Source organism: Anopheles funestus, chromosome X, assembly GCF_943734845.2.
Source record: "Anopheles funestus chromosome X, idAnoFuneDA-416_04, whole genome shotgun sequence".
In the NCBI taxonomy this organism is placed as follows: domain Eukaryota; kingdom Metazoa; phylum Arthropoda; class Insecta; order Diptera; family Culicidae; genus Anopheles; species Anopheles funestus.
Window position 1 is genome coordinate 8145358 of NC_064597.1, and position 278915 is coordinate 8424272.

The 278915-nt window shown below is 42.6% G+C and overlaps 32 protein-coding genes across 55 annotated transcripts; 17 read left to right on the forward strand and 15 right to left on the reverse strand.

Annotated features, from left to right (window-relative positions):
• Positions 1-8538: 8538 nt before the first annotated feature.
• Positions 8539-20710, reverse strand: LOC125764256 (doublesex- and mab-3-related transcription factor A2). Of its 3 annotated transcripts, none has more exons than XM_049428288.1 (7): positions 19860-20710; positions 19051-19152; positions 18753-18963; positions 18583-18660; positions 9276-9657; positions 9085-9204; positions 8539-8984 (listed from the first exon to the last, which is right to left on the reverse strand). In XM_049428288.1, the coding sequence occupies exons 1-7, from the start codon at positions 20004-20006 to the stop codon at positions 8717-8719; spliced, it is 1308 nt and encodes a 435-aa protein (XP_049284245.1). In that variant the 5' UTR covers positions 20007-20710; the 3' UTR covers positions 8539-8716. The 3 variants fall into 3 exon arrangements, with proteins under 3 accessions (XP_049284245.1, XP_049284237.1, XP_049284252.1); XM_049428280.1 differs by having other exon boundaries at positions 9276-9681; XM_049428295.1 differs by having other exon boundaries at positions 9276-9681; positions 19377-19952.
• A 7672-nt stretch (positions 20711-28382) lies between these two features.
• LOC125764184 (synaptotagmin-9) lies at positions 28383-31920 on the forward strand. Of its 2 annotated transcripts, none has more exons than XM_049428140.1 (8): positions 28383-28603; positions 28756-29034; positions 29117-29278; positions 29423-30099; positions 30184-30693; positions 30764-30907; positions 31152-31316; positions 31391-31920. In XM_049428140.1, the coding sequence occupies exons 2-8, from the start codon at positions 28959-28961 to the stop codon at positions 31592-31594; spliced, it is 1938 nt and encodes a 645-aa protein (XP_049284097.1). In that variant the 5' UTR covers positions 28383-28603; positions 28756-28958; the 3' UTR covers positions 31595-31920. The 2 variants fall into 2 exon arrangements, with proteins under 2 accessions (XP_049284097.1, XP_049284106.1); XM_049428149.1 differs by having other exon boundaries at positions 30767-30907.
• LOC125764140 (protein FAN-like) lies at positions 31701-35671 on the reverse strand. Its single transcript, XM_049428048.1, has 7 exons — positions 35538-35671; positions 35035-35473; positions 34772-34957; positions 33368-34698; positions 33088-33216; positions 32454-32920; positions 31701-32375 (listed from the first exon to the last, which is right to left on the reverse strand). The coding sequence occupies exons 1-7, from the start codon at positions 35549-35551 to the stop codon at positions 32275-32277; spliced, it is 2667 nt and encodes an 888-aa protein (XP_049284005.1). The 5' UTR covers positions 35552-35671; the 3' UTR covers positions 31701-32274.
• An 87-nt stretch (positions 35672-35758) lies between these two features.
• On the forward strand, positions 35759-38610 carry LOC125764178 (activating signal cointegrator 1 complex subunit 2). 2 transcript variants are annotated; one of them, XM_049428115.1, is made up of 5 exons: positions 35759-36030; positions 36092-36169; positions 36234-36391; positions 36467-36857; positions 36922-38610. In XM_049428115.1, exons 1-5 carry the CDS (start codon positions 36013-36015, stop codon positions 38380-38382), a joined length of 2106 nt encoding a protein of 701 aa, XP_049284072.1. In that variant the 5' UTR covers positions 35759-36012; the 3' UTR covers positions 38383-38610. The 2 variants fall into 2 exon arrangements, with proteins under 2 accessions (XP_049284072.1, XP_049284083.1); XM_049428126.1 differs by having other exon boundaries at positions 36095-36169.
• A 176-nt stretch (positions 38611-38786) lies between these two features.
• Positions 38787-45002, forward strand: LOC125764100 (putative vitellogenin receptor). Its single transcript, XM_049427958.1, has 4 exons — positions 38787-39072; positions 39170-39355; positions 39521-41026; positions 41104-45002. The coding sequence occupies exons 1-4, from the start codon at positions 39012-39014 to the stop codon at positions 44892-44894; spliced, it is 5544 nt and encodes a 1847-aa protein (XP_049283915.1). The 5' UTR covers positions 38787-39011; the 3' UTR covers positions 44895-45002.
• Positions 45003-45120: 118 nt separating this feature from the next.
• On the forward strand, positions 45121-48798 carry LOC125764132 (regulator of telomere elongation helicase 1 homolog). The gene is made up of 4 exons (XM_049428036.1): positions 45121-45829; positions 45890-46759; positions 46818-48573; positions 48651-48798. Exons 1-4 carry the CDS (start codon positions 45632-45634, stop codon positions 48758-48760), a joined length of 2934 nt encoding a protein of 977 aa, XP_049283993.1. The 5' UTR covers positions 45121-45631; the 3' UTR covers positions 48761-48798.
• A 456-nt stretch (positions 48799-49254) lies between these two features.
• Positions 49255-52543, reverse strand: LOC125764244 (T-complex protein 11-like protein 1). Of its 2 annotated transcripts, none has more exons than XM_049428256.1 (3): positions 52433-52543; positions 51250-51325; positions 49255-51150 (listed from the first exon to the last, which is right to left on the reverse strand). In XM_049428256.1, the coding sequence occupies exons 2-3, from the start codon at positions 51264-51266 to the stop codon at positions 49656-49658; spliced, it is 1512 nt and encodes a 503-aa protein (XP_049284213.1). In that variant the 5' UTR covers positions 51267-51325; positions 52433-52543; the 3' UTR covers positions 49255-49655. The 2 variants fall into 2 exon arrangements, with proteins under 2 accessions (XP_049284213.1, XP_049284222.1); XM_049428265.1 differs by lacking the exon at positions 52433-52543 and adding an exon at positions 51583-51817.
• A 1696-nt stretch (positions 52544-54239) lies between these two features.
• LOC125764109 (integrator complex subunit 6) lies at positions 54240-60353 on the forward strand. Of its 5 annotated transcripts, none has more exons than XM_049428010.1 (5): positions 54653-54882; positions 54945-55147; positions 55292-55430; positions 55562-60113; positions 60213-60353. In XM_049428010.1, exons 4-5 carry the CDS (start codon positions 55678-55680, stop codon positions 60217-60219), a joined length of 4443 nt encoding a protein of 1480 aa, XP_049283967.1. In that variant the 5' UTR covers positions 54653-54882; positions 54945-55147; positions 55292-55430; positions 55562-55677; the 3' UTR covers positions 60220-60353. The 5 variants fall into 5 exon arrangements, with proteins under 5 accessions (XP_049283928.1, XP_049283947.1, XP_049283967.1 ...); XM_049428001.1 differs by having other exon boundaries at positions 54971-55147; XM_049427971.1 differs by lacking the exons at positions 54653-54882; positions 54945-55147 and adding an exon at positions 54240-54343.
• Positions 60354-61557: 1204 nt separating this feature from the next.
• LOC125764072 (MAP kinase-activating death domain protein) lies at positions 61558-82518 on the forward strand. 4 transcript variants are annotated; one of them, XM_049427905.1, is made up of 17 exons: positions 61558-62436; positions 63997-64326; positions 64395-64741; positions 64813-65673; positions 65747-65873; positions 65990-67438; positions 67651-67710; positions 67928-68716; positions 68786-68989; positions 69063-69302; positions 69991-70125; positions 70389-70895; positions 70965-71237; positions 71317-71484; positions 79495-79567; positions 79640-79686; positions 80606-82518. In XM_049427905.1, exons 2-17 carry the CDS (start codon positions 64180-64182, stop codon positions 81383-81385), a joined length of 6207 nt encoding a protein of 2068 aa, XP_049283862.1. In that variant the 5' UTR covers positions 61558-62436; positions 63997-64179; the 3' UTR covers positions 81386-82518. The 4 variants fall into 4 exon arrangements, with proteins under 4 accessions (XP_049283862.1, XP_049283872.1, XP_049283881.1 ...); XM_049427915.1 differs by lacking the exon at positions 67651-67710 and having other exon boundaries at positions 63995-64326; XM_049427924.1 differs by lacking the exon at positions 69991-70125 and having other exon boundaries at positions 61559-62436; positions 63995-64326.
• A 2068-nt stretch (positions 82519-84586) lies between these two features.
• Positions 84587-93888, forward strand: LOC125764161 (nose resistant to fluoxetine protein 6). Its single transcript, XM_049428090.1, has 10 exons — positions 84587-85346; positions 90113-90259; positions 90338-90579; positions 90731-91019; positions 91082-91266; positions 92325-92848; positions 92919-93045; positions 93118-93307; positions 93406-93554; positions 93621-93888. Exons 1-10 carry the CDS (start codon positions 84977-84979, stop codon positions 93876-93878), a joined length of 2481 nt encoding a protein of 826 aa, XP_049284047.1. The 5' UTR covers positions 84587-84976; the 3' UTR covers positions 93879-93888.
• A 2135-nt stretch (positions 93889-96023) lies between these two features.
• On the reverse strand, positions 96024-128177 carry LOC125764289 (casein kinase I-like). Of its 3 annotated transcripts, none has more exons than XM_049428401.1 (3): positions 128045-128177; positions 100018-101236; positions 96024-99568 (listed from the first exon to the last, which is right to left on the reverse strand). In XM_049428401.1, the coding sequence occupies exons 2-3, from the start codon at positions 100839-100841 to the stop codon at positions 99397-99399; spliced, it is 996 nt and encodes a 331-aa protein (XP_049284358.1). In that variant the 5' UTR covers positions 100842-101236; positions 128045-128177; the 3' UTR covers positions 96024-99396. The 3 variants fall into 3 exon arrangements, with proteins under 3 accessions (XP_049284358.1, XP_049284347.1, XP_049284366.1); XM_049428390.1 differs by lacking the exon at positions 128045-128177 and adding an exon at positions 102579-103046; XM_049428409.1 differs by lacking the exon at positions 128045-128177 and adding an exon at positions 101785-102000.
• LOC125764339 (ras-related protein Rab-40B) lies at positions 103659-107771 on the forward strand. Of its 3 annotated transcripts, XR_007418454.1 has the most exons (4): positions 103662-104519; positions 104593-104769; positions 105809-106610; positions 106718-107771. XR_007418454.1 is itself a non-coding variant. In XM_049428509.1 (3 exons), exons 2-3 carry the CDS (start codon positions 104643-104645, stop codon positions 106468-106470), a joined length of 789 nt encoding a protein of 262 aa, XP_049284466.1. In that variant the 5' UTR covers positions 103659-104469; positions 104593-104642; the 3' UTR covers positions 106471-107771. The 3 variants fall into 3 exon arrangements, 2 of the variants coding, with proteins under 2 accessions (XP_049284466.1, XP_049284452.1); XM_049428509.1 differs by having other exon boundaries at positions 103659-104469; positions 105809-107771; XM_049428495.1 differs by having other exon boundaries at positions 105809-107771.
• On the reverse strand, positions 108344-112103 carry LOC125764196 (sodium channel protein Nach). The gene is made up of 3 exons (XM_049428161.1): positions 110704-112103; positions 109425-109928; positions 108344-109350 (listed from the first exon to the last, which is right to left on the reverse strand). Exons 1-3 carry the CDS (start codon positions 111468-111470, stop codon positions 108744-108746), a joined length of 1878 nt encoding a protein of 625 aa, XP_049284118.1. The 5' UTR covers positions 111471-112103; the 3' UTR covers positions 108344-108743.
• Positions 128178-160072: 31895 nt separating the features above from the next.
• Positions 160073-167613, forward strand: LOC125764282 (putative mediator of RNA polymerase II transcription subunit 26). The gene is made up of 3 exons (XM_049428362.1): positions 160073-161114; positions 161254-161394; positions 164976-167613. Exons 1-3 carry the CDS (start codon positions 160854-160856, stop codon positions 165603-165605), a joined length of 1032 nt encoding a protein of 343 aa, XP_049284319.1. The 5' UTR covers positions 160073-160853; the 3' UTR covers positions 165606-167613.
• A 2779-nt stretch (positions 167614-170392) lies between these two features.
• Positions 170393-177399, forward strand: LOC125764092 (uncharacterized). Its single transcript, XM_049427946.1, has 12 exons — positions 170393-170651; positions 170717-170988; positions 171280-171509; positions 171601-171866; positions 171947-172351; positions 172405-172929; positions 172997-173380; positions 173498-173743; positions 173809-174053; positions 174136-174353; positions 174431-177113; positions 177182-177399. Exons 1-12 carry the CDS (start codon positions 170411-170413, stop codon positions 177212-177214), a joined length of 5748 nt encoding a protein of 1915 aa, XP_049283903.1. The 5' UTR covers positions 170393-170410; the 3' UTR covers positions 177215-177399.
• Positions 177400-177467: 68 nt separating this feature from the next.
• On the reverse strand, positions 177468-181118 carry LOC125764203 (protein ovarian tumor locus-like). The gene is made up of 9 exons (XM_049428175.1): positions 180672-181118; positions 180444-180541; positions 180222-180376; positions 179659-180158; positions 179504-179582; positions 179142-179434; positions 178691-179066; positions 178445-178569; positions 177468-178357 (listed from the first exon to the last, which is right to left on the reverse strand). The coding sequence occupies exons 1-8, from the start codon at positions 180900-180902 to the stop codon at positions 178484-178486; spliced, it is 1818 nt and encodes a 605-aa protein (XP_049284132.1). The 5' UTR covers positions 180903-181118; the 3' UTR covers positions 177468-178357; positions 178445-178483.
• Positions 181119-181281: 163 nt separating this feature from the next.
• LOC125764354 (zinc finger protein 154-like) lies at positions 181282-182902 on the forward strand. Its single transcript, XM_049428521.1, has 2 exons — positions 181282-181683; positions 181761-182902. Exon 2 carries the CDS (start codon positions 181778-181780, stop codon positions 182537-182539), a length of 762 nt encoding a protein of 253 aa, XP_049284478.1. The 5' UTR covers positions 181282-181683; positions 181761-181777; the 3' UTR covers positions 182540-182902.
• A 670-nt stretch (positions 182903-183572) lies between these two features.
• On the forward strand, positions 183573-184688 carry LOC125761859 (zinc finger protein 100-like). Its single transcript, XM_049423410.1, has one exon. The coding sequence runs from the start codon at positions 183573-183575 to the stop codon at positions 184686-184688; it is 1116 nt and encodes a 371-aa protein (XP_049279367.1).
• A 429-nt stretch (positions 184689-185117) lies between these two features.
• LOC125764235 (UNC93-like protein) lies at positions 185118-192240 on the reverse strand. The gene is made up of 9 exons (XM_049428245.1): positions 192010-192240; positions 188048-188115; positions 187839-187964; positions 186986-187391; positions 186685-186925; positions 186318-186619; positions 186105-186236; positions 185836-186032; positions 185118-185775 (listed from the first exon to the last, which is right to left on the reverse strand). The coding sequence occupies exons 2-9, from the start codon at positions 188075-188077 to the stop codon at positions 185650-185652; spliced, it is 1560 nt and encodes a 519-aa protein (XP_049284202.1). The 5' UTR covers positions 188078-188115; positions 192010-192240; the 3' UTR covers positions 185118-185649.
• An 8327-nt stretch (positions 192241-200567) lies between these two features.
• On the forward strand, positions 200568-201685 carry LOC125764406 (allatostatins MIP). The gene is made up of 2 exons (XM_049428619.1): positions 200568-201061; positions 201125-201685. Exons 1-2 carry the CDS (start codon positions 200680-200682, stop codon positions 201247-201249), a joined length of 507 nt encoding a protein of 168 aa, XP_049284576.1. The 5' UTR covers positions 200568-200679; the 3' UTR covers positions 201250-201685.
• Positions 201686-201882: 197 nt separating this feature from the next.
• On the reverse strand, positions 201883-203522 carry LOC125764373 (derlin-2). Its single transcript, XM_049428545.1, has 7 exons — positions 203354-203522; positions 203035-203135; positions 202807-202952; positions 202630-202717; positions 202391-202513; positions 202150-202313; positions 201883-202060 (listed from the first exon to the last, which is right to left on the reverse strand). The coding sequence occupies exons 2-7, from the start codon at positions 203125-203127 to the stop codon at positions 201967-201969; spliced, it is 708 nt and encodes a 235-aa protein (XP_049284502.1). The 5' UTR covers positions 203128-203135; positions 203354-203522; the 3' UTR covers positions 201883-201966.
• A 674-nt stretch (positions 203523-204196) lies between these two features.
• LOC125764284 (dnaJ homolog subfamily C member 25 homolog) lies at positions 204197-205545 on the reverse strand. The gene has a single exon (XM_049428378.1). The coding sequence runs from the start codon at positions 205391-205393 to the stop codon at positions 204368-204370; it is 1026 nt and encodes a 341-aa protein (XP_049284335.1). The 5' UTR covers positions 205394-205545; the 3' UTR covers positions 204197-204367.
• A 222-nt stretch (positions 205546-205767) lies between these two features.
• Positions 205768-208646, forward strand: LOC125764299 (caspase-like). The gene is made up of 3 exons (XM_049428423.1): positions 205768-206352; positions 206461-206714; positions 206994-208646. The coding sequence occupies exons 1-3, from the start codon at positions 206222-206224 to the stop codon at positions 207548-207550; spliced, it is 942 nt and encodes a 313-aa protein (XP_049284380.1). The 5' UTR covers positions 205768-206221; the 3' UTR covers positions 207551-208646.
• Positions 208647-209229: 583 nt separating this feature from the next.
• Positions 209230-215636, reverse strand: LOC125764126 (calpain-D). The gene is made up of 12 exons (XM_049428023.1): positions 215272-215636; positions 214289-214956; positions 214010-214220; positions 213820-213935; positions 213595-213753; positions 211969-213489; positions 211384-211492; positions 210831-210986; positions 210639-210750; positions 210275-210541; positions 210048-210194; positions 209230-209971 (listed from the first exon to the last, which is right to left on the reverse strand). The coding sequence occupies exons 1-12, from the start codon at positions 215472-215474 to the stop codon at positions 209798-209800; spliced, it is 3843 nt and encodes a 1280-aa protein (XP_049283980.1). The 5' UTR covers positions 215475-215636; the 3' UTR covers positions 209230-209797.
• Positions 215637-217635: 1999 nt separating this feature from the next.
• LOC125764145 (cap-specific mRNA (nucleoside-2'-O-)-methyltransferase 1) lies at positions 217636-222010 on the reverse strand. Of its 3 annotated transcripts, none has more exons than XM_049428076.1 (4): positions 221926-222010; positions 220991-221198; positions 220622-220914; positions 217636-220559 (listed from the first exon to the last, which is right to left on the reverse strand). In XM_049428076.1, the coding sequence occupies exons 3-4, from the start codon at positions 220911-220913 to the stop codon at positions 218344-218346; spliced, it is 2508 nt and encodes an 835-aa protein (XP_049284033.1). In that variant the 5' UTR covers position 220914; positions 220991-221198; positions 221926-222010; the 3' UTR covers positions 217636-218343. The 3 variants fall into 3 exon arrangements, with proteins under 3 accessions (XP_049284033.1, XP_049284026.1, XP_049284017.1); XM_049428069.1 differs by lacking the exon at positions 221926-222010 and adding an exon at positions 221349-221919; XM_049428060.1 differs by lacking the exon at positions 221926-222010 and having other exon boundaries at positions 220991-221919.
• A 203-nt stretch (positions 222011-222213) lies between these two features.
• LOC125764225 (uncharacterized) lies at positions 222214-225074 on the forward strand. Its single transcript, XM_049428217.1, has 2 exons — positions 222214-222688; positions 222915-225074. The coding sequence occupies exons 1-2, from the start codon at positions 222605-222607 to the stop codon at positions 224517-224519; spliced, it is 1689 nt and encodes a 562-aa protein (XP_049284174.1). The 5' UTR covers positions 222214-222604; the 3' UTR covers positions 224520-225074.
• Positions 225075-226128: 1054 nt separating this feature from the next.
• LOC125764268 (protein 60A-like) lies at positions 226129-229738 on the forward strand. Of its 2 annotated transcripts, none has more exons than XM_049428308.1 (8): positions 226129-226678; positions 226792-226982; positions 227508-227694; positions 227774-227928; positions 228015-228109; positions 228218-228400; positions 228479-228613; positions 228733-229738. In XM_049428308.1, the coding sequence occupies exons 1-8, from the start codon at positions 226422-226424 to the stop codon at positions 228856-228858; spliced, it is 1329 nt and encodes a 442-aa protein (XP_049284265.1). In that variant the 5' UTR covers positions 226129-226421; the 3' UTR covers positions 228859-229738. The 2 variants fall into 2 exon arrangements, with proteins under 2 accessions (XP_049284265.1, XP_049284275.1); XM_049428318.1 differs by having other exon boundaries at positions 228221-228400.
• A 104-nt stretch (positions 229739-229842) lies between these two features.
• LOC125764329 (CD81 protein-like) lies at positions 229843-232698 on the reverse strand. The gene is made up of 5 exons (XM_049428484.1): positions 232292-232698; positions 232020-232214; positions 231771-231944; positions 231452-231670; positions 229843-230874 (listed from the first exon to the last, which is right to left on the reverse strand). Exons 1-5 carry the CDS (start codon positions 232355-232357, stop codon positions 230722-230724), a joined length of 807 nt encoding a protein of 268 aa, XP_049284441.1. The 5' UTR covers positions 232358-232698; the 3' UTR covers positions 229843-230721.
• Positions 232699-233201: 503 nt separating this feature from the next.
• LOC125764304 (hydroxyacylglutathione hydrolase, mitochondrial) lies at positions 233202-235565 on the reverse strand. Of its 5 annotated transcripts, none has more exons than XM_049428446.1 (3): positions 235115-235565; positions 234911-235015; positions 233202-234836 (listed from the first exon to the last, which is right to left on the reverse strand). In XM_049428446.1, exons 2-3 carry the CDS (start codon positions 234972-234974, stop codon positions 233995-233997), a joined length of 906 nt encoding a protein of 301 aa, XP_049284403.1. In that variant the 5' UTR covers positions 234975-235015; positions 235115-235565; the 3' UTR covers positions 233202-233994. The 5 variants fall into 5 exon arrangements, with proteins under 5 accessions (XP_049284403.1, XP_049284412.1, XP_049284394.1 ...); XM_049428455.1 differs by having other exon boundaries at positions 234911-234935; positions 235115-235469; XM_049428437.1 differs by having other exon boundaries at positions 234911-235565.
• An 847-nt stretch (positions 235566-236412) lies between these two features.
• LOC125764364 (uncharacterized) lies at positions 236413-238003 on the reverse strand. Its single transcript, XM_049428533.1, has 4 exons — positions 237475-238003; positions 237062-237297; positions 236815-236976; positions 236413-236745 (listed from the first exon to the last, which is right to left on the reverse strand). Exons 1-4 carry the CDS (start codon positions 237752-237754, stop codon positions 236707-236709), a joined length of 717 nt encoding a protein of 238 aa, XP_049284490.1. The 5' UTR covers positions 237755-238003; the 3' UTR covers positions 236413-236706.
• A 191-nt stretch (positions 238004-238194) lies between these two features.
• On the reverse strand, positions 238195-247980 carry LOC125764279 (uncharacterized). Its single transcript, XM_049428347.1, has 3 exons — positions 247165-247980; positions 240936-241331; positions 238195-239483 (listed from the first exon to the last, which is right to left on the reverse strand). The coding sequence occupies exons 1-3, from the start codon at positions 247277-247279 to the stop codon at positions 238963-238965; spliced, it is 1032 nt and encodes a 343-aa protein (XP_049284304.1). The 5' UTR covers positions 247280-247980; the 3' UTR covers positions 238195-238962.
• Positions 247981-265443: 17463 nt separating this feature from the next.
• On the forward strand, positions 265444-267474 carry LOC125764385 (larval cuticle protein 1). The gene is made up of 3 exons (XM_049428552.1): positions 265444-265702; positions 266100-266356; positions 266426-267474. Exons 1-3 carry the CDS (start codon positions 265691-265693, stop codon positions 266835-266837), a joined length of 681 nt encoding a protein of 226 aa, XP_049284509.1. The 5' UTR covers positions 265444-265690; the 3' UTR covers positions 266838-267474.
• The last annotated feature ends 11441 nt before the right edge of the window (positions 267475-278915 follow it).

The window sequence follows — 278915 nt, forward strand, 5'->3', positions numbered from 1 at the left end:
GTCTTGCGGTTGTGTCGCTGATGTTGTTTCCTTCTTTTATTTCTTCCTCGCTTTTTTGTTCTTTTTTTTTGGAATATGTTTTCGCTCTCACCACACCACTCGTGCCCGTTGTACATTGTATTGCTTACCTCTTTTATGACCTCTCTCGAATCAAAACGCCGAGTCAACGGGAGAACGGGTCTCCCGTCGGCATTTACCCTTTTCTCTGTTCCCCCGCCCCCCCCCTCTCCATTTCCTGCCTTGCGTCGAACATGCTCCAGTAAAAATTGTTTTTTAATTGTCCCGCCTCTGCCGTCGGTGACGTTGCCGGACCCCTAAGCCACACACATTCGGAAACTATAAAACTTACTTCGCTCGTAGCGCGTAACAACGTACAGCGGACATCTTGGTTTTTGTGGTCCCGTTTGTGCACAAAGAATGGGAAATGAAATATGTTACCGAACACAATGGGAAACACGCACAATGAAACCGGGGGGGGAGAACGCAATAATAGCAGTAATTGAAGCGTTTTTGTGTGTGCATTTACATGTGCGCGTGTGTGTTTGTGTGTGACGATGTTTTCTACTTCTTCTTCGATTAATGTACTCCGCTTTGTTCGGACCCTCTTGCGTCCCTTGTTAGTTTCACTTTTCTGCGCTTAAAATGGTAAATTGTTTATTATTTATCTTAATACCGATTTAATGTCCGTACATGTGTATGTGTGTGTGTGTGTGACTACGATAAATGCTGAAGCACCGTGGTTTTGTTAAACACCATAAAAAAGAAAAGGTAAAGCAAAACCCGAAAAGGATAATTCTAGTAAGTAGTTTTCAGGATCGTGTCGTATTTGGTAACCGATTTCATTGTTATTCGAGATGCACTTTTACACACGAATAGAGAATTAAAATGGCTTTTTTATTTCTTGTTTTGTTTGTTTGAGTTTTTGTACATGTGCTTCCGGAAAGCGGTAAGGACGTATCAGATTATGATATTTCTTTTTTTTTGGAGTGAAACAATTTAAATACGTTTTTCTGGGTGAAAGGGAGTCTGGGCTTCTGGGGGTATACTTAGAGTGTTTTTTTTGGGCAGTTAGCTTAATCTCCATTATTTTCCTTTTTTTCATAAAGAAACTCCTTCAGAAATTGATTCAAACTTCTTGGTGATGCAATTCTATTATCCAGTGAAAAATATCTCCAATTTATAAAAGTCAGGATTTCTTTGGTTAATTGTCTAGATCACTTTAATTCAACTCAGAACTAAGATGGGTAGTAAATAGAATCTGGAAACTCTAGATCCGGAAGTCTGGATTATGCTGTAATTCACGAATAGTTCTAAGTCTTCTCGGAATACGAATTTTTGGACCAAGTTCCAAGAACTAGTTCCCAGAAATTAATGTCTAGTATCCCAGAAACTAGTGTCTAGTATCCCAGAAATTGATTTCTAGTATTCAAAAACATTCAAGTCACACAAAAAGTCATATTGTATACTTTCAATTTAATTGGAGAAGATTCTCCATCTCTTATTAAAGAAATACCTCAGTCAGTTTCTGAATATGGAAGAATTCCTGCATGCTATCTTGTAGGTTCGTTAGGCCTCAAGTTATTATTACCATTACCAACCTATATTCGAGAGATTTCCAAGAATTCCCAGAGACTAGGCACTTAGACATGGTTGCTCCACAATAGACTACTATATCCTGAACAAAAGCTTACATTTACTACCACAAATACTTTCTATGAATATCCTTTGTGAGTTGCTTTAAATGGGTTTTATTTCTAATTATGAACTACATAAAGTGGATAGTTTGCCGAAATACTAATAAGATATTCGGAGAATTCTCGTGCGGAATATATAATCATAAATATTACTAATTACTCATTAGCATTCCTCCTAGGTTAAGGGTTATTGAATTTGTTACTTTGACAATTTAAATGTTATTATTATTTTGCGCGGTATATTTCATTGTTCATTGTTAGTGTGATTTTATTTCCCATCCTTCATGGAATCTGTGTCAAAAAGCTCAAACAAAAATGTACGTATGCCGAATCGCTACGTGTACAATGCACACAATTTCCCATGACAAATTCGACCACAAAAAATGCACTTTAAAACACAACCAATAGCCGGTTTCGGTTCCGCCAGATTACACAAACTTTACCAGGAATAAAAAACACATCATTTATCGTTTCGTCTGCCTCAGGGGGGAGGTGGGCAATAGTGTGTAACGCTGACAATTATGCTTTATTTATTTTTATGTTCATTCTTCGTTTAAACTAAAGCCGTCGCTATTGATTTGTCCCTGGCAAATAAAATGCGAACGGTGCCGCATAATGCAGACCGATGATCCGTACCGACGATTACCCGGGTCCCGGGTGGTAGCAGCAATTCTATCTTCATGATAATAGTATAAGTTTATCGTACAACATCATTCTTTCGGTGATGGTTGGTTTTTTTTTATTATTGTTGGATTGCTTACATTCATTCTTTAATCCTCCGGTACATTACCGAGGCCTCTGGGGCAGATAAATGGTGCAACGGTGGCTCCGGTACCCTTTTTGCCCCGTGTGTGTGTGTCTCCTTTGTAGTTTTGCATCCTTTCGGCACTTTGGGGCGTTTTTTTGGTTGTTGTTGGGATATTTTTCGCTTTTCACTATTATGATGATGAATGCTTTATTGGGCCCCGGTTTCGTTCGGGTTGGCGCGCATATCCTTCGATGAACTGTACGCAAGGCAGGCCACATCCGCCGTTCCCATTCCGTCCGCCCGTGCCACACACATGGCGTGAGGTTCGATGCTCAAGAAACTTTTTGGCTGGCAAGCGTACCCATTGTGATGTGATATGTTTTATGAAAAGGAAGGATTAGATTCGGAAGCAATGCGCAACGATCTTACCGCAACAACAACAATAATAACGTACAAAAAAAAAACAACAACCAACCCCGTGGCAAAGAATAAGTACTTGTCTGTATTTGTACATGTACATCACCGCCTGCGCCGCCGAGATCGGTTCCCATTATGTAGCCACCATCCGGCGTTGTACGACGCTCCAGCGTTCGAGCGTTTGCGGATGAGACGCGGATAATCGTTTACAAGTAGCTAAGTTTGGCTGGCTTTTGTACTGAATAGCATATGCTTTCAATGGGTAAAAACGCTCTTTTGGCTGCTAGAAACCTTTCACAGTAAAATATACACACACACACCAAAGAACAACAAAAAAAATGCGAACAAGTGATTGAGTTGTGTGATTGACTGTGGCCCACAGTACGTAACCAAATAAACAACTGCAACCTTTTTTTTTCTTTCGCTCCCTCGCTGCCCTTCTGTTCTGTTTTGTGCCCGTCTCCCACAAAAAGGGGGAGGAATCCTTAGCAATGCGGTAAATTATGAGATTGTTGAACTAAATCAACCGTAAAAACTGTAGCGATGGACAGTTTCAATGGTTCCTTGAAAACACTCGAACGATTTTACAATTTGTCGATTTGTCTGTATAGATTGTTTTTCCCTTTTATTACATTCTATTGTACATCTGCTTGTGATGTATCGCGCTCTATTTGCGTAACGAATGCTTCATACAGCATCCTGTTGTGGACCTATTTTTTAAATGTTACTTATGAGTTATAAGTGTCGACTACTCTACAGCGTTACAGCGTTACAATTATTAATAATTATCCAAAATGCGGATGAAAAGACCAAGAATAGAAAGAATTCCCCAAACTTCAAGAAATTCCAAAGTCAAACTTCAAGAAAATTGCAGTAGCTTTAATCCAACACTAGTCCAGCGAAAGATCTTTACAATCACATCCTTGTAGATATGAACTAACAGGTCATCTCTTGTCAATATGTTGGTGAATCCAACTCTTAACAAAATTGAGGAACTTCTACCATCAATTGAGGCGTCTAATAGGACCACTGAGACTACTCGAATAGCCAGAGTTATGTTTCTTGACTTTGGACAGTGGAGTCACCGGCATTGAACTAGTATATTATGATCCAACAATGCACGAGGGCCTTCCGGTAGTATCCAGAAATGAACTTCGTATATCTTTTCAAGAACCAAGATGCTCCAACTTTGCATATCCTTGTTATAAACACTTTATTCCTTGTTAGTGATCCGTATCGCGTATGTTGAGATAGAATGTCCAGAGTCCTGATCTTTTTAGTTTATCCATGTCCGAGAACATCAATCTGACAGCTTCCAAACATATGAATTCTTCAGTTGGTTGTGAACAGTCATCTTAATGTCACTATTAGACGTCTATTAGGCGAAAGATTTGGAATAGTATTAACTACTCACATCTTACATCCAAGCAGATATAGTCTATAAAGAGATACCTCGCGAATTCTACCCCAATCCTCAGACTGAACGAGTCATTCTTGGGAGAATACTCTGGACCACAAGTATGTCTTCAGTTTTCGGATATCTCTACTTAGAAAACTCTGTTGAAGATTTCTCAATATCTCTTCAATTACCTTCAAATGTTATCTCTAACAAAACAGTTCAAAGAAAATAGAGTAAATCAAGTATACTGTTTCATAAGGTTTATTAAGCATAATCAGATTAAGATGTTTCGAAAAAAAATAGGAACTGTTCAATGAATGTGCATTATATACTTCTCCAAATAGACCAGCTAGATGCACTTGAACCAAACTTTACTGTAGATACAATCATGCAATCACTCGCAGTATGATAGTATCGAAAACACATCCGTCTGGCAGTGGCGGTAAGCCATCGGTAAGGCTAGGGCAGCAGTACCATTGTGACGCACAACAAAGGCATACTTCGTTTTAAATTTAATTAAGACAGCATTCCATTTGCTCGACGGCAGATGCAAATAAACCTATCACAGCGCGAGGAAAGGGGCAACCGGGAACCGGGTTTTTGCTGGTTTGTTGCCGTTTGCCGATTCCGGATGCGGTGGTAAACTATTCAAGCGTCACTGCGAATACACCCGGTACCGGATTCACGAAACAGATATCTTTATTCATTCAACCCGAGTGCATTTGAATGCGGCAAATGCCCCCTTTACCCGTTTGCCGAGAGGGTGTTATTATTAAAACCGTATGTAGCGCATAATGGTTTTCCGCGGCGAGCCGGCAAAGGCTTACGGAGGCACGTTCCACGGCTCTGCGGTACCGGCAGCAGCCCTACCACCCACCTCCAGTGCCCAGCATGCTTTGCTATATTGGCTTATTGATCGCAGATTACCCATATTTTACCCGTGGGTCATCTTTATTTGTCATCGGTACCGTAGTGCTGGGCCGCTGAATGGTGAAAGAGTTTTTCCCTCCCCGTCGAGAATTTCATCTGCACAACACCCCGACCAAGCGGCGCAAGCGGACCCGAAACAGTATGGTTTTGATATATGATTCTGTTTAGTATTCTTCGGTAGGTAGTGAATGAAAAGAAATTAATCTCATTCCACGCTCAGTTGACAATGGTAACGACAATTGTTTCCAAACTGATGAGGGCTGAAGAATGGGTCTCCTCCTCACCGCCACAAAGCATCCCTCGACCCAAAAACCGGTGATCTGGTGCGCTTCACGCTACTTGCCGTTGCCGCTTTCCTTGCCGCTGACAAACAAAACACTTCACCCGCCCGAGTACCGTGCAGAGGAGTGAACAAAATTGGATTCCTTTTTGATTCCTGCTAAACGGTCGGTTCGCGCTGCTGCCATAACAACCGGGCATCGTAAAGTCGAAGTATTTTCGCCAACCGCCCCGTCCAAACCTGGTTCCGCATCCTGGTCATGGCACCAACGGTACATTCCAGTTATCTCGCCCGATATTGCCGCTTTTGTTCTTATTGCGCGCTCCAGCGACTTAGAAGGGGGTGTGTGCGTGTGTGTGTGTGTGTGTGTGTGTGTGTGTGTGTGTGTCTGTGTGTGTGTGTGGTTGGCATCTACCGGTAAGCGAGAAATCCGTAATGTGAGCGGGACAGCACGATACGGGCTGAAGAAGATAGAAGATATAAGGGTGGGCGTCAAGATTCCGGTTACATGCATTGAACTACGAATTTCCAACTATTGAATAGAAATTTATTTGCTGCGGGTGACAGTTGCAACACTTTGGTGCGTGGGCCCGCGCAAAACGGAACATCAAACGGGCGACACGCGCGCGCGGGTACGAAGTGATAAAAAAAAGCGTAATAACCGCAACCGACCGGGAATCGTAGTCCTTCAAACCGGTGGAGAAGCAGCAGTTAGGGTGATCGTATCATTTTCCCTATCTTGATTTTATTCTATTTTTTCTCCTGTTTTTCTTCTGTTTGTTTGTTTGATTTTACTGCGTGCACGGGATGTTTGCAACCATTACCTGCACGGACAGCAACAACAACAAAAAAATGTACATCGACGTACAGGCATCGGCAAGAACTCGTGTTCCAACCCTGACGCATGGCAGTAATTGGACCGCTACACCGCTTCAGCCTGGTTTCTTACGTGTTGCCCGCAAGATGCTACGGTGTGCAGACGTCGTGTCCATTTGGGTTTGGCAGTTTTGCGACGTGTGTTTCGGATGACCACTTCAGCAGAGCATCGATACATCAATCCTTTTTTTTCTTCTTCTTGGGTAAACATATTCGTAAGTTATTGTTGGATGGTAAAAAAGGAAGGAAATCTTTGTCTGATTTTAATGTTTCAATTGGATCGTAGTAGAAAGCTTAACCCTTAGTGGAACAATTAGTCTAGTCTTTTTCCTTGGAAAAAAGTTTGGAGAAATTTCCTTGGAAAGTTCAATATATCATGCTACGTCAATGTCTAAAAGATTTAAACGATAATTATTCCAACCATTTCTAAAACACACTATGACGACAAGTTTACGGAGGGAATACTTCATTCTCTCCCACTATAGCAAAGAACTCCAGGAAATAGGAAATGGGGACAACTCTAGGGCCTGAAGGATATTCATTCATCTTCAGCAAGATGTTACTTAAACAGAGCTAGAACAGGAACATACACCTAATGAACGTTCTCTGTTGCTTGAAAGGTGGTGGGATCTACCAGAAATTTTATATTACGAGCTACGGAATCAATTATGACTAGACATGCACACGATTGCCTTACCAGGCGTTCAACAATTCCTCTTAACAACACACTCCAAACCGCAAAAAACACACACACTTAGACCGTGTGCGGAACCACCACATCCTTAAGGGTTTATGGTGAAGATAAATCAGAGTGCAGTGCGGGAGAAGAATGCTTCAAAAAAAATTATCTGTCAATAACGGTCTCCCGAACCTCCGTTCCGGTTAACCAGCCAGCTATTGAAAATCAAACAGAGGGGTTAAGGTTCTCTCCCTCCCTCTATCTCTCTCTCTCTCTCTCTCTCCCCTACTCTGTGTCTTTCGCACTCCATTTCTCTGCCATTTGCGATCAATGGGAGAAATAAATAAAAAAAAGGGTGTCCCTTTTCGGAGGTCGTGTTTTATTTACATTTATTCTCTCGAAAGGAGATGTTTTGATCCGGTTGATAAAATACGACCAATTGATTGTGCCAACAATGCAACAAGCGCTTACCGTGTGCTCATGGGTTAATGGAAGGGGGAGGGGGGAGGGGGAAAAAACAGGATTAGACGGAGTCACCGATGTTGTTATGGCGTTTGCATTTGTCACACCGACAGGAACGACCCGTATGAGTGTGTGTGTGTGTGTGGGCATGGGAATTAATTCGCTTACAATTAATGTGATATATTTGTGTCCTTTCTCACCACATTGTACAAAGCCGGGGTAAAACGTATTAGGTACGGTAGTTTATTATAGCGACAATTTTATTATATACCTTTATAGTTTATTTTTATACAACACTTTTCACTCGTTTCACCAAACTTATTGTATTTTTGCTTGTAGTGTTTTTTTTTGTTTTCTTTTTTTGTTTTGTTCTGTTAGCAATATGTTTTTTTTTGTTGTTGTGTTTGTGTTGACTGTTAAGGATACTTTAACAGTGTGCTAGTTGTTTCTTGAATAATATTTAGCTGGATTTGATATTCTCCAAATCGCACAATGCCTGTTTCAATTAGTAGCTTCGTGTGGCTTCCTTTGCGCTTCACTAGGAGTATGTTGTTGTTGTTTTGTTTGTTTTTACTTTTTACGAATCGCCTCTTCAAACAAGCAGAACACAAAACTTTCTTTTTTTTACGGTTTTTGTGCAGCTTTTTTATGTTTTTTTTTCTGTTTTTGTTTCAAGGTTCGTTCGTGTTTAACGTGTTTAACCTACGCATGATAATTATTATTCCCTCCCTGCTTTCCGCGCTGCCAAGCGATGAAGGGGGTGGAGTGAGATTTTGGGGGGGGGGGGCACATAAGTTGCTTTCCCAAGTATTTCTTACGCTTACAGCATTCATCTCCACTTGACGGGAAGGGAAGGCAAAGAGGAAGGAAAATCCCTGCGGTAACAATTTACATTAAAATTAATCATAATTCCACTCCACTCAACATCTTCATTATCATTATCGTCACCATAATAATAATCATCATCATCATCATCTGATTAGGTTGTGGAGAAGAGAGGGGAGGAACGGGGGGGAGATAAAAGAAAAGGAAGGAGAATGATGTAATGATGCAATGTAAGATGTAAGATGGAAACGGTGTAAAATCAGTAAGCTTAGTATTATAGGCATGATGGAGACGCGCTTGGTGACATCTTGCTTTAGCGCACTGGTCGTGACTCTGGTGAAGTCAATGTAACTACTGCCCGGCAAGGAAACATGCGTGAGAAAGCGGATCGGGGAGTACATTCTTCTTACTCTGTGCCATCCACACAGGGACTGTTGGCTGCGGCAGGTGCACAGTTCTGGCCCAAACCCGCCGGGTCCGGTTGTTGCGACTGCTCCGGATCCTGCAGTATAGTCGGCAGGTAACCGGTACCGGTGTACGGTGCGGACAGGAAGCGTTTGGTGTGGGCCTGCTGCAGAAACGAGTACCGCACCGTCGGACTACTGAACGTTCCGGAAGGCATCAATGGCGAGAATGCCGACTTCACTGTAAAAGATGGTGAAGGTGTTGGAACACTTTTCACACGGGGATGGACAACGCACGGTACAAGAGAGGTTTTAGGGTACAACCACAACGCAACCAGCCGGCCGGATGCCGGATCCGCAAACAACCTACCTGATGGGTGAATGAAGCGCATCGTCACCGCAAAGCATCGCTTCCATCGCCTGCACCACATCGCCACGGTAACGCTGGAGCAGTAGCTCCACCTCGCTCCGACGCCGGTTCGGGAACACTCTGGTGGACACAAGAACACGAGGATTCCTTGAAGAATATTGCAGAATACCAAAGATTGTCGCAAAACTTACCGCAGCAGAACATCCACCGGTGAGCGTTGGCTCGAGGCTTGGGAGGCACTGACACCGATGGCTTGCTGGTACTGGGTAGCGACCGGTTGCTGGCTGTAAGGCAGAAAGCCGGCACCACCGTTCGTTACCGGTACTAGCGTCGCTGGCTTCGTATATACATTCGGGTCTTTCTTGAGGCTCAAATTTTCCGGCGCAATCGAATCGTCCGGCGTGGAGTCAACGTCCAGATCCGACTCGGGCGAACTCGGCGGTCCGGTCTGGCTCGGCGACTGTTTATCCAGCGGCAGGGAAAACAGCGATGACTTGTGCCGTGGACTGCTCGGCGATGACTCCGACTCCGTATCGTGGTCCGTCTCCGTTGATATGCGCTGACGTTTCGGTCCTGCAAAACGGGACCAAATATAGACTGGATCAGTTATTATGAGTTCTTCCGAGTTTTAAAGTTCGATAACTTCATATCGCTGAAGAATGGAGAATAAGATATTACATATTCCGTCGGGTAATTGGCACTATTTTTTGTGTTTTTTGTAAAATTTTATGAAGGAATACCTCCGAGGAGTGACTAAACAAATATTGAGGTCTTTTTCGGATTGTCTATTGAGGATATTTGGTCAAAACTTATTGGACATCACTGAATGACTAGAGACCGCATAGATTAACGTCCCCCACACCAAGAAGTAAAGTGTTACAAATTCCTACACCGAATTCGTGAGAGAACTCCTGCTATTTCTGATAATTCTTGGGTATTCTGTAGTTTCAGGATGAACAGAATTTCTGGGTGAGATTTCCCAGATAACATCCCGTGGAGTAAAAAGATCCGTGGCCACTACTTCTAAAGCCGAAGTTTACTGGCAACAAAATGTCACTCTACTGTACAATGTTGTAAATTATCCTGAGCTTAGACACTTAGCACCTGTAGCGAGCAATCAATCAACGCGCTAATATTGCGTATTCGCTTCGTACTGTTGATCATTCAAGTTTGGATGATGTCAAACAGTCACGAACGACAAAAAAAAATCAAAGTTCACGTCGGTGCAGTACAGTAGGTAGGTACCGCCGGTGTCATCCCGTACGGTACCGGTCACGGTTTCGCTTCGAACCAGCCACTTCGAGCGAATGTCTTTAAATGCTTTTAAGCAAATATTGACATCCTTCCGGGGGCCGAAAAATGGTTTTATCCCAAAACAATGGAGTGGAGTTTCAATATTTGCCCAAAGTAGGTTATTTATGTTAAAATAGCTTGGGTCCGTACCGATACCCGGACAAGAACACGGAACGCAACAGTGTACGTGAAAGTTTTGAAGAAGTCAAAATAGTGCCCCGCGACCCACGACCGCTTTTGGTGGGGTGTCCCGTGTTTCTACCAAATCCGAATACCCTGGTGATCTTTGCCACCGCATCCGACCGGTCGACGGCGAACCACTCGTGCGATAGAGTTTCAACCTGTAGGAGATGTGTTAGGCTGCAACAGTAAACACTCGAGCGAGCGCAGGTAAGTAGACATTTCCTGCAAAACCCGCCTGGGTGAGGAACTGAGCGACAACAAAACAAAATAAAGAGCTGAACAACAAAAAAAAGACACAGCGGGGCCTGGAACAAGAAAAAAACTTTAATCATTTCAAATGCAACAGCTTCTGTTTGGTGTGCCCCCTTCCTTGCCCTCCTCCCGCCGGGGGTTTGCCAGGACGTGATTTAACGGCCCACGGCGATACTTCTCAAGTGGGTGCTCCTTCTCCAAAATGGGTTTTTGACTACGGATGTCAAATAAATGACCATCCCCGACCAAACCATCTGGTGACATGTGTGTATGGAATGTTGGTGCTTTTTTCTTCTTCTTTTCCCTCTTCTTTCTCTTCTTCTTTATCCATATTTGTTGCCATTCTACTTACGCTGCCCGTGTCTCAACGATAGCCCGTTTTTGGGGTAGCAGCACTTGATGAAATCAAACAAATTCATTAACTGTATTTTGTACCAGCGCTTATTGTGCCAGCCTGTAGATACTGTTTAGCCGCTGTGGACGTGTGAGGGCGAAGAAGGGTGGAAGAGAGCGTACACCAGTGGCAAGCCATTTATTTTCATTTCGATTTGTTCAGCACGCAAGCGGATGTCGTAGCGAATGTCTTCACAAGTTTTTCTACGCGGTAAAATTTGTTGTTTAATAGCATTAATTCGCACGCTGTGTGTGTTATCATTATCATCTTCATATTTAATGAAGTAGGACTACATGAAGTCATCCTTAATATATTTGCTCATTTTTGCACCAAGTTTTGCCTATAACTCGGTCGGTATCTAACGGATCGCCAAACTTTAACTTGTGGTCGATAGATGGCACCAATGGCTACATTTTCTTCTTGGACGGCCATGCCCTCAGATGTCTGTGCCAGAAGTTATTCGAGGAACCATGTTCCTTACCCTGTTTGAGAAAATGTAAAATTTTCTTCATTTTTGCACCAAGTTTTGCCTATAACTCGGTCGGTATCCAACGGATCGCCAATCTTTAACTTGTGGTCGATAGATGGCACCAATGGCTACATTTTCTTCTTGGACAGCCATGCCCTCAGATGTCTGTGCCAGAAGTTATTCGAGGAACCATGTTCCTTACCCTGTTTGAGAAAATGTAAAATTTTCCTCAGTTTTGAGCAATGTAGAAAAATTTTTAAATGTGATATATTTTGATGGGAATTTGTTGCAATAAGTTTCTTTTCACTTAAATAGTGCTTTAAATTAAAAAAAGAATAAAAAATCAGAAAAAAATTTCAAAAAATTTTTCAACTCAAAAATTTCATAAGGCTTACCCCTTACGATTTTTTTGGGAAATTTTGCAAAAAAAATTAAATTGTTTTATTTTAATGCCAATGGGTTGCAATGAGTTTCTTTTCACTCTAATAATGCTTGAAATAAAAAAAAGAGCGAAAAATAATAAAAAAAAACAAAAAATTCAAAAAAAAAATGAAAATTTTCCTCATTTTTGCACCAAATTTTGCCTATAACTCGGTCGGTATCCAACGAATCGCCAATCTTTAACCTGTGGTCGATAGATGGCACCAATGGCTACATTTTCTGCTTGGACGGCCATGCCCTCAGATGTCTGTGCCAGAAGTTATTCGAGGAACCAAGTTCCATACCCTGTTTGAGAAAATGTAAAATTTTCCTCATTTTTGCACCAAGTTTTGCCTATAACTCGGTCGGTATCCAACGGATCGCCAAACTTTAACTTGTGGTCGATAGATGGCACCAATGGCTACATTTTCTTCTTGGATAGCCATGCCCTTAGATGTCTGTGCCAGAAGTTATTCGAGGAACCAAATTCCTTACCCTGTTTGAGAAAATGTAAAATTTTCCTCAGTTTTGAGCAATGTAGCAAAAATTTTAAATGTGATATATTTTGATGGGAATTTGTTGCAATAAGTTTCTTTTCACTTAAATAGTGCTTTAAATTAAAAAAAGATTAAAAAATCAGAAAAAAATTTCAAAAAATTTTTCAACTCAAAAATTTCATAAGGCTTACCCCTTACGATTTTTTTGGGAAATTTTGCAAAAAAAATTAAATTGTTTTATTTTAATGCCAATTGGTTGAAATAAGTTTCTTTTCATTCAAATAATGCTTTAAATTAAAAAAAGAGTAAAAAATAATAAAAAAATAAAAAAAATACATAAATTTGCCAATTGATGGTCCGTTCTTTTGAAACGTCGTCACTGGGCTTAAAAAACTTGCCTTTCTCATCGACTTCATCAATACAATAAATCTATTACTTATTATAATTTTCTTTTCTTAAATTAATTTAATTTAATTAAATTAAAATCGATTAAAAACGTAAACAAACTTTGCTAGATAAAAAATAAACAACCTTGAAGTCGCGCCAGAATCGCAAAAATATTTTGGAAAATTAAGCTAAGCATGTAGTGTCGGGGTCAAAAGTTTAAATTTAGCTGTCAAAAATGGTTTGGAAAATGCACAAATACGACGATAAACTGTTTGTAATAATCTACTACATTCGGGTGTAAAGGAGAATTGCACCGACACGTCAATTACATCCGAGTATCGTTCGAGTATTTCGTGAAACAATTTGAAGAAAAAAAAACAGTAAATAATGGGATGCGATTAGCACGGGTAAATTGTTGCTGAATTAATGCTGCTAGGCACATAAGCCCCTTTTTATTGTGATGCCCTCCCCTCCGTGTCGATGGTTTAAATTTACTTCACACCCCACCCTTATCGTACACCCCTGCCTCCACAACCGGAAAAAGGGATGTAATATGGGTGAAGTGTAATTAACTGCGGTTGAATATAAATTTGTTTGACACACTGCAAACGGTGGTATTGACACATTCACCCATGGAAACCCCTTTGCACCACCCTCCCCCACCCACCGGCGAACAAACCACCAGCAAAGCCAACCCTTCAACGTTGCGGGTGTTTTCTTCCCCTAAGGGCACATTCCATTCGGCTAAAGTGTGGAAAACGCAAACCATATTGCATGGATCATTTTAATTTGTTCGGTTGTGCTGGTATTATCCCCCTACTACCCCCTCCCTCCCTCATTCCGTTTTCCTTGTCGGTAAGGGAAAACATTCTAAAAAGGAAAAAAAAGTAGAAGGGATGCTGGGTCGGAAAAAGTTGAAGGGTGATGAAGATAATTACTTTCCATCAAATCATCACCATAAAATTGAGCTCACGCACACGCTAGATTAAGCCCGAAGAGGGACACAGCGTTTAGCGTGGAAAGCCACAAAACCAGCCGCCACGCGACGCATGGCAAAATGGAAAAATTTAGGAAAAGCAGAAGCGCAAAATAAAAACACCCTTTTTTTCTTTGGCTGTGCCGCGTTAGGCGATTCGAGGTAAATAAAGTATTGAAAATAGGAGAAAAATCAAATAGAAATAGCACCCGATTTTCCATACACGATCACGGGGGTGGGATGGGGGGGTGGGGAGACGGGAATCGGTGAAATAAGGCCAGTAAATCCTCTTCAGTGTCGTTTTTTGGGGGGTTTTACACCGAAAAAAAAATCGAAACACTCCAACACGGTTCAAAATTTAATTGGAAACCACGGCCCAAAAAACCCAGAAAACTTTTCTGTCCGAAAAGTCATTTTTCCTCCCCACCCCACCAACCCCACTCGCATGATTTATTGGTGGAAAAATGTTTTGATCCTTTTACTCCCCGTCCACCCCGGTCGACCTTTGCGTTTTGACGGGGCGTTTTGGTATTTCAATTTTGGGACCAAAAACTCCCCCCCCCCTCTTCCCTCTTTCCCCCATCTGAAAAGTAAAATACTTTTGCAAAAAAAAACCATTACACCTCGGCGTGCACGCACGCACACAATACGCGATACCGGAGAGGGTGCGCATCTGCTTATGCAACTATAAAGCCGGGGGGTTTATGGATCAAATTGAAAACATATTTTCCATTGTGTGGTGTTAGCACTCGGAAGGGTCGGGAATGGGCTGGATGGCTGGAGGGGAAGGGGGGAAAGGAAGGGGAGAGAATAGATCATTCCCTGAAGCAGGTCTCGACATGTCCTAATAAGATCGATGCTTTGTTGATTGAGTTTCGAGTGGAAATTAAATTGTATCCCATTTACCACATTCCGCACACGAGACATAGTAAAATGCCAACGCACGAATGATAGGGAGGGGGGCGGGGAGGTAGAGCAGACGACTTGTGAAGAAGCGAGTGAAGAAATGGGATATGATAGATATTCTTCAGCAGTTCGAAGGGAAGGCGGAATCGCAGAAACAGATATTTCGAATTAAGATAAACTGTCTTTTGACAGTAGATCTACCATTCAATGCTCGAGTTGTTGAGTTGCGATTCCGAACAAAAAACGGAACACAGAAAAAAAGGGAAGAATTTCAACAACAACAAAAAAAAGGGAAAACTACACTAAACGAGAATTAAAGGAGGCTGCATGATACTTTCCGTACATTACCGAAACCGTTCGTTTCGGGCGTAAAGGAAATGTAATACCTCTTGAACGGCTATTGTGCTTCAAAACCGTAGGAAAAAATAAATACACACTCACGGGTTGGAGTAAGTGAACGGAATACAAAAAAAAAGAAATAAAATAAATAAATAAAAACGCATCCCCTATCGGAAACCTTGGTACAAGGGATGTGTTTTTTTTTTTGTATATTATAATTTGCTTCTTGCTCTCTTCAGCTTTACCCTTTAAAAAAAAAAGCGATGAGCTGCATGGAGCTAAACAACTGGAAGCTGAAAGAAATTAAAAAAAAAGAAGTACTATTCACAAACACACACACGCGTTGAGTGCGGACTGATCCTTTCCTGTTAGAGGGTTGATTAAAACATTTTGCATCATAATTAAACGCCGCTGAACACACACTCAATTGGCTTCACCGTAAGGGTCATTTACTTTTGATTTTTTGTTTCGTTCCCCCCCTTACGGGGCGGAGTTGTTATTAATTATTTGTGGTTTACTGTGTGTGTGTTTTTTCCCTCCTTTCCCTCTTCTTTCTCTCTCTTCGAAAAGGGAGTTTAAATCGATAGAGAATTTGTTTAAAATCGCACCTATCGCCAGAACGAAGAATGGCAAAAGGAAGTGCAATCGAAATTGTACGCTTTATTGCATCCATAAACACTGGTACAAGGATAACAGTAGAAAAAATAACAGCTCCTAATGACGTACAGTATAGAGAAAGAGAGAGTAAAAAAAAGACGCACACACTTCTTGCAATAAAATCCATTTAGCGAAAACGGCAAGCGTTCCTTTTATTTTTGGTGCATCAAGGGAAGTCGAAGGACTGTGACGATTAATAGGAACGGGAATGGGTCATTTTTTTAAACTTTTGCTTATTATTTTTATTTAATATAGTTGCATGTTATACTAACAAGCAAATAACATATGAAGTAAACCAAATATACTAGTGTTTTAACACATTTTAACACGTTTTAATCCATCATTAATTGCAACGCTATGTTTAGTTAGCAAGCGTCTCTTGTTTTTAATATCGATTTTTACCAACTAAAATATTTTTTTCCTGGAAGTTTTACTTTTATTATAAATGAAAATTTATTTTTACAACAGAAAATCATCACTGGAAGTTCACGGCGAAGATAATTTAACAGGAGAAAGAGATCGCAAGCGAAAAAGGTGCGATTTGAAACAAAAGACTTCAACAAAAAAAGCGACGAACCCCTCATAGAAACAAAAATTTGAAATAATGGTCATAGTTTGATGCTTAACGTGTGTAAATAATTATTTTATATTTTTTTAAATAAAAAAGACTATTTTTACTATTAAATTATTATAATTAAATTTATAAATTTAAAATACCTAGATAAATAAAAATCAAAATTGTCATGTTTTCCATACAAACTGGACCGATCGTATGACAGTTAATTTTGTACAAGCGAATAATAAATACAAGTAGGAAAAAAAATAAATACAAATGAATTGATAAACGATTGAAGGGATCAGGTAAACCATAGAATCAAAACATCAAGTTTAGCAGTTGAAAATTTTGGCAACGCCTTAATTGAGCGGATCAGAACTGTTTGTTGCTCTGAACAACAATTGGATTAGCAGAGTAAAACCACCAAAAAAAAACAAACGTATGCGTATTTAGAAAAGGGCAAAAAAATGGATATATTGATTCCAAACGGACGGGGAGGGATCTATTCATTGTAAGAAAATCACTTCTTCCCAAAAGTGCGAAGGGTGGTAAGAAAAAGAAAGAAAGAAAAAACAATTTATTACAAAAAAACACACATATACAAATACGAAATCAATTAAAATCTGCACAATAGCGGAGCAGTGCAGAGATTTTCAAATTTCCAATACTGTGCAGCGTGTGCGCACCGGCGAATCCTTCACGTTTCTGACACTGGACCAGTCAGCCAGACCCACTTCAAACAGCGCCCCGGGTCCGGGAATCAGTCGCGGGAAAGGTAGATGGAAAACCTTCTATGAATGAAACCCGAGACCAGAGAAGTGGATATCGAGAAGGCAACTAATACCACTCCGGCATGGATGGGTTTTTTTTTCATTCCGGTGAAATCGAACAAAACGGTGCCGGAGTACAAACGGGCGGAAACCGAAAGGCAAGGAAAGTGCGTCCCAACGGCTACCATGCGATGAAAGATCAATGAATCTAATTGTGGCGGAGGTTACAAGTAGAAGTGTGTGTGTGTCTTTCTGTTTTCCACTGGTGCGTCCACTAACTGCGTGTGTTGCCGTGCAATAAATTGCTTGTAACGGATGGGAAGCGTTGTCGGATCCCGGGACCCGGATCGGGTTACAAGACTGTTCCGGGGAAATGGGAAGAAGGAAAAAAAAACATTCGCCAGGACGAACATTGTGTGTACATTGTAGCTAAATTGGGCTCCGGCTGTGTGTGTATTTGGTTCGGTTGCAGGTATCGTACTCCTACGGCGTGGGGTTTTAATCCATTATCGATACAATAATGGAACGATTGGTTAATTGCAGGTTTTGATGCATTGGTGGCTCTTCCAAAACAACAATTAGCGAGCGAAACTGTCTACCCGGATGCTGGAGTGTGAAATCGATAGCAATGGAAACGATGAAACGTGAACAATATTAGAGTAACCGCAATGTTTCTTTGTTCGTTATGCTATTCTTCTGTTTAATTTAATTGAACTAAATGTTGTGGGATTCTTTTTTCCCCGAAAAAGTTTGCCAGGTGCCATGAGAAACTTCACACACAAACCGTTGGAAAAAAGAGCTTTTTTGTGAGGAAATTGGGAGAAATTTTGTGGAGTAGAAGATATTCGTCACATTTTTTTAGGTTATGTTTTGAGTGTCTAGCGACGCCCTTCCAGGAATTTGTTATATAAAAGACACGTGTCTAATGTATTCAAATGTATTACTCACTAATGTATTCAAAAAAAACTGTCTCAAAATTTTATTAAAATTATTAGAGAAATAGTGGAGCGCTATTGGAGCGGGAATTCTTGAAGAAATAGTGGAGTCAACATACTTCTGAGTTCAAATCTTAACAATGTACGATTAGACGATTGTTTCGAAGGAGAGAACAGAAAGGAAGATATTAAGCGAGAAAATAGAAAGCACGTCGCAGAACTTCTAGAGAAAGTACCTCAGTAATTATTTGGTCGATCAAATCCTGAAATCCTCAGAGTTCAGAGTCAGAGTTCCTGACACGCCATATTTGATTGATTGAAAATCATACGGCTTCTGTTTTGAAATTAAGATTGCTTTCCCCTCTTCCTTCCCCCTCTCTCTTCTCTTGCTCCACGTCAAAATAACCTCAATAACTGACAATAACGTTAGAATTCTGGATATGTATAAATATTAGTGTACTTACCAGGACTGTCAGGTTCGCTGCGATTGGGCGAATAGGCTGAGTGCATATGTTCGGGTCGCATTCGCTGAACGTCTGTGTCTGTGAAATGTGTAGGCAAAATCATGAAGAATGGAAGAGTATTAGTATTATTGGATAAGGTTTCGCCAACAACTTGCTGTGGCTAGGCTCACCTGCGTCGGCAGATGTGTAGCTGTGGTGTGTAACACTTTCCGCATCGTTTGGTGGTGATGGAATGCCACCGTGAAACTGACCGACCGACTGTACCGCAACTGGGTCGTTTGGTGGCGTTTGACCAACACCGTGCACACCGGTCGTCCCGTACAGGAGTCCAAGATCTCGCACCTCGTTCTCTTCCTGGGCCTGTTGTCTGCGGAGTGCAACCTGGATAGGGCGCAATTAAACATATTCCAACTTGAGATGAGATCTGTTTACACGGAGATGTCTAAAAGGGTGTTGGACTCCACCTACCTGTGCCGCCATAACGCGTTGTCGTTCGGCGATTAAGGTACATTTAGCACAGACACAGTCCCGCCAGCGACAGTAACGCTTGTGTCCTTTGAGTGCGCTTACCTGTGTAACGGTTTGCCGGGAGGAGTAGAAGAAGAGGAGAAGAAACCCCGGAAGAAGAAGAAAAGTCTAGCATTAGCAAATTCTTTTTGTCTGAAAACCCGGGCCGAACGAACCAACGAACATTATACACCCGACCATTTCATGGTGAAGCAATTCTTCATTGGAGTGTTGTACAGAAATGGTGATGTGCGGAATTTAGTTGGTAATTAGTTCGTTCAATGTACCTCACGAATCATGTGCATTCTAGAGTGCGCTCTCGGTTGATTGGTGGGGCTACTAGCGAATGTCCTTGACGCCATCACACACACACTCAGTTGCGCAGTTATGGCAGTGATAGTGTTTTCTTTCCGCGTGCTCCAATAACGTGCCAATTGTCCGTCACCCGGTACTAACTGTATGCACTTAGATATAAGCAGATCTCCGATCTGAATCTTCGCAAAAAACCAAAACTTCTGAACGGAGGAGACAGGAGTCTCCTGTCTGAAATCATCGTTCCTTTTTAGCGCTTTCGCTTGTCTAACGCCCGTAACTCTACTAAATCAACCATGTTTGCCAAAGCTACAACTAGACACTATGCAGAAGGAAACCTGGCTGACCGAAGGAACCTCATCCTGCAAGGAACCTCTTGCCTGTTGGAGCACGTTTGCGAGCACTCCCTTGTTTCTTGTGCGTACTGTGTAGGGCTGCAGTTGGGACGCCACACTTACCACTCCATGGTTGCGACATCGGGCACACTTGGGCGTGCGTTGATAGCGTTCCGAGGCTGCCCGTAGGAAAAATGCTGGTGGCAGCGCACCGAGTACCGGATGTTGCTGCATCAGATTCGACATATCGACACCGCTCGGCAAACTCATCTTATTCGCACCGGTTGCTTTACTTGCGCTTGAACGTTTCCAATTTTTTCACACAACAAAAATTTTATTCCCACTCACACACACACACAAACACACGATTTAATCAAACACCAAAATCGTTAAATACGTTGGGACAAGTTTTCTGAACTTTTAAAAAGGGGAAAAAAAACTCACTACAGTATCTTGCACGTTACAAAACGTTACAACACGTTACAACAACAAAAAAAACCTTTCTGCAACTGTTGCAACTGAGTAATAATCACACACCAACGCACACACACTCACACAAACGGACGCGCACGCGAAACAGTTCCAGCAAAAAGGAAAATGATCACCACAAAAAACGCAACGGGTACCGCTTTTCCGGTACGGCCTGGCTCGTTGATCACGAGGATCGCACGATGACGAGACGGCGGTCACAACTGCCTGTTCCGAGCGTAACACATTCCTCGCCGAACATTCAAAAGCAACTGATTCAAAAATGTTTCAACAATTGCCATTGCCCGTATCTAAGCGCTAAGAGCCTAAAAATCGGATAAACAAATAGGAAGCGAGCGTGCGGCAATTGGCGCGTGGGGGAAGGGTAACACGGCGCGTTACCCGGGGCGTTAGTGGGAATCCACACTGCACGTTCGGTAACGTTGTGCGGAATGTGGTGGACGCGGACAGGCGGTAAAGCGCGCTGGATGAAACTGACGCAAAAGGCTACAAGATAAAAGAAAACAACAGCAATAAAAAAAAACAAACCCGAAGCCATCCTCCAATTGGTTGGATGCGAGATTTCCTAAAGCGTTTCGCCCTAAAACGGTTTTTGCGCCTGGATGCGCGAGCGTGACAGCTAGTGTTGCCGATTCGCCCAGCCCAAAATGGCGTGGCGTAACGGAGACGACCGGTGGATCTGTGGCAACATTGAAACGTTACGAAAGGTTGAATACATTCGGCTACCCCTAGTAGGGAGAGGAGTTCTAGGGCGGGGGGTAGGAAACAACAGCAACGAAAAGCGGATCGCCTGTGGAGCGCCACCTTTCCAACCACAAACACGCACACACACACACAGATACGGATACACACACACACCACACGGTTTGTCCTCGTTCGTGTTTCGTTCCTATTTTAGCGCGCGGCGAGTATATATACATGAAATACAATTATACAACTCAACCAACCGAACGTAACACGGGATGCTGGGAAGCTGTGAGACAACACCCCTATAAACCATGTATCCTTGCGAGTCGAAACGCTTACCAGCACAGCAAGCGGATGACGTATACGGACCGAAGTTTCTCACATGGGCCCCCCCCCCAATATGCTTTGTCTCGCTCTCGCCCGCACACACGATGTTGCGTTCGGATTACGCTGTCAACGATACAACGATAGGTCGCCGTACGATCGCGCGTCGCACGGTAAATGTAGCGGATCCATATGGCCGACTGCTTCAGCTCCAATGGTGGATACATGACTGCCCCTCCCCTGCTCCATCCATCCAACCATTCCACCTCAGCTAGCTATTATGTATCGAGCCGATCGGACACACTTTGACGAACTCCTTATTTAGTTGCAACGGATCCATATCCGTGCCAACCTAGCTCCACGAAATAAAACCAAATAAATCCTAAACATTGCACATAAATGGGGGAGGAGGGAGGGGGGGGGGAGAAATATCTCCCTCCCACTCCTTCTACTATCCTTCATCCTATTAGAGGTATAACTGGACAGTGCACTTCACCGGTGCAAACGGCTTCAAGTTAAAACACTGTATCATTATCTAAAACTTGCTCGCTACTATTATGAAACTAACCAGTATTATGAAACATTCGTGGAACATCGGCCACATTTTCATCCGAACCCTGGGCGTGCAATTTTCATAGAAATGTAGCAATACCGGGATTTTCCTATAGCGCTTTTCTACATTGATGGGGTTTTATTGATACGATTTTTGAATGTTAATTTATTATTCATTAGTAACAGTAATCGTTCGAATGTACACGATGTACTTGTTTACAATCCAAAGAATTTTTTTTTGTTCATTATAGCAACACAAAACAAGTATCAGATGAATGTGAACATTTTTACTAAGAATGGTTACTATACAGTAGAACGTCGATTATCCGGGGGGCGAATTAACCGTGCGCCGAAAATTGACAGCTGTTCAACTGTGGTGAGCATTTCTTCTGCTGTACTGATGAAATGATTTTATTTTAGGTTTTAAATTTTAATTGTTATTTGATATTCATTTGCTTGTTCCAGAATTATTTTAAGTATCAAAAGGACTATCATAATATAGTATGCAGATAATATATACATTTTATCTAGATATATAAATGGTCTTGATATTTGAGGAACTATTATCCGTGGAAATCGATTAACCGGCATCAGCCCGGTCCCCACCCCGGATAATCGACGTTCTACTGTAGTTAAAAATAACCGAGTTCAAACATTCGACGGTACTTACCATAATGCCAAAAAGGTTTAAATAATTTTTAGATAATTACAGAAGAGGCTGGAAGAGCTTTGAATCTAAGTAAACATTCATCTTCATATTCATTATCGTAGATCATTAGATTGTGATCATTAGATATTTTAAAGTTGTTATAGTGGAACGCCAATTATATGGGGAAATTTTATCTGGCTGTCCCATTACCCGTGGTGCTCGTAAATGACAGTTCCAAAAGCGAATTGACATATTAGCTGCAAAACCAATGATAGCTTGAATTAAAAGCCTTATTAGACAATGATACTATTAGCTCTAGTTCGACCAAATAAAACAGATTTATGGTGCAAAGTGCAACTAAGAAAATTAATCTCTTGCTTTAGAAAAAAAACACTAAACACTAGTATTTATCAATAAAAAGAGTTCCGCCTACTATCCGTCATATTCGATTATCCGGTAAGGGAAGAGTTCCTATGAGCACGGATAATCGGCGTACTTTACTTGTACGTTTTAAAATGAATTCACGTATACTTTTAATGTTTTGTTATGCTTTAGAAAAGATGCAATATACGATTTGAAATATTACAACTGTTGCTTCATTGTAATAATCAAGAAATATAGCAATAATAAGAGAAAAGAGCAGCAATTGATAAAGCAATTTGTTTTTAACGGCCACAAAACGAATTTAGTTAATGTGCTTAATGTGTTTTTGTAGTTTTCTTTCTCGTTTAAAGGAAACAAATATATACAAAGAGTAGATTTTAAAAACGTATCAAAAAGATAAATCTATCAATACGGCCAGGCCGTTCTATATGAATAAAAAAAAGGATGATAAATCTTTTAAAACGAGAAATAATATATAGAAAATGGCGAACAAAATATGAACTCTTATACTCTATTTACCATTTAGAGCTATTAATCAGATTCCTGTTGCGATAAGCGTTGTGTAAATCGATAGTGACGGTGGTGAAGATGGAAACTGATCCCGATTTCTTATCATTATTCATTCGTTTATATAAAAAAAGTGAAGAAACTAAAAAAAAGGTAATGTGCATGGACACAGAATGAACTTGGTGAAAGGAGTGTACGTTTAATAATCTTATCGACACATACCTGGTGCTCCGGGTGCTCGATCAAAACTCGCACCGAGAACATTCGAACGGCGCGTATAGGATATTGAGCCATTTTTAAGGAGTGGCATTTGTAGACAATTCAACTGATCGGAAAGTGCCGGAAGTGCCACATAGACAAAAAGCCAAAGTGTACTAGTCGAACCCACCCACAACGCTAGTGTGGAAAACAGTGGAAAACCCCCCCCCCCGCGCCGCTTTTCTTGAGATACCTGCAGGTGTCAGTGGGAAAACAATAGCTACATAGCTATATTATATGCTTCATGTGCTGCCGGAATGGTTTTATGAAGCAACATTTGAGTGGCACAATTTTTTTTTTGTTATAACATTCTCAATAAATGGAATTCCATTTCCACGGTTGCTGCTGCTGCCTGGGGGAAATGGTTGAACGTTTTCCATCAATGTATACATATGAATGTGGTTGACACACCATCGCTAAGCTGCCCATTTGCATGTATTTGAATTCATATCCTTCCGGAAAGGAAAAACTTCCGACAATGCTTTAGAATTCGGTGACGTACAGTTGATGTTACAGTAAATGCAGCAGGTAAACAAAACGACCCGCCAAAAAAAAGAAGAAAAAGGAAAAACTGAAAACTGCCACAAACTGCTCCCCAACAAACGGCAAACACGCGTTTATCATGCACAGAATAAACCCCCAAAACGCCCAATACCCCCAACACAGCCGAGCTCTTTGCTGACAAGAGGGGCTTTAATTGTCAGTGCAACAGAATAGCCAGTGTTTATCTACTTTTGCTTGCAGCTTGACAGCCCGGATCAGCCGCAGCCGCGAAGACGCGCTCGCGTGCGAAGCACCCGAGAGCGAGACGGCTAGCTTAGCGCCGAACGCCCGAAAGGCGAAAAAGGGGGCGTGCCCGACCGAAACGTCGTCCTTGTTGGGCCGTCAAGCGAACTGTTTCAACGCATATATGCCACACGGCGAAGGACTTTCCACAAGTCAACTCGTAACAGTTGCCCGCAGAGACAGACCACCGCGCGAAGGGGATGGATACGATGGATATCCGCCCCGGTTTGTATATTATGTGGCACAACCGCGGTTCGTGGGGTTTTTTGGAGAGGGGGGAAAGGGAAGGCGGTCGATCCTCTCAAGCCGTACATTTTCATTTTATAACAGTAGAAGAACAAGCGCGCACAATGGTCGTAAAATGGGTCTAAAGTGCCTTTTCGGTTAGACTAGCGAAATGTTGTGTGTTTCGTCTGGTGGAGCCACCCCCACCCTGAGGGGGGGGGGGGGGATGGGTGGAAAACATTCTGCGCACTGGCGTATAATAACCATTTGTAGCTATAGCCTACGTGGTGGTCGGTTTTGTACCGGAATGCTACATGGTCACGACATTAACATGCGAATATAAATAGTGGCTGATTGGTGGTAGCGTTTTACCGTCCCTCGTCGTTATAAATTCCACCACCTTCGTACATAATCTTGGCTCGGTTCGACACACCCGGACTGTTTTTATTTTATTCTTCAATTTTCTGTTAACAGTACTTAATATTCTCCAGAATTATCTTTTACAGTGAAATTCATAACAACTTAGCAAAAACGGTATATTAGTGTAACAATATTAACCATACAGCATTTACGAGCTTTCTACAAACTATTATTATTTTTTTATATATCTCTTTTTTCTCCTTATCTCATCTCAATTTCAGTTTTATTGAAGTTTCCAGATTATCCTGTTTTTCCAATGATTGGACCAATCATGACATAACCATACTATCGATGCGATTTTTCATCAACCATTCATCCCAAGTATACACACCCCAGAACAGGCACAACGGAACATTGTTCATTTGGGTTCCCATTATGGTCCGATAATTTTCGGACATCCTTTGTGTTCAGCCGTGTCACTCCAGGAAACAAATAACACCCCGCCCGCACGGGTTGACAGCTGAGATCGTCTGAAGGATGGATGGATTATCTATCGAGAGGTCCATGATGGAAACCGTGATTACAACACCAAAATTTTTCACATCACACCGACACCATTGCCGGGTGTCCGGGACAAAATGGGGGAAACAAAAGGGAAATGTTACAGTTTTTGGGACATTGATGAAAATGTTAAAGTATGATACAAAAGTTCCTTCCCATTGACCCGGATCAAAAACAAAACAAAAGGGATAAAAAAGCGTAAATAGATCTTCATCATTTTAATTAAAAGTATACGGGTTTGGAAAAAGGAACTTATTTTCATGTTTTCATGAATTGAGGATTCAAAACAAACAAAAAAACAAAACATATTTTAATTGTGCTTATTTAAAATACATTTTTCTCATAATAGTAATATCCTTATACTACCCTCTAGTTGAAGCAGTTCCCACCAAGCATTGCACGCATTGCTACCCTTCGCATTTGCTGTCCGTTTGCCGACTGCCCGTCTATAGTAACGGTTGGTAACGTTTAAGCGCGCGCGTTGAAGCTTTCGCCCTACGCGATGAACTCGCTCACGGATGAACCGAAGCTTACGCGAATGAACCGACGCGAGCTTTGTTCATTCGCAAGGACCGACTGCGGGAAGCAAAATCCTGTGTAAGCGCAGTTCACACGGTACACATTTATAGCAAGTGTTCTGTAGAACCGTGGCAACGGTGAAACAAACCCAATCGGACGTTTGGAATGAACTTCGGCATAAATTTCGACCTATATTTCGTATACCGAAACGTTTGGCGAAATTTGTTCCGGAAATCAGTCGATTTCGCCCAAACAGCGGATTTTTGCTGTCATCGTGCGAATGTCTAGCAAAAAGCTCAATTTCAAAATTAAAGCAAAAAAGCTTGTCACAGCCGTTGCCACAACACTTTTTTTCTATATGTGGCGGTCGATCGTCTTTTTTTTCTCTTGCTTGCTCCTGCTCATTCTAGTATTTGTTCGATTCGCGAGTTCTGTTCTGCGCTGGTGTGTCTTGCATCGCGTTCGTTCGTTCGTTCTGCCTGTGGCTTGTCGGTTTGTTTCGTTTTGACTAGTGGTATAGGATTAGACCGTACTATTATTTCATGGTTAGGGTATCCTCGCGCGATGTGCGCAAGGGTAAGTATGATAGTCATATACGGGAGTGATATTGCCAGCTCGCCCATGTGTGTTTTCTGCAAAGATAGTAATGGTAGGAAATATCGGGAATCGATCCCAGACTTACATTTGGAGGTGGTGTTTCAGGCGTCCGCGAACCGATGGTACCAACAATTTGGCGCCAAAAGGATTGATACGGACCAGGTTTTGTTCTACGTGCAGTGCCTCGAACGAAGTACCATCAGTTGTTCTGTTATGGTTCTATTGTTGGTGATGGTTCATGCGCGATGCATCAAAATGTTGTGCGCTGATCTGAGCGATAATGTTTTTTAGGTTGGTGTATTTTGTACGAGTGTTTTTATTTTTGAACATAGAATGGTGATCCTCGCACACGGACCGTTTTTACGTAGCTTTATTTTGAGGATTTTACAATGATATTTGTTGAATTATCTATGGGTTTGTTGTTAAAATAAACATACCTTTTTTCGTAGCCTTTCGTGACATCTAATATGCAAAGCCATACCAGAACATTCGTACAATCAATCGTACATATTTTTGGCTCTTGCTTGATACCGAATAGGTTCATTACAGATGTCGCGAAGTACGTTCATGTACAGTTTACTGTTAAATGTTTCATTGCGTTTCAATTTCTACACGCGCCTTTTATTTAAAGTGTCTGAGCATCTTTCGCACGGCATCGATTGCTGGTAACAAGGGAACGATAGAGAATGTTCCATGTGTTACGTTCAGCTGTGTTGTGATATGTTTTGTACTTAATATTAGTTTTCCAGGAAGTGTCGCTACGGTCGCATCCTACAGAAACAGTTTGGCTCACGGGCTTAGCTGGTGCAATGCAATGCAATGAGCAATTGAATGAAAGGATCGATAGCAAATGAAATGTTGTGATCAGCAACTCTGGCCGGCAAAGACAAGCATTAGAAGAATGCTTCGCGGAACACCGGCCACGCAATCGATTTGTATTAACGTTCTTCAGAACGCCTTGTCACAAATAGTTTGCGCATTATTTCATCGGTTGATCATTTGACGATGGGTCTGAACAACAAGCCATGCATACATTCTTTAAGATAAAAATATCGTTTGAATCATTTGGATCACCATGCATATGCTTCCATTCATATGATACGACGTATACACATGATACAAATGTTGGGATAATTCTGCAGTGTGAGCATATGACGAACTAGTACTTTGGTGGCTCTTTATTTCACGGTCGTATAATCAAATCGGATTCCAACGCCCAAAACGTCTATTAGCTCACAACAAAATCGTGATAGCGTGAAAACAGTAACATAAAGAGGCTTCGATCATGTTTGCTGTTGTTTTATTTTTGTATGATGTCTTGGTGCATTCGCCTCTCATAATATGGACTAATAATTATGTTAATAATAATGATAAAAATTAGGAAAGCAAACGTACAGCGATTCATCAGCGATTCTGTATACGATCCCGCGAACAACTCGGGTAGCTTCGATTTGTTGTAAACCAATGCATTTGTTGGTGTTGTTGGTGTTTGGAGCAGTCTGACAACCGCACGGATTGTACACTTTTGTATCGACGGTAGAACGAGCGTGAGTACGAGCAAGAGGGCATAACCCAAGAGAAGCGAACGGCATGAGAAAACTCATCAGACACGACTCGAGCTTTCTGACCGACTCTCGCTCAGTGTAAGTGCGAGCAGGCACGGGATACTGTTTAGAGGGAGACATTCCGGCATTTGCTTTTGACAAGTCGAAACTTTTTGCTTGGGAAAGATGATTGTGCCATAAATATTCGCCTTGTCTTGTCTTCGCAGGATACGTCAGTTTGGCCATGGTATAGTAGCGCCGGCGCACTGTAGTATGCATCAACATTTGCTGAAAATGCGAATATCCTGTGTATGGTTTCTGAGGTACAAATAAGCAAGCTGTTAAAATGTACGTGCAACACCCAAACGTAGTGTAAACAGTGGTCTGCCATCTGTACTGGAGGAAACCATCTCCAGGGTTTTTTGGTAGGTATATATATCGAACCTCCGCAGCGATTGTTACGTAAAAAAAACACGGAAAACACAAATGCTGCTGGAACGGCAAATGGGCAACGAACACCAAGGGATGGCATAAAAGATTTACATCTTGTCACACTGTTGTTCTATCCATCCTGCAGTGAGTAAATGGCACACGGCAATAAAGGTCTGGCAAGTGTTTACAATCAACGTAGTGGACAGCTGAACGTAAGCGACTCGAGTATTGCCGGTACGGAACCGAAACGTTACCGACTGTTTGCTGCCCATCGCGAACGAACGCCCCAAACGGACGGAGCTCAATGCGGAATGACTTAAAGCGGGGAGAAAGGTTCACCCTACAACAATGGTGCAATTTATGGAGAGTGGCGTCGACAACCAGCTGGAAATGAACGACATGAATATTGCTGATCGTCTGCAAGGTATGGAAATAGTGTGAGGAACATGAACGTGAGGTACTTACTGTCCACCTTTCTTGTCTATCCCGGATCACCCCCCCCGTAGCGCATATGGAACTTACAACATTTTTTGGCTTAGCATTGGGATTTGTCGCACTCGTCTTGGTTTTGTTCCTGTACGTCAATAAGATACGATGCTTCGGAACGGCACCACCGTTCCTTCCGTTTGATGAGCATCTGATATCGGAGAAAACATTCCACCGCATTCGTAAGTATATTGGAAACGCATAAGAGTTGGTACCACTAAGATGTATATAGTGAGAACTCCTACCGGAGATGTATCAGCACAATATACCAAGGTCGTTAAAAGACTTCTAGAAAGATATAACTCATAATAATCACCAACTTGCAGGGAATCGCTTCGCATATGACGGCAACAATAGTTCCGATTCGGAGGACGATACGTTGCGTCGGCTAAAGCTAGAACCTTGCGGTGAGAGCTACAGTAATAGCATCTCCTGTTACCATGCCAACGAAAGTACCCTCGACCACACGCCAAACTTTAACAGCTTTAACAAAATTCTGTCCGGCTGCAAGCATGTGCACTCGTCGCGCGATCCGTTGGCGATGGCTGAAGGTGGCAAAATCGGGATGCCCCATTCCAGCAACGATTGCAGCTCGGGCAGCTCCAACGAGGTGAACTTAGATTACAGCACGCGCCTATCGTTGGATGCGCACGTTAGCAACGATCGGTTAGCGAACAATGGTGGCAACGCCTCATTGGACGGCTGCCTGACGGGTTCGATGGATTTGAAGCATAAGGGCGAATCGTTGCTACCGGAGCTGACGAAGGAAAGTGATGAGCGTGATCCAGCATCCAGGAAGAAACCGACCAAGGTGGTTACGAACAATCGTACCGAGGTTGGCAGTGTCGGGATCTGTTTCGATCCGGATGTACCGGTCACCAATTTGAAATGTAAACCGTTTGCGGAGGAAAGCGTACCGACCGCTAACTCCGTGGTCGGTTTTGAGCAGACAGCATTAACGCAGCAGGATAGCCTGGACGATGTGCTCAGTCTCAATAATGATGTAAGTACGATCTAGCTTGCTTCCCTGTTTGCTTCAAACTATACGTCTTACCCAATTTTTTGTTCACATCTTTCCATACCGTAGTGTATTTTAGTGTTTTCGCATGAGCCACTCTACGATACGAGTGACCTCAAGTCACTCAAATCAGACGGCGATGCCGCTGTCACTGCGGCTAGCTTTGAAGGGCCCACCACGACAACCGGTTCCAATGGGACGCTGGAAATATCGCTACTGTATGACGCACCGATGCGCAAAATGACCGTACACGTGCTGCAAGCCCGTGGCATCTCCTCCAGAGGCGATAAGGGTCAGCTGACGCACACTCAAGTCCGGCTGCTAATGTTGCCGGCGAAGCGCCAAAAGCACAAAACTAAAATCCGCTCCGGCGAGAACCCACAGTTTATGGAAAGCTTCTTGCTGCATCGTGTCAATCCGGAGGAAGTAAATTCGATGGGTTTACGCATCCGGGTGTACGGGTGCGAAAGGATGCGCCGCGAACGGTTGATCGGCGAAACGATCGTCAGCTTTGCAAACATCGATCTGGAGCTGGAGACGAACTTGTGGCTACCACTGGAATCACGCACATCAAGTTCGGTAAGTTAAGTTTAGGCAGGTGGCAGAGTGGTAAGGAAATGACGATGTTGCTTGTTTTAATCTCACCCAGCAGGATACAGCTTCCACCAGCGATTTGCTGAGCATTGCTCGGTCGGATAGTGCAGGATCGACCACTTCCATGCAGCATGGTGGAGTGCCGGAGCTCTTACTTGGCTTAGGGTACAATGGCATTACTGGACGTCTTACAGTTGAGGTAAGCGACCCAAACACTTGTTGGGTAATACCAAAAGATCTTCAGAAGTCGTTTTATTAAGAGTTACTAAGATCCCAACATGTATTACCCAGCAAGAATTACCTTTCCCGTTCCGAGATAACCTCACATGTCAGAAATGACAGACACGGCCATTACGTCAAAACAAAGTTCATGGACTTGTTAACTGTCTAACTATTAGTAGACTACTGTTGACTACTAGTATTTGTATCTTCTCCCTTTGCAGATTGTTAAAGGAAGCCATTTTAGAAACCATTCTCTCCCCAAAGTCCCTGACACGTACGTCAAACTCTGCCTCGTAAGCAGCATGGGTCAGGAAATTGCACGATCCAAATCCTCCACAAGGCGCGGTCAATCGAATCCACTGTTCAAGGAAACGTTTATATTTCAGGTAAAGCTTAAACACTGCCAGTATTCACCCTGATCACGTTTACTAAACATAACTACTTGTCTTGTCGCACGCAGGTGGCGATGTTTCAACTGAACGACGTGACACTGATCGTGTCGGTGTACGCCAAGCGCAACATGAAGCGCAACGAGATGGTTGGTTGGTTTAGCATGGGGCTCAACTCGAGCGGACCGGAGGAAATGATACACTGGAACGAGATGCGCGAATCGAGCTCGCGGTCCGAGCTGATTACCCGCTGGCACGTTCTGGTCGATTCCTGATTTTAATCCACTCCCTTACGAGCGTCACCGCCGCGTACAAACTTCGCCTAAATCGCAACGGTGACCGCCGGCCGGAGGGAACACGAATTGGTTTTTGAATTTGCAATACGCTCTATGAAACGAAGCGTAAAAGAAAAAACAAACAAACAAACAAACAAATTGGAAACAAATATTGGAAAAGGCCTCTAGCAAGCCTATTTTATCTCATTCTTTAATATTCAATCCAATTATTGATGTGATGAACCTTGTCAAACGATCGGTATTTTTACTTTCTCCGTCGGAAAACAAAGTTTGCATGGTATTTATTAAAATGGTAATAAGCTAAAGCTCGAATGTTTTTTTTTTATTGGGCTTAAATGCAACAGTGAAAGAAAAAACTATTTTTTTCTGAGTATGTGAGTCGCTTCAACGTCTGTCTTTATTGAGAATCAACCATTTTCAAAATAGGTTTTTTTTTATATAAAAAATGGGTATAATTTCGGCACATTTCTCTAACGCTGATCGTATCAAACAAAGTAGATCGAAATGAAAAAAAAGAAATGCAAAATCTTTTTCTGACTCAAGTGTGACAGCTGTGTTAATATAAACCGGTATGGTAAATGTAAATTAAAGGTAATATAAATTTATAATGCAAGACCATACCAGTGTTAGTCCACAACGTAACAGTACCACCATGTTTGTTATGTGGTAACGTCCCACAATTTGATACAATAATTATTGTCATCCTTTCCACAGCTTACTATCCGTTTATCATCGATACATTCGATACGATACACGCATGCTGCAAAACAGAGGAACAAAAAGATTCTTAGAGGTCTCGCGAAAAATCCGACTCCGACTCTGCTTTCCTTCTACATACCACTGTGCAAGCTCACTTCGCTCTCCACTATACCCTGCAGCATGTTCCAAACGTGAAGCAGCCCGGTACAGTCGCCCATCAGCAGGTATTTACCGTCCGGCGTCCAGCACAGGCACCGTACTATCGCATTCAGCTCCTTCCGACAAATGGTCATCGTACTGTCGGCGTCCGTCACGTATATCGTTCGATCTTCGCCGCACGACGCTATCAACGTGCCTTTGTCGTTAAACTTCACCTCGCACACGGCACTCCGGTGCGTTTGCAGCAGCTTGTGGCTGTCCCGGGTGTAGAGCGTTGGTTTGTGAATGGAGGGGGAATCCAGCTCGTACAGCAGCAGCTCGCCATTTTGCAGTCCGACAGCAACATTAATTTTTGAGCGTTCTCCAGCGTACGTATCGATTGATACGATCTTCTCCTCCAGTACGTGATATCCAATCACCGAATCGTTATTAAAATTATTCCAAACCCTGCAATACGATACATGCGATTAGATTATTATGATGTAATGTTCTACGTTTAAAAAAAAACACATTCGTAACGAAATATCATACAGTGCGTTATACATCATCAGTAGAGGGGCTTCATTGGATACAATGAATGCGAAAAAAAATTAATAATAATGCAAATAACTTACTTCAAGCTGCAGTCCCAGCTGCCGGACACAAGCAATCCATAAAACGGTACGTAGGAAATGCAAGAAACGGCGTCATCGTGTGCTCGTATGGTGTGGGAAATCTTACCGAAGTCAAAATTATACATTAAACTACAAGGTGGAAAGAAACAAACGCAACGAAAAAACAAAACCCCCGAAAGGATGCATTACAAGAAAAGAAAACGGAAATTATCAAACGGAAACATCTCCAGGAGTGCTATTCTGCTGGAAGCTAGTTTGCGAACTACTGTGCCGTACGTACATCGTATCATCCCAACCGCCCAATATGATCGACCGGTCGTCTGCAATCTGGACGGAGCTGATCGGTAAATCGCTCAACTGCACGCTCCGTATTTTGCGCTTCTCGCTAAGGCTGTAGCACGTCATCGTACCGTCCTTGCTGGTGGTGAATATATTGCCGACCGTCCGGTCCACAGCAACGGCCGTGATGATGTCTTTGTGGGAGTAATATTCCATCGCTTTGCGTATGATCATTTGCGTGCTCGTACCAATCGCCGGTGGTATTGCCAACAGCTTTGACACGTGTGCGGTACGAAACAGTTGTTTGGGAATTTGTCCAAATTCTGATATCTGCACTTCGATTGCATGCCGGGCGGCTAAATCATTGATCAGCCCGAGATCTACCGAACCCTCGTAGCACAGATGGTAAAACACATTGTCCGCATCGAGGGCAGCCTTGCCCTGCTGCTTGTAGCCGAAGATAAGATCAATCCACGAGTGTAACCGGGCAGACACGTAGTCGGATTCGAGCGCTTCCCTTAACAACCGCACAAACCGTTCCGGGGAGTTTAATGCCCACGGTGGAAGCGCCACGTTGCTGACGGGCGTCCCATCAAACCGGGCACCAAAATCTATCTTCATGCTGTTCAGCAGAAAATCTCCCTTTTGGTTTGTATCGTAAAATTCCGGTATTAACTCCTTAAAGTCGGACATATTGTTCAGACAGTTGTTAAATGCATCCGCGACACAATTAAACATTCGATCCGGATGGTCGAATTTGCCGTTCTGCAGACAAAGCATTAACTCGGGATGTTTGCGCACCAGATAGTAGAGGACGAATCCGGGCGTGGAATAGTGTGAACCGTAAAGAAACTTCGGATCAGCCATTTCCTCGAAGCGCATGCGCAACCGTGCCAAACGCTCGGGATTTAGTGCACCAACGGGCTTACTAAGGTCACGGTACACGCTCGTATCGTTGAGATCCAATTCACTCCCTGTGTAATCGGTTAATATCCATGGAAACACCGGATACTGCGTCAAGTCCTGGAACGATCGATCGGCAAGACTGTTCAGGTACAGCAGATAGTCGTAATTCGACACGAGACCGTTTTGCCATTTTAATGTCATGCTCTCCGGGCTCTGTTCGGTGGCAGCGTAGTCCGGCTGTCCGCTAATACATCGACAGCAGTCATCACGATCAGTTTGATTGCGAAACACTAAATAAAGGCACTGATCCGTACCTTCGGACGATTGCTTTTCGTTCCAGCGAATTTTCAGTCCAATCTGACGCAATAGGTAACGGTGTTTGGACAGCCCGATGATATATTTTATACCAACTTTCAGTACGGGATTCTACAACGGAAAAGGGGGGATTTAAATTATTTTACATATGCGAGCTCCAATATGCGTGTATCCTATAACATACCGTGTGGATGTTATTGTAGTACTGGAAGTATATGAATTTATTTGTTATAAGCAAACGACCCGGGTTGACGATGAGAGGGTTGATTTCTTCCACCTGGAAATCTGATATCGTCCGCTCATAAAGATTGGTCAGCCACAATGGATTGAACTTAACACGACTATGTCTCGAATACACTATCGTAGCTATCTGCAGTACGGAAAAACCGAAAAACGCAAAACATGACCGCACAAACACTACACGCAACCAGCACTTTGAACACTTACCATACTATTTTGTTCGTAGGAAGGTAACGTTGAGGCACGGTACAGCTGACATATTTGCTGCAGACATTCGTCGAGCTTAGCGTAATGGAAATGGAAAAGAAACGTACATTCCTTCTGCACGAATCGGTACGGCTGTATCTGGTTCGCGTTTAGCATTTCGATGTGCTGCCGGCACCGTATCGAGAGCCGCTGACAGTCGGCATTCATCGCACTGCCATTATCCTGCCGGTCGATCGTTATGCAGTCCTTATACATGATCTTTATCAACGGCACGCTGTTGCTTCCCTTCGCCTCGAACACCAGCGATTTGGAACACATTTTTAATCGTCCACTCATTTGAAATTCATCATCTAAGTTCGGTGGCAATTCTTCCCGTACGATGTCCACCGAAAAGTCCTCGAAGTATATTTCGCTTGGTTCAAGCAGTAGCAGTGAGAATCTGAAAATTAAGCTCGATTACTCATCATGAAACGATGCTGTTATGGTATGAATCACTGCCTTACCTTTGTTTTTCCATTGTTGCAGACTTAGAGCCAAAAAAACACGCACAGATCAACGAAAGGAGCAGAAAAGGTTATCTGCCACAATTCCGGTAGGAACGAATAACAATAACAATCAGCTGTCATGGGTCATGGGATGCTTTTGACAATTAATGTTTAGCTACATTTGTAAACAATTGCAACAGCTGTTATGTTTAATTTTTTTTTATAAAAGAATAATATAAATGCATAAAAAACTGATCTTTTTGTATAATAATTCATCAAAGCTGGAAAATGAATTCATTTCTGCTATCATTTCCCTACGTAGTTAAAGAATCTAGTTATGTCACTACAAATGGGCACATAGTGCTCATTGAAATTAACATGTGCCAAAGAGAAAAAAAACATTCATCAAAAGACACGGAGGCGTTTTCAGTAAAGGTTTAATTAATGCGTTTATAAATAAAAAAGGAAAACACAAAACAGTATATTCCAAGTCATGGCCAACAGCAACACGGTAACGTAATGTTTTGCTTTAAAAAAGTGTGCTTACGATACTAACTGAATGTTTCTATTAGAAGGATTCCGGGATTCCTTTGAATACACTGATGATAACTCACTCGGAAGATGGTATACAGCGTAAGATTGCGGCTCTGGTGAGATATTATTACTTGCAAATTGTGTAAATTTCCGTTAATGATGTCCTTCATTCTGTTTTAGCACGCCACCTGGAAAGACACACGATGCTTTACAAAGTACATGGCTTTCCTAGTGAATGGCCAAGAATGTGTAAGCGATGCGGTTCTAGAGCAATGGGCAAACGAAACGGAATGGTTTATTAAAGATATGAAACATCTGTTAAAGCTAGAGTACCACAAGTAAGTTTCCGTAGTTGCACTTAATCGCATTACCATCTAACTGTAAATGATGCATTTCGTGCGTTTGCTTTTCAGATTCTGGTCCACTATCGTGTACAACACAACTACCCTCGAGAGTATCGTATCGTTCATGCAAAATGCTTTACCGTTCTATCTGGTGCCGGTATTAAAATCGATGGATAATGAACGAATCTTACCCTTGTACACATCTGCCCACGCACTCGTGTTCAAGGTAATCTTCCGTTTAACTACTTTACGAGAAAGCGACACATGCTGGATGGAGCCGGAATTTTACGGCAAGCTTGTGTACAAACATTTCATCATTACCGTACCGTTCCTGTTTGATTTAATATCAATCTATAGTCGAGATAATATTGAAGAAATTTCTCGCATAATTGAATTCGTGTTGAATCTTCAACCAAAGTACATTCAGGATTTAAAGCAGGGTTTAAGCTACTTGTTGAATGTAAGTATGAGTACGATAATTTGTGATTTGCGTTGTTAATAAAAGTGTAATCAATATGTTACAGGCATTTACCATCATTCAAACTCGTTGCGAATCGGAACTATCGGAGGCAAACACTACAGAATCGACGCTGAATGATTTAACATTGTACGCGCAGGATTGTAGCAGCGTGCTGGTGCAACTCATAACGATTTCCAGCACAATTCGACAGCTATGTTCCGAGCTAAACGTCGAATTTGCCATTAGCAACTTTTACGATAACGTTATAATAGTGCTGTACCGCAATATTCAGGAGGTTAACAAGAATTCGCAATACTTAAACAATCTGAATGATATGCGTGTTGAACTGATAGAAACGTTTCGTTCGATACTATGCGTGCAATTAAACAAAATACTGGAAAACTCTGATGATGGTTTGCTGGCTGCAGATAAGTTTATCAGCATCCTAACGGAGTGCCTTGCAAACAATGTATTTGTTAGAGATTATAAAAATCTTTATGACATTGAGGACGATTTGGCAATTGTACAGTTAGGTTACAAGTCAGTGGATCAAGTAAAGTATGATTTCATACAGAACGCGTACGCCAAAGACAGTGACGTGAAAGGAGACCTTGCACATGCCGTGATAAACTCAGAACAGGAAACTGATCAAGGGCTTACAGTGAATGCAGAGCAGCTAGATATGGAGCAAAGAATCGAACAGAATGTGCAGCACATAATGGAACTATTGCCTCATCTAAAAGCGGCGCAAATTCGCAAAGTAGTCTGCTCTTATGATAACGTTGAGGAAGCTGTAAGTGTATTGCTGGAACAGGAAATTCCAGATTCGGAATCACAACCGGCTGCAGGGCAAGAAGAGCAGCATATTCCGAATGATCCTTTGGACGAGTTTTACCTTCGTACAGGCATTGATCGGTTAAACATTTACGACGGCGATGAGTTTGACGTGATGGTGCATGATAAGGTGAAAGGAGTCATTAAGAAAGGAAAGGGCATGCCGGGACAGCCAAAGTCACTGAATGCATTGCTCGACGACAAAAGCCACATACAGCAAGTGCGCCATATTTACCGAAAGTTTGATCTTATCGCAGAAAATGACGTGGACGACGATGAGTATGACGATTCGTTCGAGGCCATTGCCGACAGTGAATCGCGCCATGTGAAGCTGTCCAAGCAGGCACGAAACACGTTCGTCAACGAGGTACTCGATAATGAAAGTGAGAGCGAAAACGAAAGTGAGGAAGAGCAGGAAACGAACCAAAATCCCGCACTTGCGTTCTGCGAAAATCCCGAACTGGCCCGTAAACGTTACGAGGAAAGGCAAAATAGCAAATACCATCGGCATGGTAGTGCAGCAACCGGCTCGAAGGATGGGGATGTGCGTGGTAAACCGAAAGGCCAGGGACAGGATAGTAAGGTGCTGCTAAATCGAAGACATAAGAACGAGAACAAATCAGTAAGCGGCAATCATAATCGAAAGCAAGGTGCTAGTTATAAGCGAAGCCGTGGTATGTTGCCATCTTAGGTTTCCAAACTGCACTGTAAAGTAGTTCAAATGTTTGTAATATTTCTTCAGTAATAGTTCTTTACATTATTAAAACCATTTCAATTGAAGTATGTTTTTTTTGGAAATGATCACAAAAGAATTATATCCATGAATAACAAATTGTGTACAGTTACTGCTTAGAATTCATTAAGTTCATTAAGCAAAATACATAAAATTTAGAATTGATAATATACAAAAGATTGAGAATATTAGGCACCATAGATCATTTTTGTAAATTAAAATTTAATTTAAATTTTGTTTATATTTGTTTTGTAAATGTAAATACAGAATAATCGATCAATACCCGATCGTTTCGGTAAGAAAAAAAATGTTGACTCCATCTTGGATCAGAAAATCGATATTCCCTTCCGTACCGTAGATTGTAGTAGAAACAAAAGATCGATTAGTTCTGTTCCAGCAGCCGCTCCTTTCTGTCGTCCGTTGTTTTGTGGATCGTTTGTGAGTGTTGCTTAATTTTGTCTCTTATTAGTTTTGTTCAATTGTACAGTGTTACAAATCCGAAAGAATGTGCTAACGGGGTTACGCAAATTAGCACAAGTTTGTCGAATATTAGCTGGCTAGCTGGCTGGTTCAAGCTAGCTTAAAAGATGAGATCGATGCCTCCAAAAAACGAGGTTATGGTATACCGTACAGGTATCCTTAGTATGAGTAAGTTCTACAGAGCAGCACGTGTTTCCGACGTGAAGAAAATGGAGGCGGGCTTTTGTACGGCTTGTGATATGGCTCTTGGTTTTACTTTCTACAGATACGAGAATGTTAGTAATACTCTTCATGCTTATAATGCATGTAGAGCACGCAGTGCTGGAAAAGAACCCATCCAAATCATGCAATTCACACGAATTTCAATGCGAAAATGGATCATGCATACCGCTCGCGGGGCATTGCAACGATATTCAGGACTGTGCCGATGGAAGCGATGAATCTGGATGTGGTAAGTAGCTCTTAGTACATCCTTAATTGACACGTGAAGTTTAATCTTCTTTTGAGACAATCCTTGATCATTACTTATGTACTCAAAAGAAAATGGTTAGAATTGTTGGAAAGGAGAAAGAAAAGTAACAACCATGTTTCAATGTACCTTTGTGCTTTGCAACAGATTATTTCCTCTGCAAAGCGCCGTTCTGGTATCGTTGTAAGCACGAGAGTACCTGCATCAGTGCATCTAGCCGGTGTGATAAACAAAAAGACTGTCTGGGAGGAGACGACGAGGAAAACTGTGATAACTACGAAGTACCGCACAAAGCGCCACAGTGCAGCAAGTCGGAGTTTACCTGCACGGATAAAGCTTGCATCCCGGCAGATCTGGTGTGTGACGGTACGCAGCACTGTTTGGATGGTTCCGATGAAACGATTGGGTGTATCGATATATCGGCGAAATGTAAAGGATTCCTGTGCCATAACAAGCATTGTCTCAAATCCAGCAGCTGGGTATGTGACGGTGTTGATGACTGTGGAGATGGATCGGATGAAGAGCACTGCCTGAACTCCTGCACGCTGGAGCATGGGAAATTCGAGTGTCACAATAATCACACCTGCATCGATGTCGCGCAGGTGTGTAACGGTGCGGACGATTGTGGTGATGGTAGTGACGAGAGTCCCAACTGTAAGTCTGAGGCATGCAAGGTGCTTAAATGTGCTCCACAAACTTGCAAAGTGATGCCGGACGGTAAGGCGGTATGTTTGTGTGGAGTTGGCTTTCAGTTCGATAGCACCACTGGGAAGTGTCAGGATGTGAACGAATGCGAACGATACGGGCTATGTTCGCAGGGATGTATCAATACACCCGGGTCCTTCCGGTGTACGTGTATTGAGAAGTTTGAGCTAATGCGCGATGGTCGAACGTGTGAGCTGTCGTCCGGTACTGAGGCGTTGATGCTGTACACCACCCAGAAAGCCGTTGGCGCAATGTACCTTACGTCCATGCATCAGTATTACGTTGCGAAGGATCTGTCGCAGGTAATTGGTGTATCGTACGACGGCAGTCACGTCTATTGGACCGATATATCGCATAAAACGGAATCGATCGAGCGCTCGCTGGAGGATGGCAGTGATCGGCAACAGTTACTTACGGCGGGACTTATTTCACCAGAAGATTTAGTACTAGATTGGCTCACAGGTAACATCTACTTTAGTGACAGTGGTCAAATGCATATTGCCGTCTGTTCGAGCGATGGTTACCACTGCAAGGCAATCATACAGGATCAGCTCCACAAACCTCGAGGACTAGCATTACTGCCCCAAAACGGTACCATATTCTTCAGCGATTGGGGAAACAATGCGATGATCGGCAAGGCACGGATGGATGGTAGCGAACAGACGGTAGTGGTCGGTACCGGCATTCACTGGCCGAATGGATTAACGCTCGACTGGCCAAACGATCGGTTGTATTGGATCGATGCGAAGCTGAAACGGATCGAAAGCATGCACTTTGACGGAACCGATCGTGTGGTGGTACTGTCCGATGTCCTAAAGCATCCATTCTCGATTGCCGTGTTTAACGATCGCTTGTATTGGTCCGACTGGGACACAAAAAGTATACAATCGTGTGATAAATTTACCGGCAAGATGCGCCAAACACTCGTGCGCGATCGTATGATATTCGGTAAGTGATCCTGATTGCCTGTCTGATGTTAGTAACAGTTTTAACTCCTTTTTTTTTGGTATATTTGGTCATTTTAGATGTTCACGTATATCACTCCAGCATACAGCCGAAGGTGAAGCATGCGTGCCTGAATCATACCTGCTCACATCTCTGCCTGCTAACGTCTAATGCCACCTACGCCTGTGCCTGTCCGCAAGGGATGGAGTTGCATCGCGATAAGCATAGCTGCGTGAATGTGGCCAAACGGCAAGATATTTTACTGGGCATCGGTAACTATCTCGTCACGTTGAAACATCATCCGTTCGGGCGCCATGAAACGGGGCGAGGCGAACAGCTGATCCCTACTATCAGCAGGATGGCATTCAACAGTCTTAACGGTGAGGTGTTTATCGCGGACAACAACCGGAAAGCCATCTACACGGTGGAGCTTGAGTCACTCCGCACCAAGCGTATCGTTTCGGACGGCATCGGAATGATCTCAGCACTGGCTTTCGACTACCTAAGCAACACGCTGTACTGGTCGGATGCGAAATGGTCCACTATTGTGATATATAGTTTGCAGACTCAACATCGATCTATCATTCAGCACTACCTAGGTGACGATGCGCCGGTGGCGCTCGCACTCATACCGGAGATTGGCAAAATGTTTATCGCGCTGCGCTCATCCAGCGGACATACGCACATCGACCGGCAGGATATGACGGGACGCGGACCGCACACGCATGTGATCGAGGACAAGCTTGGTAGCAATGGTACGATCAGCTTTGCGGTGGATCATGATCTGCGTGCCATCTTCTGGAGCGACATGGGTACGAACCGGATCGAAATTACCAGCTACGAGGGTGATACACGGCATCTGTTTCGTGAGTATCTGCGTCAACCGGTATCGCTGGCAATTATTGGCAACGAGCTGTTCTGGACGTGCTACGGTTCGCAGCGATTGTACTGGTCGGATAAGCATAATGTCGGTGCGACGAAGCGTATTATCGTCCAGCAGCCACCAAACATGACTCTCCCGGAGATGATACCGATCGCTGCAACACAACCAACGAAACGACACGATCACCCGTGCATGAAGAGTAATGGCGGCTGTTCGCATATCTGCGTCGCCGGCGGTCTGTACACAGGTGCGTGCGTATGTCCCACAGGCATGGTGTTTAATTCCTCCCTCAACAAAGTATGCATCGATGCAGCTGATTGCGAATTTCGGTGCGAATCGGGTGAATGTTTGAAGCTGAAGATGCGCTGCAATGGCCATATCGACTGTAAGGATCAATCCGACGAGCAGAACTGTGATCCGGGCAAGGCGCGTATTTCGGCGAGCTGCAAGTGGAACGAATTCCGCTGCACGGACGGTAGTAAATGCATCCCGACGAGAAAGCGCTGTGACAAGCGGCACGATTGTGGCGATTTGTCGGATGAAGCGAACTGCGACGGTTATGAGCGGTACACGAAATGTAGCGAGTATCAGTTTACTTGTGCGAATGGTTTGTGTATCGACGCCACTGGTCGGTGTGATGGCGCACTGGACTGTGTGGATGGTTCGGACGAAGTAGGCTGTACGCAGTTGTCGAACAAACATGATGAAGCAGTCACCTGTTCGTCGGTTATGTTCCGTTGCAACAATGGGCAGTGTATACCGGCAAGCTGGGAGTGTGACGGAAGTCCAGATTGTCACGATGCTTCCGATGAGCATGAAACCTGTCATCCTACCGGGAAGGAGTGCCCAACAGGCTATTTCCGGTGTGCGCTTGGTTTTTGCATCAAGCAGTCAGTATTGTGCGATGGTAACGATGACTGTGGAGATGGTTCAGATGAGGAGAACTGCCATGTTGACGGTACACGGGATGGACAGTGCAAGGAAGAGGACTACACAAACTCTACGGTGTTTCATTGCAGTAAGTCGAACACCTGTCTGGATATCGCCGTACGTTGCAATGGGTCTGCCGAGTGTCCTCATGGTGAGGATGAAGCAGGTTGTTCAAACTGTGGCATACGTGATTTCCAGTGCAATGATGGCCAATGCATCCGTTTGGAGTGGCGCTGCGATAAGGACATTGACTGTAACGATGGTTCGGACGAGGTGAACTGTACAAGCAGTATGCGAACGCCCGACAGCTTACATACGACCGGTTGCAGTAAGGATTCGTTCGAGTGTAAAGCAGGGGAGTGCATTAAAATGGCTTTACTGTGTGACGGTAAGCGGGATTGTTCGAATGGACACGATGAGGAAGGTAACTGTCCTTCCGCTTGTCTTGGTGGATTGGGGCCATGCGCACAAATATGTCAGAAATCACCGAGCGGTTCCATCTGCGACTGTTTGGATGGATACCGGTTGGCGGGAGATAAAAAAAATTGCGTAGAAGTGAACGAATGTGAAACGGGTGAACCGTGCGGTCAGATCTGTACCAACATCAAGGGTTCCTACCGATGCTCCTGTCACGAAGGATTTATGCTCCGACCGGACAAAACGTCTTGCAAAGCGATCGGTAAGCCACAGTACGTCCTGTACACGAAGTATGATCAAGTGCGGAAGCTTACCGTGAATCCACCGCAAATCGAAACGTTACTGCAGGCGAACGATAGTCGCATCACCACGATGGATATGGACATTCGGCAGGAGAAGCTTTACTTTGCGACGGAGAACAGTGGCGCACTGTACGAGCTAAATCTGAAGACGAACGCCACGAATGTGCTGACGAGTGTTGGCCAGCCGGACAAAATAACCGTCGACTGGATAGCAGCGAACGTGTACTTCGTCGATATTGGCGAACCATCGATCAAAGTGTGCAACTTCGGGCGTGAAGCTTGCGCCCGTATTATATCCTTTACGCAGCGCAACTTCGTGAAGGCACTCGCAATCGATCCGGTAAACAAGTACATGTTTTACTCGCTGCTGTACTCCTGGATCTTTCAGGTGCCGCATTCAATCGTATTTCGTGCCAAGCTTGATGGTACGCTACAGGAAGTCGTTACCAAACAGCCGGGTTTAATTTCCGCAGTCGCTGTAGATCCGCAGAGCCAGCTGCTTTACTACACCGAGCTTAGCGGTAACAGGCTGTGCCGTGTCAACTACTATGGACTGCATCAAAAAGTGCTCGTCAGTGATCAACCGCAGAGTATAAACCATCCGCTGCAGATAAGTGTTTTTGAAAATCATGCACTTATTATCAATCGGGCATCAGCAACAGTGGGGCAGTGTCAACTATTTGCCGGATATAAGTGTGATCGTTTCAACGTGAATGTACCACCATCCAAACAAGTACTGCTGGTTCAGGAATCTCGGCAACCGATGGTGCAGAATGTGTGCGATAGGAAATTGATCAACTGTACCCATCTATGCATACCGAAGGATGCTAAGGGTCGGTGCGTTTGCGAAAATGGACTCGAAATACGCGAAGGAGATAGATGCCCCGAGCTTAAGGATAAAAGTCGAGCGATGAAACCATACCGCCTGACACCGCCAGAGCACTCCAAGACAGCAAGCGAAAGTACACACGGGGATGAAGAGAACAGCTTCATGAGTAGTTTACTACATTTTATCTTATACGCCTTACTAATAGTGGCAGTATGTGGTATAGGGTTTTATGTTTACTGGCAGCGTTTCAGCAATAAGTTCGATATTGGTATACATTTCAATAACACAGAGCTAAGCACGATGGACATTTCGGAAGTTGAACTATACAAGACTGGATCCAATATACTTACCTTCCACGCGAATCCGTCGAGTAGTAACGATGTCGATGGTGACGCAGGTTGCCAGGAAGGATACGAAAACGATACTTATACACAGAACAGTACCATCAGTGCCTCTGATGTTGCATATTACAATTGTGATGATGATTTGAATGAACGATTGATAGTGTAAAAAAAAACTGGCGCGAACAAAGGTTGTTTTAACCTTTCGAAAGCTTAAGTTGAAGTTAGCTTCGACAACACAAACAGTAATAAATATTGAATTTATTTGATTAGAGAACTAATGTTAATGTATTCCGTAGCGAAAGAAATCAAACATCCTGCATCCTCTCGATCCTAATAGTAACATTTAGCCTTTTCCACACACGCACTTCATTGTTCAAGGAAAACGACTGTGAATAGACATTCCAAGAAGAATAAAATCCGTTCAAAAACAACTGGCGCACATTTGACTTTTTTGGTCCTATTTTGACGGCACGGCGTTCATTCTCTCGGTCAAAATAAAAACAAAAAAAAGAGAAATAAAATAAACTTTTGTATCGTTTAATCGATTTTAACATGGTTTAACAAATTAACTCTATAAAAATTTAATTATTTTTAAATATATTTTACCATTTGAAAAAAAAGCCCTTTCCCTACTTGTTTCGGCTTTTCATGCGAGCGGAACATTGCATGCTGATTGTACATAATGCCGTATGTCAAACTGTCACTAAAAAGAGCGCGACTCGTAAAAAGGGATTCTGTTTGTTGTGGTGATGTAGATCGCAGTTTTAAACAGTTATTCTTCAAAACTCGCTTACCAACAGCTCATGTTAGCTTAAAGCAGTGTGTTTTTTAAAGTTAAACCTAGTTAAGAAAAACTTATTCGTGTGGTGCAAATAAGCAAACCCGCAGACGGGTAGCAAAACCATGCCGGAATACATGATCAACGGTGTGCCGGTGAATTTTCCGTTTGAACCGTACCAGTTGCAAAAGAATTACATGGCCAAAGTGATTGAGTGTCTGCAGAACAAAAGTAATGGCGTCCTGGAATCTCCCACCGGAACTGGTAAAACTCTTAGCCTACTATGTTCTTCCCTAGCATGGTTGCTTCACATGAAAGCTAAGGTTAGCATACAGGAAAATACCTGTAAAAGTGGGTTCGGTAACATTTGTTTAATATTTTAGATGTCCCAGCAAGCACAGTTGCGTGCCGAAACGATCGATACACTTCACCTGCCAGAGCTGAGCAATGCGAAAAATAATAATCTTACCCCGGAACAGGCACTTGCATTAAGGGAACAGCATATGAATGCGAAGGTGAAAATAATCTACGCATCCCGGACACATTCTCAGCTGTCGCAAGCGATGCAGGAGCTGAAAAACACTAGCTATCTTTTCATACGCACGGTTATACTCGGTTCCCGTGATCAGCTCTGTATACACGGTGAGATTTCCAAGCAGGAAAACAACTCCATTAAGACAATGCTGTGTCGGGAGGAGGTTAAATCGCGTAACTGCTCTTTCTACAATCGTGTAGAATATGCGAAGGATCGGTCGGAGGTTACCTCCGTGCCAGTGCTGGATATAGAAGATCTCATCACGGTCGGTCGGAAAATGAAAGCCTGCCCGTATTATCTGTCGAAGGAGTTGGTAGAACAGGCGGATGTCGTTTTTATGCCGTACAACTATTTGCTGGATCCGAAGGCACGTAAAGCGAACGGGCTAACGTTGCAAAACAGTGTCATCATACTGGACGAAGCACACAATGTGGAGAAAATGTGCGAAGAAAATGGTTCCGGACGGATACGGTCGTCCGATATTGCGGTAGCGATCGAGGATACGTCCTCCGTCATGAAGGTGTTGATGGATTCCGGTGGAGCTGCCAGCACTATCGACGGTGAAAAGCAGCTCGACTTTACACTGGACGATTTAGTGCTGCTAAAAGAAATTTTACTAAACGTGGAAAAAGCGGTAGATGATATGCCGATAATGTTCTCACAGGGTGGTACGACACATCCGGGCACTTACATATTTGATTTGTTGGAGAAGGCAAACGTAAGTATTTTGGATGGCAATCTACTCTTTCCATTTAATTCCTTCCCGCGTTTCACAGATAAAATTCGGCAACGTTAATGTGATTTTGCAAGTGCTTAACTCAACGATCACGTACATCACTACCGCTATGGCGAACAATTTCGTACGCCGCGGTGCTGGTTTACAGTCGCTGGTCGATTTTCTCGAGGTGGTGTACGCCGGCAATGGTCCGGAGTATCGGCAGGCGATCGAAAAATGCTTCCGTGTGCACGTTGACTTTGAGGAAACAAATCAATCGGTCAAGGGTAACGTCAAACGTGCGGATGGTTGGACGGCAACGAAACAAAACGTTAAAACACCGGCAAAACCCAACTCAAAGGTGATCAATTTTTGGTGCTTCAATCCTGGTTTCGGTATGAAGCAGCTGTTAGATAGCGGGGCACGAAGCATTATACTGACGAGCGGTACACTGGCACCACTGAAACCGCTTATCAGCGAGCTTAATATGCCGGTTGCGGTCAGTTTGGAGAATCCGCACATAATCGACCCAAGCCAAGTGTACGTGAAGGTAATAACGCACGGTCCGGATCGGGTAGAGTTGAACTCGAGCTTCAAGAATCGTTCCAACCCCGAGTACATATCGTCACTCGGTCGAACAGCACTGTCCCTGTGTCCGATCATACCGGGCGGATTGCTTATCTTTTTCCCTTCCTACCCACTGCTAAACAAATGCACCGAAGAGTGGCAGGCAAGCGGCATTTGGGCGCAAATTAATCGTATCAAACCGATTTTCGTAGAACCCCGCACCAAGGATTCGTTCGTGACGACGATGACGGAGTATTATGCGAAGGTGCGCGATCCGGAAAGCCGTGGTGCAATCTTTATGGCGGTATGCCGCGGCAAAGTGTCGGAAGGGTTAGATTTTGCCGACGCAAATGGCCGGGCGGTCATGATCACGGGGCTCCCCTTTCCACCGCTAAAGGACGCTCGGGTCGTACTGAAAAAGCAATACCTCGATACGAACCGTACGCGCGAAAATGAACTCATCACCGGTAACGATTGGTACTCGTTGGAAGCGTCCCGTGCCGTAAATCAGGCAATCGGGCGCGTTATACGGCACAAGCATGATTTCGGTGCAATCCTTCTGTGTGATTCACGGTTTCAGAACCCACGGCAACAGTCGCAGCTATCCGCGTGGATACATAGCCACCTGCGGGAAGAGCGTAATGCACCCAACTTCGGTACGGTCGTCGGTGAAATGGCGCGCTTTTTCCGCAACATGGCAAAGTTTGACGTGCCGGCCAGGGTGCGGGAATTGGGTACGATAAAGGTGGAAGGTGAGGAACGTGAGAAGCTCTCGATGGACGAAAAAAAGTTCCACATAAACGGCAACGATCCTTCAGCCAGCAGCAGCAGCAGCGGGCTGGTAACGCTGTACAAACGCGAACGAAAGGACGACAATGAAGTGCTCACATCAGCGACAGCATTCTCCGACATGGAGCTAGTGGCACGAAAAAAACGTAAAATAGTGCTCATACCGCAAAAATTTGTCAAATCCGAACCGCTGTCCGCGGTGGAGAATGAAACCACCCCGGTGAAGCGCGAAGTGGAGGTGGTGAGCGATGAAGAACAGACCGCGGAACAGCAGGGAGAGCGAATTGCGCCGGAAAATAGGGTGGATTTTCTGCGTGAGGTTAAAGGTTCTCTAGACGCGACAAACTACAAGCTGTTCCTGCAAGCGCTGGCCCGGTACAACCGGGATAGTGATTTTCCAGTTTTTATAGAGCAAATGATTATCTGCTTTAAAGCACCGCCATTGCTGTATCTGTTGAAAGGTAAGTTCCATTGTGATGAAAATGTAATGAATACGTCCTAATTGTCTCTTTCTTTATTTTTCTATTAATTTTTCTAGCGATGCGAAGATTTGTTAAACTAGAACACAAATTACAGTTCGATACAAGGATGGAGCAAATAATGTCTCGGCCAAATCAGACGCCAAGCAGTTTGAGAGATTTTATGTAGGGAAAAAAGCAAAATATTATTCATTATGAAACTCGTCAGTATTTGTTTCTAGTTTGTTGTGTTTATGCTGAGAAACAATTGCAAACCATGCAATTACGAAGGGATTTAATTTTCTAATTATGAAACTGTGAAATCCGTTGTAAATGGATCCGAATGATTTATTTCAAACCTTTTTCTTTCTTTCCTATGCAGTCAATAGCCTTAATGCTTCTTTTGTAAAATAGTTTTTAAAAAGAAAAAAATATATTAAAAAAAACTGTTAAGGTAACTAAGTAAAACAATAAGCGTTATTATTCGTTGGTAAAGTTGCAAATACTGCCACCTCGTTACCATGGTTACCGCTCCATGGCTACCCGTTCATAAGTTTAATCCGTCAAGACGCGTACGGCGGAAAACAAAATGGCAGAACGAATGTTAAATATTTTCCGCCATTTTATCCGATCAACGTTTTCATCACATTCTTTCCTTTTTTAGTATTAAGGAAACATTTCCCCTTTTTTTAGTATTAAACGCATCGTTTATTTATATTCATGTACGGGTATGATCACAACAGTTTCTTCCGCATTCAGATACATTACATCACATCTAGCCGAAGTTGATATTCAAACAATTAGTAATACTTACAAAGGAAACGGGTGTGTTAACGAACCAAGGGCAGTGCGGACTAGTACACTGCAATAGATGTAATTTTTTGTTTATTATTGAAATCCATGCAACGTGAGAACTAAACTAAAGCGAAACGAACAAAAATATTTTATTGTACATTTAGTCTCCGTTCTATTCGCTTTCCTGTATCGTAACGCATCCGTCTATCTGCTCATTGTTAAAGACAAAAAAAAGGTATATATTAGGCGGGGAAAGTATACGCGTATAAGGTAACTAAATACGAAATTAGTTAACAATCCTGCATCGATTGGATGTAAAAGTTGCCATATACCTCGAAGTTGTGCAACACGATACGTTTAAACAGTCCGGCAACCTCCACCGTTGCCGCACGATAGTCGTAAAAGCTTACAGGGAAGGGTACGTGATCTTCTTTCTCGGCCATTACTAGTGCCTTCATGTAGAGCATCAGCTTGCGCCAGATGACGCTGTACACTGACATGCTGTCGTCAATGCTAAGAATTTGTGTCTTCAGTGCGAGCTTCGTACTATCGGCAACGGAGCCACCCTTCGGTTGGGTTGACGGATCGGAAATGCTAACGTGCACCTGCACCCAAAGGTTTTCCAGCAAATCCTTCAGTGCGGTTTTGCCCGGATAGTCCATGCTCAGTATGATCAGCTTGCTGGCCAGATCGGCACGTGCCGGATGATGGGCCAGGGTCGGTACGGCCGCACACGTCAGCTGCATAATGGTGGCACACGTACTCATACGTAAGGCGGTCTCCTTCACCTGCACCATGCGCTCTTGGTCGAGCTTGAGCAGCTCCGGAAAGGGATGGTTCTTTCCCGGCTGGAGAAATTCTTGGTACGCATCGATGTAATAATCCGGCATCTGCACGTCATTCAGACGGATTGTGCGCATCTCCGAACGGACGGAGGGGCCACCACCAGCCGCTTCGTCGGTATCCGATGCGGAAACATTGTCCGCATTTGCTGGATTGTTGCGCTTCAACCACTCCACAGTGTTTGGGAAGTTATTGCCACAGATAGTCTGCAGCTCGACAAACTTCTTCCGCTCATACTCTACCGAATAACGCACAAACTGGGTACGGGTCGAAGCAAGCACAAAGTTTGCCATATCAAGCTTCATTTTATCCAACACCTCCATTATGCCGCGCAGTTGTGTGATTGGTTCGGGTTCCCGCTTCAGCGCCGCAATCTCAGAATCGCGCGCCGGACAGCAAGCCATACCCATGATTTTGATAATAAACTGCGCGTTGTATTCCAGCACGGCACTGCCATGCTCGTCTGCCAGCTGGCGAATGTTGGTTTCATCCAGCACCGACAAGATGGCGTTCAGCGCACGGTCATTGTTGCCGCGCAGCAATGATTTGAACGTTTCCTTGATGTCCAGCAGCAGCTGGATCACCATTTTGTAGCACGGTGGGCTTTGTGACAGCTCGTCGCGCAGTAAATTCCAGTACGCATCCTTCATCGTTTTCTGCACCATGTGGATAGCCATTTCTGGTTGTGTTGGTTTTAGCTTAAACTTTTCATTTATAGCAATCTCGTGCACCAGCGCCATATCCTCGAGCGAACGTTCCAAATCGGACAGCTGTACAAACTTTTCCGGCTCATTATCCGTGGCTGGCATTAGGAAACCAATCACTTTCGCATTGTCATTGCTAAGGCTGGCGTTTTCCATCAGCTTCGCTAGTAAATCCATGATCTGCTTTTTGTTGTCCTGCCCGGTGGGAAGATCTTCCTTCTTCATGCGGGCATCGCGACTACAAGAAAATGGAAATAATTTTTTTTTATTCACACATTTAAAAGTATGCACGAGGTTGTTTCATATTCAAATGCATTTCAAGCACGACTATGCTTACCCGGTATTGTCAGGCATTTTTGCGTAGCAGACAAAACAGCCCTTCGTGTTGAATGTCTTTCGCAGATGCTTTATTCCTAAAAAGATAAATACAAAATTGTTTTTAGAATATTATACGAAAACACACAAACACAGTTTTTATTTTTTTTACAATTGTATGATTACGATTCCAACCGTTTGATCTGACGTTTGAATTTCGGTGCTATGTAAAAACTAATTTAATATGTAAGTAAGGCAACGGCATTCGTAAAACACACGCAACATGCAAGTGTGTCGAAAACAAAACAAAAAAACAACTAAAAACTGCATTTATTTTACCAATTACATAACTTACAGCTCCCGAGATTCGAGTTCGTCCACCAAAAACTTTACTGTGCTGCAACCCCATCCGTTACATTAAAGCGCCTACTTCGCTTTGATTTGCTTTACTGGTAGAAGGGGGGTGTTGCAATTATGAGCCGTTGCGGAGATTACAACATCGAAAGTGGTTTATTTTTAAAATGTTACATTGTTGAACCATCCAAGTGAGAAAATATATTCGCCAGTTTAGCTTTTTAAAACACGAAAACACCTAGCGTAATGTTAAATGAATGTTGGTAAATTTGCTAATATTGCTTTTGTTACTAGTGGACCGACTCGTACGCGAAGACAAATTTGCGTTTCCATGGGAACGAGTTGAGACAATGGAACAACTTCCAATCGCTACAACACCTCGTACTTGACTTATTTCCGTAAAAGGAATCTAGGAAGGAGAATCAAACACTTTTGCGTGTTTTTTTTTAAATGCTTTTTTGGTCAATGGTTGAAATTAAAGAATATCGTATAAAAGGCTACAAATGATTTGAACAATTTATAAAGCAATTGAAAAAATGGATTTTTTTTTATTAATTTTAATTTTTTTTACGTGCTTTTCCAGCACAAACATGGTGTATTTCTAATAATGCGTATTTAGCTGCGCAACACAATAACAAAACGAGAGCAATGCACAAAATTTCGAAGGGTGACTGGCCACAGCTGAGAAAAACATGAATTACACATTAGCACGGGATGTTTGAGGTGAAACGTTTAGTTTTAGTTAGCAGCTGAAACGATTGTACACATCGGCTAAGGTGGTAAATTCCCTTCCCAGGTCGCTATGGTTTATTGTAGCAAACAAAGACTCGTCTTGCAGATTACTTTCTTACCCAGCTGAACACTAGATGTTGTTTTGCACACACACGCACACCCTTCACCACTACAAGTCTTTCTCGGTCAAGCGATTGTTTGCAACTAACACCATGAATGGTTCCGTCCCTTCCTTATATACAGTGGAAGAGGTCGCGGTTTCGCGGAGTGGAAAAATTGACATTTCATGTTTGAAAGCTTTTTGCCCAAGGTGTTTAAAATGTAGTGAGATGAAAATTTTTATTATTACTACAGTAGAGCGCCGATTATCCGGGTACCTTTTATCCGGCTGTTCCATTATCCGTGCAGCTCGGAAAAGACAGTTCTAAAGGCGAATTGACATATTAACTACAAAACCCAAGCTACAAGCTCCAACAAGAGCTCTTAAATGTATATTAACGATAAAGAGTGGAACGATGGAAGAGTGGAAGAGTGGAACATTATACACAAAACACTAATATTTATCAATAAAATGTGTTGTGCCTATTATCCGTGATATTCGCTTATCCGGCAAGGGCTGAGTCCCGGTGAGCACGGGTAACCGGCGCTCCATTGTAATTAATGTATAATTAATTAATAAAAAACGAAGGTGAAAAGAATTTAAATACAATTTGGGGAAAAAATGTGAAGAAAACATTCTGGAATATAATATTGTAAAGAAATTAATCAAAAAAAGTTTGCCAAACAAAATTGAGGTGGTCTATGAAAAATGTTTGTCAAACCGATTTTGAGCTGTCAAATTTAAAGCTTTCTGTTGTTTACAAAATGATTCGAAGGAAAATCGAACGATTGTACTATTAAAAGTATAAAGAAGACTGTTCAATCTAATTACAATCTATTCTGGAGGTTTCTACGGATATTTTTGATTCGATAGCACTAGTTGTAACACAACGGCAATGAAAAACAAAACTATTCATTCCAGAGCTTTCGTATAATTGAAGCAAGACGTAACCAAGGTGATGAAATTAGGTGCGACAAAAAGTTTGTCAAACAAATTTTCGTCAAACAAATTATTTTGTTTGGCGTAGTTTGGTAAACAGAAATTTGAGAGTTTCCCATACGATTAAACGTTAAAAGTTTGGCAAACTTTTTGATAGACCAGACGGTTATCGAACATCGAAATCACATTTTGAATATAATGAAGGGTCGACCCTTTACTGCCACCTGAGGCTTTGGCCGTATGTTCGATACAACTTTACACGCACACACCTACAAAAGCCTCACGCACACTGTTTACTGTTCGAAAGTTTTGTCTCGTAATAAGCTTGCCCACCCCGCACGTGGAGGGCGAATTTCTCGGAAACCGAACAAAGTATGCTGTGCGTCATAGTATGTGTGCGAGCATAGAGTTGTAACCAAATACGGCATATGATTAGAAGTCGGGCTCGAATACCGGAATATTATCTACCGTTTAAATGTAAAATTGAATGAAATTGGTTGAATTTAGCTACTTATGTATAGTAGGTGTAACAAGCAGTATTTTTGGTTATTTATTTACTTTTAACTAACAACTTTTAATAAACATCTAATTCAAATTTGGAAGCACATTGGCGCCTATTTAAAAAATCGTTGGAAACCTCAAATTGAATAAAAATAACAATGAAAATGAAAATTACATCTAACACAAATGTGTTTTAGGATAAGAGGTTTATCTAATCATCATTTAAGGATTCAATAAACAATGACAATGACTTCCGAATGTCCAGTTTAAAAAGTATTTATTTTCACTCGAACTATGATGCGTTAGTCGAGCAGTTTGTGGAGGGGGCCCGCGCTCTGCTGCAGCTATCAAAAAAACCCGATTCAAGCACTTTGACCGGGCAACATTTTGACACGTACCGAGAAACGCGTAACTTTGGCGTGTGAATAGCTGGCGGACGAAGCAATGAGTCGCGAACATCGCATACAATAATATGGCTGAGCAAAAACGGGTAAGTCGATACGTGCACGGTTGTTGCGCGATCAGCGTTTTGCCACGCTTTCCCGTCATTGTTTCATTCATGACAGCGTACTAACGTAAGCGGGGTAAAAGTTTTCATTGTTGTAAAATTTTGTGATCAAAAATCCTCCAGCACAGTGTCACGAGAGGAGGCAATATTTGTTCTCACCTTTAAATCGGGCCCGTTCACGCATACAACCGCACCTGTACAGATGTTGCCGTTCGCACGCATACACGCACACACAACAAGAGTACAGTGGGCCATCTATTGCTCTTGATTATACGAAAACGGTACGGATTTGCGCACTCCCATAGGCATATGCAGTTTCACCCATGAGGGAATCATAGCCACCGTGTAAATTTCCACCTGGTTTTTGGTGGTTTCATACAATTATTGACAAACTCGCATTGGTGTTTGTGTCCTGTGCATAGCGCAAGGGGATGGGTTTCTTGTGGTTTCTCTGTGAAGCGATCGTTAATGTTTATTGCAAAAAATAGAGTGATGTTTCACTCGGGGCGTTCGTACTTCTGGTATGTTCAATGTGTGGTCTCAACAAGTTGTGATGTGATGCTGTTAATACTTGTATTTTAAGTTGTGACTTTCTTCCAACTCTATCAGATTTGCTTGTGTAAATGTTAGCTGAAGGTGAAGGATGTATACATTCAAGTTTGAATGATGTGGACGTTCATAGCGTACGCGATGAAATCTGGCCAGTCATTTAACTCGTCCCGTAAATGACTGGGAATCGAAAGGTGTTCCAGTTTAGCTTTCTCAACTAAACACTAAAGATTAAAGGTGAACCATTTTTCCTCACATGGCCTTCAGGGATGAGGTTGTAGATAGTAACTTTTATGTTGCAACTATTCAATAATAATCAAGCATTAGAATAATTTTCGTTAAAGAAAACCATTCTCCAATGTTTTCCCTCTCTTCGCATAGAGATGCTCTGCTTACTAATAGTCGAAGAAATCAACAATCAACACAATCAATTCGCCGCTCAACGACGCGTTCAGAAACGAGTGTAAAGTCCCTTGCCCTGGCCTGATAGAAGAAAAAGCATCTTGAAGAAAATAAAACGGTTTGTTTGACATAGTATAGATGACTGACTTGCAGCCGCTGTTTAGATGAAATCTATCAAATAAAACTAAATTATCCTTTTTCTCTTTTACCAACCTCTGCACCAACACCTAACAACAAACCTACAAAAAGGCTTCCGAGCAAACGATTGTGGTCGGCTTTCAATGAAGCGGCATGTCGTCCAGTTTCCACCTTCAACAAACGATTGCTGAGCATCACTGGTGGACTGTTTGTGGAACGCGTTAAACATGACGATTATTGTGTTCCTTGTCGATACCTCCGCCTCCATGTGCCAGCGGGCACTGGTGAACGGTGTGCAGAAGACTTACCTAGACATCGCGAAAGGTGCCGTCGAAACGTTCCTCAAGTTTCGCCAACGGTCGCAGGACTGTATGGGCGATCGGTACATGCTACTAACGTTCGAAGATCCACCGAACAACGTGAAGGCGGGCTGGAAGGAAAATCACGCCACGTTCATGAACGAGTTAAAGAACTTGCAAAGCAACGGGCTAACGTCGATGGGTGAAGCGTTAAAGAATGCGTTTGATTTGCTAAATCTAAACCGCATGCAATCCGGCATAGATACATACGGACAGGGCCGGTGTCCGTTCTACCTGGAACCGTCCGTTATAATCGTGCTAACGGACGGTGGGAAATACGCGTTCCGTAACGGTGTACACCAGGAGATTATACTTCCACTGCACGCCCAGATGCCCGGTACGAAACTAACGAAGGAACCATTTCGTTGGGATCAACGCCTGTTCTCGCTCGTGCTGCGTATGCCCGGCAATCGAGTGGAGGAACGTGCGGACGGCAAGGTCCCACACGACGATTCAATGATCGAAAAAATGTGCGAAGTGACAGGCGGTCGATCATACAAAATAAAGTCACATTACGTATTGAATCAGTGTATCGAAAGTTTAGTACAGAAAGTCCAACCGGGCGTTGTGATACACTTCGATCAGCTGATCTCAAACAACGGTGACAGCAGTACGGCGGATTTACAGTTTCAGTCGACCAAGCGTATGATTTACGTGCCGAAGCAGCACCCGTCGCAGAAAACCTTCCCGGTGGGGTACTGGCCCATCCCGGAACCGTATTGGCCGGATCCGAAACTAACGAATTTGCCACCGCGCGATGCACATCCGAAGATCAAGATCATTTCACCGAGTTGTGATGAACCTCAGGTACTGCGGAACTTTCCGATCGACAAGTACGAGCTCGAGGCTAGCCCACTAACGCTGCAGATACTGTCGAAGAAGGAATCGAACAAAGTGTGGCCATTGATCGTGTCGACCGGTATGCAGGGTGAGATGCCATTTGGATATCTAAAACCGAACAGTACCGTACCGATCGTGCATCTGTACGTCCTGCCGTACAACTACCAAATGCTGCTCCCGCTTATCAACGATCTGTTTCACAAGTTTAATCTAAATCCACCGAACGATTGGGTGTACAAATTTACCAACTACGTCAAAACGATCCCGCAATATTATTGTCCCTTTCTGCGGCGTGCACTAGCGACCACACCGAACGTGCCCTACCAGCTGGTGCAGTACATACTGCCGGAAAATCTGGACAGCTACCTGTGTCCGGCCGTGGCCAACTATCTGAAGCAGATGAAAAATACGGCCAAACTCGATCAGGAAAATCTATGTCTACGCGTGCTGAAGCAACTAAAGCAACCGAAACCGGCATACCATCAGCTCGAGACAGCGAAGCTGTGCGGCACCCAACAGATGAAGCGTGACATCGTCACGCATCCGATGCTGAAGGATACATTCACCAAAATGCACATGGAAATAGCAAACTTCGACAGCTACACGATCGTCGTACCGTCCATCATACAGACGGCGGCGACGAAAAACTATCGCAATCCGTACGACATTCCGCGCCGGGACCTGATCGATGAAATAGCACGGATGAGGGAAAACTTCTTCCATCTGCCAACGAGCGGTATTAATGTATTCACGAAAGATTCCGGCCACTGTTTGCCGATCTCGGACATGGGCAACTATCAGGAGTATTTGAAAAACAAGGAAACGCCGCTGCGCGAGCTGGAACCGACGAACGTGCGGCAGCACATGTTCGGCAATCCGTACAAGAAGGACAAAAACATGGTTATGGTGGATGAGGCAGATTTGAACGATCTCGCACCGATGAAGGCGAGCGGTGTACCGGGACCACATCCGAGCAGTCACATGAAGAAAAGCATGGAGCAGAGTACGGTGACGCGCATGAGCCGGAAACGGAAGGCGGGTCCGATACGGAAGGATTATGTGTTCAAACGTTCCGCGATGGATATGGCCAGCAGTACGTCCGGTTCGCTCAGTGGGGATGATGTAAATATGAGTGAGCTGTTAACCGATGATGAGAGCTGTTCCGAGTTTAGCAGCGGTAGCGATATCGAGGAGGATAATGAAGGCTGTTTGGTAATGGCACTAGATGCACCGGAAGAATTGAACGAAACGAATGGGCTTGGTACGATGCAGAATTATCCGTTGCTTCTAGACATGGCTGGTACAGGTGGAGGTTCGTTGGAATCAGTCCGCTCGCCGGCGGAATCGATCACCGCTACCAGTCCGAACAAACAATCCGAAAAGGTTGAATTTGGCAGTGGTTCTACGCCACCCAATCCAAGTATAACGTGCCGTGTGCAGTTGGTGTCGATTGCTAGTGAGGATGTGGCGGCAGTTTCGATCGGTGAGGTAAAGGTAATACATTGTGCGGAATCGCCCGGCAACGATGATACTCAATCCGTCGGTGAGAAAGAGCAGCAACGTTCGGATGAACCAATAGCGTCGTCACCATTATCATCCTCCTCCTCCTCCTCTTCCGCTTCGAAAAAGCAAACGCATGAACAAATCGATTCATTGGGACCACTGGTGCGTCCGGAAGCGAACGTGATAGAATCAGACGACGGTGGACAACGGCAACAATCACAAACGAAGAAAGGCACGTTACAGCAGCATGCGGAAAGAAGCGCGACGGAGCAAAGCAATTATGATTCGGAACGAATCGATGCGGCAAAGCAGGACGGCACGGAAAAGGCAGAATCGAACGTACGGCCAGAAGAACAAACCATACAGCTGGAGGTTCGATTGGATCCAACAGACGGTGGTGGTGGTGTTGGTGTTGGTAGGAAACAGCACATCGAGCTTAATGAACAAATCGAATGTAAAACGGAACCCTCTGATCAAGCAGCGAAAGATATTAAGACAGCAAGTCCCGCTTCGTTGCCGAAAGGTTTAACAGCAGAAGAGCAGCTGTCGCTAGCGAATGTTCCATCGCGCCAGGAAGGTGTGAAGGAAGATGATTATCTAGAAACGAATCACGACGCGGGCGATGAAACAAATGCGAAGGAAAGCGAGCAAAGTACAAAGGGAAGAATACAATCGGATAATACGAGTACGTTAGCGGAAGAATCCGATCGTGGCGTAACGATGGCGGTAGATTACGAGACAGATGTACAACCGACCGGTCAGGAAGCGGTACGCAAAAGTCCGGAAACAAAGCAACCGAGTCAAGGCATTCAATCGACGGAGCCTGCAAAGTCCGAACAAGTTCGTGATTTAGAGCATAATTTAGGTGAAATACATATTCAGCAACAATCGACATTAGCAGAGGAGCATACCCTGCCAACTTGGAAACCACTGCAACAGCAGCAGCAGCAGCAGCATGATCAGCGTTCACGCCACGCTTTAGTTTCCCAGTGGGGTCACGACACTAACAATGGTATGACGGACGTACTGAAGACGTCCAAGCAGCAACCGCATGATCAAAGGGGCACACCACGCCATCCGGCGGTGTCACAATGGGGTCTCGATGCCGATAGTGATATGACGGATGTAATGAAAATTTCCAACATCCTCAAAACCTGTCACAATGGTGGAGATAATGACCGTGACAAGGATAGCCACTTTGAGGAGAGTTCCGTGGAACGGTCCAACAATGCGAACAGCAGTACGGCGACACAGGACGGCACAAAACCATCACGCCCGGTCGGAGGTTCTGCGTCCGAGGCGGAACCGGTCATGGTACTGGCGAACGGGCTCGTATCGGCCGCGATGAATGGTGGCGACAGCATGGTACAGCCAACGCTCAACTGGGATTACAACTTTGCCCTTTACTCCTGCGTCGAGGACGAACAAGAGCTGGAACAGATTGAGGAGATGAATCTGAAGACGCGCTCGATCGTGTTCCGTGACATTAGGCGACCGGGGCGCGACTACACGCAACTGCTAAAGCATCTCGAGCTCGTCCAGGGTAGCCGTATGACGCAGAAGCACTTCGTCGATATGTGCGTACACGAGGCGCGTCGTTTCCGGCGCCATCGGATGGTGGAATGCATACAGGAATGGTGGGCCCAGCACACCGGACGATCAGTACCGGGCATTGTAAAACGGACGCGCGCAAAACAGGAAGGTGGCGGGGCCAACTCCTTCTACATCTACGGTAATAACGATGGGCTAGAGGACGAACAGGAACACGCACTAACGCCGGACAATCTGTACTTTGTGAACGATACCGGTGCGTCGGTTTACAGCAGTGAAACGTTCCGCAGCACCACACCACCAAGTGCAACGTATCTGAACAACAGCATCGGTAGCGCATACGGGACCACCGACTTTAGTCACAATAATCATCACTTTGCTGAGGTGGTGCATGTATCGTACCCAAACTCGTAGGTTTATCTGCTGCAGGCGTTAACCCTGTTTTAATTTGCTTATTTTATTATAGTTTTCTTCTTTCTATTTTTTTTTCCTCTTGTCAATATCGATAGTATATAACCCATGTATAACAGCCTAAGTCAACAGTTAATGATCCCCGAGGGAGGCATCCTGTTAAGCAAATTGTAAAATTTTTAATTATTAATAATACATCTTTACGTTTTAAAAAGCAGGCATGTGTCTCAAAGCATTAAGACCCGCGAGTCGCTTTCAATCAGACCGGTAAAGAAATAGCGAGATCCTTAGTCTGTTGTTTGAGCGTAGTAAAAACCAGATTGTACATTTCCAAAAACAAAGAAAAAAGGACGTTGACATGTAGGTGCATAGTTTTTCTTTTCATTTCACTTTGTTTTTTTTCCCCTTTCTATTCGTTCAGATTCAGTTCTTAACCAAGGTCGGCCATACCTTTTTTTCTCGCAGATAGGTAGATAGCCCCCTCTCCCCCCTCTTTACGTCTAGAATTTGTTCCAGCCGATAGTTGATTGCAGATTGCGCGTGTTGTAAAGCCGTGTGTGATCTGCATTACAGAACCGGTCACAAAGCAATATAGAGTAAACAGATTATATATGTTTGGTTTGTGCCCTCCGAATAATGTACGTCCTTTGATTTAGTGTAAAGTTATTTGTTTACCATTTTTCTCATTGTAAAGCTGTATGAAGGTCCGTAGGAATACGTAATTAACAAAAACAACAAAAAAAATAGACCAGGAATTAATCTATGATATAATATTAATATAATTGTTTTAATTGTAGATTAGACAAGTTTTAGTTAGCGCGTCGAAACAGTAAGGGTATAGAAACAATTGAGAATTTCTTTAAAAAAAAAGATTTCCAACCAGATGGAAGAAACATTGCAGCTGGAACTTCAACATGATGAAACATTTTGGTATGCTTTGATAGTAGCTTTTTGCAGAAAGTGATGGAAGGTTTTTTAATAGCAAAGCTTGTTCATTTTTAGCGTTTGGATTTCTAAAATATAGGAGTAGTACTTCTGAGTAGTGATGGGTAAATTATGAATTTTGCCGGAGTCGCCATCTGGAGTCGGAATGATTCCGGCAGAAGGGAGCAGGGGGTTTTGAGGACCTGCAAAATGTACAATTTAGCCATGGCTAGAGAGGAAGTGAGGGAGGGAGGGGGGTACCGGACTCCACTGGACTAGACTGAACTCGACCAGACTCGATCGGACTCGATCGGACTCGCCGGAGTCAATTTTGTGACTTCATGCGCGGAGTCGGAGCCGGATTCACGATTCCACTCCGGATTATCCATCACTACTTCTGAGCCGATTCAAAGAGAAATCGGTTTCTGTATTTATTTAGATTTCTAGAATTTTGTTGGGAGCCAAATGTATTGTATCAATTACTATTGCGTTAGTGTCAAAGCATAATACTATTGTTTAAAATTTTAATTTACTTTAAATTAATTGGGGATACTAAACCCCAACTTTACGTTTCACTATGAGATGTAATTTCTCCTTTATTGTGATAAATGTTTTCACGTAACCGTTTCAATATATATGTCATTCCGGCCGGAGTTACCATAGAGTGTCGTGTGTAAATACACTTGCCAGTGTGGCCGTATAGTAGAGAATATAGTTTTGTAGGAAGTTATTGCTAGTACTAGCTCCCTCTGTAGTCTATCCACTGGAAGCATTCACGAGTTCGCATACGAAAGACGAAGAAAATTGGTAGCGCCTGCGCTCGATTCGTTATCAGCCTGCGGGTTGAGACACACAACGCTCCTTGCCTTTGTATGCTTTAGAGCGGGATATAAAATTGGGTTGGTTGCCTGCTTATCGGGGGGGTGGTCGGAAAAAAAACGTGACGACGTACCTATTTTCCATTACGATTGTGTGTGAAAAACAGCCATCAGTCAACAACCGAAACTTGAACAGTGCAGTCGAAAAGAGGTCCGCTCGAAAAGAGCTGTTACTACTAAGATATAGCGAGAAAGAGGGATAGAAATAGAGTGAGAGAGAGAGGGAAAGAGAGAGAAAGGAGGAAAAGATGAGGAATTCTGCTGGGTTTTGAGCTAATGTGAAAATTTCGGTTTCATATGCCTCACCTAACTTTTGGGGCTGGTGCAATTTGGTGAAAACCGTAAATCATGTGTCAGGAGCGCAATATTTGTAGGCAAGCAAGAACACGGTTGTTCATGTTGATGTGCCCTGTAAATCTCCAGCAGCTCTACACTCAAGCTTAAGGTATAACAGTCTTCCTGCACATATTACCTTATACCTCGGACAACGAGCAGAATCATCCCATGTGGTATTATCAAGGTGAGCGCTTTTGTTGGAGCTTGTAGTAGAAAATTGAAAATAATCAATGTTGTACATTGGGCTTTAACTACGATCTCCGTTCAATCCTAAAGCCTGAAACCTAAAAGCATTGCTCTTGATGATATGTAAGTGTAGCATCATTATCTAAGCTGAATTGAACGTATATGTATACCCTAAGGTTAAGCAGGTGGCCGTGTAAATGCCCGATAGGTATGGTATATTTGGGTTATAAGAGTTAGTCGCACTTTGCGTTACATTATTCAACACTCACCGCGTAATGGATCGATGTAAAGTGGCAACCTGAGGTGCAGTAGCTTTAACAACCGATTGGTTGATTCTCTTGTTTGCGTGGGCATTGCTAACACGTGGATGACATTGTTCTATATATTATCGATTTTTGCACTGTACCTTAGCGGACCGACGTCATTGCATGGATATTTCTGTAATCGATAATTACGTATCCAACATACTTCATCACCTCTAAATATGGCAGTGAATTCTCCAGGGAACATGGATGCAACGATATCTGTGTTTTCCCAACTTCCGCCTCAACAAGTTGTAGACAGATGTGTCGGAAATGGGAAAAGTTGTGGCCATCATTTAAGAAATGGGCAGCACAAATAATTCTCTTCAAGAATTAAGAGATTAAAATTGAATATGCTGGACATTTTGGGGAATAGAATAGCTTGTGAGGCACTTGGTTACATGATTTTCTCTTCGTCAGCTCGTCGAGAGAATGACCCTGGAAAATTCTGCCACATCTTTTTTTTTTGCTCGTTTGCTTTCGTTCGGCGATAAACGATTCAGGGAATCATTGTTGTAGAACCATTCGAGAGAAGAGCATCTCGTGATGAAGGTTATGCTTTTATACACCCATAATGTACGTCCAGGGGGCCTTGGGCAATGTTGGTATGCTGTTGCGATTATTCAACATACAAAGTGTGATCCTAAGAAAACTGTTTGTTGTAGCTTGAGTTTATTTTAAAACTTACATTTTAAAAATGATGTTTATTATTTTGTAATTTAGAAACTTCTTATCTCAATATACATATGTATGTGTAATTTTATCAAGCCGTGACAAAGTGAGTGCTGGATAACTTTCATAATAATCCTAACGATAATAGAGTTTTTGTCCTTCACGTGTACCCGTAGGGCACTTATTACGTGGCATATTATTGCCCAAATATGGTTGTTAGCACCAGCACTGATGTCGTGCTCTGGACCAAGCAAGAATACATTGCGAGTAGAGTACAATAAAAGGCCTTTATTGTAGCTTGTTTGTACGTTTTTAACTTGCCTGTCCTTCAGAGAGGTGTAAGCAAAATTTGCTAAAGTTATTCAAGAAAAAAAGACGGAGCCTAAGATTTCCTGAGGTTGTATTGTGCGAAATAGGATATGTATCTTTAGATTTGAAGTGAAGAAAACAATTGAATAGTACGTAGATATTCCATCAATTCGTACTTACAAATGACCACGTAGGTCATCACATCAGCGAAAAAAAGGGCATTTTGTACATCCCTCTATGCTCTTTTTTCTATAAAAATATCATCGACTATAGAGTGTACACGGCATAGATGCTTCTTCAGCTAAATTTAGCGACCGTTCAGCAGAACCGACGCACGGCACTGTGGATCTAGCAGGAGGCGCCTATCATCCCGTATATTAGGCAGCTTCTTTGTGGAAGATTTGCCATCCTTGCCGCATATTTGACGTCAGCAGAAGCCCGTTAGATCTCACGTTACAATGGCCGAACAGCAGCAACGTGACTCGCTATGTCCGCGATTGATCGACTATCTGGCAATTGTTGGGGCTCGCACAACGCATGTGACGCGCTCCGGGACTGGTAACGTAGTGTCTGCTTCTGGTTCTGCCAGTCAATCGTCGGTGCAGGTTAGTATATATCGTGCGCAAGCTTCGGTTTTGTCAGCTAACGTGTCGGTGTTTTTGTTTTAATATAGCTACCGGAGCTATTGCGACGTTACCCACCCATGGACCATGATGATTTCCCGCTGCCGCTGGACATGGTGTACTTCTGTCAGCCGGAAGGATGCGTCAGTGTTGGTTCCCGGCGGACAGGATCAGCTATAAGGGATACAACATCCTTTGTGTTCACCCTCACCGATAAGGATTCGGGCAAAACGCGGTACGGTATCTGTGTGAACTTTTATCGTCCGATCGAAAAATCGTTGCCGCGCGTTAGTGTCGGTTCCGGCACGGCAAATAGTAAACAGCCACCGAACTCCTCACTGCGCCGTGAGTCGTGGCGCAAAAGCATGGAGAAGAGTTCCGATTCTGCCTTTTCTAGGTAATGCTTTGCTTGCCAGTTGTCTGGAACTGGAGCTGGAAGTTGATTGCTTTTTAATCTACTATTCGCAGTGACTATCGGAGCAGCAATATAGCACCGAGCGACTCATCCGACCGGGATTGCCCCAGCAGACGTGACTCGGATCCACCGAATGCGAGCACCAACTATGGAACTACCCATCAATCACTGTTGGGAGTGGTCGGTCCATCCGGGGACTCCGAATCCGGTGGTAGCCATTCTCCCTCGCCACGCGCCTCCCGAAAGCGATCGAAAATTCGTAACCATTCCCTGACATCACTGTGCATTCTCTCCCATCATCCATTCTTAACGATATTTCGCGAATGTCTGTTCATACTGAAACGGCTAATCGATGCCTGTAATGATTCGTGCAGCCCGAAACGTGTTGGTGCTGCACGGCCATCGGTGCGCGATAGTGTCTGGAACGTGCTTACTAACCAGGCATCGGAGTCGACCAGCTCGGTCATACTGCACGATGTACAGGAGATCGAAACCTGGATCTTGCGGCTACTGTCCGCGCCGGTACCGGTGCCCGGTTCAACGCGCGTCGAGGTAGACGTGCTGTCCGCTGCACTCTATCAACCGCTCGTGTTTGCCCTTCCAGACCACACACGCTTTACGCTGGTCGACTTTCCGCTTCATCTGCCGCTGGAACTGTTGGGTGTCGATACCTGTCTGCGGGTACTGACGCTAATACTGCTAGAGCACAAGGTCATCATACAGTCGCGTAACTATAACGCACTTTCCATGTCCGTAATGGCGTTCGTGCATCTGATCTACCCATTAGAGTACATGTTCCCGGTGATTCCACTATTGCCAACATGTATGGGAAGCGCTGAGCAGTTGTTGCTTGCACCCACGCCTTACATTATCGGGCTACCGGCGACCTTTTTGATGTACAAGAAAAACTTTCGGTAAGAATAGGTTCGCAAGTGCTACCGGAGTAGCCCTATAAGGTAGCTAAGTATTCATTTTTTCTACTAATAGCTTACCGGACGACATTTGGCTCGTTGATCTAGACTCGAACAAGCTCACACCGGCTTCTGGTGAGATGGAGGCAATACCAATGTTGCCGGAACCAGAAGGCGGTATACTGAAGAATCACTTGAAACAGGTATGTGTCTGTAGTAGTTACTTTCCTAGCGTTACATTTACAATGGGTGTTAAACATCCTGTGGTTGCTAACCTGGAGATCCGATGTCTGATGATATTTCATTGATTGTGTGTAAGGCTCTCAACTCGATGACTTCCGGGAATCAGGCATCATCGATGCCGAATCGTCCGCCCGCTGCTAACGGGCGAGACAGCTTCAATAGTACGAACGCTACTACTGGTTTAGCACTGCAGGCACCGCAGTCGTCCGGATCGCATGGTTCTAATCATGGTGGCGTGTCGTCCACTGGTACCGCACCTTTGACTGGTCCGTCCGGCCCTACAGTTGCTTCCCAACAGCCAAGTCCCGTCGGTCAACCATCCGCTGCAAATCCACTGATTTTTGGTGCGGACGTCGATTCGGTCGATGTGGCGACACGTGTTGCAATGGTGCGGTTCTTCAATTCGCAAAACACACTCGCCAACTTCACCGAGCACACGCGCATACTGCGACTATATCCACGGCCAGTTGTCGCCTTTCAGATTAATAGTTTTCTGCGTTCGCGACCCCGTACGTCTGCCTTTTTGAATCGCTTCGCCCGTACTCAAGCTGTTGAGTGGTTAGCCGAATGGTCACTGACGCCCTCGAACGTAGCGTTTCTTCGCGTGCAGACGGGTGTATTGGATCCGGCGCAAGTCGGCGATAAGCCGAAATGGTACGCACACGCCCTCAACCCGATTCGCTTCCAGGTGTGGGACGAGGGTAGTTCGCTCAGTGTCGCACTCAAGCGTATGTTGCGGCTCGAGAGTCAACCAACGGATGAGAGTGGTTCCGACTCGGACGGTGCGGACAGCACTAGCTCATCGTACTCGTCGCTAAGTGACTTTGTGTCCGAGATCGTATCATCGGATCTGTCGCCGAGTCTGCACGAGGTGTACGCTAACCAGCACCATCATCATCATCATGTCGCACCGAAGAACCTGTCATCGAATCTAGACCCACATCTTGTATATCGACCGCCCAGCTCGTTACGCTTCCCGGAAGGAATGCAACCGCAACCGAGAGAACCGAGCGGTACGGAGCAACCGGACTCAGCCGAATCGACATCTTCCAGCCAGTCTGACCTTAGCTCGCCCAGCTTCAATCGGGATTCGGAGTTTGAATTTAACCCCAAGACACGCAACGAGGTACATCTGGTGGTAAAGCCAGAGCGTGAGCATGGTAGCTTTGAGAACGAATCTGACTCCAACTCAACCACAACTCCGAAGACAATCGTATCGAAGGATAGTGGAGGTTCGCACGAAGCAGTCGCCGGAGCCAAACGTAGCGGAAAGTTGTGTAAGATACCACCACCCATATCGCCTAACTTTGGACGACAGCAGAGCGGAGCAAATCTGTTGGCACGCACATCCAGCTCCGGCTCGACCGGTTCTGGCAGCCATCCACCATCGCTTGGATCGGCCGGATCACAGCGCCAGAGCTCGCAAGGCTCACTGTTCGAGGTGCTGACGACACAGGCGAAGGAGCTCGTTAGGGAAACGACCCGACAGAGCAGCCAGGACGGTCTGTTGGCTCAGATGGATAAGGTAGGCGGGTCAGACTTCATACCTCACTGTGCACTTACTGTATATCTAATGTTCTCCGTTCTAGGAGTAACTATGATTGTATATGATTTAATGTCAATTCCCTATTCTCTAACTCTCCTTCTTTCTGTCTTTCTTTACCTTCGTTCTGTTGCACGCTGTCCCTCTTTATTGTAATTTATCTTCAAAATTCTACATTTATGGAATGTGTTAAGTTCAAAGTGCAGGCGAAGGAAATTGAAGAAGATCTCAAGATTCTAGCTCCCCTTGAGCAGGTGTGTTTGGTTTGTTTGTTTTATTCTCTTATTATGTTTCCGTTGCTAGCAATATAATGCCGTTCTTTACGAGTAACCAACAACAAAAAAAAGCAACCTTGCCTTTGTTGAGGCGCCCGCTATTGCCAAATTAGTGTGCTTGATGTTTTTGTTGAGCTTGTGCGCTTCTTGTTTTAAACGGAATATTTTGTTTAATAGAGATCCCATTTGCTTTCAGCTTACGTTACAGGCAAAGAAAGCCGCCGAAGAGGCTTCGAAACAGGCTCTCGAAGCATCGAAGCAGGCGGCTGGAGTCAGCAAGAATACGATCGAGGATCTAACGTACGTCGGCAAATCCACCATTGGGGATCTCACCAAATCGGCAAAAGAGGTGGCAGCGAAGAAGGGATTACTGCAGCAGGGTACCGGACCCTACTCCGGTCCGCAGTCGTTAAATTCGCCGACTTCCAATACGGTGGCCACCACTAATCAGTCACTGTTTTCGTCGATCACGAGCGATTTTAACGGCATCGCCCAATCGACATCCTCCATGTTCTCCGATCTATTCGGTAGTAAGCAGAAAAACCAACAACAGCAGCAGCAACATCAGCAACATCAGCAGCATCAACAGCAACACCATCAACAGCAGGGCGGTGACACACAGCGTGCTACCAGCATGCTACAGCAGCAGCAGATCAAAATGAAGGAAAAGTTATCGTTCGATCCATTCCCGGGTCGGAAGGGGTTGGTGGAGCGCAATCCGCTTATTAAACATTCCGGTCCGAAGCAAACGAAGGAAGAGATTCAGCGAATACAGAACGCCGAGCGGTCGACAAGTAATTCGGAAAATCAAACCTTTCTTAAGGATCTTGTAAATCAGGTGCTGGCCGGTGAGGGTGTTGGATGGTTGAAGCTGAACCGTCTCAAGAAGCTGATGGAGGACGAATCGTACCGTATGCTTGTACTGGGGAAGCTCAATAGGACGCTTGAGCGAAAAATTGGACCTGATGATCATATAGACGATGTGGTAAGTATGTCGATATCCCCAACATACTACGTCCACAAGAAATAATTGCATTATCTTTATCTGCAATAGTGCATATCGAAAGCCGTGTACAAAGGTACGCTCAAGTGTTTGGTGGCAATAACGCATGGGTTGGAACACACGATTGGAAACTTTGGGCTCGGTGGGATGGCGTCCGTCTTTCAGATGATGGAAATCGCACACACGCATTACTGGAGCAAGGATTTAACCGAAGGCGCAGGTTCAGATATGTCCGCCAGTTTACTCTCCAGTCAGGTAACCATGCGTTACATTGCGTTACTTGTGGGTACGATTGCTTGACACGTCTCTTTCCCTCTTCCTTAACCAGAGTGTCAGTCCAATGGGCAGTCGAGAGAATCTTCGGTCGCCGCAAAGCCCTACGGAATTGTCCGACTGGATGTTGGGTGGTTCTCGCAAAAGCTCAAATGCGACCACGGATCATGTTGCTCTATCACGGCACCCGTCGGAGAACGAGCAGGAAAACCAGTCCACGTCGGAGATGTTCAAGGATATGCTTTCGCTTAAACGTAACGTGTTGTTTAACAAGTTGACATCGTTTGATTCCGAGGTGGGTAAAGAATCCTCAGCTTTAATAGTAATATGTTTTTGTTTAATGCTCACAACGATCGTTTCTCCTATTTGTTATAAATTAAATACTCTACTATTTTTCTTGTAAATTGATTAACAATGTGATACATCGTGATGCTGTACAATAGTTTGGCTATAGCTGGTACAAATGATAGAGAAGAATCGTTCCACTTTCTGATATATTTTGCATATTTAGGTTTTGTTGGAAGATCTGAATTTTCTTGAAAAATGATAACATATACATTCAAATGCTCTAAAAGTACAGGAGACGCAGATGCTTCTCAGGCTCAAGCAGTCTGAGTGGTAAAAATTGCAATCAAAGTATTTAGCGCGTCGTGTATTAGTGCAAACATTTAATTTCCCATCCCACATTGTCTGTTGTGTTGTTTTGTTTTTGTGTTTTATTACTGTATAAAGTGAGTTAAAACGAATGGCCTGGAAGTACGTTTGTGTGTGTTACAATAGTTGATCTTATGGTTTGATTTCGCTCTATGTAAAGTTTTTTTGTTTTGTTTTCTTAGACCAGAAAAAAACCGCAATACTACTATGGTCAGATTGGTCCCTTCTTCATTATTGCTCCTCTTACCTCTTGCGCAGTATAATTTAGTTCTCTACATCTATATGTGTACGCTTGAAATGTATGTCTCCCTCACCTCTACAACACACAGGGTAGCATTGCGATGCAAGATTCATCTGGGACATTATCTGTCGCTAGTGACGTTTTGCCGCAACAGCAAACCGGTGACTATTTGGCCACCTCCATTTCTTGCCGGTCGACTGTGTCGGATACGGAATATGAGAAGGTAAGTATCGCAATGATGTGGCTTGTGGTGAGATGAGCAAATCTTCACAACTCACTTGATTTGCTAACTTACATTACAATTCGTTTTTTGTTGCGTGTGCGTGTGTGTACTTTTGTTTTTGTGAGCGTGTGGGTGTGTGTGTGTCTTGTGGAAATGCATGTTTATTTAATTTAAATAATTCTTCTACAATTATCTGCGTATCAGGGGAAGATTACAGAATACAATTTGTTTTAATTCGGTACGTTCGTTCATTTTACTTTCAGTTTCCGAAAAGTTCCACCCTGAAGGATGCGAAAAAGATGGCGGGCGGTATATTCTCCGGCAAGTCATCACTGAGTGCGGGTTTTCGCTACACCGGCGGTAGCCTTATTCCCTCGTCCGGATCACCATCACCGGATGCACCGCGGGTGTATCTGTTCGAGGGTTTGTTGGGCAAGGATCGGTCCAGCATTTGGGATCAGATGCAGTTCTGGGAGGATGCGTTCCTGGATGCGGTGAGTCAGGAGCGGGACATGATCGGGATGGATCAGGGTCCGGGTGAGATGATGGAGCGTTACAAAGCGTTATCCGAGTCCGAGCGCAAGCGGCTAGAGCACGATGAGGATCGTCTACTGTCAACGATGCTCTACAATCTAACCGCAATTCTGGTTATGCTGAATGTGCACAAGCTGGAAATAAAGAAGAAAGTTCGCCGATTGCTTGGTAAAAGTCACATCGGCTTCATCTACTCGCAGGAAGTGAACTTACTGCTCGATCAGATCAATAATCTGGTAGGTAAAGGGTTTGCCGCAGTTCATTTGTATGCGAATAACGTTGTTTTTCACTTTTTTTTTGGCCAGCATGGTAATGATATCGATCTGAAGCCACTTGGTTCCCGGTTACTGCATCGGCAAAGTTTCACCGTGCATCAGGGTATCGATGCAAGCGGATCGCTCCGGTTTATTGAGGTGCGTGATGACGGACTGGTGTTGCGTTCGGTTAATGGCAGCATCACCGAACGATGGTGGTTCGAACGGCTCGTTAACATGACGTATTCGCCGAAGACGAAGGTACTCTGTCTGTGGCAGCGTAACGGTGGCCAAACACAGCTACACAAGTACTATACACGCAAGGTAAGTGCGATGCCCAGCAGAGCATGTAAAGGACGATTTTCGATTAACTTGTGCAACGATATTTCACACTTCACAACAGTGCAAGGAGTTGTATAACTGCATCAAGGAGTCGATGGAACGCAGCGGTTGCGCTGGCCAGGCACCGGAGTTAGGAGGTGAGTTCCCGGTACAGGACATGACCACCGGCGAGGGAGGTTTGCTGCAGGTGTGCCTTGAGGGCGTCGGACTGTTGTTTGCCAACAGCAAGGTAAGCCCAACTGTTCCATCGCTTAGTACATACCGTTAGTCACACCCCCCAAATTGTATGTTCTTTCTTAGCTTGTACCGTTTCGTTTTAATCTCGTTTTCGTTCATCATTCTCTTTTTATAAATGTATTACCTTCTTACATGCATCATACTCAGTTACTCGTACCATCCAAAATGATACCGTTCAGTCGGATCTGTCGTTTTGTACGTCGAGTGTTATGTTTATCGCTGAGAACAAAAAAACCTCCCCCAACTGATAGCCGACAGCTAGTGTCGCTTGGTATCCAAAAAAAAAAACAGTATGATTAGTAACGTCCATCATAACACACCCGATCATCTTTGTCGAAGCAGTACACGTTTGCAAACATCCAGATTGTGTCGCCGATACTGGAACAAACGGTTGTTTGTTTTAGCTTAGTGTCATCTCATCTGTCAAGGGTTTTTTTTTCTGTTTCCGTTCTGCCGTCTCATTCACCCTGCCTTGGTGAATGTTGGTGGCATCGGGGCCTTACGACTCCGAACTCGAGAAGTAAACAAAGCTAGCCTTTAGAACTGCTTTCAACTGTCATCTCATTTCGATGAGGAGGTAATCCATAACTTAGTATCCACAAGCGGGGAATACTAAATGCATTTGCTCACGGGAGCTTCATAATGCCAAATATAGGAAAATTGCAAAAGCGTGTAGTAAATTAAGGTTTCTAATATGCAAAAAATTGTTCACTGTTACTATTTCCGTTCGGTTTTATTCGTTATCGCTGTCACATTGATTTATTTTTCTGGTTTTACATTTTACGTTTACTGGTTGAGTTACGATTGTGTTTGCTTGCGTATACTGACACGGTTTTGTTTTTTTGTTTTTGGGAATTTTCGTTGTCCGTTTCGTTATGAGTTTTCGTTTTTTGTACGTCGAGGTACGACGATCTGAAATGACTTGCAACCACTAAGCGTTGCTACTGTTAACGTTATCAAGGACCGTCTCTAGCTAGGCGAATCGAACCGAATCTTGCCACAACTCGTTCTGTCGCGGTGCAAAAACAATGCCAGTATACTACGTTTCGTACTACTAACAAAACATTTCACCCATTGCTCGTGTGTACCTATTGCATATAATTTTTTTTCGACAAAACAGTTGAACATGTACCTACTCTCCCAATAACTTAAAGATGTAATAAGCACAAACTTGCGTGTAGATGTCAACGTTATATATCTATGTTTTAACCGACCTAATTTGTTTCCTTTTCGTTCCATATCTTTAGCATTGATATTCCAAAAACTCTTATTACGCATGTTTTACGTTCTTTACCATTTAACTAGTTCACGTATAACCATGAGAATTCCTCCATGTAATTATACTACAAAAAAAAACCAGATCATATAAAGCATTATACAAATGTGTGAGACGAATTCGCATTCAGATGCCATGCAATAGCTTTAGTTACTCGCTGCGTCTGTGTGTGTGCGTGTTCCGTCCGTTTCCGTGGATAGTAACGCACCCTATACACCTGTGCTGTACTATCCTTTAGCATCTGTCAAACATGTGTCAGGAACGTCAGTCTTTAGTATGAAGCAATCATTTATGGCTATTTGCGCATTTATCCTGTACACCTCTCCACACTAGTGTGCGTGTGTGTGTGTGCAATATTCCATGTAGCATTATCTGTCACTAGTTCCGATGTCAAAATGCTGGGATGGTTTGTTTCGTTTACTAAAATTTCCGTTTTTTTTCTAATGTGCGAGAAGAGTGTGACACTGTGTCTCTCTCTGTCTCTTGGAGGAAAAAGGAAGAAAAAATCGAGGCGAATAAGAAAAAAAACATGTTAGAAGGGGTACAGGAGATGGAAAACAAAAGGAGAGAGCTGATCATATTGTTTTGCTTTACATTTATTATATATCCATATATATACGCATCACAGTCTCTTTTACTCGCCGCTTACTTGCATTTGTTTTTGACAGCTAGTGCATTTTGGGCTACTCTTACTAAGCACGCACATCAACCAAGATAATTGTGATTCGTTTCATTCTGTTTCGTATGTTTAATCTCGTTTGTCTTCCACTCTCGTTTACGATCATCCTTCAAGATGCTGATGTGTTTTACGGCAAACTATTGTTAGACGTCTTTGTTTGTTTGTTTTTCTTTCTTTCTTTTTCATATGCGCGCGCGCGTTTTTGTGATAAACTTTTACGGTGTAACGTTTATTCTCAAGCCATATTTATCCTTTCCACCGTTTTCACATTACACATTTACAAAATTAAGTGCTACAGTGGAGTTGGACGAACCCGAGTTCGGATTTTTCGCACAATGAAATTAAGTTGGTCCATGGAGAATTTTATAGACTAAAAGAAATAGAAAATCAGCTCCAATTCGTTTTACATGAAAGCAATTTAATATTTTTAACCGTGTTTATTAATAACACGCATGTAACATGTTTCTAAAAAGTTTATCGATCTTTAATCATATTCATTATTTTCGTCTCTCGTTGTGTTTTGTGAAAGTTTTAACAATCGTTTGGAGTACGGTTTTTTTTGTTATTGTCAATTAGTCTTTTTCTTTTATTATGTTCAATTAAATCGTATGAAGCTACCTGAGCCACATGACACTTCATTACACTGGAGTTCGATTAACAATGGATAAAGTTTTTTTTTTATTTTGTTTGTATGTTTAATATTCTCTGCCTTTGTCATCGAACCGTGTACGTTGAGTTATTCTTTTGTTTGATTTATTTTCCGTTATCCGACAGCTATTACACACGATTTCTCCCGTCGTGGCAACAAAACGACAAATGAACAAAGCATAGAGCAATTTGTCTACGCAAAATGAGGAATACAAATTAAAAAAAAAAACTTTTGAGATGGTCCTTGAGTGTACGCGGATACGTTTTTTCTTCTTCTTTTGAGTTAACTGATCTACTGTGTTTTGCGTTACCTTCGTTTCGTCTCCTGTTCTTTTCCGTTTTGTTTCTTTTTTTTTCTTTTTAACGTATTCTTTCACGTTTAACCCTGTAACGCTGTCCAACTGTTTCAAAGCGTATCTTCGGTTGAACAACTGCATTTCATGAATATCATTTCTGTCCCGCTCCTGCTCTATTGGAAGAACAATTTTAACTTGCCCACTGCAGACAGGAATAAATACCAAAAAAAAAAAAAAACAAAAGGACCAGTAGATAGAAGTGTAGAAAACAGTGTATGCTGGTTTGTACAGTTTTACCACAGTAAAGGTTTATGGTTTTATCATCATCAAAGTTTACATACCTTCTCATATCTCCTTCGTAAAACCAAACCGGAATAATGATAATTTGAAATAATAAATTTTAAATGTACAACAACAACAACAACAACAACAACAAAACCATCCTAACTGGAGCAATTTATTATCGAACTTCACTAATCATGATTTTCTTACCTTTCTCTTTTATTCCTCCCCTTTTTTTAATCTGTCGAATCATCTAATGACGATTTCGATACTATCAAATGAACGAACAATGTTGAAATTCAATCGAAAACCTTGATCGTCCATCGTACAAATAAAATGAAATGTAAAAAAAAAAAAAAATACGAACAAAAAACATGAAACACGTTGAAACCAAAAAAAAAATCTGGATCATTTTCAAACATTTACTATACTCTCATTTGCTGGAAAGGATTTTGAGGTACAGTTACATTTTTTTCTATTTTACTATTATGTAATAAGTGAGACATTTGCTACAAAAAAAAAAATACAAAACTTCGCTATACACTATTCACTCACAATGTACACGCAAAAGAAAAAAAAAGGAAAATATATCAAAAATACTCTCCCTAAACTTTAACCCCCAACATCAACAATGTAGGCAATTATACTGATTGTTGCTGTTTATATGTACGATGTATATTCTTTCTTTTTCTTTTTTCGTTTTGTTTACTGCTTCATTATTGATCAGTTTGATACCTCTACTTTTCCTTTCCAGTTTTCCCTCACTTCACGCAACGAGACTAGCTCAACGTTTTATTGGTTTTTGTTTCTTTGTTAATTGGGTTTTGTCTAACACTACACACCCCCTGCCACAGTATTTATTTTGGCTGGATGATACACAATCACCCTTTCGAAACTCATCTCCACCAAAAAACTAGAGTGCTACTACTAGAAGCTTTACGAGAAGCTTTACTGTGCTGTATCTTAACGCCCCCTCACCCCAATAAGTTCCTTTCCCGATTTTAATTAGTGCATTCAAATAATCGTTTATGTTTTCCATTTTTTCCGGATTTTTCAATTTTAACTCCATTTTCCATTCTGGAAGGAAGTTCCTCCCCCCCCCCCCCCCCACACATGCTTTGTATTAATTCTCTTGTGTTGCTCACTTTTTTAAAACTCGGTGTCGATGTTTATTATCGTATTTACGCGTTCCTGAAACATACCCATCACGTAATATTTTCAACAAAATCATTTAAATTAAAAGTGAGAGAGAGAGAGTGAGAGAATAATCTTGCCGAACCTGTTTGTACAAGCTGATACAAGTTACGATTTGTTGTGGAGCAGCAATTACAAAAGCTTCATCACCGCGCGCTGCTATATCATAGTTCATGTATTTCATGTTTCAGTTTTTTTTAGCGGCTTTAGAAAGTTGCGTTAGTGCGGTGAAGTTGCGCACACAGTTTTGCGTTACCCCGTCACTACATGCTTAGCAATTGTCGCGTTTGCGAACAAAGAAAATTATAATAAGTAATACATTTATTGTTTTGATAAAGTCGATGAGAAAGGCAATTGGCTTATTTATGGATTTTTTTTATTTTTTTATAATTTTTTATTATTTTTTTTGTTTAAAACATTATTTGAGTGAAAAGAAACTTATTGTAACCAATTGGCATTAAAATAAAACAATTTAAATTTTTTTGCAAAATTTCCCAAAAAAATCATAAGGGGTAAGCCTTATGAAATTTTCGAGTTGAAATTTTTTTTTAAATTTTTTTCTGATTTTTTATTCTTTTTTTAATTTAAAGCACTATTTAAGTGAAAAGAAACTTATTGCAATAAATTCCCATTAAAATATATCAGATTTAAAAATTTTGCTACATTGCTCAAAAATGAGGAAAATTTTACATTTTCTCAAACAGGGTAAGGAACTTGGTTCCTCGAATAACTTCTGGCACAGACATCTAAACGCATGGCCGTCCAAGAAGAAAATGTAGCCATTGGTGCCATCTATCGACCACAGGTTAAAGATTGGCGATCCGTTGGATACCGACCGAGTTATAGGCAAAACTTGGTGCAAAAATGAGCCTTATGAAATTTTCAAACTTTTATAATTTTTTAAATTTTTTAAATTTTTTATTATTTTTTTGTTTAAAACATTATTTGAGTGAAAAGAAACTTATTGTAACCAATTGGCATTGAAATAAAACAATTTAATTTTTTTTTGCAAAATTTCCTAAAAAATCTTAAGGGGTAAGCCTTATGAAATTTTCGAGTTGAAATTTTTTTTTAAATTTTTTTCTGATTTTTTATTCTTTTTTTAATTTAAAGTATTGTTTGGGTGAAAAAACCCAAATTGCAACCAATTGGCATTAAAATAAATCAACTTATAAAATTTTGCAAATTAATTGATTTTTTTTTTTGGGAAATATCCGTAAGATGAGATTTTATTTCGAATTAACAGCCATTCTTCTGTTTTTATTTTTTTTATATGGAGTTTCGCAACCGCGACAATTGCTAAGCGTTTGGTGACGGCGTTAGACCCTTATTTTTATTTACATTTCTGCATTTTTTTTCCGTAAAGTAACATCGTAAGCAAAATTGTACTTGAAGATATTGTTTCTTCCGATTAGTTTCATTCTTAGTCAGCTTTTCTCATTTTCCGTTTTTGTCCCCATTTCTCTACCTACCCCCCACACCCCTTAGTGCATTATGAAAACGAGCTTAGTAAGTCTAGCAAAGTAAATCTGGTTGAAAATATAGAGCCATTTTCACATTGATTTGAACACACTTCGTTTTTTGGGTTTTATTCTTGTGTTTCTGTAATGGTATTTTTCGCATGCACTTTCCCGTTTCCCCTTACATGCAATACGTCCCGTTACAGTGTTTGCTCCTTCTTTTTTAACCAAAGAATGCAATTGGTTGGTTTACGATTGTAAAATTTGAAAATTAGTGTATTTTTTTCTTTTTTACAAAATTTTGTATATTTTTGTGAACCATTTCATGAGTAAAAGTGAAACATAAACAAACAACTTTTTGTTTTATATATTATCTTAGATCATCGTGTAATATCATCTTTACTATACAACAATTGTTTTCCGTTTGTAAAACATCTCTATAATGCAGTTTATTTCGTTAAACCAGCTTTTGTTAGTTTCTCTCCGTTTTTTATGTTAAAAAAAACACACAAATCTTTCGTTTCTATAAAAGTTTTAAATTCTAAAAATAAATGTGCCAAGTTTGTTTTTTCTTAAGTTTTCTAATTTTCGAGCAAACAGCTAAAAAAAATTTAATTTAAAAAAAAACATAAAGCTGTTTCTAGTGCCGATCGTTTCGAAGACCATCTCACAAGTAAATTTGTTTGTATATGATAATATGTTCCCAGTTTACGCAATATGGACATGTGTTTTATCGAATGGTGTAATTGATCTTTATGTTCGTAGGCAAATTTAAAAAAAAAAGCGCATCTTCTTTTGCTCATAAATATATTCAATATGTGCATAGATGTATACATAGACACATAGAGTTATATCACCTTCATCGCTCTTTAGAGACGCTCTAATGTGCGTCCCCCCATTACAAAACCAAAAAAAAAAAAAAACGAAAAAAAAAATTCAACGCAAAACAATTGGAAGTTACGTTTGGTACTTTGGTTTTATGCGCCATTTCTGTTCTGCCATTTTGTGGTTGTTTGTTTTTTTCTTCTCTCTCTTCCTGTCATTCTTTCATAGTTTTCGTTGTACATCTTGGTCTTGTATGAAGCTTTTATTCGTTTACCATTAACGCACACTGGTAGCATAAGCTAGTTATGTTACGAGCCACACACAAACTCAGCCTCCATACCATTTACTACAAACGCTCATTTTGCCGGTAGAACCGTAGGCCAATCGGGGTATATTCACCCCGTTCTTGTTACCGATGCAGTTTCGTTTTTCGCTCGGTTTTTTTTTCGTTTTACTTCTTGAATATTGTTTTAATGTTTTCTTTTTCTCGTGCTCGTGGTTAAATATTTTATGCTTCCCAGTTTAGAACTAGTATGCTGATGGTAGCAGTTTTAGTAGTTGTTTGCTTTGTTTTTGTATTTTTTTTTTCTTATTTGTTTTGAGTGATAAAACCGTGTCGTATTTAAAACAGAGCCAATCATTTAGATTTTTCTTTCCTGCAAGGATATATATTAGTCTTTATTAGCGGATTATATTACAAATGCTGCCGATAATAATGTTTAGCGGCTTTTCTTTTTCTTTTTTAAATTATTCTACAAATTGATATCGTTCTGTTTTTTGCCCCATATGTACATGTTTGCCTTTTTGACATTACAAAGCATACATACATACACTCACCATACACGAAACTTACCACGCGGACATGTAAAAATGGTAGCCGGTTGCGTTTGAAATGTTGCGCAATGGAGTTTGAACTTTATATGGCAAGGCAGCTTATCTCTCAATGCTAACCTCAAAAAGAAAAAAAAAAACCGAACCGAAAACAAACCAGGTAACAATTCAAATGTAATCGATTTGACAATTATGACAGACTGCACAAGTACCGTATTACTACTACTACTTTACTATCTGGTTGAAGTTAGCTAGTGCACAATACATTAAACACGCGCTACACAACAATACACACACTCAATGCACATATACATTTACACAGATACAGCTCGATACGTGCAGAAGCACCTTGCCTCGTCATCAGGTTAACATTTGTTGTTAATATGCTTTTCCCTGTTTTCTTCATTCGACGGAAACAACACACACCCTGATCTTGATCGGTTGGTGTGATTAATGTGACACCGTCGCCTGTTCTTCAAACGACAAATATGCGACAAAAATTTGCCAACAGTTCTTCATCCGACTGAACCACATACGGAAGTGTTTCACACAGAAGGGAGGAGTGTTCATTTTGGAGGAATACAGTAAGTATATTTACCCGGACTGTTTGTTAAGTTTTTCTGTTAACTGACAGCAAACTATTTTTCTTCTTTTAGATCCTAAAACGAGACTTATTATTCAGCGTAAATATAAATCTGCGATGGTAAGTAACTATTCTCAACCCTCAAGCTTAAACTAAGCTTGGTTGTCAAATCATGCGATACCGAATGAGCATTATGATAAGTACAGTGGAGCACCGATGATCCGGATACCTTTTATCCAGCTGTCCCATTATCCGTGCTGCTCGTAAATGACAGTTCCCAAAAGCAAATTGACATTTTAAACTGCAAACCGGAGTTGGCAAGGAATAAAAGCCTCTATAAGAAATGATACAATTGGCTTAAGTTCGACCAAATAAAACAGATTTATTTTGCAAAGTGCACCTAAGAATATTAACACATTTAGCTTTAGAAAAAAAATCCACTCATTATACACTAAACACTAATATTGATCAATAAAAAGAGTTGTGCATATTATCCGTGATATTCGCTGATCCGGTAGGGGCCGTGTCTCAATCAGCACGGATAATCGGGCGTTCCACTGTAGCTACTGTAAGGACAGCATTAAAACAGCTTTGAATAAATTATTTTAGAAGCTAGATATTGATTTACGATAAGTAGTAACATTGTTTGTTCATTGCGCATACGCAACGAAGATGCGTGCGTAACAAAAAAGTAGTTAGGGTGGGTTTGATAAAACAAAAAAAAAGGTTTTATATTTGACAGTACAGCACTGTTACGGAACCTGTTTAATTGCAAATGATCAGGCGTGGCATTTACTTAAATGCAAATCACAGATCTCACTGCATCTCTTTGCCTCACTACAATCCGGTTACACAGGGTGACTGGATCGTAAAGCAACGGTGCTAATGTCCTACACGTTGTGTTTTGATGGGGCAGCTAGGTATTATATCGGTATGGCATAATACGACAAATGATTTGTTATATTATACGCTCTAGACGCATGGGATGGCATCTTTCCGTGAATCTCCAGACCCAGAAACTATTCTCCCACCATTGCAGGCGGATCAAATATGCTATGCGGTGCTGTGCGTTTTCTCATACATTGCCGCCGGTCAGGAGCAGACAAAGCAACAGGGATCTGTCACTGGGAAGGGAATATCAGCTGGGCCGCAGCACGTACAGGTCCCTAGCGCACAAGCAAACGTTGGACAGTCACCATCGGTCAAAACTCTTCAGGTTCAGCCACAACAGCAGCAGCAACAGCAACAACAGCACCAACAACAATCGCAAAAAATTCAACAAATTCATCTGCCCCAACAAAGCTCACCAAAGTTAAAAACCGTCGTCGGTAAACCGATCAGCCCCAAACAATCGGCACCGACAGCGATACAGCAGCCGGTACAGCAGCCACCGGCGCACCCACCGCCCACCTTTCAGTCGCAGCAACCACAGCAACCGAATCAGCGAAAGCATTCCAACACCTCCCAAGCGGATGTAGCAACAGCGGACAAAGCAGCGTCGGTACCAAAACCACCAACAATTCCAGCACGGCCGAAGGTCACCTCATCCAGCTCCATTTCTAGCAGCCCACCGTTAACCAAGGCACCGGTACTGGTGCCAAACCGGGGTCCACCACCAGCAATTCCACCCCGCACTAGCCTTTCGCAGCGGTCCGATTCGGTCAGCAGTACGTCCAGCCACCAGCAACCATTGCAACGTCAGTACTCCGCCATCGAACCTTCCGCCTCTGCCCGACAGTCGGGTGCAAAACCGTTTCCGTTTCGTTCGCTACAAAAACAATCGACAGACGCTGGTGGTAATGCATCGTTGGAACATTAAAGCCAGTAGAATGCCAGTAAACACTGCAGAGATGGACTCGATGGACTAGCTGACCTGAATGTAACGCTCGCAAAATGCAACGCAAACCATAATACAACGATTAAAACGTAAGCGAGCGACACAACCAGTTTAGAGAGGGAAGGGAAGAAGAGAGTAAACTATCCACTGTGCGAAGCTCTATGGTGCAATTGAATCTTTGGAGTAGAAAGAAAGAAAGAAAAACAAACACAGATCTATATAATTAAACAGAAACAAAAGTGTCGCGTGCTGTTAAAAATAAGCTTTAAATAATACACATCTTCAGGTAGGATAACGAGCGGGTCTCGCTTCTAGGTGAATTACGTTCAATAGTTTCGTCTGTACGCGATGGATGCTTTCATCAGCTGCATATGTTTAAGTGTTAATGTTGTCGATTACATTTCCGTTTCCAGTTTTATGAAATGCTTTGTTTTTGTGCACAAATGTTAATAAGAGCGATAATATAATTTGCCTGAGGAACGCGAGGGATGGGGGCAATGTTAGCATTAGTGTGATAGTAGCCATAGAATGTACGAAGATAAGGGAACTTCGGTCTGAACTATACATACACGTGCGCCTGTATATATCACAGCCAGACAGCCAGCCGGTAGGATAAATTCGTAATCGATAATTTCGCCTCAGGTTGATAGCAAGAAAAGAAAACACCCCGGACAAATACGTTCTACTATTTAAATGACGCAAAATATCGCCAATGTAAAACCCAATGGACCCCCCCGAAGAAGACACATCAGTTTGCGTTTATGTTAAATCTCAATAGCTTTAAAACAATATATCATCCGTGTGTGTGTGGCGTTATGTATCGAAAACTCGCCCCCCCGCACTATATTTAAACACTGTAATCGTTCGCGGACGCAGACATGTGTTCCCTCCCCCGCCCCGTAGACCCGTTACCTTCGACCCTAGCCGTAGTAGATCCGCCAGTTGTGATAGCAACCTGTACGCGTTAGCGACCACAAGAGCAATACATACTTTCAGGAGCGACAGATGAAGCAAATGGTAGGAAACTGATAGAAACGGGAAGTGAAAATCAACAAAATAAAGGCAATCCAATGTATTGGGAGTGCGTAGAATCTGCCGCTTCCAGTGTATGCAAATGGCTTACTGCTGATCAACGTCCCTTTTCCGAACCGATGCTTCCTTCTTCCTGCTGCAGGTGAGTCGCATACTGTAGCACGTAAAACAACGATTGGACGTGCCAGATAAGATACTTAGAATCCAAGCTTCCGGATTCGTTTCCAATTGTGTATATCGATTTCATTTTATTTTATTTCAATTCCTTTATTGCAGCAAGTGCTACACTCAAAGCATCTCTAAGTCGCATGGGAGAAATATTGAGAAATTTGGTGATCTTCGGTACATCGTTTACAAGATCGTCGATTTCACTGAGCTGGAACTGCTTCAATAAATAGGAAGGCTTATCTTCTTGTTGCAGGACATGAAGTTCCTTCTTCTGGAGAGCTTAAAGAGATCTTCTTGTTGCAAGACATAAAGTTCCCGATTCTTCGATCTTCATCTTTAGCTTGTGATACCCTTTAGCCTCGTTTACTGTTGGTGGGACCCAAAACAAGACTTCTACTCTGCTCTTTGACATTTCTTCAGAACAGTGAGAGAGATATATATATATATAGAAAGAGGACAAAGAGGAGAGAAAGAGTGACTCCCATAAATACTAGATCGACAATCAACAGTGTATCGAAATAAATGCTTTAACTTGTATAAAGTATTTACTATATTCTTTTATTAGGTACCAAAACTGTACCAATGGAAATAATTTATGTTCCCCGTTCTCAAAACGTCGAACAATCGTAAATTCATACCTTTTACAGTTTGCATTAAAACCTCCTCAATGTGATCTTTCCCCCCCGCGCGATCATACAGCTGTGATGCGTTTCATGTGCTCTAGCTCGCTCGTATTTGGGTATTCGGTTCTGCACATCGGTACTGAAATAGTCGAGAACAGTATTTCCCCCCCCCGGCTCATGTGCGATTATGCCCGGAGAATACGAATGTCCGAGAATCCTATCCTGCCAAAACCGGTGCGGCATTGCCGAGTGACGTTAATCGTATGACGAAAAAAAAGAAAAAAAATTGAAGGAAGAAGAAAAATAATAAAAGAAACACTTCAATGTATTTAGGGATAGGTAGAAGTGACGATTTGTTTATCATACAAATTTATGGTACTACGAAGTTCCGTTTCCATGCTCGTTGCACGTCCAAAACCCAACTCTAAAGGGTTTAGTCCAATACACACACAACACTCTTGGGTAGTGGACGCTGGCACATCCATGCCGCAGATACGTGAGCAGCGTGTTAAGCATAGATTGGCAGACCCGATCCATCGCCTTTGTCCAGCGTCAAACTAAGCAATCCCCCAAGGCAAACGGACCCGGGCGGGTAATGGGTTTTTAATTTTTGGAAAACGAAAAATTTAACCCAACAAACAATATCCCTTGACGCAATTTGCTCCCAAAAAAAAAGCAAACATTAGCCCAACCTAATGTTGTAGAAAAGTTCTAACACACATTCGGGGCACACCTACGGGAGCTAGAAAGGTAACATCCATTTATTGGAAATATTAATTGACTCGGCACATAATTACCCAGACATCGGAAAATACATAGGGATAGGTTTTTTTTTATTAACAATAGCCCAAAAAAAAGGTGTGAAATCGTCCCAACAGTTTGTCTGCTAAGTACTTGTTAACAGGAGTGAAGCCCTAATTTGACAGTTAATTTCACTTCAAATAATCCACACACACACTGTGTGCAAATCTAGAAAGCAAACGAACGTCGTTGGCAGTCGCTTCTGATTGCGATTCCAGACTCTATTTGAGCAAGCATTCTTGACGCATCGTATCGTATCGGGTGTGATTTATGATCGGTTTTTTTTTCTTCAAATGTTTTTTTTTATTTTCTTTCATGCAGACAACTTATGCTGTTACACCTTCCGTTTGCTCACATGCAGTGCCAGCCTTCAGCACGATTTAATCGCACGCGAAAAGAAAGAGAAACGAAGCGTTATAGTGAGAAAAAGAAAGAGAGAGAGAGTGAGAGGTTAAGTCATGAGACAGGTGGATCGTGGATGAGCGGCTGAGTGGGTGATTTAATCCCAGGAAGGGAGGGGGGGGGGGGAGGGGTGGAGGCAGCAAGGTAACGCACCGTCCCCGAGTGTAATGCAAAAAAAAGGCATACGAACTAGTACTATGTAGTCACATGGTATCCATATGCGAGGTGCCAGTCGCAAACTAACCTTCATCCAGTAACGTTCACACCGGTGAATTCTATTGCAGGGAACGGAGGTGACACGGTATTCTAGTGGCGAGCGAACTAGACTAGATCAGTACGTCTGCGAGTCGTCGCTCTAAGTAGGCCATTCTTAGAAGCTAACCCCCGGGGGGCGTGTGTGCGTTTACGTGTCTATCTGCAATGTGCACCGGCAAGCCAAGTGCAGCTCAACCTTCACACCGTTTATAAGCAGGGAAAGTGTTTCTACCACGTGCCAAGAGCATAACTCTGTGTGTGTGCGCGGGTGAAAGTGTTCATTCTTTGAAGAATGTCCTGCGCGGGAAGATCCTCAAGAGTGTTACTCGCCCAATGGCTGTTAGTGTGCCTAACGTGCAGTGAAGCGCAATGTCTGGCCGGTGTGAGCCACCGGTTCAAGATGGCAACACTGCTTGACTCTATCTATCCACCCTGGACGGATGGTTGTTTGCCGCGTGAAGCAACCGTGGGCAAAATAGACGATCAGGCACCGATCGTCGAACATCTACCGGTTGACTGGGATAGACTGATGCTATCGGCAAACGATAGTGCCGCTACGCTGCAGTCTAACCTTACCGATATGGACTATTTGCTGGAGCTGGCAGATCACACACTGGATGACAGTATACCGACTAAAGATGAGATCGGCACTACGGAAGCAGGTGAGGAATGCGTTACGCTAAGACAGCCGTTAGTGCACGTGGTCTTGATTTTTTTTTTAAATTTTCGAACGCTTGATTGCTTACACCAGTCACCAAAGTTTGTGTCACCAATTTCTCATCGATCAATCAACCGATCATTCATCCCATCAACAATGTTTCAATCACACCTTCTGTAACACGGAAATATCAACATTCCTCGCCAAGTGAACTGTGTTTATTAGTCACCAAAACAAAAAACAAAAAAAAAACGTTCTTGTTGACCCTGTAAAAATGTAGTGAAGTTGACAAGTTGGACGATTCTACAAAACATACAGTTCCATAACCGAAAACCTTGACAAGCGTATGTCCTACTTCTTTTTGTTTGCGACCGATGTGAAAGATGCGTTACTTTCTTGGAATTGTCGCAACATAACAACAAAAATCTCGTTCAACAGCAGTTTTCCTCATTGTTGCTTTCCCGTTTAACTGTAGCAGAAAAACAATAACGAAACGTTATGAAACGTTATGCATAACAAAACAAGTAGTTGCGGTTGGAGAAAAAAGGGTACCGGTAGCACATTTTGATACAAATTCTGTTCCCGTTTTCCCGGGAGGTGTCAGCTGAAAAGAAGTTATTTGTACTTCACTGTTAAGAAGTGTTTTTTTTTATTCTTTTATAACGCGCGACAAACATTCCGCAGAGTTCATTTTTCTTCAAGAGTAGCGTATAAGGGATGAGAAAGAAAAATGGCGTAGGAAAAGATAGAGGTGTGGAGGAGGAGGGGAGGGGAGTGAATGTCACGTTTCGCCCTGAGGTAAAATAAAAAGTGCATCAAATCATCATACCGAACTCTGGCGGTGACACACGATCGGTGTTATGATAGCATCGAGTTGCGTTTCTTCTGCAGCTATTGCACGGTATGTGTGTGTTTCCTTCTCTCCCTTTCTCTCCCTCCCTCTGCTTTCCATCAAGCAAAACTGTTTGAATTGAAATTGAAAGTGTGTTCGGTGCTGTGGATAAATGTGTTTACCTCTACTTCGTTTTTTTGTTGTTACACTCCATACTTGATGTTGGAAGGGTTTTACGTACGCTAGACGTAAGTAGATCTTACTGCAGGCAGGGCTATTTCATGGTCTCGTGCTACGTTCAGCGGTTTTACATACCGAAGGTCACTGTTCAAACCTCATCTGGAACCCGTTGAAGCAAAAGAAGAAAAAAACACAGACTACTAATTGTGTGTCGTAGTCTATATTACATGACAAGCGTAGATTAGACATTGGAGATGTAGATGTAGGGCATAGGAGATGTTAAGCCCTGAAGAGAATTTTTACTGCTAGCAAGAGTTTCGAAGGGCCTATGTGTGGTATGTACTTGAGATCGAGTTTAATATCTTCATCACCCTCTCTTAGACCAGTTGAAGGTGATGTCTCCGGTGTATTAGAATACCCCACAAAACGTCACAAATCTTCCAGGAACTATACACTTGGGGTCGATATATATATACTTGGGATCGACTTTAAGATCTTCATCACTTTCTCAGAGACCAGTTGAAAGTGATGTCTCCGGTGTATGAGACTACTCAACAACAAGTTACAAATGTTCCAGGAACTATATACTTGGGATCAACTTTAAGATCTTCATCACCCTCTCATAGACCAGTTGAAGGTGATGTCTCCGGTGTATGAGACTACTCAACAACAAGTCACAAATGTTCCAGGAACTATATACTTGGGATCAACTTTAAGATCTTCATCACCCTCTCATAGACCAGTTGAAGGTGATGTCTCCGGTGTATTAGAATACCCCACAAAACGTCACAAATCTTCCAGGAACTATATACTTGGGATCAACTTTAAGATCTTCATCACCCTCTCATAGACCAGTTGAAGATGATGTCTCCGGTGTATGAGAATACTCAACAATAGGTCACAAATCTTCCAGGAACTATATACTTGGGGTCGATATATATATACTAGGGATCGACTTTAATATCTTCATCACCCTCTCATAGACCAGTTGAAGGTGATATCTCCGGTGTATGAGACTACTCAACAACAAGTCACAAATGTTCCAGGAACTATATACTTGGGATCAACTTTAAGATCTTCATCACCCTCTCATAGACCAGGTGAAGATGATGTCTCCGGTGTATGAGAATACTTAACAATAGGTCACAAATCTTCCAGGAACTATATACTTGTGGTCGAAAAATACATATTTGGGATCGACTTTAATATCTTCATCACCCTCTCATAGACCAGCTGAAGGTGATATCTCCGGTGTATTAGAATACCCCCCAAAACGTCACAAATGTTCCAGGAACACAGAGAGCGCGTTGCCTCGCTGGGTATTCTTCCCCCACACTTAACAGCTTATTAAGCAGCTATTAATCAGCCTATCGCACCTGATAGCCATAGCACGCGTTTAGACGTCTAATCTTCCCACGCTAACACACAGTATCGTACCCTGACCTTCGGTACGGTCTGCCGCAGAGAACCTCAAGTACGCGCCAAACGCTAAAGATCAAGTACACGCACTAAATTTTTCGTAGGCTTATTAACGTGCCGGCCGTGACACTGTAAACGAGCCGCTAGCTCAAATTGCGATCAAATGCGACTACTAGCGCCGTGGGCAAATGGGGAGGGTGGGGAAAGGTAGCAATAGTGGTCGCTACTGCATACTGCTGCATGTGTGGTGGGTGCGTATGTGTACGGTGTACATCAACCGATATCTTGACCCTCGGTGAAGGAAAACGAAGCAAATTAAACGGATGTGGAAAAAATATCTCACACAAGTAACGTATCTCGTTTTAATGAAGGCAAGATGAGATGGCATCCGGATCTGAATCTAATGTTTCGCTTTGTGGTACACCTTTCTAGATTCGTGACAAGTTTTTTTTTCTGTTTGCTATTTTCGTTCAATCTAGAAATTTTATGGACTATCAGCGTCGCTGCTAACACCCATGCCCAGCAATGGTGGTAACTTAAGACTGTCAGGGCCACTGTTGGGGACGTATTAAAACAACTAAACTAGGGGAGAGAAACCAAAACAACAACAAAAAAACGCATAACGCACCTATTTTACCAGCCAGGAATATAATGTTTGCAAGCGGTGTAAAAAAAAAACAAGATCGAAATGGAAGTGGAAACGTTTGCCTCGCCGTATTGCAATTGCGATTGACTTCCAGCGTACATTTTGGCAGATGATGTAACGCAAAACTGCATGCGTGCTAGCGCGGGTGTATTATCACAACAGTGTCGTTTTATATAATTGTTTGATGTCAGTTGCCTTTTTGCTTTTTGTTTTTTTTTTTTTTTTATTTCAACTGGCGACGTAGGGGCAACACCATTCCATACACATTCTGATCCGATACGCGCGATAGCGAAACGATCACGAGGACAATAAAGATATTAAAATGCATACCAGGTGCGTGTTACGATTGTTCGAAGCGCGCCAACCGAACGGTATGTGTTCATTCCTGTGCGATTCCCTAAATAAATGAATCGATACCGGGACCAATATAACGTCTTTCAGCACCGCACTATTACATACGATCGGTTTTGTATGCTAGCAGACAGAAGACACACAGTTCGCTTTAGTAGCTGATGTTTGTTTCGAACAAATCCAACAAACTACGATTTTTTGGTGAATCTGATTCAGATTCAGATTGAATTTGATTTAAAGCATTATTCAAGTGAAAAGAAACTTATTTGAACCAATTGGCATTAAAATAAATCAATTTAATTTTTTTTGCAAAATTTCCCAAAAAAATCGTAAGGGGTAAGCCTTATGAAATTTTCGAGTGGAAAATTTTTTTGAAATTTTTTTCTGATATTTTATTCTTTTTTTAATTTAAAGCACTATTTAAGTGAAAAGAAACTTATTGCAACAAATTCCCATCAAAATATATCACATTTCAAATTTTTGCTACATTGTTGAAAAATGAGGAAAAATTTACATTTTCTCAAACAGGGTAAGGAACTTGGTTCCTCGAATAACTTCTGGCACAGACATCTGAGGGCATGGCCGTCCAAGAAGAAAATGTAGCCATTGGTGCCGTCTATCGACCACAGGTTAAAGATTGGCGATTCGTTGGATACCGACCGAGTTATAGGCAAAATTTGGTGCAAAAATGAAGAAAATTTTACATTTTCTCAAACAGGGTATGGAACTTGATTCCTCGAATAACTTCTGGCACAGACATCTGAGGGCATGGCCGTCCAAGAAGAAAATGTAGCCATTGGTGCCATCTATCGACCACAAGTTGAAGATTGGCGATCCGTTGGATACCGACCGAGTTATAGGCAAAAGTTGGTGCAAAAATGAGGAAAATTTTCATTTTTTTTTTAATTTTTTGATTTTTTTATTATTTTTCACCCTTTTTTTATTTCAAGCATTATTAGAGTGAAAAGAAACTCATTGTAACCCATTGGCATTAAAATAAAACAATTTAATTTTTTTGCAAAATTTCCCAAAAAAATCGTAAGGGGTAAGCCTTATGAAATTTTCGAGTGGAAAATTTTTTTGAAATTTTTTTCTGATTTTTTATCCTTTTTTTAATTTAAAGCATTATTTGAGTGAAAATAAATTTATTGTAACGAATTTGCATTTAAAAATATCACATTTATATATTTTGCTAAATTTAACTAATTAATTTAAATATAAAACTCACCGGATCGAGTGTCGAAACAATTGTAAGTTTTAACTAGTCTGGAACTCTCCCAAAAAACCCCAAAGACCACATCCTATACTATTCTAAATATGATCGCTTTACTGTTTTTACCAGGTTACATCACGACCCTGAACAGGAAGATGTTTAGCATCAATGTGCCCTTTAACCCGGCGTACAGTGACCGTGTGTCTGCTGAATGCAAGCGTCAATCTGCTGTATTTTTTCGCTCGTACGCCGCATCCCATTTGTGGGCGCTCAGAAGTGAGTAGCGAATGCTAATTCAAACTGATCCATTAGTGGTACCTTACCGGGTTTCTGTATTTCTCCGTCTTGTTTCAGTGCACGATGCCAGCGCTAAGGTTGGCCAAGGTATTCTGAACGGGAATATTAATCAGTACGGTGACTTCGACCAGTGCCTTAACATTCAGCAACCTCTCCAGACTGATGGAGGGGGGGAAACGATCCGTGGACGCTACTGTATGGCTGAGGTACAGCCGACAATTAAACCGAACACGCACGTACTGAAGCATCTGTTCGATTTGATCCAGGCGCACGGTATGCTGAAGAGCAATTTGAATGATGTAAGTAGATCACTCCAGTGGTAGCTCGCGAGGGAGTTGCCGTTGAGACCTAACGAGAACTCTTGTGAGTTATCGCTCCCAAGAGCTACCTGAAGGTAGGTGAGTCATGCTCGGTAGCTCATTAAATGGTCGACTGTTTTCCATCCTTCAGCCCGGTCATCGTGTTCCCCGCTTCTCAACCGTACACTGGGCATTGTGTGTACCGGCCGGCTGTACCGCACAGGACATCCAGTTATCGCTCGGTGAATTTCTACGCCAATACGTCATCGATACCGGGCTGCAGACGGAGGTAAAGGTACATCCGGCCCTCTGCCAGACGAAGCACTACATCTGGCGCGAATACTTCACCGACCGGACCATGCTCGTATGGTACGGATTCCTCCTATACGGGTTGCTAGTGCTCGCCTCCACACTTTACGATCTAAAGTTCCAGAACAAAGGTAACTTTGCCGACATTTCTTCATCACATACATCGCGCTAATCCTATTCGCTTGTTTTACAGTGGAATGGTTCACGGTGTTTTCCCTAATCAAAAACACCCGATCGATACTGAGCTTGAAGGAGGAGCGAAACGATATCGCTTGTATCCATGGGATCCGATTCCTAAACGCAATGTTGCTGCTGATTGCCCACAAATCGATGGCACTGTTCTTCAACCCGTACGTCAATCGGACGGAAATGAGTGAGGTAATCCTAATCACCGCCGAATTTGATGCTCACTCTTTTCAGTGAGTTCAGTGAGTGAGTGACTCTCATTCTTTTGAGTGAGTTTGAATTGAAGGATTTGAATGTTTTACTCACTCTTTTGAAATCCTTCCTCTTACTCACTAAATCCTTCAATTACTACTTGGTATTTTTCACTCACTCACTCATTCTCTCTGCCGACTAATGACTCACTCTTTTGCATTTTTACTCCCTCAATAAGAGTGAGTAAGTGTTTTGTTACTCTTTTTTGATTTAAATTGCTACTCATTAGTCGGCAGAGAGAGAGCGAGTGAGTAAAAACGTAAAAGAGCCAATTATTAGTCGGCACAGAGGGAGTGAGTGAGTAAAACCGTAAAGGAGTAAAAGTGTCATAACTTATGTTAAGTTGAAACCATAAATTATTTTGCAGAATTAAACTCACTCACTCACTCTGCCGACTGACTCAATAAGAATGAGTAAGTGTTTTATTACTCTTTTTGGATTTAAATTTCTACTCATTTAGTCGGCACAGAGAGCGTGAGTGAGTTAAAATACAAAAGAGTCAGTCATTAGGCGGCGGAGAGTGAGTGAGTAAAAACGCAAAAGAGTCAATCATTAGTCGGCACAGAGGGAGTGAGTGAGTAAAACCGTACAGGAGTAAAAGAGTCATAACAACTCCTTATGCAGAGTTGAAACCATAAATTATTTTGCAGAATTAAACTCACTCACTCACTCTGCCGACTCACTCAATAATTCTGAGTAAGTGTTTTGTTACTCTTTTTGGATTTAAATTGCTACTCATTAGTCGGCACAGAGAGAGAGTGAGTGAATAAAAACGCAACAGAGTCAGCCAATTAAACCGCGGCGGAGAGTGAGTGAAAAAAAAGAGTCAATCAATAGTCAGCACAGAGAGAGTGAGTGAGTAAAAACTGAAAGGAGTAAAAGAGTCATAGCAACTCCTTATTAAACTCACTCACTCACTCGTACTCAGTGTCCACAACTCTAATGCAAAAAGATTTAATTCTGTTTCTTGCCTTTACATTTCTTTTGTTTTGACAAAGGTTTTGGGCCAACCATGGACCGTTATTGGTCGGGCGGCAGCCATCTTTACCGATCCGTTTATCATGTTCAGTGGGTTTCTCACCACGTTCTCCTTCATCGAACGTATGCAGAAGGGACAGAAGGTACGGCTGCATCAGGAGTACGTCGGACGGTTGTTGCGCATCGTACCACCGCTCGGTGCACTGATCCTGTTCTGCACCTTCGTCCTGCCGTTCCTGAGCAATGGACCGCTGTGGAATCTGGTGGTGACGAACCATGGCGATATCTGCAAGCAGTACTGGTGGCGCAATATGCTGTTCATCCATAACTACTTCGGTTTCAAGAACATGTGCCTCACGCACACGCATCACGTCGGCATTGATACGGAGCTGTTTTTCGTTGCGCCACTGTTCATCTACTGCGTGTGGAGGTGGCCACGGCGCGGTATGATTGGTTTGGTGTCGATAGCCCTTCTGACGACCGTCCATCGGTTCTACGTGACGTACAGCATGCGGTTGGCTAACTACGTTTACTACGGAACTTCGTAGGTGTTAGCTCAGAGATCTCACCTGATTGGATGGATTGTTTACTAATTCCTATGCTGTTCATTCTAGGGTGAAGCAACTGTTCGATACTGCCGACTTTATGTACACACTACCATACTTTCGCGTTACCGTCTATCTGATGGGTGTAATGTTAGGATACGTTTGCTCGAAGTATAAAACGATGAAACTCAGCGAGGTAAGTTCCATTCTCATCTAAAACGGATGTTTGCTGATGTAATCTTTTTTTTTGTCTTTTTTTCGCAAAAAGAAACAAATGAAAGTTGGATGGTACGTTAGTACACTTTCGATTGCAATCGCATTCTTCGGACCGGCACCAATGGGCTCGATGCATTACGTTTATAACCCGCTGCATGCGGCCAGCTATGCTGCATTCTCCCCGATCGCTTGGTGTCTATTCTTTGCGTGGACCGTCTTCACCGCACATCTAGGCTATCGAAGTATGATTTACGATTTGTTGTTTGTCATTTAACTCAAAATAATGTACTTCCTTTCTTATGTTTTCGCTCAACCGAAACAACAATTACCACGGCACCAGACTGGGTAATAGATATGTTCTCGTGGCGTGGTTTTCGCATCACCACCAAAATATCGTACGCCATCTACCTGACACAGTTTCCGATCTTCTTCTACAACGTTGGACGCACACGAGCGCCACAATTTTTCGAATTCTTGCCGGAAGTGATCGTAAGTGAATTACACGCTAGCATCGCATCGCTCACCAGACTAATTGACATTCCTTCTCACGTGCAGTTCAACACCAACGAGTATCTTGTTGTGTTTTTGTCATCGTTTCTGCTGACGGTTTTGTTTGAGACACCGTTCATTAACGTAAAGAAGATGCTGTTTAGCAGCAACCGGCACGCGAAAGCTGCGTCGAAGGAACCCGGTAGCGTTACCATCGACGAACCGCTGATCGACGGCCCTGTTTGCAGCTCCAGCGTGGACGAGAATAAAAACAGTAGGTCTAATCATCGGTTTGAATATGACAATAGTAAATTAAATGGTTAGGTGATATTTATTTTCCAACGTATTTTCTTATTTCTCGATGACACATAAAAAAACCTACAAAAGATAGTTAGGGATAAGTTTAAGTTTATCAGGCGTTAGGCGTCTCCATTGGAATGTTTTAATTTATTTGAAAGAATTACGAACGACAGCATTAAATTTTCACATTGCTCCTGGGAAAAGCATCAAAACGAGTAATTATCTCAATAATTTCAAGGATGAAACGAAGGGTCAACCGATGGAGTTGATAACGATCAGGAATAAGAAGGAAAAAGACGTACCCTTTTCGTCACTTCTCCAAGCGTTGAAACCACAAAATCACCTCGTGAAACGGTCAGTTTCATCATTTGAAATAAGAAGAGAGCATCCACGGAAGAAAGGTTACCTATTCGGATGAACGAGAACTAATCCGCATGAAAGAGAAACTAATCCGTCACATGCGGGAGAGAGACCGCTAAATGAGGCGCTAAACTGGCTGATAGCCTCTGTACCTCCTTAGAAGGATGCTCTCTTGATGTTGAGAAAGTACCGATCACTCATATTATTTCATCTCAGTTAGAAGCGTACTCCATAAGAATCGGTTTTATTAGTATTGGAGAATGGTTTTTCTGCAACACCAACAGAGCATCCTATAAAGGAGGCAACCGTGAAATCTGTTAAAAATTATTCCAGCGCAATATTTCATGAAAATTGCCTTAATATAATTCATGAAAAATTTCATTTAAATATTTAACGAAGGTTTTTATTGCAACATATTGAAAAACAAAATAGCATCCTATAAAAGAGCTAACGTTAGCTATAATTTCCCCAGCGTAGTACAACATATAGCCGTTCCTTTCTCGCACGTTATCATTGGTGCTAGTTGAGATCCTTTAGGATTGGTCGATTGGATTGAAAGAGATGGAAGATTATTTCCCCTTCATCCGATCAGCTCATACTATCGATTACCAATACTAGATCATCTCTCGCCATAGTCAATGATAACATGTGGGAAAAGAATAACTATACAAAGGATTAGAACGGCTACTAGAGGAGAGAAGAGAATGTCGCTCGCGGCTGGTTCGAACCGCGGTTAATGTTATCTCTTATATAGGATGCTCTCTTGTTATTTCGGATGAAGAATTTTGGCAGCTCTCTCAGGATTTTGTCGCAGAAAACGAGCGGTTTTCTGGTTTTCAGCTTAGAGCCCCATTTAGCGGTCTCTTTCTCGCATGTGGCGGATTAATTTCTTTCTCATGTAGATTATTTCCCCTCCATCCGAATAGGTTACCTGCTTCTGTAGATGATCTCTTGGTGTGGTAGAAAACCGATTCTCCAATACTACTAATAAAATCGATTCTTCAACAGCTGTGGAGTAACGTTCTAGCCGAGATAAAGTAATATGGGTGATCGGTAGTTTCTCAACAGCAAGAGAGCATCCTACCAAGGAGGTTGACGTGTTATCGGCTACCATTGCCTCAGCTTAGCGCCTCATTTAGCGGTCTCTCTCCCGCATGCGGAGGATTATTTTTTCTTTCATGCGGATTAGTTCTCGTCCAACTGAATAGGTTACCTCCTTTATTGGATGATCTCTTGGTGTTGTAGAAAAATCATTCTTCAATACTAATAAACACGATTCCTATGGAGAAACCTTTCCCTCTCTTCCACATGTTCCGCATGGATTCTTTCCCCTACTTACCCCAAATCTTACCACGATACGCGCTAACGTTTGTTAAATTTCGGAAATGTAAACAAACTTGTAATAAATTTTTATTTTAAATAGATACAAATGAAGCATATTTTTCTGTGATATTTTCATGGAATTATCATGATACGATCGTTTAAATATAAAAAATAAAACAAAAGTATCGAGCAGGACCATTAGCATGGTAAAAATCCTTTTTATACTTTTAGTTATAGAAGGGATGAAGGTTTTTTTTGCTACGATAAGGAAGCAGAGGGTTGAATCATCGCTAAAATGCCCCCAAGAACACTCCTTCATCATCGAGTAATTAAAAATAAATTACTTTCTACCCCCCCGTTACCAAAATTAGGGTGAATTCTTAACAGAGTGGAGCTACTATTTTTTCCATCGTTTAAGACACAGGAACGCAGTTAAACAAATTAATATTAATAAGAAAACAACATATTGTAACACCAGCCTGTGAGTTTTGGTTTTTTTTTGTAATCTTTATATTTTATATAAATCCGTCATGCATAATTGAATTGAATTTATTTGTTGTTTTTTTTTGTTTCGCGACAACATGTGTACATGCAGAATCGCGTGTCGACCTCGTTTTATTGGTTCCTGGCTATCGGGTTTTTTGCATAAATCTAAGTATATAACCTTAGGTATGTGTATGGATGATTTTGTGTTTAGTTTGTTGCCTGTTTTTTTTTAATTTAAATTTACAAATTTAATGTTTGGCAAAACTGATACGAAAATTTTCAACAACTAAAAATTAGAAAACAAGTGTTTCCTTTATTGTGTTGTAGGTGGTTGAACAAAACAAAAAGAGAAAAAAAAAACAGTTTCAAATTCAAAGTACTGTTTTATTTCCATTACTTCCTGTAAGCTTTATTGATCTAAGCACTTTAGTCACTCAGTTTCGTAATTCGCATCTTTGATCGATTTTGCCACGTGATAATCTCGGTAAGATATATAAAATGTAGAATGACAAAAGAACATGGTAATGGGAAGTGAAATAGTTTGCGGTAGGTCGGTCTAATTTTTTTTTTTTTGTTAATCACGGATTCGACCCGACCGGCCACAGATAGCGGCCCCCAGGCCGTTCTGGCATGACCAAAAGAGTGGAAGAGTGGAAAACATATAGGAAGAGGGTGAGGGGACAACATATAAGGGTCGAAGAAAGAGAGGGATAACGCACGTGGTGCGTTTAGTTTTTCGCAAACTATGTAAATGGGGGGGCACTGCCTACATTAGGCTAATTAAGCAGGGTTGTGCGGTGTGCGCCCCGCCGGCACGGCACAACACGGCAAACCGGATCGGATGTGAAACCGATGACATTCGTTCCTTTGCATCTACACATTTTTGTTCCGTGCAACTCCACACACATTCGCGATGCCCTCTCTATGCGGTCGGGGGGGGTGTTAATTGGCTATTCAATCTCGTCTCGTCTTCTATTCTGGTTTTTAAGCACAACCGCGCACAAAAAAACGTTCTTACTGTAAGTGCTCCACATATCTCGCGCTTAGCATTTTGAGTGTTTTGTTTTACTGCTCTCTTCCGGCGCCAAAAAAAAACCGTAACGTCGAAATGAGAAAGGGTTCCACATATATTATTGGTTCCACTTTTCCTCCGCATATGGTGTGTGCGGAGCAAAGTTTCGTAATATTTTTGTTTTGTTTTTTTTCGTTTACTCTCTTTCTTCTTTACCGGGGGGTTTTGTAAAATATATAATTACAAAGAATAATAATTAGTTTGAAAAAAAAAAATACGTCAGCGTCCACCTTCAATCCTTCTCTTCTTTATCCTTTCCAAACGAAAAAAAAAACATTCGGTCTTTCCACAATGCGCAATGGAAACTTCTGAAACACATCAGAAAACTCACGAAAAACTTCCGTTTTCGCTGAGGGTCCCATGTGTCTCGCGGTACGGGTTTTCTAACTAGCTTCTTTGCTTGGGGGGTATATACGTTCTATTCTTTGCTTGTCATATATCGAATCATGATTGCCTAGGACATTCTTCTAACACACTCGGCTAGGTCAATGGTAGTTCTGCTATGTGCTGTGTTTTAATGTGCCTTTCCTTGTTTTTTTTCTTCTTTTTGCTTTTTTTTTGCTGTGACCCTTTTTTCTCATATCTCCTTAACCTTTACTGCTGGCTCTCATGACGGTCGCTCATTACTTTAAGGTCCCCGAAGGAAGAGGAAGATGGCATGGACTCAGGGTTCATTGTTGCTCATTGCTCGCGTGGTTTAGCGGGTGTTGGGGGGGGGGGGGGGGGGGTTTCTTTTTTCATTTTCACAATCTCACAATCTCAATCTCAGCTTTAAATTGCGCGTCTCTGCGTACCAAAAATTTGCCAATTGTTGAAATTGTGTTTCGTTTTTGTATTATTTCCAACTATAAAGACACGGGTGAATACTGGTGCAATTAGCGTGCGTGATGGGAGAAATACTTTGAACCTTTGACTTTTCCTTTACACTTTGTTGTGAGGAAACAAACCAGAAGGGATCGATTTGGAGGGTAATCGAGATCACTAACAGATTATGCGTTTGGTGCTGGGTTCGCATAATCTTACCAAACCTCTCAAAAAAACAAACCCCATTTTTCTGGTTTGATGCGCGCTGGGATCGGTTAATACACGGGTGCCCAACATGCCCCGAAACAAAAAAAAAACCGATGCTAAACCATAATAAAAGCAACAGTAACAATCCAATCTTGGGCATACGCAAAGTAAAGCAGCATTCCTTTTTCCTAGCCCCTTTTACATATCTAAATGCTGATGTTACAAAACAAAAACCCACAATACAGTTAATCCCCAGCTATGCTTGGTTTCACGATTTTTCACAATTTCTTTTCTTGTAGTTTCATGGTGTATGTAAAAAATTATCTTTTTTTTTTAATTTATGAAAAATTCATTACTTTTAATTTTAAGGTTGCCCGCGTGATTCAGGGATATATATGCCAACCAAAAAAAAAAACACAATCAAAAATGAAGTGAAAAAAAAAGAAACCGATCGACTCCCATGGTCGATCAGACTTTGAGAATGTACACAATACAAAAAGAATCAAAAATATAGCGTAAAAAAAACAACCATACTGCCGCGGAAGGACTAACGGGCTAGTGAAACGGATTTTGAAATATTTTTAAAGTTAATATGCAAAACTAGTTCGTTCTTGTCAAAATTACGGAAGTTTGCGTGTGTAAATATGCTTTCCTTTTTTCGGTTGCTTCACCAAACGATATGGTCCAACTAATAACCCACAGGACATTGTTCCGGAATCGGTTAGCGTGTTCGCTAACCAGCAGCACAACTGCAGCACACATGAACCTTGTGTCGCCCCCTTTTTTTTGTTGGGGGATGCCCTTATTCCGCCTCTTCCCCGTGTTTGCTGCTCCTCATGTGTGTTCATGTGTGGGGGGGGGGGGGGGAGTTTCTTTTTTTCTCTCTTCTTTTGTTTGCAATATTTTGTTTTCCCTTCCTCAGTTCATATCACCCTACAATTTCATCAAATGGGTTGTTACGTACCTAGTTTGGGAAGTAATTTAACTCTCTAAACACTAGTTGTGACACCTTACCTAACGAGTTTGCTCCGTATAAACTAACTGTTTTTTTTCTTCTCTCTCTTCTCCTTTCATCTTCACGATACTAATGCGCGATCTTCTATCCACACACGCGACTGAACCACATCTCGTATCCATGTATGCCGGTTACGTCTTTTACACGTTTACAGAAACAAAATCGCATCTTCCTCACCCTATACATGTTGCGCGAAAGCCGCAACGATGATGCTTTAGCCCCCCGCTCGTTCCCCCTCGCGTTTTGTTTTTTTTCTTCCATTTCATTCAAAATTCCTATTCATCCGTATCGCTGGACAGCTTATCTTTATCACGCCGCTCCTCCCTTTTGTTTTCACCGGATGTCACCGCAGGCGGGTTGGTGCTGCCTTGCTGCATTGCCCGCTGCTTCATTATTGTCCAGTCAAACGTGTAGTCGTACTGATGGTTAAGGGTACGGAATAGAATTCTAAAAGGGGCGGAAGCAAAACAAGAAAAAAAAAGAAGAAAAAGATACGTTTTAAAAAAAGAAATTTTAATTATCATAGTCTAGTGTTTAAGTGTTAATGTAAAATGCAAAATTCATTTCCAACCGAAAAGCAGTTTGTTTTCATAAAACAATAAATAAACAAACTGAAACTAAAAACCTTCAAGGCCATCTGTCATCAAGTGCGGTCTGAATGACAATTCCACTTGTACGTGTACTTTTCGTAAACAACTAAATAAGACTGATATAGAATTAGTTCACTCGCACTGAATACTAAAAATGAGCAAATAAAAATGTCTAAAACGACTAAAATTTAAGCTTCGAAAGTAAACGATTTTTTGAATAATACTTTACAAAAAAAGCAAAAAGGATAATTAAATTACACGAAAAACACACACACACACACACACACACACACAACTAAAACTAACCTGAAGAGCTGCCGCAGATACATATAGTCAGGACCTTCCTCAAAGCGCAAACTGCGACAGTAGTTCAAATACATTGCAAACTCCGCCGGAAAACCTTTGCACAGTACCTCAATCGGGGTGGACATCTTTTTCTCCGAGATCTTCTCATATTTCTGCTTCTTGTTGGTTGCCTTTAACCCTTGCCAGGGCAACGAGCCCCGGTTGAAGTACATCATCACATACCCGAGCGATTCCATATCGTCGCGGCGGCTCTGCTCGATACCGAGATGCGCATTGATCGACGCGTAACGTGCGGTACCGGTCAGGTTCTTATCCTCCCGGTACGTGATGTGAATGCGCGAGCGGAAATCCCGATATTTCTTTGCCAGCCCAAAGTCGATCAGGAACAGCTTGTTGCAGTGCCGGCCAATACCCATCAGGAAGTTGTCCGGCTTGATGTCACGGTGGATGAAATTTTTCATATGCAGGTACTCGAGCCGTCCGATCATCTGATCGACCAGCATCAGCACGGTCTTGATTGTGAAGTGCCGGCTGCAGAAGTTGAACAAATCCTCCAGCGACGGACCGAGCAGATCCATCACCAGCACATGGTAGCTGCGTTCCTGGCCGAAGTAGCGAATGTGCGGTATGCCAACGCCACCTGTGAGCACTTTGTACAGTTTGTACTCGTATGTGAGCTGCGGATGGCGGGCGAGTATGCTCTCCACCTTTAGCGCTACCTCCTCGCCATTCGTGATGTTTATGCCGAGGTAGATATCACCGAACGAGCCCGATCCGATCTTGCGGATGATCCGATACTTGCCGGCTACGATGAAATCATTCATTTTGTTTGTCAAATTCTATGTTTTTTTCCGTTTGCCTGGTTCACGCTCTCTACCCGTGTAGAGGAAAATAGAGGTGGGAAAGTAGTAGTACGGCCGGATTAGTGATCTTGGACCGTCTTCCTTACAGGGTAAAGAAAAAAACAGCGCAACCGAGCAATAGAATTGCAGCCCTTCTATAAACCTCGATGCAACCTTGATTGTTTTGGATTGATGCGGGGATTTGATTGCTGGCGGGTAATGGTGTACTAAGGATGCAGTCCCTATATAAGCCGATCTACCCTTGGTGTGTGTGTCTATTAGGATGTAGTGATTCGACTGGCGAGGCTGTGCGAACAGATTGATTGGTGGGCTCCACTAGAAACGCTGCTGTAACGTGTGTAACGCACAGTTAAATGCTACATGAAAGGGTAATAGAAAGAAAAAAAAAACACACCGATTAGTTAAAATTGAAAATTGTGGAACGAAAAGTTATTGACATAGTTTATTTTTTCTTTTTTTTTTGTAATAAATCTATCATTTTGCTTGGTTTTGTTATTTCAACATCACCTTCCTACCGAATGTTATTAATTGTAAATATTGCTGAAAAATATGTTTAATTTTAACACATTTGCTATTAAAGAAACTATAACATGTGTGACAATATTATGCCTTTACGTGGTTGCTAGATGATTGGGGGGAAAGAAAAACTAGTTTTCAGAAATATTTTCCACCGTATATCGTCACTCGTTTTCCGTCAGCGTTGCCATTTTCTCATACCACATTATCTACACTACTACAGAGGAGCTTTTTTCCCATCGCTATGACCGACCTAGCGATACATTTCACTCACGCACACACACACACATACGTCCGTTTATTGTACCATTCTGTAGAGTTTGATGCACAAAATAAATATCAGAGCGTAATAAATGCCTTTTCCTCACCATCGGAGATTTGCTTTTACCAGTTGATATTCAAATCCGGGAACGAGCAGTTAAATGAAGGAATACAACTATAATTACTGCTGCATTTCTTCCTGATACTTCAAGCTCCTAACCATGACAATCGGGTCAAACGTGTTCACACACCCTAACACATGCACACACAGCGGGACGTGCGAGGTTGGCGATGTCACTACGCCTTTGCCAAGCAGCAGCAGACAGCTATTCGTACCCTTTTTAGCAGTTTTCTTTGTAATGTGGTGCTTCTTCGAAAGCAGGACTGTCAAACAGGGCAGCACAAGCATGTTGGCTGAATAGTTTTTCAATGTTGTTACTAATGTCTTCAATTCAGGGAAATATGCTGCATATTTATAATGAGTAAAAAAAAACTTCATCCTAATGCATGTTATTGTCTAAACAAGTGATATGAAACAAAAGAATTTCCGCAGTGGAAATTAGTTTTAATATTAGTGTATAATTTATCAATACTACAGTATTTGTAATCACACCAAAAAGTCTTGTTCAAGAATAGTCAATTAAAATGGTAAACAGTCATAACATCAGCTCAAACTTGTACGTTTAAACGTACTGAAATCCATAATCAAACAAATGAATATTAATAAGCCCTGAAATAATCTAACAAATCGTCTCTAAACGTCATGACAGTTATGTTTCGCTAGATGCGGAAAAATGTTTTTCGTATGCTAACAGAGTTTGACAACCCTGCTCTATATCACTCATTGATTTCCATCTGAAGATTCCTACTGCTACTTGGCTATCGTTGGATATTTCTTTACAGGCACATTGGTTAACTTACTTTTTACAGACAAAACACAAGCGACGGGAGCACTGTATTCCTTCTTTAGCTACTTTTCATAGTACAGACGGTGTAGTTTGTTCGTTTTGGCCACAGATCTATTGCGTGTTTCACTAGCACTCGTCGCCAACGAACAATAAAATAGAGAAGTAATGTGTAGCAATCTTTTTTTTGACTCGCAATGGCTCCCACTCTTTTAGCGCACACAGTCCGTTTCCTAGAGCTATAGGAAATGAACGAACACTGGTAGGACGTTAGCGGACACTGAAATTATTCATTATTCAACGGTTCATCGTTAACAGGCACCAAACAGATAAAACGAACGGAGCCTGCGACCCGACTTGCACATCTAGCGAAAAATTAAACGACAAATACCCACATTGGCGAAGTGTCAATATGGCGACCCTATAAAACTTCGATTATCTTGAGAATCTTCGAATGCGGTTGTGCGAAGGTATTTCGTTTATTTTTTTTCTCTTTTCCTTTTTGAAAGGCACACCTTTATGGTACGATTGAAATGTCATAATTTTTATAGCACCAGAAAAAAAGCATGCAAGAACTTTCTTGGCAAATGCAATAATTACCAAGGTGTATAGATATGGGGTGTTTGTTGTTAATAAAGTTTCTTCGAAACATTAATCGCAGCAACCACATGGAGGTAGTTGTTCTTCTCGCTCTAAATTAATTGGTCCAACGTGCGTAAGAGCGAGAAGGAGCGATGCCAAGATGGCGAACAAAATATGTCGATTTTTTCTCTCACTTATTTTTGCCGAGTGTTTAATATTGACAAGTAGATGGAAAAACTTTGTTAAAAAATCTTCCTTTCTATACAGTTTGAGAAGAAATAAATGTATGCCGTATTAATTATGGACTGAGTTAGAAATTGAACCAGAGAAATATTTTTACATGTCTTGTAAGCATCTTGTGAGTGCTTTTCACTTGCTCTTTTTTTGTAAAAGAAATGTTTTTTGATGTTTTATATTCTACGAGTACTTAATGTAGATTATTAATTCAAAAATAAACCAAAAATTGATTTACAATTTAATCGGCAAAACAGAAGGGAGTAATTTGTTATAAAATAAATCTGACCTGCCTTTGCTTGTCAACGGCACTGTAAACAGCAGCAAAGCAATCGGAAACATCGTACAATTTGACGTTTGCACTCAAACGAATATGACAGTTCGTGTTATTTTCGTTTTCTTTGTTCATGTTCAGCGCTTTCGCACACACCAAAAAAAAAAAAGAGTCGTCCCTGACTGTGTTCCGTATTACGCGCATCCCTGTGGTGTCTATTAAAAACAGAGTGCAGTAAACAAAATGCAGCCCCTATAATCCTAGCGAAAGAAAAAAAAACCTTCATAAAATCCCTTTTCACCAACTGTTTTTGTCGGAAATGTGAGTTTGGTCAACCCAGATGGTAGTAAGGCACTGGGAGGTAGAAAAAAACAAGGCAATATTATCCGCGTACAGTGACTGGTGAAAACATGGAGTTAGAAACGAGAAAGTAAAACAAAAAAAAAAACAATTCACAATTGTGACGCGTCCTGCACGGAGTATCCTTTCCCTTTTTTGTTTCATTGATAAGTGAACTTGTTTGGCAGAAAAAAGGGGGGAAACGGTGATTTACAGTGGAAGCAGTGGGATTACGGATATGAGAGATCGTATCGTACCACACGGACAAGGCCGATAAAGTTGGTGCAAAGTGTGTGACCTTCCGGAAATTGTAAACGATTGTTAAATTATTACGAAAACCACAGAATCTGTGAGTTGTGGATGGAAACCGGATTATAGAGCAGTGGTTAAAGTGCATCGGTCAATGACACCCGGCCGAAGGTAAACATACAGGCTAACTATTATTAACCCCCCAACGCAACCCAGCATGACTTAATAGGTTGGTATGCGAAGAGCGATGGTGGTTTTACGAATGGAAAGGTTTGTTTGGTAAGAGCATCCTGCCAGCACAGCGTAAAGTAGCATCGTTCTATTCAAATTGTTCTACTCTTTTCATACGCAGACCGAAGAGGCAGCAGACACCTCCCCACGGCACGACACGACGTGTGAACGATGGCGAAGGAATACGATTATCTGCTAAAGGTACTCCTTGTTGGCGATAGTGACGTTGGCAAGCAGGAGATTCTATCCGGTCTGGACGATGGTTCAACGGAAAGCCCATTCTGCAGCGGAAGTGGCAGTACGTACATGCGTCTTTTCATGCTTTCTACTACCTCCTTGTTAGTGATGGGTAATCCGGAGTGGAATCGTGGATCCACTCCGACTCCGCGTATGAAAAATTGATTCCGACTAACCCCAAAATCGATTCCAGATGAGTCCGTTCGAGAACGGTCGAGAACGGTCGAGTCTGGTCGAGTCCGTTCGAGTCCGTTCGAGTCCGGCCGAGTCCGGTCGAGTCCGATCGAGTCCCATGGAGTTCGATCAAGTCCGGTCGAGTCCGGTAGAGTCCGGTCGAGTCTGGTCGAATTCGATCGAGTCCGGTCAAGAACGGTCCGTCCCGAATGAGTCCGATCGAGTCCGGTAGAGTCCGGTAGAGTCCGGTCGAGTCCGGCTGAGTCCGGCCGAGTCCGGCCGAGTCCGATCGAGTCCGGTAGAGTCCGGTAGAGTCCGGTCGAGTCCGGTCGAGTCCGGTCGAGTCCGGTCGAGTCCGGTCGAGTCCGGTCGAGTCCGGTCGAGTCCGATCGAGTCCGGTCGAGTCCGGCTGAGTCCGGCCGAGTCCGGCTGAGTCCGGCCGAGTCCGATCGAGTCCGGTAGAGTCCGGTCGAGTCCGGTCGAGTCCGGTCGAGTCCGGTCGAGTCCGGCCGAGTCCGGACAAGTCCGAATGGGTCCGATCGATTCCAAATGGGTCCGATCGATTCCGGATGAGTCCGATCGAGCCGGACTAGCCATGGTTAAATTGTGAATTGTTCAGGACACGATCCTACTCTCCTCCCTCGGAATCATTCCGACTCCGACTCCAGATGACTCCGACAAAATTTTTAATATACCCATCACTACTCCTCATGAAGAATCCTGAGCACAGTTGTCTCTGAACTTCGGCTCGCGAGGCCCTCCCGAGAGAGATCCAGAGATTGGTCCTCAGCTGTGGCTATTCCACTCAAAGCTTCCCGCCATCTAAAAAGTTTGGAGGCCCCGGTCTTAGTTCTTATTACCACCCTGTTACGTACCAATTCTCACCGTGTAATGGTTTGATTCTTTGTTTTGCTCTTTTGAAACAGCGGCACATAAAACGACCACCATCCTGTTAGATGGTAAGCGCGTGAAACTACAGATATGGGACACATCCGGACAGGGCCGGTTTTGCACAATCATTCGCTCGTATTCGCGCGGTGCACAGGGCATCATACTAGTGTACGACATCACGAACAAGTGGAGCTTCGACGGACTGAATCGATGGTTGAAGGAGGTCGAAGAGCATGCGCCGGGTGTACCGAAGGTGCTGGTAGGGAACCGGCTCCATCTCGCATTTAAGCGGCAAGTCGCAGCGAAACAGGCGGAACTGTACGCATCACGCAACAAGATGGCCTGCTTCGAGATATCACCACTGTGCGATTTCAACATACGCGAATCGTTCTGCGAGCTCGCACGGATGGCACTGCACCGGAACGGGATGGAGCGGATCTGGCGCACGAACAAAGTACTTTCGCTGCAGGAGCTGTGCTGCCGCAGTATCTGCCGGCGGACGAATGTATATACCATAGATAGCCTTCCGCTGCCACCGTCGGTCAAATCGTATCTGCGATCGTACGCGCTCACCTCGTCCCAGTGCTTGAACACGGTGCTCAACAATTCCGCCTCGATAGCGAAGAATCTCAAAAGCAAAACCGCCACCTCGTACCATCTGAAGCATAACGTGCGCAACGGGTGCGTGATTTCTTGATTGTCATTCCTAGCCCGGCGTGTGGTTTGGGTAGGTTATGGCTTATCAACCGGTCGGTCGGTACGCTTACGGAGGAGGAGTACGTTTTGCCAAGCAAAATCGGTTTTGACGGAACGAATCAGTCCGATAGTGACAGTAAGGTAATGGGAAATCAAATCATCACCGAACACATTATCGATGATTATCGTTTTTTGTTTTGTAAAACCGTTTGTTTGTTTTTTTTTGCATTATTAATGGCTCATTTTAGTTTAACACTGGCCTCTCGATCCTCAGAAGTATTTTATCAACTAACACTATTACCTCACACTCAACAAAAAAAGTGAACCTGCCACCAATACGATCGCGTTTCCACTGTTCCCGTAATGGGCACAGCGAGGATAACGAATTAATCAATTGCGCAGATAGACCTCTGGTTCACCCACCGTCAAACGGAAGAGTGCAGTGTAGCGGTAGTATAATTATCACATAAAAATGTTTTACATTTCGATTCTGATGGTAAAATGTGTAAAATGTATCTATTTCCAAAATTTTGCAATGTGAATATTGTCCTGCCAGCTGCAGTGCATAAACGAAGTCAGGCATTATAGAATTACGTCTAAATCTATCCATTGGAATTGGTCCCTTAATGCTCAAGTTTTCTTCAAACCTCCCCCCTCGTTTTTCCCCTAAACTTTTTGCGTGAGCTACGGGCACACGTTCAAGTAAATGAACCAAATACTAATTTTATTAACATATAATTACAATGTGTAATCATAAAAATTTACAATACGTATCGCCTAAACGCATACAAACGTTCGCTACGCACGGTCGTAAGACGTCAGACGTTTCGGGAGACCGTCGCGTGTGGATAAAACGTTCGTTTTCGGTACGACAGAACGGTTGTGTGTGATTATCCATATGTACCCCGCTGTAGGCGCGGGGGGGCAGATCAACTAGACTGAAGTCATAAACCTGCTGTTGCTCATGCCTGGAATGCGGCTTCGGGCATATAACGAAACGGTATGCGAAATATCGTTTAAATCGTGCTTTGTTCTGTTTTTTTGTTTTGTTTTGTTTTGTCGTGCTGTGTATCGAATAGGTTTATGTATGTAAATCTACAGAGAGTCATTTTAGCTAAGCTACGAAACTAATCCCTCTAACCAGAAAACTGAAATACAAAAAAAAAAAACACACACACAAAAATGCACCAATGACAGATCACCGATACTAAAAGGAAGTAACGATGCGTTTGCACTTAAACGTTTTGTAAATCGCTGCAGACAAAACGCCTCCCTTAGGTAGAGTGCAGTAGGTGTTGTGGGCGATGATAAAAAAAAGCGGTGCAACACAAAGCGAGAAAACTCAAAGAAAGATATAAGGATTTAGTTGTTTGCCGTATATAAAGGAAGGCAGAGGAACGAGAACTCTTTTTCTACGAACTTTTTTACTCCGACAGAATAAGGATACACGCGTTTAATGCGTTTCGTCCGTAATAGGTGTGCGCGTGTGTGTGTGCGTGTATTTGGTAGATTCCACGAGAAAACTATTCCAAAATACTCGTTTCGACATTGAAAATGTTGTGCATGAGAATCAAAGCAGCAAAAAAACAAAATCCAAAACACAAAAGAAAAAAAAACGGAAACCCGCGCAAATAAATGTTTTTTTTTTTGTGGCTAGTATTAATATTGGGGATATATTGACAGAGGATAAAGAAGAAAAAAAGTAAGTTGAAAAAAAATTGAAGAAAAATAATAATTTTTCGCGGTAATGAAATAATAACATTCAACTGATTATATACACCCGAGAATGGTATAAGAAGATGAAACACAAGCACTCACATAAAATAAGTAACAAGTACAATCTAATAGTGTTTTTTTTGTTTTGCTCGATGTTGTTTATTTTCATTTTTTTAAGCAGTGCAAACAAAAAAACAAAAATAACAAATGAACGCACAAAACTTCAGTAAAGAAGGAACAGAGAAAGGAAAAGGAATGAAACGAAGTAGATAAAAGTCCTAATAAAAGTCCTGATGAATGGTATATCAACTTCGTGACGAAACCACACGCAACACGACGAGAGACCCGGGCGGGGGCGCGCGCTATGATTTCAATTTATTTATGAGGTGTTTTTATTTCTTTAAGTAGCAATGTACGATAGACACGGGGAAATACAAAACATGTGAATGAATTATTAAAAAAAAAACAAAGCAAAAAAAACACAGTATAGAAAAAATAGAAGCTTTGCACGTTTTTTTTCTCTCCGTTCTATGAAAGAACCAGCCAAAAAAAAACGGTTTATGGTAAATATCCATCGTAAATGTAGTTGCTACTGTCGTTGTAAGGAATTGCCTTTTTCTCCGCGTACTTGGTGTGGTTGGTGTAGTTAGCGTGGCCCAGCTGAAACATGTTTTGCTTCCGTTGGCTTTGACCCTGCAGCTGATTGAGCCTGTGCCGGTTTAGGCCCGGGTAGGATGCGTCCGTGGCGAGATACTGCTGGGCCGCTTTGTAATCGTTGGTGATAAGCTTCACAAATACCTGCTGCTTGTCGGCGGACGGTGGTACGTCCATCGTGTCGTATACCGGAATGGTCGGTGTCGACGGTGGCGCGATCGGTTTAAGGCCCAACTCGTGGCGACTCATCGATTTGATGAGCTGCTCCTTCTCGATCGCTTCCAGCTCGTCGCGGTTTTTGTACAGCATGCAGAACGCGCGCATCGTGAAGAAGTAGAGAAACTCAACGCCGGACAGTAAGCTAAAGCCTAGAAACAGCCCAGCAATGCCGCCGAACGATACCAGCAGATCAACCCAGCCGAACAGTACCTCGCGCTTGTAGCGAATGATCGGCCAGGTAAGGTATTCGATCGTTACCTGCGCTTCCTGCTGTTCCTCTTCCGTTTTCATGCTATTAAAACAGAGAGAAGCAAAGCGATAGCGTGTAAGTCTACGTCTCTTCTGGTACCGCGAAGTACTACTTACATCTTCGAGTACTTCTCAATATCGTACACGGTGTTAAGACACCCCAGCTCACAGTCCTGACAGCTATAGATGCTGGTAATGTTTTCCGTGTACTCGCTCAAACACTGGAAGCTACCAGACGTACAGATCTGTATGGAACGTACCGGTGCATAGAACGGTGGCACACACTTGCAGTACTTTAAACTTTTCGAAATGCGACACTCCTTCATGCAGCCGGAAAATGTGTACGCATCCTGGTAGTACTGCAGCTTTTCCTCCTCCGGAAAGATACACTTCCGCTGGCCGATCGATAGCTGCTGCGCGTCCTCGGTCGTGTACGTTTGCTTCATCGAGATAAGGAACTCCACCTTCGAGTCGATGTCCCACATCACCTGAGGCTGAAAGTCCCAGCCGGATATTTCATTGTACGAGTGCACAAAAATATTACTCTCCCGGAGCGGCTCAAACGTTAGTGCCCATTTCTTGTCCGTCTCGAACAGTACGTACACCTCGGTGTTGAGTATTCTGATTCAGGTGCAGGAAGATATTAAATGTTAAATATAGACTAAAACTGGAAACTCGATTTGTTGTCTAATTGATTGTGTTTTTGATGTGTTTCTACTACTCCTTGTGAATAGGGAGAATCTTTTCCAACATGAGAGAGAAAACGATAGAATCTATTGGAACTCCTTAATGGCTTAAAGGACTTCTTGAACTTAACTGGCTTAAAGGACTTCTTTCTTCTTCTTAGTCTAACGACCTCCAAAAGCTTATGCCGGCTATTTCTGGCTTACTAGACTTGTTTTTACCACCTAGCCGGATAGTCAGCCCTTGCTACAGGTATGTCCGAATGGGATTTGATTCCCACGAACTCCTCCCAGGAAATCGCCACTAGGAATTCCAACTCATTTGAGGTAATTAAACCTTAATGAGTGAGTTGGAATAGAGAATTAATTCTTTAAGTCTAGTAATTTCGCAAGAGAATTGTTTTTGGGGATATAATACATCGCATCGACATACATTCTACTTCTTGTTGAAGAGAGTTGTTAGTCATCGCGTAGAAATAAAAGTCCCAAAAACCAACTCACTCTTGAGTGGAGTCGCTGACGAACTATTGAAATAACAATAAATTAGTTAAATCTCAAAACATGCTACAAAAAACTATTCGTGAGAATGCGAATTAACTCAATCTCGTGTGCTAAATAGCCTTCTACACTAATAAAACACATCCACAACGCTTTCTGAGGTTAACATCACTGTTTTGGAGGATGAAAAAGACTACCTACGAAGGACTACTTACTCCACCTGCTTGTTGTTGGTGTAGCGTGCATTGAACGCATAACAAAATCCATGTTCCGTGTACATTGGTTTGAACATTTCACAGCATTCAATATCTTCGTCCTTGTAGCGGCAGGACGCGAACGTATCGTTACAGCGTACCGCCACCCGGAACACTATCTCCCGCAGGTTGGACGTCCGCAGGGCCGGCGTACCGGGCATATCGGCCAACATCGCTGCCACCTCACGTATATTGTCGTACGACAGCTGGGTTAGCTGCTTCAGAAATGGTTCGTACACTTCACTACCCTCCTCGTAGCCACCGAGCGTCTGGTACGCCTCCTTCCGTACCGCTTCCTCATCATACGGTGTGGTCGGGCACACCAACACCGTCGGAAAGATGACCTGCTGATTGTGAAAGTCCGTATCGAGCCCGGTGATGGTCGGATTGGTTTGAAACTTTTCCCACAGGCTGAAGATGATCACCACCGCCGCGATGAAGCCGAACGCAACGAAGCAAAACCACATGAACCGCTCGAAGAATGGGCGGCCCTCCTCGGCAATGTAGCGGACACCGTGCAGGGTCGAGTTGTCGAAGAACTCCTTCGTTTGAAATATGAAACTGCGCCGAAACAGGCGCAGCGTGTTGAAGGTTGCTTTCGACTTGCCGTTCGACGCCATCTTCGATTTGCCTTTCTTGATCGCTTTCATCGTCTTGGTGAGCCGTTTGCCGTGCGGGCGGCCATGATCCGGTACCGTCGGTTGATTGCTGTGCTTCGGTTGCTCCATACTTTCGGCCGTACGAACTGATACTGGAGTGCACGTCGAACAAAGGATCTCTCTCTCGGCGACGTGATTCCGTATAAAACGCCCTGGCGTGATTGTGTGTCATTAGTGACGATGGCTAATTGTATCTATCAATCGGCTTATCGGATCAACTTACTCACGAACGTTGCGCGACAGGTGGCAGAACGGTGATGGAAGCTTCTAGCATAATCGATATATTACACCTGCCGCAATAATTCGTGCCATTACAATAGCAGAAAAAGTAGCTTTAATGATATAGTAAAAAGACTTCACAAAGGTTGTGTATCATCGAAGCACATTGAAACGTTCCAACAAATATATTGAGAAATGGTACAGAGTTAAGGACAATCAATGTAATGACTCCACATATTGGGAAGTGAAGTGATATCTTCTCTTTGGTAGATCGTTTACATCGTTTTACAGTGTTTGAATAGTTAATTAACTTTTATAGCTCGATTTCTTGTCTAGGTAGCCTTACAGTAGGTCACCATGATCTGTCAGTGGACGTGTGTAGAATAGGTTTCATTGTTGGTATCGTAATTGGGTTAAATTTGTGGGGGTTTAGCCTCAATATGACCTCATTATGTCACTTCTACTAAGTTCTTCTGTGCTACTTGGGAATTAGAACTTTACTAGTTGAAATGGAGAATCATTGAATGGCGATTCTTTTAACTATATAAAGAAATTGACTATATGAAGAACTTGAAACTCTTTTCAATTGGTCAAACATAGTCCGTGGAGACGCCCAGTACCTGTACCAACAGATGCTTTTTCCAATATGGAGTCGCAAGGATTCTATCTGGTCTGATTGTTATCATTGACTAGAATGCTAGTGACGAGTGCTTGTCTTATCCGATTGTCCAGGACGTTAGCTGGAGATAGACAAACGTATCTCACATCCTCACATCGAATTAGCTTCCTCAATTCCTTCTCATCAAACAATCTTTGCCTTTGCCTACTATGTACGGTATTAATAACCAGTTTTTCTAACCTTAAAATTCATGGAGTTAATATTATTAAACATTTTCGTAACTCTTTTACATAAAAACAAGGAACTACGCTGAAGGATAATTCAGATTATCGTGAATATAGGCCAAGTGTCATGCGAATTGCATACCTTTAGGCGGATAGGAATTATTAGAACGCAAGGCTTTAGGAATTTATATTCTACTTTCTTTTTGATATTGACTCGTCAGCAATTGTGGACCTTGGTTTTGAATTCTCTGTTGGAATAAGAACGAAAAGCCCAACAGTCGAGATTTCAATGTATGACTCATTGCCGACTAATGCTATTAAACCCTTGCTTTAGGGCTAATTCTTAAGAATTGATTGGAGATTTGAGCACTTTGGAAGAGAATGCATGAAATTCCTCAAACTTTTGTAAGCATATTGTCTACAATGTAGAACACACAGACCTTGAGCGGTTAGAGATGATCTTAATCGAAAATCGAACACAATTGTCGTGTTTTGTTGTGGTTCCGAATTTCTTTCCGAAAATGACTGTTCGACCTCCCCCCCGCGCACACACAGACATTAATGGTCGTATTGTTCTCGTCACGAGTAAGCTTTATGTCCCCTATTCGCGGTGCAATCGTACCGGACAAATTTCACGCTTCCGTGGTGTTCTGTCTACGATGCACAGTAACACGGACCCAACCGGTTGCGCGCTAAGTGGTGGGTTGAGTAATTTTTATGGATTTTCCCATGTTGATTAGTCATTGCGCATTGGCGCAGGCGTAGTAGTTCTGCTGGATCCGCTGATCTTCGCGAATCTCTGCAACCGTAGCGGTACTTCTGCATACGATACGAAGAGCAAATAGGTTGGGCTGCGCGTTACGGTAGGGTGACAGTGACATCAATGTTGACAGTTACACCAGTTTTGCAGGAAAGCTCTTTTCATCTCTATTTTTTGTGTACAACTTTGTTTCGCCTTTAAAGTTAGTGAAAGTTTTGGCGTGAAATGTTTGCTTGGGAAACGGAAGGATTGTCTACAAGAGATGTAGAAACTGAACACCTTACACCGTACCGTTGTGATTCATGGTGCATTAAATAAAGGTGAATCATTAAAGATACTAAGCGCTAGAGTATTGGATGGCCTGCCATTAATAAATGTTTTATTTACGAGAAAAAATCACGTAGTTTACAAAAAATTGGAAATTGCATACACTAAGGACATGATTAATACATCACCACCAATACATTAAAATTATTCAAAGAAACAAAAAACAAAGAAAAAAAAACATAAAAAAAGAAAAAAAATAAACAAGATCGCTTCCGACAGGAGTAGGTAGTGCGGAAAACAGTCATGCAAAACAGTGAGGAAAGACACCCAAAAAAAGGGCAAACTCGGGAACTAAATGGGAAGTTTAGGTGTTTGGGTTAAAGCAAAAGGAAATTAGCAGCCACAAAAGCAAAACAACAGAAGCAACAAACAAATAAAGCAAAAAAAAACACGAAAGCTTTCCAAAAAAAAAACCACTGCTTGCGGTTTGTCGAACCTTGAACGAAACCATTCATTAGAAGATGCCGTTCTTTACTGATAGCGGTGTGGAGAAACACAAAACGTTTGCAAAAATCTAAAAGAAGACAATGGTTTTCGCTTTTCGTAAGATAACTTTAAAAAAAACCCTTTTTCGGCAGGATCTTCTCGTTCTTTTGGGGGGGGGGAATTTCTGCAACAAAACGGGCACTTTTGTGGGCACAAGAAATGGTTGTTTTAACAGCAACAACAAAAAAATCTTCAACACCGGTGAATCATCACGGTTTGGGCGACGAACCCCTCGAAATCGTGGCGGGAACGAGAGCAATCGTTTTACAAGCGGCGCGGCGCTTTTTTTTTGTTGAAGCTTCTCTGCCGGATCGTAAAGACTCGGTAAGGGCCAATAGTTTTCGGCGCCAATTTTTCGCCATGCTCATAAGCGTTCCGGGGGGGTTTGCGTTTCGCACGCCAACCGGCCGAAACCGGCCTTCAAACACAAAACGAAAAGAGCAACGAACAAAAAAAAAAAACCCGCAGCCAAATATACCCGGTTGCCGACAAATAAAGGACTAGCAAAAGCGCAAAAATTTATGTCTGCTGCGATTGATTTTGCGCTTGCGATACCCCCTTTAACAAACACAGGCGAACCAGGGGTGTATTAAGTGTAATAAAATGCACAATTTTATTTTACACCAATCACCGGTGTGCACCAACTTGTTTCGTTTTTTTTTTGTGGTTGTCGTTAGAGTTACTAGAATGACTTATGGCGGAAATCGATTTCTTGGTGTTTGAGAATTTTGTTTCTTCTGCTGGAGTGGTGTTTGCTGTGTGTCGTCAAACATTGCCTTTTTTTGGAGATCCTCTGGTCGAATTTAGATCACATTGTGACATCCCGTACGGACCCGGTAAGCAGTGAGCACCAACGTTTCTGGCCCTGCTACCACATCGCGACAACCCCCGTCATACACGTCAAAGCTAACCCCAACAGATGGAGGATGTTTGTCTCTTGGATGTGCGTCTGTTTGCTGATTTGCCAGCAAAACCAGGCACATGGCAAGGGTTTGAACCATATCGGCTCATCGGTTGCGCAAAAAGGTGTACCAAACCCGGAGTTCTGACGATTTGCGCAAATTGCACTTCGGGGCGTGACGCAATTGACGCACTCCACGCCGCCGCCACAGGTAAACACAGGTTGCGCATTTAAGGATCGGGCGCTTCAGTTACTACACCCCCCGAGGTGATGGATTTGTTCGGTGGAATTGGATCATACCCGCCTTTCAAAACAAATCTCTCCCGTAAACCTGTGCGTTTAATTGTCACGCTAACCGGGCGGATATTGACCCAACGCGGAACTGACGCATCCAGACGTCAGCAGTTATTAAGCGGACATCTTCCACCGGAAAAGGTGACAGTAATACACACCACCGAGCGTAACAAAACAAAGCGGGAAAGGTGTATAGACACAGAGATGTAAACGTGAATGCGTGAATATCTCAGCCAGCATCTCGCATACACCTTGCCGCGGGTCTTCTGTGAGAGAGTGTCGTACATTGTCCAAGCTTCCCCCCCTCCCCCCAGCTCTTTCAGGCGGCGGGGTTTTGGTTTTTGGGGAGTAGATGTTTATGAAATAGTACTACCAACCCGCGAGGGTTATTAATATTCATAGACGATTGGATCGGGTTTGGGTTCAGGCGATCGGGTAACTGGATCGGACACGGTGGCCTTGTTGGTTTGGTCTAACTTGTCTATGCTTGCTTGCCTTAACCTTACCTTTTGCCGTGTACTTAGGGTGGCTATTCTCAGCGTATCTCGGTTCGGATGTTTGTAGCATTATTGGTGCGACTCTCAGTTTCTAGCTACATTTGGATGTTTCTCAAACTTCACGATCATCTGGATAGAACATTGGTGCATTGTGAAATGAATTCTTGTTGAAGAGTGGTTAGATGCAACTAAAACAATTAGATTCATCAAATTTTGATGCTAAAGGTGTCTAAATAAATAGTTTACTCCTCATCTCTTTTCTGTACAGTATTTATCTCCTTTGTTCTCCCTGTATCTCTTTTTTTCGTTGGTTACTCGGCTGTGCTTTTTTTGCCATTCTGACAAGGCACTCCTCCACCACGGTATGTGGCCTGTGTCGCTCAGTCCGCGCTCTGTCGGGCACGTAATGAAGTGTCTGGTCTTGTGGTAGGTAATACGATAATCTATCTACTTCTCATTTTCCACAACCGAGCCGTTGAAGACCCTGGACACTGGAGAGCCCTGGACACGAAGGTTTGGAACGTGAACTGGAGGTGTGTATACGTACACCTAAGCAACACACGACGGCGAAGATAGCCACAAAAGACAAAGCCTCCATATCTGATAAAACACATACACAACACACACACACACACACACGGTTAAATGTACACATTTTGGGGCGGTACGTGAGAGCATTTGGCGTGAGGTTTGGCCGAACGTATTCAACGCCAACAGGATTTATCTGACCACCTATCTTGCGCCTGGCAGCACAACTCGTTAGTACCGTTGGTACGGGCGCGTATTGGAGATACTGCTTACGTGCTAAAGGGTTCGCTTTTTCGGGCGTCTTCGGGCAAAAGGGATCCTCTATCGGTCCGGCTTAACGTGGCCAGTAGCTCCTCCTAAGGGATCCACAGCAGTCAAGCCCGCTTTAGACGTTTGACGTCCGGCTGCACTGCAGCAGTGTCATGCAGGCTCGTCACGACCATCCTTGGTGATCCTTTTTTTTTTTGAACCCAGCAGCATCTCCCAGTAGCAGAGTGACGTTAGACTTCGTTAGACTTGCAAAGCCCTTCACATCCCTGTGCATGGGTCCGGACATCCTGGGCATCATACTTTTTTTGTTGTTGGGTTTGTGCAGATGCAGATTCCAACGTGTTGGCACCCGGGTGGTGGTTTTGGTGGTGGTTGCGCGCAAGCAGAGTGTTGGCACCCCCGTACTCCGGCTATATCTTGGGAACCCTTGAACTTGGGTGATTCATAAATCAGCGCACTGTTGATAGAACCCCCCCCCCCCCACGGGGGGTATCGCAAGACGACGACGAAGACGTGGACAGAACGTACGGACAGAAGATGACTCGTCCCGGTAGCCTCCCATCATACCCGGGGCGTATCCTGTGGCGCTGGGATTGTGACTTGTACCACTGTACTCCTCCTGTACCCGGGGAGTTCACAAAACACACACACGCGCGCGCGCACACATTAAAGCAAATGATCAAACTGCGACACTTTCGGTGGCGCAGGTATATGCGAGAAAACAAACTAGTTTAGTTAGGCTACGGATATACAACCGTTTTGTTTGTGTGTTTTTGGTGTTGTTCGAGACCGCTAATCTTTGATCTACAAAACTTCAAAAACACACACACACACACTGCAATATAAGCAGAGAAGGGTACAGCACTGACGGCAGACAAGATGAGGGCTAAAAAAAAACGTCGTTAGGGTACGGTAGAACCACCATTGAAGAATGCTTTTGTTTCCGGTCCGGCACCGGTGGAATGCTGTGAGAAGCTGGTAGTCTACGGCTCGTGAACCGACCACTCCACTCCGGCGATCGGGGTCCCGGTTCGGTGGCAGAATCGCACCCCCCCTCCCCCCCTCCGCAGCAAGGGAGGGAAAGAAAATAAATTAAAACGAAAATCGTCTATCCTGTCCCTCGCAATGCGCGGGGTCATCTCTCATCAGCTACACGGTTCTAGGTTCTAGCGCCTCTGCCGATCCTACTGGACGTGTGTGTTTTTTTTTCTTTCTTTATTCCTTAACCTTAGCTTCACCAAACAAACATGTGTACCATATCTTTTTAATTTCACCTTCTCACTCGACCAAACATCTCGTGTGCCTCTCTATATAGACATTTGGGCTGCACAAACCGCGTCGAAGATGCGCGTTGCCGTCCGACTTTCGGTGACTTATTTTATTTGTTGGCCCCTTTCGTGTACAGGGGCCCCTTTTATGCCATGGGCGGAGTGGCATCTGTGTGTCTCACATCTCTCACCCGGCCTTCGCCTGTCGCACCGGTGAAGATAAGAAGCAACAACCAAAAAACAAAAAAAACGTAACGAAATAACAACTACAAAACAACACTACACTAACCACCCCAAAAGACAACACCGAAAAAACCAGAAGACCAAAAAAAAGGCGCACAAAAAACAAAGACAAAACAAAAAAAGGTACACAAAACTTACAGAACTTACCGTGGTACCGAACGAGCGGATTTGATTTCGGTTTTATTTGCTGCACGATTTGTATTGCATGAGGCGTTTATTTCTCTCCCTTTCGTATGGGAAATAGTTCCTTTTTTACACACACAAAAAGGAAAAACATTGTTGTTGAATTTTGTTTTAACATTCCTCCTTCCTGGTGTTCCCAGGCCCAAACAAAAAAAGGTGTGAAGAAGCTTTGCAATAAAACGGAAAAGCAAAAAGAAAAGATTCTGTTGATCCAGTTGACGTGAGCATATGTAGGTGATGATGGAACGTACTTATGAATGTGTACATACCAACCAAACAAGGTTCCAAATGCAAATCAATCGATACGTAAGACGTTAGGCAGGAGCGCAATAAAACAGCCTTAATCTCGCCTTAAACTTAACCATGTAAAAATGTGTTGTACAGCTTAAGAATATTGATTTTCAAGACAAGAAAAAACGCCATTCTACTGTAATATCTTCAGATCGATGGAATATCCTGTTAGACGTTACAGTTAGACGTAAGACGTTAGAGTGTCTTCATATTTTTACTAAAGTTTCATTGCGTTTGTGTAGTACAAATACTCTTCCTGGTATGAATCGCCGGATTATCCTTTTGGAAGGTAATAGTAAGACGTTAGGCAGGAGCGAAATAAAACAGCCTTAATCTCGCCTTAAACTTAACCATGTAAAAATGTGTTGTCCAGGTTAAGAATATTGATTTTCAAGACAAAAAAAACGCTACCATTCTACTAATATCTCTTCAGATCGATGGAATATCCTGTTAGACGTTACAGTTAGACGTAAGACGTTAGAGTGTCTTCATAGTTTTACTAAAGTTTCATTGCGTTTATGTAGTAGAAATACTCTTCCTGGTATGAATCGCCGGATTATCCTTTTGGAAGGTAATAGTAAGACGTTAGGCAGGAGCGAAATAAAACAGCCTTAATCTCGCCTTAAACTTAACCATGTAAAAATGTGTTGTCCAGGTTAAGAATATTGATTTGCAAGACAAAAAAAACGCTACCATTCTACTAATATCTCTTCAGATCGATGGAATATCCTGTTAGACGTTACAGTTAGACGTAAGACGTTAGAGTGTCTTCATAGTTTTACTAAAGTTTCATTGCGTTTATGTAGTAGAAATACTCTTCCTGGTATGAATCGCCGGATTATCCTTTTGGAAGGTAATAGTAAGACGTTAGGCAGGAGCGAAATAAAACAGCCTTAATCTCGCCTTAAACTTAACCATGTAAAAATGTGTTGTCCAGGTTAAGAATATTGATTTGCAAGACAAAAAAAACGCTACCATTCTACTAATATCTCTTCAGATCGATGGAATATCCTGTTAGACGTTACAGTTAGACGTAAGACGTTAGAGTGTCTTCATAGTTTTACTAAAGTTTCATTGCGTTTATGTAGTAGAAATACTCTTCCTGGTATGAATCGCCGGATTATCCTTTTGGAAGGTAATAGTAAGACGTTAGGCAGGAGCGAAATAAAACAGCCTTAATCTCGCCTTAAACTTAACCATGTAAAAATGTGTTGTCCAGGTTAAGAATATTGATTTGCAAGACAAAAAAAACGCTACCATTCTACTAATATCTCTTCAGATCGATGGAATATCCTGTTAGACGTTACAGTTAGACGTAAGACGTTAGAGTGTCTTCATAGTTTTACTAAAGTTTCATTGCGTTTATGTAGTATAAATATTCTTCCAGGTAATGAATCGCCGGATTATACTTTTGGAAGGTGATACTATTGATGCAAGGTGTCCACTGGTTTTTTGTAGTATTAAAAGTATAATAACAAATAAATTAAACTTCAAACAGCTCTTTACAAAACAGTATTCAGCCAAATCGGACAGTTTAATCAGCCATTAAATGTTTTATGTAATTTGCATGAGGAGAGAATGTAATTTGAAAGCCATCCAGAAGCGATAAACTTTGTGATCGATTTGTACTTTTTGATCGCTTTTTTTTTCTTCACCTCTTCATTTCTTTAAAATCTTCTTCCCAACCACCTTCCTTCCCTTGCAGCTCGGTGCCGCTCTTAGTGCAGCGGCGTACGCGTTTATTTCACTTTTATGAGGCGTTTTATGTGATTCCCGGGGCCCGGTTTACAGACTACAGCAAAACCCAAAAAAAAACCTTCCTCTTTTGTGTTATTTTGGAATGCGATTTTCCTGCTTAGATTGTGAGCCACTTACGAGAACAATGCGTGCGTGAGGTGACCGGGCACCTGGAAGTTAATTGTTGTTCTGGGTCAATGCCGCCGCAACGGAATGGGGCGCAACAACACCTCGAGCGGGTGAAACATCGGAGAGGATTTATGAATAGGCACACACACAAGAAATAAAGCAAGAATGCCAACCACCGCGCCACAATACGGCACCGATTCTTGTTTCCTTTGCCGTGCTAAACATCTTCGGCCGACCAGGCCTCTCCTCGGAGACCATACGCGATGTTACTGGCCGATATGTATGGGATAAGTCTTTAACCCGGGGGGGTGTCTAGCGGGGACCGACGCACATTCTCTATCTCTGACGTTTTCGCACAATCAACCTCAACTGATCAATCGATCGACCGAATGTACTGTGAAGAAAATCACCTAGCGAGCTCCAGGAATTGGACGCAGCGACAATCCTTGATCCCGCCCGGGATTTTTCCTTTTTTTTTTGCTATATGTTTGTTACCCGACGTAGAGAGGTCCTTTTACAGTCGATTACCGGCTCCGGAATGTTAGGTGATTTTGTCTTCCTTTTTTATGAATGGATGCGAATGTCCTTTTGTGTTTGGTGTCTGCATTCCATTCCTTTTTTATTTTTTTTTTATTCTCCCGTCGAGGCGGCATTTGTTTCAATTGCGTCCAGAGGTGATCCAGAGGATCGTTTTGCGTGGGAGAACAACTTCATCTGCCTGAGTACAAACAGTCAATTCGATCTGGTTTGTGGGATATATCGAGGTGTAACAATTGGTGCAGCTGTATTTACGCTTCCTTCCAACTGTTACCATGGCGTCAACGAGCGGTGGTTGAATTGTGTTAGACAATGGTACACAGCAATATTCATTCAGTAACCGGAATGCCGATAGAAATATTCGACGAACCTTACTTCATGTAGAGCGGCAGATCTTTTTTAATTTAGACGATTAATGATTTCCAGAAATCCTGAAGAGAAATTGGAAACTGCAACTAACCTCCACAATTATTGTCTTTTTTTATATTTTTTTAAATTTTACCTACTCCATTACATTTTGTGGAGTATTGCTTTGGGGTTTTGAACTCCAATTTCAATTCCAATTTTTTTTTGAGTTGGTAACCGGAATGCCGATGGAAATATTCGACGAACCTTACTTCATATAGAGCGGCAGATCTTTTTTAATTTAGACAATTAATGATTTCCAGAAATCCTGAAGAGAAATTGGAAACTACAACTAATCTTCACAATTATTGTCTTTTTATATTTTTTTAAATTTTACCTACTCCATTACATTTTGTGGAGTATTGCTTTGGGGTTTTGAACTCCAATTCCAATTCCAAAGTTTTTTTTTGAGTTGGTACTACTAAGAACCTTGAAGTCTAATAATACTGACTACTACATTGTACTGACAGCTTCTGTCATATGCGTTTAGTACAAAGATTTCTTGTCTCATTGTACTAAAAACGATATGCGATTACTAGGATAAGCAATTCTCATTGTACTAAACACATTTAGTAGTTTGTTCGTACTGCAGAGAACTTTTTTCCAACTCTCTCTTTCTCTCTCTCAGCTGTAAAATGTTTCCTTCCTTTCATTAAAGAACTTTCTGGAGCTTACTTGCTTGCAAATGGTGGGAGAAAGTTTTAAATAATAAATTGTTTCACAAACATGATGCGATAGCCCTCCAACGTAGCGGAAAACTATTAACACACAGTAACGGACACATGAGACTTTTGTGATGATTGATTGATATTGTTCCCCTTAACACCGCGCTGACCGACATTGACATGTTCCCGCCGTCAGTACCGCTTTTTCCAGCGTGGTGGTTTTTTTCTCTCTTGTCGTTCGTTGTTTCATCTGGCGTTCGGTATTCATGTTTCAAACAAAAAAAAAAGTCCTCGTGAAGACCGATACGACAAAACGATACGCGATAGTGTAATATCGCAGCTGATCCGTCTCCCGGTGCCGGTTTGCTAACTTCATCCCAAACACACTCCATAAAGTCCTTTTGCGCAAAAAAGGTGTTGCGCGATGCTCTGCCGCTCCCGCGCGCTAATTAGGATCGCAAACAAGTCAATTCAGATCCCCGCTGACATCGCTGTTGTGTGCCTTGAATAGACCGCGTGTTGTCCGTGTGTGTGTGTGTCTGCAACGTTGTTTTATGTTCTTTTCGTAACATTATATCTCGCATCTCGCGGATCGCATCGTTGACGATGATGGTGATCTTACGCAACGTATTCCCACGGCACCGGCGGTGGCCTGTCATCAGCATATTTATCCAATATAAGTGTTGGTTGGCGTCTCCTTCCGTCTACCGTGGTTCCGTCCATTCTCGGCTGCTTGGGGGGATTGCTTATTTTGCCATGTTTTTTTTTTCGTCTTCTTCTTCCTTCCTACCCCGTTTGTTGTTCCTCCCGCGCCCCCCCGCTTTTCGTGATCGCTCGTGTTTTTACTTCATTTCCTTCTTCTTCTTCAAGTTTTTGTTTTTGGTGGGTAGAATTGGTTCGCTCTACACTTTTTGCTCCCGTTTTCGCTTCCCGCGTACCGTGGCGGGCGGGGGGATCGCGTTTACACCGTGGTCGTTTTCGTACCTGTTTATTAACCCAATTTGCAAAACATAAAACAATTTGCAAAACATATACCTTTTTCTTTGCCGCTGGACCTTGGGCGGAACCGCCGCAGCTCGGAGTGTGGAAATACACCGGGGGACGAACGAAAACCGCCAAGGTACCGCCGTTCGGGTACAAAATAATAAACGTCAGTTCCATTTCAGCGGGCCGGATTTCACACTTGATGCCGACACTAGATCCATTTCGTCTCGAACACAACCCCTCCGCCCCTCTCCGCCCGCACGGAAACTGACCGCTGAAAGCGATGTAAAATATATGCAAGGCACACATTATGTCACAATCATCGATTCGGTAGGAAGTGGAAGATAATACACCTTGATGTTTAGCTTGTTTGCTGAAACCTAGCTATACACTAACAGGTTTCACTCTTGAATATATTAGTTAATCATTATTATGCTTTTATAATGAACAATAAGAAGAAGAAAAGATTTATGCTTGTACTAAAAATCTATACTTAAACGATTGTGTGAAGTTTGACATGAACACGAAATGTGTAAAATGAACTTTTTCACATGGCTTAGTGTCATTACTTGATCTGTACTAAAACTAAATTCTACTAGCTAAATTCCTAGTTCACTTTGTATTGATCTTGTTTTTCGAAAAGTGATGCGTTTAAACGTCTCGTAAGCCAGAAATGACCGGCGTGATCTGTAAGGTCGTTAAAAGCCAAGAAGAAGAAGAAGTGTCATTACTTGATCTGTACTAAAACTAAATTCTACTAGCTAACTTCTTAGTGCACCTTGTATTGATCTTGCTTTTCGAAAAGTGATGCGTTTAAACGTCTAGTAAGCCAGAAATGACCGGCGTGATTTGTAAGGTCGTTAAAAGCCAAGAAAAAGAAGAAGTGTCATTACTTGATCTGTACTAAAACTGAAATGTACTAGCTAACTTCTTAGTTCACCTTGTATCTTGCTTTTCGAAAAGTGATAGTTTGCTTGATTTCTAACTCTATTATTTGATCTATTCTCTGTTATAAGCATACGTTTCTATTGTTTTTTTCTTCTTTATTATAAGCATGATATTTCTGTTTGCATTATTGTAATATTGTTTGCGTTTTTTTTCTTTTCTTTTTTCTTAATTTTCTTGTCCTTGTTTCTTAATTGTTATAAACACACTTCTGTTAAATAAGTTTTGCTTTTCTTTTTGCAACTTTCCGTTAGCATTTCTATTCTACTAATCCTGCCATTCTGGTCGCGTTTCCCTCGTTAACGCACACACACACACAGTCAGCCATTGCTTCAGCCGTACGATCGCACGCTTCTCGGAATGCTTTTTCTTTTTGTACCGATCACTTGCAACTTGCCGTTGGATCCTGTTTGGGGGGGGAACTGTTCCGACCCCAACCAGCGACTCATTATTTCAATTAGTCGCAGATAATTTTCCATAAACACGTCTCGTGTACACCTTCCATGTTTCTTCCCCCTCCCCCACCTCCATTTTCTCTCTCTCTCCTCTTCATCAGCTCATCATCCCGGGCAACCGAGTGCGATAATTACCATTCTGTGATGCGATTCTTGCCTTCTGCCTTCTACCACGCAGCGGAGTAAGCGATGCTGCATTTATTATATATACACTCGGTCACTGTGGGCCTGTTTTTCTTGATCGTGTTTTGCTGTTATTGTTACCCCGGTCCGAAGGGTTTCAACGCGTGTTAGGCAGTAATTTCGATGTGATTATGTCGATCTTAATTACATTACACTTTTGAAAAGTTAAACTAACATTTCACCGGCACGCACACGGGACCAAAAAAAGGGGGTAACATAAAGTGCAGGAGAGAAGAAAAAAAAAACCCCAGCTATGTGAAGTATTTGTTTCTGCTCTGCTGCGGGTTTTTTTTGTCTTTCTTTAATATTTTTTTTTTGCACCCTTTATTTATTTATTTGCTTGGTTATGCATCGGGGCTTTCTTTTCTTCGCTTCTCGGGTTGATCGGTTTATTTATTTTGCACCCTTTACCTGGTTTGCGTTGTAATTTGCCTGCATCTTCTTTTGACGTCGTGGTTCGTCGTGCAACCGAATAGGACCGGCCAGCCGCCAGCCTTGTTATTGCGTGCAATGTGTCATTTCTTTTCGGTGGTCTCCGACGCCGCTGCAGGCGGTGATGGATGTCCTCAAAAGATGCTAATTTAAGTGTTTAGTAGCCAGTGTGTTGCTGCCTGTGTAACTACCTGCAAGCTGGAAGAGTCCTTGGGCGGTGGCGGATGAGAAGTCCCTAGTTTTCCCATGGTTGCAACTGGTGCTGCGTGAATTGAGCTTTATTTTTAACGCTGGTTTCCATTTTGCCGGCCGATACCGGGAAGCGTCATAGATTAGATGTAATCGCTTTGACCTGCTGGTGGCTTTGATACGGAATGAAACCCATTACGAGCAAACGGATGTATCGGTATCGGTAGTTATGTCTATTAAAACTTAAAAAAACAGAACAACTCCAGACTCATTTGCTTGGGTTTCCTCTTTCTTCCAACAAAACACTAAACGTACAACTGCGGCGCGATATTTGCCCGGTTTTCGTCTTTTTGTGTGTCATCGTATCGGCCTATGGCTTTCTTTTATCTGCACACCTCGATCGGCTCTCCGAACATTCCTGCACATTAATCTACTTGCCTAGCTGTACCATCTTGATCTAAGGGGCCCCGGGATCGGTTCCAATGCCGCTGTGCGGTCGGTGCGCTATGATCGGCAGAGCATTCCCACTCGCGACTCCCCAGGGGGAAGGTCGTCACCGGACTCGCCTCGTGTGACTCACAACAGCGACCACACATCATCGATCAAACGGGCATCGATCACACGGGAGTACATTTGTTAGATTGATTGATTCGCTGGCGCTCAGACACCGAACAATGGGATAACCAGGAGCGAATGGTAAGAAACACAGAACAAACCCCGAAATAATTCGCTTGGCAAGGCAGGGGAGAACGTACGGTTGGAGGTGGCGTACATACGGATCAGCTTCAAAGCAGAAGCAGAAGCAACACCCATGAAACACAAGAACGGACGAACGGGCAAGTGGGCACTGAAGTGATATACACGAACCGAACAAACAATGACAATAGACAAGAAGGTGAAAGAAGGAAAGGAAAAGCGAACAAGGTAAATATATAAAGAGACGAAACAAGTTAAACAAGAGCAATAAAAAAAAGGAGATAAGAATAACAACAGCAACAACAACCAACAACAAAAAAAAGGTTGGAAGCAAAGAAGTAAACAAATAACTACAAATCAATTATCGACGAATTTTCATTGATTCATTTAAGCAAAAGCAGCAGAAACAATCTCAAGAGACCGCGCGCGAAGGCGAACAGGAAGTCTAGAAGTTGAGATGAAGGACGAAGCAACATAAAAAAGAACAAAAAACACACACAAAGATGAAAGAAAATAGACGATGGGCAAAGCGACACAATGCGCAAACCACCCCGAATCCAAAGGCGAAGTCAAAGCAAAATGGAAGAGTCGAATAAATGCGGGAGAAAAAGTATGCAATGCAAGAAAAGGGGGGAGAGGGGGGAGAGGGGGAAGACACCGCACAATCAAATAAAACAAGCGCACACCGAAACGAACATCATCATCATCAACATAACTATCGTCTGCCGTGTTCAAGCTCATGTTCATCACACCGAATTATGCGTCCACGGTAACGGATATTGGGTGGCATGAATGGTATTTACACGTTTCGCGGTGCGCGTAAAATACGCTGGGGGGAAAAAAACATTGTAAAGGATTCGAAAAAAAACTGGATCACTCCAGTTTCCAAGAGAATCTACAGAAACGGATGTGGCGAGAAATATTATCCTGAATCATAGACAGTACGAGCGTTCGGTACGTGATGCTTAATTAATGAGATCTGATTGGGAGGTACCTCAGTAAAACTTGAAGAATTTGGCCCACCTAACGCGCAGGAACTCTCAAAGTTTCGGGAGAACTCCGAGTGCGAATGCGAATAATAACCGGTTAGACATAACTGAAGTAATGAGCTTTCGCGAGGTAATTATGTCTGTACACATTGTGTCTTTACGTCTTCAAGAATATATCAAGGATTTCTGGAATTGGAACTAGTTCATGCTCTAATGATGATACTATAATATTTCTATTATTATAATCATACTATCTGAGCCCTCTAATCTAGCTTTGTCCTCAAAAAATATCTTTTATAATTAAAGTTGTCTAAGGAAACATTCTGAAGGTTCAATCTTCATCCATGTGGTAAACTTTGATCTAGTGATCTTGTGAATTCTTTCCCAATTATCACTGAGGGCTCAATGCACGCAATTCTAATATATTCACCGGCAAAACAGGCATCTTCAACTGCAACACATACTTTAATGTGATTAGAGAAAATCGTTCGAAATGATATCAAAACACTAATCAAAACACTTTTGTTTCTTGTTCTTGATTTGCGACACTAAAGTTTCAGGAGGCATTTCTGGCTTTCCTTGATGATTGATGTTTGCTGCCAGGTCGTGCCGTGTAGGATGTCGCTTCCACATGTAACACTTTGCCGCGAATCACAACACACAACATTTTTTCAGTATACACACACTTATCTTGTTTTTTACTTAACACTCACGTTACACTTGATTGAATGAAATATCACAAATAAAACGTCATGTAAACGTGTAAACGTCAACATGATTCGTGTTGTAAAAATGTTGTAATGTTGTCAAAACAACCCGTAGAAAAAGCAGAAAAGAAGGAATAACATTGATTACAGAAGTACTTAAAAATCTATTCTCATACCTGAAGAATGTTCAGCGAGAATTTCATATAAATCAGTGCTCCGGAGGAGTTCGGTAACAAAATTCACGACATGAGAATATTATATAAATAAAGATTTACTTTTCAACAGCTCAATCTTTATCTCAAAGTATAGACAATACGGTAGATAATATGAGGTTGGCGATTTTCTTGGAAAAATGCATAAGAAGGCAACTGAACTAAAAACTACCGAACACAGGGTTGATGTTCAGAAGGGTAATAGTAACTTTTGCAATTGGTAACTTTGAATCTACCAAATAAAAATAAAGAAATGTGTAGTACATACCGAGAGAGATCTTGCAGCGAGGTCGGCGTCTAAAGAACTTGAAGTGAGGTCGGCGTCTAAAGACTCACCTGGTGGAGATCTTCAATTTTTTTTTTCCAAGAATATTGGAACTGCAACTCTTCTATGTAGATAAGGTAACTTTTCATCAGTTTTGAGATCCAGATGTTTTGCCTAGTCCAGAAAGAAGAGATAGAATAAATAAATAAATATATTATTAGAGGAGTTCTGAGATCTCTGTCTCTATTTAATTGATTTGTTGTCTATATTCCTCAAATTTCTCAGTGGTAACAGGTGGATGATCCAATCAGCTGACAGAAATGTGTATCGTTTTAAGATAATCTTAATCTTGCCACCAAGTGTTGGTTCTTGTCGGTGGATTAATCTTTCACAGTAGGCGGATTTATTGGCTACTTTGCAGTAGGAAATTAGCTACACCAGCCAGCCGCTGATGAAACTGTCCACGCTGTGATTAATGGAACTGTTTACACTACATGCCGGCTCTCGTGTTATTGAATGCTTACAAACTAAAAACCTAGAAGTGATTGTGCGCATTGCATGATCGTAAACTGTCCTTACTGCAAGCTGTCAGATTCTTGAACGAAAGCAAATATAAACTATTTACTTAGCATGTGCTCTTCAGACGTGGTAATGCGAGGCAAAGCCCAGGGGGGGGGGGGGGGGGGGAATATTAAAATGTAACGATGCAGCGCGTGGAGGAACGCGCTGTTTGTTAGCATAAACGGTTTGTTGTTTTTTTTGTTCTTCTTACTCTTTTTTATGGCACAAAAGCTTAATGCCACACTCGGGACAAAACTGCGGGACCCAATGCTACCAACACACGGTACCACACTGGTAGTGCCCGGCCCAAGCCAGGGAGCTGTGTGGGAGAAAATAAAATACAAAATAAAAGCGACAGCCAACAACAAGCTACAAATTAATTGATCCCTGTTTACAGAGGTAACCAACCATAAAGTCAGCAGCATCGGGCCCGCCAGCGACTTGACCGGCACCAACCGGTAGATGTGTGAGGTGAAAAACAGAAGATAGGAGAACCGTTTTTATAAAGCTTGGGCTGTGTGTTCTTGTTTTTTTTTTGTTTTGGAAGGCGCGCCCCGTTGACTGCTGGCAGTGAACAAAAACAAATCCGGAGGCTGGAACCGGGGGCGTACATGGGAGACACAAAAGAACCCTTGCAGCGCTGCCAAAAAGGGATGATGATGAGTCGGATCCCGAAAGGAGTCAAGATTTTGGGACCACCGGATTTTTGTTGTTGTTGTTGCTGCTGTTGCCCACCGTTCGTTTCGTTACTTCTTGCGAGCGTTTGGTTAGATTTTTTTTTTACGAAGTGATAACTAACTAAATCAGCTCTAACGACCAACGAAGGCTAGCGGAAAGCACACGGCGAAAGAAACGTGTGTGTGTGTGTGTGTGTGAGTGAGAAAGGTGAAAAAAGCAACAAAAGAAGATATAACTCGAAACAACTCGTGCGCGGTAGATGGATCTGAAGACATTCAAGGATTTCTTCGTCTGTCTGTCTGTCTGTCACCAGGAGTGGCCTGCAAGGTGAAGAACAAAAGGTGGCTACAAAATCGCTCTAAAGAGCAAAAAGGAAACAAAACTACTGAATGAAGAGAATGTTGGGATGTTCGGACGCCCCAAAAACGCGGGGAGGGGGGGGGGGGGGGCGAGGCGGAGGCTGTGGGAGGGCGTCATCATGACGGCTTATTGTTGCTGGGCGGTGTGTATGGGACGTTTCACCGATGATTTGCTGACAGTGGGAAGCATGATATGCTTCGCACTGCGAGACTTTACTGCCAAGTTCTTGTAGGAAGTTGCTATCACTAAGCTTATCTCCTCTAACTGCTGTCAGTAACTTTTGTGAGGTGTTCCAGCTATGTTTTCATAAATAAAACAAAGAAGAGTCGTTCCAGACAAGATTGGATCCATTATTTTCGACACTACAAAGCATGCGGTAGGTGATTGGACTGTTCGGAAATACAAGACAATAAATTGGAGTAAGATTGAGAAGATCAGGAAATTGAGACCGTATAATGTCCACAATCTCTGGATTTGAATCCAATGATTCTCTCCAGGAAAAGAACATAATTTGAAGAATACCAGAAATATTGAATAGTTCACTTGGACAACGGGTACCCAGAAGTACCCAGTTTTCCCCTTTAGTTTTGTCAAACAGTTCCCAACAAATTACCAATTTTTTTTTGTTGTCAATCCCCATATCCCGGATATTACGAAGGCGATGAAAAACAGAATGGTAGCGCAACTAGGCTTTGTATATATGACAAAGTAGTTGGCTCCTTGTCATGATTATGGAATTGGAGGTTAGTCATGACAAGATGTCCCAAAACTGTGTACACATCACGTTCGGCGACACGTTTTTCTTACATCTTATCTAGTGACTTGTTGACATTATATTGAGGACAAGGGTTTTTGCCACTCTCAACTAGGCATGCGCGTATTGAATCAGAACCGTTCGATTTGTTCCAATCTTTATACTGAGTGAGCGAGATCTGCACAATAGAATTATGAATGACGCTTCTTCCGCACGCAACCCGTACGGCGACAGTCCACTGTGAGGATGATTCAGTTTGCCGACTACACATACGATTGCTCTTTACACGTACTGAAACTGCCAGTAATACACGTACCAACACATTAGCATGTTCCGGTGCGGTCGGTTCACAATAGTGATGGGAACTCCGGAGTGGATTCTTGGATCCACTCTGACTCCGGCGTATAAAAACCGGAGTATACTCCGAAGTAATTGCTCAGGATTAATCTGGATTTCCGGAGACAAATCCGGATTCAATCCGGAGTAACTCCGAAGTTTACTCCGGAGTTACTCCGAAGTTACTCCGGAATGTCCCGGAGTCGGATTTCCTACGACTCTGGGAAAATTGAAGATTTACCCATTACTACTATTTCACATGTGTAGTCAAAAAAACTGAATGATCAACACCGCCTCACGGACGACGTACGGAAGAACTGCCGTACGCGTTCAGTTCACAACACTGATCGAACTGGACCGCACTCAATCCTTTTGGACAAAGCATCGTTTGTCCCATATCTACTCTCAACCTACCAACCGCAAACAATCGTTCGAAGCTGCATATAGGCAACTGACGTGGGAGTAGTCCGAAATTCTAGTAAACCACCAACGATCTTCGAAAGGGTGTTGCAACGAGTAAAAGTGTGCAAAAACCATGCAACATGTTATCTTGTACCGAATTCTTGGATTTGTTAGGCAATGGTACTTAAATACAGGAACTTACTTTTTCGGCGACATGTCCAGAAGTATGAAATCTATGTTCGTGGATGAAAAAATCGATACCATCAGTAGCATATTTGCTTCAAAATGACGTCAACCAAAGGGTGAAACCTTATTTTTTTGTGAAAATGATTCCAAATGAAGATAAACCGCTACGAACGTTTCCAACATTGTAAAATTGTAAAAATTTTAAATTGGAAAAAGGACTAATTGTCGTCTACTTATGAATATTTATCCGCAAGCAGTTTTTTACTACTGACACTTGTTTCGAAATGCATCAGGCTCAGCTGGATTTTAAACTATTAGGCGAAGCTCTACATTCTCTTAGACAAGATCGTCCACTATTGATATGGCTGTATCAAACAGCAATAAAAATTACCAACACTAGCAGCGACACTGTTTAATGAAGTCTCTTATTAGCGATTGTTCGTCGTTGCTCATCGTCAACAAAAAAAACCCCCCGGACTTGGTGGAGCTTGGTTGGATAATAAGGCACACCGGCGACAACACGGTTTACGACAGTTGTAACCCCACCATCAACGGATCAACGCGTCCGAACCATGCTCATCTATGTGTAAATAGGTTTTGTACCGGCACAAAAATCCTAAAACCGTACGTGAAACCACATCGCCGTAAAAGATGTCGCGCCCCGTTCCATTCCCGGTGGAACACTTCATAAAACAAAAAAAACAAAAAGAAACACATAAAATTAAACAAAATCGTGCAGAGTGTAAATGAAGTACAGGACAGGGTAGGCAATATTTGATGAGAAAGCAACAGAAACAACAAACACAACAACAAAAAAACTGTTAGAAAGAAGGAAAAACCAGAACATAAGTAAAAACCGCGAAAAAAGCGTAAAAGTGATGAGAGCTCGAAAACTCGAAGACCTCCTGCATCGCCGTACCGAAAAAAGATGGTCACACGTTTTTCGTGGACCAGCAGAGTATAACATTCGCGAAAGAATGCTTCGGTACCCTTTTCCCGCCCACCTTTCCACCCGTTTTGGGGTTTTTCGTTGTTTAGCTACTCCTTTGCTTCGAAATGCCATTTAAAAGGGAAGTTTTTTAGCTTTTTTCCTTCCTGCTGATGTGTGGCTGATTTAAATTAGCGTTTGAGCGGGTTTGACACACTTGCACACGTGCATTATTGTGATATTCGGCAAACACGAAAAAGCACGAAAAAGTTACAAAAAGAAAAATAATAAAAAAACACATTTAAGAAGTCGCACGGTAATGGCTTAATTAAAAAAACATTAAAGCTACCATTAATCGGCCGTTCGGAACTGTGGCCGTTCGAATGCGTGCAGTTGATCATTTGGATCCATCATCCCCCCCCCCCTCAGACGAGAGGTTTGACGTGTTTGAAGTGAGAAATAACATATAAATCTCCCCCCTCTCGGAAAAATAAAAAAAAAACAAATTAACAACAAAGATGCCCCTGCGCTCGCGCTGGCAATCTGGCGGGCTTTTTGGGGGGAATCGGCAAAACCGATTCCGGTTCGCTTCCGAGCGGCCACAAAACGCAGCGGGGCCCTTTCAAAAATGGTTTTGGGAGCTATTAAAATTAATGATTTGTATGTCTCCGTGTCCGGGCGATGAGGCCGTTTTACGGATCGCAAACACCTTTCACGGGTTTGGCCGCATCGATCGTAAGGAAGTTCTTGCGTCTGTGCTTACGGGTGACACAAGCCGGGAACAATCCATACGCTTAGACACTCTTGACACCACCGGCAAAGCATAATCTTGCCATAATCTTGGATGGAACGAGCGAGATCAGTTCTACCCTTTCTGCCGATTCTCCTCCTCCTCCCCATCACCCGCCGTTCCGAACAGTTTCATGATTGTTTCACAGCGTGAACACTGCCGGGGATGTAGGGACATTATTATATGGCGGGCTAATGCAACTCTAAGCACTATACCGCACCACGATGAATAAAACGCTAACAAGACCGCGAAGCGGCCAGAAACAGTGGCGCTTTTTGGCAAAAACCCAGGGAAAACTGAAACACTTTACTAGTGGCGGGGAGAACAAGAAAAAAGAAATGGAGAAGATTGGTTTAACAACCCAAAAAAAAAAACAACAACAAACTAAGAAAGGATAAAATTAAAAAAGAGAAAAAGAGAGAGAGAGAGAACAAAAAACACCATAAAACATAATACGACGGCAAAAAAGCAGAAAATCAAACGCAGCGAAATCAAACGAAACAACAGTACAAGAACATGCTCTTGTTCTTGAGCGCCCAGCAAAGAGTAGAATGAAGAAAATAGAAGTAAAAAATAAGAAAAAGAAAAAAGAAACAAAAAAAACAAAGAGAAAACAACGACGTCAAAACTTGGAAACAAGAGCATCAATAAGAGGAACGCAAAAGGGTGGCAATAATAAGCGCAACATTAGAAAAATCAGAAGTGATGGTAAAGCAAGCGATAGGTAAAGAGGGTAAGGTAGAAAGGTGGAGAGTGTTACGTTCAATTGCTGGGAGGGATGGAGGACAAGAATCGAAAAAAAAACAAGACAACAAACCACACACATACACACCGCGAAAGGTTCTAGTGGGCCGAAAAACCAAGCAAACAGTTCGTGGTTTCGGCTGTAAAAAAAAAAAAGGAAGGAGAACCTTAAGCACATAATTGAGTTATCACACGGTTAAACTGTGCACTTACACGTCTTACCGACTTCTGGGGTGGTAAGATCGGGAACGACCTGTTGCATCACTTCCCAGCGGCTCTCACTACGGCTCTCCTCTCATTTCTCGCTACCTTCCCTATGCGCCCGTCTCGCTCTACTCTCTTACTCTTTCTCTGTCTTTCGTTTCGTCTTATTAAGCGTGTAAGGTGAAGTTTATTATTTTAAAGCATTTATTTCATCATCCCGTTTCGGGACAATCTTCACCAATACTGTCATTGACGGTGTGAAAACGCGTCTTGCAGCTAGATCGTATTATGCAGGACATGCGGTAATGGTCGATTAAGGAGTGGTGGAGGGAGGGAGGGAGGGAAGGGAAGGGGAGTAGTTGGGAGGAAAGGGAGTGGAGGACTATGCAAGAAAAATAGGGCAGAAAAATGCTACAAAAGCCGTGGGTTGGAGTAGGGGGGGGGGGGGACGGGTGGACAGTTTTTTTAAAGGTGGGGTGTCAGGAAGGGGGCCATGAAAGGACGACACTGATTCATTTATTCAATTTGTTAGCAGAATAATGAAATTTTATCTTCAATTTTCCTTCATTTCGTTTTTGCTTTTGTTTTGTGCTTTTTTTTTGTTCTGCCCCCGTCAAGTGGTTTCCAGAGGGAGGGGGCGAGGAGGGGGGGCGGTTGCGACGTTGATGAGGGAAGCGAGAACTTGTACTTACACGCTTGCATCTCGTCATCTTCGCTTGTACGCTAGTGTTTTTATTATTGTGTCGCTCGCTTTACCTTTTATACTTGTTCATTCTTTCATTTCTTCAATGTTTTACATTCTTTTCTGTTGCTTTTCTGCTTTTTTTTGTTTTGTTTTGTTTTTTACTTCTTCCCATATCTGATTTCTATTTTTTGGCTGAGTCTTGCTGTCGGTTTTTTTGGTGATGGTTGTCTTTTTGTTTTACCTTAGGTTAGTTTTTTTTTGTCTTTCTCTTTTATTTTCGCTTTCCTTCTCCTCAAACCTTCCGTTGTGTAAGGCATTTCCTAATCTTCTTAACCTGCCCTGCTACTACCGTCGCTTTCTCGTTCTCTTTCTCTCTTTCTCTCTTTCATTCTTTCTTGATCGCTTGACAGTAACCATCCATACCATAGTGGATATTCTGAAGATCTACTAATAGAGATATAAACAAGGAGCTAACGAGGGACACACCAGGACACAAGGGTGGGACAGAAGGTAAAAGATTTGTTCTATCGGATACCAGAGTCGGGAGTGTTCTTATTTTATTTTTTTGTCATTACAATTTCGGTCGTTCATTCTTTGACGGTCTCCTCAGCCTGGACGCGTAGATACGGTCGCATGTAACCGCATTTTTTTTTCTTACCAGAGGACAGAAAAAAAAGAAATCAAAAAATAATAAACGCTGTGTCAAAGTATAATCCATTCCCTTTCATCCACCGTGGTGCCGTGGAACGTATCTTTCTCACCCATTCCCGTTTGAACGTGAGTTAGACGAGCTCTCTTTCGCGCTTAGGTGTTTTTTTACTAGATTGGTTTTGAATCGCACACACCGCCGGGCAAACGTTACTGCTGCGGCGTTACGATAACGATCGCCGTTTCGTTTTGGGTTTTTGCTGGCGCTCACAGTAGAACTTTGGAAGCAAATGCAAGCATTCTCAAAACAGCTCCCAGCTTCTGTCCCGATTCCGGTAGGGCAGAGAGACCGAGCTGATGGCGTGTTGCCCAAAAAAGCACATTCGAAGCGATCGGTTCGGTAAAAGAAACCCAACCGGCAGAGTAACATCCTACCTAGCCGGATACCACAGCGAAACACAGCTTGTAAGCTAATTTGCAGTTCGTCGAATTGAGGAACTACCGATCCGCACCCGGTTAGTTTCGGTAACTCGACACGCGATAATTGGCGCCCATATCTCACTGAGCATCGCTGGGTACCCCGGGCGATAAGTATGGGCCGCAGATCAATTAATAACGGAAACCTGAATCTTCCGGCACCGCGTACCGGATGCTACTGCGGTCCGGAACACAAAAGCACCACAAGAAACATAACCCCAAAAGATGATTACCTGGCCGGGGATAATCGCCCAAATAAAGCACGCTTCACTTATCGCCTACAATGAGGTGGCCTGAAAGTGTCGAACTGTGGGATTTGAAGACCTTTTTCTGTTTGTCTTTTTTGTGGGCTTTCACGGTCTCGGATAGCTTTTTGGCAATGTTCCGGGGCCCAGGATCGTCCAAGGTGTCAAGTTTCCTGGGGGAAGTAAAATCCGATGACTGGCGAAAGCAATTGGTCTAGTGGTCCTAAAGTGGTGCGAGCGGTACTTCATAATCGCCATTTGATGCAGTTGATCCAAAAACACGGAGACGCTGCTCAAATCTCGTTTGAACATCTTCGAAGCGTTAAGCATCCTGGAGCCGGATAATCCACACACTGGACAACGGCAGAGTACTTCAATAATCGAAATAGAACTCAAAAAAAGGATGCTCTTTCGGGTTGAGGTAGTTAGCTGTAATAAATTCATTCTTCATTGAAGCGAAATTGACAACCACCGTACACAGAGATTGTTATCTGGCTTGGATAACATAGGAATTACCCGAGTTGGGAAGTACCACTAATAATAGCCAATGGGAATTTTTTGGTTAATCTACAAAGTAAGCTACACATGGTCAGATAAGATAAAACCGTGTATTAAGCGATAGTATGGAGGCAAAATATTTGCTTCCAATATTTGGATATGCGGTTCGCCGACCCGCTATATTTAAGAATGGTTTGACGAATTTATTTCGCCGCTACTGTTATCTTGATAATGTTGTATCTGGCGTGAATCCCGCAGAATAGCAGTACTTTGTAGCGAGTTCACATACATGCTGTCCAAATATGCTGCTATAAACTGCACTTTGCTATATGTCGTGATGAATCATTTGCAGAGATTATTTTAAATAAATAAAATAAAGGTTAGACCGTGGGATATTTAGCCGTAACGTTTCCGGGTAACTTTAGATTATTAAAATCCCCTTGACGAATGGGAATTTTATGATTGTCTGCTGTAAAATCGGTAAAAAATGAACCGGAAGTCTTCAGGTATGAGAAAATAATGTCAATGACACATCCCCAAAAAAACCCTCGTCAAGAACACTTGAAGTTTTAGTGATAACAAACCGGATAAAGAAGTTTCGAATATTGAAGATATATTAAGCAAAGCTAGAAATAGGGATAGTATTAAGTATTATTAAATAAAAGATCTAGTTGGGCAATTATTATAGAATGTCTGAGCCACGTTTGAAAGATTTTCAATTTCTTTAAGTAAGTATAATGGACATTAGTAAATAATTCGGAGAAAAAAACATTAAGACATTAAGCCCAAGGGTTGTAGTCTTCGCGAGTGGCGTTGGAATGCCCGGTACGAGGTTGAAGAGCAGTCCATCACACTATCCATCCATTGGCACTGAGCGACCCTTTCCTTATTTGCAATAGCCTTAATATATGCGCATACTTTCACAGCATTGCTGGCGGTAGGATACAATTTCATTGGGGACGTCAAGTGATGTCCCCGGGATACGAAGCAAGACAAAGCCCCGAACAAAAAAAAAGTACAACCAAATCAAACCAATCAGATCAATCTTTAGTTTTGTTGGAGCTAGCGGTGTGGAGTGCGTGTTCGGGTGCGTGGTTGAGGTGTGAAACGGGCGCCACCCTTGTGACGAAATCTGACACTTGTCGCTCACCACCGTATGCCGTATGCCGAGTGTTCGGAGACAGCTCATTTCGTCGGATTTTGTGATTTTCCTTACACCGCTTTGTCGCCTTTACCACACAGCATCCCGTCTTCCCAAGGGTTGTAATGGAACCGAGAACGGGGCAGCGTGTTTTGGGAGGGTTTTCGACAATGAAGCATTAATAGCGTTACTTACGTGATAATACGTTAACCACAACATCTGACACCGTATTCGGCCACCAGTGAGGGATCTTATTGGGCGATATTATGTTATATGGTTAATCATTTTACTATCCCGGTGTAAGAAGGGGGAACGCGACCGTGGTTGAAATAGTGTGACCAACTTCAACAGTAACGGTTGTGGTGTGATTAAAGAATGTCTTCTCAACAGAGAAAGTGAATTCCCAGCTATTAGAGGTTGGTTAATCACTACTTGATAATGGTTTGTATTTTTTTAAAATATTATATTATATCTTATAATTCATTACTTTCGTTATCCACTGATCTGCTAGAGGTATAGTCAGGGTGGCCACTCAAATCAGAATTTTAGATTCCCGGTTTTTTCCCGGTTTTCTCCCGGTTTTTTCCAAGTTTTTCCCGGTTTTTGGCGGTTCGCTACATTTAGTTTCTCGGTTGTAAATACGCATTGCGCGGTAGTTTAACGCCGAAGTTCTTTATCATATATCATTTAACTCAATTGCATGCAAATGGCTACTTGGGTTGACAAACCGATTTCGATTGCTCATTTCTCCTTAGGGCTCCAGAAATTACGTTCATGTGTGTAAACCACATTCGGGTTTCTCTGCAACTTTAGAGGCCTGTAACTTGTTCATACGTGATTCAATTTCGATGCATTAATCTAATAATCTTATAAATGCATTAATCTAATAAAAAATTAAATAAAATCTTCTAGTTTCAAGTTAGTATAAGCAGTTTACATGTTTTGGTATTTCAAAGTTGACACCATTTTAAAAGAAATGGGAATTTGGGAATTATGAGCATTTGAATTTTCCCGGTTTTCCGTAGAAATTCCCGGTGTTTTCCCGGTTTTTCCCGGTTTAAAAAAAATCCCGGCTAATTCCCGGTTTTCCCGATTTCCCGGTTGAGTGGCCACCCTGTATAGTGCTCAAAGTATTTTCAATTGCTACTGATATTGCAAGAACTCTAAGATTCCTAGGAATTTCTCTATTTCGTGTGTTCCAAAGTTGGTGGCGAGTTCCAGATCTTGCCACTTTGCAATGGGAAAGTTTTAAACATTCAAAAGAGAATTCTCTGGAAATTGAGTCGGAAGATTTAGAGGTCCTCCATTTTTGAGAGTTTGACTAGACGAAATAAATTCCGTTCAAAGCTTTCAGACATGACAGATGTCTTAGTTGCGAAAGCTCCAGAAAGCTTGAACTGAGCTTGAAAGAATCCTGCTAGTAGGCAAGGATCCAGATCTACTTCAAATTTCAAATTTCACTTCTACTTGAAACATTCTCACTTAAACTTGAAAATCCTACAAGGAATCAAAAATAATGGAGCATAACTAAAACTGTTGCTCGAACGTGTATAAAGGAACTTCTTTCTGTAACTAATGGGTAATTATGGGACGAAATAAAGTTGATATTTAATTTTTGGAACAGAGTTTTGTCTTTGAATTGATGTCAAGAATTCTTATATTTATTTTAATAAGTTTTATGTATGCAAATATCTATGCATACAGAATTTTTAATGGTTTCCATGCGTTGAGAGTTCAATGATTTTATAGACATTTTGATTTTCTTTACTAAATCGAATACAGCAACACATACACACATATACAATCCAAAACCTGACGATCAAAGTCGACAAAATGTAGGAAATAAATGACAATGCAGCGAGCGGTAAAAAAATATGCAAAAGCATGGGCGAAACAAAATGAAACATGTGAGAAAAGTTGAGCAGTTTGTGGGTTGACATGCAAACACACTGATCAGGACAGGAGTTGCGACAAAATCAAACTCATGCAAGTAAGTGAATGAAGGGGTCACACCACATAATACAACCACGCTACAGGATCCTTCGGCCGTTACGAACACGCCCTCGGTGTGTCGAAATGGGGCGGTTCCGAAGATAAATAACAACGGGAAGCCGATGGTGAGCACGATGCCTATAGGAGGCCGATTCACCACGCACCAAACGCATGCAACCGAGCAGCAACGCGGGGTTCTCTCCCTCGAAGAAAAAAGGGAACCGTGGGACGCGCGTACCAAATCAACGCCAACCGCGATGACGATGAGGAGCGTAGAAAATCGATCCGAACCGTGATTGTGAGGGATCATTAAAGGGAAGGTGTATGGGGATGATGCGGCAGTGTGCGGCAACGGCGAGCTAACCGACCAATCACGCCGCGGCGAAAGTGCACGTAAAAAGGGCACACGCAAGGCAAAAAAAAAATACGATAATAAACCCCCAGGTAGTGGCGACGACCAAGGGTAACCAAGAAGAAACTGTACGCGGGTTGGATCGCCAAGCAGAACGACGAACAGCGCGATGACGGCCAGACGGCCCGCTTCTACTGGCTGGCTGTGTAAGACGAACGCGCGCCGAGCGATTCTTTTCGCCCATGAACGCGCAACGAGGTTCGGGTTTTTTTTCTTGTTAGCTTCCCGCAATCTTTCTTGTGGCCAATATTCTCTCGCTCTGGTATGTTTGGAGAAGCGCTCATATCGGTATTTTAATATGTAATCCAGTGTCTTGAAGATCTCTTCAATATATATTAGCCAGAGTTACTAAGGTTATTACAATTTGGAGGAAGATATCATATATATTTTCCAGAAATTCATGAAGATATTTGAAATAAATAATGTCTAATAACTATATACATATCTGAATAACTTCAGAACTTAAAAAAATGTCTTATGTCAAGACATCAGATATTGCCCAATTATTACCCAACAATGAGAACCTTTTTTGCATATTAGTGAGCCACGAATTCCCGACATCAGTAACGTTATTTTACACTGTCCGAGGACTTGCTGTCATCCAACAGAGGCGTACAGGAATCTGGTTGGCTTTTTGTTAACCGATCTCCTTTCGATGTTTGTTGGATTGTTCAGGAATTCCAGAATTCCAGAGATTCATAATGTGGCAAAAGAATGTTTTGTATCCCCTGGACTATTTTTTTGTAGAATTGCATTTAAAGAATTGAGCACACGCTTCTGAGATATGTACATAAATACTTAGAAGAATTGGTGAGTCTTCGCGAGAGTCACTACAATCAAGAACTCTGCGACGAACTCACTATCGTGTTACTAATCGAGGCTCTTCTGGGCAGCATACGTCAACAAAATGATACCGGACAACCGATGCCGTGAACTTTGTTTTTACTCTCAAAACTCAGAACTCTGAACTGTGATCGATTAAACGAAGTCTGACTTTAAGAACAAGATAACTAGAGATTTTAGCCCGTAATAAGGAACTTTGTGGAGAAATTTTGCGAAAAAGAAAAAAAAGTTGCGTAACGTGCATTGTTCCACAAATGCCAAAACACCTTCAAATGGCCATCTGCCAAGTCAGATTTTGGTAAAAGCAAATTTGAGTACTTGTTTTATTATCCCATTTAGAGTGGAGTGTCCATTACAGCCGTGAAAGATGTTCGATCGTCCGATACGACTGGATAATTGCCAACAAAATGGTGTCAAAGGTGTGCTTCGCTAATTTTCACCTATTGAGCCTGATCAAGTAGAATAAATGATTGGGTACGGTTTTGGTAGGGTCGTGCCACAAAACACGTGTTGCATCGATGTTGGCGATCCGGGTGCCGAGCAATTGGCAAAATCAGAACACCTATTGTATGGCCCAAAAGAGAGCTGTGTAACAAGCGTCAAATTGTGATGCATTCGTACGTTCGATTCGGTTATTTCACGCCACCCGTATCTGCCTCTGGGGTTTCGGCCCAATCGACCCACAAAAAAAGGCAGAAGTCACAGCATGCCATTCGTACTGCTGCGCGTCGGTGAACGAAATACTGCAGCGACCAGGGGTGTCGAAGGTTGCCAATTACCGAGTGATTGAGCCATCAACCAAGTCACCGATGGAAGGCCGCAGCTGTGTGAGGTTTCCTTTAGCCTCTTGTTGTTTGTTGTCTTTCGCTATTCGGACCGCTCCTCATAACTCTATTTAATAAAGGAAAGTTCCATAAGAGCCAATGTACGAACATGTTGGAAAATCATGAACCGAGCTGTAAACTAGCACGAGTACCAAACAAACACATTCGCATCTGCCCGTACCAAACCTCGGCAACGCAGCGGTCTTAAAAGGTCCTTCTTTTTTTATTTTTTTTTCCTGGTTGTTAGATACCCTGGGGGATCAGCGGGACATCTAAGCTGACCCTGGAACTTTGCCTTCAAGACGGTCTGCCTCGTTGACACCTCGCACTGTTGCAAAGTGATAATGGTGTACGTCTTGTTTCTTTTGGGAAAGAAGCGAACTGACCGTTCGGAACCCTAACGGGAGATCCATATCCCAGGGGGTCCTTGTCTCAGAAGCGGCAAAACAGCAAAAGCTTCGAAGGTGGAAAAAGGTAAAGAACACACACACGCACACACATATGGGCACACAAGGTGCAAACGAAAAAGCAGAAACATTTGTTATAAATTGAAAAGTCGTAAAACAAAAACGACAAAAGACAAATAAAAATGCCATGGGAAGCGAGCAAAAACCGACACGAGAGGAAAACCGTAAAGTAGAGCATAATGGGGATGGAAAAAAAGAGAGAATATAGAAAGAAAGAGAAAGAGAAAGACTACCTAAACCATGACAACACACAAAATCCCGACAAAAACAACCGAAGCGAAAACAATAATTGTCAAACGGAGGGAAAAGGGATTTGTTTCGGTGCCATTGAAGGAAAGTTGTTTGTGTGTCGATTGGATTGAAAATCGTATTCGGTATGCAACAGTAAACAATTAGAGTGGCAGAGTGGATGAAACACCAAAAAAGAAAAAAAAAAACGGAAGGCCAGTTGAAAGGGAAGAGGCAACCAAAAAAGGGATCGAGAAAGCTGACGCACTTAAATCACTGCTCATAATCGGTAAAATGTGTGTTGCTTCCCCTTTTGCCAAAAACACCGGCTTTGGACCAGAGAAAATTTTCTTGTAATTCTACACCAATTGACACCTAAGCCTAGGGCTCTAAGCATGGAAACGGGAGTGGAAAATGTCTTAAAAAAAAAAAATTCCCATCGGAACTGCCCATCAGCGGGTATATGTAGTTTTGGTCATGGTAATTTTGTTGCTTTTTTTTCTCGTGTAAGAACACACGCAATGATTTTTTTTTAATTTTAAATAGTTTTGTTGTTGTAAGACTTCCATTATGCATATAATTTTGTCTTTTTATTTTTTTAAATTTTTTTTTTAAATTGAATTAGTGAAAAAAAAGTTATAAAAAAATTATTTTAAACACATAAATATTTTTAAATAATTAAAAAACATTTAAAATAAAAATTAAAAATCTATAAGAAAGATACCTTCTCGAGTGGTAATAAACACTGACAGACACTACAGTAAAATAAGCAAATATTGACAGCCGTAAAACTGGCAGGTAAATAATAGCAGCAAACATGGACGTCGTAAAACATCAAAACAAGATGATCCTTTTCAACAGGTGATTGTGCAAGCTGTCGTCGTTCGCTGTGCAAACCCTTGTTGGCACACGCTCGATTAGCGCGCATGTTAATTTGGAAACACACATTCACAAAACATTAAACCTACCTTTTTAAGCCGGCTACTTGTACTGGTTTCAAACGGTCGGAAGCATCGCGGGCCGTTTGTTGCAGCGGCTCTCTACTGTGAGTGCTTCCAGGTTGGGTTCCAGGTTGGGCGTTTATGACCAGGGATCCAATGATAGAGTCTGTGTGTGAGTAGACTAGTAGGCGTGTATACGATACGATGAGAGAAAAAGATCCTGCGGAGAGTGAAAGAAAGGAAAGAAAAGGACACAAGTTTTGAATCGTTTGTTAAAACTCGAGTCAGCAATTAAACAAAAATCCCGAAGGAAAGCGCACTACTTCTACACACGATGCGAGGGACCAAAACCGCTCCTCGGATCCTTTCGGGGTGTATTTTGTTTTTTGTTCTTCCCTAAACCATCTCTTTCACCCGCTTCAAACCAACGCCCCGGGGGTGTTTGACACGAAAAAGTGTAATAAAACAAAAACGGTTTGCCTCGGGTGAAGCTACACACCGGATCACCACCACATTTTGGCCCAGAGCGGACCACCTTTGCTGTTTTGCCTGGTTACACCGGGGTACACCCAGGGGCCCAATGGGCGCACCCTTCCGATCTTGCCGGCCCGGGAGAATGTTGCCTTTTCGTTTGGTCTTTTCTTTATGTTTTTTCCATAAGGCAAACTTTATTTTCCAAAACCGTGTCTCTTGCCATGATAATCAGCAAATCAGCATCGCTACTCTCTACTGTTCCCGTACCTTTCGTACTTATTGCTTTATCACACATACATTGCAAAAACCATGCAAAACACTGTTTGAAGGATTTGACACTTGGAAACATTGTGGTGCGAAATTATTTTTCCATTTTCTTTTAAAATTGAATTTTTAATTCCACTTCCCATCAATTTCTAACGTTTTAATGATAAACATTATTAAATAATTAATATTGTTTCATTCTGTTAAGAATTATTTTTAATATCAGTACTCGATATGCAATTAGCTATGATGCGCATTCATTGGAAATACGAAAGACTTCTGCGTGAGGTGAAGCAACGAATTTGCAAACTTTTATTTTTGGCTAAAAAAAAATCGCATTGCCCTTATGCGATAGTAAGTTAGAGATTAGTAAGTTAGAAGTGAGTAAGAGTGAGATAGTTAGTTTTAGTTAGTGAGTGACCACGAGGAGTTTTAGCGACCCTTTTTTCACTTACTCCTTCATGAGTGTAAGCAGCCGTGGTGAGTCGAGTCGCAAAAAGAGTAAATACGTGAGTTGAAACGAAAATGTGCGAGTGAGTTGAAACAAAAATAAGTTGAAACGAAACGTTTGATACACATGAGTTGAAACGGAATACATTTTTAGAATTTTTTTCCTATTTTTTATTTTTTTTTAATTTAAAGCATTGTTTTAATGAAAAGAAACATATTTCAACCAATTGGCATTAAAATAAATCAATTTAATTTTTTTTGCAAAATTTCTCAAAAAAAACGTAAGGGGTACCCCTTATGAAATTTTCGAGTGAAAATTTTTTTAAATTTTTTTTTCTGAATTTTTATTCTTTTCTTAATTTAAACCATTATTTAAGTGAAAAGAAACTTATTGCAACAAATTCGCATTAAAATATATCACATTTAAAAATTTTGCTGAGTTGCAGAAAAAATGAGGAAAATTTTACATTTTCTCAAACAGGGTATGGAACTTGGTTCCTCGAATAACTTATGGCACAGACATCTGAGGGCATGGCAGTCTAAGAATAAAATGTAGCCATTAATGCCATCTATCAACCACAGGTTAAAGATTGGCGATCCGTTGGATACCGACCGAGTTAAAGGCTTAACTTGGTGCAAAAATGAGCCTTTTGAAATTTTCAAATTTTTATATTTTTTAAATTTTTTCTGATTTTTTATTCTGTTTTTCATTTAAAGCATTATTTGAGTGAAAAGAAACTCATTGCAACCAATTGGCATTAAAATAAATCAATTTATTTTTTTTTGCAAAATTTCTCAAAAAAATGGCAAGGGGTAAGCCTTATGATATTTTCGAGATGAATTTTTTTTTAATTTTTTTCTGATTTTTTATTCTTTTTTTAATTTAAAGCATTATTTGAGTGAAAAGAAACTCATTGCAACAAATTCGCATCAAAATAAATCAATTAAAATTTTGTCAATAAATCTTCCTAAGGCCTAAGGAGATTTATGCCAGGTTTTTTTTTTTTGACTCCGAAATGAGACGTTAAACGAGCTGATTCCTAATAACGACTCATTCACTCTGAATTGACTCACTAAAAAGAGTTGTTATTTTCATCTCTATAGTAAGTGAGAGTATTCTGTGTATGTGCTTTTAGTGTACTATTTATGCTTGAGATAATAGTGAAAAAAACCATTATTCGCGACTTAACACTAGAACTACCGGACCAGTCATTTTGACTGAAACGCTTCATTTTCATCACATTATTTTTTGGGGTTTAAACAATCCTAAGGTAGTTGAAACATGAATTTTACGATCTCCAATAAATAATAAAATATATTCCAACTCTTTGAATTTGTTCAAAAATTAACCACGAACGAAAAACGCTTAAAATGCTTGGTAGTTCTAGTGGTAGGGAAAACAGTTAACGAGAGAATTAATACATGATTTTTATAAAGTATAAAGTTTTATAAAGTATCTTAAAAATATTCTAAAGAGACTTCATCATTGTAGACTAGAAATAACCAATTAAATTAATATTATTAAAAAATATTCGCAAAATAAGGAAACGAAAAGATCAATTACGCTTAATAGCAACACATCAGTATCAAATTGGGTACCGAAATATGCCATTCAGGAATGGTACGTGACGATCAAAATGGTTGCCATCAGCTTTACGGTGGCATAAAAACATTGCATGCAAACGGTGTTTTTTTTCGTACCAAACAGATTGAGCAGTGATTATGCTGTCGAAGTAAGAGATCATTGCGAAACAGCGGTTTTTAGCCGGCAAAAAAAACTTTAGTCAACCGGATCCGACCAATATGGTAAACATTCCAAATCTTCCCCTGTCGCCGGGAATCCGGGCTCGTATCCCATAAACGGTTAAAGACTTTAAACCCGTGCTTCCTATCATGTTAGAATCTTAATGTACAACACCGAAATTTGAAGGACTTGGCAAGTAAAACTGTTGCTTTGTCCCTTTGGAAAAAAGCAGGCATACAGTCTCAAGAAGATGCATTAACCGAAGGGCTCCAGCGGGGGAACCGAAGTGCAACCGAAGACGAAAAGGAAGAAGAGTTTTGTTGAGTTTAAAAAAAGCGCAACAAATCATGTACTTTACTAAAGGGGAGATGGATCGAGAGAGAGAGACAGAGAGAAGAATGCACACAGACACAGCGATTACACACTCTGTAGACCTCCAACAGGCACAACACACAGGACATTCCTTCGGTTGTACGATTCATCACAACATTGTCACCATGTTTCGTACACCATCTCCATGCCAAACCACCACCACTCCACCTATAAGCGACACTCACAAAACCGGGGCGGCCCACCCAAAACAACGGCCAAACCGTACTCCAAAATATGCTCGACGAGAACCCTTTTTTGGGGCGGATAGATTGGAATGTGGAGATTTCTCCATTTCAGTGTTCTTCCCTCTTTTGTTATTGTTATTGTTTTTGGTGCATCGTCCCTTTTTTCTGTTGTTGTTTGTTATTATATTCGATTTGTCCGGTTTCTTTTGTTATTTTACATCAATGTTTTTGGCTGGAGACCTTTTCTTGCTTGGCTTCCTTTTTTGCAAACGAATGTTTCTTTTTTTTGTTGTTGCAAATTTTCAGCCAACCCCAGGGATGGTCATGTCATGCGACTGTCAACCCGGGCGCAAAAACACCGCAGGCAGGAAACTTCAATTGCGATTTCGGTACGATAGCGACACGGGCGCGTTATGCATTCGTCGTGGCCATTCCCCGTATCCTGGGGGGTTCGCTTCCGATCGGTTGTCACGTATTCCGCGTGCCCTTCATGCGCGTCATATGACGTTTGATTAGCTTCGTGCAGGCAAATCCATACCACCAATGGGGAGATTCCGATGACTTCGGTGATTGCATACAAATACATACTTCTAGGATATAATGTCGATTTATTTAAAAGAAATATTTATTTTATTTCCAATATTTAAAGCAAATACAAAATCACATTTAAAAAACTAATTGCAGTTAAGTTACTATATTACATGACACACGAAGTTCTATTTACGTCTAGAAAGCGAGAGATACCTACAGTGATTGGAAATAAATATAAAAGCGAATCTTTTTCTTATTGAATAATTAAATTATCTCCTGAACCTCATTCCATATAATTTCTCGAACTTTATAAAGTTTGAATTTGAAAAATCGCTAACAATTTTTTTGTGAGACTGTGGCCTACTAGAACTCTTATGTGTGTTCATGTGCTAATGGTAAGTTGATTGTGGATATTTAAGAAAAAAATCATTATTTATATTTTTAGAACGAAGAATTCTTTATTTATTGTTATAATAATATATAATTTTAATTTTAATTACAGTAATACAGACGTGGAAAACATTTCAACGATACTTAACACTAGAACTACCAAGCGTTTTAAGAGTTTTTCGTTCGCGGTTAATTTTTAAATAATTTTGAAGAGTTGGAGTATATTTTATTGTTTATTTCAGATCCATATTCAGATACATATATATGTAGAATTTATGTTTCAACTAGAGATGAGAATAACAACTCTTTTTAGTAAGCCAACTCAGAGTGAATGAGTCGTTATTAGGAATCAGCTCGTTTAACGACTCATTTAGGAGTCATGAAAAAACCCGGCATAAACGTATAAATTAAGGTTCGGTGGTTTTACTCACTAATGAGTGTAAGCATGTAGTCGTGGTGAGTCAAAAATTTATAAATTGCAAAAATTTAAAAATTGATGTATTTTAATGCAAATTTGTTGAAATAAGTTTCTATTCACTCAAATATTGCTTTAAATTAAAAAAAGAATAAAAAATCAGACAAAAATTTCAAACAAATTTTTCACTCGAAAATTTCATAAGGCTTACCCCTTACGATTTTTTTGGGAAATTTTGCAAAAAAATTAAATTGTTTTATTTTAATGCCAATGGATTGCAATGAGTTTCTTTACACTCAAATAATGCTTGAAATAAAAAAAGAGTGAAAAATAATAAAAAAAATCAAAAAATTAAAAAAAAATGAAAATTTTCTTCATTTTTGCACCAAGTTTTGCTATAACTCGGTCGGTATCCAACGGATCGCCAATCTTTAACCTGTGGTCGATAGATGGCACCAATGGCTACATTTTCTTCTCGGACAGCCATGCCCTTAGATGTCTGTGCCAGAAGTTATTCGAGGAACCAAGTTCCTTACCCTGTTTGAGAACATGTAAAATTTTCCTCATTTTTGAGCAATGTAGCAAAAATTTTAAATGTGATATATTTTGATGGGAATTTGTTGCAATAAGTTTGTTTTCACTCTAATAATGCTTTAAATTAATAAAAGAATAAAAAATGAGAAAAAAATTTAAAAAAAAATTTTAGCTCAAAAATTTCATAAGGCTTTCCCCTTATGATTTTTTGAGAAATTTTGCAAAAAAATTAAAATTGATTTATTTTAATGCCAATTGGTTGAAATACGTTTCTTTTCACTCAATAATGCTTTAAATTAAAAATAAAAAAAAAATTGTAAAAAATTTCTTAAAATGTATACAGTTTCAAATCATTTTTGTTTCAACTCACTCGCACATTTTCGTTTCAACTCACGTATTTACTCTTTTTGCGACTCGACTCACCACTGCTACATGCTTACACTCATGAGTGAGTAAGTGAAAAAAGAGTCGCTAAAACTCCTCGTGATGAGTGAACGAAACTCGTTCAATACAGCGATTCAACTCACTAGCTCACTCTTACTCACTTTGCACATCTCAAGTTTTAACTACTTTAGGATTGTGTAAACCCCAAAAATATAATGTGATAAAAATGAAGCGTTCCAGTCAAAATGACTGGTCCGGTAGTTCTAGTGTTAAATAAAAATTTCGTGAAATTAAAATTATTGCCATTAGTGTAATTGAAAAAAAATCAGTAAAAGTTTAATTTATTTGTAATATATTTATGCAGCTTTTAAAGAATATAAGAAGTCTCTGTTTTAAGCAGATAAAGTTCGTACGACGGCTGTATTTGGACGCTCGCTATTTTATCATGTTTTTAAACATTTTTTTTTCGTTCCTAAACGTAGATGTGACATTCAGGACACCATTTTGTTGTTGTTGCGCAATCTGGAAAGTGTACGCCGTATGATATCGGATAACCCACCCGTTCATCGAAGGGAAGAACATTACACCAAAAAATTCCATCGTTCACGAAAATCCTTCACACAAAAGCGACGAACCGCAAGCGCTCGTCTACTGGAGTTGTTGGTTGTTGTGCGATCGGTAAGGTGTAAAGTATCCTTTAAGGGACGCAAAAGGGGTGGGGCCAGCAAGGACGCCCGCTGTTACTTGCTCCATCCTTTCCAGCACCCAAAAGGGGACCGCAAATTTCAAAGGAGCACTGTTTGATCCCTTGTTTTGCAAATCCCATACCATGCTACCATCTTCGCGCGGCACACAGCTTCTAGTCGGGCGGCCTTTTTTGGTTTTTATTTTATTTTTTCTCTCTCCCCGAGCTAATATTTACTGTTTCCCCCGGACAAATCAGCAATAAATCACAGCGTGAAACCAATATTTGAAAATTATAATACGCCCGACGCCTGAAGGGGTTGTCTGGGGTCCTCATGTACCCGGGTTGTGGTGTCCGAATCCGGTGTCGTTACATCCATCGTTCAACGGGGTCCGTGTTCCGTCTCCGGGCATTAAAACCTCCGGAGACTCATTCATTGTCTCTCACTCACATACACACCCATACATGTGCATGGGCGCTTGTGTTTTTTTTAATGGTTTTAACACGTTGTTTCTCTTTCTCCCGAAGAATCCCGGCAAATATTGACATAAAAGAAAACACCTTTTTTTTTGGTATTTCATTTCCCTTCGGAGATCACATCTTTACCTTGTTTTTCCTTTTGCTCGCTGGGTACTTTTGGTACCAGTACTTAGCATTAGTTCCATTGGTTTTTCACCGCCCCTTATGTGTGCGTGTTAGCGATGGTTTTTTTTTTTGGTTAACTCCATTCTCTTTATTCATTTGTTTTTAACAAACTGGCTGATCCGTGTCCCGAACGTGTAGAGTGTTTGCCCTTTTGCACTTATTCGCTCGTTATCGTTTCTGTTTTCTCCTGTTTTTTTTTCGTTTGGTCTTACTTTTTCTTTTATTATCCAATTGTTTAACTTCACTTACCTTTTGTTTCTTTTCTTTTTTCGATGTGTTTTTTTTTGTTACTGTTGATGTTATTTTACTAGATGTTTCTTTGTTTTCCAGTGTGTTCGATTTATACACTTTTAACAGTTTTTCCCTTTTGCTTCTATTTTCTTGTCGTCCTTAGCGGTTGGTTCGGTTTCTTTTTTGTTGTTGTTTTACCGAACTGCTCCTTGCTGCTCCCGGTGCAGCAACACTACCTGTGAGTGAACTGTGTTTTGAAATGTTGGTGTGGGTTAAGTGGTTGATCACTTCATTGCACTCTTGCACCTCTGTTTACCTTGGTTTGCACTCGCTTAATAAACACACCTTCGAACCAGTCATCTTGATCCGGGCTGATAAGCGATGAAGAAGCGCTTATTGTTAAACAATTTATTCTAATTTACCGGAACGTTCACTCGTTTGACAGTTAATTCGAGAATGTTAAAAGGTTGACATCTGTAAATTTTATGAGACATAAGTTGTCCGTACAAAACTAATCCAGCTCACGCAAGTACTTAACCACCATTTTGTAGATTTTAATCGACCAAACAAAAAAGAAAAAGGGATTTTTTTCTTTTTTTTTGGTGTGACTCGGTGTGAAACATTTCAGTAGATCCCTATCCCGTTTTAGGCGGCTCATCCCTCGCTTATACCCGGCCTTAATCCTGGGTGTGTTTTATTGTTTTTACCATATTTCACCCTTTTTTTTTTGTGTTGCTTTCGACAAGATTACCGTGCACAAATCGAGTGGCTATGGTGGCAAACTTTGCCACCTACGCACACGTGCAAAAGAAGCTTCCTTGGGCTTGTAGAAGCAGAAGCCGCTGGTGTTAGGAAAAACGGCAGCAAACTTGCTACTGTTGTTGTAGGGCGATTGAGCTTTTGTTTGTTCATTATATTTTGCAAATGTAAAGTAGAAAGCAATCCGCGTTAGAAAACGCAAAAATTTCTAAGCAGTATTTGTGGTGCGAGGACCACACACTGTAAATAGTTTGCTTGCAATGATTTCATTTTATATTGTGTGTTTTTTTTGCTGCTGAACCAGTTCGTGATTGACATTGTATCGCAAACTGGATGATAAAATAAGCAATAAACACAGTATGTAGATCCCCGTGGCCTGTTCTAAAACTACCAGCTGTTAACAGTGACATCCGGTAATCGCTGTTTGTTAACTTTTTATTTACCTTTCCATTGGTTTGAACATGGTTTATAAATCTGGTATGTTGTTACTTCTGACCCGCAAATCGGGTGGAGTTCCCCGTTTTGGCATTGCACAGCTGGCTCAGTTTCTCCAAAAAATTTGTCGCTGTCAATTCATGGTAGGTACAAGGACAAGCACCGTGGCTCGGTTTCGTTGAGTGCGCAGTGCGCAACATTGTAATCAACAATATTAATGCTAAGCCAGGGGCGGCCCCGAGTTGATTACGGTTTTTAGCCGTACTGTAAATAACCCTGTTCTCGATAACGGCCAAAAACGTGCTCAATAGATGTGTCTGTCCGGGCGATCCCGTTCTATTTCGTTACAGCAATAGAAATACTATTGTAGATAGACATACTGGTATCAATCGCTTAGTCTGTTATGGGAGTTTTTCAGGCTGCCTATTTATTTGGTGGCGTCGATCGCCTACAAAGATTGCTCTGGGATGGAACAATTCTAATTTTGGGTAAATCTGATTCAGATCCATGAATCTGAACGAATCCTTGAGCTGAGTGAATGACTCGGAATCTCTATTCTCAAAATTCATGAATCCTCATTGAAGTATCTTCAATGGAATCCTTGAAGTTTTGACATCCCCCACTCCCCGGGCAGCTCTTTTGGAATAAGTCCTCACCACTGTCCTGAATCCTGAACTCCTCACTGAAGATTCATATCAATGACTCGTTTCAAAAGATTCAATAAGCGCAACACTAATCAATTCTATTCTTCCGAACATCATCCTATTAAGTTTTTAAATTTTCCTTCACTTTGGACATAGTCTACGTCTACGTCTAAAGAAGCCTAAGTGGATACTAGATGATAAAATGTTTCTGAATAGCCGCAGCTTTCCTCAATACTTGCCACCAGATTGTTTTTAGAGTCCAGTTGTGGCATCACTCTGAGATCTCGACTCTCTAAATCTAAGTAATCTTGTGATGTACTACGACTTGCAAAGCCACCATGCTCCACACTTATCGTTACTGTTCCCTGACCTACATGCTTGTTGTGATCTATAACCTTGAGTGTTTATTTTCCACATTCATCTGGATTATTCCTTGAAGTCTGGTAAACTTGGCCAGAGTTTTGAAGAATATTTTTTCAGCTACGAAATTTATTAAAACGTGAGGTTTTTTTAATTTTCAAACTCTTCTTTACTTTTTCCCCCACAAGAGCTATATTCGTCTGTAAATAAGATATGTAGATTTTGAGGTTTGGCGGAGAACACTTTGTATGTGAAATTCAACACCGTAATACCCATGTGGGTAGCAACACCTTTGGTTTGGTTCTATTTTTATTGGGATTAACTATCAATTCGTTATCTCATTTCTTCTTAACAGTACTGTATTTAGCCGTATTGTCCAAACAATCTGTTTTCTGCGATTTATTTTTGAATTTCACTACCTACTACGCATGCGACTACTACTTATTACAGCTATTAGATGAAATTTTTTTATTAGAAAATATAACCATTATAGTATACTGATATATACTACTTCTTTGGGTTTTTGAAGCATTGAAGTCTTTTGTTTTTTTTGGGTGAAATATTAATTTTCGTACATTGTTTTTTTTCTGCATAACGTGCATACGAACTCATGCGTTACACAAAAACGCGCCTGCCAGAATGCACCAAAAGTGGGGTTTGTCCTTGAATTCTACGGAAAAAAAAGTATTTCTCACCTATCTGCCCAATAAAACGCCTCAAACGTCATCGGCATGTACGTAATAAAAAAAAAACAAATTCATACTAAACGGGGTATCGAATCGTTACACAACCGGAACGAGCGGTATGACGTAGCGCCTTCGCAGTACTCACGACCTCGCATCACTTTAGCAAGGGGCCCGACCCGTGTGACGTGTTATGTATGACGAGTCCGATTTAACCCGATTCACCACCTGCCCGCACTACGTCAGCTGTACCGGTGTGTTCGTACCGCTTTATTTGTTTAACTGACATGCGACGTGCGATGTGTGTCCGATATTCTCTCGTTCTTTCCCGCCAGAAGAAAAGAGGGAGAAGAAAAAAAAGAGAAAAAAATCTGTATCTCACATGCGCCTAATGCTGCCTTTCCTTTAACTGATTCCTTCTGGGGCCCGGCACTACTTAGTATTGTGCGGCAATCAAGATGATTTGCATACTCGGAAGTTATTAATGAAACGGGGAACCCTTATGCTAACCCCATGCAGCTACCTGGTGTTGTTTGCTAATGTGTGCGCGCGCGCCCACCGTGAATAAGCTGTCGGCAAACAAAAGCGGAATGAATGAAAGAGTGACGAGAAGGCTTTACAACAACAAAAAAAGAAGTCATCGCGAGGGCTTTTTGCCTTTCAAACGGTCAATTTGCTCGCTAAATTTAGCGATATACACTCATCAACAGTTCATCGGCATTGAGAGAGAAAGAGAGATAAGGAGAGAGAGAGGCGTCAAAGTTATCTGTGTTTACACGGCATGATTGTAATCTCACTCAATGCGCACCCTTCACTACCCAACATCTATGACGCTTTCGACACGGGTAAACATAACCACTCAGGAAATCCCCCCCTCCCCCCGTCCCCTCCCCAAAACCCCTCACCCCCCCCCCCCCCCCCCTCACCCCGCCCTCCGGATGTGCATCATAAACGGTCTATTTATGCGTTCGATCGTTTTTTTTTGCTTCTCTCAGTTTCGTCAATTTATGTCCGGTTCTATTTCCGGAACGGCGATTTACTGATCGATCCCGTGACGCAACTGAACCGGGGGAAGCCACTCCAAAAACGATTATCAATGTGCGCGAGTTCTAATTCCACTTACCCGTAGATAAACGTCACGCAACGCGGGGATTCTACAAAAACGAGCAAGATGATAAAGGTGTACAGCAACTCCCCCCGGGGAGGTAAACGCATTGCTGGTGGGAAACGTGGTAAACACGTGGTGAATAATTGCGGATGCAACGGATCAACTTGAAGAAATATGGAATATGAAATACGAAGAAACAATTGAAAGCATAGAGCAGTAGTCATGCACTGAGTAACTGCAACTCCCAAGAATGTTGTCACTAGATTTTTGTTTTGTATCTCCACTGTCAAACCGCTTAAGTTACACATTTTGTTCTGAGAGCTTTATCGGCATTAAGGTTTATATAGTGAGCCCAAGTAGCATCTTATACATGCTAATTGTGATGGACATAATCTCCTCACAGATATCGCAAAGTTGCATCAAAGCTGATGGCATGATTTGTTTGAATTAGCTATTTACTGATTACCGTACCGTTTGTAGACGAGAGCCCGAAAAACCCGATGAAGATACTAGAATACTGCACACCTTCCTTCTTTGAAAAGTGTAAAATCACGCCCGGTAAGCAAACCCCGGGGAGGGAGGAGGTGGGGGAAACGTGTTAGAATTCACGCGGATCTCAGCTTGGGGCTTTCCCGCGGCCGAACGGAACAATCCCGTGCTTCCGGCCATAGGGTTCCGGTCGGAGATTGTGTAATTGCGCGGAATAAATTCTTACACGCTTTCTCGCTTCCACACTGTTTGCCTTTGGAAGCTCACTCATTCACACGATCATCGGTATATTAATAGCCACACCGGGTTGTGTGTGACATCGTCTTTCCGAAGGCTTTCTAAGGCGAAAAAATTTGTTTGCTATTACAGCGCGCGCTAGATGCTTCCATTGGCCGGTGTTGATGGGTCGCGAAACATCCGCCGTTAATTGGTGAATCATTGGGAAATATGAATCAACGTAACCGATCATCCAACGCCCGCAGACAACATAGCGAGATGAGCACGTACCCCATCTAGAACGGAGACGGGGGGGGGCCGGCAAACCGAAATCCGACATCCCAAAACTATTGAGAAAAAGTTCACCCACACTTCACGCGGTTCGCCTGCGCGGAAGTGTTTAATTGTGCAGGGTTTCGTTTCCGGAGATGCGGTCGCGAATGATTCATGCACGGTGCGTAACGCTTCCGATTATGTGTCACGCATCCACACATCTTGTAACACGTCGATCTGTACGATCGCTTTCACTGTGTGACAACCAATTGCAGAACCGATGATGATTGCGATGAGTGCGAAGATGATCATGGTGAGGAGTAAGATTGAGGTGTGAGATTTTTTTTCTTCCAGAGAACATTCATTACTGAATCTTATCATGATGAAGACTAAAACTAAAAAAAATATTTTATTTTTTCATTTTTAATATTTTAATTTTGAAAAGATGTTGTCGGAGTTAGATCTCAAGGTGTACATAATTGTCCATTTTTGTTTGGAATAAAATGATTTAGAAAATATGTGACAGATCTACTATATTGTTACGTCAAGAAGAAGTAAAATGTCATAACATTAAAACTGTGTTTATATACCAAGATTGAAGTGTTCGAACATACTCAGTTTGGGCAGGAAGTAATTCCTACTAGATTCCGCTTAGTTTTTAGTAAAGATTTATCTTTCTCAAAGGTGTGAATTTCATATTGGGAAGGAATTCTTGTGTTGGAGATTAGAATACAATCGTTACACCAAAAAATTTCTCAACACAGCATTCAAAACAAAAAGGAGTAAAATATATTCCCATTTTCGAAAGGATCTAAGAATGTGCAATATTTTGTTTACCACCTCCCGTGCACGATCGGGTCTCACACAATTGAAATGCCAAAGTCATTGACGATTTGGGGTAGTACAGTTTCGGTTCCACCCTTTGTCGATGCATCCATCGAGGAATGGTGCAGAAATCGTGCATTTCCGTGGGGCGTATTTGGTCTTCCCTTTTTGAAGGGGGGAAAGGTAGGAAGGTAGATGATTTTTCGTGACTTTATGATTTTTCTTCCCCCTAGCTCCCACCAGATACAAGCAAATTCCAATGGCAAAACATAACCATTCGGAGGGTGTTGGTTCCGATGACGCTGGTTCATCTTGGAAGTGGTTGAGGAGTCTTCTAGTGAGGTATCGCTCAAGTAACCCTTCACGAAGCAATATTGATATGGCCGGATGTCAATGGATGTGAGAGTGAACTCTTGTTATTGGTATTTTTGACAACATCCAGAAGAATTTCATTAAATGTCACATGAATTCTCTAAACAGGAATGCAAGTAGTACAAAGTATCTTTCATATATCCTCACAAGATCCTACTGTATCTAAAAAAACTGCATCGAAGGGTTCAATGTGAAAGCAAGCAACAACTACGCAAAAAAAAAATGAAAACGGCCACGAAACGCGGGCTGGCTTAGTCGGGGCTCCCGAATGTGGCAGAAAATCGCTCCCAGCTAGATTCCCACCAGCATATCCATACGCACACAGCACACAGTGTGCAGCAGCAGCACATGAAAACAGGGGGAAGACAGTGCCAGTGAGCAGGCATCTCGGCATCTCGGCCAAAAGGAATATATACGGCATCATCAGTCGGTGCATCAGTAACACCAAATCGTTAAGTTATGGCATCTGTTGTTACCTTTCTGCCGTGGTCCTGCCGCGTCTCAGCCAATCAGTCTTGGGGATCGGTAACGAAAGGTTATCAAAATCCAAAAGCCTGCAAAAGCCTGCAAAACATTCCGTACGCCAGTTCGTGGCCCGATTGGCTGATCGCGCGATGGCCATGAGTCCGCGCAGATTGATCGATCGCGAAACTGCGGGATCGGTAATTTTCGCACCAGCTCGTAAATCAGATCGCAAATGATGCAAAACAAAAAATATTCCCTTTTGGCAGGTACGAGATAGTAATATGGTTCGCACATCACCAAAGCATGCCCTTTTTCGGGCACAATATAACCTGCGTGGCTTGGGCGCTATGTTGCCGGCAAACGGCCACGCTGAGAGCATCTCTGGCGTTTGGCGTTTGAATCTTTGGGCCGAGTTTTACGATGAAGCGTATGTGAAGCAAACGTAACGGGTGTGGAAAGCATGTGTGCATGTGCGCTTTGCGAGCGAGCAAGAGAGAGCGAGAGAGTGAAGCTGTCCGAAACTAGCACGCGAGTCAGCATCACGGGTTTACCGAGCGTTTACCCATTCAATACCGGCGTCCGGCTTCACCAGCCGCACATGAATCATGCCGGCAAAACACCAACAGTGCCGTCATCGTTCGCGTAGTAGCTGCTCAGCTTCCCTCCTGCCACCTCCACATAAGGCCGAGCCCACCCAAGTATTCCCTCCCTCCACGCTATCTCGGCGCTTTGGCGATAGTTTTCTCCGACCTTCTCACGCAAAACCGAACCACCCCACTACTCATAAATGCTCAGTACAACAACAACAAAAGAGCAACTAAAATGTGGATGTCTACCGCCGGTGTCTGATTCACACGAGTCACTACGAAAGGTAGGAAGTTGCCATGAGTAATTCGGTCTACCCCTAAGTAGCAGTAACGCTCGGGTGGGAGGGTGAACTGTTTCCAACTACTAAATTCACATTACCGGAAAGAGTTACCAAGAGTTGGTGGAAGATAATAGAGACACCAAGAGTACGAAAGAGAGAGAGAGAGATAGAAGACAAAATGCCTTCTTCTTACAAAGGTCGTCCGGTCGAGTCATCTGAAAAATGTGCGCAAAGCTCTCGGTAGTGTGGTTAGGAGAGTGTGTTTTTTTTTCGGGAAACAAGTGGATGAATCAACGAATCGCCGTACACGATTTTAACGCATCTAACGCATCGTAACGGTTGAAGAACAGGTGATAGTGATCATTGCCTGTGTCGCAATGTTGTAACACTTAACTTCAGAAATGATCACAAACGTGAGTGAACGATGTCTTGAATGTCTGATATGTCGCTACAAAAACTAATTCTATAATTTCTTAGAAACCTTTCAATTTCCTTGATTTGGACAAGATTTCCAAAGATAGCCTGATGAATTCTGATACCGAACGAATTCTTGAACTTTTTTTGTCTCTTAAACATGTAATTTACGTAACCCCATAAGTATTGAACTTTTGCACCCCAACTTTTGCAAGATTTGGATGGACTCTTTCGACGTTCTATTCTTTATACCTTTCAGCGTACGAAGATTTGCATAAATCTCGGCAAAATAACCTATCATTATCACCATCACTTTCAACGGTACGGTGTGCATCATATTGAGATGGTGCGGAATCTTGAGAAATGCTTGAAGTTGAAATGGCAAACTTTCGAACCAACTGTCTTGGAAGTGGAAGTTTTGCTGACGGATTCAACAAAAAAACAAAAAAGATATAGTTTTAAACAGAAATTAGATATGCTCTGTTAAGCATAAAAGTACATACAATGCTAAAGAATTCAATGTCAACTAGTCTAAAGTGTCGGAAAGACTCATCGGTTGAATCCTAGCAATTGACGCATTTGATGATTAAGCATCCTGACGTCAAGGGCCTGGAATAATGCATGTATAGGGCACGGCGAAAACCGTGGAAGTAGTTTTCCAGGGCGCTAATCTAATAATAGTACTCGCGGTGGGCTTCTTACAAAACCGGCCCTATTTCCGAGGATCGCACCGGAGAAACCCACGGCAGATCGTTCGTTTGTGCGTTCGTTCATTCATTCATGATTGAAAACGAATCATACATGCAAAAAGGTAGAGAAAAAAAGCGAAAAGAAGTTGTGTGGAAAAAAGGGGGAGGCAAAAAAAAGAGTAAATAACCAACAAACAAATGTATCCCTCCCCCCCAAAACGCCCGGGTGAGCGAATGGAGCAGGATCAATGAAGGGTTGCAATGAAGATGATTGTGGTCGTGTTTTTTTTTAGTTGCTTGCGTTGTGTGCTTCCTAAAGGTTGCACCGGGAGAGCATTGGATGGAAGAAACGCCGTGAGAAGGCGTGAAAGGAGGCGGGTCAGTAAGCGCGAAAAGACGCGATCAAACAAGCTTACCACGGTGGTATGAGGAGACCACACCTGGATGATGATTGCACTAGGGACAGGCAGAGGTAACCTAGGACGTCACGATGACGTAGAGGACGATGACGCCACGGACAGCGACCACGGTAGACGACGACGACACATCGTCTATCGCCACTATCGAGAAAGCGCGTCCGGTGCGGAAGCGGCCGCATGAGCGAGACGGCACATCACGGCCGTGGGAGAGCGAAAGCGCACACTGCTCCGAGACCGAGACCGGACCATGAGCGTACTGCAGGCACAAGAGAGCACGAGCGAGTGCGTGCGCTAAGTGAGCGAGATGGCACGGATGGCCGGTTAGTGAGCAGCAGCAGCAGCAGCAGCAGCAGCGAGTAAAAAGGGACCCGGAACCCCCGGGAGGAAACGGAGAACCTCGGCGGTCTAAAGGGGCAGGTACCCGGGAGCTGTTCTGTTTTCAAAATATAAACTTTTCGAGTCAGTCGAATTCTGAACGCCGTCCGGGAACGATCATCCAAAACCGGAGCCGTCCATCGGTCACGTACAGCCCACTGGTAGACGTCGCCTTATAATACATCTTCTCGACGCAAAGTTCGGTCGCATTCGCAATTCGCCCCCGGGGGGAACGGCTAACACACGAAGAGTTTTAGAGCCAGCTCACTCACCGATCGATCGTACACCAAGTCGGACACACGCTGCTCTACAAGGTGCCTGCCGAGGTGTGTAGAGTTTGCGCGAGTGCATCGTACACGTTTGCTAGACCAAGCAACAGCAAAAAAAGGACATCAATCCAACGGCGTTGTCTCTATGCGACAAGGACCCGAGCGTGTTTGATTGATTGTGGTGCATCCGAATTACATCCGAATGTGAGAAAGTGTTTCCGGTGTTTTGTTGGAAAAAAATAATTTTACCACAAAAGTGCACAAGTCGTTTATATCCCCAAGTGATTACCAACAAGGTACGGCTGGACACTCTTCTCATGTCCTGCCGGCAAATTTTGGTGCGCGTGTACTACTATATATTGTGTATGTGAGAGTGGATGTGCATCGAATAGTGCGTGCGTGCGTGCGTCCACAAAGTCGTCCAGACACCAACCAAATCACAAGATCCTATCAGCCTGCTCCAGTAAAGTAAGAATAAAAAAGACAAAAACCAAAAACACCATGGCGCTACCAACACTCAACCGCCGGCAAACCAGTGTCAGACAGCAGAGGTGGCGGCATCTACTGTTACCGCTGTTGACGACCGTCCTAGCACTAGCGAGCCTTGGGACGAGTGCACCCGCCACAGAGAATTTGTACAGCGAGTTCGATTGGAAACAGGAGCTAAACACCTCGAGCACAACATGGATGTCACCGTGTGGCACTAATATATCAGAGGCAAAGATCAGTAATCCTACCGGCTCCAACAAGAGCACCAAATTTGTAAGTATTATTTTTTTTTCTTACGTCCATACTGTCCCCAGTTTCTTTGCTTGCACACTACGTTTTACGCGCATTGGTCTAATTCTTGGTTATCTTTATCCTTTTGTTTCGCTTCTGTTTTCGCCACCGTATCCTGCAGCATCAGGACATGAAGCGTCTAATCAACCTGACGCTGCTCGATCTGAACAATTGGCGGGATCTGACCGCTAGCAACAACAGCGTCACGATCTGGAACGACACCCATCGCAAGCGCCAGTTTCGATTCCTGCAACCGTTCGTGGTAAGTTCACCGGCAAAAACAAAAAAAAAACAAAACCACCGGCATCTCACTTGTTGATCAAACGGCATTTTTGTACACGGGCAAAAAGATGCCCGAAACAAACAAAAAAATGCTCACCAATATATCCCAATCGGTGTACATCGATGTGACCGGGGGTATTTGGTCTGGGTAAAGGTTTCGCTTCAAGATGATAACACCGTACCGGTGCAGTGTACCAGCGGCATAGCATATATCGATATAGGGAGGAGTCGCTGTGTGGATGATTCACGCCCGGATCATTACCCGAGCGGTTGTGTGGCGGCATAAAGATGGGAAGCAAATTTCCCCAACCTATGCGCTAACCTGCTTCCATTCACCCCAACCCACACACGGACATCCAGACGGACATGCTTAAAAGCGTGGGAATCGTGGAAAGTGTGCGCGCACCACACCATCGCCACCTTCCACGCGCTGTCCCGGCTCGTACCCGTCGATGGACGAGTGATCAGTACAGATCGCGCATCATGGACAGTGGTAGTGTACCCTGTGTCAATCACTTTTGTTCATCTTTTGCTGCAATTGGTGATTGCACACCTTGGAATGGGGGAGATATTACGATGGGAAGGGAGTACTTGCAGATATTCAAGTACCAAAGGTGTGCGAGTGGGATCTCTCGCTTCATCTTCGGATATCCAACCATCACACAAAATCCATCACACAAATCCGAATTCGAAATGCCCGTAGCAACTCCGGCCGGTACACTGCACCACTAGAGTGCAGTCTCCGAAACCGCGAGGCATCAGCTATTCGGGTGTGTGTTTTGGTTTGGCATCGCCGTAACCGTACACCGGGTAACTGTTGCGTCCAGCGAGCTGTGTTGCGCTTCTTGACCCTTTGGCGAATGATTCGATTTGATTCATCTTCCAACACTGCCGATCTGCCGTCTCTGCTGGCTGGGAAGCTGGTGACGAAATACGAGCAGCTTACGATGCAGTTACCCACCAACACCATTGGGAACCCGAATTGCGGGGCTTTCCCCGTCCACAGTCCCTGTAACGAGCTGCAACGAACCGGGACAGAAATTGGCATCAAATAGAATGGTTTTTGGGGACGGAGGGTGAAGATGGGTGTGTAATGAGACAAACTATTACCATTGCCGGTGAGGATTCCTCCACTTGTCGTCTAAAGTTTTGGGGTATTGGATCACCCTGTAGCTGCTGCCAATGCACTGTTGCTGGATGCTGCAGAAGGCGACTGGTTGATTTGGCGCGTAGTCATCTTTGCCATGTCGACCGTCTGTATGCTATTGCTCGGTGGGTGTTTGGTTTTCGGTTGCCCTTTCCCCCTTCCTCCCCCACCCCTCTCCTCCCTCCAACTCCACCCGATCACTTTTGCGTGTTTTGTTCTACACGCTCGCGGAAACTGCTGACTGAGGCAGAAATGTGCTTTCGCGGTCACAGACATTGCTTGACGCGTTCGATGCCCCGCTGCTGCTGCTGCTGTTTTACCGATCCTGAACGGATCTTACTTTCTCACAAAACTCTGTCCCCGTGACTGTGTTCTTCTCGCTCACAAAAACCAGTGTTAAACCATTTTCCGGGCCCAGTTCCGGGGTCCCGGTGTACATGCGTTCGTTTGGCAAACGAGTTCTAATTACTTCATTATTAATCATCACCGGCGTATGAATTGGCACAAGCAAGCAAGCAAAAAAAAAATAGAGAGCCAACCCTTCCGCAGCGCATAAAAGCTGTGATGAATCATGTACGAGACATTTCGGAATTGCCAACCGTTTTGTGTTTTTGCTCGGTGTAGCGTTCGCGTTACCGTTTTGTTTACATGCTTTTCTAACCTTGTCCGTCCGTGGGGTCTGGTGTGACAAAACAGAGAGAAACTAATTAAACAACTATTTGAAAGAGAGAAAAAAAAACAATAAAACTAACCAGCGAATAAGTCACGTTTGCACCTTTCCACTGAATTAGGGAATCATATTTAATGACGTTCTTCCGGATGAGAAAAAGAAAAAAAACTGCCATAAAGCACGCATTATGAAAGTTATTACAAATATATATATAAAAACTTATTGGGGGATGGAGGGGGGACCAATAAATAATACAAATATCCGCTACAAAACCGAACCTATTGTGAAATAAATCAACGCACGCGCATCCCCGTTCGCAAAACAAAATCACCGCTGCAATACACAGCGGCGGCCTGCATTCAGCAGCAGCAGCCTGGATACAAGAGCCCTCGTTTTGCCCGTTTGTAGAAATCAAGCTCGATGCGGCACAAAATAAGGGGTTTTGTGCAGTGTGCGCAAATTGCGACCGATTTGTTCCGTTTTGCTGGTCAGTAAAAGCTGAACCGATTTGGACCGTCGTCCAATTTTGTTTCCATTTTTTTTTTTTGCTTGTTGTACACATTGGATGATGGCCCCGTCGCCCCGTCACACAAATCTTCAAAAACTACCGACCAAAAAAAAAAAAATATTTATATACATATCCCAAAAAATTTGGAAAAGAATTTCCAAATCAACAAACACACGCAAAAAAAAAGAAAATTAACGTACGGAACAGCATCCGACGGGTGCATAAAAACGCAGGCGAAACCAAACGATCTACCCTCTCCTTTCCCCTCCCCATCCTCTTCCTCTTCTTTCCACCCATCCCCAACACATCCTTTCCAGACAACAGCAAGAATAATAAAAAAGGGATCAATCAAAGGAGGAAATTAATACTAATCCAAAATTTACGCAGATATAATCATAATACCTGTGATGGGGTATGGCCGTTTTATTTTTGCCTTGATGAGTTATGATTTTAATTACAGATCTAAAACCCGCCAAAATACCGAACAGTGTTGTTGCAACATTTGTGGCTTTTTTTTTTTGTTTGGTTGTTGTTTGCCCTAACGATTTTGGGTGGACGCTTTTTATGGGCACACAGAATGAAGATGATCGACGCTTGAGTATCGGTGACGGGAATGCAGAGAGGGTGAGAGAGGTTTGAGTGCAGCGCGCGAGGCGACCGTTTTATGGGCAGACATTTCGGTAAATGCTTCCTTGATGTTGGGGTTTGCCTCTGTGTGTGTCATTTTTTTTTGCGACGCTCTGGATGCTACTTTTCTAAGCATGGGAGCTACCTCCCCACCGTTTTTACTGCATCTACTGGATGTGCTAGGAGAACGGGGGTTAGGATCATTTCGTAAACTGGTGAAATTTGAAACAATTATAGTGTGTGGCGCATTCCACAGACGCATAGACGTAAGTCTGTGCGTGACTTTATTGTTGGGGAGTTTTTTTGAAGTTTGAGGAAGATTTTGAATTTGCTACACTTCAAGCGGCACTATAACCTTGGAACTTTATGTGTAATAATGAGTACCTTGTGCCGTGTATCTGAGGAGGTCCTGATGAGGTTTTTGGTGTAGGTTCTGTCATGTGGCGACTACCAGACACTACCTCCTGCAACCGACTCTCAATTTTCGGTGTTAAGCTGCAGAACCTCAAATACTTTACATTTAAGATGTCTAAGATGAATATCTCCGGGTACTCGTCAGTAAGCAATCACCTAACATTTCACTTTACTCTTCTCACTCGTTTTTTGCAGAAAAATGTCTCAAGCTGGGAGCGAAGACTTTCGGTGTATTGGGCTTACCTGAAGCTGGTACGTCAGTATCACCAAAAATACCCAGAAAGTACCAACATTAAGCGGGAAGAGGTAGTCGCACTCGAAAGTGTGAACGAGGCAAGCAAGGAGCTGCTGTGCACGGTGCAGGAGTACCGTCAGGTGACCAAGCGACAGAAGAAGCAAATCAGTGTTGAGCAGATGCAAAAAATGGTCAACTTTACCATACACGATGCTGGTGAGATCAAGATTCACATCTGGTACATTATGTGCCGGTTGGAGTGCTTCCTGAAGAACATGCGCAAACACCTCCGTCAGCTGAGTGCAAAGGGTAACCAAGCGTACAAACCGGTCAATATGATGAACTGCAAAACCTGCCCGTACTGTAAGGCCTGTCCGTACTGCAAACCGAAGAAGCAATGCCAGCAGCACAATAAAAAGCACCGGAAGCAAACGCAACATCAGCAGCAGCAACAGCAGCGACAGCACAATCGGGCCGGTCACAGTGCCCAGCAGAAGCAGGCGAACCAGCATCAGCAGCCCAGCAGACAACCGAAAGGGCGGAAAGGCACACAGCAACCGAACAATCATGCGCGAAACAAACAGGGTTAAGGGGGAGTTACCTCCTGAGTTACCCTGCTTAAACTCCAGCTTAAACTAAACTCTTCCGTCAGTCTCTCTACACGGACGGCTGTCAGAGAGCCGTCCGCGCGAACGCCATGACGCGACACGACTTGCCAACTTGTCCTGTCCTGTCCGTGTGTGCTGTCAGCTTTCATCAACTAATGTCGATAAAACAACACTAGGAAACAGTAACATTCCAACTATGATTGTGACGGGTTCCCGTTGGCCGATTTCCACATTGCGGGCACCAGAGGAAGCGTTGTACATTCCGGGTGGGATGCCGGGCGTGTGTGTGTGTATGATAGCACCAAACTGTTTCTGTGTGGTAAAGCTTACCCAAAAAAAAAACCCCGAACGCATCTGTTAGGCAGCCAGGAATCAGCTTTACCTAGAACAGCAATGACAGCCAGGCGCGGACTTGGACGCATAAAAAATAGTAGGTAGTAATAGTCTTTAGCAAATGGTAGTATCCGGACAGATGCGCCCTGGCACTGTGGTAGTGAAGCAGCGCGAGTATCAAACTACCGTACAACAGGTGTAAATGTAATTGTGCGATATTACGATACGATTCGTCTCCCCCCTGTACGGGTGCCTTTTAACGTTTTGTGTGTGCGTGTGTGTGTGCCTTACATGTGAACGTTTTGCTGTGAGCGCGCGGTGACGGAACAGGGGTGATTGTGTGCAGATCGCATCAAGTGACATTATGTCGGTGCGACCCGAAGCACCATATACTAAGCGCGCGCGTACGGTAGCATTTATTTATACACTATTTATTGACGAACAAAACCAAACCCATACACACGGGTCGGAGAAACCGCAGAGACAGCGCATAGATCCTTGTGAGCGTGGTGCCTTTTTTTGGGCTTTGCGCGTGTTTTAGTATGCGTTGGCAGAGCATCAAGAGCGTTAGGATGCAAAAAGTTTTACAAATTTTACGATCTCGAACACGCAAGGTGTGGGGGTGTGTCATGGTAATTATTATTATTTTTAATTTAATTCTTTTTTTGTGTTTGTTTCAACAGCCAGAACAGTTATTTGGCAGTTACAGCAGTAAACGCCAACAGTGTACAAGTACTTAACCCCAGTTAGTTAGGCATTTCGATAAGTTCATATTTCCCACCGTGGGAAGAAGCTCGATATGTAGAATATTTTGTTTCATTCAATGTTTCCATTGTTTCTATTTTTCTGCACTCTAGTTTCAAGCATGTGTTGTGTTTCAGTCTCAAGTACAAGATCAGTCGCTTGGTCGGTAATCGTATTACCGGCTAATGCATCTGACATGCGAAATAGTACACCCCCAAACGTCAATCAAACGGGGAATGTCAAAAAAAATATTATCCTTCAAAAAAAAAATGTCTCACCGCTTACAATGATGGTTGTGATTTGTAAAGTAAACAACTACAAAATAGTAACGCTGTGATAGAAGCCCACTATTAGACTCGATTACTTGCAACGCGTCACATTACAAAAGCGCCTGGTGATAAACGTCAGGAAATGGTGGACATTATTTATTTTCGTGATTTTTAGTACATGACAAAAGACAAATCTGTAGTACGTCACGAAGCACAACTCATGGTGGGGGCTAGAGCGTTGCTTTCCAGTGTCACGAAATTGTAAATTGAAACAGCAGAAAACCAAAATATCGCACAGTGTTATATACGCAGATAAGCTTAAGCGCTATGATAAGTGTTAAGAGAAGCGAGAGGCATGCCCGGTTGTTTTTTTTTTTGCTAGGTTAGGTACTACCGTACTTAATTATTGTTACGAATCGGGTTACAAATGACGTTTAGGCAGCCAATAGTAATAGCACCAAGTGGAGTAAGAACGGAAACAATCGACAACCCTGAGGATGTTGCGCTACTAGGAGGAGGGTACGCTCGAATAGCGGCATCCGACTCACCACACCGGGTTTTTATAGCCGTAACCGAGTGGTATATATAGTTTGTAGTATTTTATTTGCCAACCACTATTTATTGTAATTAATTTTCGTTTCAAAACCGTATCAACAATACTAAGTAGTAAGTTATTTTATCGTTCCTATGTACAAAACTCACGCTTCATCCTTCGCGTATTATGTATTATCTTAAACACAGCCAGTAGTGCTAAACAACGAATGACCGAATAAATGTAAAAGAAGAAGAAGAGAGAAAGAGAGAGAGGGAGAAAGAGAAAATGTTCAAAAGTATATGAAAGCGTTGGTTTTCTTGTCTGGCAATGTTTCAGCACACCAAGTCATCTTGGCAAAATGTCCGAACATGTCCGCCATCGAACAATCAAGGTTTAGTGATGACATTTTTGTTTCGTCTTATTAGACTAATTCATATCAATTCTACCAAAAGCCATTCTCTCCAATGCTAGAAACGCTTCATTAGCCGAAGTTTTAATTTTGGAGGATGGCATGACTATTTTAGCCCAATGTCTGAGTCTATCGTTACCTTACACCAATGTCCCCAGCCTCCAGCCTCACGAGGTGTTTGGGTTTGAGACATTGAAGATACGTTAAACAAACGAGCTCCGAACGGTCTGTAATGAACACCCCGTGGGAATATCCACTGAGTTCGAATTGCTGTAGCCCTTAACCTAACAAAAAAAAAAGTACATACACCAAATATTTCGATGATCCGTTGTCTAGCAACTCGCATCACATCCGCATCTTGCGTTCTCAAACAAATTTCCTTTAAGCACCGCAGCTTTGGGAACGTCTTCTTCCCGCCCCGGTTCATATTCTTCACAACTCATCGCTCAGAAGCACCGATGTTGCACGGGACGCCGTCAAAGTTCACTTCCGGTTTAATACACCGGTGCAGTTGTCTGGGCATTCGCTTTTGGTTGCACTTGCTCCGAAAGCAAAAAAACAAAAAGGGATCGCTTTCGGAAAATATTTGCTCTTTGCCACTCGTGACGCCCTCCGCCCAATAGTGTCCTCCTGCCGGTAAAACGCTGACCGAGAAAGGCATCCCGCGTTGACGACCATCTCCGGTCCCTCTTACGTCGAGACGGACGGACGGATTGTTTGCGACAAGGTTATAATGCTCGCGCAGTAGGCTCCGCGCGGTGTGACTTATCCCTCCCCCTCCCGTTTCTTGGGCCCTCAAGGTTTGCCAACGTCTCCAGAGAGACGTTTTCCAGTCTCGGGTTGTGCTTTACACGCGAGCTCGAATTCGGAGATGTGTGTGGTTTTTTTTTATTGTTTCCTTCATAAAGTTATTGTTTTCTTCTGCATCATCGGTTCAACAGCTTTAGTTTTCGTTTGTGGTTGGAAATATCAGGATATTTACTTTTCGATTTCTCCCATCCCTTTCGCCAGGCGGCATTCAAAAAAACCACCAGCACCTATACCGCATGTGCTGTTGATTTTTATCTAAGTTGATTTATGTAGGAACGTTCAGCACCGTTAAGCTCGCACGGACAATCATTCATCTCGCGGCTGGCGATGCCTTTTTCAGCCGATGCGCGCGTGTGAGAGTATGGATCCCTTTTTTTTCCTCCTTTGCTTTCTCAGCTTCGACACCTGGATGCCGGGGCCTAGAACTATCGCGCACGTTTCAACCGTTTCAGTTTCGATGTGGTTTGGAAGAATCTTTCCATACAACAGAAATTATGGTAATGTATAAAAATGAAGAGAAGAACAAACACATTCACCATAAAAAAACTGTACTTCAACTACAATTTTAATTCATTTATGGTTTGTATTTTGAAACTCTCAGAAGCACGCTTATCAAACAAAACTTGCAAACGAAATGCAGATAAGAGTAGATAAATGATACTCTCCCCGCATTGAAAGCAAAACAAAATTTATATACATTATTTTTTATTATTGCTCTGTAGATAATAAATATTTCATACAAGAAAACCACTCTAATAACTCTAAGAATGTAGAATGTAAAGTATGTTATGCAATTTTACACAAAAAATTAATTAAATAGATCAAGTAAAAAGAAAATGGGAAGAAAAACTATTGTATTTAGTTTTGCTTTCTTACAACTGGTTGATTCATTACAGTTACAGTTTTGGTATAGACAATGACGTTAGTAGAGTTGTGGAAAAGAAGGGGTGAATCACAAAATCTGTTGTAAGATATGATGTCATAGCTTGTAATGCGTAAGCACTTCAATGTGGTTTTTTTATCAATGCTTCGATTGTCTGTTCTAAACGCAAATCAGAACAAACGGCAAACGGAATTCTGTGAGGATGTTGGTATGGTTCCAAGTAAACCATGAAAACCGAAAGCCGTAAACGAAGAATGACTGTTCAATGCCAGTTGAAGTTGGGTGAGATATACCCAACAGCACTTTGTTACTATCCAGAGTTAATGATTTAACATAATTTAACAGAGTTATGTAAAACTCAGAAATTTGAAGTTCAATTTTTAGACGTGAGATTTGGTTTAAAGTTGGAAAGTAAAGATTTCAAACACTTCTCAGGGTTTATTTGCAATTCAAAATGCGAAACACAAGCACTAGGCGTCTCCACTGATTAGTATTTCGGTTCTTGTTTCAGTTCAGTGGTTCTGTTTTATTCATTTAGCCTCATTCAAGAGGTGAAAGAGACTCCTCAAAATATCCCTCAATTATAATAAACAGGTAATATTATTGCAAAATGTCCACAATTTTTGTGTATAAAATTGAGATTAACAATTAAAAATAATAAATCTTCATTTAACCATTTAGTTTATGCTTAGTCCCATAGTACGGCAACACTTTTCAATCTAAAGACAAAATAAAGTAGATTGATCATCCGTTTATAATGGTAGATCGTCAACTGAAGCACCTACACAAGCGTAACACAAGTGCATGGATCTACCAGAACCACGGCACGGTCACAGTCTTGATTTAGCCGTCGAGCGGACGTCTCACGGTAACAGGGAGCAGCTGCTGTGTATAGGTACCCCGGGCCCCTATTCTGATCCGCATTTTGTGCAAAGAGAAAAAAAAATGTCGCACCTGTGGTGCCATCATGTGGTTTTGCATTTGGTTGTACATTTGCTTTTGCTTGGTTGCTGCGTACAAAGGATAAACAGTATAATTGTTCCAGGTAAGTAGCTTCATCACGGGATCATGCTTTTTCGCAAACGACAGCTATATTTGATCAATTTACAGTCGAGCGTGGTGCGGTGGAGATCACTACCACCATTCCCACTATTACCATCGCACAACCAAGAGCCGCCGAACAGGCAAATTTTACAAGCAGCTACCGATTGCCCTGCTCGGCCGGGAAGCCATTCTTGTTCGAACGATCGTCCAACAGTTTAAAGCTTTACTTACTCGATGCGGCCGGACTGCATCGGTTTGAGAATGAGGAATCTAGCGGCATTGTCAAATCACACATTAGTACGCTACCAAAGCGGTACGAAGAAGCAGTAACGCTACAGGTAACGTACTAGCTAAGCTTTTAATAGTATGAGTAACAATAACAGTAATAGTAGTTGCAGTAGAATCTGTAGTGGTAGTCGTTATACCGTTACACCTTAGTGGTAGTATCAGTTACAGTCAAACACACAATTTAGTTTGCACTACGAGTAACGAGTATTTTGAGTTATGTCCTTAGGAGGATAAAAATAATAATATTTAAGCATTATTAACTAATGTAACGAAATGAGATATTTGCCTCAAGTAGAAATACATTTACACATACACACAATTGATGTGCTTCTTAATTCTAGATCCTTGATATAAAACTAGGAGAAGCGGATTATGTACTCTTCGTCGTTACTACCGACCAATGGCATAATGTATTCTTAGCCCAGCAGAACGTTGGCATTGGACCGACCAGTGCTCAACCTATACAGCGTATCAAGTACTCTGGTACTTATTCAAAAGCCCAACTACTTGAGTGTAACGGTAGTATATACATGGTTACGATCGTCACCTACGCAAGCACTGGGAAAATTCGGTATGATTCGATTTACTATTCCGAAAGTACTACCAAGGTATTTCCTAACCTCTTTTTTATATCTTCTCTTACAAATACTCTCCATGAACAGTGTCTATCGCTGGCAGCAGTCTTATTTTTCGCTTGAGAGTACCAAGGAGGTGCTATCTATTGATGATGTACGGTGCCATTGTCCCGGTACGCTATTGCTGCTGGCACTAGATTATGCCCAGTTGCCGGAGCGTTCACTAAACCACGTGCTGTTGCTGGATAATGCAGAAAGACCCGTCAAGGTGCAGGAAATGTTTTTCATGTACAGCTCGTTACCATCCTTCACACTCGATGATGAACTATTTCTAATACGACACGTTAGCAAAGGTTAGTACATGAAGCAAAAACACTTTTACACCCAGCTAATACATGGGGGCTGTGCTGGGTGTCACTTTATTTTCTTTCAGACAAATCATATCTCTATCAATGGAGTGCGGAGGCGAGATTTGTGCGCTTGCGGAAATTATCTCAGCATCCACTACAAATCACAACATTTACCCATTGGGATAGTACGTTGGCAGTTGCGTTCGAGGATACCATTCGGCTGTACGGCAGCAACAAACAGAATCTGTTGCGTGTCGAAACTCCATTTTCGTTGCATGGAAGCAATGCATCGGAACCATTAAAAGAGCTTACGCCAGGAACTTCCGGAGAGAAGTTAAAGAAGCTTTACGGGCTACGAACTGCCGCAAGCGGGGAAGTTATTTTAGCTACAGAGTTCTATTGTCCTGCAGCGAGTGAAGTTTCTCCTAACTCAACTGCACTGCAAATTTATAAACTTTCCACAATGAGTGTTACACGATCAGCAGAAGGTAAGGCATGTCTAATACAGCTAATGAACGACACTAATGTCGATGTTTTACAGCAACAGCACAGGAGCAGGGCTTTCAGACACTGAACAGCTGCCTGGACCGGCTCAAACAGGAACTCAATGAACGTAAAAAGTGGATCGATCTTATACGGTTGCAGCTATCACGCAAAAACCTACTATTCGATGCCATCGCACAAAACGATCCAGTAAAGTCGACGCTCATACACCCGTCAGTGACACTAGACAGTGTTCTCTTACCGCACAATAATCCAAATCTATTGCCACCATCACGTACCATACTGAATGGGCAGTCTCTTCTTCTACGTCACTACCGCGTAGCTACCGACCTCAACCAGGTTCTACTGCTAAATCGTGAACGAACAGAAATCCAGGGTGATCTGCACGTGACTGGTAACTTGCGCACACGCAGCTCCAGAATTCGTGCCGTCAGGGCGCAGGACAGTTTGGAGGCCGATGGTAAAAAGAGACGAATGCGATCCACTGTCCGTGTAGCGGGAAAAACTTCTTATCGTGTTGTGAAGGCGAAGGAAATTGTTTCTGATTCAACGCTAAGCAAACGTAGGTATAGAACGTGATGAGACTTTTACGGCACTAACGTTCCAATATTGAATCTCACACCCTACAGGATGTTTGCTACGCTCTAAGATGAATGTTTTGCACGGTACGATGCAACTGGACGAACTGAGTACACAATCCGTCCGTGTGGAGCAAGGTAACATCAATCATATTACTGTACCAACGCGAAAGGTGCTCCTAGATGCAGCGAACCATGGTTACCGAGGGCATAAGGTATTTCGCAACGTTAAATCCTTCCGGTTAAATACTCAACATCTCAACGGTCATCCACTATCGACGGAAATTATTGAATCGGGACTAAAGTACGCTAACGATGGTATAACGATAAAGACAGATGTGTGTCGCACACGTAATCTAATTGTACGTAATACTGTGAATGATTTTCCACTGAGACAACTACTCTTCTTACATCAGCATACCTTGCATATTAAAGGTAAGTCATCTCCAATGCGTGCTTTCCTACTCTTTCTTGTCTTGAGTTCTAGAAACACAATATCTTTTAAATGTATTCTATTTTATAACCTAAAAACCTCGATTCCCAATTGTCCAGGTAATCTATTTCTGGGTGAACAGGTGTGCGTTAAAAATCTCCAATATCGTCATACGCTCAACAACATCCCGAATGAAGAGTTGTTGGACAGAATCTCAAACCAAACCATCACCGGTCCCGTATTCGTAAGTAAAGGCTTCACGCATAATCTTCAGGTACATCAAGTGAATGGAGAGTTGTTGTCCAACTACGCCACCACATCTCAGCCGCACCGAAATGGACAGCTACAGACACTGCAGATCCAAGGTAAGTTTAGCACTACTTTAAGCAGCTCATTTGAGGCGTTATTGTTACATTTCATATCCCTCCAGCACCCGTGCGAGCGGAGAAGATGATAGTTCTTGGTGATCTTACGGCAAACCACGAAGAACAGCAGCTAACACCACACATCGGTACGCGTCCGGGTGACTTCCGGCAGCTATACACCGGCAAACTCGTATTGAACGGTACGCTACGATTAAAAGTAGCCAATATAAATGCTCCAAACATTACCATTATGGGACAATCCGTAACGAGTAAGCCATACCAGCAGTACCTGTTGCGAACGGAACGTCAGGTTGGTGATATGTCTTCCAAAAAGCAATAGAGTACTCCTCTACCCATATGTTTTCTTTCTCTTTCATACACTCGTGGGACAGATTATCAGCCATCCGATTGGGTATCATACAGCACAGTTTCAATATTTGTTCGCAAACACCTTAAACGGAGTCGCACTGTGGCAGTTTAGCTTAACACATCGCAACTGGCAAAATAGTTTCTATCTGCAGGACGTGGCTGTGCAAGGCAGTATTCGACCCGCTCGGATCGCCAAACGGTTGCATTCGGTGCAGCAGAACCGTATCGACGTTAATGCTCAGTAAGTGGATTAACCTAGCTAAACTACACCTTCGGTGTGATATCTTCACTAATTTCACCATTTGTTCGTTGCTTTAGTATTCGCGTGTGTGATGCAAAACATTTTGCCGGAACGCTTCGTGTAGCACACCTGCACACCCGCTCAATCGACGGTACTATTGCCCCGGAAGCACTCTGGCGCAAAGATAGCCAGCATGGAATGGGTAATGCCGCGCCGAAAGTATTTCTCGGTCGGACTGAGCTGCGACAAAGCGTTCTACAGATCCGAGGCCCATTGCAAACGGCTGGGTTCAATGGCCGAACCTCGTACGATTTAGCCGAGCTAGCTAAACCACCTGCAAGACGTTATCACACGCTGCAGTTGAGTGCCGTTAACGCTACTATGGCGAACGTTCAACAGATGGTGGATCTGTCGCTTGAAGAAATATTGCAACGCTTCGTTACTACCGTGCATCATCACCATGGATCGAGCTTAGGAAGTGTACCATCATTTGCCAAGATCGTTACCCAAGCCCATTCGCAACAGATACCCATTGCCACGGTTGGGCAGATCAACTTCTGTCCCGTTCAACGGCTTCTACAGGAAACAGTGTCTAAACAAAGCCGTTCAGGACGTTCGATTGCAGGCTATAAGCAAGTGCTTGGAACGGTTCACATTCCCAAGCAACTTACCGTTGGCCAGATCAATAGTTACGAGACGGCGAACCTTGGGCGTATTGTAACGCGTGGTCCAGATGCGTTACCGCAAAGTATTGACAGCCGCTGGCGCTTCGGAACGGTCACAACTGGCTATCTTACGGCAAAGCTCATCAATCGAACGCCTCTCACCCGACTAGCGTTGCACTCTGAAGAAACGTTACTACTGCAGAGTGAACTTCTTATCGAACGGTTACAGGTGAATGTGCTCCAACTACCAAAACATCCGAACTGGATCTTTGAACCAAACACGGCCTCCTCACTAATACACCTACCTCACGGTGTTACACGACTACGTTGCCACGGTAGCATTCACAGTCACATCCGTGATCCGACTCACCTGCTCAATCAGCTGCTACTAACGCCGTCTCTCGATCAAACCCGAACCGTTACTAGTGGAGTTGTTTTCGGTGGGCAAAGTGTTCACTTCGGTAACTGTTCCACACCTGCCGGAGGTACGCTACAATGGATCGAACGAACAGCCCGGTACTGTTTGCGCAGAAACACCTCCCCAACATTACGTCTTCCCATCGTATTCGAGCATGACCAGGTACTGCTGCAGACAGGACCTAATGTAATGACGATACGAGGCAATCTTCACATTGCTGAACCTGGCTACCTTAAGGTGCGTACCATCGCCGGTGTAAATGTGGCAGAACGGCTCGGTCCATCCGCTGACCTTTATCGGTTGTTGACCGTGCCCCAGAAGTTGCCTATTGTGGGTGAAAAACGTTTTTCGCGTGAACTGATCGCCACCGTACATAACATGACCCTTGTGTCTGGCCCTACCGGAAGCAATTTCTGGTCCCGGTTGGCTTTCTGTAACCATCCGACACAACATCACTGCACCAGTTCGTTACATTTCGCACAATCGCTGGTAGTCGGCGAACTGCTGGCAGCTGAACACCTTAACAAAGTACCATTCAACGGCTTTTTCCACGCATTTGTAAAGCGCCAATCCGCACCAATTCATCAATCAAAGCTACATCACATTCAAGATTTTACCGGTACGTTAACGGTGTCCGAGCTGCACCTTACCGGTACCGCAACGATCCTAAACCACATCAACAGCATTCCACTCGGGGAATTAGTTTTCCATTCTACCACGAACGCCACCCATCAAATAGTGCCGGGTGCAAAAACGTTCCGTACCCTTCACATCGATGGACCGCTTTCGCTGCAGCAGCTTAATAAGCGCCCACTATCACAGGTGAAACGAGACTCGCTATCTTTAGACGATGTCCATCAGCTTGAGGCGATCATTTTCAACAAGCCCGTGCTTATCTCCGCACTGCACACACGCACCCTATACCACATTCGTACCGCATCCTATCGTCTTGTGGCTGAAAATCCGACCGTCAAGCTACCAGCTGAGTTGCAGCTGCGTTCGGATCATCTTCATCCGCTAGCTAAAATTCAGCGCAGCAATAATGTCGCACGTGCACGTTCCAGCACGCTAGCATTACACCCGCGAGAGTCGAGCAGTGTGATCGAACTTTCAACAGCGGATGGAGTCGGTACCATTCGACTACACTGTTCGCCTGATCAACGATCGTTAGTAGTGGAGTTGCATCGACTGCCAACGAATCGTACCAGTGAACAACGGCTGCACGAGTTGCCACCAGCGATCGGATGTTTGCAGCTGGTTGATGCATATACCGTGAATCGAATGACAATAGTGATTCTACTGCGACACAAGAACGCCGAACCGACGGCAAATCGGAATCTGACCATCAACACACTCTATCAATACGATCTTGTACGGGGACATCTCGCATCGGTTAAGATGCCAAACCCCAGTTCAACCTGCCATCATGCACGTCTGCTGCAGCCAAAACAGGAAGAAATAATGTTTGCCACTGCCGGATGCTTCGATACTACTGTATCCAGCGGAATAAAACTCTATCAACTCGATACCGATAGCACGCCAATACGTTTACGCCACTTTCAAACAATCGATCTAGTCTCCACGGTAAGCGCAATGAGCTCTACCGTCGACGGGACCACTCTGCTGGTAAAAGATGACACCACCCATTGGCATCGCTACACTTATAGCTCGGTGAAGGTAAGGTTTACATATTACTTTCTTTTCATAATGTGAATATGATATGGAATTTGTATTATGCTTTTTAGGGCTGGACACAAGATGATACCCAACTGCCTTAAAACTATATATTATTAACACGCTTGAAGAAGGATAAAATGGATGCTGCATTTGAAGTTTTCTTCTCGTTACACAAATCGTTGTATCTTATATTTTATATGAGTGTTATGTAACGTGCATATGTATTGTTATGTGTATGCGTGAGATGATTTTTTTGTTATACAATAAATTATTTAAAAAAATGAGAGTTTAATTTGTGTTATATTGAAACGATCACAAACATGGATGTGGGAATGAATGAAATGAATGAAAACCGCCGCCAAGAAGAAGCCTTAACATAGTAAATGTTTATGTGAATGCCTCATTTCTCAATTTCGATACATTGAACCGTTTTTTTTTATTTTGATCATTAGTAAATTTATTTTAAAACGCCACCAAAAATGTTACATTTTGTGAATAAACGTATAAAATAATGATTTGTCGCACGATAAATTGTTAAATTATTAGAAAAAAATGAGTGAAATAGATGAGCAAAAAAATTGACACAAAGATCATCCCATTACGGGTAAATTGACTGGGTAAATATGAAATGGTTGTAAAAAATTTAAAAAAAAAATCATGAGTATATTATTCGTACCACTCATATAGAACTTTCTATCAAATAGAAAAAAAAGTGATGTTTATCTTAATCTTTCCTCGTGAATGGGAAAATCAAACTTTCTTAATAAACAGACGTAACTTTGTTAGACTTATTCATGAAACTGGCGCATAAATCGCATAAAAAAGAAAATTGTAAATTTAAAAGTAAATCATATTTTCTTTAATCTGCTCCATACACGTACACATTTATTTTATCAAACGCATCAGCCATTTTAAATGTATGTTGCGATGATGAAAAACTATCATTAAGAAGAGAAAAACGAAATTTTAAAAATTGTAACAATGTAAAAGAAATTACTTGCAGTACCTTGCTGCCACGATTAATGTGAGATATGAAAATATCGTTCACGAAAAGCAATATTTGAATAGTATTAATGAGAAAATGAGAATAAAATAAAGAAGCGTTTGCCATTTTGTGTGGCTTATTATCATAATTTAAGCGCGCATGTGGTTTTACATGTCAATAATAAAAATGCTATCAAGTGGAAAAAAAAACCGCGCCAAACAAGCTCTTCGTTTAGTAAATAAAACAAAATGTTGCAAATCTATGAGTAAAAACAAACAGAACACGTTGTTAGTAAAGTTTTGATATGAATGATATGTGATGTTGTGCGAATGTTTGGATCACTTACCTAATATAAAGTTGATAATGAATGCATTAAATGCAAACATTAATTATGCCAATATGGAGAACCGAGAACGGTTTGGTGTGTGGTATACGAATTATTATCGTACGTCACTGTTGGTGGTGTTCGATCTGTAAAAGAAAATGAAAAAGATATATGCATTTATTTCACTGTAGATCGTGTACCGCCATAAACGTAGCTAATCTTGCATATTGTTGATGATGATTAAGAACAAAACACTGTGGAACCTACTATTTGTTTCTGCTCCATTTGGCACACATTGGAAAAGGCATCTTGGAATAAATGGAGTAGCAATCTCCTGCTGTTGCGGTTGTTGCTGATAATGCCGTTGATGCCGCTGTCGCTGATGTTGCTGATAATTAGGAGATTGTTCCTGACTATTAGGCAGTTGTTGCTGCTGCTGCTGCGGTGGTGTTAGGTGATAGTAATGTGGCTGCTGTGGTGTCGTTTGCCACAAGGAATCGTACACGAACAAAGACTCATTCGGTATGGATTGGTTTATCGTTGGTGACAACACCGTCACATGATCCGCCATAGCCAGTGGCTCGGTAGGTGAAAGGGTTGGTGTAAATTGTTTCAGCGGTGATTGAGCTGTCGCATGGAAAGGCTAAAAGAGCGAGGTACAAAAATGGGAGATTAGACAAAACCTAAACCTAAACCTTTTTTTATCATCATATCGTACCATCGGTGACATTGTGGTGAAACTATTATAAATGCAACCTTGCACACCCATTGGATGTGCCGCAGTTTCGGGGGAAAATGTTAATTGGCTTCGTTCCGCCGGTATGATAGCAACAGCGTACTGATCCATTGGTGGAATGTAGAAATGTTGCACCGGATATGGCGAAAGTGTAACAGGAGAATCGGTTCCACCGTATCCGTATTCCACTGGCTTTACCGGTTCCATTGCAAAGATAGCTCCGTCAATTTTCGGTGGTATGTAAGCAGCAATCGTTTGAGTGGTTCCTGGAGACACTGCGATAGAAGATACAAAAATAAATATATTAATCTGACAATCAACCAAGAATGCATTACACAACTTACGCTGCCCTGCTACGGAGATCGGATGCTCGATGTGTTTTTCGCGTTTGACACACCTGTCATTATGTAGTCGTTTCTCATTCTACAAACATTTTCCGAATTGATCGATCGTATTTCATTATTCCGCAATTGCATCACGTGAAAAGAAAAAAACTTACCACAAATATATCGTTTATCCTTTCCTTGCGTAATTCTTGCCACACGTCATACTCCACGTTCCGGTAGATGCAAGGATCGAGCGATTTTGCCGCCTTGTACGGAAACGGTGTGATGCCTAATGCGAGCAGCTGTCGCACACACGAGCTGTCCGGATCCGTAAGCAGCGGGTTGGGTTTACCGGTACGATCCTGAAAGTAATCGCCAATGTAAACCCGACAACCCTCATCCGATCCGTACATATGGAAAAACTCTTCTATAAAGCCAAAGTTGTCTTGATTGTGAAAATGGCAAAGATGCGAATACATCAGCACGCATTGCGTATTGCCAGGTTTGCTCAGCTGCAGCTGCATTCCATCCGGTGTAATGGCGGTAGTAGTACCATCTTCATCCGTTTCGTACGTAATGTGCTTGTCTTCCGGATCGTGCAACATACGTTCGACAGCGTACTCAACGTCCGGTAGACCTAATACGTCCGTGTACAGCAGTTGATAAACGATCGCTGAAAATAAGAACGAACATGCTAATCTATCCCTTCTTTTGCCTCTATTAAACTATGTTTTACCCTGACATTCGGCGGCTTCCGTAATGTATTCCAACGTGTGTACCACATCGAAATGATTATCACGCCCGACGTAAACTCTCCAGGTCACGGTATATTTTGGATTAAACATAAACCACTTTCCTTCTGTGAGTGGTTCGAAAATGAACACATTTGCTCTAGAAAAACACGGCCGCAAATACAGACTTAGCAAAGGTTCCACCCGACACACTAAAATATACCTACTTGTACCGTAGTGCAAGCGCTTTCAGCTCCAGCATACTGCCGTACGTTCGCGGCCGGGATATGTTGTTCACATACGAATCGTAGGAATGGTTTACGTCCTGCAGAAAAACAGAGAATAAGCATTTCGAGTTAACAACACACAGCACACTCAATAATATTGCATTTTTTTTCATTGCAACGCCAAGCCCGTCAGCGCAATGAGGTTAGGAGTAAGTACTTCTGTCATACCTTCGCGAATATTCCCCGATTGTTGCGCATAAATTTCACACACTCCTGGCGCACTTTGCCATGGTAAATCTGTACATCGTATTGTAGCTCGGAAACAACGCGAAACAATGATGAAGAATCAGTAGCTGTGTGCTTACGATAGAATCCAAGCTGTTCCAAGAATCTATTGTAAATGTCTGGCGTCTCGCGGCAGCCGAAACCGAAACCCCGCTTTGGTCGTTCCGCACTCATGTTCTAATAAGCTTTAGTTTATCTATATCAGTGCATAGGAATGGATAATAAGTTGCCCGAAACGTTGCACAAACTAACTGATGATATTGCACGCATGCAATAGTGCAACTAGAAGGAAACTGTGTTTTTCTGTTGCTTCTTTTGCTATTTTCCACTTATTTGGCACAACGCAGCTAAGGATTGCGAGCGTTACAGCGTTGCCAACACGTACAGACGCAGCGTACTAAAAAAGGGATGCCAACCATGCAATTGGAAGTGGTTGCCAGAATTTTATTAAAATAATTTTTTTATAGCATGCAAGATAATTAGATTGCCAGCGTGTTTTTTTTTCAAAGTAAAGTCAAAGTGGCGTCCCGAGAGGTTCAAATTCTTCTGGTATCCTGGCGCAATTTCGTATCATGTGGATATTTACGGAATCAACTTTATTCGTTGCTTACTGGTGAAACCATTAGCAAAGATTATTTAACATATCGAACGAGTTTGATTCAGTCGCCGACGAAATTGTACTTGTGCAAATATCTGTCAAATTTCTAGCCTAATATTGTATATCTCATTGCCTAGAAAGGATCAATTTTGACAATAGCTGTTTTTCCTATGAACAAGTTGTGAGCGGGCAACCAATCGCAGTAACCATATTATTTTTGCGTGGCGCAGGCGATGATCGAAATTCCAAATTCATTCGCGGCGTACAAGTTAAAGGTGTTGGTTGTGAATATCAAGCGCAAGGTGCTGAAAGTGGAAAAAAAGGGACTAATCTTTTTTGGCGCTCTCTAAACCGAAGGTAAGAAAGGATTACTTTTTTTCGCTATTAAATGTTGTTCAATTTTCTAAACAATGTTTAATGTATGATATCTGTAGCAAACCAGCCCCGCGCGATGGAACCAGTTGATCAGACGGGAGACACCCCATCAGCCGGAGCTCAGGTCGCACCGTACGACCTTGTCTGGAGGTGCGAACGTTGTACGGAAATATTTAAGGATTACGAGTCCTTCCTTAAACACTATGAACGATACTCGCGCTTTAAAGATGAAGCGATGCAGGACGAAATTGGGAACCGTCTTATTACGGAGAAGATGGCAATGGCAGTCGTAAACGCAATATACGCGTGCGAGTTTTGCGACAGTCTTTTTTCGGATAAACGGGCACAATTGAAACATTCCGCGCAGCATACGTACAGCTACGATTGCACATTTTGCGGGAAAACCTTTTTCCGACTGAATGGAGTGCTGGAGCATCGGACGAGTTGTACACAGTACAAGAGCTTTTGGGCAAAATACCAGTACAACGTAGCGGCGATGTACAGCTGTAATGTTTGTACGTCGCAGTTTGACACGCTGCCCGAGCTGTACGAACATCGCCACAGCGAGCTTCATTATTTTCTACGTCGGGTACCAGGAGTAGGCGCTAGCCATTTGGAAGACTTGTGGTATATATGCGAAATCTGTGGCTACTTTTGCAAACGACTCTTCATATTCCAGCGGCATCTTAAAAAAGATCATTCCAACGGTGTGGTCGATCCCGCCGGTGTAGTACGCATGCCGACTCTTACCGGGCACTTTTTGTGCGAGAAGTGTGGTATATTGTTCCCCCAGGTGGAGGATCTGTTTGCCCACGAGCAAGCCCACGACACATTTTAACCGTTCGCATGCACTGGGCTTGCGAAGAATTAACCTCAAACAATTCTTATTCTGAATGCGTACAATGCATTAACGATAAACAATTATTGTTCTTCATCTGTTTGTCAAATTCTTGATGTAATCATTCATCATGTTTATGGAATTATTCTAATAAACCGTTAAAACAATAAAATACATGTATTTTGGATTTTATTTTTCAATTTAAATGTAACGATAATGAGAAAAGTAGGTGAAATACCGTGATGTGTTTTGTTTCATATAACGTTACCATTAATTTGTGTTTGCCACACAGCAGCTCCAATGCCCCACAAACCGGAGAAGTTGGCACCGCCAAGGGTTTGTCAAGGTTTGGGTCGCTGTGGTGCGAGCTACTTGTTCCATTCTCATCAACAGCTCCACTGGACAAAACTACCAACATAAGCAAATACATTAGCCGCAGTAATGGGAAATGTTTTGGTCCAGAACTTACCAAGGCTGAAAATCAGATTGCCCCACAGCTCAGCGGTTTGCCAGGCGAGGAAGAAGAATCCAAAGAACTCTCAATCCAAGCATTTGTCACCGGGCCCCGTTTGGATTCCCGCTTCAGGACCTCCAGAAGTGCTAATCTGCCACTGTCCGAACTCCGGAAGTTGGTTTACCAGTCTTCCCTTTCATATTCTGGAATGTTCCTTACATCCCAAAAAGTATTTAAAAAAAATGTTATTTTCTCAACTACAAGCTGTAAACGGATTATGCTTCATTTTGAAACAGGTACAGAACTCGGCACGTTTCTATGGCAATCATAGCAACCATATTTTTTCCCCCTTAGCGCTATAGCGACTATCGAAATTCCAAATTCATGCGCGGCGTACAAGTTACAGGTGTTTGTTGTGAATATCAAGCGCAAGGTGCTTAAGTGGAAAAAAGGGGACTAATCTCTTTTGGCGCTCTCTAAACCGAAGGTAAGAAAGGATTTTTTTTTTGCTATTAAATGTTGTTCAATTTTCTAAAGAATGTTTAATGTATGATATCTGTAGCAAACCAGCCACGCGCGATGGAAGCAATTGATCAGACGGGAGACACCCCATCAGCCGAACTACAGATCGTACCTTACGACCTTGTCTGGAAGTGCGAACGTTGTTCGGAAATATTTAAAGATTACAAGGCCTTCGTTGAACACGGTGAACAATACGCGCACTTTAGTGGTGAAGCGATGCAGGACGAAATTGGGAACAGTCTTACTGCGGAGAAGATGGCAATGGCGTTCGTAGTTGAAATCTACGCGTGCGAGTTTTGCGACAGCCGTTTTGTGGACAAAATGGCACTATTTAGCCACGAAGCGCGGCATACATCTAGCTACGATTGTAAACTTTGCGGTGAAAGCTTTTGCATGCTGCACGCAGTGCTGGAGCATCGGGCGCAATGTGTTCCGTACAAGAATTTTTGGGCAACGTCCCAGTACAACGTAACGGCGATGTACAGTTGTAATGTTTGTATGGCGCTGTTTGACACCCTGCCCGAGCTGTACGACCATCGCTACAGCGATCGTCACTATTTGCCACGTCGGCTACCGGAAGTACAACCTTCAGGTTCAGTAGACGACTTGTGGTATATATGCGAAACTTGTGGATACTTTTGCAAACGTTCCACCACCTTGACGCAGCATCACACCAAAACGCATGCCATTGCAGTTCCCGACGGTGCTGGTACAGTGCGGATGGCGCCTACCAATTGCCAATTTTTATGCGACAGGTGTGGTAAAGTGTTTAAGAAGCTGGGCCACCTAACTACGCACATGCAGTTTCATCTTTCGATTAAACCTTTCGCCTGCCTGTATGAGGGTTGCACCTTCCGGGCTGCCGTACCGTCTGGCCTCAGGGATCACATCCGGCATCGTCACACTGGCGAACCGCCGTACGAATGCGAGGAGTGCCACAAACGGTTCCGCTCCTCGGCCGGATTGTGTGCGCATCGGTCGTTACACCGACAGGATCGGCCGTACACTTGTACTGTCTGCGGTAGCCACTTCCAGCGGAACGATGCATTGAGAAGCCACATCATGATGCATACTGGCGAGCAACCTTTCGTGTGTGTGCATTGCGGACGCAAGTATCGCCTGCGTCCAAGCTGGGCAAAGCATATGAGGTTGAAGCACAAAAATCAACGCTAAACAATTATTATTCTGCTTCAGTTTGCCATACTCTTGTTGCAATTATTCATCATTGTTGTAAACTTGTCGTAAATACACCTTTAATAACTAATTACATGTATGTTGGATTTTGTTTTTAATTTTAAATGTAACTATCGTGGCAAAAGTTGGTTAAGTACCATAATTTTTTTTTGTTTCGTGTTCTTTATCTTGATATTTTAGTACAGGTTTAGCCCGGAACAAGCATAGCGAGCGAAGTAGCGTAATTCTGTTCTAAAATGTTTAGTTTTTGAGAGTATCCTAATCTAAAAAAAACACAATTTAATAAAGTGCACAATACGCTTTAAATGACCTGAACGGACAATCTCTCGAATGCTAGAACTAAGTAAGGATGTTTGTGAGTTCGACTCAAGAAGATGCTAAAAGAACTGATGAGCGGAAATCAAAGTATTTGGTTTTTAGTTATGCTTGTTATTTTTTTATTTTTGTTTCGACTATCAACACATCTTACGTTGGTACATTGCAAATGTGCCGATATCCATATGCAGGGAAGTAGCACAAGAAAAGAAGCGAAGCTTATCTTCCTCATTAACAAAACGCCATATCGCCATTGCGTATGAACTTACTCAAATACTTGTACAGTGAGTTCGGTTGAACTATTACACATCAAAACTATCAAAACTCAATTTGAACTCATGCAGCTATAAACAACCTTCTTCGTGTTATCTATCCGTTTAAATTGTACATCAATTTGAAAAGAATACCCACAAGCACTAGAAGACTATTTCCTCTGATACTCTCATCTCTGTTTGCGCTCATGAGATTTGTGTGCGCCTTGGTTGTTGTGAACATTGTCTCTAGGATGTTGTGGAACGACAACTAGCTTCTATATGAATATTGCATTATTGGTAACAAATCGTAGTAGCAGTAACGTTTCAAATTATAAAGAGATATACGATAGGAAAGGTGTTGTTTAGCGACATCAGAGATGTGTTACAACAATATCTTCTTCCAGCTCATCCTTCTCGTCGTCCTCCTCGATGGCTTTTCGGTCCGCGTCCGTTTGCTGTTGTTTGGGTATTTCTTCCAACTGCTTCAAACGCTTCTCCTGAAGGAAAGAAATGATTTATAGCTTCTGGACGTTGAATTGCAGCCTCTAGTTACTCACCTTTTTCAGCTGACGTATCTCAACGATCGTATATCCAATCATACCACACACCAACACACCAAAAAGCAGATAAAGCTTCATGCGCGCGCAAAGATTCGTTGAGTATGCGTACGCAACGACGAATCCGACGGACTCCCATAGACGATAGTTCGAAAAGGCTGCTTCCTTATTGCGTCGGAACAAAGCACCGTAAAGACCTACAGAGATAGTAAGAAGATTATTGGTAAATCACGCTGCACAACATTCACGTTCGTTTCATCAGACGTTACCATTGATTTGGGTTTGCCACACAGCATCTCCAATACCCCACAAACCGGAGAGTACGAAAAATACAATCGGATGGTCCGGGTGGGGTCGCCAGTACAAAAGATAAATGATGCATCCTCCATGGACAATCGCTCCTACAAGAGAAGAAAACATAAAAGTAAGCAAAAGCGTCCAAAATTGAAGCAATAAAGTCCAAAAACAAACATCTCTCCTACCTAAAATAATGATAACAACGCGCCCAATGTACTTCATTGCGGATCCAAAGATGATGGAGCATATTGCGTTGACCACACCGAAACAGATCATCACATAGCCGATCTGATGAATGCCTAGTGCGCACGATACATACGCTTGCGTGAAGTCAGCCCCAATAAACGCCTGTTCCATACCGATGAAAACGGTAATAAGTATGAGGAGCTGCTGGTTCGCCTTTTTCAACTGTTTGAACGTTGCCGACAGCAGTTGCATGCCGGATATTTCCGTTGCCGAAATGGAGCCACGTCTTCGCTCACCGTACCTGTTATACAGTAAAACAGGACTTGCAATTTCCGGTATGACTTACACACTTGCGATGGGGCTTACCTCGACAGTGGGTCCAAGAATACAGCGACAATGATAACAGCGGCAATAATGCAGGACAGGTAGATGGCAGAAATTTCAAAAATCTCCGAATCTGGTGGCCGTTGCAGGTTAGCATTATCGGACGTTTCGACGACACAGAAGTTGGCACCGCAGCTGTCAAGGTTTGGGTCACTGTGGTGCGAACTAATTGTTCCATTCTCATCAACAGCCGCTGCTGCCCCATGTGCTCCACTGGACAAAACTACAACGCAAGCAAATACATTAGCCGGAGTGTTGGGAAATGTCTTGGTCCAAAACTTACCAAGGCTGGAAATCAGATTGCCCCACAGCTCAGCCGTTTGCCAGGCAAGGAAGAAGAATCCAAAGAATCGCACGATGATGGCTTCGACGGATTGGTCCGTCAGTTTCGCGTACACCTGTCCGAGTTGCGTCAGGTACGTTGCCTTACTAGCCCACATGGGTGCGGCACCCAAACCTAGCAATATACCTGCTGGTATTAGGGTGTAGAACTTGGGATAGAACTGCGATGCGATGTACGGTGCATAACACAGCATGCTAACGCAGAGCGTCCACTTCACCGTCAGCTTGCGAATGACGAGCGTCGGCAGGAATATGCAGGAGACAACCAGAGCCGCATAGATGGCACTAAGTGACACCGTACCCAAGCCTTCCTTCGCATTGATCGACGATTGCAGGTTTGCTGTTCCCTGAAGAAAATGTTAGATATTGTTTATCAGGTAGTAGATATTACTTCTTTACTAGGAGATCCAAGATGGGCCGGGAACTCCTGGAAAATCCTGGGAACTCTTGGGAACTCCTGGAAAGGGTATCAAATCCAATCTAGATCAGCAAAGACTGTCTATCAGGCTACGTGGTAAAAATAAGTCTAGTAAGCCAGAAATGACTTTTGAGGACATTAATCCAAAAAGAAGAAGTATTTCCAAGAGTCCTTCTTGAAGTCGAACTGAAGAAACAGTTCGAGAAGTCATTTATTGGAAAATTCAGATGTTTGAAAACCCTCCAGAACTCTGTCTGCTATCAACATCAAGTTGAAAAGAATCAAGAAATAGTTCCAACATTCTAACTTCAACAGGAAATGCTGCTATAGACAAATCTATTTCTAAGGACACTCTGACGCAATTAAAATCTCATACCTGGAATGCGGTAAACTGGACCATAAACGCAACCGACACCGTAATGATGTTTTTAAGAATTCGCCATTTTTCACCTCGTCGCAGCTGTACCTTCTCGCGCAACGAGGCCGAATCGGCACCGTTGTGCTGCAATATACAGTGAGAAAAATATGTTTTATTAAAAACAGCACTTAATACAGTGTAGTTAGTTGAATCTTTCCGCAGGTTACCTTATCGGTGTCCAGTCCTCCACCGTGCATGGTTTACGTGTTTCTTCTAGCAAGCAGCTTGTGGTGCACTGCAATGAGAAGTGGTGCCGATTATTAGCGATGAAATTATTCCATCCGGACGAGCTGCGTCACGAGAGACGGAAGATTAGAGCGTAGACAGCCGATGACGGGGGGAACTGACACATGCCAACCGGCACCATATGCTTGCAAACCTCTCAAACGTCACACCGAACATCAGCCGTCGTTCAGAGGCGGTGTGGACTTCCGGTACGGACAAAATAGTCGACAATGATGGAAAGTAAGATCCGGAGCCGTGCTCGAGTAGAACAGCTAAACAAACACGCTGACGGCTGATTGGGCGTATGACATTGGATTATGAAGCTGATTTTGTTGTTAAAACAGTAACAAAAACTAGGTGTAATCATATCCAGCTGCTCTGAAATCGATGCAAAAGAAAGGGCCAGCTGCAATTGTTCGCGGGCTGATCACGTAGATATACGTCACGCATCAGGTATCGTAATGCATTCTATTGCATATCCTTCTACAGACTATTATTTCCTTCTTTTTTTGAATCGCTTGGTGAGTTGCACCACAATTGCGAGGTACTATAATAATAGTAGTAGTAATAGTATAATTTGTACCAATTACTTTCGTTCAATTGGCATTGTGACTAAATGGTAAGATGAATATGATAGTTTTATGGCAGCTTTTCTCGGTAGCCATGTTTGACCATATTTGGACATTAGACTACGGAGAGGTGATTATTGGAGAGCCTCTCTTGCCTAGTTTGAAGGTGCTGGAAAGTAACAATGTGCCAATGTGTCTAGAGCGCAAGACGCAATTTAGCCCAACAGGCAGCGGAATGGTGCGAAGTAATCAAAAACAACGGGTGCAAAAGCTAACCCGACCTATAAACCGCAACCGATTAGTACGGCGGATGTCGAGTGCGGTACCGCGCATCGTCGCTGAGGTGTGCGACATTCGCAACACCGCTTCCCAGATAGTAGCAATTGACAATGAAACAAAGTTGACAAAAGACATAATAATTTTCCATAATTTTGCCGCGACATGAGAGGCTTTCCACCGCACATATACATTTCATTGTTAGACGGGGTTGCGCACCACCGCCGCCGCCACACACCATTTGCCAGATCACCTCAGCTCGGCCAGAACAGCACAGCCAGGTAGCAGCCAGGCTTGTTGGGCAGGTGCGCTTCGCGTTTTGCGAAGATGCGAAGATGATGCTGATGCAAGATAAATCGGTACGTACGCTTTGGGAATGGGATGACAAAAAGGGTTGGGTGTATGTGTAATTAGCATTTCCGGAAGCCTAACCACGTGGCAGCGCATGGATGCAGACAGGCGGGGGGAGGGCGGGCCGGGCTGGACCGGGGATGGAAGAATGCGTTGGATAAAAGGGGGTAGAATTTAGGGTCGTTTGTGTTTCCACGGTGGGAAATGTTAGACGAAGAACACTTGCAATGCAAAAAATAAAACGGTAGCATTCGAAGAATGCATTTATTTCACTGCTAGTAAATTAATTGCATCAGCGTAGCCTGTTGTAGATGGGTAAGAGGTGAAACAGCGTGACTAGCAGAGCACTGTACGAGGTAGTAAATATGTAAATGTCTAAATCATTGTACCACATTAGTGAAAAATTTTGAAAATGTTTTCCAACAAAAATCTTGGAGTGCCTAGCGTTGGATTTAGAGCAAGAATTGAACTGAGATTGAGTTTATCCGGGGAACCATACGTCCTCTAGATCGAAGATTTATCCAGAATAAAAGCTCTCTAACAATACACCTAAAAGAGTAATGTAATTCGGTAATGTTGGGAATTCTCCAACTAAATCCTATCCTAACTCCAATCATTTTATTGGAGAATTTGTTCCAGAACACCTTATCCCTAGATTCTACTATAAGAGATGAGATCCCAAACTTCAAGTAGTGATTAGACAGTATGTACTCAACGTACACAGCTTCTCAACTTCTCTCTTTAATTAAGCTAATTTGTTCTCTCTCTCGTAGGCCCGCTCAGTGCTTGGTAGTAGGTTTTAGTGCAACGAAATCCCCTATCAAACACAAAACTTCAGCAAAAAAACAAAACCCAAAACGTTATGTCGCTCAGTAAGCAGCAACTTCTAGCTTCTCACCTATCTCGTTTTAGACATCTAAGCAATGTTTTTTTTTTAAATCATTTGCACATTCCCTTTGTTGGTTTGCTTCTGTTTATTGCATCTTTCTTACCTCACTGAGTTTACAGCTAAGTTTACAGCGCTTCTTCGCTTGCTAGTCGGTACGTACGTAATGTCAAGCATTTCTACTGTGCCGGACGATATTTCCGATCTTAATCGCCTTTTTTCTCGGAGTAGCTATTGGTGAAATTTATGAAATAATAATTTTTAAATAAGAGTTTCCTTGCTTCTTCATTTTCATTTCAAGAATTTATCATAAGATTCATCTATGTATAACCGTAAATAGACGAGAATGAGGAGACAACGAAGAACAGAATAAAAGTTTCCAAAGATCTACCAAGAAATAACAAAACTAACGAATTCGTCTAAACTGTAACTGTTTTTCGAAGGTTTTCTGTTCTTTCTAATCCACCTGACGTTTCAACCTCGCAGCATATGCTCATCATTTGGAGAGCAATAGCAAACTTTGGACACTCACGATAAGATTGTCTTGTTTATCTAACCAAAACAGAACAAAAGGTCGGAAAAGGTTGGTAGCATCACCATACATCACCAAAACATTGAAGACAACGTTTTATCTTCCTTGCCCTAGGTCAGTACAACTGTGATGTGCCCTTAATCGCGCGGGATAAACATTGTTGGGGACATTGCCTTGATTCTTCTCGGAAACGCTCGTATCATGTCCCCGGGCAAATGTAAGGACTGCGAATGCGCTAAAGACATTGACCGTGTGCAATTGTGCGGTTGTGTGCAGAATTGGGTGAAGGTTGCCCGGTGAACTTGCAGCGTCGGGCATACGGCGGGGCAACCGTACTTAAAATTCACAACAGTATCTTCTTCGGTAGCGGTTAACCCGGCACCCACTGTGCTCACGGCTTATTATTCTTACGCGCATTCGCGCACTCGCACATGGGGACGAACTGGAGCTTCTTGTTGTTACGCGCCGAAGAAGGCATTGATCGGACAGCGTCATTTCGTATTCCAGCCACCACTTGCCAAACGATGTCGTTCGGGACATGTGCACATATGTCCGCTGGGCGGTGGTGATAGTGAAGCGTGTCTTCTTGAGACCTAAACCAATTTCTTGGCAATGGCACGCGACTTCCAATACGCTACGCGACACACTGTAGGTGCGTAAATCACGTGTGGCGCGTGAGTACGCTGGGAATAGGATATATTATCTGCGATTAGTTGTGACTTATTTCACTGACCAGCAGTTCGAAGGGGGAAGAAATACAATTGATTCAATCTTTCGTATCTTCCTCGACTAACACGTCTTCGAAGTGTCGATACTTTTTCCAAATATACTTGATGAGTATTGAGGTCCTTGTGGAGATACCTTGGGATATTGCTAAACGATATTTAGTAGCTTTGAAGTCTGAACGTCAAACTTAGTCTAAAACGACTAAGACTGATGTTAACTCATCTTTGTGCCGCACTCTAAAGGCTGGACTGACCGTTTGCCAGTTTTGGGTCGGTTGATAAAGGACGCATTTGATTGTATGACTAATCGGCGAGAGTGTTGAAGCTGCGGCAAGACGTGTCTACGTCCAAAGGTGTTCGCCTCCAGTGATTACAAATCTAGCGATGCGAAGCTTAGTATTTTCACACACACGGGAATAACAATCCAACTCACAAAACCACCACTCACACACATACACACGCTCCAAGGCATACAAAAACGCACCAAAAAAAAGAAACATTGAACACCTGGTCGGAAGCACCTGTTGCTGGGATAAAGAAAGGGGGGAACCATTCGGCTACTTACAAAAGTACCGCGAGCTGAGATTAAAGGCAACCGGCCTCACCGGGATATAGTTGAAACGGTTGCGCACAGTTTGAATCCTTCGGTGAAAGGAGCCCCGCGAACACCGCGTGTGTTCATTCAAACACACTAGACACTAAGGCAAAACTACCCAACAGTCAAACCGGTGGGACACAACAGCAGCAATTGCAAGTCTTTCTCTGGTGACTTCGCGCGAGCGACTAAACTGCACTCGAGAGCCCACCGTCCGAGCTCAGGGAGCCGAGGCACCGCGGTTTTGTGGAGATGATAGACCGTTCCGAAGCGAAGCGCTGCTGCTCGGCATTGGCGGGGTCATTTTTCATCCCCCACAAGCTCGTGCATCATCGCCACGCGCTTCGTTCCGCTTGCCGCCATGATCGGGGCGTACCCTCGGACGGTCGGCCTCCGTGCCACACACACACACACACCGGAGATGACGAACGACAAAGACGACGACGTCCGGAGATGTCCGGGGTTGAGTTGTTTATTGGGGTACTACCGTTTGCTCGTTTTGTTGCTCATTTTTCTTCGCATCCCGTACATCAACGATGGAATACCCGGCAGAGCATTCGACATGCGTTTGCCGGTTGTAGATAGCGTGCAGCCTGATTCTGACTCTGGCACCGAGCGTCACTTGCGCGGATCGCCATAAATATGGCTCACTTAGGATTTGGCTAAGCAATCGGTAAATAATCCGACAACCATCACAACAAGCCTTGAGAAGGTAACACCGGACACCATGTGATTTCGTCACTTGACCTTTACGTCACGCCAGACTCACGCGGTCGGGCGCTACGCTTTAGTGGAAGGAAGGCGCTGACATGCAGGTACAGGAAACGTCCTTGAACGAACGGGAACGATCCCTTCATACATTTCACTGTAAAGAGTTCTAAAAACATCAACAAAAATGTACAAAAACTAGAGTACTCACCAAAGCGATGACCTTCAATCAATGCCCAAAAGTCCCAATGCCCAATCTTCAACAAAATCCTATTTCTTGTTACAACATTACATGCAAGAACTTTCTTTTGCAGTTTAACACAAGCAAAACTCTGAAGACAGGAATATACGTATTTCAAAATTTGAGGAACAAATCATAGTAAATAGTGCTGTGATGTTAAGTCCTATACTCTCTCAATCTCTGTTCTTGGCTTAACGATCTCTGAGGTCATGTCGGCAATTTCTGGCTTACTAGATTTATTTTTACCAAGTAGCGGGATAGTCAGTTCTTGCTACGTGAGGACGGTTTGGATAGGATTTGATCACCAGTCTTGTCGTGTGGAGCTGTTTAGTCCTATATAGTTGGGACCGCCCCAAGTCCTATACTATAGAATGAGTCTTTCTGATTAATATAAGAAATAGGAGATATTGGTCACTAATAGTTGGAATAGAATAAAAAGGAGATCCAATGCTTTCCTTGGGATACCTAAAACCTGAATAGTTCTTGACCTTTCATTGTCTTTGGGCGAATTCTAGACTTTCTTGTAAAAATCCTTGAGTACTTCGTTCGCCTATCGTTAAACTTCAACTAATTCACTAATACCTATAGTTAATAGTTCAATTGCAGTAGAGGATTCTTTCTTACGCATGTATTAGTACAAGATTTGAGATTCTACGTATTCTCGGCGAAGGTTGTACACTAGATCTTCATCATCTGTCACTACAATGTTATCTCTTTCTCTCTTTTGTATTTCTTCTCTCTCTCGCTCACGCTCTCTTCACTCAAACGTCTTAAACCGGTGCAGAGTTGTTCCAACAAACTCGGGCCGGATTTTGCTGGTACATTCAAGATCCCAGGACGGATTCCACGAGATGTGCAACGTGTCGTTTTGGGGCAGTTTCGTATCTTCACCGTTGTTGCGCGGTTTATCTGGTGAAGAGACTAGCGATGCCTACCGTGATGTACAAAATCTTTCAAAATAGCATAAGTTGTTAGTTTTTGGGTAGTTCACGTTTCGTGTGTCATTATCCATCATACCCTCTGGATGGTTGGAGTGAAAACTTAGATCCCGAGTTGCACGAGGTGTTGCAGAAAGCCTTAAACATGACAGAGCATGTCTTAGTTTGCAAAGCTTAGCGCTTAGTACCTTCGGCACATGCGTTGGTGCCCGCTGGTGCCCGCTGTTATCATTGCCTCTGTACCGTATATAAGTCAACAAGCAGGTAACGGTTCGCGCTTTGTAAGTTGTAGCAAACAAGATACAGCTCCCGCGTTGCCAGATTGGATTGTGATAGCACGAGAGCCTACCAGTGACATCGGACACCGGTAGCAAAATCGGTGTGTTTTCATTAATCACACTGCCGTGATCCGTGTAATTCCGGATCTTTTCCATTTATAGTCCTTAAATAACAATTCCAATGATGAGCCATACCTGCATTCGTTTCGGTTTTGGCTAGATTAAGCACAAAACAAGCGCAAATAAGAAATTAATTTAGAAAATGTTTCCAAATTTGTTACATCCGCACTCGCTCGTGCCATTACCCCAGCATGCAAGGCTTCTATTTTTCTAACCTGCTAAAACCTTCTATACCGTTCGGCAAACAAAACGCTAGGCATTGCATTAGTAGTTCGGCTTTATACACCGTGCACCACGTCCCATAGCTTAGCACGAAGGTTGAACTTGATTTCCCGCCATTGTAGTTGTTGTGTTTTTTTTTTCCTTTCTTAACAACAGCTAAATGACAATTACACGCTGTATTATCTAACATTAGCGGCATATATCTACACACCGCATCAGATCGCAAACAGGGGAGGGGAGGGGGGGGGGGGGGAGAAGATGGGAAATGAGCAAAGTGACAATCGGACGTATATGCTGATGTATCGTAGGCAGGGAAAATCCGCTAACTATTACCGTACACTGGTGGAAGTGTGGCTGCAACAGAGCAAGAAACAATGCGGCAAGGTGTATTTAAAATATTAACATTAAAGCCATTACGTCACGGAAGAAAAGCGGCGGAGCTTATTAGTCGTAAAGCTTCGTCCGACGTGACAGCTTTTTAGACAGATTTTTAGCGCCATCTACCGGTGATGGTGATGCTTCATTTTATACAAAAAAAACAAGAGAGATTAAAACCATGTAACGAAGCTTCAGGGAATGATTTGGGATAATTTAATATTTTTCAGAATTTTGTTAATATCTTGCATTAATTCATCCAAAAATACATAATTTTTTTTTGGTAATATTTTGGAAATTTTGTAGTAGACTTCTCTTAAATATGTATATTTTAAAAAAATAAATTTAACTGAGAGAGTTTTGAAGAAGAAAAAGAAAATAAAAATTTAACCTCAAACTGTAATCCAACGAAAATCTTAAAGACATAAGCGCACTTGAAAGATTAATATTTTTCTTCAACTGAGATTTTTTTTTCTCCCCCAAAATCTCATAATTTTGCTTCTTTCTATTGGCTTGTTTTTTTCTTTCTTTTTTTTGATTTTGCAAGATTAACTACAGATGGTTTGTGTGTTTATATTTTCTCTTCCGTGATACCGAGCGACGGATAGCCAAAATATATAAACAACCCCAGGGCGTTTGTACATCATCAAACCGCCTGTGACGATGGGTGATGGGGACAACCCAAACACATTAAACGATGCCGCAGGGTAAAGCAAAAGTTACCCGTATCCAAGATCCCCCGATAGTCCTGCAAAACCCGAAACAGACCCTGGACTAGCGAGGAACGACATTCGAACACTTAAAGTGTGTGGCAGCAAAAGCAAATAATATTCGAGTCCTAAAAACCGTAAAAAAAATAAATAAGACCGACCCGGTAACATTTCCATCGTACGTTAAAGCAATTGAAGTAAGCATTTAGAAGGAAGGAAAATGTATATAAATTCACAAAGCACAAAAACAATCAATTGGTTGGAACTAGCTTGGTGGGATTTGGTGAAATGGATGGAACACACACAACAGGTTCGTTGAAACAAGTGGCTTCTGAACGTTTGAAGTTGATCGGTGTAAGTAGCTTTTACATCGTGCCGTTGGCAAAAGGCATCAACACGGATTAGATTTTGCACCTCATTACCGCTCAGCAAGGGGGCACTGCTGCTGCTGACCATGGAAATGTTCGTACACACCGAGTGCTAACACAGTCGGTGTAAAAAGGATAAACTTTTCGACTGTTTGGAGCTTTAATACGCTGATTTGGCGAAGGTTGCTTTTAGCGCGTTAAACATTTTTACTAACAAAAATATGTTTAATTTGCTTAAATAAACTAAACTTGAACTAAATTTGTTTATAGATACCCTTTTTAAGCTACCAACAGTAGCGACAAAACGAACGAACCGTTTCCTACCTTCCACTTTAATCTTTTTTCCTTCATCTCATTATTTTCCCTTGTTCTCTCCTTGTTCTCTTTAAACCACACGATTAAACGGCTTCTAAGTCGTAAGCCGTCCGTTTTGAACCCATATAGGGATGCAAATATGCAGAAACACACAGCAAATAGGAACAACTTGAACTGCTATCAAAAAAAGAAGAAGCAAATGAAAATAAAGAAGAAGAAGAGAAGAGAAAAAAAGGTAAAATATTCGGAACGGAAAAGAAAAAAGCTAACTTCCTTCGTACTAGTAAGCGTAACAAGACCATTAGCATACCGGAATCAGAAACAAATGACGTTCGTTACAATCTGAGGCGACTTTCGGTGCTACGTACTGGTATGATTTAATGATGTGAAGGATTTAAATTTTCTTGTTGAATATTTTTGCAATTTATGTAAATATTATTTATAGCATATTTATTTTACAAGGAACTTGTGTTTTTTTTGTTAATTTATCAGAGAAAGCTTTAGTGTTTTTTTTATTCTAAATGTTAGGAAAAGTGTAAAAAGTTACATTTAATCAAATCATATTTCGACAAGGAACGTTTTTCTCTAATGGAGACCCCTGGTGCTTCATACCAACAAAAAGGATTATAATGGATTTTTATGTATTAATCTAATTTGTTTTTCATTACTCACGAGATAAATGTTTAATTAAAGAATGAAATGCATTTTATTATTAAATGTTCGGAAAAGTGTAAAAAGTTACATTTCATCAAATCATATTTCGACAAGGAACAGTTTACTCTAATGGAGACGCCTGGTGCTTCATACCAAAAAAAAAGGATTACAATGGATTTTTATGTAATATTGTGATTTGATTTTCATTGCGCATATTTAGAAGTGTATCAAAACGAGACAAGTGTTTAATTAAAGAATAAAATGTATGTTATATTATATAGCCTTATTTGAGTCGTAAATATTAAAAGCAAATAATCCTATTTTAATGTATTACTGTATAATTTAAACATAATTAAAGAAAAAAAAATTATATTTTTGAAATTAAAAAGCATCAAATATTAATTCATATAAGCCACAAAAGGGAATGGAATCAAATACATCCACGCGAGCACTTCCATCCAGTGTGATTAAACGTATGGAGACGCATGGTGTTTTGTACCGTTCGGGATTGAAATTCATCTATTAAAACATTTCTAGTTGTGTCTGTTTTTTTTTGTTTGGTGTGTTAAACAACCTGTACCAATGTGTAATGGATGCATCGTGTGCATCACACAAATCGTGTCTAATTGTGTTTCGTTTGTTTGCATTTGGTTCCGACTGCAAGCACTCAAAAAGGGATGTTACAGACTGATGGGACACCAGTAACAACAACAATAACAACGATAAAAAAATTCACTTACCCATCACCTAAGGACCGAGCGCGTTGGATAGCCTAACCGTGCCGTGATGGCCGCTGGACTTCGTGCGCAGGCACGTCTCGGTACTCGTGCACAGTTTCTGCCCTGGAGCACTGTGGTTTGCTGGTTAGCCGAGTATATAAGCACGTGCTGTCTGCCGGCGTTGGCCACAGTACTGTTGAGTGACTTGCCCGTGCTTGAAGCAGCATTCGTTGCGTGTCGGTGCGATTGGAATTTTTTGATTGGCATTAGTGGCAGTAGCAGCTGTAAGCGAAAACGGCAAAAAAGGTGTGAAACGTTTTTTTTTCTTCAAGTAGAATTCACTGGATTCTTTGGTGTCGTAAAGTTATTTCCAATGTTTTTTTTTATTTCGTGAGGATGTCGATTAGCTATTAGTTCACGTGCAGTGAAGTTACAGTGATAAATCTTTTTTTCTCGGGGGGAATAAAATTCAAACAACTGATACATCGTGTCAATTCAAATGTTCAAATTCAACCGTTCGCAAACTTCTGGAGCAACCTGCATCTTTTCACTGGTAGCCTTATTTAATGCTTAGCTTTTGGAACACTTGTTCATTCTTAACTAGCGGTGTAAGAATTTAACGAAAAAAATATTTCAAAACAATCCCTTCATCGAATAAATTGTGCCAATTAAGACAAGCTGCTTAACCTGTCCGTTTTTTAAATTCACTCAGAGTGGTAGGTGGAAGTGCATTTTTCCCGCCCCGTCACCGGCCATTGCCGGCAAAATGTAGCAAAAAGGGAAGAGATTAACATAATTAGCACTAATCTTTCACCATCACTTATGCAGATACTCAATCAGAATCCAGCATTCCCGCACCACGGCACCTACGGTCCGTGTACTGATGGCTAAGTGCGAAAAGATAATGAAGGTTGATTTATGCGATCGTTCCCGTCCGTTGCGAACGAAATGCACACGCTTGACTATTTCCGTTTTTTTTTTTCTTTTTTGTCCGCCACTCGAGAAAGGACAACCGTGGGATCTCTTTGCTTCTTTTTTGTCGTACGCGTTATGATGCAATATTTTGTAACTTAAGCTTTATGTTATAAAGTGTTCGGAGGAAGATTATAGAATTTAAAGCTACTATTGTTTTGAAGATGTTATTAAAGTATCTTACTTGTTTACCGCAAGGGATATTTAGACGTGATTTATATGGAGGGATTATAGACTAATCAACTCGTAAACCGGCACAAAAATAAGCTCAAAACCAAATTACGCCTGTTGCGGCTTAAGACTGTGGAGCTTCCCCAACTCAAATTGGAGCTGACAGAGAAAAAGCTCACGAAAAAAGTAAACGAAGCTCACAATTTAATCACATAGTCTATTGGATAAGGGTTTCCAACCTGTTCTCCCCAAAAGAAAATAAGCTTATTAAACATTTTTATATATAAATCCTGCAATCTGGCAAAAGAAAGTTAATGGCAACGCCGAATAAAAATAGTACATCCAACAGGCTCTTCCTAAAGCGTCCCACAAAAAAAACAGACGTCACACCAAGCTATTATCCATCCTACTACATCCAACAGTCGTAAATGCAACCAGCTATCGTACTGTACCCGACAATCACGTGTTAAGTTTTGCCCCAAAACGCGTTGTCACTCGTACGCGCAAACATCCATTTAGCTCGTTCGGCGTTGACGATGGCCAACCATTCACCAATGTTCGATCTCAGCCGACACAATCATCTCGTATTCCTCCTCCCCCCGCCCAAAAAAAAGGACTCCCTCTCCCCCCCAAATGAGATGAATGCTGTGTAAACATAGTTCCGTACGGAACGATGTACAGACAGCAAATTGCAAAGCGTGTGAAGGACGTTAAGGGTTCAACACACATGGATAAGCTACAAAGCGGGGAAAGACATGCCGAAAAAAAGCGAACTTTTCGTACGATTTTTAGTACCTCCAAAGTTCATCAAATGGTGAAGCCATTACAGAAGCATTAAGTAAACAGTTCGAACAACCACTACAACCATTGGTAATACCTTCCATTTTTTTTGGTTTTTATCAGTTTTATAGATTAACGTTCGGAAACGGCACGCCTTAATTAGGTTCGACAATGTCTTCTTCTTCATTTAACAACCTGTAAGGTATATAAGTACCTATAAGTAACATATTTATACAAACTCTTGATTTTTTTTTGAATATGAGAAAATATTGAAGAAATAATGCAAAATATTATTCTGCTCAGTGGAGTGGGAAATAGAAACTTCGCTATATCTCCTCAAGAAAAGTCCCCCAATTCCCAGCAAAGGACTATCAACATCAGAAGCTTGGTTTGGACATTGCTATATCTCCTCAAGAAAAGTCCCCCAATTCCCGGCAAACGACTATCAACGTCAGAAGCTTGGTTTGGACATCGCTATATCTCCCCAAGAAAAGTCCCCCAATTCCCAGCAAAGGACTATCAACGTCAGAAGCTTGGTTTGGACATCGCTGTATCTCCTCAAGAAAAGTCCCCCAATTCCCGACATCACTATATCTCCCCAAGAAAAGTCCACCAATTCCCAGCAAACGACTATCAACGTCAAAAGCTTGGTTTGGACATCACTATATCTCCCCAAGAAAAGTCCACCAATTCCCAGCAAAGGACTATCAACGTCAAAAGCTTGGGTTGGAATCATTGGAGAGCTATCCTGGCTATTTCTATTCTTATTGGAAGAACCGACCCAGAGTTCCCTTGGTTGTTTGGAAAAGATCTAAACAGCTAATAGTTACGTAATTCCACTGAGGTCCTCAATGTACTATTTTTCTTTTGTTTTTCAGTTTTCATTGCCTGTATTTACCCCTTTCTTTTTCTTCTCGACATAATACGCTAACAATAAATTAGCTAACAAACAAATAGATCCGTTCACTACCACCACTTACGGCGAATCTGAGCGACGAGATTGACGACATTTAATAACTGTAGCATTTCATCGGGATCTTTAATCTTTACTGGTGATTCGACCAGAGCCATGAAGATGCATCGGTGTCTGCTTTGCGTGGTCATCACGCTGATGTCCGTGCTGCAATGCAGCTGTCAAAGCTCGGAGGAGCGTGTCCTGACAAATGAACCCAATTACCCGGAGCTTGAACACAGCAAGATACCGATGGCGAGCATAAATGGGCTGCTGGACACGTTGGACCACGACAATCGGCAAGCGGCGGTAGGTAGTGGCGGTATCATCGGCAGCCAGCTCGCACCGGAAGACTATGAGACGGCCGAAAATCTAGCGGCACGCCTCGGTTATCCTCATCTGAGCGGTGAGACAAAGCGTAGCTGGAGCAAGATGAATGCAGCCTGGGGTAAGCGTGCCGGTGCTGGTAATCGAAATTCGGGCTGGACCAAGTTTGGTGGTGAGTATTATGGCATGAATGGTATATTTACTAGAATAAAGTAATTCTTCTTACCTGCTCTAGCGGCCTGGGGAAAACGAGAACCGGGATGGAATAATTTGAAAGGACTATGGGGTAAGCGTGCGGACAAGTGGGACAAACTTGCATCGGCTTGGGGCAAACGGCAGGAAATTAGTCGAAGTTATTAATAAGCGCCCGGACGGGCGCAGATGGCAACAACCATGTATCTATACGCACCTGAGCCTAGTAGTTCCTAGTCATTCTCCAAACTCTACACATACCTATAATTAAACATGTTTGATAACACATAGATAAGAACAAGCAAAGTAGCAAATCTGCTTCTCCAATGCTCCATCCATTGTAGCAGGTATGCAAGGATCGTTTGGTTGCAAGGATCAACGCGCAGTACGATTTTTGATCTCGTTATCGTCAAACCTCACCAACGTTTCACGCTACTGGACACCTAGTAACGAAAAAGGAAGTGTTATGCTAACAAAACACACTATTATGCACACCAAAAAGGCTAGTTGTATACTTCGCTTTAATCAATCAATCTCCCGGTGTTACAGTCAACCGTTTTTAACCTCGGCAATTAAACTGTTTGAAAATCAATGTAATACATAACGTAAACTCGACTCTTCATGAAAGATGTTTGGATAGATATCACATACAGTGACGGACAGTTTACTGGAAACTGCTCATTATAATGTAATAAAGCTAAAACTAAACCATTTGTGACAAGGTTCCAAAACCATTTCGGGTACATCCTTGTATAGAACATATGTTCGTAGCACCATCCCGGCTATTCCACTATTCTGCGGTTAGTTTTAGCAAATAGTCTTGCAAACAGACGTTTATTTCTTTGCTTCTGTCACTGCTAACCTAACTGCGCGCGTTTGCTTGTATTAGTTGTTTCGCCTCCAGTTAAATCCACCCGGCTGATCTTCTGGTAGCGCTACATAGTTGGGATCCTCCGCCACTTCGTCAAATAAAAGTTTGCTACAAGACAGAATGAGGAAGAAATAAATATCACATATACACAAGCAGTTTGTAGAGGCTAAATGTGGCTGAATTGTTGAAGGACGTACAGAATTCGTGGCGTTTTAAGAAGTTTCATGCCACCTGGTTGATTGGGCAGCACATCCTCGAGGAAGTAGTACGTATGTCCAACTACGATACCGATCAAATCGACCCAGATGGTATTCCCTATTAGCACGGAAAATCCTAGCAAGACCCATGGCAGGTAAGGTGCCTGGAAAAGAAAGATTAAATAGCAGAAGGAGGAATTCAAATAACAGATTAAAAATTAGTGTAAGTGTGTGAATATACCTGAAAATTCAAAACACCAAAGAAGTTCATTCTGACGAATGGATTCCTTCGGGACCAGACGTACACCAGCATTATGGTAAAAGCTTGACCTAAGAAGAGTAAATTAACAAACAACGCGCAGATCTGTACACATCGTTAAGGAAATCAAAGAGGCACATACAAAGTCGCGTTTAGAAAATACAACTCTCCACTGAATATATTGAGGCACATTCAACAGAATAATGGTTTGAAAAGGATACCACCAACACCGTCCCACCAAACAAAAACATAGTAACAAAATCCGAACTTCTCCCGCGGAACGAGTTTTCTTCTAGCATGCGGCAATACCTGCACAGTGAATAGAGAAAGGAAAAGGAATATTAATATTAAAACAATCTACCCTGTTAATGAGTCACCCGGGTGACTGAAGTACTTACCGAAACGTGAATATCATATTAAACAAAAAATTGAAACCAAAGGTACCGAAAAACAGAAACGTTGTGCAGATGCGCCATAGTTGATAATGTTCAAAGATGAGCTTTGGATTAAAGTATAACTGAAAGGGAGTAACGATGTCGAGGTGCTGAAATCGAAATGGAGAGAAAGAATTAACAATCAATCCAACTAGGCGAGGTGAAGAATTTTATCGACTAACTAGTACCTACCACGGATAGCGTTGTGATGATGCATGCCGTCGAATAGACGCGTGTTACTATCGGGATTTGGAGATATTCTTGTCGAATCGTTTGGTATGCCATTGTGCATCCTAAAAAGACAAAAAAAAACAAGCATTCAAAGTAAACTAAAACAATGTTTGTGGCAAAGAGTTTCGCATCAAACAAACGGTGATGGCTTTGTGTTGATGTGTTGTCAAATTCTTTATCATTGGCCGGGGCAAGGTTCCATCTACCGTGGTGCAGAACTGATCCTATAAAGCAAACGGAACGGAACTCCGTAAAGCAAAGCCAAATTTGCTTTATTTACCTCAACGGTGCGCTGGGGCCACCAATGGTTTTGCTGCTGGAAGAATGTGTAAACTAGACGTGTTACATGGATGGAGCAGTACGAATCAAAATAAGCCTACTGTGTGGTTTACTGGAATCATTTCTGTCGTGTACCAATCGAACGTACGGGACCGATGACGTTTATGTTTTGCTTGCGTTCCCCATACCACGGCACTCGTGATGGATGCGAACTGTCAAACGTGATGGTAACCGGGAAGAGCCGTTCCCAAGAAAGTGGTTATAAATATGAGGCAAAAGTGAACAGAAAAATGCACCCGTTTTTATCTGCTTTCAGCCAATTGCTAACAAACGAAACCGTTTCGACCAGTGTTGGTTCCTTATGAATGTTATTAAGCTATCAACAAATGTATTATCAGCATCTTAATTTCTAAATTGCTTTCATACTATGCATCGATGTGCAAGTTAATTTACTGCAAAATTTAAGCAATATTCCAACTAAATTTAAGGCATTTAGTCAAGTATGTTATGCTTACTTTTGTTTATGGTATTGATATTAACTAATCGATAGATAGGGCAGCCTGTCTGCTTACGTGTCTTTCAAATTGTTCGAACATATTTGATCAACTGCCTAACGGTAAAATACCGTTACTGTTCTTTTACGTATCATCGAATCTCAATAGAGCAGAAAACCATGTCAATCACCATGGTAACTAATAATCTTATGATAACCACAGCCACCTCTATGCTAAGCTCTTACGTTTATCAATAATAGTAGATGCAAAGGTTTTTTTCTTTTGTATTTCGAATGCATTACTACCATTACCACTAAGATACACGTACTTTACCGACGAAAGATCATTAGTAAGATGGAAATATTGAAAATTCGAACTTTATTCATCACCACTTGTCATTCCCGTATGCCAGAGGGGCTCAATAAATAATTACACACGTTTTACAGCACGGTTGTTTTTTTAAAAAGCAAGAACAAAAACAATAAACATAAAAGCTCTTAACGATAGCACAGTTTTGCCAATCACTCCTCGAACGTGAGCCGTCCCGGGCCGTGATTTTTCATGTACCGGCGGTATGCCTTGTACCGTGGATTGTCTGCCATTTGTTTCTTTTTCTCGTTCTCCTGCTCCACCTTCCAGCGTTCGAAGTTAGCCTTGATCCATAGTTGCTGCCGCAGAAACTGTTCAACGGTGTCGGACTCGATCGAATCGAACTGGACCGCCGTTAGTCGCATGTACTTGCGGATGAGATACAGCTGCTCTTCACGCCCGTACGGTTGCTTGAGCACGTTAAACTTCCAGATCCACCGAGCGGTCCAGCAGATGTAGCGACCGATCGTGTACGGTAACAGAAACAGCTGTATCCAGAGGATGTCTTTTATTTCGGGCTTTGCGTACGCACCTTGAATGTCCATATTGTTTTCGATCACTTTGCGAATTTGCTCGTCATGTTCCTTTTTCAGTTCCGCCTTGGAGAGCTTTGTCCGGCTGTGCTTTCCACCGTTGCCACCCGCTGCACCATTGCTCGCGGATTGATTGATCATCTCCAGTGCCTTGTTGCGGTACTTTGGCAACGACATGAAATACTTGATTGCTGTATCGTACCGCTGCCATCGCGTTACGTACTGGATGCAAGAGATGATGCTTATCGTAACCACGATCACCAGCCGTACGTCAATCTTTGCCTTTCGGCGATAGTACCGGTAGAAGTGTGCATAGTACGCCTGCGGATTGTCCAGCATGTAATTGTAATCATTGCGCGATTCTTCATCCTTCAGCACTTCGTACGCGGTGGCAATCTTCTTGAACGATTCTTCGGCCACCTGCTTCTGCTCGGCACCATGATGCAGGTCCGGGTGATACTTCCGGGCAAGCTGGCGGTACGATTTGGCAATTTCCTGCTTGGTGCTTTCGCGCGTAACGCCCAGCAGCTCGTAACAGTTGTCCTGACCGCAGTAGAATTGGTCCAGATAGTGGCCATAACCGGTGGTAGCACAAAAACCCAGAATCAGAAAACGCCAGCCCCAAATTCGCGCTGCCGTCGTCATCCTGTGTCCAAGCAAATCCCGGATTGTCGAAACATCACGGATTATTCATCCCGTTCCGTTGACGGCACAAATTGTAAACATAACTACAGTTATACGAGCCAGTTCGATGCTTCAGTTCTTCAAGCAAATAAAGCAGCTGTTACACTTTTTCAAAATACAACCAAAACGGAGTAAAAAACGAAGTAAATTACTCAAACCATAATAATCTGAGAAAAAATATTTTTGCCTACATTTTTCTAGAAGTAATCTAAATAATTTTAGTATGTATTCCACGCAACTGCCAGCCGGATCAGATTGGATTTCTAGATGGTGTAAATAGGCCATAACCGGTTACCTCAACCACTGAACTCAAGTTGATAGGTAATTGTTCACCCACTGCAAGGGCTAAATACCACCTTGCCGCGAGCCCTTTGTCAAAACGCGCACACCTTGAGGGTCGCTTAATGTGCATAATCCGTGCTGTTCGATTGTCCGTTACCTACCCTCAAAGGACCACGAATAAACGAAACCAAACTAAACAAGTTCAGCGACGCTTTCAGAAACAACGCGCCTAGAATTCCTCCTGCGGTACGTGCTAATATCGAAAGGCTACACATTCAAATAAAAAACGACGCCGTTTGCTGCTATCAACCATTGCATCCAATATCGACGGATCAAACTTAGTGTTTAATTAGTTCTGTTTCAGTGCTTTGTGTGTTTTACTTTATTTTATCTGGAGTCCTTTTCCGCCATCTATCAGTGGATTCCATTACGAAAGGCTATAAAAGCCATTTTTGTTTCGTTCATTTTGTGTACTGTGCCTGTTAATTGTGTACGAAGCATAGCTTCATGATGAGTATGCCCGATGTTGTCGACGTTCGAAGTGAAATTAATAACGAGCATGTATTAAATGACTGCGACAACAATGACCAACTACTTGCGCACGACGTTAATGATGCTCTCGGTTCGCGAAAAGGCCAGTAAGTATGCTGAATGCTCTATTTTTTGTTTTTATCTCTTCCACTCCGCGTTTCCGGATAAATTGGGTCTTATTTTGTTGTCCTCATTTCCTGCATCCTTTGTACCAGGGAACTATTCGACCATCGCATAAAGGCACGGATGCCCGTCGAACGTTATGCGTCCGATTACAACATGAATCACAAACGGCGCGGATTGGCGTTGATTTTCAACCATGAAAACTTCGACGTACCGCAGCTGAAGGCACGGGCGGGAACCAATGTGGACTGCGAAAATTTGACCGCCACGCTCAAGGGTCTCGACTTCGAGGTGCACGTGTACAAGGATTTGAAGCTACGCGATCTACAGAAGGAGGTCGAACGAGGTAAGCAAACACGAGCGGTTACGGTAGCAAACGGCACTATCAAGCCAGCTGTTTCAGCGGCAGCATAAACCAAACAAAGACTCGCACAAGGGCTCGCTCATGCCCATGCATGGCTGCATTCAGCATGAGTTGCCTTATATGAGCGCGTCTTGCGTTTCTGCTGGTGTCGCGTTTTTGTTTGTTAAGGGCATGCGAATCATGTGCAACGCGGTTCCATATTGGATGATGCTTAGTAACGCTTTTTTCTATATTTTCCTCTCATTTTGGTTCGGTTTGCAGTGTCGCAGATGGATCACAGCGATGCCGACTGCATACTGGTGACGATCTTATCACACGGTGAACTCGGCTACCTTTACGCAAAGGACTGCCAGTACAAGCTGGATGTCGTTTGGTCCTACTTCACGGCCAACCACTGTCCGACTTTGGCTGGGAAACCAAAGCTGTTTTTCATCCAAGCCTGCCAGGGCGACCAGCTGGACGGTGGTGTACTGCTCGCGTCCAAGGATCGCACCGAAACGGACAGTTCGTCCTCGATGACGTTCAAAATACCGACGCACGCGGACTTCCTGATCGCGTACTCGACCATACCGGGGTTTTACTCGTGGCGTAACACACAGAAGGGTTCGTGGTTCATGCAGTCGCTCTGTCACGAACTGAGCCAACACGGACGAAAGTATGATCTGCTCACGTTGCTCACATTCGTAACGCAGCGCGTTGCGTACGATTTTGAGTCGAACACGCCGGACATTCCGATGATGCACCAGCAGAAGCAGATCCCGTGCACGACCACCATGCTGACCCGTTTGCTGCGCTTTGGCGAGAAGAAATCATTTTAAGGTGGTGTGATATAGACATCCCCCGGAGACGATTAGCAAAACGAAGATACTTCGAAGAATCTTTGATTTCATGATTTTTCTTACATTCTATTAAATTTCCTGTATCCTTTTTTTCACTCGCAAGTATTAGATGTACCATTCCTCTTGCCCCTCTCGATTAGAAAAGCAGGTTCAGGCATGCGAGAAATTGCGAAATGTTTTCGAATCGTTATTCGAATAATATTTTTTTTAATAAGATTATAAACGAATCATTTAGATGCCCCAATACTCGATGCATCGCATCTCATCTCGGGATGTTGCCATTTCCCTTTTACTTTAAGTGATTTTTCTTTAAGTTTACCCATTTACGCTACCAATGGCCTTTGTAAACCAAAATAACGCAATCCAAAACAAAAATACAAAAAAAAGGAAAGATTTCATGCACAAAATACGATATTTTCTTTCTCTCCAGTAGTCAAATATGAGGCAAATTTGAGGCTTCATGTAACGCGTCTAGCCGCGGGAAACTTAATTATGTAACGTTGAAAAATTCATTTTCAAAGGACTGTTTGGACCCTACTTCGTTAGCTTATAAGTTGAAACAAAAACACGAAAAGGAATAAAATCGTTCGGAAAAAGGCGCGATGTGATAATTAATCGGTCGTATATTTGAAAAAAAAAAACAATTTGATAACCCATTACCCTCTGCCAGCAAAACAAGCAACAAATAAAAAAAAAGATATTTCACGTATGCGAAGCAATGCGCTACAACAAATACAAATCAGCAGGAATGGTGAAAGTAGGGAGAAAATGAAGAAAAAAAAATGAAAAGACTCTTATGATTGAATTAGGCCGGTGTAATAAAGGACACTGAAATTGATTACGAAAGGTGATAAAGACACAAAATACACACGCAAAAAAAACATATTTACGCATATTTACACCATTAGCTAGGTTAGGCGCGCAACCACTTAATGAGACGGACACGTGACAAAAAAAAAAGAATTCGTACGCGATGTACAAGGAATCAAACTGATGCTCTTACCTCATTTATGTGTCTCCCTATCTATTTAAGGAAATGCTGGGTAGTAATAAATTGTAGCTGTGCAACATTTTACCTCGCCTCTCGGTAGTATTGTTTTCTTTGAGAGTTGAACGATTAAACAAACAAAAAAAATAAACCGCGAAATGTGGTTTTTTGGTTGAAAGATAAATATTTTAACCAGAAAAACCACAAAAGTAAGCTAAATAACAAATCTTATCACATATCTAGCATACATATCATTAGCCCCAATTCGTGATGTGAAAATAACGGATGGATAAAAAAAAAGTCAAACAAAACTTCAATCTCATTATGATCGATTAATTTTGTTTTTCTTTTTTTGTTCGCTGGGTAATATGTGTCTGGGTGTCGTAACCTGGTTCCCCAGCCGTACCGATGGCAACATAAAAACGGTTGTCGCGTCTTTTAAGGTCATATGAATGTGACCGTCTCGTCCGTCAGCCTGTTGTCCAACGCCCGCAAATCAAATATTGATCAACCATGTCTGGACGCGCATATTGCTCGTTATTATGTTGCGTGGAGGTGGGGTAATGGAACGAAAAACAAAGACAACATGCCGCAAATGTAATCGCCACAGTGAAGAAATCTGGCTCCACTTTGATGCGTTTTTTGTTTTCATCTTAAATAAATGGTCCTATTTAAAGGAATAAAATCTCTTCTTATTTTGCAAAAGTAACGCAACACATACACATTGAAACACAGTACATTTTTTCGTAACATGTGAAGTGTGTCCTGTGTGAGCTATGGAGAGTTGTTTGTTGTTTGTTTGTTTGTTTATTTTATCAATATCAGAGCAATGCATATTTTGAGAGTTTTTTTTTCGTATGATTCGACGGTTCGGCCTTCGGGCACGTCGCTGCCTAAAACACAACACAGCAAATACACACACACTTCTCCACCGTTCATCTCCGTGAGATCAACTTCCGGCACAGGACCTTCCCTTCATTTCAGCGCTTCCCTGCGGAAGCTAACCATCGCCCGTACCGTGGCAAGACTATTTTAAAGGGGGAGTCGACACTATTATTCCGCTACGGTGTAATAAATTAGTCAAGCAAGCCAGAGTACGGGACGTTCGGAACTGAATCAGGCGCGGAAGAAAAGAAAGACTCATGTCTTCTTTCCCTTTCCGTTGTCTGTTCTCCCGTCGGTCCGGTAGCGTGATGCAAACGTGGAGTCCGCGTCGCTAGTGGAGCCCGTTTTTGCTCTTAGGTAATCATCCGTGGTGAGTGCAGCTCGGACACGTTCTCGATCGGTGGATAGTGTGTGGAAGACGGCGGTCCCCAGTCGTGTAATCCACCCGAGTTCGCTAAACGGTGCGTTAAGCGGTGCGCTATACTAAACCCGCCACTGCCTTCCAGTTGCGTCAGCACGATAATCACCTAAGGGAAGTGAAGGAAAACCATATACAGTCGGTTGCGGCTTGAGGAGAACACGGAGAGAGCAGCGTCATCTTACCTGCCGTTGCAATGGTGGAACGGAATCAACCGTCTTGAGCTCGCCTCGCGTTGACACAACGTTGTAGCTCTCCTGGCAATCACATTTCACGTGAATCCACTTGTTTTCGTGCCGATTCTCGACCATCACAACCAGACCAGCCCATCCCTTTGCGAAAGGGAGATTGTGTGTGAGGGATAAATATGAGGAGCAATTTTTAATTTTTTTTTTAAAGGGGAATGCTTTACCTTGGTTAAATAGTACGCCGTCATGCCTTCACGGCCCTCGTGCCGTTGTCCCTTCGCCAGTGTAAGGTTAATGATTGCATCGGCAAGCAGAAACGGGGGCGGTGTGATTTGCTCCACCAGCAAACGTTTGGAGCTGTGTATGGCCAGCACACACTGCGGATATTGCATGAAGTCATCAATTCCCGTGTGCCAGTGGTTGAAGGCAAGACAAACCAGCATGTACAGGTCCGTTTCAAGCATCTTGTGACAGCCAACGAAACCACGCACCTACGACGCGGGGAAGGAGAGAGAGCGAAAGCAGAAAGAAAGGCGTTGAGTTTCGTCCATTTTGGGGACGCCTGGCGCCAGGTGAACCTTCCATTACCTGCCGTTTGCTGTGCTCGACTAATCGGCCCACCTCCGGGTTGGCAGGATTACGCGTCCGGAACAGTACCACACAAAGGTCCAGCTGTGAGCGTTGTGATTTTTCCGAGTTCCTATCAAATAAATAGAGGGGATATAGTTTTAAAGCGAACAATCGGCAATATTTTCGGTTCCACTACCGGGTGTACCATACCTTTGCCCTTCCTGGAATAGGGTAAACTCGGCCTCAGTCGGTTCGAGCACCGTTATTAAAACGCACGATAAAGCTCTGAGCGGTTGCAGCGTGCCAAACAACCGTACCTCGTTCCATTCCGACCGCACCTTACATATATCGATGCAGTCAAAGTATCTAAAAGCAGAGAAAACAACAACAAAAACAAGGTTTATTGATAGAGGTGTGCCTTAAAGAATCAGAACCGCAAAGAACGAACGACCTACGTTCATTTGCGCAAGGTACAACAGTTCTTCAGTTCATAGTAGCTCGTTCATTCATTGAATGTCTCGTCCAATTTAAGAACGTTCTACTAAGTCGTTCGTCTCGCCAGTTCTTCAGTTCAAAGCAAGTCGTTCAATGAATGAACGACCTACCCGTCGAATTTAAGAACGATCGTGAATATGAACCGCGATTCACGTTCAGTTCATCTAATTGAAAGAACTGGTTCGCTCACGTTCACGAGAAAGAACCGAATTGTCCAAGCATAATTTAGTCTACAACAGTGTTTTATTCCTACGAGCTTCTTCCTTACCTCAGTACATCTTCGAACGAGATCCAAAACACACCTTCCGAACCGCCATGCGGCATCAAACTATCGCGCAACTCATCCGTCCACAGTTCGGAATCATCTGACCAGTCGCCTACGATATAAAACAATCAATTGTATATTAACCTTGATATAATGGTACATGTTTTTTAAGCGGGTGGGAAATTTACAAAAAAGTGTTTAAACAAGAAAGAAATAATCAAATTTCAAGTGAGAAATGCAAGTGGACACTGTGGCATTAAAAAAAAAAGTTACATTTTGCGGGAAACAATTATACATACTAAAAGAATAATAGTTTAACATAGAGAAGTGTGATGAGTGAGAAGGAAAGGTATATTTTTTTTCTGTAAATGTACAAAAAAAAGTTTTAAGCAATTTTCAACACATTTACGTATAAAGTTCAATACAACATCAAACAAATAAAGCGCGTGTGACAGTAAAAATATATATACCAAAGAAGTGCAAATAATAGAACAGTAAAAAGATGAACTAAGCTAACATCAAAAGGGCTCGTTTACGCGGTGCACTTGGTGCGTTTACAGGTAAGTAGTGGGTATTGGGTGTATGTACCTTGCCAGGAAAAGTGTCCCCATGGATTGCGCAGTTTCAACAGTCTATGTCCTTTAATATCACGCACATCCAGCACAGAGTAGGCGTGCCGCGGCCGCAGTCCCTTTCTCTGATATTCATCCTCATCCACCTTCATGTTACCGCCACCACAACTCGCCCCCATCAGAAACTTAACTAACCTGGAGCTTAGCAACTGGGCCCATATCAGATCACGGTCCAGATCGTCCTCGCTCGGCAGTGGCAGTGAGCTGGCCTGCAGTGGAATGCTTTCGCACGGTGCACCGGTTAGCGTGGCCAAACCTTCGATCGCACGGCCGGACACGAGGGCTTCGTAGCAGCCGTGTATTTTCGCGACCGCCTTCTCGATCAGTGGCACCCAGAGCTGTTTTCGCTTCGCCTGGGAGTACACGAGATGGCCCCGTTTGTCGCACGGTAGCAAATCATCGACCAGCACGGTCGTCCACCGGCCATCCTTGCACAGCTTCACCTGGTACGCACCCTGCGGACAGATTTCCTTCGTCAGCAGCACCTCCTTTACGAGATCTTCCCGCTCGGCAAGGACGGCGAGCGCACTCAGCAGCCAACAGTTCCCCAGCACACCCTGACAGATGTCCGATGGTAATGGTGTGCGAAAGACGGCCCACGGTGGCGTTGACTGGTTACCGCCTTCGCAGAGAATTTCATGCGGTCGTCTCCATTGCGCAACCGGGTTGCATTCGATATTGGACGAAGGTTGATAGTAAAGACTTTTCGTTGCCGGTGGAAACGAATCGTCCACAAACGCTTGCCCATTCTCGACGCAGTACTCGATGATGCTTTTCCAGCGATTTAGCGCTTCGAGATCATCCAGTTGGCGTTGGTTCTCTTCCAGTCGGTTGTTTTTCTGCAGCTGCTGCTGCTGTTGCCAGACCAGGCAGCCGGTATCGATGTGCCGATGGCTTGAGCAGATATCGCACACGACACAGGCGAGCGAATTTTCGTACGTACAAGCGGGACACTGCCACGTGCGCTTCGGCATCGATACCTGCATCGAGGGTACGATCGATTTCATCGTCACGCACGATTGGGGCGTTGTTGGTGGCTGCTGTTGCTGCTGCTGTGGCTGCGTTTGTGGTTGTTGTTGCTGCTGCTGTTGCTGTAACTGTTTCGGTATTGCCCCGGAATCAACCGGTGTACTACCGTGCCCACCGAGGGCCGAACTCGACCGGCTACTGTTCGACGGTTCATCACACTGCCCCAATATTAACCGGTTTGTCGCAAGCGATTCATTTACCAGCACACCGGCCCCCTTCACCGACGGGCGCAACGATTTACAAGCGCTACAGTCCGGTTGCATGATCGAATTTTTGAGCGTACATTTATGGCACGTCCAAAATTCGCCCTTCTTCAGCGTCATCTCCTCGACGTTACAAATGCTGCGCAGCTTCGAACCACCGCAGGCAATGCACGCGAGCGCTGTGCTAGTGTTCACTAGCGTACATTTCCGGCACGACCATTCCTTTTCGTCTGTCGCTTTAGATGCTTTATAGCGGGAATAGTGTGTAAAAGAGGCAATCAAAAAAAATAGATTGTGTGCATTAATAATCGGAAAGTGAAAAAAAAGTAATAACGTTTTACAGCGCTTACATTTTGTGCACCACTCGTCATCTAGATCCTGTTCGAAACTCGCTATCGGAACTTTAACGATCGCAGGAATATTATCTAGCTCTAGTATCGTGGAATTCTGATGAGTGCTATATTCATCCATAACGGAAAAAATATCATGATCACCGGCGTGATAATTAACTGTAAGTAGAGAAATTTATTTGCCTTAGTTCGCATCGTGCATTGACACATGTTTCCCATGTTTACCTTTATCAAAATTGTTTTTATAGTTAGATAGTTGCTTATTATATTTGCATTTAGCGGCAATCTTCTCACTGCTCGCGCTAGTATTATTGAACGTTTCATCCTCTTTCTCTGCTTTCCTGAAAAAAAAAATGGAAAAAATGATTGTAAAATGAAGTTTGAAGATTTTTCTTCCTTCGCATTTTTGCTTTACCCATTTTTACAGCTCATCGGTGTCGGAAGGTTCGCATAATCATCACGTAGCGTTTCCTTCGAATGTAATTGCTGATTGATGCTAGTGATCGGTGAATTATTATTTACAGCATCGCTCGTTATTTTGTTAATGTTCTTTCGTTTCGCTTCCTTGTTGATAACCGCATAGATTGGTTCGAGGGCCCCGGTTGATGGGGTTGGATACTTTTTGCCTAAAACGGAACGAAATTCGCTGACCATAAACACATATCTGTGCTGAGAGAACGAAACCAAAACCTACCCGTTTGACTATGTCCCTTGGGTTTACTGTTTTCCTTGAGCCGCACATTGATTGTGGTGTTATCTATGAATCGGGACGTGGTCGATGGTACCACGATCAAACCGCCCGTGCGCTTCGTAATTGTCGTAATGCCACCGAACGTGCCCTGTCCCCGGTAGTCGGACGATTCCTTCGGGCAGCGGGCCGGTTTCGTACCGCGGCAGCAGCAACAGCACGCCTGCGACGATTCACCCTCGTAGCTAAACTGATTGTAGATGCAAAACCGACACCGGGCCGATCCGACGTGTTCCATGCTGCGGGAGGTTTTAAGGCGACACGAAGCGTACGGCACCGTACCACCGGACTCGGTGCTGCCGTGCTCGGTATTTCTGCAAGTAAGCGACGTCAGTGACTTCTTGATCGTGTCTTTGTATACGGGCGCGATCACGCTCAGTGCTTCACAGTTAATGCAGTGCCAGGAAACGCTACGATTGTACACGCGGCATCGGTGGCAATTCCATTTGCGGTTGATGCTCGGCTGCGACAGGTACCGTTTCCGGTTCCAGCAGCAACGGGGATCCGGCACCGGATGCACAAACGAACGTTCGACCTTTTTCCGATTAATGTTTTTGTGTGCGAGCGCTAGGCTGTCTATCACGCGAAATAAGCAATCGTTCGAAACTAGCTTTCTGCAAAATAGGCGATTAGAGAAAGAAGAAAGAAAGTGACGGTGAGTGAAAGGATAAAACAAACAAAAAAAACACAGGTGGACAAACAACGTGAAGATGTAAGGTTCTGGTGCCCTGCAGCTTGGAGGGTGTGGAGCAAAACGATTCGTTCCGGGGTTTTTTATTGTATCTGTGCTGGTTCTTAAGGAACGTGTATCTTTTTTTCCCCCCTATCGCTCGCTCTAGATTTTCTGTGTGCCAAGACGGGCCGTGCAAAAAAAAAAACACAAAGGCTGCAACTGTCCCTGTGCAAACTGGATGGTACCATTAGCGTACCTATTCACATCCTTCATACGAACGCACGATGACGAAACGGGAATGCTGCCGTCGTTGCTGGCGTGTAGCTGATGGTGGATCAGGTCGACGTTCCTATTTGCTTTGCGAAACGTTCGACACCTAAGGCATCGTACGCTTTCCGTTGGGTTTAGGTAGTTGCATTTCATACAATACCACTGGAGCACCGATGCTATCGTACCCATTTTGACACATTTTACGTACTGTGCATTTTGTCCCCACTCGACTAGAAACCCCCTCTATCGTGCCATAGATATTTGCCCCGTTTTTTTTTGGTTGGTTTCAATCAATTCTGTTTTTGTTTCACGCACGGTATCGATTCATGGTTTTGTGAAGAAAATCTAGCCTGTCAGATGGCTGACACTTCCAGACGGGAAAGGAAAAAGTTTTAGCCATATAGAGCACAGCCTCAGCTGACGTATTGCTGTAGCTTGCGTTTTGTTGTAGGGTTATTTTGACACCTAGCTGGATGTTGGATATTTTTTGAGCAAGTGCACATATTTAAATTTAAGTTGTTTGATTTTTCATTCAAATGTTAACAAAAGTAAGAATTTAGAGGGGTTTTTCAGTGTGGAATGTTTATTTATGCACAGCAATAAATATTATTCGGTCAAAATCAAGAATTGTTTTCAAATTATATTTAAACAAAACGACTAATGAAAAGATTGAGAAGACAGGACACGACAAGGATAAAGGTATGCAACAGAGAGTTGGACAAAGAATTTTGAGCACAATAAAGTAAGGAAGAGTTAAAATAGAAATTATAAAAAAAAACAGCAGTTAAACCAACGGTAACAGGAGCATCGCAGTTTATTCCAACATTACAGAGGACGCGGAAAAGAGCATGCAACTAAAGGAGGAAAGTAGACAAGGAACATCTGTTGAACTGATAAGAAGTAACATGATTCAGACAGTCTCACAGCCAATGGCGAAGTTATTGCGATAAGGCAACCAAGGAAGAAAATCAATTTCTAAATCAAGCAAAGCTTTGTAAACTGAACCCCAGATGAATTTCAAACTACAGATCGTTTCGAAAGAAATATCATTACAGTTCACCCTCTCCAAATAGTCTTCATATGTGTTGCGAACGCGACATATTATCATAGAACGAGCATGTGAGAACTTTAAGTAATCATAAGAAAGATAGGACGGTCATGGCGCGATACGTATAAACATAAACACACTCGGAAGTGTGTTGGAATAAACATATGAATTCCGAACCTTAAGCGTAAGTTGAGAATCCGACACCGGCGAGGGAATCATAACAATCAATATAAAACGCTGAGGAAGCATTACGAGTGCTATGATCAACGCTATGCGCTCAAACTCAAAAATGTTCTTAATGCTATGGTATGGAAATGATTTCATCTCGTTCTAATCCCTTCATCTCACTTTTACCTTTAAAACTCAGAATCCATAGTAAGTATATAAGCCGGAAGAACTTACGAATAGACACTTGTTATCTTAATGGCGCCAGTCCACACGGCCGGACCGGGTTCAAATTCCATCCGGACCGTCCCCCCGTAGCAAGGACTGACTATCCGGCTACGTGATAAAAATAAGTCTAGTAAGCCAGAAATGACCGGCGTGACCTGTGTAAGGTCGTTAAGCCAAGAAGAAGAAGTTATCCTAACCTTCAAACCGACGAGTCTTTCTGTTTGGCAATTTGAACGGTACTCCACGAATAGAAACTTATATTGATTTATTCAATACAAAAGCCTATTTGTCAGAACCAATCTAAAAAGCTGTTTACGGAAAATAGTTACAGTCGAACTCCAGATCCTACGTTAGACACTAATCCTGGTTAATCCAGGAAAAAAACCTAACGTCTATCCCGCTGTAACCCAGAAGGTCGCCAAGAAACTTGCGCAAGAAGTTTTAGGAGTAAGCCGTACTTCGCGCGGTGAATTCCAGTGGTTCGAAGTGTATAACAAAAAGATTAACAAATTCTCGCCCATATTACTACGGGTTGTGGATGAAACGCGATTCATTTCAAGAGATAACGAAACGAGAGTAGAATCTTCATGGTGATGTGATGTTTTGAAAAAAACACCACCGTAGTAAAATAGAAATATAAGCCACCTATAGAACGAGTACTACTTAGGACGAGAGGACTTAAACGACCACTGCAGTTATGTCGGCCATTTCTTATTTTGACATGCTTCGGATGGTCGGTCGGGATGGGATTCGATATCCGTTCTTGTCGTGTGAAACCTGCGTCGTTTATTACATAGACCACCTAGGCGCCCCCAGTTATTAACAATAAATATCAACCAAAATTCTGGAAAACCTTCGATTCGCTATGATATTACACTGACACGGAAAATAAGTATGGGAAAAGGAACATTTTACTTAAGTAAAAATTCATATATTTAGAATAGTTTGAAAAAATGAACCAAGCATTCTTAGAAAATAATGAGTAACTTCTTTACAATCTCTGAAATTGCTTCTACGATGCAAATGCTCATTTTCAATCCTGCTCAGTTGTAGTATTTCCTTCGTTCCTGCCATTCCTTCTATACTTAGAGAACATGCACTTACAGCTAATAATCTATACAAAAAAAAATCGATTAAATCTACTCTTTTTTTTGTTGCAATTAACAAACAGCTCAACAAAGCACATTAGCCAGACTAATAGGTCGGTAATTTACAATAATGGGTAATTCAAGTCACAACTTGCCAGCAAAAAAAACCGATAACGAATATCGGTGGATACAAAACAGGAGAAAACTTATAAACTAACACATTAATAAAAACGAATCTTCGTCTCGATGTTGAAAAGCTAAATTTTGTTTTGTAATTGCAACGAAGTATGTTTAGTGATTTGGTTGCTTCTTATCAGTTAACCAGTTGCGTAATTTAGTCTCCAAAAGATGAACCAAATATGTTTAAAATACCTACAAAAGAGAAAAAAAAGAAGTTCAATTTTGAACTCCCCTCCTTTCAACCGAAGACGCTAATTCTTAACTGTAAATCATGCAACGATGAAATGCATGAAAGTGGAGCATATTAAGTGTTAAAATGGTGTGTTTCAGCAGCCAACCTAGCAACGTTCTAGTTAATGCTTTGCCCATAGTTTGTTTGCAGATACTGCTTGAAGTCTACCCTGTACACACTGTCCGAGGATTTGTCCTCGGTAACCTGCGGATCGACCTGGTGCACTATTTCCCACTTCCAGAGCAAACGCGAATGAAACGTTTCCTCAAACATTGCCATCGTTTCCGCTTCATAGTTTTCGAACTGTTCCGGATACTGGGAAAGCTTAGTTTTCACATGATAGTAATAAAACATGTGCCGTTTGGTGGAGAGTGATTTAAGATAGTCCGGTTTAATTTCCTTCAGAAACAGCAACCCGTACGGCACGTAGAATCGGTCGGCATCGATCACGTTCCGGAGCCGATAGCCCAAACGTGGCTGTCCCGACTTCAGCTTGTACGTTTCCAACGATTTGAAAAATGTGTTTTCGATGTCGCACAAATCGTACAGCTTCTTCGCCCGTATCTGTACCGTCACGGCACTCCCGTTCGTGCAGTCCGAATTGATACCCTTCAGCGGTTTGTTGAGCGCTTTCGCAAACTGCTGACAGCGTGCCATTCGCTGCCGGAGTGGCAGCTTGCGAATGTTTTCCCCACCGAGCAACAGTCCGTCAATGATGTGCAGCGTGTTGATGACGATTTGTGATTTGCCCTCTCCCTGGAGTTCGCGCACAATCTCACCGTATATGATCGTGCCGTGCGGCAGCTCGATCGCCACCTCCGTCATCGGTATCCAGCTGCACTGTTTCGGATCGAACTTGTACACCTCCTTGCCACCCTTGCCGAGCAGTATCGTCCGTATGTTTTTACCATTGTTTTCCGTATTACCGATCGGCACAAAGCACCAATCGTACGCGGACGGGAAGGACATCTTCAGGTCCGGGTTTTGTAACTTTTTCTCCACCTGGCACACCTCCTTGGTAAGACTGTTCCACTCCTTGTACAGCTTCGCCACATACTGATCCGGATCACCCTTGTTGGCGAACTTGCGGATCCCATCGGGCAACTTCCAGAGCGCGAGACACTTTTGCTTCACCTCCATCTGGCGTGTTTCGGCGAGGTCACGATTTTTACAGTATGCTGCAATCTTCAGCAAAGCCGTAATCTGGTTTGCACCGATTGTGTTGTTGCTGGTGCAGATATACTCGAAAAATGTGCTATCCTCGTGCAGCACCTCTTCCGACACCAGCTCAAGCGTGTCGATGTTTTTCTTGCTATTGTTAAACATCTGCTTGTTTACGTCCTCCAGATGGCGCTGTATGAGATCGGTTTTGGGCAGCTTCCACTTGCACACGAGATAACGTTCCGAGTTGGCCGGTCGGCTGCTGTTTGGTTTGCAGATCGAAATCTCCCGGAAGCACCGATACGCCAGGTAAACCAACCCGATACTGAACGGTGTGAACAGATCGAACACTTTCATCACAAAGTGTCCTTCCGGGCGCACGATCGCTAGCGCTACGATCATCTGACACAGGTAGAGCTGTTTCGATAGGATCTCTTGCTGGTTTTCCTGTCCCTCGACGGAAAAGCCACCGTCCGCCATCATCAGATGGACGCCCGTTTCCGTTTGTGTCATTACGTACTCGGAAAATCCCTCTATATTCGCCGGATCGAAAATGTTACCGTCCTCCTTCGGTCCGTAGTACGCATCGAACGTTTCCGGCGAACCAGCGGTAAAATCATCTAGCCGAAAGTCACACGCACCCTTCAGCGTAAAACCAAACCCTTTCGCGTGCCAACCATTTCGCCACAGCACATACTCGGAGAAACCACCCGGACCGGCACATACGTCCGCAAAGTAAAACAGATCGTTTTCCTTCACCAACGGTTTACCGCCCTGATCGAGCGGTTTGGTTAGCATAAAATCAAACATCGAATCCATGTTGGCCATCTTGACCGCGGCACGATTGATAAAGATGTTGCTTTTAATCAGCTCGAACGGGTTGGATTTCGAGCGCGCCTTGCGCATATCGTCCGCACCGAGATTATCGAACACTGACTTACTCGCTAGAATCTGCAGCAGTATCTCCCGGTCGCAGTATTTGTGCTCGTCGTTGATTAGCAGCTTGCGCGGACCAACCTTTATCCATGCGTCCAACTGTTCCCGCGTGATGCCCGGATCGTCTGCTTCGGCATTTGCGTTCTTCAGCCATGTACATACTTCCGGAATTTGTAATACCTCCGCTGTACCGTCCCACTGCTCGGCAGCCGTGTTTAACTCGTTCAGCTTCATGCCTTTTAATGTTAAACATTACAAACTGATCGTATTGAAGGTATATATTTACGTGCACACTTACCTAAACCACTTCGCCCCTTCTGCGAGGATGTTTCGATCAGATCCACCCGGCCCTGGCCCGTCTTGCCCAAACCGGTGCCGGCTTTATAACCCATTTGTTGCATGATGCGAACCGATTTCTCGGAAAAGTTTGCGAACGAACCGGCTTCCGCGCCCGTTTCGTGGAGCTTTTTGCTCTCCGGCTGGTCCGCATCATGCTCGTTGGTGTGCCTTCGTTTCCCTTTTTTGTGTGCAGTATCAGCCAACAGTTCCTCTTCCTCGGACGAATTAGCGGACATTATTGAGTTATCCATCCTAAAAACAAATGAAATCGTTTAGCTTAAAGTGCACTTTTCGATCTCATGCCTAGAATTAAAACTTCCATACGAACTTTTATATTTCTTTTTATTAGCTGCTGCACGAATTGATGAAGATGTTTCCAATGAAATGGTATTGCTGCTAATAGGTTGGTTGATTATTTAGCTCACAGAGCAATGAATCTGGATATGACTGGATTCGTCGCTTTTCCCAGGTAGTGTTTATTGATTGTTGCGTATAGGTTTATATTTGAACAAACGTCGACCTAAAGCTTCACGACACTTTATGGATGAGACCAGAGACCGTTCAGATAAGGGCAAAAGCGTAAGAAAGCGGTAGAAACAATGCAGCACTGTAAGCATATGCCTCAATGCTTTGGCGCACCAGATCAACCGCTACACTTGTACTTATCTATCATAGCATCTACACACTTGTACAGCCGGACTAGCCCCCGGGCAGCGAAAACCTCCGAGTAGCGATCCGAGTGCGATCGCAAGCCACTGTATATAACAAACACTGAACAAATCGTATCAACACATGAGCCTGGCATGAGTCAAGAACCGTGCTTGGCTATCTTGTAGCAACGATGGCCAAAAGCGCGACCAATGTCTTCAAAGTTAATAGATTAAGGTATAAGCGAAAAGCAGTATTCATCAAAGTAGATAAATACGAGGTAGACCTGAGCAGCTATGGAGCAGTTTTCAGCCTGCAAAAGATGTTGTTACGGTTCTACTTTGACTACGAGTTCCTGTACTAATCATGATACGTCTATAATATAGTTTATTTGATAACCCATTTGAAATTTCTATTCCGCATTTCCTAACAAAAAAGTATCAAATCGATGTTCGTTATGATTTGGTGCACTCGTTGGCTCTACCAAACTTGCTGTTCCGACCAGTGGGACTCGATTCCAATGGACATGCACTCGATTCTGTGAAAAGTTGTGTATAATCCTATCTATTAACTACTTAAATAGTAATCCATTTTAGTAATTGTGTAATTATTCACTTTTTTGTATTCAAGTCTGGTTATAATGTGTACAAAAAAAACTATGTAACGGGTTTGTTTACATCGTTCATGTAACTGTCAAAACTGCATCCAAGACAAGGTGTATGTATAGTGAGATGTAACACACTTGTGCGACTTGACGTTACGTATCGTGACATATGGGTACCAATGTTATTATGAAATGAAATAAAAATTTACTGACTGCTTTGTAAAAAAATATGTTTATTTATGAAATCAAGTAAGCTATTTGCTACCAAAACGTGCGGTGTGTAAACTCTACTATAAACCATATTTATTTCTCTATCTGTTTTAATTTCTTGTAACCGCTGCCGTAAGTATTGTATGCTGTATCGTAAACACGTGCTAGCAGTTCCCCCAAAAAAATGTCATTCGCCAAAGTGCGTGTGTGTTTGTGAGCTGTTGCCCTCTATATGTGAAGAGAGGAAAGAGGGACATATTAGAAATAGAAGAAGGATCTGAGAAAGTTTTGTCATTGATGCTGTGGCTTTAGCTGCAGCTAAAGAAAAGCAATCATTTATCAGATAGCATAGATTGCCCAATGTGTTACCGATCGCGCATTTTGGCTTACTGAATCAATCGCCTTCACCGTTTGTTTGTTTGCAGCCAGTGCGTTCTTTCACATGGTTCGACGCTTTACCTAGGGGCTAACATCAACACGATGGATGAGGAGGAAAATCCGTTTCTATCCGGATTTCTGACCGTCAAGTCGCAGAGTGGATTTTCGTGGCGGGTCACGAAAAAGGTAGGATAAGAGAAAAATAAAACACAATCCCGAATGCACACACTTGTGGTTGGTAATTTAGGGTTTGAAGTGTTTGGTGTGTGAAGGTATTTTTATTTCTAAGTAACAGTAAGTTTTATTCTCTGTTTCCTACAAGTTTAGAGAAAATGCTTAGAAGTATAACTTAACAGTTTTCCTTTGTAAATTGCTAACGCACTTCTTTCTTCTTGCTGGCACCGCTCAACAGGTGAAATACTGTCAACTGTTCAAAGCAAGTCGCCACGGTATCGAGAGGCTTGAGATCAGTGACGCGGAAAACGACAAAACCAGACGGATCGTCACGCTGGAAAATTGTGTGAAAATAGTCCTAGATCAACCACCACAGAACACAATCAACATCGTGTCAAAGACGGGTCAGATACAGCTGTACTCGCCGGACGAATCGCTCGCCCGCCAATGGACGAACGCACTGCAGATCGTAGCATTCAAAGACAAATCCAATCAAACGCCACCACCGCCGCGGCTAAACACGATCGAGGAGGACAATGATTTGTACTGCTCATCGTACAGCGAAGGTATATACACGGTCACACTCATACCGACCGATGCCTCAATCAAGAACGGAATCGAACCGAAGATGTACACGCTCGAGCTCGGCCAGATGGATATGCGGCTCAAGTGTTACGAGGACGAGAGCGTAACGGTGGCGCTCTGGCCGTATCGTTACATACGAAAGTACGGTTACCGGGAGGGTAAGTTTACGTTCGAGGCGGGACGAAAATGTAACACCGGGGAAGGTACATTCAAGCTAGACAATGCCAGCCCGCAAGACATCTTTCGCTGCATGGTGACGAAGATGAAGTCGATGAAGAAGATCATTTCCTCCACGTCCGTGCATGAAACGCAAGCGCTCAGCAGTCAGCTGTGTGCTGCCCTTGCGATGGAACCAGGCTCGAGGAGTCCACTGCCCGGTGTGCACTGTGACGAAAATATGGCCGCCCATCTGTCGTCGATTGAGCTGCTGCACGATATGGCACCGAGCACGATGGTTGCCATATCGCAGCTGAAAAACATTCCAACGAAACCACCACGCAAACAGGGCATTTCCACCGGGAACGTTCTACCAGCCGGTGGTGGGTCCGATCCCGATCCAAAGCATTCCAACGTGTCAACGGTATTTATCAAAAACAATGGACATAATATGCAGTGCACTAGCCAGCCGACCTCAAACCAAACAATACTGATACGCAACGTCACACCGAACCTGGACGATGTGCTCGGCGAATCCAAAGCGAAGGAGCTAGACTACGAGTGCGTGAAGGACATTACGGACGCGTGGAAACTGTACGGACTGAACGATGTGAAGCACACCGAAGCGGTGGCAGAAAGTGGTTCCTGCCCATCCGTACCACCGAACGTTGGTCACGAGCACGTACGTTTGGAGTACGATCGGTTGGATTTTTTCCGCACCTCAACGCGAAACACCTCATCCGACTATAAAACGGTGGTACCGATCCGGGTGTCCGGTGAACTAGCATCGCCACCCGGCCAGCATCTTTCCGTACAATCGTCGGATGATTATGAAATTATTGGTGAACCTTCACCACCACCACCACCGTCATCGATACCGGTAGCGAATGGTCCACCGGGGCTGGTTGGGTACAATTTAACCGGTGGCATTGCGCCGTTGCGTGGACGCAACCAGGACGAAGGATTCGAGTATTCAGTATTCAGCGCTGATCATCACCAGGAGGACCAGCAGCAGCAGCAGCAGCAGCACCATCAGCAACAGCAACGTAACATAACTGCTACCATTAACTATGCCACGATTAGCAAACCGAAACGGGTTTAAGCCGCATGGGGTCGACAAATTGTTTGTTTATTTTATTTCCATATAAGTGAACTCCCCCCCCCCAATTGACCCCAAAAAAAGAACTACCGTCTCGTATGGCTATAGCCCTTTATCCTAGATGGCTGATTTACGTATTATGTACTTTCTAGTAAGATTTTACGGAAAATGTGATAATGTTTGTTTGTTTTTTTTTGGTTTAAAAAACGAAAATTCGCAACACACGTCGTTCGATGGAAAAAGATTTTGTTTTTTTTCTTCTGTTATTCCATCACACAATGCAAACACACTCTCCCACCCAGACACACACACACACACGCGTACACAAAAAAACACAAGTGCGTTTTTTTTGTTTTAAAATTTGCGATATCGAAGGATAGGGAAAAAAACAGCAAATTAATATGTGAAGCAATACCACGGCGTACAGTAGTGAAGAAGGATCTTTTTCTTTTGTCTTAATATAGTATACTATTTTAGTAGGTAGCAGTATGACAAGGACAGATTTCGAACCACAGGAGAGGAAGCATCGGGAATGTTAAGAGAGAGAAAAAAAAACAATCAGTAAAACACTAAAACGCACATAAAAGTTAACCGTCGCGCGTTCAAATACGAAAAAAAAACATCACCCAAGTGCCTAAACGAATATACAGTTAACTATTTACCTATGCATACGTTCTGTGTCCATACATAGGAAGGTTTTATTTTACGATAAGGAAAATGTTTACAGTTTGCAAAACGTGTGCAAAAACTACGTGTGCCATAAATGTTTTTGGCAGATTTTTTTTTTTTTTGAAATGTTTTATCGGCGAGCGCCATATGGTCTGATATACTGACAACGAAATAAAACTATGTTTTCAATTTAAAAAAAAAATGAACTGGCTTATCTTACTATCGGGAGAAATTTTTATATCAGTAGAGTATTAGTGGAGTAAACAGGCCAAATCAAATATTAGTATAAATCAGAATGCGTTACGTGCCAGTAGTACGAAGGGGGTAAATACAGTCGGTCCACGATCATGTTCAATTGCCACAGCACGATGCTGTGCCAGAATGGGGAGAATGTGTACCATGCTGTTTATTCTGAATAGTAAGTGATTTCGATTAGTACAGAAATGGTTAATTTAGTTGGTAGATTATAAAAAAAAACATAAATGAAAGATAAAACTTGGTAAATAAAATATATTTTGCTTGTAGTTTCACCAACAATTGCAGCATATTTGATAGATTAATTCCACACAACGCTGCGTTAATAATAATTTTAAAATTATTCAATTTCTCATTCGATTATCAAGCTATTTATGTCATTTAAGGGATTTTTTTATTAATCTGCTTGCGCAATCGTATCAAAAACGAAACCCATAATCATCGTGTTAGTTTTATTTATTTTATAAACACAATAAAAATCACCACCCTGCTTATCGTAAGTCTGTATTTACTTTGCAACCCCTCTAAGCGAAGAATTTGCGCTCGCGCAAAAACCGCAAACAAACCAGATGACAGGGGGGTGGGTGGTCTGTGCTTTGACAGGCCTACCGTCTGTACGTTACAGTCGGCCTATGTTCCTGGAAACAACCCCCTACCCCGTTACAGCGGAGAGATGAAGGTCCGAGATGAGATGAAAGAATTTCGTCTTCGATCGCTGTCAAAGTGTGCTGCTGGTGCTGCTAGCCAGTGCAACGGAGCAGGAGCTAAGGAAAGAAAGAGAAGGATTACATGCCAAAGGGCATGTAGACGGAAACAAAAAAAAAGGGCGAGTAACAAACGTAAGGAACTAGCGAACACGAAGTTTGGTGCGTGAGGATCAGTTTGAGATCTTGCAAGCCATCGAAATTAAGAGCAAAAAAAACCTTTGCAACAGTGCAGTTTAGGAACGAAAAAGCATTCCCCAAAAAGTAATTCGTTCGTATGTACGCGTTGGGCATGGGTCGTACATTACGGTACGCACTGGTCGTGTGTTTGCTTGGGTGTTGCTGGTGGGCTACCGAGGCCACGGCATCGACAACGACGCTGTCCGGAATTTATGTCGACAACGGCGTCGGTCAGACGGTGCTGGATGATGCACTCTCGTTCGAGGAGCAGCAGGAGATCGAGAATGAAATTTTAAACCTGCTCGGCCTTCCGGGACCACGGCCGGCCGTCCGCCATTTACATTCTTCGGTCGGGTAAGTAGTAACCCAAGCGCGGTAACCAAATGCCAATCGCAAGTGTCAGTGTGTGTGCGAAATGGGAAAATCAAACTTGTTTCGTGTTTCGTCCCCTGCACGCGCAACTCTAGCAAATCTGCGCCACAATTTTTGCTGAACGTCTACGATCAGCTGCAGCAGGAGGAGTACAACGATGCTGCCGGTGGTGGTATGCCCGCACATATACGAAAGGTTCGTAGCACTGACCAGAACATCCTGATTACCGATGCCGACAGGAAAGCAATCGATGAGAGTGATATTATTATGACCTTTTTGAACAAGAGTGAGTTTTTTATCCTCCGCCTCTGTTCGGTGCCGTGCCGGACAGTTTTTGGGGCTGGAGGGTTTCGTACACCTTTCTACTGACACACCACGTAAATGGCTAATCCTCGTAATGGCTGGCTGAAGGACACGGACCGATCCTAACACGTATGGCTAAACGTAAAACACTAATTTAAACATACTTATTGGAAGTTTGGTATTTGGAGTAGTTCGTCTGTTCGCGCTAAGATGCATCGCTGGGCATGAAACTCTTTCTATCATTTACTGATGTCACATCCAGTTAGCAATGAGCCGATCATCCCTCAGATATGGTAAACTAAACACTTACATGCTTGCAAGTCAAGACTCTGGAAATGAAACTATTCGCATGAATTCTTGGAATCCTCATATAATGGTTGTATAACTTACGTCTTACAATAGTATGGTTGTAGTATCTGGTAATGGTAGCTGGAAAGTAACTAACGTATAATATCCTCATTTTTGGAAGATATCTTATTTGTAGTAATTAATGTTTGTATTGCCTCAGATCATCATGGTTCGGAGATGCGTCACGAGAAGGGTCGTCGTTTGTGGTTCGGGATCACCAACATCGAGAACGACGTTAGCGTACTGATGGCGGAGTTACGTCTTTATCGGAAGCTGAATTTGAACAAGTACACCACCTATAATACATCGCTCACGCTGACCGTGTACGCACTTACCGAGCTAAACGGGTATGAGGAGTTACTGCTATTTGTGATAAGTATAGTAAGACACTTTTACCCTAACTTTACATAATCTTTACATTTCCAGAGAAAGTGAAATGACGGAGATCTCCAACATGGAGCTAACGGGCGATTATGAAGGTTGGTTGGAAATCAATGTTACCGGTGCGGTTAATCTTTGGCTCAAGAATAGACAAGCAAACCATGGTTTATATATTGGAGCGTACTTTGGTGATCGTGTTGGTAAGATTCAGTTTGGTAGAAGCCCCAATACTTCGTATTGGAAGTTTGTAATGCTTTGTTCTCATGTCTTTCATGTCCATCCGTAGAACGCGAAGTAAAGCTGGATGATGTTGGATTTGTTAGTGCACGTGGAAGTGAAGAGTATCAACCATTTTTGGTAGTGTACGCGAATAGCCAACAGGTAGGATAGAATTCTGGTGAAGAAACTCGAGTGTCTTCAGCAAAGGAAAAACATTACGATTTCAATTAATTTTTTTTTTAATTTCCCTTGTAACTCTGTAACACGTAGCAGATGATGAAGCCAATTCTTCAGCGGCATCTAACGCGCAATAAGCGTAGCCAGCCGTCGCGCAAGCGCAAAACCGGCAAAACCGAACACCGGCACCCGTTCCAGTATCATCAGCCGTACGATCAGCACAAGAGCTGCCGGATTCAGCAGCTGTACGTTAGCTTTAAAGATCTGCAGTGGCATGTACGTATACGCATTACGCAGTACGTCAAATGTTTATATTGATAATGGTTTTTTTTTTATATCTCGTTTAACCCACAGGAGTGGATTATTGCACCGGAAGGGTACGGTGCGTTCTACTGCAGTGGTGAATGTAACTTCCCGCTGAACGCACACATGAACGCAACCAACCATGCGATCGTACAAACACTCGTGCATTTAAATCATCCTACAAAGGTTAGTTTGGATGCTGCAATCGTAATACGATCACGTGATGATCGTATCGATGAAGGATTTATATCTTGTTGTCTTTATCTTCATCTCTCTCTTTCTCCTTTTTTATTCCTTCCACCAAGGTGCCGAAACCGTGCTGCGCTCCAACCAAACTGGTTCCGATATCCGTGCTGTATCACATCGATGAGGCAAATGTGAATCTTAAAAAATACAAAAACATGGTTGTGAAAAGCTGTGGATGCCATTAGAAGCAGAAAGCACCGGAAGCGGGCTATTCCCAGCTTTTCATGTGTAGTGGATTTTCATTTTCTGTAACAAAAAAAACACATTTTAAAGCACCTTTTTTTAAAAAAAGCAAAAGGAATAGAACCATCGTAGCGCTTAAGTGTCCAGTAGTAGGGAAGTGAATGCAAACAGCATACACGAACAAAATTCAGATCTGTACCGTAATTCCGCCATTTTTTTTTTGCTTTTGGTTTTGTGTTCTTAGGCTGGTGGCAGTGCTTAGTCGTATATGATTTTTTTTTTCAAAATTTTGTATGGAATTTGACAGATAAAATCATACAAAGATTATGGCATCCTATTTTATCTGTCAAATTCCATACAAAATGTTGAAAAAAATAGTATAAGACTTAGCACTGCAAGCAGCCTTAAACGCATGTCGGATGATGAGTTTTACGGCTTGCTATTTCTTGCTTGTATGAAACTGGAAAACTTGATATGCGCGTGCGGTGATGCTAAGGTTCAAAGGTGTGCTACTTACGGTGCGCAACGCCATGTTTTCGTTCTGTCTAACATTGCACTTGCAGCAGCATCGGGGGAAGGTGCAGTTTTGGGTAACGTTGAAGGTACCTCTGTTCGGTGGGAGTTTTCCTGCTCATATTACCACGTTCGATATGAGTTTTTGGATAAAACACGTGGACACGTTTACTGCAAATGCGCAACGCAACACAAAAGTATTATTGGAAAACAAAACAGCACGCGAGGCCGGGGGAAGAAAAAAAAAGCTAAAAAAGAAAGAAAAAAAAACCCAACAACCAATGTATATTGATCTTATTTGATAATGCTGAATCTACTTGTGTATAATATACTCAAAAACGGAAATAAAACTACTCATTTATGTCGTAATCGTTTGTTGATTTTTTTTATTGTATCTGTGAGCAGCAAATTTTCACACGTGTTTCAACACGTGGTAAGGATGTACAGCGCACAAAACCAAACTAGACTAGCGGTTTAAATGAGTATAAAATAAAACTTTATTTCTTCTTAAACTTTAGAGAACACAATCATTTCTAGACATTTACCGTATATTCCGATATCGAACAACCTGATCTGGTTTTTTTGTGTGTTTTTGTTTTGTACGAAGAATGCATTTATGTACGCGATTTGTTTTTGTTTGTTTTTGTTTTCTTATTGTGACCTTCAGTTATTATTTTTGTATTTCTAGCACGTGTTTCGCGACCCCAAAAAAAGGGCATCGAGACTGTACTTGCGTTTTGTTTTTTTTTTGTTCGTTAAAGTACAAACGGTAACTAGCTACGGACTCTCGGCGGAGAAATAAAATATTTATATATTTCATATGTATATGCATTCAGCGCTGCACTCATTACGAATATGTGCGTACTAAAGGGGCGTTCGCTTTCGTTTTTAATATGTTGTAAATTATATAAATAAGAGCATATTTGCCGCTTCTTTTTTTTTCAAATGTAGTTTGTTTTTCTTTTGTTTGTTTTTTTAAAGAACATCAAATATAGAGATGTATATTTGGCTTTAAGGGGGGGAAGGGGGACACCGTGTGTTATCAACGACGCAGCAGGATTTTGTGCGCCTATTTTTATGTGTTAAAAATTACATTTAATATGATTTGTTTTATGCATTAATTATTTTTTTTAACGTAGAAGGATAAAAAACGTTTAGTAGTATTTCGTATCATTATAAAACAAAAATATAAAAGCTTTGTCATGGCCATTGTTATCAGATCTACGTTCTAGAGATTCGTTAAGTAAATAAATGTATATATATATATGGATACACATATAAATATGCATATTGAGACTAAAAAGCATGCTTGTATATCGACATTTACAATCGACCCGTGTACTTTCTTTGCTTTAATGCTTGTAATTATCGTTCCGACGGATTGCGCAGCACAGCAGCAAGGAAAGTATCAGCGTCAGCAGCTCGATACCGACGATTGCCGCACCGACATAGCTGATTAGCTTGAGGTTTTCCTGTACCGCCTTTACCAATTTTTCCATGCAACCCTGCAAAAGCAAAAAAAAAAAAATAGAGAAATAAAAAAAGAAAAAAAAATAGATTTAATATCAATCAACAGTTGATCGGTTTCGATTCTGGGTGTAGATCAATAATTTGTGACCATCGTTTTAATCGCCAGATAAAATTGAATGGTGCGATACGAGCGAACAGGGAGGGCATGAGAAATTCCCAACCGGCGGGTACCGGTGAAAAGCTATTTATACAATAAGCGGAAACGATGTTTTATGAAGTTTAGCCACAGTCAATTTGTTTAAAGGCATAAAGAGCCGTTACCGTTGGCTACGGTTTGGGCGTGGTTGTTGGGTAGATTGCTTCATCCAGAAGCGGTGGTACTATTTTTAGCGCTACTACACATTGTTTAGCCGTGTACACGCCTTCCCCGTGCATGGGAAAGCTGAACATTCCCGCATTAATATCTCGATCGGTTTAATGAAGCAAGTAACCTGGGGTGGGCAATCATTTTTCGTGGGAGGGGGGCGCAAACATTTAACTCTACATAAAACTTTAACTATTTTTAATCTATTTTTATCACAATTAGTAATTTAAAGTTAACATTCTACTCACGTCTACGAATAAATCCGATTTCGTCTTCATCGATGCTAGAAATTCCATGTGCGTAGCTCGTTTGCACTGTTCTGGTGTGATGTTGGCAACGCAGCAGGTTTCCGGTACTTTGTAACTCGGCGGTTGATTGGAGATTTCCACGCTGAGCGTTGGACGTTCCAAGTTGTTGAACGCACTTGATTGCCAGTCATTCGGTCCTTCAGCACCACAGCACTTGTACTGTTGTTCGGTGAATGCAATAAGGAAGGAATTATTAAACCATTATAGTACAAACAACTACTGTAGATGGAATGAACAAACACAAAACAAAAGCTCTTACATGCTTCTGAATAGCATCTAGCGTTGCTGTACGGGTGGGTATAACACCGTACTGTGTTTGCACTGCTTCCTTCACCGCCGAACGAACCACATTGTCGAGTTTGCTAGAGTTTTGGAATGCCCAAGCGCCAGCCGCCAGCTCAGCAACAAGCACCATCAACAGACAGCAGAAAAACTGTGCAGAAAGCAAAACAAACGCGTTAAAATTCACTTTCCAAACCAGCGGCCATCTAAGCGAATCATCCCATACCGAAGTTAGCATCCACTGCGATTCCTTAAATGCGCCACAGCACCCGAGAAAGGCGACAATCAACATTAGCCCGCCGACGGTAAGGAAGATGTACAATCCAATCGTGTAGTTCTTTTCGTTTTGGGTCATCGATATCAGGAAGGTCGGATCCGACAGCATCCAGATGGCCAACGAAACGATCAAAAACCCGACGACCTGTTGCGAGACGTTGGAAAAGATAGAAACTCTAATTAAAATCAACCACAGGTGCGAATTAAACAAATATAATTTACCCAAAACAGTAGATTCACCAGCACCACCAGGTACTTGACCACGGAACAACACCCTTTGATGGCCATTTTTTCGATTAAAGGGCTTGGAGATTTTTGGACTGATTGCGAGATTCGGTGGGACAGACGTTTGAAATTTATTTAGCAAATATGGCGCGTCACTTTGCACACGATTGCACCGTTTTGTTTTACATATGCTGGCCAGATGTTCCCCTCACGGTACGCCCGCTATTCCGTTGGCCACACACAAATTGTTTGCAGATTTTAGTTTTGGAGAGTTTGCTTTCGTTTCTTTTTTTTTTTAATCTTGTTTAGCTGGCGCTTGACAGCAAGCGAAAAAATGGATTCTCGCTTCTGGCGGTTTGACAGCACGATGACAGCACGTATGTGGGTGTGTTTTGTTGTTTATTTGTTGCTATAAGGGCGTTTGGGATTTTGTTATAAAAGTATCCTTTTTGCTACTGCGGGACGCGTGGAAAATAGAATACGAAATTAGAAGAATTTTAATGTTTAAATTGAATTACATTTATATTAGTATCATTAGAAGAGGATGCAAAGTTCTTCTAGCAAAAAAAATACAAATGAAAAAGTCAACAACGAATAAAAAAACAATTTAAATTTTAAATTCAAATTTAAAAACTCATTCAATCGCAAATAATAAAACAAAATTGCAAAGTTCGAATCAATCAATGTTTACACAGTTTTAATAAAGATTTCGTTCTCCAAAATGTGACAAAACATCATCAACCTGACAAACGTCAATGCTTTTGGGAAAGAATGGATTTAAATGCGGCGCAAGCTAGGAGCTGTACTGAGAAGAGCTTTGCAAACGGTGAAGATGCCCGAGAAATGCTTTCCAGTTGCACATACCTGCGGTGGCATTATTTCGAAACAGTTTTAAGTACAATCAGAATTGATGGTTTACTGATGATTGCTTTATTGTCTGCATTTTGAATGTATAACATAGAATCAAAACACATATGGCCTGAGAAGTAGACAAATTATTGAATTTAGATGGAAACGTATAAAATTGTTTGTAGAGAAAATTACTATTTGCCCCCTTTTATATTCTTCTTCTTCTTCTTCTTGGCTTAACGACCTTACAGGTCACGCCGGCCATTTCTGGCTTACTAGACTTATTTTACCACGTAGCCGGATAGTCAGTCCTTGCTACGGGGGGACGGTCCGGATGGGATTTGAACCCGGTCCGGCCGTGTGGACTGGCGCCGTTTATCACATGCACCACCGGGCCGCCCCTTTTATATTATATCATATAATCTAATCTAGTAGTAACGAAGATAAGAATTGAAATTAAAATGCCATATCCAATACCTGCAATAACAAAAAAAAAAAAAAAAATAGTCCCCTAACACCGATTTAAGATTAGAAGTTCTTATAATGATTTATGACCATCTCTTTTCTGTATGATACAACTTAAAAGCTGACTTTAAATGTTATAAGTTTACTCTTTTTAAGGAGGTAAAAGGCATTTGTTTTATCAGCCAATGATCAATTTCTTCTTACCCGGCCGGAACAGTTTTAATTCAATAATTTGAACATTTCCTAAACATGATCATGACCCGCGTGACCTATTGGGGACGTCTGAGGAGGCACCCAGGGAGTGATTCCTCATATTAACAATTTTGCTCGTATCTCAAAGAAAAATATTGTTCGCCTGGTGCATATCTCGAGCGCTTGCGCTGTTTTTAAAACTTGTCCTTAGCTGATCGCAGTAGTTCCATTACCTTAACCGGATCGCTAGTAGCGTATATCGTTGTAAAGAATGGTTCACGGACACGCATAAATACGTTAATACGTTTCTCCAAGCCAATGGTGGATGGTACGAGTGCCTGACGTCCTTCCAGATCGGCGGCCTGAGCCCGTTCCAGCATCACCCGTATGTCCTCGTTGTTGGGTTCGATCGTGTTTGCAAAGCGCAGATTCTGCAGTGCATACTCATGCCCACAGTACACCTTCGTATCGTCCGGCAGCAAGGACAACTTACCGATCAAAGCTTCGTACATTTGATCTGGTGTGCCCTCGAAGAAACGACCACAGCCGGCGAGGAAAAGTGTATCGCCGGTAAAAACGGCCCGCTCCTGGTCACTCTCGACGTAGTAGCATATGTGTGACTTTGTATGGCACGGTGTGGAAAGGCATCGTACTCGCAGGTTTCCTATCTCAAACGTGTCGTCCTGCTTGACCGGATGGGTCAACCGTGTGATTCGCTCGTCGTCTCCACCATATACAGACAGCTCACCCCAATCCGGGTTCTGCCGGAAGCGCTGGTACAGACCATCGTTACCACCAGCATGGTCCCAGTGATGATGGGTCGTTAGCAGCTTGTTCAGCTTACAGTTTTGCTCCTGTACGACCTCTAGTACACGGTCCGGTTCGACGGGATCAACGATAGCCGCTTGTCGCGTTGCATTACACATTACCAGGTACATGAAGTTATCCTTCAGTGCCGGTATCTTCGTCACCGTCATGCTCGCCATTGCGTCCGTTTGTGTAGACCGTGGTCGGCGTTGAAGGCTCAAGCTAGATACTGCAAAAAAAGAAACCGTGACTTAACAAGGAGGCGGGTTTTTTCTTCCTTCTCCACAGCCGGGTGGATCTTACCGGTGAAGTAGAGTGCAGTGAGTCGCTGAGAAATACGATGCGGTAGAAAATTAAGCAGCGACATACAGATGCGTAACACAAAGCAGTAGAGAAAACAGATAATGACTACAAACAGTATAACGAACCGGTGGAAGCGGCAAATAAAATGAAAGCGTTCGGTGTTTGCAATAGTTTTGTACAGTCACTTGGCAAAGGGCAACTTACATCGTACGTTACTCGTGATGCGTCGTTGATAAAAAGACTTGTGTGTTTTTTTTTTCTTGATAGATAAGGCGGCGAATTACGTTGTCCTGTTGACCCCGGTTGTATTGCAAGATTTTTTCCCTGTTTTTTGACAACACACTCCGGCTAGATCAGACAAGTTGTCAATTGCAGAATCAAAACATCAAAGAAAACGCAACCGAAACAAGATTAAATAATTGAAGTAATGTAATGTTTTGTAATGGATTTAATAGTTTGAAAAGAAAACTTAAGATGCTTTTTTTTTCTAAATTTTAAATAAATAGAAAACGGATTTGGCGGCTAGGAATTGTTAGAGAGAGAGAGGGAGAACGTTACAGAGTGTAACGCATACGCATGCTTACTTACCAGGGGTTGGCAACTCGAAATGGAAAAGAAATTATAAAAAGATAGACAAAATTAAAGTGCTTTCGTGTAAATAGATTATTATAAATTGAGTTGAAGAACATAAATATCTAAGTTTCATTCTTTCCTTACAAATCATTTAATTAAATGGGTGGTGCTGGCTCCACACGACAGGAAACGGGCTCAAATCTCATGCGGACCGTCCCTCCGTAGTAAGGACTGAGACATGGCCGGTCTGGCCTTAGAGGTCGTTAAGCCAAAAAAAAGAGAGAAGGAGGAGAGAGAGATAGAGAGAGGGAGTGAGAGAGAGGATGAGAAAGAGAGTGAGAGAGAGAGAGAAAAGACAGTTTAAAATATGTTGTAAGTTGCTTTAGTTGGATCAACTGGAGCTCCTCCTGCTGGAGATTGGATACAGTCCCGGACCAAGTGTCGTAGAAACGGATTATGAACTCTTGCTATGGGATTGAGAATAGATTCCAACCAATTTTCGCCCAGTATTCACCAAATATACATCGTAGCTATGATGTTGAAGAATTGGGCAAATAGTACAGTAATGAATAAATTTCAACGTACCTCCGACAACAGTCGAAAGCTGTTAAGTTTATTAAGTGCAAAGTGTGATACGGCTTTTATTTAATAACAGACATCAGGAAAGTTTAGCCATTTCTGTATACGACATACAAATTCTGTAATAAGAATTACAAAAAGGTGATTAATAAATACGCAACACGTCAGTTGTGGAAACACATATCAACAGCAGGTTAGGTAGGATCATAAGATGCGGAAGATGCGAAATTCGTACTGATGATTGGTGCCGTTTGGCTGATGGATTTTTTTGGAGGGAAAGAAATGATCACGAACGATAATAACGAGGATAATAAACCACAACTTATATACACGGCCCAAAAACATGGATATTGGTTTGCTTAAACAAATCGTTTATATATTGACTAATAAACGTTGTAACAAGTTATAGGAAAGAAATTGTTTTCATAGTTTTACCATTCTTAACTGGATGCTCAACCGGTTGACTAAAATAAGAACATTTTTGTGTACGTTCCATCATTTTTTGTTGTTGTTGTGTGTGTGTTTCCCGTACAGTAATTGCATTTGTGGTTTTTTGCAGAATTGCGTAAGGTACCCTCCGCCATCTTTCTTGCGTTTGTCACTCTAATAGTACCTTAGAAATAGCACCATTCGGCCTCAGTATTTCAGTAGTTGCAGTGGTTCGCTCGTTGGTGTTTCGATCCCTAAAAAAAGGGAATTAGATATGTGCTGGAAGTGGCTTATATGGTACGGGGTATCCTAAAGGGCCTTACCCCTGGAATGCTGTCGGTTCCGATTTGTGTCTGATCATCACCTCCAAAGTTAAAGACAGTCTTTTGCGAACGTGGCCAAAACGTTGGCGGTGGGGACCGTATCATGTGTTCATGTACCTGTGGCAACGCTAGTGGATCGGTTTCCGTTTCACCATTAAACTCCTGCTCAGTGAAGAAAACAAAGGTATATACATCGAATCATTAGGGTTCTTGACATACAGGAGATACAATCTTGCTAGATACATACATCGGACATTAATATCAGTATAGCGTCATCCGACTCCGTATCGTCGATAACGTCCGTCACATTGTCCCGACTGGCAAGGACCTTCTGTACGAATGGGTTATCGTTCCGCGATAATCGTAGGCGCGTTACCTCCAGCTCATCTGACTTTTGGAACTTCCCCGGCGATAGACTCAGCATGGAGAAGGAGGGTGATGACTTTCGCTGGCAGCCTTTGCTAGTACAGTTGTAGGTAGAGACTATATTGCGGGCAGTTGTTGGAAGATGAAATTTTTGGAAAACAAAACGACATAAGATCAGAGATACTTAGGCTATTCAGAAAGACTTGTGATGTGACTCTGTAACTCTTCCCTAAGTGTCTTCATATCAATATAGGGATATAAATCATCCACACACGCATGCACACACATACACACCTGAAGGTTCCGATCTAGCTCGACAGTTCATCTCGCGATGGAACATAATATCCTCAAACTTGATGATTTTCTTCATCTTCCACATGTTGGAGATGAAGTGGAAAGGCTTCTTGCGGGTACTGCTACGGCTGATACGGAGCGTTTGCTGCTGCCCATTGCTGTTGGCGTACTGTTGATTGTTGGCATTGCTGCTGAGAATACTATTGTTGAAGGTGTGATGGTTACCGATGCTGCTGGTGGTATGGTTTTTGCTACCTCCGCCACTGCTGTTGACGTTCATAGCGGTTCTTGATTGTTGGCGGGACTTTTCACCAAACGGGGGTCCCGGTTTCAATGGCACTGTTAACAGATGGTGTAGTTACGTTTTCCTGCTGACTTACGTTTGATTTTGGCAAAAAAAAACCAGCTAACCGTCCCGTGCACGGTATGTAAACATAATTTTCACGCACTGGCGTTGCTTGCACTTGGCAGAAAAAGGCGATTGTTGCCAGTGTGCTGCTGACAGGGCCTTCCTTTTCACGATGAGGTCAGACCTGCGCAATGGAAAGCATGTTGCGTGTGTACCGAACAGTCAGTAGCACACCTTTTGCTGCGCCCAGAATTGTGTCGTGCTGTATGTATGGGTGTCGTGTAGGCTAATGCTCTTCTGGGAGCTCGCATCAGCTCGCATTATACCGAATATCTGGTTCAGGATGTGCAGGACATCAAGAAAACGCATGGTTTTGTTATTTGAGTAAAATTTCGTTTTTATTCAACAATGTCATGTTGGAGCACACAGTTTTATACTATTTTCTTCCTCCCCCGTTTGGGAAGATGCTTCCTACGCATCGTTATTCGTGTGATGGTGCGTGCATAGACATTTGTCTCCAATTATGCACATTCACTACCCAGAACCATTATCTGTCTCCAGCTGCCTACGCGTCTCCCAGTCTCCGTGTAAATTGGGTAGGAAAGGTAACTACAGCATTTGGTTAGTGCGCTGGAAACGCAAACCACTGCGAATGTACTGAAGAGAGATAAGTCGGAGATCCTAGCGAATAGCTGGACTTGGCGCCTGAACGGAAGCGTGGGCAAGAAATTATTCTACATGGAATTCTTCTAATGCGTTACATTGTGCGTTACACAGCAGGTCATGGTTTTTTTTTGTTCAAGATGAGTTGTGACTATAATGATGATAATGATGAGCATAATGGTAACGTGAAGGACGACGTGTTTTTGGGAAGCTCACGATGACATGCAAATGTTTATTTTGTTCCACCTTGCTGAGAGGTAATGGAGCACAAAATGACAACAAAAAGACATTTGGAACGCTTGCAAAAAAAGCAAAAACAAAAAAAAAAATGAAATTACTAATGAACAAGCCTAATGTGAGGCTGTTGTCGATGGTACATATTACCATGTAGGCAGCCAACTACATGTATTCCACCACATCGAAAGATGTGCGTTAGACTGACCGGAGCAAAGACAGTCTGCAAGAACAGCTTCGCTCTAGCTGGCAGCTACCATGTAATCTTCACCGTCCGGCTGCTCCGTAACGCTCTTGGCAGTTTTCGTGGCCTTTGGTCGCTTTTTTCGCTCGAAAAGCGTTTCCTTTTTCGCCTTGCCGTGCAGCCGCGGTCGGCTTTTGCCATCGAGCTTCGGCAGCTCGTCTAACGAGCGCAGCTCGTCGAGTATGTTCTCCGGTTCGCGTTTCGCCGCACCGGCTGTGGTGGTTTCAGGTACTGTGGCAGCTGCCGGAGACGGGTGGGATGGTGGTATCGCGGGCAGTGGTTTCCCACCACCGTCCGTACCGATGTACAGTGGGGCATGGTGCGAATATGCCGGATCGTTGGAGATGTTGATGTCCGCAAAGTCACGGAAATTGGAGAACTGTTCCTCCTTCTGTGGTTTCTGCACGAGGTACGCCAGCTGGGGCCGACCGTGCCCATTATTGCTGTTATAGCCAAGGCCATAGAAATCGTCCACAAAACCCTTGCTCGGGACGTCCGTGTCGTAATAGAATGTGCCACCTGTAAGTACGGAAGCGTTAGTGAACAACACTACTACAGGGTGTACAGTAGAGATGTGCAAAGTGAGTAAGAATGAGCTAGTGAGTTGAAACGTTGTATTGAACGAGTTTCGTTCACTCACCACGAGGAGTTCGAGCGACTCTTTTTTCACTAACTCACTCATGAGTGTAAGTATGTAGCCGTGGTGAGTCGAGTCGCAAAAAGAGTAAATATGTGAGTTGAAACGAAAATGTGCGAGTGAGTTGAAATGAAACGTTTGAAACACATGAGTTAAAACGGAATACATGTGTAAAATACGAAAACTAGCCAAATGAATATACTGCTCGCTCTGTATAGTAAAAAAATTCAAAAAATTTGAAAATTTCATAAGGCTATAACCTTAGCTTTTTTTCGGGAAATTTAGCAAAATTTATAAATTGCTTTATTTTAATGCAAATTTGTTGCAATAAGTTTCTTTTCACTCAAATATTGCTTTAAATTAAAAAAAGAATAAAAAATCAGAAAAAAAATTCAAAAAAATTTTCCACTCGAAAATTTCATAAGGCTTACCCCTTACGATTTTTTTGGGAAATTTTGCAAAAAAAATTAAATTGTTTTAATTTAATGCCAATGGGTTGCAATGAGTTTCTTTTCACTCAAATAATGCTTGAAATAAAAGAAAGAGTGAAAAATATCAAAAACATCAAAAAATTCAAAAAAAAAAAATAAAAATTTTCCTCATTTTTGCACCAAATTTTGCCTATAACTCGGTCGGTATCCAACGGATCGCCAATCTTTAACCTGTGGTCGATAGATGCCACCAATGGCTACATTTTCTTCTTGGACAGCCATGCCCTCAGATGTCTGTGCCAGAAGTTATTCGAGGAACCAAGTTCCTTACCCTGTTTGAGAAAATGTAAAATTTTCCTCATTTTTGAGCAATGTAGCAAAAATTTTAAATGTGATATATTTTGATGGGAATTTGTTGCAATAAGTTTCTTTTCACTTAAATAGTGCTTTTAATTAAAAAAAAGAATAAAAAATCAGAAAAAAATTTTAAAAAATTTTCAACTCGAAAATTTCATAAGGGGTACCCCTTGCCATTTTTTAGAGAAATTTTGCAAAAAAAATTAAATTGATTTATTTTAATGCCAATTGGTTGAAATACGTTTCTTTTCACTCAAATAATGCTTTAGAGAAAAAAAATGATAAAAAAAATATTTAAAAAAATAAGAAAAATTGATAGTTAGGCAGAGCGAGCTGAATATTCAATTGGCTAATTTATTGTTTAGATGTATTTCGTTTCAACTCATGTGTACTCATGTACATGTGTATGTGTATGTGGGTTTTTTTATGACTCCGAAAAGAGTCGTTAAACGAGCTGACTCCTAATAACGACTCATTCACACTGAGTTGACTCACTAAAAAGAGTTGTTATTCTCATCGCTAGTGTACAGGTGCGTGAAAGCATACCTTTAATAATGCCGAAATCGCCCGAACCGAGCAGGGGTGATGCCAGTTCGGATGCGGTCGGTACACCGGCCCGTAGCTTACTGTACCGCTGGTCGATGGCCGCCTCCGTCGACTGATAGTACGGCCGCGAATGGCCCAACGGTGGGATGTTGCGGAAGAAGGTGGGATAGATTTTTTGGGCCGCCGGATGATGTTCTACATCCGGCTGTACCTGAGATCGCGTACCGCCGCCATTGCGGCTACTCGCGGAAGTTGCCTCGATGTCCGCGCGCAGTTTCCCTAACTCTAAAACTTGTTTTTCCGGTACGGGCAGCGTTGGGGCGAATGGCTCCTCATCGGTGGGTACGTCCGCAGGAAACAGATTGCCACCGTACAGCGACAGTGGGGTGAATGACTCTGTAAATGGCAATGATTAATGGTGTTGGTTACTTCGTTTGAAGGTTTTTTTTTCTTCTTCTTCTCTTGATGCGGTGAATGTAATGAAATAAAATTGTCACAAAACTTGGTTCAGTTGTTGTCGAACATAACGCGCTACAATAGCCTGCACCGGTTTTCTAGTGGCCGGATCATTCCATGCTCAAAGTAACCAGATCAATAGAAAGGTACTTTCAAAACAAAAAAGCCTTTACCAATAATAAGAAGGTGTTAATTGTTTTTTTTTTCTCGACAAAATCTAAAAATCTAAGGTAAAGGTTGTAAAGCTTCCCAGTAATCCACAGGTGGAGTGCGACGCCAAGCGAATGGCTGAAAAGACCTTGATAGTTTGACTAATAGCTTAAAATTATAGAATGGTGTCCCGACCCTTTCAATCCCGATAGTATTCACCTGACGACAGTTCAATCATATTTCCTAGAGCAAATGAGCAAACGGAAAAGAAAAAATCCTCACCACCTGAGTGTGAATGAAATAAGAAATGTGCTTTTTAAAAGAAAAAAAAAAACACCATGAAACATTAAATTAATGATTTTGTATTAATTAACGCTGCTCACTGATCCATCGCTATGACACAATAAGATGGATTAGAGTGCGAGGAAAGGGAACCTCAACTTCGATAGTTATCGATGGGGCGAAAAGAGAGAGCGAGAGAGAGAGAGAGCTTCGTGTACTACGTCACTCGGGGGACGGCACACCTTGAACGAATTAGTGTGGCATGCGTTAAGTAATTCAAATTCACTGCTCAGGTGCGCACACCTTCTCTATATGCCCCGGGTGTGTAAAAAGGAAGTTTGACAGAACACACGGCCTCCCCCCCCCCCCCCCGTCCAATTACTCGCTAGAAGGAATTTCTCAAAAAAAGCCCTTTTTTGCCACGGTTCGGTGGTTTGATCGTTAATCAAGCGAATAACATCGCTTCGTAATATTACGTTCAGCCCTCAATAACGGACCGTTGTTACCGTTTGTTTTTTTCCGTAGTTATTACGGATCTGCCAGACAATCCTCCAAACCCACCCACCCCCCACGTCTTGTGCCAAGACAAGCAATTGTGCAACGGACGCCGGCGAAAGGCATCGAATGCGGTGCGATTGGTTTTGAGTAAAGGGGGTTTTTTTGCGCAATTCTTTTCGCTAGAACCCGAATCGCAATGGTAATCGAAACAAAATCATACGAAACAAACAAACTAAGCATAAAACAAAAAAAAAGGTGGATAGCAAAAAAAAACGTAACCGCACGCGTTTACAAATAGCGAAACAAACGGCCCTCGGATAAGCTCGATGCTATACGGGCACGAAATCACGAACCCCCGCTTGAAATAAGGGTACAAAATCCCTGCCTAAAGTAGCACAGTGTAAAACACGGATGCGGAAAAAGAGTTTTACCGAGCGAAGGTTGGCGTAATAGAGCATTGGAATTTTTGAAACAAAGACACAATTTTTACGTCTAGACGTAGTTGGTGGTTTTATACAAAGAAATGTAAAACATCAGTTTTTATGGTTTTTATTATTTGGATAGAAAATATGCTTTGCAAGACGAAGACCAAACCAAAGATCTGGTGATAAAGTCCCAGAGACTTGCCTAACATTTAGCCCCGAGTTGTTGGTGGGTTTTGAGGACATGATCGTTTTGCATTCTGCCGAGATGCTTTGGCATTGGCTAAAACATTAGCCATGATAGTAATCAAAATTTTTGTCCAAAGTGGTTGAGCTAAAAGTTCGTACGCCTTTAGGCAGGTAATGGCGTGAACTTTACGCGGGCCCGTAATGCTACGACTTGCTCAAGGTTAAAGCTCACGCAGCGACTGGTTGACGTTGAACTCCTGCTGGAGCTGACTTCCGCCATACGCACGCCGACTATTATGGTAACCCCCATAGGCTTTATGCTTAGCTTATTCCTTATCTTTTATTCTTCATAGCTATGTATTCCCTTCGGTAGATAAAAAAAAGCAAAAAAGAGCAAAAAAAAACAAAAGCTCAATAAAAGGTGTTGCGGACGAAAAGCGAAAGTGCGCCGGCTGGCAGTTAAGGTTCTTGCGGATCGCATTGAATTTAGAACGACCGATTGGATCTAGCCGTTGGGTTTGCGAATGTTGCAGGGCTTGGAAACCTGTTTCACGTTCAGCTGGCAACTCTGTGGTGAACCGTTTCGAGCTACGATCGGGTCGGGTTCAACATTCACCGTTTCCGGCAAAGTAGCATTTATACCAGGGTGTATATACAGTGGTGGTCAACAATATAGGGTTACTCTGTCACGATGTGTCACATTTTCACATGAGATATTTGTTTCGTTTAAATCTTTTTGAAATTGAAATGAAAGAAAAAGAACACGGCAGGACCTGGGATCAAGTCCCATTCGGACCATTCCGCCTGTAGCAAGGATTGAGTCTCCGGCTATGAGAAAATAAAAAATCTAGTAAGCCAGGAATGGCCGCCGTGGCCTTTTTTTTGTTAACGGGGAGGGAACCGGCCGCCGTGGCCTTAGAGGTCGTTAAGTTAGCAATAGAGAGAGACATTAGAAAGAAATACTTTCGATCTGAAAAGCAATGTTTTCCAATATTATAGTGGGGCATACACCAGTGGTGTATGTAGTAAATGGCGTAGGTTCCACACGACAGGACTGGGTATCAAATCCAATCTAGACCGTCCCCCCTGTAGTAAGGACTGACTTTCCAACTATGTGGAAATAAAAATTCTCTCTCTCTCTCTATCTCTTGTTGACTTTTAACGACCTTTAAGGTCACATTGGCCATTTCTGGCTTACTTAGACTTGTTTATATCACGTAGTCGGATAATCAGTCCTTGTTACGAGGGGACGGTCCGGATGGGATTCGATCCCTGGTCTAGTTGTGTGGCCGCCCCAAAAGACTAGTAAGCCTCAAATAATCGGCATGACCTGTAAGGTCGTTAGACCAAGAAGAAATTAACTTTCCAAGAGTTCCAAGCGATCGTTAGGCCAAGTGAAGAAGTGAAATTTAAATTCTGATAAATTCTAGCTACTTTTAACTAACGAATTCTTTACCTACTAATACTACCAAAAAAGAATTGGAACGCATGCATTTTATAAAATCGATACGAGTGTAAATAAACTGCAACTATTATTAGTGACATTTCAAGTAAAAACAGTTTTAAATGTCACAAAAAATATTTAACCGGAGCGGGTCCGGTGGTGTATGTGATAAACGGCGCCGGCCCACACGGCAGGACTGGGGTTCAAATCCCATCCGGACCGCGTCTCCCCGTAGCATGGACTGACTAACCGGCTACGTGGTAAAATAGGTCTTGATACGGCCAGGCCGTTCTAACCGAGCAAAAAGAAGAAGAAGAAGAAGAAAAAGAAAAAGAAGAAGAAGAAGAAGAAATATTTAACTAAATTTCGTTTTTTTCGTAGCTGAACTTAATTTAATGTCCACCACTGTATATATTAACTTTTATCCATTTTTCTCATGGTACCACTTTCAATCAAGAACCTTTTTGAGGCCAATGTAATCCAAACTGGAACTAGAATATTTAGCTTTAAATTTGCTTACAGAAGAGTGTGTTTCTGCTTCTAGAAAAAAAAGTATATGTCCTCAATGTTAGCATCTCCAGCATAGTATGATCTCTAGCAAATGATGATGAACAGTAATCGGAAATGAGTGATCAGCTACTTCCCAAACCGACCGTGTACCACGGACATACACAGCATCACAGGCAGGCCAAGGGTAAATGGTACAAAATATTAACCACCATAATTGTAGGGGGGTTCGTTCGTCAGCATTCACAAAAGGTGCCATGTTTTTCCTCGTTTACGTGAATGCAGCACAACAAATGCAACCCAATTTGGCATTATGCAGCGGTCGCGGGTACAATTGAATCCGCATGACGGTATAGAACACACACACACACACACACGTCGCTCGTTGGAGTAAGGTTGAGAAAATTGGTCCCCCAGAAAATGTGTGACAGTGGGGCTGTCAGAGCGCAACTGATGGTCGGGTTGTCTATTGGGTTGGTTTTACGTGGCGTGGCGTGGTGGAGGTGGAGGTGACCGGGTACTTGCTGTACATAGAGCGGAGACATGACAGTAGAAGGAGGCTTTGTAATGGTTCCGTGGGTGCGAAACAGCCACATGCAGCTGTGATGATGTGTTTGCCGGTGTGTTTGTAAAATAGGAGCAATATGAGAACCGCACAACAAAAGCCCAAAGAACACATGAAGGTCCAGCGGTAGGCTTTTCAGTTTCACTCACTATTGGAAGGTTATTGTTGTTTGGAGTTGTAAAGATATTGTACATTAACCGTTGGTAGCATTTTGGGAAGTGTTGCTTTATTTGCTCAGCAGCTTCGAACTACCGTCTTTGTTGGATGGAGTAGCGGCTTGAGCTGGTAGAAACTTGGAGTCAGACACAGAAACAGATGCAGCTGTACGTTTAAGTAATCGATTAGCTTGAAGCTTGAGGAGTACCTCTCACTGATGTACATTTGAAGCGTCTGCCGTTTACCATAAATAGTAGATGAGTTACTGCTGCTCTCATCTCCTTCTTCAGCAGTCATCTTGCTGCACCTCACCGGTTTTGAAGATTTCCCCATAACGGTTTTTGCGGAAAACCGTCCCCGCGTTGATGACTCCATGAGTCACTCGAACCTTGGACATCGTATCCACATAAACGGGCTGTCCATTTACAGCATTGCGATCAGCAAAATCGATCGCGTCATAGAAAGGCAGTGTGAATGATTTACACGGCTCGTCTAACGTAACATAATAGTGTACTCCACCTAGCTCCTAGCTTCACTTGACTGCACGTGTAAATATGCGTCTAGTGTCTAGTGCACGCAACATCTCTCTACCTCCTTATTACGGCAAGTGTTTTTGGGGAGTGGGCTCCCCAAAAATCGCACACACCGTCTGCCGGTTTGCTCGAAGATGGTTACGATACCACGAGACGACTGGACAGATGACGGACGGATGGCAACAAAAAAAAAACCGAAGAAGAAGAAGAAGAAGAAGAAGAAGAAGGAAAACACACGCACAAAATGAGCGTAGCGAAATAGAAATGCCCGTCTGCTCATGATAGTGCACACGATGTGAAAGAGATAAATCGAGCGCATGATGAAACAGGAGGCAGAAAGGGAAAGGGAAGAGGAGATGGGAGAAAGGAGGCCATCAGGCAGACAAGAGTGTCCCCCCCCCCCGCCCGGGTGGGTAAAAGAAGGTAACGAAAAAAAAAATAACAAAAAACATGCCTATTATGAAACAGTAATCCACTACTTCCCTACCCGCTAGGCTGGGGTTTTGCTGTTTTCTGCTGGTTACAGCTTTCCCTCCCAACTCACGCGGTTTGAAGTTCCGCGTCGGAAGTTTTGGGTTTCGGCAAACCCATTAGCCCCTTGGCTAGGTCTTCACATCTCCCAGCAGCTACTCTGTTTTTGGTAGTCATCTTTCCCCAAAAAACTACCTCAGTTCAAGAGTTCCTCAAAGAGAGAGAGAGGCGTTACTGAGGATGTTTAGTCTTGGGGAGTCTTGGGGAATGTTTTGCTGCGGAGTGTGGTTAAGACTTTAGACATTGGATATGGCTTTCATATACAAGTTGGCAGTATTTGAAAGTGATATAGCAGTTTCCTGCACAGTTTCCCAGTAGCGAATGGGACGCATCATAACGCATGTACGTTACCTATGCGTTACAAGTACCTCCGGAGCGAGTTGAGTGTCCAAGTGGAGAAAGTCACTTACAGGAAAAAAGGAAAAACCAGTAAATCTGGATCGGTTTTGTTTCCGTACGATAGGGTGAGGGACGAGGTTCTCCTGTCCGGACTTACCATCGCTAGACGCTGATTGATGGTGGCTGATTGTGGATTTGGACGATCTGCCGTCACCGTCAACACGGGAAGCAATGACGACAAGCAGGACACAGGTGAACCGGTAGTAGCACATCGCAACACACACACGTTGAAGTTTGCTTTGCCGTTTTAAGCCGGTTGCATAACCTGCAACTTGCTGACCAGTTGCAGACTACAAACCGAACCGGGTTGGGGGTAGGGTAACGACCGCGCTGGAACAAACACACTGTGCTGGAGATCTTCCCGTACGCTAGAATACACCACTGGCCGCAGGTTGGGGCTTTCACGTTCCAGGTTGAAGGTTTGTACGGGGTGACGCTCATTCGCCGACACGCCGTCACCTGTTTGCTGCCGGTGTAGAACTCGGGTAACGCTCGGGCTGTGTCCACTGGCAGGACTCTCAGGTCCTCCGGTGGACCAGTCTACGTAATCTGGTCAGTAGAACACTTGCGCAGCCCGAACCTCAACTCATCGCTTCCCGCCCTCCGCGTGTGTGTCGAAACAATTGAGAACACAGCCACCAAAAACCTCAAACTCCACAATTTCCGGAAAACACCAACAAAACGGGTTACGTTAAAAAACCGAAAACGATAACACCGAACAAACACCAGAACCCCCGATGCGCGAACTGCGATCTTACCCACCCGACGTACTATGCCAATCTGACAGTGTGTTTACTTTTCCTGCCCGCACGCTCAATGAATGAGAAAAACCACTTTTCACTTTCTTCAGACGACAAGCGGAGTTGGTTTCGACGGCCAGAGCGTTCGGTGCTCGCTTGCTACCTACCCGTACAGACGGTGTTTGCTTGGAGTTTGTGTGTGTGTGTCTGTTTTTTTGTGTGTTGTTTTCGCTTTGGTGGGAGCGTATACACTCCGCTCCGAGCATTGAAGTTTCGGCAACCGTCTCACGCGGTATCGCACTGAAGCTGGGCGCACCGTCATACACCAGCACGCAGGTCTCTACATGCCGTGCCGTCCATTTCGTGGACACACAGGGCACGGAGGGTACTGTGCGCTGTACGATAGCACTCCCCGTTTGGGAGACTTCAACGCTATGCCAAACGGGGTTGGGGGCCCGATATTGTGGCGCTCCCAGGAACTTACAAATGATGTCCGGCAGCTTTGTCGAATGGGGGAGTGTTTGAAAGCTTGAATATATATTGCTTCAAGCGTTAGAATAAGAACAGTATGAGAAGGATGTAAAGTTGATCCCATCAATCATTGAAGCTTCAAACTAGAAATAGATCTGAGCAATAGATCTGAGAGCTAAGTGTGATATGCTTTTATTAATCTTTATATAAAGCTTTTTAAATTTAGTTCAGTTACTTCACTTTATAATTTTATCCTCAATAAAATGTGTATTCTCTAAAGAAATTGTTCTCTTTTCTGGTTGGATCTTGTCTCCTTCAGTACTGGATGTATCATTTTGATAGATTTGTGAGAATAGCGGCTCTTCAAATCGACGGTGGGACCATATAAAAATCGTTTATTATGAGTCACACATTTTATAGCAGCTTTATAGCGAGCAGATATCACAATTCTAATAAAAATATTTGATTCTAATTGGGGAAATCCTATTTAAAATTAACTTTTCTTCATGTATTCTAATATCTCCCGACTCCATGCTCTCAAAGTTCGACGTACGGACTTCGGCTCTTCGTAGGCTCTCCGTAGCAAAGTTAGACATAAACCTATAGGTCATGAAGACAAGAAGAAGACAAAGGATCTATTGTATCTAGTCTTTTCTTATATTTCTGAATGACCCAAAAAACTTTTTGGGCCTTTAAATTTTTTTTTGTTACCCAAAGTTCAAGTAATGGATTTCCCAAAAACCAAACTTTTCGATTTGAGGATATTTTTTTTTCTTCAAATTTTGTGTAATTTTGCCCATGTATTCTAACCACCACCTGAGCGCTAACTCCTCCACGGCAGTAGCAAAAAACCCGGCAGATCCATGCAGATTTCTGTGTCTTTGTGTTTTGGTGGTGTTTTGTCGTGTGCTCCAAAGTGAAGGTGTTTTGAGAGAGTTGCTCGTGTGCCAGCAAGAGCGATCGATCGCTGCGACTCGCAGTTGGTTTGGCACGAGCGCGCGTGCGACCCAAAGTGCATCCCCAAGTGCCGCACAACACTGCTGAGAGCAGGAGACGTTAGCGCGAGATGACGTCGACGGGCGTTTGGATTACGGCGAGGGGGGTTTTCGTTGCAGTTCTGCACCTTAAACAACCCGAAAGCGGGCAACGTTATTTTTTCTCTCCCCATTTTTTTTTTGTTTCGTGGCCATGTGACATAAGAGGCAAACCTCGAAACGGTACAGTTTTTTCCGAATCGTTCATTCCCTCAAACTAGCGCGACTGTGTTTAGCTTTTTCTTTTTTTTCTTCTTTTGGCTTTGTTGTTGCTTATTTTTTGGCGGGAGGTTAGCCGTGCTTTTCGGTTTCTCTTACCATCGCTGATTTTTGTTGTTTTCTTCTATTTGAAGCTTCTCTCGCTTACATTGCAAACCCCTTCTACCTACTACGAACCTCCCCATCATCCCCATTCACCCCTTCTCACTTTTCCTCCCCTACTCATGGGGCTGAATGAAGATGGTAGGCATGGAAGCGCCACACCGAAGATACGGTTACGTCTTCGCTGATTGTTTGTTTGGGAGTTTTGGGGTGTTTGGGGAAACACCCCCCACGGGGGGTTGGGAAGAGGGGTGAGAGGGACCGATAGAGCACATGGCGCCAAATAGTACAAGTTGCGCGGCGCTTGTTTCTTTCTTTCGCGCAATTTTGTCTGTGTGGTTGTGTGTTTGTCTTGTTGCGCTTGCCATTTAGTCATTGAGCGGTTTGCAAGCGAATGATCACAACAAAAAAATACACAAAAATCGAACGAAAGTAACACAAGGAAATAGAGCAAGTAGGTAGGGGTAGTTTAGTGGGTGCAAAAAAAAAATAATCGTATCGCACACACACACACCTACATAAATAAATTTGAAGTTTATCACGAAACCAGAATAGTGTACAGAGAAGAATAGGGAGAAAACAGACGGTGAAGCAAAAAAAAAAAGGTAAGAAATTGTTGGTTAATACAGCAAAACCCAATCGGCCAGAATGGTTATGGCTTAATTTATGAGCATGTTGCATGGCCCGATCGGAAATTATGCCAATGCATTGGTATGACTCAACAGTTGGTATGGTTTTTGAGAAAGCTATAGCCTTTAAGCATATTGGCTTATTCTATTGCAATCAGCTTGTTTGTGTTTTTTTGGGTTAAATGAACGATTACGTTATTGATTATGTGTTGAAAATTACTCGCTTTTTTATGAAGGGTTTCTTTTTTTAGAGCTTTTTTTACTCTTTCCTAGTTTGTTATACTTATTTTTTTTTATTGTTTTTATTATTATTTATTATATTTATTCAAAATATTTTTTTTTGTTTTTCAATAAGATTATTAAATAATTAATATTATTATCGTATCATTTTTCATTACGGCGGCTTTCAAAAATAAGCTTTTAAAAGAGCTTTTTGGTGGAGGGGGGTGAAAAGAAAATTCCACCCCTATTTGTATGCGCAAGCTTTATGCAAAGTGCAACATAAACGAGCGCAGCTTTTCAAACATGAAACGTTTCATGAAATGTTTCACAACTAAAGCTTTTAACCTTTGTGGTTGGAAGAATGCAATTATTTTCATACGTTTGAAATTGTTTTTAATAAGAAAATTTTCATTAAATTTGAAGAAACCTATATTAAAATTCAGTTACATTTATAGATTACTACTTTAGAAAAAAGGAAACAAAGTTTAAAAAAAAACAATTCTTAGTGAATATTCAAATAAAAACTCTTAACCCTTGTGGTACAGTGATCTCAATACTTTTGCAATTTTAAATTAAAAATAAATATAATAAAAAATATAAAATACAATATGAGACAATTTTTCATGATTCCAACATTTTTATTATTTTAATTCAGATTTGGTAGTGATTCGAATACCACTTGTTGCGATACATAAAATATGCTTTACATAATTTTAGAACCCTTACATTACGCCAACCCCCATTAAAATGCATTCTCGCATTAGAAAGATGTGACACAACTTTTTGAAAGCAATTTTCCCGGCACCGAAGGGGAAAATTTTTCGGGGTTCGCTCTCACAACGCTGCGATCGTTTGCGATCGAAGAAGCCACTGTTAAAGAAATGTGATACGTTTTGCTCGAATGGCGAATGCAACGTTTTCGGTGGAAGGTGTCGGGTTTACTGGCAAAAACAGACAAGTCGGTGTCAACGGGGAAGGATGATTTTGATTCAATGGCTCACACGCTACACTGTATATCCGGTACAATGGCGTAGAAAAAGAGAAGAAAACAAAACAAAAAAAAAAGAGAAAAAAAATTGTGTAAAACTTTATATTGTCCTGACTGGCTTGCTGGCTGGCTGAAGGTTTTTGTTGCCATACTTTACCAGATCGAATAGTGTTTCGTGCCAAACAATATCCCACGCGAAGGAATAGAGCAAAACGTACCAGATCGGATCGGTTTGATCGTGTTGGTCCGGGTGTCCCCGCGGATAATCACCTTTGCAGCACCGTCCTGAGGAAATCTTTCCATCTTCGACATTAATATGCCACTGGAAAACCGAAATGTTCTGCTGCTGCTGTCTGAAGTCGGTTAAAGTTTCCATGAGAAAATAGATAAGCAATCAGTATGTGTTCATTGACAAAATTAAAATACCAACAAAAAAAAATAGAGAGAATACATAAATAGATCGTGAGATAGATTCACTGTAACAAAAAAACGTCACAAAAATATAGAAATATGATTTTTTGTGCTGTAAGTAATACAGTTTTTGAAGCATTTTTTTATCTTCTTGTTATCCACATGCCTTTCATGAACGTAAGGATATCTATTTTCCCATGCGGGAACATCGAGGAATTTATGTATTGCGCGCCGCAGACAATGGGGTTTGGATGCGCCCAGCATCAGAACACCCACCATGCCGTGGAGGCGGTCGTTTCGACAACACAACCTGGCTTAAGGACAACCCGCAGCGCAATCCGGGCACTGGTTCGGTTGCGCCTGAGGGCGGATGCACACTGGAAAACAATTCCTCTGGAGCAAGGATCACCGTAGCTCAGTAGCTTAAAGACTTGCATTTGGGGACGATCAAGCGGGTTTTTATTTATTCTCTTTTCGGCTCTCAAATTTACCGCTGGGTGGTCGTTTTGATTGTGAAGCAACATATAAGGGTGTGAAACTGAAACGATACGCCACAAAGATGGTGGATGTAATGGTTGTAAAGATGGAAGAAATTCCTTGAGGAAGAAAAAAAAACCGCCAGAGTTGAGTTGACATTCTTTCCAATAGTGTCAAGTCATCGACGGCAAGTTGGTGGCTATTTGAAAGTTTGAAGATTTCCACAAACTCCCTGCTGTTTAGCGCCTGTTTGTAACGATTTTATTGTTAGGGTCGCGCGACATACCTGAAACGCACCAAGTCGCAAGTACCTGCGAATATCTTGAGTGGTTTTTGAACTTTACTTCTTGTCTCTCACGGTTTAAACGTTTTCCCCCTTTAGTCGTTCTTAGTCACAGCAAGCTATTAGGGAATAGGTTAAGGATCGTGCGAATGTCAGAATTTCGAGATTTGGTAAGGTCCTCAAGAGTTCTTCAGCTACCATGAAGTTTGCGACCTTTGAAGTACTGGGAGTTCGATGTCTAACACTTATCAATTGTGGGAAAAGATGTTTTAATGTCTTCAATTTTAATTAATTAGCAAGACAAGTTGGTTGTTTTTCCACACGACAGGACCGGGGATCAAACCCCATCCGGACCGTCCTCATGTAGCAAGTACTGACTATCCGGCTACGCCGTGAAAATAAGTCTCGTAAGTCAGAAATGGCCGGCATGACCTCAGAGGTCGTTGTGCCAAAAAGAAGAAGAAGAAGTTGTTGTTTTATTTGTTTTAGATTTTGATTCTGAGTTACAGCTTAGTTACAGGGGAAGAGAAGAGTTACTGACATACTACACTGAGTGAGTATTTTCTCTTCACAACGTTATTACCACTACTGTAAATTAATTTATAAGCTAAAAATATTTTTTGTTGGGAAAAAAATTAATAAAAGAAAAAGAAATAAAAAAAAATAAGAAAACATAGACTAGGTGAAAAGTCTTTTTTTATTTTGAAAAATATTAACGGGAATTCAATTCCATCGGCAAACGAACTCAATAGAAGAGGTGCAATTAATCGGTTCAAGAACTTTGCAAAAAAAGAAACAAAAAAATATTGTCGAAATTCGGATCGATCTCAAGCAGCAAGATCTCACCCACAAATGCATATCCCGCTGGCAGCTTTAAAGCAAAACAGAAGCCCGGGGGTGGGGAGAAAGAAAAAAAAACCGTTTACCGTGTTACGCAGAAACGGAACCGAACAGGATCATTTGCCGCATCACTAAACACGGAGCGCAAGCGCAAAAAAAGAAAGAAAAAAGGTTTCGAGCGATCAGCATCGATCATCCCCGAAATCAGACGGGGTTTTTGTTTGAGCGAAAGGTGCGCACATTCTTTCGCTTATGCTCATTACCGAACGGGCAAAACAGTGAGTGGGCCCCTTGAGCCAGGCTTAGCCGGCAAAAACCCCTCCGGTCCGGTAACCATTGCAAGGGCCGTGCCGGCCTAATGAGAGCGAAAATTGCCTTTAAGACTTTAAGAGCAAACCGTGGATAGCATTCCGTAGAGTTTTTCGGGATATTTTGGGGGATTTTTTTCTTTCTCTCTTTTTTTCTTTCTTTGGACAATATTCTGTGAAAGGAGCGCTAATTGGCCGTAGGCTTTACTAATTGCTACGCACTGCATTATGTTGCATCGGTACGGATCGAAACATTTTCCTGTGTGCTTTGAATGCTTTGCGAAGAACGGGAACCCATCGTTTACCGGCCAACTGGTTTGCGGGATGCTTCAATATTTAGTCTACATCGAACATCGGGTGAACAGTTCCCCGTGCATGATCGATGGGAATGAGAACATTTTGAAACAAGCGACGATCTTAATACAATTTTCCCACTGGTTTTTCCACAACGACATGCGCAGGTTCGTCACCTGCTGTTTCATACAGTCACCGGTACCAAATGGCGTTATCTATCGCATTTTCCCACACTAAACGCATCAAACTTCCCGCTTTTATATCTCCAGAACTCCCTCCGGAAGCGGACTGGATGTTGGCATCCATCGAGGGGTTGAAAAAGGCACAAAATTTATATATTTAATTGATCTATCTGTCATCTCTTCTAGCTGATGAAGTCTATTGTTTTTTGAAACATCTCTAGAATTATTATATTAATATAAAAATTATTTAAAAATAGTAAACAAATTGAGAAATAAAAACGCATTCCGGACATCATTTTATGGTAAAAATATATTTAATTTTTCCTTCTGTTGTAATTTTCCTCCTCTCGTTGGTAGCGTGATCACACATCCGTCCGTCAGCTGTGACGGTATGAGCAGTGGAAAGTTTCAAGTCACATCAGCGATGCTACGTGCAATATGTGGGGACACAAATAAAACCTGTTCGGGCATCTAACGAGGGTCGGCAAGATGTGCTTTCTAACCGACGGTGATAATGTAGCATCATTCGGATGTTTGTTTCCGGTGGGAAAAATAGGGGGAAAAAACGGTTGATGTGTTCGTTCCAACGCTACTCCCACCCTACATCAGCATATCAGATGATGCCCGTACCGGGGGTAATGAATTGATACTCATTCACGTTTCATTTGATTGCAATTATGCTGCCTGATTCACACGCATCCAAACGCGGCTGTAAAGAGTAAACCATTCCAAATAGGAATGTTCGTTCCTATTAGGGTTTTTTATTATACACGGTATGTCACAAGCAGCTTGTTACATTAGTGTATGTTTTTTTTGGGGGGTTTTTTTATTGCTTCGTTTTCTTCTCTTTTTTGATGCAATTTATAATATTGTGCAAAGCAAATGCAATCAGAAGAGCGGGCTGTGGTATGCGTATTAAGCCGACTCGCTAGTGTGATCGATTGATTCGGTAACGAATCGATTATCGAGACGGAAAAGAAATGAACGGGCAAACAAAAAAAAGGTTTGAACTTAAAATTTACCACACCAAGGTAGAGGAGGTGTTTTTTTTCCACTCGCTTAACATTGCGATACTACAGTTGCTTGCTTCAAATTTGGAACAGCTTGAACATTAATCGATATGAGAATTTTTTTTGAATCGTTTTTAATTTTTATCAGATTGAAATGAATTTCAACATTATACATTTGTATATTTTTCTAATTTTATAATTGTTTTAAATACATTTGTGTTATTAAATTATCTATTTAAATCATCTTCTGTTTGAAGGATTTATTGGTAAAGGCAAAACAGTTGTATCCATTTCTGGACGGCTTGGAAGATGTTAAAGTATTATTTGGATGAATTATTTGGATGGAAGTACTATGGATTCCCTCTCATTCTGGTATTACTTGCAATGAGAAAGCGCTTCTGAAGGTGATTTGTATGATAGGCTCATCCTCTGTCACGAGTTTGGCTATTCTCCCCAGGAATTCTGTCTAGCCCGTTGGCTACTCCCCAGGAATCTAAGGGAAGCAGATGATCTCGGGAGATGTCTCTACTCGATATCACCAAAAGTCGCCTTACGACCTTGGATTGACGGGTTTCCTGAAGAAAGAGCCTTCATTCGCATGATGTCAAGGCTCAGATCTAAACATTTTGAGTTGGACTCTCACCTTCAGCGTATAAACCAAGCTTCAACGAAGGTTTGCTGTTGCAATACAGGTCATCACGACATGGACCACTTTCTGCGGTCTTGTAAAGACTTTGATGATGCCAGAGAAGCCATCCAATTATAAAACAGAGTTATATGCAATACTTGGTGCAAAAATGAGCCTTATGAAATCTTCAAATTTTCATTATTTTTTTAATTTTTTTACTATTTTTAATTTTTTTTATTTAAAGCATTATTTGAGTGAAAAGAAACTTATTTCAACCAATTGGCATTAAAATAAATCAATTTAATTTTTTTTGCAAAATTTCTCAAAAAAATGGCAAGGGGTACCCCTTATGAAATTTTCGAGTGGAAATTTTTTTTAATTTTTTTTTCTGATTTTTTGTTCTTTTTTAAATTTAAAGCATTATTTGGGTGTAAAGAAACTCATTGAAACAAATTCGCAATAAAATATATCACATTTAAAAATTTTGCTAAATTGCTCAAAAATGAAGAAAATTTTACATTTTCTCAAACAGGGTATGGAACTTGGTTCCTCGAATAACTTCTGGCACAGACATCTGAGGGCATGGCTGTCCAAGAAGGAAATGTAGCCATTGATGCCATCTATCGACCACAGGTTAAAGATTGGCGATCGGTACCCAACACCGACTTTGCAATAGCGGCAATCAACAGGGATCCGGAAGTCCCAATTAGAGACAAAATGGCAGTCAGAGACCTTCCATACATGAGAATTACTTTCAGATTCTCTAGAGAATACGGTTTAAATGTTCAAATGTCTTCGTTTCCCTATTCCTAGTAATCAAAGTAGAAAGTGAAGAGCAGGAAGAGCACATACAGAAGATCTGGAACAAAAGAATCGGCAGACCACATCAAAGATATTCACAAATCTACACAATGGACAACAGGACATTGGTAAAATAAGTCTAGTAAGTCAGAAATGGCTGGTATGACCTTAAGGGTCGTTGATCTATCAAGAAATAAATAGATAGAGAGAGAGAGACAGAGAGAAAAGAGAGAGATACCTCTCTCTGGGAAATTTCTGGGAGAGCGAATGGGAAACTTCTCATTCTTTCTACGAGACACTACGTCGACTAATATCTAAGACGTGTTCCAGTTTAGATGTGAACAACTGTACTTACGTTCACCATGAAAAAGAGAACGAATCAATGTTTTTAGTAGCTGCGTGGATATATTGAGGTCTTTTTGATGTGGTGACTTGAAGTACACTAAAACAATTTGTAGAAATTGAAGTATTTGGTTTAAATTACTTACCTGAATGCTTGAAACATGCGTGGAAAAGGTGTGTAAAATTGTTCCGCATTAGTTTACCGATTGCAGGTCATATCGATTACTTAAGCATGGTTAAGTTGCACGACGTTAAGCGTTAACCATCGGTACGGGAAACACCGACCGACATGTGCGTATACGTTTGGACCATAAAAAAACGCAGAGCACACTAGGGTGGGGATCCAGGGCGGTGGGACAGCGCTAACCAGACACGAGCATAAGCAATACTAGCGTTACGGTAAACGGTAGGCCCGTGCGTACCTCATTAATAACTTCATTTCCTTGAAGCTTAAAACCTCGACGGCAAGATACGCAGATAGAGGAAAGGAAGAGTGCGTAAGAAAGAGAGAGAGAGAGAGAGAGAGAAGAGAAAAACTAATACAGAAGACACACATTTTCCGCAGCGGCTGATCGGTACCTCAATCGATGTTTGGTAAGGCGTGACGAACGCACAGAAACGATATTGAAACCATGGCATTATTGGAGCATATTTCGTTAACTGAATTCATTCATCTTGGTTCCCCCCAGCATTTCGGGTGGTATTAAAACCGCGAAAGTGACTAATGAACGTACAATGTAGAGCACGATTCTTCAGGTTTGCCTCCAAAGGAACGGTAATAACAGGTGTTCAGGTATTTTGCTTTACCGTGCCACACCGTAACGCTCCACGGGAGTTGAGGAATGCGACCATCGGCCGTCGTCTTCAAGTGGACATTTGTTTGTCCATTTGGTTCATTTGTGTTGCATTTTACATTCTTTAGCTTGTTGAGCTGGGTAGAAGCAACTCATCACACATGAGTATGTGGAGGTGTTTATTTACTCAGGATCACTTCAGGACCGTCTCAGGAGCAACTGTCATTTCTGCAGCAGAAAAAAAGAAGTCAAATTGTATCTCAATTTTCGACGAATCTCTCTTTAGACGAGCGAAAGTGGTCCAGCTGACAAAACTTTTGTCACCTTGACGCGGTAAAGCGGTTTGCCGTGCGAAGATGTAAACATTTTGATTCTGTTTGATCCCATGTGCAGGCTCGATCGAGTGTGAAGAAGTATAGTGGTATGAGCGTTTTCCCCGATTGCTGAGCAAAGAGCCTAAGAATGGAAGTCATACACGTCACACCGAGTTGGAGTCCCCCAAAAACTAAAGTACGAACCAGAGGGACCACGTTACTTGGCGAAGGAAACCAACAAAATTCTGACAAGGATTAGCGAACCCATTGATAGTCAGTGGAGCCTATCGTGTGCACCGAAATGCAGCAATCCCATGACCTCTGAGCTCAGGTACAGATAGGGAGCGAGACAAGAGTTTCATGAACAAAACAGAAAAAAAAATCCCAGTCCAATCGGTTCGGTGTCCTTACCGAGAAAATCCTGCGGCGCGGATGAGCAGCTCCGTTTCCGTTTCTGCCCGTACGGCAAAAAGGGAAGTTTTGCCGACCACTTGAGTTACGGGACGATTCAGTTGAGTTGCAATGATGCGGTGTAGCGGAGTTTTATCCCTGTGTAATAAGTACGGCAAATACGGCAATAGCCATCCACATTCTCGTAACCCCCCGTGTGGTGGTGAGGAGATACGGTGCGCATCCTTACCAAAAAAAAAAAAAAACGGTGTAAAAAAGTAAGAAGGCAGTCAGCGATGCTTCAAACAACAGTGAAAATTAAAATACCTAGCAGCTGTACCAGTTTGCCCATTGCAAAACTGGCAGCCACCGATCAAAAGCCTTTGGGAGGGTAACCGCCGGAAATGTCTACGCCGAGGTTGAGGATTTCTTGATTTGTATCACCGGTTCGGTGAGGGATTTTATGTGTTTTTTTTTTTAATTCTCTTGTTGAGAGACAGAACTGGTATGTAACCGGAGCAGGATATTTTCGTCTCGGTTCGGTGCCAACGTTAAGTTGCTAAATTGTGCCTTTACGAGTGACTTTCGCCGCTTCTACACTGACTGCATACTGCATCTGCTCCGAATACGCTGGAAGTATGTTTGAAACATCGCAGTTAGCTTCCAGACAGTGGACTTTTGTCTAGAACAAAAGATACATACAGAAATAAGTTTCTTCTCTATTTCTCACGATATTTATGCTGCTAAATGTAGGAACTCTGTGCGGAAATTTGTTGGAGCTTCAAATTGAAGGTAAAGATATCTTTAAAACACGAGTTTGAAGGTAAGCACTAGCTATCTAGAATACCTCAGTGAGAGAGATATTTTGACAGATACAGGAAGTGATACGTACCATCTTTTTTTCTATTGAAGAGTGAGGGGTAAAAAACAATCAAGCGGTTCAAATTAAAGTTGAGTGAAACTGCAAACGAAACCCTTAAAGCAGAAACCCAACAGTATGTAATAAAATCATCGCACCTAAAAGTGGAAATTCGAACGAAATAACGTCCAGTATGCGTACCTTGCGGAACAAATTCTGCCGAAGGGGAATGGGTTAAATGCAGCTGACAAATTCATCAGGAATAAGAAAAAAATCCACTTCGGGCGAACAGAAATAAACTGCGCTCGGTTTTTTTGTGTGCTTTTGCGAGTCAAATTAACTAAACGACTGCTGAAGCCTTTATCTGCACGTCACCTCAGTTGCCCGGGGTCTATATCATCGTGCCATTTAATAGACAGCGGCAATCATGTTCCCCCATGCACTTTTAATGCGCTGTGTCTGTGTATAGTGTGCGTGTGAGAGAGAGGGAGAGGGAGCTCTGGTTCTTCGACATATGGTGATGAACCACAGCGCTATATAGCCTAGGGTAACGTGTCCGTATCATCAGCTCCGGTATCGTACCGGTTGCATTTCTTGCGCGGCGATCGCGGTAAATCCCATCGGGAGGATTAGCTTTCAGCGCGTTCCGGGCAATGCCAGGCTGACTCCTGCTGTTGTTTTGCCCGGTTGTTGGCCCGGGGAATCAATGCCAATCACTGCTCCAGGGTGTGCTAGATTGATGCCACAGACACGGGCTAGTATTTGTTGATCTGCTTGATAACTTTTCGCCGGAAAAAAACTCCCTTGTGCCGCACTGATCGCTGTGACAGAGATAGTGTGCGACAATTTCGTTTTGGGCTCTATGCGGAAGAGGAGAATAGCATCAACGGGGAAATGGAATGTCACTGTGATTTTGGCATCAAACAGGAAAACAAAGAGGGACCCCCGTTTGTGATCTCGCCTTGGTGATAGAAAACCATGCAAGCATCCCTGCTTCGGCAAACCCATTATTGGCAACGGTTTTCGGATTAACGGCTGCCATTGATGCCGTGGCTGCCGCTAGTCACCAGGAAGAGTACCGAGCCTTACTACAGAGACACACAAACACACACACATAGGGAACAGGGTAGTCGAAAAAAGAAAAGGGGAAAATCTGGTTCTGGAAGGGATTGTCCATCACGTCCCAGCAAATGTACTGGGCCCGGAATGGCGGACCCGGGGCCCTTTGGTAAGGACAAGCTGACAAAACCCAACAACGGAACGGAGGGATAATGAACTGAGCTGACTGCGTGACTGACTGACTGACTGAGTGAATGATTGAATGGGATCGGTGTGCGAGAATCCAAAATCCGGATGAAGGGTCCCTGAAAGGTAGAAACGATCGGATCTTGGGAATAGCAATAAAAGAAGAGGAACTCTCCCAAACATCATACACAGAACAACATGGGTGTGTTTGTATGAGGTTTTTTGTTTGGTCTCGTGCAAATGGCGCACAATTGCGGCAGGGATATGCAAGACCATCACTACATTTAAGGATACCGCTGAGTATGTAAGGACACTGGTTGGGAGAAAGAGATCTCAATAGTAGGAACTCAAGAAAAACAAGGACACCAGCAAAACGTCCAAAATGGTGTGTGACTTCCGAGGTTCGGCTTTGAAGTCAACTCACGGCAATTCGCTTTAGATCGTGTGAGTTCGCTGTGGAAGTTAGTTTGTCATTGTCTCAAGAATATCCTGCACATCCTCGGACCGGTTCGCCTTGGTTGGCACGAGTTGACACTGCCCAAATCTGTCCTGTACGTTATGGAGTTTGAAGGCCACTGTGGACCACCGACCAGCGTGAAGTCTCAAAACGACATCCATTCCTTTGCCTTGGACACCTTTCAGGGCATGTTGGGCTCTGGAATCTGGGCGTTCCAAGTGCTGGTTTCGATCACTTGTTCCGACCGGTCTCGTGCAAATGATGCCGAGGTTTTGGGGAAAGGAAAACCAAACGCGAACGAAGCGGCACACACACAATTCAAGGTCAGCAAGGCGGAAACTGGATCGCTAAAACAACTATTTCCAACGATACGACGCGGTACCCTTTCAGGAATGGAACGTAATGGCACCGAAGGTGCTAGTTTGTTGGAAGGTTTTTTTTTGCTGTTGTCGAATTAATCCCAACACCGAGAAACCACCCGCTCAGTCACTTAGAACCCTGTGGAGGTAGTTTTCCCTTTCTCGTCTATTGATACATGTTACGTCATTACGTAGCGTTGTTCCAACATTATCCTGCTGGTTCGGTGGCAAAACATTTTGGTCCCCCTTTTTGCAAAACGCGCAATTAAAGTAATTAGACAAAACAGGATCACGTCCGAACGTAGTGGAATGCACTTGAGCCTTTGTGGTATGTCGGGAATGAACTGGTTGCTACCCCTCCACCCGCTATTTAAGACGCGACCGTTCGAATTTTCGCGGTATGGTGATTGGGGGTGGCGAAAAACTCCAATAGTGGCGGGTATTCGTGCAAAACCCACGCTTCACTACACGTACACGGCTGAACAAAAGGCAAAACAGTAGACGTAATGCATGAGTAGGTACGTTTCGGTTCGGCTGGCCACTGAGATCGAACTGGCTCGATGGAAATGGAAGTCGGGGGGGTTTGGATTTTTTTAGTTTGGAGCGGTACCGGTGAAGGTGCACACCGGGGCCTTAGGGATAGGCAGTTAGTTACACGCGACCAAAAGGTTCACAGGCGGGCACGCTATCCGTGATCGAGGCTTGGTTTTTGTTGTTGTTTTGGGGCTCCAACAAAAAAAGCCCCCAGAGTTAACTCTTTGCTTGTACTCGGTACGCGGTATTTGCTGCGAAAGTTTTGGGCTCTCACCTTTACCCAGACCCAGGGCGATCGATTATCCTCTCCGCACCGGGTTGCCTACCGCGGTCATCGGCGGTGTTTTGCAACGCTGTGTGCGCCTACTGGGGGGGGAAGGAGCCTTGCACTAAGAATCTGCACGTGGTGGGGCACAACCATTGCTGGTCCTTCACCAGGTCTCGCACCGAACACGGAAATATCGTACACGGTGTTGCCCCCGCCGTTTTGGAGAGCAATGTAGGTGAATTGTCGCTGTCCCAGATTTGACAAGAACCTCGTCCACGCCCGCACCCGCACTGCACGTGTTAGCAGTGGAAAGTATGTTTTGCGATCAGTATTTGCCTCTTTGCTTGTTTATCTCTCTCTATCTCTCCACTGCTCCAATTGCCATCCAATTCCAATTTGTGGTAGCAACTGTGTGCGAAGGCGAAAATGTCGCCGTCACGATGACGAGTAATGCTACAGCCCAATTCTTGCCACTAGGCCTCTCCGGTACACCCCGATGGGACGTAATGATAAGGACCGAGGACAGGTTTCGTTTGGTACCGATTGCGCACGTTTACCCAAACAAAAATGCATCAAACTCGACCAGAGTTCCTAAAAATGCCCAGAGGTCAATCGTACGCGTGGATCAATCTTCGCTTCCTCGTATCGTGTCATCGTTACTGGCAAGTGATGCAATCATGGAAATCGAACGTCGAAGTTTTCCGGTAGCATAATGCATTATTAAACTATCGGTGACATAACCATTGATTGTAGGGGCCAACTGCGACCCAATGATGCGTTTGATCGATGACTTTGGGGAACATCTGTTGGAGACTTCCGTATTTGAGGAGCAGAGGGAGTCCCCACCATAGTGAGCAGTTTGCTACCGGGGTTTATGTTTAATTATGCATTCCAAAATTTAAATAAGATACTTCTAGACATTCACTGTGTTTTATTGAAGAATTTGAGCCGCTTACATACACTGCGTCCGTATTATTTAAATTCGTTTAATCCCTCAAGTATCAATACCCTTACCTCCACAAAAAAAACGGAAGACCGTAAAACCAAGGAATTACTTTTGCGCAAAAGCGCACTTTCGTATCATGTACGGTGTTTTTTTCTCTGTAACAGGAAACGGGCCGCAAAAAGGCAATAATCGGCGGAACCGACCAAACCAGATTGATGCCGTTCCAATACGTGTGGTGGCAAAACTTTCAATGTCATCCGCCTTTTGGTGTCGCGCACTCGCTACGATACGTGTGCATGCAATGCGTACGGACAAGTCAGAAGGAACCCGCCGATTAGGCAATTCGCTGGCAAACGGTAGGTATATGCAATGGGCGCGGTTACCTATTCTAAGACACACGGCGACTCTGATCTGATTCCTTCTGCACACCTGACAGACAGCTTCATTGCTGTCATTGCTCGCGTTTCTGGTGGGCCAAACAAGAGCCGGGCGTTTTCCGGAAACTGATCCGAATCTTCCAGTTGTTGGACACCCCCCCGTGGGGTGGGGTGGTGTGGCCTTCTGGGGTTCAACTATCCGTCGCAGCTATCTACCATTTCATTCTTTTTCTTTTACTTCGTTTTACACCCGCTTCTTGGGGTGTTTCTGTCGCATCCGAAGAACAGACAAGCCCCAACGATGGGGGAACCCGGTTCCTTTTTGGCTCCGTTCTGGTTTGGTGCTTGCTGACATTTCGGGGTTTTGCAATCTGCTGCCAGGTACGGTTTTGACGTTGCATTATTCTACTGTGACAGCCGCATCTCATGTCTGGGACATTGATCATGCTGTGTATGATCTTTCGCACGGTGTCTGACCTTGATATCACTTCTTTTCCGCTTCTTGTAAACCATGACCTGTAATCGGAGAGCGTCGATATACACGTCGATTGGCTTTTGTAAGTGAGTTTTTTTTATTCTATCTTTCAATTTGAGCTGCAAAGACTCTGAAATGGAGTTGATAAACAGGTCCATACATATGCAAAGTTGTTTTTTAATAAAAGAACTCTGTTATTTATTGCATCTTCATCTTCTAAAGTGACTGTAAACGAATTCGTGACTCTTTTTTGTGAAGATATAATAACTCACTACTCAGAATGTTGAGGAATTCTTTAAAGCTCACGAAGTTCTATTTCCTGCATCTGGTCGTTAGTTACATCGTAAAGGTATTAGAACATTCACAAATTAATACGATACTGCACCAATGAAACCGAGCATAGTCAAGAGCAAAAAACACACACACTTTGATTGGAGCAAGGGTCGCGAATTCGCTAGTCGCTTCACAGAAGTTGATTGATGACCGCTAGATGATTGCAGAACAAGCTTCTTAAGCGTTCCCGTCTAAGTGACTAGGTGTGTCTTCATCCTCTCCTCAATACTGGAGCTCCTTGGGTTTTTTAGTCGTCTAAAGTTCTGCAACAAGCCTCGAAGACGCCCGATCGACGCCCGATAAGCGGAAGCGGTCGGTGATCGACGACTGCGCTATTCGATCGTACGGACGATCGTCTGTCCGCGCCGTCACTCACCAAAAACACGGGAGTAGGAGTAGGTGTAAAAGATTTGTTGTGTGTGTGTTTTTTTGTTGTCGTTGTTATTCGTAGTGCCTCATAATTTGTGTTCGCCTTTCCATACCAAAGCTTACGGCGATGGGTTTGGGGTATTTGTACTTCTGCTACTTTAGGGCTGGGATGAAGAAAGAAGTAGTCTTTTATTTTTTTTTTTTTGGGGAGAGAATGGGGATAGGTGGGGAGACCTGTTAAGGAGGAGAAGAAGGGAGGGGGTACCATAAGAGAGGTACCCTTCGAATATGCTACCACGTGTGTGTGTGTGTGTGTCTCGCTCGCGCTATGATCTGACCGGTATTCGTGCGAAACGATGCCGGGTGGTGCACCGTTTGGTCCACTACACGAACTCCCATTGTCGTGGGGTGGTGCCTCCCTTCCATCTCCTCCCACACACAACTCTCCCCCCCCCTCTTCCCCCAACCCTAAACTCCCCATCAACTACCTCAACCACTTCCTTCGTGTGTGTTTTTTTTCTTCTGTGTACTTCTGTTGTATCTCATTCTTTCTTTCACACTTCACCACGCTCACGTCTTCACTGTTGCCCTGCGCGATGACGGTTTCCCAAGGTTTTTTTGCACGCAACTCGCAACTCGCTCGTGGGGCCGTATATAAGGTACTGGTCGATGCCCAGGCAAAGTCAGTTCTTTCTTCGCATTCAATCGGCACTGATCGCTTCCGCAAACTGTTTTTGCTGGAAAGGATCTAGTCGTATCCATACACCTCCCCACCACCTCTCCAACTTCGCTCCAATACGATCTTTTCCCTCGAGAAACAAAGTGCGTGTTTTGTGAGTGTGTAAAGGCTCCGAGAAGCAGTTTACCGCAAAAAGCTGTGCTTAGTGAATCAGTAATCAGCAGTTAGCCGTTTGTTACCAATATGTTCAGATTTGTGAGTTTTATGCGCCTTTTGGAAGGGGGGCGGGGGAGAAAGGGGCAAAGGAAAGCATACGGGAAGACACATCAGGCACAGCAGGTTTTGGCACGCCAATCATCTTCCACCATGTCAAGAGAAAAAAACACCTCAATCAAACACACAAAGGACACCAAGCCAAGGATTCCTCATCCGTTTTGTTTTTTTCCTTTTTTTTTTGGGGTGAGGAACGTTAGTGTACTGGAGCAAGTTAGTGTTAGGAGCTGAAGCGCGTGCCACCTGTGTCCTTGATGACTTGCTGTGTTGATGCTTTTATCCCCCCCCCCCCCTAAATTTTGCCAAGTGTCTCTATGTTTTGTAACACACAACATTACCATGTTCGTTCCATGTTTTTGTATCGTCGGCGCACGGGCAGATTCTTCTATCAACGTTGCTGGTTGCCGCGACGGCCCAGTATAATGGTGGATACCACCGTGACCCGAAGACGGCCGCCATCCTCAGCGAGCAGCGGTATCTGTCCGGTGATGGTAAGTTCGGTGCCGCCTACACGCAGGAGGACGGTACCGACTTTAAGGAGGAAACGGATGCCGACGGTAACCGACGCGGTTCGTACAGCTACGTCGATCCGACCGGTCAGCGACGTACCATCTCCTACGTTGCGGGCAAGAATGGGTAAGTGGGTACTACGACCGAAGCGTCTGGGATGGTCTTATGATTTTGTCGATCCTGCGCGCTGTGTAGTTTCCAGGCTTCCGGCGATCATCTTCCGGTAGCACCACCGGCACCACCACAGCCTGCCCCGCAGCCCCAGTACCAGCCGCAGCCACAGTATCAGCCCCAGCCGCAGTACAACGATGCGCGCAGCTACGATAACGATGGCCAGTACGATCCGCGCTGGAACGATCCCAACTTCAGCCAGAACCAGTACTCGGCACCGGCACCGGCACCAGCACCGGCCCCGGTACACAACTACCATGCCGCACCGGCCCCAGTCGCTCCCGTGCCACAGTACAACCAGCACAACTACGCGCCCCAGCCACAGCAGGCACCGGCCTGGACTACCACACCGGCTCCCCATCGCTTCCAGCCACCGGGCAAGCTGCAGCTGAACCGAACTCCCGACGGTTACAGCTACACCTTCAACAAGGTTTAAGAAGGTTTTTTCAGGCGAGTTCGCTTTTAACCGAAGATGTTTGGAATGGTAACACCAACTGCAGCAAAGGGTTTTAGTGACTTTCATCAGGACCCAAATTTGCACTCAAAAATTTTTTTTCCGATTCCCCCTTAAACTACTACTGAAATCCCTTAATCTCTCACAAATAGTTAAAGCGACCTGCGTGTCCTTGTCCTTTTTTCCAACTTTTTGTTTCTTCTATTCGGTCGGTATGCCCCATTCCAAATTGCCATTCGGTTAAGGACGTTCTTTTCCTTCCTTCTTTTTTGCTCTTGTTCCCGTCGTGATGTAGTAGCGTGCGTGTGTGTGTTATTTAGCCGTTTAGCCAAAGTAAGCGTTACTTTGCCTGTTGTGATATGTAAGCGTTTGTAAATGTAGGTGTCCTATTTTCCTTCCCGCCCTATCTCCCCTCCACTCCCCCCCAAACTCACCCTCCCATCCCAGGAACCGTGTTCGGTGCCGTAGCTGGCAGGCCGCGGCCGGTCGGTCGGCTTGCGGTGTTTGAACGCGGTATCTTCAAACCCTGTAAAAGTGGTAGATGTTTTGTACAGAGTGTAAAACCTTCGATACAGGTTGAGTTTGCTCAGTTTTTTTTTTGCAAAATTTTGGTATTGCACCAAAAAAACAAAAGGAGAACGGAGCAACTCAAGTTTGTCGCGAAAAAACCAAGTAGGGGAGATAACACAAGTATTTGTTTAGAGACGCCGTCGGTGATGACTGTGGCGCACAGTTCCAAGATGACAGGGAGATAGGTAGATAGAGAAAAGAAAATCTTGAAAAAAAAACAAACAAAACTGAATTTCCACGAAATAGACAAGAATTCACACTATCCCAAAAAAGAAAAAAAAAACACCCAAAATAGTCTACATTTATTTTTTGTTCACTCAAAAAAAATCCCAATATTCGAATGGAGTACGAAAGAGACCTAAAAGCCAGAAGTGCATGACCGGAAAATTAGTTTCCTGGTTCAGCTACCTTCTTTTTCATTCTCCATTTACCGAGCAACCAGTATCGAAATGAGGCCTCAATCGAAGTCAATGTGTAGCAAAACGGTGTTTGAAACTTTCAGTTTCATTGCAGGCGCTTGCTAGCCTGCGAAGGAGTGGTTGAGTCGATGGCATTCTAAAAGATAAAACCGAGAAGGGAGAATAATCCGGTACGAGATCAAGGCCTTCGCCGTGCAATATAAAGCGGTCGGGCGATCGGTTCTTTATAAGGTCATCATCGGGTACCGTGTACTAAGGCTGCTCTTCCTACAGCCACCCGCCGTCGCCCGCCGTCCACCCGCCGTCGCCCGCCGTCCACCCGCCGTCGCCCGCCGTCCACCCGCCGTCGCCCGCCGTCCACCCGCCGTCGCCCGCCGTCACCCGCCGTCGCCCGCCGTCGCCCGCCGCTATCCCATAGTTGCCCTCTCATAATGGGTGTGAGAGGCGGAAGCGTAACCGTTGCCACGGTTGCCCGAAAACTTGTCTTGACCAACCTGAAGGTGTTGTTCGATTCGTAGCGAATTAACTATACGCTGCAAATCGGTATACATTGCTTACAACACACGTATGTACGTACTGGGCTGGTGACTTGTGTGCGCCCGCAAGTGAGAAACCTGTTTAAAACCGTGCACCATTATTTCGTCGCGGGTTACGGCTTGCAATGTTCTTGCCGTTCGGTTTTCGTTTAATACATGCTTGCGAATTGGTTTGCGTATCGATTTGTTCTGCTACCAGCTTTATGTTTGATTACCCCGGTTCGGTTTTTGTTACGGGATTTTCGAGCGGAACAGGAACATCGTGGCGGACTAGCTAGTAAACGATAAAACATTCCGCCACGAATCGAAATGTGCCATTTAATTACGATGATAATAATTAATAATTAGATAAATAAGTTCTCCTTCCATTAGGCACGCACCACATCGGCTCGAAACAACCTTGAGCACAACGGTATGTGTTTCGCTTTTGCTTTTTTTTTTTTGCTCTGCAACGTTCAACAATCCACTCTGCAATGCGGATACTGCAGCGTACCGTGGGCTGCCTCGGGTTTGACTCTCGCTTTCCGCACCATTAATTGACAGTGGCGGTGGGTTTTTTTAGTTTGGTCTGCGAGATAAATGCGAGAACCGATTCGAAAGGTGCAGCATGAAAATAACGTTAATTTAATCGCTTCGGATACTTTATGGCAGCCGACCCTATTCGGCAAATACCATGGTTTATGAGTTCGAATTTAATCTTTAACTAATCAAATTGTGGTTTACATAAATGTAGTGAAGTCTTTATAAGACGGGCAATTATTTTCTTTATGTAGGTGGCTCTGTATGCAAAGAAGTTCTAATCGTGCATTATCGTCCAGATATACAGTGGTGGAAGTAAGTATAAAAGTAGGGCAAATTTTAATCTTTGTTTATTTTTTTTGTTTGGCAAACATATTTTTTAATTAAACAAATAACTTTTAAAAGATGCAATAGAATAAACTGCGTATCTACTGGAATCAGAGGCGGATCATCCACAACGCAAACAAGGCGACAGCGGGCTCCAAAAGTTTGAAATTTGAAAATCCTTTTTTCCAAAATTTGAAACCTTTTTTATGAGAAAATTTGCAAAATTTTTTAAGTTGATTTATTTGAATGCAATATGTTTCTTTTCACTCAAATAATGCTTTAAACTAAAAAAAGAAAAAAAAATCGAAAAAAAAATTTCAAAAAAATTTTCCACTCGAAAATTTCATAAGGCTTACCCCTTACGATTTTTTTGGGAAACTTTGCAAAAAAAAATTAAATTGTTTTATTTTAATGCCAATGGGTTGCAATGAGTTTCTTTCCACTCTAATAATGCTTGAAATAAAAAAAGAGTGAAAAATAATAAAAAAAAAATCAAAAAATTAAAAAAAAATGAAAATTTTCCTCATTTTTGCACCAAATTTTGCCTATAACTCGGTCGGTATCCAACGGATTACCAAACTTTAACCTGTGGTCGATAGATAGCACCAATGGCTACATTTTCTTCATGGACGGCCATGCCCTCAGATGTCTGTGCCAGAAGTTATTCGAGGAACCAAGTTCCTTACCCTGTTTGAGAAAATGTAAAATTTTCCTCATTTTTGAGCAATGTAGCAAAAATTTTAAATGTGATAAATTTTGATGGGAATTTGTTGCAATAAGTTTCTTTTCACTTAAATAGTGCTTTGAATTAAAAAAAGAATAAAAAATCAGAAAAAAATTTCAAAAAAAATTTCCACTCGAAAATTTCATAAGGCTTTACGATTTTTTTGAGAAATTTTGCAAAAATATTAAATTGATTTTTTTTAATGCCAATTGGTTAAAATAGGTTTCTTTTCACTCAAATGATGTTTGAAATAAAAAAAAAAACAATAAAAAAATAATAAAAAATTAAAAAAAACTAAAAGAATGACAATGATGTTCTACTGTACTTAAATTAACTCTAGTTAAAAAGAATTATTGCGTCACTTTCATGTAAAAATCATATATTATATGACTGTTAAACGTACAATTTAAACGTGAAAGAAATGCTTATATAAAGCATAAATGACACAAAAAATTAAACTAACTTTATTATAAATTGTTCTGTAATAAAGATATTTTCCATTTTTTAAATTCTGTTTTTCCCCCCCGAATATTAAGTACAAGCTTTTTTCCTGATACAGGGGTAAGACATAAACCACACTGATCTCGACCTGTTCAACTTCCTGTCCATCTATCCTGTCCGTCAGGTGTTTTTGAGGTGAGTTTGTCGCTTCGTTGCGTTGTTGCGTGTCATTCATGTGTCGTGCATGTCTTCGGAGAGCATCCTTGGTGACCCTTCGCGCCGTAACCGACTTTTTGGCGTGGGGTGGACTCACTCACACACACTTCCGTTTGGTTGATATAATTAGCTAAACAGGAGGACACTCGGGTAAAATCAGCAGGAAGCACATCGTGACTCACCCGCCCCGGTGATGCGACTATCGGGAATCAATTGCTGTAGGTGCAACTGCTATGCGGCCTTTACGATTTGACACTACGGGGACACAAGGGCCTGGACACAGGGAAGGGTCAGGGAGGGATGGTCTATCGTTTGTAACGCGTCGCTGCCTTCGTCATGTGTGAAGTCGTGGCTTGTTGCTGCGACTCGGTGTGGCATTATTTTCCCATAGTTCACCGTGTACCGTTTATACGCGGCTAGTAAGAAGAGGGGTCCGTCACCGCCCCGGGGGAAAGGATGAGACCGAGAAGAGCCAAACACTCTGTCAAAGCAGGTCTCATCCGGGCCGGGGGGTAGATATATTTTTTTTTTTAGTTTCATCGTGATAGCATCATGGAAAAGTCTATCTGTGCGTTGCATTTACGCCGGGAATTATACAACCCCGCTGCCATACAGCAAACAATGAACAGGAAGAAAAAAAAACTGACAAAGTATGACGTGATGAGTTCTTAATACTCCACGGTGTATTTCGTTTATTACTCAATTGTGGAATGTTCACGCTTCACTGATTCCTTCGCTCACTATCTCTCTTTCACTCTCTTTTTTCCCCCTCTTTTTGCGCCTTTCTATCCCTTTCTTCATGTACCGATTGACACTGAGCCGTTCTTTTGGGAAGTTTTCCCGCAGCAGAAATTGAAGGGACGGAAGCATACTCTTTCAAACATATCGAGCACTTGAACGTAACGGTTCAGGCATATGTTGAGCTATTGCTATATAAGGATAAGGGGGAAAGAAAAGAGAGAGAAAGAGAGTGAAAGGGAAGAGAGAAAAACAAACGACGAAACCGGGGAAAATGTTACCGACGGTTGGTTTTTGCCAGCGACACAAATGCGAGGATTAAGCTGGCCGAGATTTTGGTCGCTAAGTGTAATTGCGAACGACCGGCGCTGGCTTTCGGCTTTCGGAAAACCCCTCGGGGGGACTGGTTTTCTAGAGTCGAGAATTTGTCGAACAGAAGGTAGTGTGTCACGCGTGTGTCGCTGTGGCAGGGATAGGAGGAGGCCCCAGTCGGAAGGGAAGGACAATTATGTGTTAATTCTACTTACGCACGTTAAAGTTTTATACATGTTCGGTGGTGAAAATGAACGGATGAGCATTACTGTCAACGATGGCAAACGTTGGATTGATTGTTTTGATCTGTTGAGTTTTTTGTTGCTTACTTTCGAAGGAAAAAAAGAAAAAAAAATTTGAATATTCGTCAGTTTTCTCTTCTATAGAAGAAGATTTTTGTTTTGCTTGTTAAGAACAGTCAGGCCGTCTCAAGACTTATTTTAATAATCAAGACCATGCAGCCGGATAGTCAGTCCGTGCTACGGGGAGACAGTCCGATTGGGATTTGATCCCGACTCGTATCGTGTGGACCGGCGCCGTTTATCACATAAACCGCCGAGTCGCTCCTATAGAAGAAGAATTTTGTTTTGCTTGTTAAGAACAGTCAGGCCGTCTCAAGATTTATTTTAATAATCAAGACCATGCAGCCGGATAGTCAGTCCGTGCTACGGGGAGACAGTCCGAATGGGATTTGATCCCGACTCGTATCGTGTGGACCGGCGCCGTTTATCACATAAACCGCCGAGTCGCTCCTATAGAAGAAGAATTTTGTTTTGCTTGTTAAGAACAGTCAGGCCGTCTCAAGACTTATTTTAATAATCAAGACCATGCAGCCGGATAGTCAGTCCGTGCTACGGGGAGACAGTCCGATTGGGATTTGATCCCGACTCGTATCGTGTGGACCGGCGCCGTTTATCACATAAACCGCCGAGTCGCTCCTATAGAAGAAGAATTTTGTTTTGCTTGTTAAGAACAGTCAGGCCGTCTCAAGATTTATTTTAATAATCAAGACCATGCAGCCGGATAGTCAGTCCGTGCTACGGGGAGACAGTCCGATTGGGATTTGATCCCGACTCGTATCGTGTGGACCGGCGCCGTTTATCACATAAACCGCCGAGTCGCTCCTATAGAAGAAGAATTTTGTTTTGCTTGTTAAGAACAGTCAGGCCGTCTCAAGATTTATTTTAATAATCAAGACCATGCAGCCGGATAGTCAGTCCGTGCTACGGGGATACAGTCCGAATGAGATTTGATCCCGACTCGTGTCGTGTGGACCGGCGACGTTTATCACATAAACCGCCGAGCCGCTCCTATAGAAGAAAATTTAATGTCCTTTAATATGTTTATGTAGAATTAGTTAGAATGAGAAAATTAATCATCGAAACACAATATTACAATGTGCTAAAAAGGAAGGATTTCTAAAGAATTTTTAGATTTTTTCATCGGACTTTTTTTAAATAGGTTTCGTCGCTTATAGCTGACCAAGTCTTTTTTGCAATGTGCACTTTAAAAACTACTTTAACATCTTACATCGAGTGCAATCGCTTCCCATCGCCTTAATAGTCTTAATCTTTTCCAATAATTCTAACAGCAGGCTGGGAAGGTGATTGAAGCGTGAGAAATGCCACCAGAATTAGGAAGCTTTTCTTCCTCGAGCGTGTAAGGTTTCTTCGGGACCTAAGCGGTGATTTCTCAAAAAAAAAAAACAAAAAATCCCCGTTGCCACCTGCTGACCGAATGTGGTTTGGCGCTGGAGCAACGAATCGATGCGGTAAATCCAGCAAATGCGCCAATCGAGAGCATCCTCTTGAGATGTATCAACATTTTTATACATTCTCTAGTGCGGTGCTTGAGCAATTATTTGCGACGCGCTTGCACTGTTGACGATGAATCGAACGAACAAAAAGCGCGAAAAAAGGGGGAAAAACCGTTCCGTCAGTAAGTCCTTCGGCGGATTCTGAAGTACTTTCCATGCAGGTTGCCGCGATCCACGGCACCGTCCACGGGTCGACAATGTGACGTGCAAAATCGATCTAGCAAAGGAAAACAAAAACGGGGGTCACAATCGTCACACGACTCGACCTCCGAGGGCTATTGTGTTTTTTCGATGAAGTTCCTCGTTTGCGCTTCGGGTTAGTAAGAGTTTTTCCTGCGTGTTTTTTTTTACCTCCACTGTTGCAAATAATGTGGCCAACTGGCTTGTTGCTATCGCTAGTTAATATTGCTGCTGTTAATAAGGGGGTCGTGGAAATGGTGGAACAAAAAAAATTAGCAAAGCAAACCGCAACGCCGTCTGATGAAAGAGTTCGACATGGATAAGGGCAGGGTTGGCAATCGTTTCGATAACAAAGCAAATACAATAACGCACCAAATCGGTGCACTATTGTCTTAGAAGCACAAACTTATGCTACCGAGCAAAGCAAAAAAAAAACGGTGGAAGGTGAAGCTTGTGAATTAATTTCTATACAATAGCGTGGCGTATGTGACGCGGTGCGGGGAAATGTGAATATAATTTTTAAAACAAAACACACAAAAAAATGCTACACTCTTGATGGTTTTAAAACAATCTGGAAAAAACAACACCAACTCAAGATTGCAACAGTTTTCGAGTATGCTTCTTTTTCTCTCTGTTTCTCTCTCTCTTTCTATTTTGTGCACCTTTTTTGTGTGACGCTGTTGACAATTGGGCAACAATAGTGGGTCGACAATTTTGTGAAATGCACTTTAAATTTTTGCTACACTAATATTTGCCAAAAATTGAGTTTAATTAATATTTTTCAATTATATGTGAGGTGTGCCGAGATTTATAGAAACTTAAAGTAAAGAAATTTGACACATTTTTTAATCGTTAAAAATTATATTAAGCCTATTTTTAATGTAATTAATTAATAATTCGTTGTGTAACATTTATTGTTCGATTTTTGTCATCCACGCTATCGTACGGGTATTATTGTGAAGGTTACATTTTGTTGTGGCTTTCTGGATGAAATTAAATATTCGAAAAAAGGACAAAAATCGTCCTTAGCAGAAGCAAATGTAAATGTAGCTCCAGCAGATGCCACTGTTATGAATATTTTACCATCCTGCTATTAATAAGCTTAATCGCGAATGACGCACATCCACCCTACTGGAAACCACCGTTGGGAGGTAGCAACGAGGCATAAGAATACCGTGATTGAGCATTGAGTGAGTGTCGAGAATGCAATTTTCATAATGTTTTTATTAAGAAAATTTCTCCGGTTGACTGGCTGTGAATGTGAGCCGGCGAGGGATAGAGTAGGGAACGGATTTTCATTCCGCAAACAAACAAAAAAAGGAGAAAATGAAAGAAAACATAGCGAACGAAATGAATGTCAACGGAACAGTACGCCGTCGGTGTCATCCGGGTCATGCTCGTTTGCTGTGATATGCATTATTATGAGATTATTGCTCATCATAGCTTTATTATTCACTTGAAAAACAGACAGCGGAATGTGAAATATGAATCCATCCTTTATGCCTAAGGTCCGGGGGGCAGCGTAACGTGAAAAGGTGGGTTAGGTTTTGCTTACGAAATTAGCAGCGCACAAAGTGATATAAATATTTGTCGTCTTACTTTTGTACCACCGTACAGTAGGTAGGTACGTCAAGGTGATGATTGTGGGTGAGATGATTTACTCCGCACCGCAAGGCTGGAGGAGTATTTTAATGAAAAAACTGGAGCAATGACTTCCGTGCGTATTTGCGATTGCGATTTACAATTTGCCATTTTTTGGGATGTAATTCGGTTTGTTCTTAAACACCACGGAAATAACCGAGATGGGCGCATTGAAGGAGAGTGAGTGAGTTAAATCCTATATGTGAATTTATGGCTTCAACTCAGCATGAAGAGTATTTTTTAAATCTTTTACTCTTTTATATTGCAACTCACTCACTTGCTGCACCGACTAGGGAGCAGCTTCGCTTTTTTGCCTTGTAACTCACTCACTCTCTTGTGACGACTAGGGAGTCGCTCTTTTGTCTTATTATTAATTCACTCTCTTGTGACGACTAGGGAGCCGCTCTTTTGTCTTATAACTCACTCACTCTTCTTCTCTGTTTAGGGAGTCGCTCTTTTGGCTTATAACTCACTCACTCTCCTGCGCCGCCTAGGGAGTCGCTCTTTTACATCATAACTCACGCACTCTTCTTCTTTGACTAGGGAGTTGCTCTTTTGCCTTATAACTCACTCACTCTTCTGCTCTGACTAGGGACTCGCTCACTCTGATTATACCCTGACTCCAATTTTTACTTTTTCTTGGGGAGAAATTTTTCAAGTAATTTTTTTGTAATCTTTAGTTTTTTTTTCAACTGTACAACACACAAAAATAAAACAACAATCACCTTATACAAAGGCAAAAAAAAGCCATTTGCAAAAAAAATGTTTAATACTGTTTCTGCAAAAAAAAGAAAAAAAAATTCATATGAAAACATGCAAAATCCTTTCACGGATGCCGCCCCACAAAAAAATCCTCTACAAACGCATAATCAGCCGCCCGAGATCGACAACCGAAAAAGGGTACCAAAAACCGGCATCGATGCATGCAAATCCTTCCACCGATTTTCCGAGTTCGAACGAGCGATCACGAGGCAAACGAAGGAAGAGAAAAAAAAACCTTTTTGCCGCCCTTTAGCCCGTGGCCCACGAAAGAAAGAATGGCCTAATCCTGCAGCTAATAGATCAGATTTGTCCGGTAATTACTCTGTAGCAAAAAAAGAAGAAAAAAATAATAAAAGAAACTGCACGCAAAGAAAAGAGCATTTGTAGCCATTGTTTCGGTGCGCCTTTTGTTACGTTGCTCACGAGAGTGAGTGAGAGAGAGAGGGGGAAAAACAGCGCGTCGGAAAAACGTTGCGGACGAAAAGTGAAGCAGAAGGGATCACGCCGATAGACCGCGGCGGTAATGAAGTGGGACCCCAAAAAAGATGGGTTGACTTTGTTGTCGTTATTTAGGACGCGCCCTCCTGACTACCGGCAAAATACGGTGCGCATTGAAGGTTCGCAGAAAGGGACGCACGATACGGTAGGAAAAATGGGGTTTCCTTTCCTTGTTGCGCACACGCGGGAGGGGTTTTTGCTGAAATGTGCCGCTGTGTTTCCTTTTCATTAGGATCATCCCGATACGGCACTGTCAAGCGAAGGGCTTTGCCAAGCTAGGGCTTTGCCGTTGCCTTAGCCTGCCCATCCGTCTCAGCTGCATCATGCGGCCGTGCCCCATTAATCCTGCGAAAAGCGTTCCAGCCTGCGTGAGGCTGTACCGTGTGACGTACGGGGTTTGTTTTGCAAGCTGCTTCCAGTGCCATTTGCAATTGTAAGTGCTGATGCCGTATTTAGCGGTACCACCAAAAGTGAATCCTGCTGAGCCTGGTGTCAAACGGCAATGTGCAAAGAGGATGCGAAAAAAAGAAGCTAAAAGTCCGTAAGCCGAGTGTGTGAGCACCCGATTCTCGACAGCGATATGCTAATGCCGGTCGATTCTTTTTTCCTAAACATTGACCAGGTAACCTAGGGTAGGGTAACGAGAAAAGGAAAGGTTTTTCTTTTTTTCCCCTCCACCTACTTGAGGATGAGTAATTATCATCATTTACTCCGTTTTGAGGTTCTGCATTGTTCTGCTGCACTAAATGCAAGGCTGACGGCTCAGGAACCGGTAACGCACGGTACGGATTGGGTTTTAAATATTAAAAATAATATTTATGATAAATTATACGGCACTTGAACGTGGTGTTCCGCTCGTGGAAACAGAAAAAAAGGTGTCCGAAGTGCGGAAGCAGGAAGCTGTTTGTGTACGTACCGATCGCAGCAGATCAGCGATCGTTTAAGCGCTTGAAGTGGTAGAAGGAAAAACATTTCATTTTTCTGATTTTATTTAGAAGAAATTAAATATACTTTTATAATTGAAAGAAACGCGTTACTGCATTATTAAAATAAAAATAACCCGCCTAAAATAACTAAAATGATGCTTAATAGCGTGTTGTGTTATGAAATTGCATACATTTAGGGGTTTGCTATAAATGATCGCTTTTTTTCAATTTCAAACATCAAATTTAGTAAGCTGACTTTAAACAGTTGAAATATTGATAAGAAAAAGCACAAAAAGAAAAAGTCGTCATCAATTAACTCATCCCACACAAAAGGAAGAAAAGAAATTCCCAACTAAACGCACTTGCCTCGTTCGAGTCGGGCCACGGAGAGCGTGCGTCAGTCGTTTAGCACTTCATAAAAACTGATCATAACAAATCATAAATCACTACACACAGCCGGGTGCCAACGCAGGGACAAATATCCGTTTTTGCCCACCGCAGAAACTTAGCGCTGCCTGGTGCGCTAACACATTCAAACCCCGGTTGATGGCCGCAACCTTGTGAAAATACATTGGAAAGGAAGTTGCTGTAACGGTACCGATTTCCCCACTGGTACAAAGCTAAAACCATCCATCCCTCTTCCACCGAAAGCAAACGTTCGACATTGGCGCGCATCCTGGCCAATCTATTTTCGGGGTATTTTCGTCGTGTCGTAGGAAAAAAAGGGAGCGTCTTTTGTGCTGCTAGCGGAACGGGGGAAGAGGACATGCAAACGGGAAGGCAGTAATCTGGCAATAAATGATTGCCCTTTGGTTTTTTTTTCGCAGTGAAACATTATGGTAGGTCGGTTCACAGGGATGGTTGGCATGAATAGAACGACGTCAAATTGTCGCCCCTCTGTTCGGTACAAATTGGTACCAATAATAATACACACCGTATGTCAATTCTTGGCCATGTTCTTGGCTTTCAGGTGGTATTTTGTTGTTATTGCTGCTGCTGCCGTTGCTTGTGTGTCTCGAAACGTGACACAAAAGCGAGCCTGTTGAAGTGTTGAGGTTATGTTTCTGCTATCATTATTCTATCAGGGTACACCCATACACACACACACAAACGCACATGGGTCTTTTTGTTTGAACCTTGGCAAGAAGCCAGCCAAGAAAGAAGGAGGAAAGAGAGAGAAGGAAAAAAAACGAATCTTACAATTCAATTCAGAACAATGCAAAACAAAACAGAGAAATGCAGTAAAAACCGATCTGGAACACGTACGTTTGTGTGTGTGTGTGCGGTCGGTGGCCAGAAGGCCATGTAAATCGTCATCGTAAACATTTCAATAGGCGATAAACACACGGCTAGAACCATAAACACCTTCACCCAACCAAGGGATGAAATGAAGAAATTATGATTTTATGACAGCTTAAAAATTACCTCCGGTTTG

Bases quoted from the DNA above. Each gene is read 5' to 3' on its own strand.
- LOC125764256 (XM_049428280.1), bottom strand. From the start codon at position 20,006: ATGAGTTTGCCGAGCGGTGTCGATATGTCGAATCTGATGCAGCAACAT. The intron at 9,682-18,582 runs GTAAGTACACTA...TAACTGATCCAG, and splicing joins CAGCGAACCTGACAGTCCTG to TCTATATTTGGTCCCGTTTT. The intron at 8,985-9,084 runs GTAGGTTGTTTG...CCGTGTGAAAAG, and splicing joins GCGCTTCATTCACCCATCAG to TGTTCCAACACCTTCACCAT.
- LOC125764184 (XM_049428140.1), top strand. From the start codon at position 28,959: ATGGTGCAATTTATGGAGAGTGGCGTCGACAACCAGCTGGAAATGAAC. The intron at 29,279-29,422 runs GTAAGTATATTG...ACCAACTTGCAG, and splicing joins GAAAACATTCCACCGCATTC to GGAATCGCTTCGCATATGAC. The intron at 30,908-31,151 runs GTAAGCGACCCA...CTCCCTTTGCAG, and splicing joins CTGGACGTCTTACAGTTGAG to ATTGTTAAAGGAAGCCATTT.
- LOC125764140 (XM_049428048.1), bottom strand. The intron at 34,958-35,034 runs GTAAGTGTTCAA...TCCGTACTGCAG, and splicing joins CCTACGAACAAAATAGTATG to ATAGCTACGATAGTGTATTC. The intron at 33,217-33,367 runs GTACGTACGGCA...TCCACCTTGTAG, and splicing joins GGCGGTTGGGATGATACGAT to TTTAATGTATAATTTTGACT.
- LOC125764178 (XM_049428115.1), top strand. The intron at 36,170-36,233 runs GTGAGATATTAT...ATTCTGTTTTAG, and splicing joins AGCGTAAGATTGCGGCTCTG to CACGCCACCTGGAAAGACAC. The intron at 36,392-36,466 runs GTAAGTTTCCGT...TTTGCTTTTCAG, and splicing joins TTAAAGCTAGAGTACCACAA to ATTCTGGTCCACTATCGTGT.
- LOC125764100 (XM_049427958.1), top strand. From the start codon at position 39,012: ATGAGATCGATGCCTCCAAAAAACGAGGTTATGGTATACCGTACAGGT. The intron at 39,073-39,169 runs GTAAGTTCTACA...TACTTTCTACAG, and splicing joins TACAGGTATCCTTAGTATGA to ATACGAGAATGTTAGTAATA. The intron at 41,027-41,103 runs GTAAGTGATCCT...TGGTCATTTTAG, and splicing joins GCGCGATCGTATGATATTCG to ATGTTCACGTATATCACTCC.
- LOC125764132 (XM_049428036.1), top strand. From the start codon at position 45,632: ATGCCGGAATACATGATCAACGGTGTGCCGGTGAATTTTCCGTTTGAA. The intron at 45,830-45,889 runs GTTAGCATACAG...TTAATATTTTAG, and splicing joins TGCTTCACATGAAAGCTAAG to ATGTCCCAGCAAGCACAGTT. The intron at 48,574-48,650 runs GTAAGTTCCATT...TAATTTTTCTAG, and splicing joins ATTGCTGTATCTGTTGAAAG to CGATGCGAAGATTTGTTAAA.
- LOC125764109 (XM_049427971.1), top strand. From the start codon at position 55,678: ATGACGATTATTGTGTTCCTTGTCGATACCTCCGCCTCCATGTGCCAG.
- LOC125764072 (XM_049427905.1), top strand. From the start codon at position 64,180: ATGGCCGAACAGCAGCAACGTGACTCGCTATGTCCGCGATTGATCGAC. The intron at 67,439-67,650 runs GTAGGCGGGTCA...GAATGTGTTAAG, and splicing joins TGTTGGCTCAGATGGATAAG to TTCAAAGTGCAGGCGAAGGA. The intron at 71,238-71,316 runs GTAAGTGCGATG...ACTTCACAACAG, and splicing joins ACAAGTACTATACACGCAAG to TGCAAGGAGTTGTATAACTG.
- LOC125764161 (XM_049428090.1), top strand. From the start codon at position 84,977: ATGTCCTGCGCGGGAAGATCCTCAAGAGTGTTACTCGCCCAATGGCTG. The intron at 91,020-91,081 runs GTAACTTTGCCG...CTTGTTTTACAG, and splicing joins TCTAAAGTTCCAGAACAAAG to TGGAATGGTTCACGGTGTTT. The intron at 91,267-92,324 runs GTAATCCTAATC...GTTTTGACAAAG, and splicing joins ATCGGACGGAAATGAGTGAG to GTTTTGGGCCAACCATGGAC.
- LOC125764289 (XM_049428401.1), bottom strand. From the start codon at position 100,841: ATGAATGATTTCATCGTAGCCGGCAAGTATCGGATCATCCGCAAGATC. The intron at 99,569-100,017 runs GTTAGTTTTAGT...CGCCCCTTTTAG, and splicing joins TATCTGCGGCAGCTCTTCAG to AATTCTATTCCGTACCCTTA.
- LOC125764339 (XM_049428509.1), top strand. From the start codon at position 104,643: ATGGCGAAGGAATACGATTATCTGCTAAAGGTACTCCTTGTTGGCGAT. The intron at 104,770-105,808 runs GTACGTACATGC...CTTTTGAAACAG, and splicing joins ATTCTGCAGCGGAAGTGGCA to CGGCACATAAAACGACCACC.
- LOC125764196 (XM_049428161.1), bottom strand. From the start codon at position 111,470: ATGGAGCAACCGAAGCACAGCAATCAACCGACGGTACCGGATCATGGC. The intron at 109,929-110,703 runs GTAAGTAGTCCT...CACCTGAATCAG, and splicing joins ACCAACAACAAGCAGGTGGA to AATACTCAACACCGAGGTGT. The intron at 109,351-109,424 runs GTAAGTAGTACT...CTGTTTTAATAG, and splicing joins ATTGAGAAGTACTCGAAGAT to CATGAAAACGGAAGAGGAAC.
- LOC125764282 (XM_049428362.1), top strand. From the start codon at position 160,854: ATGGCGCTACCAACACTCAACCGCCGGCAAACCAGTGTCAGACAGCAG. The intron at 161,115-161,253 runs GTAAGTATTATT...CGTATCCTGCAG, and splicing joins CCAACAAGAGCACCAAATTT to CATCAGGACATGAAGCGTCT. The intron at 161,395-164,975 runs GTAAGTTCACCG...CGTTTTTTGCAG, and splicing joins GATTCCTGCAACCGTTCGTG to AAAAATGTCTCAAGCTGGGA.
- LOC125764092 (XM_049427946.1), top strand. From the start codon at position 170,411: ATGGATCTACCAGAACCACGGCACGGTCACAGTCTTGATTTAGCCGTC. The intron at 174,354-174,430 runs GTAAGTGGATTA...TCGTTGCTTTAG, and splicing joins CGTATCGACGTTAATGCTCA to TATTCGCGTGTGTGATGCAA. The intron at 177,114-177,181 runs GTAAGGTTTACA...TATGCTTTTTAG, and splicing joins ACACTTATAGCTCGGTGAAG to GGCTGGACACAAGATGATAC.
- LOC125764203 (XM_049428175.1), bottom strand. From the start codon at position 180,902: ATGAGTGCGGAACGACCAAAGCGGGGTTTCGGTTTCGGCTGCCGCGAG. The intron at 180,377-180,443 runs GTAGGTATATTT...GTGTTTTTCTAG, and splicing joins GCGCTTGCACTACGGTACAA to AGCAAATGTGTTCATTTTCG. The intron at 179,583-179,658 runs GTAAGTTTTTTT...AAATGTTTGTAG, and splicing joins GGATAAACGATATATTTGTG to AATGAGAAACGACTACATAA.
- LOC125764354 (XM_049428521.1), top strand. From the start codon at position 181,778: ATGGAACCAGTTGATCAGACGGGAGACACCCCATCAGCCGGAGCTCAG.
- LOC125761859 (XM_049423410.1), top strand. From the start codon at position 183,573: ATGGAAGCAATTGATCAGACGGGAGACACCCCATCAGCCGAACTACAG.
- LOC125764235 (XM_049428245.1), bottom strand. From the start codon at position 188,077: ATGCACGGTGGAGGACTGGACACCGATAAG. The intron at 187,965-188,047 runs GTAACCTGCGGA...TGTATATTGCAG, and splicing joins GAGGACTGGACACCGATAAG to CACAACGGTGCCGATTCGGC. The intron at 185,776-185,835 runs GTGAGTAACTAG...TCTTTCCTTCAG, and splicing joins AGATACGTCAGCTGAAAAAG to GAGAAGCGTTTGAAGCAGTT.
- LOC125764406 (XM_049428619.1), top strand. From the start codon at position 200,680: ATGAAGATGCATCGGTGTCTGCTTTGCGTGGTCATCACGCTGATGTCC. The intron at 201,062-201,124 runs GTGAGTATTATG...TACCTGCTCTAG, and splicing joins GGGCTGGACCAAGTTTGGTG to CGGCCTGGGGAAAACGAGAA.
- LOC125764373 (XM_049428545.1), bottom strand. From the start codon at position 203,127: ATGGCATACCAAACGATTCGACAAGAATATCTCCAAATCCCGATAGTA. The intron at 202,953-203,034 runs GTAGGTACTAGT...TTTCGATTTCAG, and splicing joins TCATCACAACGCTATCCGTG to CACCTCGACATCGTTACTCC. The intron at 202,718-202,806 runs GTAAGTACTTCA...TTCACTGTGCAG, and splicing joins AATATGATATTCACGTTTCG to GTATTGCCGCATGCTAGAAG.
- LOC125764284 (XM_049428378.1), bottom strand. From the start codon at position 205,393: ATGACGACGGCAGCGCGAATTTGGGGCTGGCGTTTTCTGATTCTGGGT.
- LOC125764299 (XM_049428423.1), top strand. From the start codon at position 206,222: ATGATGAGTATGCCCGATGTTGTCGACGTTCGAAGTGAAATTAATAAC. The intron at 206,353-206,460 runs GTAAGTATGCTG...CCTTTGTACCAG, and splicing joins CTCGGTTCGCGAAAAGGCCA to GGAACTATTCGACCATCGCA. The intron at 206,715-206,993 runs GTAAGCAAACAC...TTCGGTTTGCAG, and splicing joins ACAGAAGGAGGTCGAACGAG to TGTCGCAGATGGATCACAGC.
- LOC125764126 (XM_049428023.1), bottom strand. From the start codon at position 215,474: ATGGGTACGATAGCATCGGTGCTCCAGTGGTATTGTATGAAATGCAAC. The intron at 213,936-214,009 runs GTAAAGCAAAAA...TTTTTTTTTCAG, and splicing joins CCGATGAGCTGTAAAAATGG to GAAAGCAGAGAAAGAGGATG. The intron at 213,754-213,819 runs GTAAACATGGGA...CTCTACTTACAG, and splicing joins TAAAAACAATTTTGATAAAG to TTAATTATCACGCCGGTGAT.
- LOC125764145 (XM_049428076.1), bottom strand. From the start codon at position 220,913: ATGGATAACTCAATAATGTCCGCTAATTCGTCCGAGGAAGAGGAACTG. The intron at 220,560-220,621 runs GTAAGTGTGCAC...TAACATTAAAAG, and splicing joins GAAGGGGCGAAGTGGTTTAG to GCATGAAGCTGAACGAGTTA.
- LOC125764225 (XM_049428217.1), top strand. From the start codon at position 222,605: ATGGATGAGGAGGAAAATCCGTTTCTATCCGGATTTCTGACCGTCAAG. The intron at 222,689-222,914 runs GTAGGATAAGAG...ACCGCTCAACAG, and splicing joins CGTGGCGGGTCACGAAAAAG to GTGAAATACTGTCAACTGTT.
- LOC125764268 (XM_049428308.1), top strand. From the start codon at position 226,422: ATGTACGCGTTGGGCATGGGTCGTACATTACGGTACGCACTGGTCGTG. The intron at 226,679-226,791 runs GTAAGTAGTAAC...GCGCAACTCTAG, and splicing joins CATTTACATTCTTCGGTCGG to CAAATCTGCGCCACAATTTT. The intron at 228,614-228,732 runs GTTAGTTTGGAT...CCTTCCACCAAG, and splicing joins ATTTAAATCATCCTACAAAG to GTGCCGAAACCGTGCTGCGC.
- LOC125764329 (XM_049428484.1), bottom strand. From the start codon at position 232,357: ATGGCCATCAAAGGGTGTTGTTCCGTGGTCAAGTACCTGGTGGTGCTG. The intron at 231,671-231,770 runs GTAAGAGCTTTT...ACCGAACAACAG, and splicing joins TAGATGCTATTCAGAAGCAT to TACAAGTGCTGTGGTGCTGA. The intron at 230,875-231,451 runs GTGAGTAGAATG...TTGCTTTTGCAG, and splicing joins AATCGGATTTATTCGTAGAC to GGTTGCATGGAAAAATTGGT.
- LOC125764304 (XM_049428446.1), bottom strand. From the start codon at position 234,974: ATGTCGCTGCTTAATTTTCTACCGCATCGTATTTCTCAGCGACTCACT. The intron at 234,837-234,910 runs GTAAGATCCACC...CTTTTTTTGCAG, and splicing joins CACTGCACTCTACTTCACCG to TATCTAGCTTGAGCCTTCAA.
- LOC125764364 (XM_049428533.1), bottom strand. From the start codon at position 237,754: ATGAACGTCAACAGCAGTGGCGGAGGTAGCAAAAACCATACCACCAGC. The intron at 236,977-237,061 runs GTATGTATCTAG...TTCACTGAGCAG, and splicing joins TACTGATATTAATGTCCGAT to GAGTTTAATGGTGAAACGGA. The intron at 236,746-236,814 runs GTAAGGCCCTTT...CCCTTTTTTTAG, and splicing joins GAACCGACAGCATTCCAGGG to GGATCGAAACACCAACGAGC.
- LOC125764279 (XM_049428347.1), bottom strand. From the start codon at position 247,279: ATGTGCTACTACCGGTTCACCTGTGTCCTGCTTGTCGTCATTGCTTCC. The intron at 241,332-247,164 runs GTAAGTCCGGAC...TGCCATTTACAG, and splicing joins TCAATCAGCGTCTAGCGATG to AGTCATTCACCCCACTGTCG. The intron at 239,484-240,935 runs GTATGCTTTCAC...CCGTACTTACAG, and splicing joins CGATTTCGGCATTATTAAAG to GTGGCACATTCTATTACGAC.
- LOC125764385 (XM_049428552.1), top strand. The intron at 266,357-266,425 runs GTAAGTGGGTAC...CGCGCTGTGTAG, and splicing joins TACGTTGCGGGCAAGAATGG to TTTCCAGGCTTCCGGCGATC.